Below are 232,138 nucleotides of genomic sequence, written 5' to 3'. Positions count from 1 at the left end.
CACTTACTTTACACAGTATTTCACTAAAGATTTTAGGCTACCTGCTGTGAAACTCTCCTTGAAATACTTAAATCTTTTTGTTTGTATAATGTGTTACATAGCACTGCACCTGCAAGTAACTGCCTGGCAAGTCGGAAGTACTTCCGTAACTCAACTTCTAAAATTGCTTACCTACTCATGGCCAGTTCCTCCTGCGTTACAGCAAATGCAAAATGTAATTTTTGAAAGGAGAGTTGTATTCTGTAATAAAGTAATCCACTCATTCATTTAGGAAGGATACATTAATTTTTTTGTAATACACATACACAAAAAATCCCAACGCTCCTACCCATACTCACTTTTTAGAGATTTTATTCTGCCGGTTGTGAGGAAACCCATCCTAACTGTAGCCATCCAAAAGTCTGCTCTCTAATCTGAGCTAGCCATCCAGGCTCCATCTTTAATCAATAGAGAGATAGGCACCTTCAAAGACCAAGAGATTTAGATAGTGGGATGAGTATCTCAGCATGGAATGAATTGCCTGCAGAACTGCCTCTCCCCATCCCAATTTATCTATAGAAGGAGCCTAGATGACTGATTGAGACTACACGCCTAACTTCTAGATTACTAAAGTTGGATAAGATGGATCCCACCCTAATGTTTGACCCCTGAGACTGTTTCTTTCTGGCTATAAATAGGAGTACCTGTTATTTAAAATAATACCACATGAAAAGAAAAAGTGTTAAATTAATTAAAAATAAACACTTATTTTCCTGTGACACCTCCAAAGCCTGAAAACCTTTTCCTGCGTTCCAGAAAAGCATCTTAACAACTTAATGCAAAACTGAAGAAAACTTGGATCTGAGAAGGTAGGAAAGCTCATTTTCCTCCTTTCATCTATGCATACAAAAGCAGGAGGAGAGATTCAGACCTGGTAGTTTTAAAGACTTTAAAAAACATCTACATTTGAAAATCTTGCTAGAAGATACTTAAAAAACACAAGTAGGAATTGGAACTTCATCAGGAGTGCTCCTGAAAATCTCATTAGTCTCCCACCTGTATCTTTGGGAATATCTGCTTGTCCTAAGAATAACGTTGTGCATGATCAAATAAGAGGCCTGCCAATTTATTAGCTGCAGTTAATATCCCTTTTTTCAATAATTCTGGGTTAAATATAAAACACATTTTGATACTTTTTCTCTGTGTACCCATAAATTTCAAGTATTTTAGCAAGACACTAAAATGATAGTTCATACATTTCAATCAAATTTCAATTTCTAGCTAAACATGAGCTCAGCACAAATCTCAAAAACTAACCATACCATAACTAATAAACAGTAATTCTTCATTTTTTGATGTTGTAAGTTGAATAAATGTCTGTTAAGCTACAGCGGCTTCAATTTGTAAAGTTAAATAGTATGTTTTTTTTAAGAACCAAGAGGAGCGTGAAAGCTATTTGCATAACGTGTTTTAATACTTACACCAACAAATAAGCACAAACTCTTTAAAAAAAGGCCAACAAAATTAGAGCATCTCTCACAAAGGCAATGTATTTGGAAGCAAATGATTTGGGTTCCGTATCTCTGGCTTTATCTGCTTCCATAACCAAATTCTCTTACCTTATCTTCTTAGGCATTCCCCAAATCATGACTGCTTTCACACAACCTCACTTATCTAAGACAGGCAACTAACCTGTAGATATTACTGGCCCCTTTGGCCAAGCAAGATAATTTCTACAAAGTCGGACCAGTCATTTGGTATGGAAATGCATGGGCAATGGGGGAAAAAAATAAAAAAAATCTACATTATTACAAGTGACCATTTTCCTGCCCAGAGTAAACAAAACATTTGTAGATATTTTAAGTTGGAATCAGAAGATTTTATAATGGCTGCTCTGTCCCTTGACTGATAAAAGAGTGGTTCCCAAAAAGATTCTTCTGTGGGAGAGAAGGTTAATTAATTTAGCACACTGCAGGCAGAGTTTTAAGTCTATGCTTTGTAAAGACTGGTTAAGGTTTAAGGTTTTTTTCTTTTTTTCCCTCGTGTCTATGGGAGAATGTAGATGGGAAGGGGTGAGGCAAGTGGTTTTCTTCAAGGGAAGCAGAAACAGGAGTAGGAACAGACTTGCACATAAAGTACGCACTCTACCTTTTGAAGACGTTTCTTCTTAGTCCACAGTATCCAGTCTGGGTGGCTGCTGCGTTGGCTGAACCTGCATCTGCCAAAAGCAACGCAAGGTCGACCAACTTTTATACTAGAGGCCGTTATTCCAATAGAGGCATGAGCATGGAGGAGTGCCTTCCTTCCCAGCAGCAACTGTCTACACCATATTCTCCCACTTTTCATTTTGTCAGCATTCCTGCCATTGCAATGGAAAAGTAATAGTGGGGTCATATTTATAGTATTTTACTTTTTATTATCAATCACTGAAAACAGGGAAGAGTCAGCTATAAAGTACACCTGCAAAGAAATTACAGACCATCACTTACAAATCTTTGGCAAAAAAAAATCTAACCTGGCTAACCAGACAGTAATTTTTAAAGAACAAGCCTGCCAAAAGGGCGCAAAATTCCCTTGTTGCTAAAATTAGAATTTCACCACAAATAGTAAGATGACCAGTAAATTTCTATTCACTGCTATTATTTTGTTCGCTAAAGTTCAGTATGAATTTGATGAAGATAAACTCCCTTTTTTTTCTTAAGATACGTAACTATGAGCACGCTACAGCCTGTTTCATTTCAGGTCAGCCTAGTTGCAGGATTAATACTATTATTCTGAGTAGATCTTGGAGTTCTCTATTGGGTCAGAAGTATCACAGTCTTACTTATTTCCAAAGCTGTGTATGGGAGGTAGAATCCCAGTTTACAAGAAACCGAGTACAATAATAGTGTTACTGTCGGTGAGCAGCACTCCAAATAGTACTTGCAAAGTAATTTTAAGCTGACAAAGTATTATCTTGTGATGCTAATCGGTTTTTCCCGTAGGACCAATTTATTAAAAGAAGCAGAAGCTTTGACCTCTCACAAAGCTGACACCAGAGCCCGCAAATACACTGACAATGATACGCGATGAAATCTTAGGCATGTATATATTAAGATAATTGACACAATTATCTGGTATAGAATCTTACATTTATAGGTTACATTTAACATACAAGCTCATATACGAGATGAATATGCTACCATCACTTACCCTCAAAGACTTATAGAAACAGTATCTAAGCTCCTCTCAAAAACTTCCCGAGCTATCATTTTTTTCACTCCTGGCTGAGATCTGTCACGGCATTCTACAAATAAAGTAACCAAGACTGGAAAGCAGCCGTTTACAGAAACAGCTGAAGCGTTGGGTAGGTCCATGTGTTTTGTAGATCAGGATTTGAGGCTCGCAGCAATATGAAATTTGTCTACATTGCATGTGTTGCAGTACTGGCATATGGCGATGTTTTGACTTAGAGTTGAGCTTGACTTCTTCCAAGCTGTTAACTTTCATCTTGCTGTTGTAGCTCGGCAGAACGAGACACCAGAAAATGAGGAAACTAAACCTTGCTTTCAAACACCAGACCAAGTCTCGTAGCAGCCTGACGTCAGGGCCCCGAACAGGAGCACCTTCTCTCCTGCTGTGGAGGGAGTTTTGTACATCGGACACATTTCACACGTAACGCACGGGAGAGCGGACGGTAAAACGAGGGTGACGCCAGAGGTGACGTTACTCTAGCCACAACGACCGGCTACGCGCCGAGGCGTTTCGGTAGACGGAGAGCAGCTGTCGGAAAGCGGCCTGCCCTGCGGGCTGGCACCGCGCTGTGCCCGGCCCCCGCGGGAGCCCAGCGACCGCCGCCTCACCTCCCGGCTCCCCCCGCCGGCCCCCGCACGCCCGGGTCGCGCCTCGCTCCTCCGCGCCCCAGCCCGGCCGCTCGCCTGCGCAGCCGCTGGGCCGGGCCGGGCCGGGCCGGGCGGAGCCGCCCCGCCGCCACCGCATTCCCCGCATTCCCGGGGCAGAAAGCGCCCAGGGCCGCTGCCCCTTCCTCCACCGCCGGGGCCCGCGGGCGACCGGCCCCGGGCAGCCCGCCCAGAGGAGGCAGAGCCCGGCCCGGGGGCAGGGCGGCGCAGCACTGGGGGAGAAGAGGAGACCGGAGCCGCGGGAAGAACCGGCGGGACGGGGCCCACGCGAAACACGGAGCCGGGGCCGAGGACGAAGAGGGGGTCCTGGCGGGTCCGCGAGGGAACCTCCCCCCGCCGCGCCGCGCCCGCGCTCACGTGCCGCACCGGAGCGCGCGCCCCCGCGCGAGCTCCCTCCCCACGCGGGCCGTGTGCGCGCCTCCCGCCGCCCCGCCCTCGGCTCGTCCCGCCTCGGCCAATGAGGCCGCGGCGGCGGTTAACCCCTGGCGGGGCGGCGCGGCGCGGGCGGAGCGGAGCAGGAAGCGCTGAGGGAAGGAGGCAGGGAGGCCGCCGCCGCCGCGCTGAGGAGGAGGCGGAGGAGGGGGGTTGGGATCCCGGCCGCCGCTGCTGCCTTCGCCTCTTCCTTCCGTCCGCTGTGGGGAGCGAGGCGCGCGGGAGGCACCTGTCACAGCCGCCAGGGCGAGCGCAGCGTCCTCCACCGTGAGAGGCGGCGGCGGCGGCAGGAGAGGCCCGGCACGGCACGGCACGGCACGGCGGCAGCCTCGGCGGGGCTGGCTGAGGGACGGCTGCGGAGATGATGCCGGTGAGTGGGAAGGGGCCGAGTTCGCGTCGTCGCCTTCCCGGCCTGGCGGCGCGCTGCCGGGCGGTGGGACGCCTTGCCTTTTCCTGCGGGGCCGGCGGCGGCGGATGGAGCGCGCGGCGCCGCCGTCATCCCCGCCTGCGCCCCGGCCAGCTGGGACAGAGGGCGACGGTGCTGCGGAGCCGCCGTCAGGCTCCCCGGCGGGGGTGGGGCCGTCGGTCACCGCCGTCCCCGGCTTCTGGGGGGACGCGACCCGCTCCCGCGCCTCCCCTCAGCGAGGGAATGCCGCCCCCCGCCGCCGGCCGAGCCGCTCTCGGCGTTGCACCGGCCGTGACAGGTCCAGGGCCGCGTCTCCCCGGGCTCTGCCGTCCCCTCTGCCTGGCGGGGCTCCTTCCCCGCCGCCCGGCGCCCTCTTGCGCCCGCGGCAGTTTCGGTGGGGGGCAGCGGGGAGCGCAGGTTCCGCCGTCCGGGCATGGGCCGGCGGGAGGACCGGCTGCTGGCCGCCGAGGCCCGGTGCGAGGCGTGGGTGGGTTTGCTGTGTTTGTGTGAGCGGGCGTGCGTGGGGGCTCTGTGTGTGTGTGTGTGTTTGTTTGTTTGTTTGGGGTTTTTCCTTCCAAACACCGGGTTTTCGCCGCCCGGGCGTGGGGAAGGGTTAACCAGTCCCGGGGCAGGCGGCCCCGGCCCCTCGGCCGGTTGTCAGGCGGGTGCAGGCGGCAGCTTCATTTCAGCCTCGCCACCTCTGAGGGGAAGGCGGTCTCCCTCCTCGGTTTCTGCCACCTCTTTTGTGAAACCGGCGCTTATTTATCGAAGATAAAACCTTTCATTTCCCCGCAAACAACCTTGATTGTCTTCTCCGTTTCCTTCCCCTCTCTTTCCCTCCCCCCGTCGCTGTGGGCTGATGCAGTGGTCAGAAGAGAGTTGTTCCTGATGACTGTTCGTTTTATGACAGGATCCTCCGAGACTGAGTAATAAACAATTGCATTCTTTTTGGTGATTTCTTTCAAACTCTGTTTGATCTCAAATGTGGGTTTATGAGATACTCCATATAAGGGAGTATCTCCCGTGTTTTCTCCAATTCCAATAGAAACGAGCTTTTTATTTACAGTTCCTCTGCAGTGTTTGCAACCGAAGCACTGCAGCGTAATGCTTTTTGGTGACAGTATTAAAGACGTCTTTTAGAAAATTTCATGGCTCTAACTTTGTTTCATGACTGAGAGGAGGAAATAAATAGCTCAAACTAGATGTAAAATTTCAGATTGGAGAGTACAGGTAGTGTTTAAAAAACAGGTATTATGACAAGCTTTCTAACATCATATGCTTTTTAACTTCCAACTGCTAGGTACCAAAATATTCTGTTGTTAGTGTACAAGAATTTCAGTGCACTAGGCACACTAGAAACCAGCAACAAAGTTCATTGAGTTACAGGCTTGTTCTATAAACATATGGATGTTAGCTTGTAAAAACAAAAACAAGGTGACTGTCAGCTTTTTCAGCTTCCATCGCAACTTGGGTTATGCTTTACATTCATAAAATTCTTATTGAAAGCCTAGTATGCCAATGACAGGCTAAGTCCGAACAAATGTATTTGCTTGCCGTTACTAACCCATGTGTGGGTTTCAGGCTAATATCATAGCTTCCGTAGTGCAGTGATTGACTTTTTAGAAAAAGTTTTTGGTTGTTTTTTGTTGTTTGTTTTTGGTTGTTTTTTGTCTTTTTTTTTTTTTACCTATTTGAGTGTTTCTGCCAGTGTCTCGTGTTACCTTCATGGTTGTTTAAATGTGGCAGTTGTTTGTGCTTATTGGAAGGTGTTAGAAGATTGAGACTTTTTATTATGTTTTTGAAACATACTTCAAAGCATTATTAATACTAACGGCTGAATTTTAATCAAAACAAATTACCTTGCTACAATGGTAGTAATGTTGCAGGTTAGAGCTTACTGAGTCTGAATCCTAAATTAATAAATATTTTACTTTTCTGAAGAGCTCTTAGATGCTGTTATGGACAGTCTATCATAAGGTCGTCAGGAATATGTGTATTTAAATGGACACAGTGATAGTGCCTTTAGTCTTCCAGTTTCTCATCCCAGGTCTTTTATTTCTGGACTGCAAGGATGAAAAAAATCAACCCCATTTACTGGAATAATCAACAGATAATATCAAAATAATGTGAACATATGGCTGTAGAACTGGACCAAATGTTTTGGGTTTTTTTACTGGAGATTTTGTATTCTGAAAAGGGAAAGGCTAGTGATCTAACTTGTTATGTGGTGGAATTCCTGGAATTCATATTCATAGAAGCTTTTTTCCTCCCTGATCCTATTTTTTTTTTTTTTAATAATTAACAGAAGTACATAATAGCAAGAGGAGAGATTTCAATGCTACTAGACTTGAACTGTTCTAACAAGTAGTTATCACTACAGTTTAGTGTCAACAAATTAAACTGAAATGTTATCAAACTTTTCTAGTTTCTTATGACTTGCATTTATCAGATTTCAAGTAATTGATTGAGGCCATTTTTGGATTGGTAATTTTTTTACATTCTGTATAACGATTTTTAAGAATAAAGTCATATCTGAAGCATGTAAAATGAAATGATCTCTTTTCCTCTCTTCCTGTGTTTTGCTGTTGGTGATTCCCCCCCCCCCCCCCCCCCCATAGGGAACAGAACTATTTTTGAGAGATTTTTATCAGTTATGATTTCTTTTGTGACCGGGATACTTCCTTCTCTGTTCTTTAACATCCTTTCCATATAAGTTCATATTGCTTAGTCTATTTTGTTTTCCAATAATATAAAAATAACTATATTCTTGGTTCTGAACGCAGTTGGGCTTCAAGAAGTAGTAATGATTTGGACTGCGTTTTTCTCACCGATTGTTTTTTGCTTTGCTGACAAGTCACATCCATCATAAACTCTTTCATTGCCTTCAGGACATAAGGGCTATATGTATGATGAGCTTATGATGCTACACTGAATATCACCTCTACTAAGGAACTTGCTAAAGGCGTTGCTATAAGTATGCCTTGAATACAGTGATTGTTTTTTTCACTGAAAAAAGGTTAGTATTTATTGCATTCTTAGAATAAAATGTGCAAGCCCAGAACTATGTGATATCCTTTCAAACAGGAAATATTTTGGGTTAAAACAGCCACGGTTGTATTTTGTTTGCAAAAGTATTGTGGATGTAGCTCCTCTTTCAGCCACATAATCTATAACCTGTTCAGAGGAGCCTATTTTTCTTTTTTTCTTTTTTTTTTTTCTTTTTTTTCCTTTTATTCTGCCCCACTATGGTTTTTTAGGTGGGACTTTAGATTTTGTTTTTGGAAGAGCGTTGGAAATTTTTCCTTAAAGAATGCAATTAATGCTTTTTCTTCTGGTAGTTCCAGAATTGCCTCTGCTGGCAAGTATTAGCCATATTCCTTGGACACTAGGGTGCAGACAAGAAAAAGCCACTTACGAGGAGACTGTTTTCCTACTTAAGAAGAGATACAGTGGAAGAAGGAACTGCTACGGTTGAGAAGTATATATAACACTTCCTATTTCTTACCTGAATTTTGGTTATCATTCTTTTAGAGCGTATGTGAGGTAACATATCGTGCCAAAGGCATAGAACTACGTAGAGTCTTTACACCATCAGTAAGGTGATAGGAGAGGCGTGGTGGATGCTGTGTAAGAAATTGTGATGGACTGAATCTCTTAGGAGGAATAGTTAGTATTGTATATTCCCCTGAGAGGAACAGTTAGTATTGCATATTCCCTTGCACCTATTGCTGCAGAGCTTTTCTGGTTTTGCCTTTAACTTAATTGAGAGAAATCAATATCAGTGAGGTCACAGCCAGCATTCACGTTTTTGAATGCATCTAGGAGGAACCTTGCGGGACTTCGTGCGAGGTTTAGAGTCAGACTTGTTGGACGCATCTATTTTTATGTGTAGGATTGGGTGGTTGTGTTTGTTGTTTTAACAGAAGTGAGAGTGAAAACTTTGGACAGTGTTTAGTGATGTCTTTTTTTTTTTTTTGTCTAGTTAATTTTGTGTGACACCACAGCTCTTCTCCAAAGATGACCGTGACTGATGCGTATTTTATGTTAGACTAGACAATATATAAGTGAATCTCGAGTATTACAGTGTGCATTAATATCTTCTTAATTGCAATGTATGTTCCTGACCTACGAAGACAGATAACATGACTGATAAAACACAAACCAAAGATGGATATCTGCAGTAGTTAGTTTTGAATTAAGCTATTTTCCAGGTGAATTAAGAAAAAGGGGGTTTTGTTGTGGGGTTTGTTTGAGTTTTTTTTGTTGTTTATTTAGTTACACCTAATTTAAAACCAAAATATTTTCAAATCAGTGTACACTATTCTTTTCCCTTAGGAAGGTCACTGCTAATATAGTGCTATGTTGTAAAAGTCTAAAGGAAGATGTGCCACTTTAATACACTTAAATTAATATTAGGAATTTTCAGTGATGTTGAGATAAAATATGTTGCGATTAATGCAGTGCTGTATAGTTATCAGCAACACTGATATCATCCTTGTTTGCTGAATAAATTTGAACTGACTGTAGAGAATAATTTGCAAGTTTATCAGCCATTATTAATGGAGTTATTTATTGCAACAAAGCTTAAAGGCCATTTCATGGTTTTTTGGATCATGTCAGTGTTTTTTTAGGATGCTAGAATATGGCCTATTCTGTGGTAAAAATATGCTCATCAGCTTCACCATCTCAATGAAAAGTACTATTCATAGGCTACTCTGTTAATAGAATATTTAAATATATTTAATAGATACATGTGGATTCTAATGAAACATATGAGAAAATTTTGAGGGAAAGGATGCTCTCTATTAATGTCTCTTCATAGATTAACATAGATGAGATTGTTGCTTACTGCAGACTTTAGAGAGAATAGGTAGTTATTTGACAACAAAATGCCATTCCACCAGATTGAGTTGTGTTAATCTAACAAATTCAAGTTTGATGTGTAATATAGGCCTTCTTACTATATTATAAAAAACCATTCTAGCTTATTATTTTATTTATATTAATATATCATGCAGCTGTGGAACAGCACCCATTATGTTGGGTTGTCCATACATAGAATAAAGACAGTGCCTTTTTTGAAGAATTTGCAGTCTAATGCTTGGTATTAAAATCAAAGTTTGCATTTACTATCTTTTTAAACATTCAGGGATTTTTAGATCTATTTTTTTTTTGTCCTTAAAAGCTGGAGGCAGCTTCAGAAATAAAAAATAATTGTTCAGAGTGGAGGTTTGAAGAAGCAAACAAATTGTTGCCTAATTGAGGAAGGGGGAGAAGGAGAAGGTGTCTTGTTCCCCCTCCATCATGACTCGCTGTTGGAATTTACAAGTCTTACATGTTTGTCTAAATTAAAAGCTTAGTATTACCATACAGTAATTACTAGCACAGGATAGCTCAAAATACTTCAACTCTAACTGAATAAGCTAGCCTGGGATATAGGAGATTCATTCTTGGGCTTTTGTCAGACCCCAGCAAGTAAGATTCCCCCCCCCCCCCCCTTAAACTAGAAAATGATATTATTAGGTAATTTCAAGTATCTTTAAAATCTTTCTTCACTTCTTTTAGGAACAGCTTTTCCATCAGTCTTGAATCCTGTGTCTCACTAATTCTTAAATTATACGATTTTTAAGTAAATAAATATTATAAAATATTAATTTTAACTCTTCAAGTTGGTACATTTTTCTGGTAGCTTGGAAACCTGTCATTAGAATCAATTAAACTTGGAAGCATGTAATGCCCTTTAATGTGTTAGGCAATATATCCGTGGAATGTACTCAATGTTTTGAGCTCCTGAAAGCAATTTTTTTATGACAGACAATAATAGAATTATATTGTGCAATAATAGACACCATCCTTCAGAAGTAGATTTGTGTGTCAAAAGCAACAATGCTACCAGGAGGACAAAGTGTAAATTCTATAGTTCGAAGGACAAGCAAGAATACGAACTGCTTAGTGGAGGAAAAGAATTGTTTTGAACATCAATCTTCAAGTCACTTTACCTAGATTTCAAGTCACTATTTGTTTTCTTAAATCGTGCTTAGCAGGAAGTACATGTAACCTTGCTTGGATGAGAGAGTGCAGGTTTATCATTGTGGTGCAGTGGGATGTTGGAGCAACTGAATTCCTTTCAGGGCTGAGGTTTCACAAGAGGGATGAGCTGGGTTAACCATTTCCTCCGGCCGGTGGAAGAGGCTGTTTCCTCTTCCTTGCTGCTCATTCCCACCGTTTGCTTTGAATGGCCTGCAATGCTTGTCTCAGTAAACTGATCCAGGTCACTAAAAATGTAAAAAATAGTTGTATCCAAAGAATGCTGAAGTGATATATGTACATGCACATATATATATATATATATATGTATATTTTGCCAGGCTAGTGCGTTAAATCGGCTTGTACTGTGACTATTGTATTGTTCATGCTGGTACAGGAGGGAGCAGGTCACTTGGCTGAGATTGATAATGGAGAAAGGGATAGAGAAGTGGAATCTCGCCCTTTCAGTATTTTTGTTTATTCAGTTTACTTTATTGTGGAGCTGTACCCCAGGCGACATATTTTGAACTTTGGTCTCTGGCTATTTAGCAGGTGAGTAGAACAGTGAAGCAAAACTAAAGATCTCTGCAGTGCAGTAACATTGTTACTTCAGAGATAAGTTTTCACTGGTTTTCACATCTTTATTGGGTATCCAGTAACACTTTATATTTTCCCTGAAACAAGAGCAAGTAAGGGATATTGGTTTTTTGGTAATATGTGTGGTCTTTGAGGAGATCTTGAGAAACAAATGTAAAGTTGGGACCAAAAAAAGGAAAAGCAATAAAACTTCGGTGGCAGTCATTAGTCAGCTGTCATTTTTTCCCCCACTTGGCAGTATTGCATTCCTTCTGGTTTCTGCCCGTTATTTTCTTATTCTCTAAAATTCGTAGTGTAATTTAGCCTAGTTCTTCAGTAGTGGAAGTACAATTAAGATTTTTTTAGTTTCCAATTCATTGCTTTGCTTAGCTGCGGAATTCTATTTATGTGTGAGGAGACTGTAGCTATAAAACTAACATTTTATTTAAGGAATTCCAACTTCAGCAGGAAACAATTAAATCTAAATTTGTATATGTTGCAGACACTCTATTTCACCTATGTATCCTTAAGTTTGACAAGAGTATTTCAGCTTTCACATGACTAAACTATTGTTTATAAATTGAGAATGGGGGAAACTGAGGCTTCAGTCTTGTGTAGGTGAAATTAATGTAATTGCAGGGGCTGCTGTAGTTCTGCCTCCCTATACTGCCCCCTCTCTTGTATTGGCTCTGGTATTTATCTGATTCTGTGCAGAGCTGTCTCAGTATGCGAACTCAGCAGGAAGTTGTTTGCTTTTGCCTTTTTTTTTTTTTTTTTTTTTTTGTCAGGGTACTTTTCTGCCAGCGGAGCACACTGAAACCGACTCAGTGCAGGGTCAGATAAGCGCTGGAACCAGCACAAGAGAGAGCAGAAATGCATAGATTGCAGGAAGGATGTAATCAGTTTTACCAGTTTACGTTGCTGGGACTTTTCAGCCTGAAAAAACTCCGTGGTGGTGAATGAATGTGGTGAGATATGTCTAGATGATTTTGGTATGTAATCCATGTCCCAAGTGGCAAAGAACAGTAACTTCCCTGCTCTCTGAAATCAAAACAAGGAAAACAGTGCAGTGCCCAAGGTCTCTGCCAGGCTGATCTAGAATTTCTCCAATCCCAAATCCCATGGGCTGAGCCCAGTGCATTGACTAGCATCTGAATTAATTCAGTGTTCTACTCTCCTGGGAGCCAATTTTTGACACTTCAAGACCAGCAAACCTCGCTCTCCTAAAAACCAGAATGTATGTCCAGACCTACTAAGGTGAATAGCTGAAAATTGTTGAGAGTTATAGTATTAGACCAAAAAAAAGCAGTAGACAGGGCTGCATTATTAATATGTGGAGAAAAGCATTGCCTGCATTGCTCTCTGATGTTTAAAGGGAAAGAAATAGGGTGGTTTGAGACTAGCAAAGTTTACCATAGCTATTAAGTACAGGCTTACCTGCATATAAATATAGTTTTTTTTAATTTCTCAAAGAAGCTGGGTTAAGTCTTAGTTTAGAATAACAGGTACAGGTTAAGTTGAGAAGACACACTTTGAATGCATGTTTGCATGAGAAAATCCTTTTCTAATTCTGTTTCCTAATGCAATTTGTCTAATTTATGATTTAAGACAGTGCTGCACCTGTTGGCATTCTTACTCCTGTTCTGAAGGTGATGCTTTCAGCATACTTAGGGTACTTTCAACATAGTTCAGCCTCTTTTTTTCTACCTCCTCCTTCCCCATGCTTACGACTTAAAAAAACCCCAAAAAACAGGCTTCAGAAAGTGTATCTGGCTATCTTGTAAAATCTTAACCAGGGTGTTGGTCAAAACCTGACCTGAATCTATCCCATCTAGCCAAAGATAAGGATTTTCAAATTACTTAAATTCAAAGCATTGTCATAATATGTCTTTAATAAATGTTATTAATATCTCAGTCGCTTCTTTTGAAAAGATCTGTAAGGAGAGGATATTTGTACATTGTTATGGTATAATTGATGTCTATAAAATGGTTGGCAGGCTGTTAGCATTTTATAGAGAGAAGAATGTGATAGCCAGAGCATATACTGTGTGATGATGTGGGCAGCATAGGAAACTAGTATCTCTAATAAGTTTAAACAGTTCAACTAGTGATGACTTGCCTGAAACTAAGTTACCCACTGAACAGCTTAGCTAACTTGTTATTTGGGCATCTGAGAAAGTACTAGCACCTATGAACCAAGAGCCATTTCTTACAAATCCTGTAAGATAATTTTTATAGTACACAGGTATGTTAGATACTTAGCTTAGTCAAATATATACTTAGAAATAGTCAAACAGGGTTCTCTGTTAAAATTGCTATTCAGATACATCGACAGAGAAGTAGTTAGATTTTCCTGCTGTGTATTTAAAAACAGCAAGTTCTTGGAATTGAAATTTTGGATGATTCTGCAGGCTAACGAATGGGTTAATTACCATTCAGGCTCCAAACAGTTGGACTGTATGTACACTTTGGGAGATTATTGAATTCTTGAAACAGTGTCTTATAAAAATAAACTATGAAACTCATCTCTGTATGCAGCTTCATCTCTGCATGCAGCTCCGAATGTCTCAGCATGCCTGATGCTTAATTTCCTTACGTACTGCTTTGTTGTCCCAAGTTACCTACATTTCAGAAAATTTAAGCTGCAACTCTGAATCATGTACTTCTGATAGGGGAAAAAAGATCTGGAATGGTTGACCTCCTTTACACTTCTAAATCATGTCAGGATCAATGCAATTATTTTAAAACCATATCATAGGGGTTGGTGTCTATTCTAGCCCATGTCACTTGGAAATCTTTTCAGTCCTTTTTCTGACTAGCTTCTTGGTGTACTAACACTGCAGTGTATTTACCATTTTATTGTCATTTATCACCACTTCAGCAAGAGCTTGTTAGATATGGGAATATGCTATAAAAATCCAAGCTTTGCGTTGAAACAAATCAGTTTCAAGTCTGTTGCTTGCAATGCTCTCCCCAACCCCGCCAAATTCCTGACTGCAGCACTTTATTTTTACTTTTTTTTTTTCCCCCCCAGGTGGTGGAGAGCAGTAGTATTTGGTTTTTTAGCACTGATAGGAGGTAAAGTGGTGAAGAAGGTTTGAATCAGTTTAAGCTCTGAATTATAAACTGCTCTGTTTACCCCCATGTGATTTTGGAGTCCAACTTCAATACTTACATAGGAATAATTTAATTTATGTATCACCTAATGTGCTTTTGCTCATTTTTAGTTAAACATAAAGAACTTCTGAATTTGACTCACTTTCACGTTTACCAACCTTTAGACTACTTTGATATCCTTTTTATAGTGAATTGTTTGTATTTATGGTACAAAATTATAGTCTGAAAAAACACTTTAAGGGACATAAAAGACACGCTAAATCAGAGGATTTATTTTACAGTGTTTCTAATATGGTATTTTTGTGTTTCTGGGTGTTTTATAACATTCAACATAACAAATCTTTGTGATTTGAGTCTTCAACGCATTACAGGCTTACCCCCATTTACTGCTGCTCCCTTCCCCTGGTCACCTGAAGCTACCAAATACTGCTCAGTTTCCTCTCTGAGTTCTGAACAACTGAGGCACCTTGGCACAAAATTACAAGTAAGCTTGATCTGGAGTGTATGTACTTGCCCGTATCTTTTCAGAAGCAGAAAAAAACTTTTGGTCAGCTTTTTCTTATTATCTCACAAATGATACAGAAACTTTTCAAGCAGTGAGGTCTCAACAGCCTCTTTTCTTCCAGAGCTCAGGGATGAGAGTGTTCTGATTGTGTCTGAATTTCTTTATAAACCTTTTGTCTTCATTTTCCCACCTGAAGCGGGGACCAAAGTCATTCAGTCATCGTCCTTGTTTTGTTAAGTACTACAGTTTTGTGAGAAAAGATGCCTTCAAATATGTGAAAGAACACAAAAATGTGAATATTGTCATGTAGCTATGTATGTTTTAATATATCAGTGTCTGTAGTCATACTGGAATAAACAGTCTGATATGCTGGGGACTTAGGGATGCTACTGTGTTTCTAACATCATTTAGAGAGCAATTGGTAAAATCCCTTCCATACACCGCTCCCCCCCCCCCCCCCCGGAAAAAGAGCATGCTAACCACAGTTTCTGTTTTGAATGTATGTATTTGACATGTTTAAATCAAATTCTTTTTCACTTTATTTTCTTATTGGAAAAAGGAAATGCGCTCACCACAAATCATACTCTGCATAGGTTACTGAGCATGCAGTTGTTATAGTGTAATAGAACATCACATTTTTACCTCAGTAGAATAGATTTAAGAAAAACATAAACTGTCAGGTTACGTAAGTGGAAATGATAAGTAAATCTAGGTACCTGTTTCATCAAGTATTATTAATTTACAATGACCTGTGAAAAAATGATGTTTGATTGGGGCTCTTTGGATTTTGTTTGTTTGGTTGGTTTTTTGTTTTTCTTTTCCCAGTATGATCCACGGATCTTTGATTGATTGTACTGGAGAAACTGAAAGAGACTGTATAAAAGCAAACAAACTGATTTTTTACTATCTTTATCTTATGTGCAAGTTCTAATAAGTTAACTTTCATCTGGCAGTAATCTTAAGGTGTCTGTTTAAATTAAATTTCCACAAACGTGGAAAAGCTTAGCTTAGAAGGCCTCTGTGCAATCATTCACATTTGTAGTTAAGCATGTTCAAAATAAATGAATTGTACATTTGCATATTAGGCATTTACAATATAGCTTATATAGCAGGAGAAAAGAAGTTAAAATAGTGGGGGGGAAGATAGGGTGGCAAAGTGGAACAAAAGTTATTAAAACAAGTAAGCCTTAGTTTAAGTTACTGATACCCTGCATCCAGTGTTGTATTTTATTCCTTCTGAACTCTTGGGTTTCTTTATACTTGTCCATTGCTTCTCTGTGTATTCTTAGTTGCTCACATCCACTAATTTTAATCTATAGATTTATGTTAAGTAGTTTTCCATTTTGTGTAGATATTTGATGTAAAGTTGTTTACATTTTAGGGAATTATACTTTGAGTTACACCTCATATTCTTTTTCCTACATCATTCCAGTGGTTTCCAGAGGTCATGAGTGTCTTCATGTTAAAATGCTTTGGTAGGATCATAGACTTTACTTCACTTTCCTACTGAGTGATTTACATAATCTGCAGATATATAGTTTTGCTTTGTGACATGGGGCAAGTCCTTTTGGAGCTTATGTAGTTTTTAATATGGCATCAAAACTTAGGTCTATGAAATACTGCATGTACCTCACCTCCTTCATTTAGAACACTCAAAACCTTTTTATGTTTTTGAGGGGAAAATCCCCTTGTTTCTTTAATTTAGGATTTTGAGGCTGATAATACATTAAGCAACCAGAGGCTGTGGTATCCTTATCTCTCTACATATATTCTACATTTATATTTACCTACCTAACAGTAATGGTTATAAATCAGTCAGCCAAATAACTGCACTGGATCAGCTACTCAATATGGAGACAATGCGTCTATGGGCTATATGAGAGAAAATAATGGCCTACACTGTGCTTCTATTGTTTTTATTATTTATCTGATTTAACAAACTACACATAGGTGTTTTCAGTTATTTCAGAAGGGAGGGTGCAGGATAAAAGGGAAGTTCAGTGACACATGTTTATTTTAGTTCATATTCCCTGTTGAAAGAACGCAGTTATCCAATAGGGATGGCAGGCTTTTGTTTTGGGCCCTCCCATATACTTCTGGTCTGCGTCTGTATGTCATGCCTTTCTATTGCAAGTGAGGCCTCCGTAAGTTTTGGGGGTTTGTCTAGAAGAATTCAGCCAGTAGCCATAGTTGGAAGAGTGGCACAATATGTGTTAATATAGGCCCAGCTTTTCCTCTCAAATATTTATTCATGTGATAGAGTTTGTTTTTCTGGCAGATAAAGATACAATCTGGTTTTGGAGAACAACCAGATTAGATTTTTTTTCCGTCCTTCCAAAGGCAAAACAACCCTTCCCTTTTAAGAAACATCCTCCAGTTTCTCGTTTATTTAAAATGTTCTCAGTTGCAAACAGGTTAATTTTTTTAAGTTGCAGCATTTTATAATTCTGAAATGATTCTACCAATTATATTCTCAATAAACCTCTCAACATGATACATATTTGCTGAAGGAGGAAGGAAGACTGCATGGGATCAGAATGTTTTTGTTACTGACAAAATGCGTTAAGGGAGGACAGTACTATTTCTGAATGTTGAAGCAGGCTAAATACGGTATCTTACTAATTTTTTCTTCTCTGCTGCTGCTTGTAAAGAAGGGTAATGTAACAGTTCTGTGGCTCACAAAGGAAGCGGAGAACCCCTTACTTTTCCCTTCCTGCAGTTAATGTGCGAGGTGCTACACAGAAAATGTAGCTCATAGCTGTCTTTTAAGAGAGAAGGGTTGTTCAGGTTCTGTTGATCTTTCATAGTGTGGGTTGGATTGTGGTTTTTTGTTTGTTTTTGTTGTTCTTTTTTTTTTTTACCCCCTTGGGTCACTTCCTCACTCTTTCTCTCCATTTTCTCTATTAAGGGAATGGATTGGGCTGGAGAATATGCTTTGCTCCTGCAATTGTAGAGTAAGAGCTGTATGCATTGTTGGTGCCATCTTTCTCTGTTCCCCACTCTGGATCCTGTGTAGTGTTGACAGGAATGATGATAAACATTTGCTGTCCCTTGACATGAAGAGGCAATGAGAAACATAGTTTACCATTTTATATTCTCTGCTGCTTGAATTACGTCCAGCAAGAAGACGGAGTTTGCCAAGAATGGAGTAGTGCTTGAACTATAGTCTTTTTAGGCATAAATACATGGTGGATTTGTTGCTGTTGTTTGTTTTGTTGTTAAGCTGGTCGATCTTTTTAAAACATTTTCCTGATTTAAGAAAATATGTCACGGAAATGTCTCTTTATAGTTGTTAGGATTATTTGCTCTTGGATCATCTTGCTCATATCATTGCCCCCCTCAACAGGAAAATCACTTCTGTCTCTTCAGAGCCTTATATGTAAATTTATTTCAGATGAATACTTACTGTTTGTCATTATTATAATAGTAAACAAAGATTACTATTGCACAAGGAGAGGATAGCAGAACTCCCCTACTGCAACCTTGCCTAATTAGGTGAAACTTGATCTAGCCTATCTTGTTCCTGTCACAACTGTGGCCTGTCTTGTTTCTTTAGAACATCTTATCACCGCTCGTCATTACTGCTTGAACTCATATGCCAGTAGACCAAAAATACTCCATTTAAGTAGTTTTTCACTGTAGGTGTTGCACAGAAACTGTTCTTAGGTTTTAGCTCTACACAATATTTTTATATTCACTACTATTTACAACTGTCCACATGAAGAATATTTTAAGGATGGTTCTTCAGAATATTATAAAAACATCAAAAGAGAAATCTTGGCTACCAGAAAAGACTGGACTTAACTCTAAAAACTGGACAAAGGACAGAATTATAAAAAAGAAGGTGGGATCACTTTTCTTTTTCTTTATTTGCTGTAAAATTAAGCATTTTGGGATTTCTTTTTGTAAAGCCAAGCAGTGTATCCTTATAATGGGCTAGAGTGTGTGTATGTGGGATTTTTACTTGAAGATCAGAGATTATTGTCTTATATGGGTTTCTTCTGTATATGAAATGTATGAAATTTTTAATTGTGCCTTGCATAAGTTGTTTGATTTTTTTTTTATTATTATTATTATTTATTGGTTTTGATTCAGCCAAAGTGGAGATCTGAGAGTAAAACAGAACAGCTTTTAATTTTTAAATCTGCCATTTAAACACTAAAGAAATGCACTGCAAAGAGTTATTTTTCTATTATGTGCAATTTCCACTCTGAAGGAAGGAAAACTCTGCGGACTGCCTGTTGAATCCCAAAGGATGTATTCACTTTTCACTTTTTATATTTTTTGCCAAGCCAGATAACATTACATCTAAGATTGAATGGTTGGTATTCCCTGAAAGCAATACACTAAACAATCAGTATTTTGTTAATACTTTCCTCTCAGTGGGAGAAAGCTGTGGCAGTCCCTTCTTGTTTCGCTCTATTGAAAATAAAAAGAAAGAGTAGTGCTGATTCCGGTTGCTACATTACACACGGGTGTGTGTCTGTAGATTTCATAAAAGTTGTTCCTTGTTTGTAAAATGAAAAAGTGATGTTCAGTGCTGCAAATCACCTTTATTAATTGACAAAAAGCATGATGTCTTTAGTAAAAATACTAGGTTGGTTGGTTGGTTTTGTTTTGTGGGGGTTTTTTGTTTGTTTGTTTTGGGGTTTTTGTTTTGTTTTGTTGAAAAGTTGTAAATGAAAAGACGCAAATGTCTGTCTTCGTATCCTATACTTTTTTGATGAGGTTATTTTCAATGCAGTGGGTAGGTAAGGCTTTTCTGGAATTCAGTGGATTTTGGATGACTTTGCTGTAGCTGTTGACAAGGTCGAACACAAGACTGTAGAAACATCAGCACCTCCCTTTCCTTAGCCTTGGCCAAAATATTTTTAATAATTTGAGAACACTCAGTTCTGTCATACAAATTCTGTGAGACACTTTTGTTGCGTGTGGATTTTGAAGACTAAGTTGTCTTTCAGGAAAATTAACCCAAAACTTCATGCTTAACCCTGCTTTTCAGCTTTGCCTTGTGTTGTCAGAATGAGCTTTCTTTTCGAAGTAAATTACAGTATTGTTAATCCCAATGTGCAAAAACTTTGAATAGGACTTCTCCCCAAATCCCTCACCCAATAAAAGTAAAATATGAAATTTTTTGTCTTTTTTTAATCTGTCATCTGGTTCTTGAATCTTTGAGGGGGCTGTCCTGTTTTGTAGGGTTTGGAGTTTTAGGGGGTTTTGTGTGTGTGGTTTTTTTGGTTTGGGTTTGTGTGGGGGTTTTTGTTTTGTGTTGTTTTTTAACCTTTCCTTTTGGTGACTTCCCCCTCCCCCCGACTAAAAAGCTGAGATTCTTATGTAATAAAATGATCTCTGAAGCTGAGTCATCTTGGATTCGTTTAATTTTGTTTTTCATTTATTGCCAGTTCACCTGAGTTTACTGCAAATTTTACAGCACTACAATTGCGTTGTTCTTCAGCAACACATCTTCTGTAATGATTTGGAAAGTAAGATATTTTGTAGCATTTTTTAATATATTATTCATTTCTCATCAGCTGATGAAATAGGCAGTTAATGTTTTAGCACTGTTGTTTCAACCTTGTCATGCATTTGATGTGTGACATGCTGGTTACCTTGACAGATATGAAAGATTTGGACCTCTGAACATTAGCATTAAGTTGTGTTTGTGATCTTGTACAATGAGATGCGGTTGTAGTACCACAGTGATTCCTCCCTCCTTTTCCCTGGGAGCTACGGGGCCACACCTGACCCTGTACTGGGGGTCCCCACTTAGCTCTGAACCATTTGGTTTGGAGGACCCTGGGTTGGAGACGTGAAGTACAGTAGAAATGTGGACATCATGTTTATATTTTATCAAATTAGAGCTGTCAGAGTTTATGGACAAATGGCCTTCAGGAAAGATGACTACACCAATGTAGCTATTGTTTTGATCTGGAGTCTTGCTGTCTCCTGAACTTCTGCCTTTTCCTGTGTATTACTAGTGTTCCATGCATTTGCAAATGCAGCGTCTGCTGCAGTTTTCGAAGAAGAGTTTCGTGAGAATCCCTTGTTTAAGGAATTCTCATATTAATAAGCCTAAACAACTATTAAAATATTTCATTCTAGCAGGAGTATTTGCTAGTTTCTTAAATAGATTAGCAATTTCTTTTACTTCTTTATTTAATAATCAGCACAAAATTGATATACCTGCTGATTTTTTTTAATATTTTTTTTTTTTCAAGGTGCTCTAGATAAATCTCATTGAAATTAGGCGGGCAGTACTAGATGAGGTAGGTCAACCTAAGATTCACAGACAAAAACTATTCTAAAAGATAAAAAAGAGTATCCTTAATGAAGCCAACGAGTGTCAGAAAAACTTTGGAACTTCTTCAGAGCTGCTTCATTTGAAAATCAGTCTTCTGTTCTTGGTTGATAGACGGCAAAGACTTATTTACAATAGTCCTACAATAAATCAGAGAACACTAATTTGCAAGGTGAGAATATTTACTTTTATGTTGAGTTGTCATCAACCTTGTAAGGGATTTAGGAAATCCAGCATCGACTGATTCGAACAGAGTCTTTCAAGAAGAGGCTCCAGCTTCCACCTTTTAATAACAGTTGTGTATATCATGAAAGGCAGCATATGGCCCACGGTCTTTTAAACGGTGGAACAAAACAAAATTTCAAAACCTCGTTCTGGAAAGAATAAAAATCTCTCCATTTGTAATGCGTGTTGCTTAATGGAGAGATGGGCTCAGCAAGAACTTGTCAGTGTACCTAGAATTATCCCTGTGTTCTAAAGTCTCTTACATGGTAACTAGTGTCTTGACAGTCCTTTGGTAGAATTATTTGCATGAAGGAGCAACAACAAGGTCTCTTGCTGTTTCTCCAGATGTAGCAATTTAGGAAGCAAGCCAACAGATACGATGCAGGGATGTTGAACTCATTCTGTAGCAAGTGCCAAATTACACTTTCCACTAGAAAACATCACAAGAGGCATGTTTTATAGATTTGTCTAACTTCAGGCTGTGTTGCTTTAGCTGATGACATTAAATATTGCACTTGGACAGATTTCCTTTTAAATTAATAGTTTTATTTGTAATGCAACCTCTTTTATTCTTTTAACTTGTCCCTTTTCAGCTATACCCGTTTTCCCTTCCGTAGCCACATGTTTATTGCCCATCTTTTAAATTAATTTATTGAAATCTCATCTCCTGCGTGTTTTTAACAGAACCATCTGAATCTAAAAGAAGGCATTCCAATGTTGTGACAACACACGGCTTCTATAAAGATAATATCTGGAGAGCTGGCATTGGTTTAGTACCATAGATTGACTGTGACTTCTAATATAACAACGTATAGCCTAAAATCTTACTTAGCATTATAATGTCCAAATGATCATGTCATTCTGCTGTCTCAGGCAGATGCTAGAAACGTCACCTTTGTTAGGTCAGTTGTCTTTTTATCCCTATTCATATCTTGCTCCTCTCAGCCTGTAGAATACCCATTCGACTCTGTGGGTTGCTTGTGTTGTTTACACAAGTGAGCTTTTAGTTGCTATTGTTCTAATTAGGTATTGTTTTCCTAGAGCTCTGGAAGTCTTTCAATTAACTACTACAATACCTTTCATTTAATATCTGTGGATCTATCTTGCTCAGTTGAATATATTTAAATATGTGATGACAGTTGCTAGAAACACTAGTTTCCTTCCGCTGGCAAAAATCTTGGCTTATTTCTCTGCCCTACAAAAAGCCTGCCACTGGAAGAGTAAGAGGCTTCATATTCCAGATCTACAATTGATGCTGTAGCATTTTGTCTTTCAGTAACAAAGAGCAAGAAAGTGTCATAAGTATCCCTTCAGCAAATAAATATCAAGCAGGTGTAGATTTTTTTAAATAGTCTGAATCCTGTTGAACACCTGCTGTCAGACATGAAAGCTCATTTACTGAAGAGGGCAAAGGCAACAGTCCTGAAAGTCCTGAGAGGAAACGTCTGTGGTTTTTGTCAGTTCTTTAAGCCATTGCATACATGTAGGCCTTATAAAATTGTAGGAAAATCTTGTTTAAGGATTTAATTTAATGCTATGCTTCCACATTTCTATAAGAGGAGTTAAATACTTTTTTTAATTAAGGAGATTTCTGTGCTCTAGCAAGAGAAATACTTTTATACCCCATCACTAAGTCTGTTGGTACAACTGTTGTCTGACTATTTTTTTTCTCTCCTGGTTATGTTTTCTGTAACCAGGTTGTCTTGTGCAGAGCCTAATGAAGGTGGATCTCAAGGTGGATCAATTTTTTTTTCTTTCAGTGATTGCAAAATGGCAAGTTAATGCAACTAGCATATGAGCTTATGCAAAAAATGCTTTTGTGAGATAAGTATAGTTAAAGTACACTTAGACAACATCACATTTTCAGATTTGATCAAAATTGCAAATGTTATCCAAGAATAATACCAGATTGATTGTATTTTTGAGTAACCTTATAAATGCTTAGGTTTATCAATAGTGAAATTTATGGTTTTAATGTTTGCTAGTAGCCCATAGCTGAATGCTATACATTTTTAGTGTCTGAGACTTGCTCCCAGTTTTGTGAATTCTTTTGCAGGCCATATGGAAGCAGTTGGCTTCAAATTTGAAAGCGTAGTAGGAAACATGCTATTGGTTTCACAAGTCTGCATTTTGGCAGAAAACTTTACTTTTTTTTGTATTCTTTGCAAACTGAAGTCTGTTGGTTGCACTACCTTTGTGAATTTTACTAATACAGTCAAAAGGCATTGCTGGGCTTTAAATTTTGGCCTGAACTCAAAGTTTGTACAGCTTGGATGTGAGGAGGATGTGAGGAAATGTGTTTAGAAATATGAAAACTGAACGTAGTTGTTTCTCACCCCATATATGGGGAAGGGGAAAAGATGTTAAAGGAAAGAAATCTCCTAATGAAAAACACAGTAATCAGTAACAAATTTGCTGTATGTCTTGATGCTCTTACTTGAAATAAGAGTCGTAAATGTATTGCAAGAAATTCTTCAAGAGATCTGTTTTTGAAAAGAACAGTTTCTTTTTGAAGGTAAATCGTTATTGGAACAAAGCATACTGGTGAATAACTTGCTTATTGGAGGGATTTTAAATGTCCCTTTTTAATATAGGGAAGTGTAATGGTTTATTCTTGTTACTGGTTTTCTGGGGTTTACAGAAAATAATCAACATCAGAGATTTACTTGGCGTTGGTTTGTCCTGAAATCTCGACAGTATAAAGAAATACTCATTACTTGAGTCAAGAATGTATCTTGAGATGGCTTTAATTAAACCAGTTTTGTGGTTATAATTTCATAGTCTGGTTTCTTTTAAAATGTAATTGCTTAAAGCTTCACAGGTAGCTTAGGAGGAATACAGAGAAATTGTCCAAGCAGTCAGGGATCAGGTTAGGAAAGCTAAAGCCCTGATAGAATTACCTGAAGGGGGCCTACAAGAAAGCTGGAGATGGACTTTTTACAAGGGCATGTAGTGATAGGACAAGAAGTAATGGCTTTAAACTGAAAGAGGGTAGATTTAGATTAGATCTAAAGAAGAAATTCTTCACTGTGAGGGTGGTGAGACACTGGAACAGGTTGCCCGGAGAAGCTGTGGATGCCCCATCCCTGGAAGTGTTCAAGGCCAGGTTGGATGGGGCTTTGAGCAACCTGGTCTAGTGGAAGGTGTCTCTGCATATGGCAGGCGGCATGGAACCAGATGATCTTTAAGGTCCCTTCCAACCCAAATCATTCTATGATTCACCTAATGAAGTCTATAATCTTAAAAAGGGACAGTGTTCATACTGCAAATAAAGTTAAAATTCTGCTTTAGTGCTTGAAATGTGGAACTACAATTTCTACAGCTGTAGCTGATGCAAGATTTATGTAATGGCATGAATTCCAGGGAAGCAAACTTGCATGATATAATTGATAATTTGTAACTTTTTTCTCTGACCATTCTATGTGCAGGGTTATGCATATTAGTATGTCTCATCACCAAAAGGATGACTTTTCACCTCGTTCTGTAATTTTTCTAGTAACTGAAAACCTCAATCTTAATCAAAGTTCATATTTGATTGATGGGGCTTTGACATTTCAGTATGATGTGGTTTTGGACGTTTTGGTTAAAACTCTATTGTAGTAGCACCTTAAATATAGCAAGCTCCTCGGACTCCCAAGTCAGCAAAACCAAGGATGAAAGTTATCGAAACTTCTAGGGAGATCTTGAGGTCTCTACTGTGGAAGAGAGATTTCCTTTGGAGAAGTCTTGTCTTTGCTGATTGTTCTCTTCTTGGAGTTGTAGGCACCACTAAGTGCTCTGAAATGACAAAGCACAAAAGATGAATGGATTTTTTGGAACTCTATTAGGGGAAAATGCATGGTGAGAAGATAATGCCTTCTAATTCCCATGAAACAGAAGGAATGAAGTTGGCACTTATGTCAGAAATGTATTTTGTACTTTTAAGTTCATTGTATGTCAGCCTTTTAATAATAAACATGTCATATATTTGGAATGTCTGATCACTCTTCTGCTGGAAGAGGAGGGTTTTTTGTTTTTTTGGTTTTTTTTGTTTCTTACCTTTACACAATGAAATTTCTACATTTAAAGACAAAAAAAACAAACAAAAAACCCCACAAAAACAAACAAACAAAAAACCCAAAGGGAAAATCTACTAAGGCTAAACAGCAGTGTGTGGATTTAGCCATATGAAATATCCAGTATATTCTGAACTCTCAATCATATGCTTGATAATTCTTAAATTAGCAGAAGTTATTAACACAAAAATATCTATTATCCATTATACCTTTAGGCAATCCCATATCTAGATTTGGGTAATGAGAGCAACGGATAGCACAAAGGGAAAAATTCATGGTTTTCATTTTCTTCGGATGTGATTTTTTTTTCTTAACCTTTTGTTCACTGCTTGAATGATCTTCTGATCTTTCATAGATGTGACTTTTCTAAATTACTTTGTTGTTGTGGACATAAAATAGGTTATATGCAGGAAAAGTAATGATCATCTGATCCAATTTTGCCAGGAACCCTGCTTTTGAGTGGAAACGTGGGGTTTAGTTAAAAAGCAGTTATATGTAAAGTAAAAAGCCAGCTGAGTAATTTCCCATCTTCATCCCCAGAACTCATCATTTCTCTTTTTCTAGTTGAATATATGACTATTACTATAAGAAAATAATCTCGGACTTGTTTTAAATTCTAATGTTTTAGCATGTCCTGAAATAGTACTTGTCTGATTGCTTTTTGATAACTTAATTCAATTTTCTGCGACTAGAGTATTGGGAGATAGGTACTTATATGGACTGTGTTAACCTGAAACACCAGTGTTTATTGTATCAGCTGTCCAAGTTGGTAAATTAACTTGGGCATAAGGCAATGGAGGTGTGCGTGTACAATTTATTCTCAAGCACCAGTGTTTCAGGTCTTGGTAGCATAAGATAATAGTTGAGTAAGATGTATTTCTTGTCTCCACTGAAACTGTTGTTAAAGAGGATCTAATTAAATTTATACCTGTTCTTTTTCATTTGGGATATTAGCTGAAGATCAAAAAGTTGTATTTTTTTCAGTAAGATTTTAGAAAAATGGTGAGGAAAAGACTTCATTCAGCAGCTGGAGTTTTAGCTTTCTAGGCTATTTCTTAACTAAGAAAAAACAGCTGCCATCTTCTGTTTTCGTGATGGTAGTTTAGTTTTATTCCAGTCGTAAGTGATTGCGTTGTAGTAGGGCAGTGCAACTGAAGTTGCAAAACTCAAGTAGGGAAGGCAGGGTGGTCTCTAGGACAGCCTGAACAAGCTCATGTAGAACGAAGGACATCAGACTCATTTGAAAGATCATTTGTTTCTATATGGTAGCACGTAAGGCATTTAGTTGTGACTTTGTGGGATCTCTGCTGTGGTAGACAAGTTATGAATGCATCTCTGATGCACAGGTCTTGGAACCTTGGTTTGGGATGAAGTAAGAGATGAACTGGACAGTTAGATAAGTCTAAGTAGACAAAACAGTATTTATCAGCCTGATTGGCAGCACTTTTCAGCATATTGACAGCTTACTTTGTCTAATATATTTTGTAGCCAGAAAAGCAAAGGAGGGTCTTCAAGGAAAATAATGAGGTTGCGTTGCAGGCGCATATAAGGCGTGATGAACAACACAGAAGAAAGCGTAAAAACACCTGTTTAGCACATGGAGAGTAGAAGCTGGTGAAAAGGATCAATTCGGTATCAATTTCTTGATACGGAGTGAAAAATGATAGGGAAGAAGATTCCACGTCACAATGGGGAAGTGAAGACCAATAAATTGTGCTTATCAGGACTGATGCAGAAAGGCAGCATGGTCAAAGCCATAGGCATGAAGAATGATTTTTGCTGTGATAGGCATCATGAATAAAAAAGGCACACCAGTGAAAAGTTGGAAACTTGCATATCAGCTTCCCAAACTCTGAGAGCATTAGCTAGACCAGTTGATAACAAAAAACCCTATCTATGTCTTACATGTTGTACTAGAAAACTATAGAGATAGATCTGAGACACAAGACTGAGAAAATGATTGGTGTCAAGGATGCCTGTATTACAGCTCATAGCAATAGGTACCTGTGTGTTATGATGAATATGAAATCTAGGGAGTCATTGGAGAAAAGTGGCGAAGGACTGTGTTACACCATATGGAACTTGAATTGACAGCTAGGCATTCACGAGAGATGATTGAAGATTGTCAACATTTCAGCTTCCTTAGCGAGAGATCAGGCCTAGAAAGATAAAACTGTGTCATCTCTATTGAAATTTTTGTAGGAGACATTATCCAGCTGTAGAAAGAGATGAGATAATAAGCAAGGATAAAGATCTTGTGGATTTATCCCTCTTTTCTACCTCCTTGAGAAACTGCAGGGATGATTAAGTGTGTCCTTTAAATAACACAGGAAGTATGGTTGGAAGAGGGGAATTGGGATGGGAATGGAGAAAGAGGAGACAACATACTAAGAGGAACACATACAACTATTTGACAAGCATCTGTTGGGCGGAGAAGATTGGGGTAGAGTACTGATTGTGAAGCTCTCCTAGAAGGAGGTAATCTGTAAACTGAGAACTGAGTGAGATGACAGAACAGTTTTGAAGGCAGGTTGTGATGTTTGTTATAGCTTATCTGGTGTGGAAAAGACCTGAACTGTGAAGGGATATACTAGAGTTTGGGAGGAGGTTAAAAAGACGAGTAAAAAGAGATAGGAGTTCATGAAAGTTGGAATAAAGCCATTGGTTTGGTAGCAGGAGCAGCAGAGGAGAGTAACAGACAGGTAACATCCGTGTGTGGGTTGAGGAGAAGGAGGGAAGTGTAAGATTTGGAGCTTGGTATTCATTGTGGAAAAAATACATGATTTAGAAGCCCTGAGGTGACTTACTCATGAGTGTTGGGTTGATCTTGTTGTGTGACATTGTGCCCAAGTATTAAAAGTTTTGAATGATTGAATTGAGAGATTATCAAAGAAATGCTACAATCGTGATGATCTCCTTTTACAAGATGGGTTTTTACAGTTGTTCCTATTTAGGAATCCATTTAAAATGAGAAATCAAAGGATTTATCATTTCTCCTGAGTGCTTATCTTCGGCTAAGAATGTTTTTTCGTAAAGCTTCAGTGGGTGTACTGTGTATTTCATGTGTATGCTTCACTCATATTCTTCAGCAGCAGATTTCCAGGCTCCCTCAATGCCTCTTTGTATTTTATCACTATGAAATACCTCTGATTCTTATTGCATCCTCACCACAAATAGGTACAGCTATGCCACTGACTTGAAAATCTAATTAATATTGCAATACATTAATAACGTTCAATATTTTGAGTCTTCCTGTGTATGTTTCAGGACATCTGTTTCACAGCACAGTGAAACAGTTTCTTTGGTGTTACTCAGACAACCTGTTAAAAATAAATCCTTACTTAACCAAGTTTGCTTGAGGAGTATGACAATAGTTGGCTACAGCACCTCGCCTCCTCCTTGGTGAGATACCTTTCCCTAGGCTGTCTAGCAGATGATATTGTGAGTGACACCCAGCTTTGGAAAAGACTGGTGCAGTCAGAGCTGAGAGAAGAAAGTGGTGTGCTTTAGGTACAGCAAATTTTGGCTTGGTCTTGTGAAGGGGACTGTGAGTTTATATAGTGGTTGAGGTCTGAATTTATGGAAAATTGACTGAGATGTATGGGATAACTCACACCCCCAAGGCTTTTCTTTCTTTTTCAGCCTGTCTACAGATGCAGACGATCTTGAATACATGAAACAATTTGGGCCAGTGTTATCTTTACAGCAATAAAAAATTGAAACTTGCAAACCATGTAAAACCACATGATGTTAAGCCATTCTATTTATCCTTTCATGACAAGATAACAGATCTTTCAGACAAATGATAAAGAGGAAATATGCATCATATCATAAAGGGTCTCTTGGCATTCTCATAAAGTCTGGGAAACTTGGGTTTTATTTTGAAATTATGATCAAGTGTTATGGGGAAACTGTATTTAGAATACCGGCATTAATAATTCTCTGTCAAACTGATGTTGTTTAATTAAACTTACTTAATTTACTTACTTATTATATATTCCTTAAATTTAACTGCAGAGGGAAAAAAAAGGGGGGGGGGGAAGTGTTTTCTACCACCCCTGTGGCTAGGAGAACAACTAGTGGGTTTAAATAGTGGCAAGGAAAGCTTTGACTAGACTTCAAGAAACTTCTTGCAATAGGAATCCTGGATTTCTGGGGTGGATGGTTTAGGGAAGTGGTGGAATTTCCATCATGAAAGGCTTTTCAGAACAGGTTAAACAAGCATCTCTGCAGAATAATGTAGGTATAGTTGATCCTCCCTGAGGCCAAGAGACTGCATTAGATGACCTCTTAAGGTTTCTTCTAAGGCTGTTGTTTTATGTTCCTATATGACTCTTTCTTCTTGAATATGAGGTCAAATTCCACTACAAGATTCCACATCAGATATTTATTCTGTAAAAGATTCCACAGCGACTGAATATTGAGACTATGTCTGAATCTTCTACAGGGGAAAAATAATATAGTGGGCTGTTTACAGTAGGTGGTTACATGCACTTTCATTATTATCTGTGGCTGTATCCTATAGCTTCTTCCTAGCTTGTGCTGTAGCTTTTACTATAGCTTCCTTTAATGCTGCTGTTGGAGAAACTCTGGGGTGAATTCTAGTATATTTTTGCAGCCCTGGATGACTGCTTCTTGTGTTGAAGTGTAGTTACTTGAAGACTTCAGGATATAGCCTACAAACTTGGCAGGCTGAGGGAGAGTAGAAACATGGACTAAAATAGCCTGGAGGACTGACGAGGAGACTGAGAGCTTGAAGCCTGAGCTTTCTTGGAATTTGTCCTGTGCCTACTTCTAAAGTAGATAGACCACTCTTGCTCAGTATCTAGCTGTTATTAATGCAGATCTCCAGTCTGGTACATGTATATGTCCCACAGATAAAAGTGTTATGAATGTTTTTAAGAATTGCCTATGCAAATAGAAGCACAACTTTGTTTAAGTCGAGAATCCTCATTTAATGAAGAGCTTTTAAATAATCAGGTTTAATCTTCGTGGTTCAATATGTGATGCCACATTTTTTTACTGGAAAGATGTGAAAGAACTTTCTTTGCAGACAAAATTACTAATTTTGTCACATTCTTCAGGGACATCTATTATTATGGTATCTTTGTCTTTTAAACATTACGTTATCTCTGTTCCTTCCCCATGAGTTTACAGAACAGTACAGTGACTACAGATGGGAAATTAAGGTGCAGAGAGACAGAATAGTTAAAAGTATCTGTTTAAAAGTGTCCGTTTGAGTTTTAAGCAGAAGCTTAGGGTCAGGTATCTTTCAGGGGATTTAGTGTAACATAGGAATACTTGTCTTTGAATACAACCTTTATAGGTCCTCAACCAGTCTCACTCAGCAAAAAATGAATCACTTTAGCATCATTGTATTAGGACTTCGTTTCTTGGCAGAATGTTTTTATCTTTTCCTTCTTACAAGCCCCTCAGCTGTTAACTATATGCTTCCACCTTTTGCAGTAAATTACATGAGGGCCTACGGAACAAATCCGTTGAGAATACTGCATAAGGCGGAGGCCCTTAATAGGGGGAATGTAGCAAATGCCCCTGTTATTAATGATCGTATAATAATACATATGCACCAAGGGGGTGAGGTGGGTTAAGTTTATGTGCACAGTTTTTGAGTGTTTAACTTTGCAGCCAGTTACATCTGCTAACATGAAGAGGGATGGGAGTATCTCTGGACATATATATTGGTGCACACATTTATTTGAGGTGGAGCAAGGAATTTGAACAGAAGTTTACATCGACCCAGATTAGTACTAGCTCTTAGTGCTAGGCTTTTTCCTTTATAGGTTTCATCCCACTTTTTCTTCTTTCTGTTTTTCTTGATGTCATCTTGAATGTTGTTAAGGGCGGGAGGGGAAGAAAAGATGGTTTCTGTTTTGTGGCTACTTTCCAACTGGAATAGCTGGGAGTAGTTACTAGAGGAAAAGAAGTCTTCTGATTTGTAACTTTGAGTGAAGAGAACGCGCTTAGTACTGCTGTGGGAAGGTTTTATGTACAGTCTGATCAACACAGCAAGCTTGGGGGGGTGGGGCTGGAGTAGTACAGAAAGAACCGACTTTTCAGAGGTTTTTAGCTCTAGTAACTACACTAAGAAAATACAGTCTCTTGAAAAATGTGACTCTTTTCCTTCCTTTTTTTGAAACAAAACAAAACAAAACCTCTGAGGCTTACCATTTAACCAAAGGCTTACAATTCAACCAAATATAACTGTATCTTCAGACAAATTGCAAAAATGATGTCCCTCATGCAAAGGGTTGCCCACCTGTGAACCTTCAGGTTACTTTGCCAAAGTATGTGTTTATTTGCAACACTTAAATGCTATGATTTCAAGCATCTGACATAGCCAAAACTTGTGCCTTCCCTCCCAGCCTTATTTTCAGACAGAACTAAACCATTTCAACCGAAGCTTTTGAAAAAAATTGTCAATTCAATGCACTGTCAAAAAAAAAAAAATCAACACAAAGGACTAAAGCTTTGGCAAAGTTACAAGAAGCTAGAAACTACTTTGATGGATCGTGGTAACCAACCATAAGCATACACTTCCATTTACAGGGGGATTATAAATCTTATCCATAATTTTATTCTTGTCCTTTTTTTCTTTTAATATTCTGCTGCTTTTCTTTTTTTCTTTCAGATGATATTAACTGTGTTTCTGAGCAACAATGAACAGATTTTGACAGAAGTTCCAATTACACCAGAAACAACCTGTCGCGATGTAGTAGAGTTCTGCAAAGAGCCTGGAGAAGGGAGCTGCCATCTGGCTGAAGTATGGCGTGGAAATGGTGAGTCAAATGTTCAGTGGAAATTGATTTAAATGAATGTACCAATTTTAAAAAAGGTAAGACTGAGTTTTCAATATTAATGATTTCAAATTGTTCTTTGGGTGTTTTTTTTCCTAAAACTTTCATGCAAAGCATGGTAATTCGATGTCTGTAAAGATTAATGCAGTTCTTGACTTTTTCCTCTCTTTTCTTCCTCAGCATGGAGTATTTGATAAAATGCATGTGTAAGATATGTTAATGTTCTGTATTTCTGTTTTTTGAATTACATAAACAAAGTATTCAGTATCCTCATCTTAAAAGAAAAAAAAAAAAGGGGTATTTTCACTTCTAGAAGCCATTTATTTCAAATAGGCATATGGCATATATAGGTTGGAGGGTATTTAAATGACAATACAGAATCTCGGTGATCTTCTCTATAGTAAGTGGGTGCAGATCACCACCTGCATTCTTTCCAATCCAATTTCCTTGCTATTAGGCATGTGAACACAACCTGCAATTTATGAATGGGTATAGATTTTTTCCTTCTGTATCATGAATAGCAGATATTCTGCAGACAGAATTGTGCCAGAATTGGACATAGTATCTCCAGCTTCTTCATGAACATTTCCCCTCAGAGATTTGTCAGCCTCTCTTGGGGCAGGTAGTAGTGCTCATATCCTATATGTGTTGGAATTGTTACTTCACAGAATAATGGGGTAGGCAGTTCTTTTCAGGAGTGTGTCAAAACAGCCCTGTTATGGATTCTGTTTCTAGATGGGTTCTTGCAATTGCATGTAGTGCAAGCCTCCAGGTTATAGTATATCAATGTATGGATGCGAGTAGAATCGGTGGATGGGTGAGGATAACAGGCAGGTTCTTATCCCTCAGTTACTAAGGTCACCCCTGTTTAAGCTGTTTATGTCATCTGTTTTGTATAAAGACTGATGAGGTCATAACTTGATATTGAATTAATAAATTTTGCATAGAGGGGTTTTATTTTGAAAGGGACTTTTTGTCAAACAGACAAAACAGGCATTATTCAGATGCATTTAGAGCTTTTAAGTCTTAGCAATCTAGAATATTTTCCTCCTGGGGAAACTATTCCTCCTCTTTTCTAAACTGTTCTAAGACTTTGTAAAGGGAAAAGGTGCCTCAAGAAGTCATTTCCTTACTGGATGGGAACTCACAGAGTTTAGGAGTGAGTAGGGAAGAGGTTAAGCATATCTGCAGTTCCAGGAATACAAATTCAATTCATAACTAGTTAGAAAACTGTGTTTAAGGATAAAACTTACAGAAGGGTTAAAACTCTTTCAAATTGGAAGCTTAGGTTATGGAGAGTCTAGGATGCCAAGTGCATTGCATGAATTTCTAAAATGGATCTGCAGACTGTGTTTAACAGCACTCAGACATCCCTGATATTTTCCAGTTGCTTGTCTGTGAAAGTGTAACATATATGGTATTATTTGTTCTGCTTTCACAATACTTTGAGGGTGCACTTAAAAAATGCAAAGAATGTTGTCAACTAGCTTCAAAGGGTGACTGGAAACTGTAGCCAGTGATCCACATCTTTCTGGGACACTTACACCTTGCAACCCTGGCAAGTGTAAGCACACATTTTCTATAATAACTTTTAAGATTGAGGAAGTATTTTATCTGTGGATAAAATTATTTCTCAGTGTTAGATATCTAAAGCTAAAAGTTTCTATAAAGTAGGAAATAAAACTTATTCAGGAAGTTGTGATGGAGAGACTAAGACTAAATTTGGGTATCTACCCTGTGAATTATGTGTCTATAGTCAATGGAGATCTAGATATTACCATGAGTAGAACACGGAGTCCACTGATTTCAGCTAGTTGTTATCTATGTGATTTTGAGCATCGGAGCTCGCCCAGTTTTGTGAAGTAGATATCTACATACAGGCACCTAAGTTTAGGAGCAGAATCCTGCCCAAGGCTTCTACCTGTTGAATGGGTCTGTCAAACTTTTTAAAATGTGCTTGTGGCTCCAAGTTTCTTTTTAAAACTCACATGAAGGTGCTTTCACAAATCTAGCTTCACTTGCTAAATACCCAAGGTGATGACTGTATAGATCTATTCCACTGAAAGCGTGGAACAGCAAAGACTAGAGAGAATGAAAGAAGAGATGAAACACTCGCATATGTTTCTGGATCTCTCAATCACGCCTGTACTGTCAGCAAAAAAGATGTCCTGCACACTGGTTTTAAGTCTCTGTGACAGGAATTTCAGCACAAGCATTTTGTTTGTTGTTCTTAAATGTAGGATACCGTTAAAAAAATCTGTGTGGTGGTGACCTCAACTTCTTGCCCCAAAGTCTGCGGTACATAAATTTCTCAGTGAAACAACCTGATTTTTTTTTTTTTTTTTTTTACCAAGGCATAAATATGATATTTTTTCCTTCAGCTGCTCCTGAGAGCTAAATTGAACTCTTTCCCCTGAAGTTTTTAAAAATAATTTTGCCTGGAGCAGAGATCTGATGTAGAAAAGAGTCTAAACAGCTAAATGCAACAGTTAACAACAACAAACAACTTAAACTATGGTTCTGAGTGGGAAGTGTGAAGCAATTTGCAATGAATCGGTGGCATGTTGTGCCGGTGGAAGAGTATTTTTTTCTCTTCTATTACACTGTCTCTGACCCCTCAGCCCTTATCCTCAAGAGAGGTCTACAAATGTTCTTTCAGAAGGCATTTTGGAAAGTAAAATTCAAAACAAAAGTTAATACAGAAAATCATGTGTTGAATAAACACGTTAGGTTTTGTCACATACCATAAGTGATCTGTTTTCTTGGTAGACTCTTCATGTTGCACAGATGACAAATCACAGCTCTCCATAAGAGAGAGCTGTCATACCTGTCCTCTTGTGAATGTGCCTAACTCCTCTGTTCTACAGGTAGCCACAGCCTCTTTAGGTAGCCCAACTGAATAATACATGTCTACTCAAATTCAAGGCAATGGGGCTTGTAGATTGTAGTTTTATTATCAGATACTAAAAACAGTTTGTGTGCCCAAAACTTGTCCATTTCCTAAACTGTATCAATCTAACAAAATACTGTCCCTTCTAATAATCTTCATCTTCTGAATGTGTGTGTACAAATAAGTGAGAAATAACTACTTCTTTTTTTCTTTTTAGAGGGTGACAGAGAGAGAATTTGTCTTCCAGAAAAACGTTATTAATAACCATGCAAGTTTGGCTCCAAAAATTACGTGCCATTTCTAGAGTTCAGAGAAGGATTACAATAGCTTAACTGTTGGAAAACATATTTGTTTATTTATTGTGTTAGCTTTTCTCCATTTGCTTTTGTGTGGCAAAGAAATGGTTGAGCAGCTTCCCAAGAGTTGTAAAATAGTTTAGGTATTGTTTGTATTAGAGTTAAGAAACTGATTCTTCTCGCAGCTGCATGGCATATGCGTTTGGTTTATTTGCATTTGATTTTTGTATTTCATTCTCTGTTACCCCTCCTTTCCAGTTTCTTGAGATGAGTAATAGTTGAAAAAGTCGATAGCATTCGCGCCTGATGTATCAGTACATTTTGTAGCACCTTATGCTTTGTCAGTTTCAAGCTTCCTCTTTTTGCACAGATTTCTCATGCTATAACAGGAGAAAAAAAACCCAGAATATTCTTCCTCATTCCCCAGCTATTGCAAACAGCAGATGGTAAGGAGGTCAAAAGACAGGTGTGACGCTGGGATCTTGTAGTATGTTTCAAGAGAGAATGGATTTCAACCTTTAAATCCACCCAGTACTCAATTACTCACTTCATTTACATCTGGAAAGCCCTTCAGCAACTGGTATTAATTGGTTTTCCTGAATTTAGTTGTAAAATAGAGGCAAGTGACTGTGAAAGAAATAGTTCTTTACTACAAGTGTACTTCTGCAAACCTGAGGGGGAAAAGACTCGTTCCTGATCTTGCAGTGAACTCCCCCGCTATGGAGATAATCCATTACTTTGTATTCTGGTTTCATGTTTAGCAGGCATAAATGTGCTTATTACAAAGAGCAGGATACTTGTAATCGGGATAAAAACAGATTCTGAAGTCTGAAACTTATTTTGTTTTAAATCGTGGATATATAGTTCCAACAGAGAGATTTTTGCAATTTTCTAAAATATTGATATGGTATCTGTGTTTTGGTCTTTCAGGGTGTTTCAATCATTTCAGAATACTTAAAGCTAGCCCATCCTCAAAACTTTTACTTAAAAGGAAAGGAGTCAAGCTCAGTTCACAAAAGTGTTTCAGAATTTTCATCCAACTTAAAATCTAAGGCAGTTTTTGTAAATAATTACGGATATATGCATATGTCATGGTTTTCCACTTAGCTATTCAGGAAAACAAACATTCTCTAGACAATTTTTTGATGTGTTGTTAAAGTATAGGGATCCAACCTGTTTATTATTACTCTACACCCATTCTCCTATTTCACCTTTTCTTCATTCTCTTCTATTTAAACTTTAAAAAATTAAAACTAAAGTTTGAAATAGTATTGTGAGAACAATTACTAACCAATATGTCTGAAGCTATAGCAACTGGGAGTTTAACTGCAGGTTTTCTGTTTGTTTTGATTTTGATTCTTAAAGAACAGATATTTCCAGAAAGTGTCTCTCTGTGCTATCCTAACTTACAGCAAATTTAAGATCATGCTTTCTTCTTGCAATTTTTTTGGATTTAAACTGAAGGAAGGAATGGGGACTTCAGTTCTCATCACGTCTTGTGTCAAGTGTTAATGTCTGTTTCTTCTTCGTCTTTCTTTTCTGAATCTGTTTCATGTAGCTAAGTTGCACAGAATGATTAGTGCTTCTTCATTTTTCTTTTCTCTGTTTCAGTGATGATGATGTTGCTGTTATTATTTTAACCTGTTTTCTGTCTAATTTAGGGCAACATATCCCGAATTGTTTTTGTGAAAGAATTGCAGAAGTAGTAGAAAATGTTTTTCCCATATCTCTCCATGGTCATGTCTGAAAAATATTAACCTTGATTCTTCAAGGTACATTATGTAAATGAAACCTTTTATTCTGAATAGCTCCTAGGATCAGGGCCTTACTTCTAATGGGAGACCAGCCTAACCAGGAGCGATGCTGCAGCCACTCCTCACCGTTCCAGAATTAGCCCAACCCTGTTCAGACATCCAGCTTCTTGGTTCCTTCTTATCAAGCTTCAGTTCTTGCTAGGTTTACCTAGCAATTTTTCTATTTGGGAAAAATTCCTAAAGATACTTGTCTTCTGTGTCCTGAAGTCCCTGAACTAAACCATTTAAATATTTTTACACTCTGTGATCTTTAGAAGACTCCTGCTGCAATTTTAGTGGATATGCTTCAAAGCACTTGAAATCTTACTTTACTTTAGGAGCTGAAAAACCTGAAAATCATGTTTTTAAAATTCCTTTTCAAGAACTAAGTTGTATTAAGCCAGTGACCTTATTCTTGTGTGCATAAACACTATTGACAATGTTTCTTGGAGTCCACTTGAGTAAGGAACACAAAAAAGAAAAGAAAAGAAAAGCATCTGTTTTTTTAAATCCAGGTGTTGTGATTTTTTTTCGGGGGGGGGGGGGGGTGAGGGGGTGGGGGTTAGGAAGATAGGTAACCAGTCAGCAGATTAATATAATTAGCTTGTGGTTTAAATGACCCTTCCCTGTTGAAAGCACCTAGCTCTAACTGTGGCTAAACTGTGTTAATCACTATACCTATTTGATGTGACAGATTTTGCCAAGATGCTTTATTGTATTAAATGCATTGTGAATCAAGGGATGAAAATCTATTGTTCTTTAAATACTACAATTAAGTATCCCAAGAGTGTCAAGACATGTATACATTTATGTAGTTCGTAATGCATATAAATTTAGGTAAATTTCATTATAAAAAAGGTATATTTGCGATGTGATTTTACCAAGCTTTCCCCAAGATACCTGTTATATCTTTGAATCATTTTGTCTTCTCATGTCAAATGGATTAAGTGTGAAATGGATAACAAATCGTTAGCGGTGCTCTGCCTGGTAGGAGATGCTGTGGTTTGGGTTTTGGGGGCAGAGAGCATTTTGCTTTTTAACAATGAAGAACGCAAACTCCACCTTTTGGTTTCCATGCAAGCCTGATTTTCTGTAGTAATATTGGTTTGACATGGTGCTGCATGTAGGAAAGCTAATTAAATCTCTTCTAGTATAATTTTATTCTGATTAGAAGTTATCTTCTAATGCTATGCTTAGTATTAGATCTTAAAAGATCTTAAAAGGGAGATTTTCTTACCTTAATGAAAACATTTAAAAATAAATACAAGTGTAATTATGGAAACAGTGAAAACTTCACTCTTGAAATGTATTTTCATCTTGAAGTACTAAATGTATAGTGTGCAGCCTCTTAGTAATAATATATTTGATCAATTTGGAAGAAATAACTACACTATGAAAATGTTTTACTTTGGGGGAAAACAAAGAGACTGACTGCTGCATAGAACTTAGCCTTTATTTGTTCAAAGATTTGCCAGTAATTCCACATATACTGGAAGTTAATGTCTGGCATAGTGTATTGGAGTGGGAGCACCTGCTCAAGTTCTTAGGAGATGAAATGTCAATACAATGATAAGGCTTTTAGTCTGAGTGGAAACCCAGAGGTTCAAACTGAATGAATCATTTTAATAACAGAACAAAATATCCATCTGGCGGTAATGGGGAGCAAAGGTGCAAAGATCAGCATTGTGAAAAAGGTTGTGATGAAGAAGTCCTAAATTAGGGTTTCTAAACACTTGATATTTTTTGTATGGTTTTGCAAAATGGTTATGTACTGCTGTGAAGCAGTGAGCTATGTTACAGTAACAGGCTAGCTTTTAATATAGTGCACCTATTGTCTGTTGGTGCCTGTATCTTTGACTTGGCATAAAATACATTGGATAGATTGAATTGTTACCAAAAAAGACATTCTGATTCTTAATGAGAGTTCTATAAAACTTTGCTTAATTTAAAATAGTTGTGATAAGTTTTTTGGTCTTGTACTTTTAGAACGTCCCATACCCTTTGATCACATGATGTATGACCACCTACAGAAATGGGGTCCCCGCAGGGAAGAGGTGAAATTTTTTCTTCGTCATGAGGAGTCACCAGCCGAAAGTAATGAACAGAGTAAGTACACTTACCCTGTAGTGTTGTTACCTAAACATATTTAACACATTTCTGAAGTGAGTTTGATTATCAGTTCTTTCAGTGAACTTCAGTAGATGCATGTAATACAACTTCCTTACACCGAAGCCATTTTGAACCTTCCTCAGTGGCACATTTATTCATGTTCTCGAATTCCCTTCTCTAGAATAATTTCCACCAGCTTGTTGAGTAATATTTTCATAGTAGGATCGGTTTCTATTCTGCTTAATACTGATCCAAAAACGTTGGTGGGCATTAGAGGCTTAATGTATTTTTTGCTTGTTTAGAGAAAGTCGCTACATTTTGAGAGGGTGGGATTGAGAGAAAAGACTCAGTAGACTACTTTGCCTCCTTTAGAAACTAAAATCTATTTTACAGACATCATTGGCAGAGGTCTCAGTGGCTTTGTCAGTACTTCATGTAGATATATTTAATAGTGGTGATAATTTGCATGTTGACAAATCGCTGGTCTGCTTGGTTCTACAGGAAAAGTGTTTATGTAAAACAGTGCCGTATTAAGTGGGGCTTTCTTAAAAGACTGGAATTGAAAAAAAAGAAGGATTTCAGTTTTCTGATCTAACTTGTATAGAGTTTACTTAATTTATGAGAAGACTTTTGAGGCTGTGTGTTATATGCTTAACGGCTGTCAGACCGTCTGAAGGATAGGAAAGGTATCTCAAAGTGAGATGTATATTTGTGTGCTCAGATTATCCTTATTCAACTAATCTGACTACTTCTGACAACCGAATTTCACGTCTTGGCTGAGTCCTTATTGCTTTGAGCTGGGATTTCTTTTCATGTTTGTAAGTGGTTGCTGGTTGCTTTGAATGCCAGAAGTAGCAGGCCCAATAATGTATGAGGGATTTTTGTCTTAATTCGGTACTTTGTAAAATACTCAGTCATCCCTTTGGGCAGTACAAATTTAAAGTATGTTAAGAAATTTAAGATACACCTGAAGCCACAAAGTTTCATATACAAGGAAAATGTTGCTTCTGAACCGTGTGTGCAAGGCTTTCTAATTAATCATTGACCTATGGATCAATTTGTAGATTAAAGTTGTTCATAAGGCATTAGAAAAGCTTCATCTATTATATTAATTTATAATGTATTGAACTGAAACTACTGCTTCTTGTGGACACAGAAATATGAAACTTCAGTAATTATGCTCAGTACATTTCCTTTCATGACATCATTGCCTAAACACAAGTCAGAAAAGTAGAGCTGCATGTCTGTACTTTTAACAGAGGAAGTCTGTGAAGTAAATGTTTTATTTCTGCTGACTCCACTGCTTACAAAGAATAACGTAATAAGAAAGCATTGGAACTAGCAGAACAAAAATTCACAGGTAAAAGCTTTATATAAAAATTCTTGAAAAGAACAGATTCAAAAGTGAAAACCATTTTTGTTGAAAACTGAACTTTGCACTAAGAGTGTCACTTTACTTTTAGGTGGACGTCAAGCCCAAAATCAAAGAAATGGCATAAATATACCTGTGGAGAAACGTACAGAGAATGGGGTATGTAATAAATCCTAAAGGTTTTGCATCAATTCCACTCAAATATTTAATGTTTTTAAAATTCTTGTTTTTCAAGATCTATTATGGTGGGAGCTGGTGGAAAATGCATAGGTCTTGCTCTGTTTTGGTTGGTTGGTTTGTTTGTTTTTGTTATAAAGTCAATGGGAGAATATGGCTTTTTTCATGAACTACTCTAAATTTTCTGTCTAGAAAGAAATTCACTTCTGTGATGTGAGAAGCCCCAGGAGTCTTCTTAATTACTGCATTTTCTAATCTGTCTTCCTCTGTCTTCCTCATCCTGTGTGAAGAAAAAAGCAGCTACATTATCCTTTCATACTAGCATTGCCTGTCCAGACATCTTTTCTTGTTTGATTTATCTGACTGGTATTGATTCATGACATACATTCTTATGTTTTAACGTATGAGGCTATCTATGGATTGGGATGTTTTCAGATGCTGGTAGAAGAGGTTGCATACCCCTCCAAGACACCTCTTTACACTATCTTTTTTTATGCACTCCGTTCATTTCTATGTATTTTTTTTTTACTAAAATATTACTAGGTTTCTAATTTAAAATACATATTACATAGCATAGGCAACCTGTTTGGTGGCATTCAGTGAATTGTGGCTTGAACATTCTCTCTTTTACAAGTAGAACATAGTACGTGTCTTTCAAAATTACCATGACTTAAAAACCTACTCCTGAGCTGAAACTCACTTTACTTTCCTTTCTCTCTTCTCATCCTCAATGCTACTGAAGGCTCTACAGAGCATATTCTGCTCTCATTCACTCAGGGCCATTCTGCTGCCTTTGCTGAGGCACGATAGCTGTAGTTGACTATTTTTAAACATTTTTAAATTTCAGTAAAAAGATCAGAGCTCACCAATTCATAGTTGTATTGTCTATATGAAGCACTGTCAATTTCTAAATATGCATAGGGTTCTTTCTCAGGGTAAAATAATGCTTAAAGATTTAAAAGCAAACAAATCAGGTTTTTCAAGCTGAGATGTCTTAAAATAAAAAAGAACTAAAATGTTAAAAATTGTGCAGATTATACAATTCTGTGCTTGTATATTGCCTGATAATTGGCATCTAAAATTCACACACACACACACACGCACACTCACATATTCACTCTCACTTCAATATGCAGCAACACAGTTGTTCAGTCAGTTTGCAGCTCTTAGCAGCTCGTTTTGTGTATGGCATGTGGGCCTAGTGGAAGGAATTTTTTTCCCTATTCAAAACAGTTAATCATGTATTGCTTTCTGCGTTCCTTTTCTGTAGAGAACAGTAGCTGATATCCTCTGCTGCCCGGATCCGTTTATCCTGCTTCCATTGTCATATTGACAATGTAGTGAGATCATAGCACTATAATGTGCTGGGGGAACATAACTCTTTCATGACCTCCCCTGATCTATTCCTCCATGTAAGTCGTGGCACATATACTTCGTTTGAGACATAATATCTTTGGACACTAGCACTGACATGTGCAGTATGCCTTATAATCTCTCTTCTTGGCAGCACTAAAGTTTATGATAGCATGGCTTTGTATTTAGTTCAATTTGCTGATAATTTTTATGGACAAAGCTCAGACCTGGTAACTTGAATAATACTGGTACCTTTGTGTCATTCAGTATATATTTTTAAAAAAAAAGAAAACAAAAGTTTAGCCCCAAAATTAGAATTTATTAGGGAACTGATCACTTTAAAATGGACTTTTACCAGGTTTAGGAAATAATTAAAACACAAGAAAGACTAAAACCTGAAGGGGTTATATTAACGTAAATTGTGGTGGGTTTTATGCCAAAAATGGTACGAATTAGGTTTTGAAAGTGTATAAAACTAAGATTTTTCAATTGTGCCAAGTTTTAAATCAGAGGGGGAGGGGGAAAAAAAGAGGTGGCTTCAGGATCAAGGATTTAATCAGCTTACACTTACGTAATGCATTAGGCTTATTCATTGTTACTGGCGCGCTGAATGTTAGACTAGCCCTAAAATCAATACAAACCAATGGAACATTGAAGACAGCTCAAATCTTACCAAATATTCTGCATTCAGGTATATTTTTATCATGTGTACTGCTTTAATGATGAAATAATTGATTTTTACTTAATACCTGGCTAGAGCTGAAAGTGTGACATGCATAGAAAACTTAAAGATGAATGTTTGCTTTAATGGTTGAATCAATAGTCTTGGAAAAAAATGATGGGCAATCTGTCTGGAATTCAATTTGGATAATTCTATTCATTGGCATTTTGTCATATGCAGTAGGAGTTTTTTTGTTCTTTGAAACTATATGTGCTTGATCAGCAATTATTTAAATAATGCTTGGCTTAAAATCGCATTATATAAATGCTTAAATTTCATTAGATTATCTTCCAAATAAAGATTTAATGTTAAAAATAGAATTGGCTAGGTGGCTTTAAACAGTGAAACATGCATTGCTGTAAAAAGAATACTTATCTGTAAGTGCTCATCTGAGAGCTTTGCATTCTGCATAACAAAGTCTAAAGGAAAAACTATGTGACATTTCGTAAATTGACAAGTTCTCTTATTCGTGAGGTAATCTTTTGAGGTTCACTTTTGTTTACAACTTTCCTTCTTGGAAGTGGAATTACACTGTAATCAGGGCCTGATCTCTTTCCACCACTGCACAGAGGTGTGGAGAGATGTGGAGGTAAGACTTGCATAACTGAACATTTCCCTTTGCCAGGGAGATCGGAGGGCGTCTTGAGAGGGATTCTCCTCTCTGAGAACAGCTGCTGCTTCCTCCTCTTCCTTTCTTTTGCATGCGTAACTGAGCCAGTTTGATTTGAACACAAGTTGTAACAAGGGAAATTCTAATTAAATATTGGGAAAATGTTTTCTCAATGAGAGTAACAGACATTGGCACAGATTGCCCGCAGTCTGTGGAATTTCTATCCAGCTGAATACAAAGTCCTGAGCAACCTGAACTGCTCCGAGCAGGGGTTATTGAACCGGGTGATTTCCAGAGGCTCTTTTCTACCTAAATTATTCTTTGATTCTGTGATCAGTGGCCATGAAACAGTGGTCGTGCAATGCTGGGTCTTGTTTGCTTCCAGATGTCCTAGCATGATCCAAGCTTTGCTCCATGGAAGCGGCAGCGGCCTGAAAACGGTGAGCCAGAGCAAACACCGTTGTAACCACTGGGGGTCAGTGGTAGACAGGAGAGGGGCTGGGAGCGCCCGTCGTGGTGTAGCTACCAGTCATCCATAGGAAAAGTGGATCAGAGACGTACTTAAAGGCAGTCCCGGAAAGAGGACTGACCGGATGATGACAGTTGTCCGGACGAAAAGGTAATCAGATAACCGAGAAATTTCTTGGAGATAAGAAAACAAGAAAGCAGATGCAACTCAGGAGGAAAAAAGGATGGGGTACAGGAACATGATGGAAGTGAAGTGTATTGGACTGACTAGAAGTAGATTAGTGTAATAGAAACAGTCTGTATACGAAGAGAATACTCATTTGCTGTAGTTGCTTGGTTTAAATTATTCTTCTACTTGGTAATTTACTTGGGGAGAACAAAATGTCAGTTTGTGGTCTCCTATGCCCTTCTCTCTTTAACTTAATTTTGCTCTTTCTAATATTAAAATTGCTCCCCCAATTTACAGAGACTGGTATGAATAAGCTTTTTTTCTTGATAGATATTGACGGAAGCCTTTGCCAAGAAATACAAAGTGGAACCTGATTTTCTCTCTCACTAGGAAATTTAGCTTTAGTGTAAAAGAAACTCATGCAGAGGAAGAAAACTTCACCATCATCCCAAACTGGAGAATCACACTCCTGTAAATTTTCTTAGTCTTGAAGCTGTGACCGATAAGTAAAGTTGAGATTTAAAATTTTGTGCTGATTAGATAACAGAACTGAGCTAACTGTGTTAGCTTCAGGAGACTCTTATACTTTCATGCTGGGGGAGTTTCTCAGGGAAATTCCATTAACAGGTAGGTTAAAACTTCTACATATAAGTACACGCAAAGCAGTTTTTAATAGTACTGATTTAACTTAGGAGGGCATATGGTTGCTGACGGAGAGTAGATAGCCATCCGATGCAGTCAGCCTTTGTATCCCATTCCATCGTGGCAGTAGTAAAGCTACACTGCTTTTGAGTTCCTGTGGTATGGCTTGTCAAATTTTATGCTTAGAGTTTAGGTAGACTTACATGTGGTGCCAAAATGCTTGAGTAGAATTGTATGTTGTTCCTTAGTTTTAACCATTTGATCCATACAAGTGTGACTAGATAAAAAGGCATTAAACATCTAATATACATTTTGTCATATATTTGTTATGATATGACAATTAGATTTTTTTAAATGTGTTCTTAAAAGCATCTGATAAAGAAGTTGGCTGAATGGTTTTACAAGTATGCTTGCACAGGCAAAATACTTGCAGGTTTCCTTAGCCTGTCAGGCAAAGATGACAAAATATAATTGTGAGGAATATGGCAAACAAGTTAAATTTTTAACAGCAGTAGTAACCTCAAGAGAAGAGAAATGCATTATATGTACTTGCTTGAAGTTTCCCATTTGAAATGTTGAAGAATAAAGAGCTTAGTCTGGAATAGAAATGGCTCTTCAAATCTGAGCTGCAAATTCCATTTAATATAAGCTTGTAAGTATTAAGTACTTTCTGTTTGTAATATTTAACAATGTACTTGGAAGAGGCTGCCATTCACATAAGACAGGTTTTAATCAAATTTGTTTAAAATGAACAAATAACTATGTCAGTCTTGGAAATCTAGATTCTTTCAGGGGTCTCATAGTAAAGTCTAAGCAAATAATTCCATTAAAAGATGATAAAAAGAAATTTAGGCAAAAGGAATTCTAACAGTTTGCAGAGAAAAAATCTTTTTTTCTGAAGAAATTTTCTTGCAGGCTTCCTGGAACATTTTGACCATGTAAAAAAACTTGTAATTAAATCAGATCCGAGTTTTCTTAATTTTCTACTGCAACTTTGTCTGTTGCTTTTGTTAAGGAGACAAAAATGATTGTATCTGCTATTTCTACAGTCAGGGGTGTTCCCTTGTCTAAGACATACATACCTAAAGTTATTTTTACCTGTCAGAGATGGGAGCCTTGCTGCCCTACAGCAGCCTTCTGCACCATCAGACTTCTAGTTCAAGCCCTGGGTCAGCTTAATGGAGTTTGGATTCTCCTCAGACTGATACAGTTCTTTGCTAAGTCTGTCTTAAGCATTTTCCAGACAGCTGGCAGTATCTTGCTCTTCAAAAAATAGAAAAGCTAATCCAACTAAAGGGAAAAAAAATTAAATTAGGAATAAAAAAAAATTACAGTCTAAAGCTAATTTTAATGCATACGAATAGCTTTTGAATTCTTGCTGGTCTAGAAATCCCAGTCTCTTCACACCTCAGTAAAGGATAGTTATGTAGGGTAACATCCCTACAAGACTAATAACTATGTGATCTCATAGAAAGAACTTCTGTGAAACTGTAGGGAATTTAAATGGGCCTGACCTCATGCCTCACTCTGAGGCCTCTTGTAAACTTTTTAAGCCAAATCACATCGTTCTTGGATTTGGAATGCCATGAACAGTGTTTTGATGTGTCCTGTGCAATCTCAAATATATTTCAATCCATAATGGGCAAAGTTACTAAATAGTTACGTTTTATGAGAATAATTTGATAAGTTTAATCACACTTATTCTGTGATCATTTCCCTGTTATAATTTTAATTATGATAGCATTAGTTTATGACTCATATTAGCTCTTAATATCTGACTTCATTTGTTTTGAGGAGTCTAAAGATAATTTGACTAATTGGGAACAGGAAACACTCTTGGAACCCACTTGGAACATTGCGAAAGGACTGCTTTGCTCCATGTCTTCCCCATGTATTTTTATATTTTTAATATCTGTCACTCTAGATCCCAAATATCTATGTAGATGGCTGTGGATATGAGAGATACTCACAGTATACAGACTTGTAGTATACAGACACTTACACACACTCACTTGTAGTATACAGACTGTAGTTCTGCTGCTCTTCTGGGCATCAAAGACAGTTCTGCTCAACAAGTTACAGGGAACAAAGATGTGGTCTGGCCATAGCGGCCAACAGGTGGCTTCCCATTTTGCAGAGTAGGAAAGACCTAAACTGCACCATTTACTCAATCTACACCTTTGGTTCCCACTTTTACGGGTCTGACTTTGCTTTTCCTCAGGCATGGCTTTGCAGTTTTACAGCAATACTTAGTTGCAGATGTCCATGGAAGGGGGAGGATGAGAAGTCCTGTCCATTCGGTTCCTTAACCTCTAACTATGGTACTTATTTTCATATCTTTGTGTTGTGAACATGGAGCAATACAATTCACTCTTTTACCTAGATTTCTAACTAAGTGAAGCATGTGGAGAACTGCCTCCAGTTGTCACTGCACATAGAGATCCTGAGTTGCTTGGCCCTTATATAAAGGCAGAATAGTTTAGAATAAATGAGTGCTTCAGCTGACGCATAACATTATACACATTAGCTCATAAAGTAAATGTTAGTTAAAGAGTTAGTTTGTTACTTTTCATGAAGTATTGCTGTGCTGTCCTTATACCAGCACTGTAAACTTCAGTGCCTTTTGTCGCAGTTGTATCCTTTTGCAGTCACATTAGTATCATTTTCTGTTAAGCCAAGTATTTTAATATTAAGTTATTGTAAGGAAGATGGGACTTGTCCTTTTCTTTATTTCTGTAGTTCCTTACAGGAGACAGATTATGAAATTCACTGTGTCAGCGCAGAGCTCTAAGAGCTTAATTGTCAAAGCTTGAGAGTTTAGACTGCCCCTCTGTCTCTCTGAGCAGCTTTCAGTTCTGAACGGGAGACTCTTCTGGTACTTAGAAGGCCAACTACTCCTTTTCGTGCCACCTTTAGAGTTCTCTCTTTTATGTAGCTGTGTCATCTGCAGATCAGTGTTTCCTCTCATTTCTTCCACAGTCTCTGTGGTTTTTCTTGTACAGTGCTGCTGTGGCCTCCTTTCTTCAACACACCTTTCCATGTTCACCGACTTGTTCATTTAGTTTCCTGTCCATCTAGCTTTTGGACACCTAGCATACCGATTTCCCACCCATATGTTCTTCCCAGGCAAGGGAACCTTTCCATTTCTCTATTGTCTCCGCAGCTGCCTCCAGATCCAATTGTTAGGTTTGTTACCCCTGCAGTCTTCCTCAGATCAAAGCAGACAAAATGAAAGTCCCTCTGGCTAATTTAGGAGCAAGGGAGTTGAACTTGTTTTTCTTCTTTTATTCCTACTGGATGATCTTACTCTACAGCTCATACCTTTTCTTGCTTGCTAAAAATAAGCCTGTTCTTTATGCAGCTGGAATACTCACTGTATTGTGCTTGGGCATACAGTCCTTCAGTGTCCTTATGGAGACCCATTTGGCTGGATCTCTTGTGTAAAAGTGCACTGAATCATGCTTGAATTACTTTCTTGAAAGAACGAAGAGAGGGTGAACTTGCATGTCATTCGTGAGTTGGACAAGGTAAATTACAGCTTTTTATGTTTTTATCTTCCACAATATCATAATTTTTAGATACATAAGAAATTTTTAATGAGGTTTAGTATTTTCTTCAATATCTAAAAATCCTTAGGTCTAGGTTTTGGCTTGCTGCAGTCTTCTCTGACTTGCAGCTTCTTGATTTGTGCTATTACACACATGCTTTAGCTTTATTGCTGGTTCATGTATTCATCTTGTTGCATGCAAGATTTAAGAAAAAGCTGAAGTATGTAGGGGCAAGCATATAGCAAACACTGGAAAGGTTATTTGCATAAGATTGTGGTACCTGTTCTGACTGTACTGTTTGCCTTTTATCTTGGGCAGTCTCTGTTAATAAAGAAATTCTTTCTTAAATTTCAGGTGGTATGGTTTTCTGTCACTTTAAACAGTAAAATTAAATACAAAAAGAATGATTTTCCTGATCTTTTTGGTACTCAGTTTTTGCACTGAGTTGTTAATACTACAAAAATACAAATGGAGCAAATACTTCATGTGGTTTTAAAGCTAAATTGTCTGTATTCTAATATTTTCAGTTTAACCTGATTACTGTAAAAGAAATATGTATTGCTCAACATTTTCCATTGAATATGAAAAGTGCAATAAATCAAGCTGATTGTAGTTGACAGCTGGCTTGATCTTGCTGTGATTAGGTCTTTTACTGCTGGCAAAATCCACTAGCCTTTTCCGTTAGCTGATTGTTGATGAATGCAGAGAGACAGCTTTTCATATTGATAAAGAATTTGGGGAAACCTTTATTTCATATGGAATAAGATTAAAAAATATCCTACCTCCTATTGATTGCACTGAGCCAAAAAGCCATGCAGGAAGTCATAAGATGCGTACAGCTGTTGATTTGGCTTGTTCACAGCAAACAGTTAAACAATTAGTGTAGACAGAAAAATAACAGCATCATGGAGTTCAAGCATGTTGAAGCAACGCAAATGTTTACAGCCGGTGGGCAGTGCTGCAAAATAAAGATGTGCTCTCTTACAATTACGTGGGAAAATAGTGAACAGGTAATTAATTACTTTTCAAAATTTGTTAGTTTTACACTTCAGTGGACATGTTATTTAAATACTGTGTAGCTTTTGCACTTTAGTTTAAATGATTGTGGGTTTCATTGTCACATGACCGGAATGCAGACCAGTTTGGGTTTTGTAACTCCTTACCTCTGAATTAATATTCTTAGTTAATCAGATTTTGTTAGATGCATTTGCTATAATTTTTAAGTTTTAAGACCTTATCAAAAGCTTTTTACTTCAAAATGTCATAGTCAACTTTTGCTTTTATCAACTTAGGTTTTATGGCAAGTGTGAGTTGTACGCTAAGTTTCACAGCATATCTTTCAATTAGAGGATACTTACTTTCAGTACTTTTGTGTTTTGGAAATGTTTTATTATACTGTTCTCTCGTAAACAATTTTACATCACAGAAAAACTTCATGTTGAGACAATTACTTAAGGGAAGAATAAACGCACATTTGATGCTAACCGTGTTATTCAGACTAATAAGTGCATCTTAACCATACTTAGTTATCCTGTCAGAATAAGATGTTCCTTTTCTAAGAGACCCAGGAAAATATAGTTCAAGACTATTTTTAAAGGAACTTAGGCAGTATGTTTTCAACATATATTGTAACGTGTCTGTTACTCAAAATTACTATGATTAAAAGGATTGATACTGTAAACAGGTCTGACGTTATGTGCACAACTGATCTGTTATTTCCATAAGAATGCATAATTTCTTTTAAGATAATTTACTTTTGTTAGGAGTATGAGGTTCATATTTTGATTCAAATCAGCTACTGGGTATTTTAGCTGACACTGAAGTTAATATAAACATGCTTAAGATTTCTGTGGCTGTTAGAAGTGTCTGCAAGGACAAGGAAAAAAGTAGTATTTTAAATAAATGAGTTCCATATACTGCTTTCCTATATTGTAGAAGTTATTTATAAGCAGTTTATTTCATATGTAGCAGATGTTCAATATGTGCTTAAATCCATTTCTAATTTTGAAAATCTCTTTTAACGTTGTTTTGATTTTTGTTAAGTTCTGCCTTTTCTTAGCTGTTCTGTGCAAAATAGAGGACAGCCTCACTTGTGAGATTTCTAAGAAAACAATATGGGAATACAGGAAATCTGGAGTCTGTGGCTTATGTGGAATAGACTTTAAATGTTATGTATAATAGAGTGACTCATTAGCATCAGCAAGTTGGAGGAATTGCTAACAGGATAGTGTAGTTTATGGGAGATGTTAAGATTTTATCAAGTCCAGGTAATGTGAGATTTTTCTTGTGATACAGTTGAAGCGTGTTTATTCTAAGAAACTGTTAATGTATTTATTTGCACAAATAAAATAACATTTTTATTATAAATTTCTGAGTGAAGTTATCAGATTGCATTTGTAATGTTAATTTCAAGATGATGTGATTATCAGGAGATAGCACATGCTAGGTATATTTTCCTTTAATTCCCAATGTCCTGGTTGCCTTTTCTGGGTTTAATTAGCTTGTTCATTTCCATTAAGCTAAAAAAGGCACGTGCTATTGTCATTGGATTCTTTTAAATGGATTTCTGCTATCGGCATATTTCTGACCCAATTAAAAAAATGCAAGGCAGAGCTGTGGATAAAGCCATTAAACTGGAAGTAATGTCATCCTTGTTGAGATCTGCAAAAACTCTATTTTAGTTTAAATAAAACCAGATATTTTCTTCTGTCTTTTTATAGTGTTATATATGGGTTTTCACACAAGATTTTCAAGCTGTCTTCGTTATGCATGGCACTAGGATCAGGTTTTATGGAAAATGTGATCAAAATCTACTAGAAATCTTAAATTTGGTGATATATAGGGTCAATATGTTTCAGAAATGTAAGGAGGTCGGAATCGATAACCTTCAGCAGGTGCTCCATCCTGCGTTCTCTTCTCATACTCATCAGACAGCACAAGGAGGCCACATATATTTCATGTAAGATGTATTTGATACAGAACTGGTATAATAAACTCCCGTAACTTCCATCTGCTTTCCCCATCACTACTGTTGTGCTGAGGACAGGTACCCAAAGCGTGCACTGGCTATTCTTATCAGCAACCTTTAAAGCTTTGTTGCCAACTGGGCTAGTTAAAGCGTCCCCTAAACTATGTTACTTTGAATGAGGCTTAAGGCAGAAAAGTTAGGCATGACTGATGGACTTCTCCCACGCTAACTTGGACACGAGCAGCAGAATTAGGAAATTTTTTGCTAGATTCAGCAGGCAAAGCAAGCTGTTCCTTTCTTTCCTGCTCTGGCAATTTGGTAGTTGTGCAGCCGGAGCTGTAGCTCTTCCTTTGCTGTAAATGTGGCACAGAGGAGGAAACTGCAGGGATGGCCCACTGAGGTGAGAGCTCCCTGGTTTGGGGAGGCTGGGAATTGTCAGAGCTCTGATCCCAGTCTGGAATTCACTGGCTGGGAAGCGCTCCAACCTACCCCCGTTCATTTTATGGTTGTCAGTCTGCTTCGTTCTGGGAAAATGCTCGTTTATGTAATATACTTTACTTCCTTTGTCCACATACTCATATACATAGTCCCAGACCTGTCAGTTCTGTGTTGACCATGTAGCCGTATAGATTTCTGGGGTTTGACAGCTCTACAAAGGTAAATTGCTAGTCTGGAGGTAAGTTTTGTATTCCCTCATTTGCCCTAGGAAGGAACAGCAACTTAAAACTGCTATAGCTTAAGGAAAACTGAGTCTTTCAGTATGTGCAGTAAAAACAGAATATTTACTTCGCATTTCTATGTCGGCATTTTAAGCCTTCTCAGGAGCAACTTATGGTACCTTTCTGGCCTTTGCTGTCCTCTCCTATTAGGCTGGTGAAGATGATGTTTTCTTTTTGCCATGGCAAAAGTGGTGTGCCTCATTAATGAATCCCACATGGGGGAGTAAATTCTTTAAATCATGAGCTCAAGGGAATTGATTCTTGGATTTTTTCCTCTCTCTCTGTTACAGTTTCTGTCTCTAATTCAATACTGATCTTGTCCTCGGTCTGTGGTTTTTTGGGGTTGGGGTTTTGTGTATGTGTCCCCCCAACATCTCTAGCCTTTGATATGCTGGTGGTGTCCCAACCATGATAAAGAGTGTTTTCTTTCACATTTATTCTAGCTGAGGATATAGTTACCTTTACCATCACAAATGTTTCTGGGAGGGGGAGTATGGAGGACTTCAGAGAAGGATTGCCTTTTTTTTTTTTTTTTTTTTTTTTGCTATAAAAGACCATTTGGCCAAAATGTTCCTTATCTGTACTACAATTTCAGAGTGGCAGCCTATGTAAAGAATAAACAGTGTAGCTGGGTTGCGGATAGGATATATGCTGCATTATCTTTAGTAGCTGTTCTGTATTGGCTTGTCAATAAAATAATAGGTGGTTGAAAGTAATGGGATACAAGCAGCAAAGCTTTCTGGGTAGCCCTTTTGATGGCCACAGTCAGAACCCACCATTCTGGGCTCCAAGGCAGAAGCTAAAACGCAGACCTTCTGCACGCTGGTTGATTACATTTTATTTAGGTTATGTTGGACCTTGGCAATTGGTGGTTTAACCTCCGAATCATCTCTGGCTGTGACAAGAGAGAAGGGTAGACTGAAGTGCTAAAAAGGAAGTAGTAAATGAAGGAGTAAGCATAGAGGTGATGAAGGTGAGCGATAGGAAGAAGACCAGAAGACACATGAGGGAGTTCACTGTACATAATTCATTGTATAAGAATACGCATAGGAGAAGGTGGAGCTTGGCCAGTTTCAGGAGGGTTGAGGTACCTGAACCCTACACTTTCTAGTGCAGGGCGTTGGGAAGGGAACTGAAGAAGAATTGTGTGGGAGATGGGTGTGAACACTTCCCTTAAAAAGAGGGAAGGAATAGATAAGGGAAGTTAATGACATGGTGGCTCTTGCAAACCTAGAAAAAGATCTGAAGAGATAGCGTGCAGGAAATGATTGGTAAATTCTTGTACTGCTCGGGTTTTCTTTTTCAATTAATTGGTTACGTTATGCTTTACACTGGCTATTTGAGTGGCTAGGCGTTGCTGAACCTAAACATGAGATTGCCAGTCATTATGGCAATGTGAAAAGCTTTTGAATACTTGTTGTTTTCCTTTAAAGCTCTTATTTCTGAAATCATAACAGTCTCAGGTGTGGGTTTGGTATATGTTTCATTATTATTTTCAAAGTAACTTTCTGTTCTTACTAGTTCAAACTTAGAAAGCAATCCAAAATAAGTATCTTCATGGCTTAGACATGGAGGCAAAGAAATGCATAAAATCAAACCACATCCTAATTATCATTTTTTAAAAAATAATCTATTTCAAAAGATCAGTCTCACGGGTTTTTTATTTTAATATGGACATAATGAGATTCCTCTTAAAAGATAGCTTTCTGACAGGAGTAAAGGCAAAATGCACTGGAATCTGCCTTTATTGCTTGCCTGTCTTGACTACAGTACACTTTGCTTGTCAAAGAAATATTTTGAGTTCAGGTGCAATTTTTCATTTACTGTTGTGGGTTGCCAATGAGTAAGCCATTTCATAATAGTTCAGAAGCATGTAGACTGAGGAGTTGTGGTGACAGGCAGAACAGCATAGCGTGAGGGCAGAAAGGAAGGAAGGAGGAGCAAGAAAATGAATTTTCAGAGTGACAAGACTAATGTGTAAAATTAAATATTAAAGGAGGTTCCTTTTCTTAATTAAATGCCTACGGTATGACTTGTTTTGAGGCAGCTTGTAAACTGGTTGCCAAACTATTTAATTACTACTGTACCCTTCATCTCGCCTGTCTCAAAAATATTAATCATCAAATGGTAAAATATTAGTCTGTAGTAGGAGGGTAATGTCAGAAGCTGAAACTCCAGTTCATTACAAATTCCGTCTCTCATCATGACCTTTTAAAGTGCGTGCTAAACAAAATAAATAAAATTTTTTTAAGATTCTTGTCAGTATTAAGAAATTAGGGAATATAGGTGTAAAGTATTCTTTTCTCTATGAGACATACATAATACTTCCTTAATGCCTAATAATGCAGTGTTTGTTCTATAGCATTTTATTTAGGAGTTCATCTCTATGTGTAAATGCTTCTGTGAATCAATGAAAAGAAATTTACAATTCAGCAAAACTGTCTGCTTTGATCTATCACCCTGTAGCAAATGAATCTGTGGAATCTGGAGGAGCAGATATTTGTAGTGGCTTTTTAGTACCTCCTTCAGAAGGCAGTTCTGCAGGAGGTAGGTTTCTCTGGCTGCAGGAGAAAGGAGGAGGTCTGGACCTTAAATGCGATAGGCTCATGTTTGTTATGAGAGGTGAGTGACTTCATGGACAAAATTGTTAATAACTAGTATGAACAGCACAAATTTAAGAATCCGAGAAACCAACAACCTCATTAAAGAACTGAGAAAATGTAGCGCTCTCTTTGCCTCGCATAACCCGAGGTTCTGAAGAAGGACAGACTGACTTTTTTCAGCGGTGGTGTTTGCATAGAGATTATTACAAGCAGACTCAACTAATATGAAATGCTCTAAACGAACTGATTCAACTAGATCCTGGCAAGAGAAAGAGTCAGTATTTTTCATGCTGTTTCAAAAATGATGCTGTCCTGTTTTGGAGACCTGAAATGAGTAACAGTCAATCTGAAACTAATCGATTTGACGTTGAAGAGGAATTCTGCTTGGTCTGTTTACTGCTTTTGCCATGTGGATGAAAAAGAACAAACTGCAAGTGAAGTTACAGGTTTAAAACTTTGTTTCCTCAGCTGCCTCTTCTTTTCTTTCCTAAGTATATTGTAGTTATTTTAAGTGAAAGGGACGCTTATGGGTGTTCAGTGAGGTAAACATTAAAAGATTTCTCATAGAGCATTTATATTTAAATGGTTAATTATCACTGTTTCCCATGTTCCTGTGCTTTGCCATGTATAAAAGGTTTTTAGACATTACACTTTCTAAATGGAACATTTTACAATACTTAATAGCTTCTTCAAGGAGAAGCTAATGTTTGCATTCATCTTATAATTAATCTTCTATATTTTACATAATACAACATAATGCAGTACTTTTTTCAGGCATTATCAAATATACTTTCAAATATGCTTATTTAAAGCAGTAAAAACTCTGAGCTTTTGGATCAACCTGTTTTTTTGTTTCTGATGCTTTTACAAACCAGTTTCTTTTTGTGCATTACAGGTTACATTTTTCATTTAGAAAATCTGTAATTTTCATTCGGTGAAATGGCTTTTTCACCTTGAAATATGCACAACGCCTACACAGATATAACTTTTCGAGTCTGGATATATTTTTGACAAGATTTCTTAGCAGAATAAAATATATCTCTGTTTCTTGGACAGTGTTATACTGGAAATAGAATGAGCTAGCCATGTTGTTAACTTGAACCGATGATCAAAGCAGAAAGGAGGGAAGCATTGGGAAGATTCTGCATAGACTGATGCAAGTTGTGTATTTTCGAAACAGCGCATACGTGTATTGAGGAAATCCTATCAATTCGCTGCCCCACCTTTTTTACTTTTAAAATCGGTGATCCAGAGGGAAGCCTTCAAGACGTTCTGAGCCCCCTTTAAGAATTACCTACAGAGTCCAGCAGAAGCAGATGTAGAGGTTTAGGCTTTTCTGGCGGAAGGTCACGCCAAAGGATGTCAGCAGAGCCTGAACGTCTTCTGGGAGCAGCATCTGCTTTTTCTATGTTATTTTCTTGTTTCAAGTGAGCACATTTTGGTTTGTGGATGGCACTTGGAAAAGCTTCCTTACTTTCTTACCCAATTAGTGCCTTTCAGTCTGTAATTAATAATAAAATGTCTCTCTTTGATTTATTAGCTGGTGGCCACAAGTGCATACAAGTTATTTGGCCTTAAAGAATATTGTGAAGGACTCTTGTCTGTCATAAGTCAGGCTAATAAAAAAAGTACACGCTACTAAGTTCATTTTTTTTATTTTTATTTTTTTTTTAATTTCTGTGTTCACTAACAAAATGTTGAAATAGAGAATTAGTGGTTTGGGTGGATTTTACCTTTTGTTCTACCTCCACTATTCTATATAGCTGTAACTGTAAACAAATACATAGATTTTTTTTTTTTTTTAATCACTTCTCTACCATAAATAATTTTCATTATTGTTGACTAGTAAGAGGAGCAAGAATTATAATTTCACTCCATAATTTATTCATTTGGAAATGTTCAAAGAGGGACAATAACTTTCTCTAAAAATTGCAATCTGACATGTCTATATCAAGCGTCTAAGATGCAGCAACTTTAAAAGTTAGTTTTCCAAATCTGGCTTATTTTAGTGACTGACCTTGAGGTGCATCTCTCACCTGAATAATTGTGTGCAGAAACATGAAATATTAATTGGAGTTCAAGTAGGAAAAAAAAAAAAAAAGAGAAATCAGTTATTTTAAAACAAATATTATTTTCGTATCCTGACTGAAGCTTAAAGAAACAGTTCTGTATTATGCATTGATTGGAGAACTGACACTTACTTAAGTAGGAATTTGATGTAGGAATATGAAACAAGCCATTCAAAGTGGCTGAGATACTTCGGTATCAACAAGGTGGTCGAGGAGAATTTTACTTTTCGTAGAATGAAGTGCAAGTATTGCAGGGGGCGTTGTCAGACGAGATCGCTACAGAACTGCATTGGAAGTCAGCGCCCAGAAAAGCAGAGCAGCTAAATCGGCTTTCCTCTGGGATCGGGTTTGATCAGATCCACAATCTAATGCCTGATTTGATTGGGGTTGGGAGGTGTTTGGGGGTTTTCTCTTTTTTTCTTTTTTGTGTGTCTGTAAAATGTTTACACCTCATTCCATTTTGTAAACATTAATTTGAAACAGAGTTTTATTTATCAGTATATCCAAAACAATTCTCCTTTCTTCTTTTTCAGGAGTATTGACTATATTGGGGATAGGAAATGATGTAATTTTAATTTGTTCTACTAATAGTGTAGTCATGTAGTTAGGTGAAAATACTACATTGTTTATTGACTTATTAAAACGCAGTGATCCAGCTTTACATTGATCCAATAAATTGACTGAATTACATGTAAATACCTGGCAACAGACGCTGGGCTATGCTGAACTTTCCAGCTTTCCAGCATAATCTTTCAAAGGCTGGTGTTCTCTTTCTCTGCGAATTCTGAAGTTGTGATTAAACTCTGCAGTTCTAAGGTGGTGGCTTTTGGTTTGGCAAGTGTCAGCTTCTGGAATTTGTCTTGTTACACTGCACTCCTTCTTGTGATTGCATAGTGAAAAACGTGGTTGAATTGAAGTAATTTGATGTATAGATTTAAATTATATTTGTTGATAGAACTATGAATATACTGAAACAATGCATTCGTTTTTAAAAGCACATAATACTCCGTCTCACACATTGTCACGGCATCATATAAATTTTGAATAATTTTCAGTAATTGCCTCTCTACCCCGATTTTGTAAATGGTTTGTTAGTTTTGGAATGTAAAAGGAGTGGTAAAGCCCCACTGAAAGTCTTCTCGTTCAAAATTTGCTCAGTAACAGCCAAAGGGGATCAGCTTTACTTTGTTTCACTTTGTACAGACTGTTTTTTACAGATTCTTACCTTAAATGCTGCAATCTGCCAGGAAATTTCACCATCTTTGGATGTGAGCTTAGTGGCAGCCTTTATCTAAGTATTTATCTAAGGGTGGTCTTGTCCTGTGCTAGGTAAATAATGCTAACCACCAGTTAAAGCTGCCAAGGCAGTTACAGTTAAAGTGTTAGGAAAGGAAAGAAGCTTCAGATTCCAATTACTGCTTAAAATCCCTGCTTGCCTGTGTGTTATCACACGTGCCGTACCAGTACTGTGTACCAATTCTACACAATGTCTTAACGGAGCAGCGTTAAACGTAGTATAAGGGCTTTTTTTCCTCTTGTTTGTTTTGTCTCTTAGTGTTTTCCTTTCATCTGCTTTTCCCCTTTTTGCTTTTTCTGTCCCTGGTATGTGCATGGTCTGTGCCCTTTCTTTCTGCTCTGAGGTTCTGTACTCTTTCATAGATATCTATCACTATTCTTCCTCTGAGGACTGGGGAGGAGGCTTTAACCTTCCTCTGAGGAGTGGGGATTTAGTTTCTATAGTCAGAACACTTAATATACATCAACACATTAATGTACCGTTTTGTGTTCTGCAGGTTGGGAATCCACGTGTTGAGCTCACTCTTTCTGAACTTCAAGATATGGCTGCCCGACAACAGCAGCAGATTGAAAATCAACAGCAAATGTTGGTTGCTAAGGTAATAATTATATACAGATCATAATAAATACAAATTTCCTTCAACATACGCAAACATACGTTTAATGGGTTCAGAAAAACAAGCTAATTCATTCTAGATCAGCTCAAGAAAGAGCTTGAGAAATCCGTTGTTTTACCAAGTGACTCTTAACCTAGGCAATATACAACATTTCAGTGTAAATGATACTATAACAACCTATGTCAAGCCAAGTTATGCGTCTTCATAAAAATATTGCTAGGCTTAATTTATTTGTCTCTTTTGTGAGGCCCACTTCATGATCTGTGATCGACCAGGCTTGACTCTATGCTCATCTTCAGTAGCTCATTCACTCCGGTATAGTAATAGTGGTGTGAGATGCGAATGTGCCCACTTCGTATATATTCATATATTACATATCCAAAGTCTCTGAGATTTAAGAATCTAAGTATGTTTTCAGAGTGGGGAGTGGCTTTAATGTTTTTGACATTGCTGTAGGTGTTATAATATACAGTATGCATTGGATGCTTGGAGTACTTGGGAATCAACCTATCGGTTCTGTTGTTCTTTTTTGATGGAAATAATGTAGAAAAAGAAACCTTTTCCTTGTGTGCCCAGCAGAAGCACTGTTATTTAGAACTGGAACATTATATTCCAGTAGGTCAGCTTGTTTACAATGGTCTGTTGGACATACTTTGTCGTCTTTGGATAACAGCATTGGGAGTTCATTTTGCCACAGCAGGAACAGTGTTAATAGTGGCAGAAAACAAATGCCAGAGGAAGTTTCACAGATGTGTTTGAATGAGTGTTCAGGCTATTTGCACGTATATGTAAACTTGATATTTGGTCTAAAAAATCTTGAAAATCTGCTCTAAAACAGAGTTGTTCAATTAATGTTAAGAGTTTTTCTAGGAGGACTGATATATATTTTAACTAGATACAACTTTTTCTGATTTCTGGAAATAAAAAAACCCACTGATCATAGTGATGGGCTTTTCTAAGTTAACTTTTTTTTTAAAAATAAATGGGTAACAGGTACCTCTTGTCTAAAACCTCATTTTCTCAGGAACAACGTTTGCGTTATCTGAAGCAGCAAGAACGTCGTCAGCAGCAGTCTGTTTCTGAGAGTGAAAAGCTTCAAAAACTTAAAGAACGTGTTGAAACCCAGGAGACAAAGCTGAAAAAAATCCGTGCCATGAGAGGACAAGTGGACTACAGCAAGATCATGAATGGCAATCTATGTATGTGGAATTTTTAAGTAATGTATTTCATTTAAGTTACTCTTCACTGCATGACTAGCAAATAATGCTACATTACTAGTCAATATAGCATTGAAGCAGGATTTCAGATAGAATGCTTTTTGTCTTACAGAGGGTCCTGTGTTTCTATGAAATTTGTATATGATGTAACTTTTTGTTTTATGTAGTCAGGCATAAAGTCAGAATAAGTCTATTCTCTAACTATTAGGAAATATTATGACCGTTAGCAGATTCCCAACACATAAGTATTTTATATGTGCATTCATATACTAGATTTAAAACTAGTGTGTTATATTTATCAATATCTGTAGAATTAAAAAACTAACAACTTCTGCTTTACTTAATTGTTTTTTTTTTTTTATTTTTATCTTGTTAATTTTAGCAACTGAAATTGAGCATATAAGTGCCATGTTCCAGGAAAAGCAGCAGGAGCTACAGGCTGCAGTGTTAAAAGTGGATCAACTTACTCAGCAGCTGGAGGATTTAAGGAAAGGGAAACTGAATGGGTTTCAGTCTTACAATGGACAAATGACGGGACCTGCAGCAGTAGAATTAAAAAAGTTGTATCAAGAGCTACAGGTAGGTAATGGAGAGATGCTATTTGGATGATAGCTGTAGATTTTAAAAAGTTGTATTACTGCTCTTACAGGTGGCCATTTGGTTCTGTGACATCTTATGAAACTGGTGTATTGGAATGCTGTTAATGTGTGAGGTTGTAGTTAGCATATAACCCTCTTTAAAACAGAATTTCCTTAGCTTTAAAACCTATTTTTGTTGTTGCTCATACACATAATGATACAAAGTGTGCAAGTGTTCTGAAGGGCACTTCTCAGCCCCTAAGACTGAAATACTGAATGTTGACATAATCTAGTATTTGTTTTAATCTCTCTTAAAAAACTATGTTAAAAATGAATTTCAGTACTTTTCTATTTTGCAAAGAACTGGGTATGGCAAACTTACTGAAATGTCATCTTAACTTGGAGACGTAACTGGGCAGTGAATAAAATTATATTTAAAATACATTGTGAAAATATAGCTATAATGTCTGGTGTAAATAAACAAAATACATGGGAATTAAATAACACATTTTAACAGAATCCTCAAAAATATAAGTTGCACTGTATTCACTGCACTATATAGTGCACTATAGCTGCAGTGTATTCACACAGTATTCCCTGTATCACTATTATATATCTTCCTCCAAGGAGGCTGTTGCATCTAAAGCATAGTTCTCACAGGAGTAATTAAATATTCCATTTACATTGAAATTTTGTTCAGTTTTTATGTTTAAAAGTTATGAAATACTTAATTGTGTGCCAAAGTGTCAGGATTTGAGGGCTTCTTTATTTACTCATGTACTTTATTGTGAAAAAGGCAACAGCTCTAATATATATTTAATATTTCAAAATTAATTTAAATTTCAAAATTAGTATCGCTCATTTCTCTACATGAGCATTTGCTATGTATTTGTATGCAACATAGAAATTAATCCTTCATATGTTTTCATAAATTAGAAATAAAGGTCCTTTTTTTTTTTTTTTTTTCCCTTTCCCCATTTATACAAGGCATATAGAATCATAGAATGGTTTGGGTTGGAAGGGACCTTTAAAGGTCATTTAGTCCAACCCACCCTGCAGTAAGCAGGGCCATCTTCAACTAGATCAGGTATCTACCTTTCAAGTATTTTTAAGTGCAAAGATACCCAATAGATTAAGATTTCTCTCTTGTGCTTCACAACGATCCCGTACACATTTATCAAGACTTAAGTTTGCCTCAGGTTTTTTTTTTTCATGTAACATTACCATGGAAATTGGAACATTGAGCCAAGACTGTCAGAGTTATTGAAGGTATGAAAAAATGCCAATAGGAAAGCAAGAGAAATAATTACAAAGACTGTCATGGTTGATTTGAACCATAAAGGTACTCCATTCCCTGATGTTACTGGAAACCTGCTGTGAACGTTTCAGTTTAATCCCCATGTAGAGAGGAAAATCTGTGCCTGGTCCCTGCACTAGCAGTTCCATTAACCTCCCATCCAGACATCAAGAAGTTTAATGTGGAACTGGAAACAGAATCAATAGCATATTTTCTGTTACAACATCTATATCACTTAGTTTTCATTATATTTAACCTGTCTTGATGGTTAAACGTAACTTTTAACAAACATTTTCTGTGACTTAATTTTTGACGGTGTAATTCAGTTGAGAAATGTCTTTATGCCCGATTCTTCAATCCATTTGCTATAAATGGGATGCAGTCTACGTGTATTTAATGGGTATCCACTAGTTTATTAGGACATTCTTTTGCTGCTTTCTTTTAAGAGTTGTTCATGGTTGCAAATGCTAATTTGACAGGCTGTGTGGAAGCATAACATTAGAGACATCAGAACATAGCCAATGCAAGTTGCTTTGGGTTTTTTAGCACTGTAATAAAAAACAACTTGACAGCAGACAAGATGAAGTAACTGTCCTAACAAGTGTTTGTGGTTTTTGTTTTAAGATACGTAACAGGCTTAACCAGGAGCAGAACTCCAAGCTTCAGCAGCAGAAAGAACTCTTAAACAAACGTAATATGGAGGTGGCTATGATGGACAAGCGAATCAATGAGCTGCGTGAACGACTATACAAGAAAAAAGTTGAGGCACGTCAAAAAGAAAACATTCCTGTAAGATAAACTGTTAAAAGGGCCACACTTTAGTTTATCAAGAGCCTATAAAAACTACATAGAATCTCACTTTTTCCCAGCTCAGTAATCTAATTACATCTGAAGAACCTATTTTAAAAGTAGCAGGCTTCTTAAAACTATTTTACGCTTTTGCATAGGTATCAGAAAACTGTTAGAATGTGTTTCCTTTTATTTTTCTTTATGGCACAGACCATACTATATTAAAAATTATAGTAGTTATATTTCTAGGAAGGAAAGTGTGATTATGGGCTGTGTTTCAAAGTATGAAAGCATAAAATTTGGTTTTTATGAAATATTGATCTTCCAATATGGAAAATTGATAAAAATATGAATAGTCTGATAAAGTTAGTCTTAATAGTTGTCTGGAACTTTGAAAAAAATCAGTTGCACAGTAGACCATTTCTCTGAGGACTAGAGAGATCAGTTCTGGATTCCCATATGTGTTCCTAGCTAGAGGTATTGCTTTTAAAAAACCCAAAACGTATTTGATCATATAAGAACTCATTTTAGCCTATTTGCCTAAGAAAGGCACAGTGAGAGAGACCTTATACAGATGAAGGTTTCTACAAGAAATGTATGTGCTGTGGCTGACAAATTTAATTTTTGAGGTGTTGATTTTAGGGAATAAAATTTGTACTTTCTACTTTTTTTTTTAAGATGCATGGAGTATGGTAACTTAATTATTAAGGTTTCTTAGCTACAGTGAATGGTTCCAGATAATTAAATTTAGACCTCCTGTTCATGCACAAATGCCTAGATTAAATGGAAGTTCACATTTCAATTTGTTTGATTTTTTTTAGTTGAATCGTATTAATGGAACTTCATCACCCCAGTCATCCTTGAGTGCTTCAGGAAGGGTGGCAGCAGTAGGACCTTACATCCAAGTTCCAAGTGCTGGCACTTACACTGTACCAGTAGATCCAGTTAAACCACAGTCTCTCACCATTGCTTCTAGCTCAACACATGGAAGATCAAAATCTGGTAAGCACTTAAGTGTGGTGTTTATGAACACACGTGGTTTGGAAAGGAGTAATAAAGAAAAGGAGTAATCTTAGGAGACCCAGTGTTGGCATAATCTCTGTAGTGGAAGAGGCAAGTTTTAGATGTCTTGATACTATTCTGTGAATTGGACATTAGTCATTTGATAAGCAACATTTTTGCCTCTCTCCATGAATTTTTCTTAGGACATTTGAGTGTTTTCCTTGAAATCTTACTAGCTGGTACACTGCTAAAAGGAGCGCGTGTTCCTTCGCAGATTCTATGTTCTGTCTTCTAATAGCTTTTCAATTAGTTTGTGTGTTTGAATGGAATAATGAAATCAACTTTGTGGCAAACTGTATTATAAAGAACTATTTACAGTATGTTGCTTTTTGTCAAGTAAAACAAAGCTAGTGAACAAGTACAAATAATATTACTTCTCAGAAGGAGACTAAATAGGAAAACAGAATAAAACTATGGGAGGTTATTTGCTGCAACTGAGATATGAGAATTTGTGGTGCTTGAAGCATTTCTGAAATGGAATAACCTTAGCATTGATGCTGTATACTTGTTTCTGCCTTCATTAGTGAAGGAGCTGTCCCTCCTGAGTATTCCCCAGAACTTGATGTCCAAAATTGGCTCCCATGTCTCCCATAATTAATACCATCTACATTATAAAATAGAATTATTATTTTTAACGTACATTGGAGACTGAAGGTCTTGACATTTGTGCCTTAAGTTCTCATTCTGGCAAAGCTCACCTCTCTGCTCACATCTTAGCAAAGTCAGAATTCTTAAGAAATAGCTAGGAAAACACGCATAATACAAATAAAATGCACGATCCCATGGGTCTAACCACAGGACTTAGTTTACCTGGTCTTCTAGGAGAGATCTAAAAATGAGATAAGCAATGACCACTAGAGCAAAGCTTCTGCAATATTCACATACATTCCAGTACTTAAAACTGAATACTCCAGCAAAGCTTGCAGCATGCTTCCAAATGGGGAGGAAGAGATGGAGGGAATACAGTCTGAACATCTCTGTAGGAAAGAATGACAGAAATGCCCCCCCAGAAACCCCAAGGTCAGGAAGTCAAACTATCCAAACAGAACTTAAAAAACCCTAGTCTTTTCCATTGGTATTAGTGGTTTAACAATACCTTTAGTTTAATTCAAAGGCTGTACAGACCCCATCACTGTGGGTTTACGGAAAAGTCTTAAGAACATGGAATTACTTAATTTTGGGGTGAAGTGACAGTTTTGCAACAGTTTTGTTTTCAGACATGTGGATTCCTCTTCCACATATGGGAAAGGACATCTCATAACTTTTAAGTTCACCAACCAAAAATAATATTTACTATTTTGTAAATATCTACCTCGGAAGATATACATACCCACTGCTAGGACTACCTTAGGAGGTTACAAGATCTCTGAATGATAACTTTTTGATTTTATAAAAGTAATTACTCTACCTTAGTACTGACTTTGTGTTTATTATTCTGAATGTACTTGAATAAAGTCCTATAAGATAGATTATGTAAGGAGAAGCTTATATGCTTCCAGGAAGAAAAGAAATTGAGAATTTTTTTCCAACTGTCATGCTTTTATTTCTCATTATCTGAGTGTTTCTGTTCTAATTTCTCCATTGTCATTGTTATAATTTTCCCACCACTTTTTTTCTTTCTTTTTCTGTGTAACTGGATCTGCCTTGGTGTGTCCGGTAGAGACAGACTGTGGGTGTGTGAAAAAATCTCCAGACACCTGGAAGGTTTCTGATTTAGACATAATAGTGGATCCTATTCTGTCACCTCCCACTTCTCTTCAGTCTGCTGTTCACAATGTCATCCGCCTGGCACCTACTGTCTTTGACACCCAGCACTGTGAGTCCGTAGAAGATCTCTGGCTAGCTAAGAACTCAGTTTTTAATATGGTCATCTGAGCTCTTGCATACAGATGCATATTAAACAGCATCTTTAGAACTTGTGTTGTGGTCTGGCATGCAGAAGATGCTGTTGAAATGTAAATTGTTGAGAAGTTGCTTTTCATCTTTGAAGGAAACAGATTTGCAGCAAATTCATCCCCGGAGTACTGGTGTAGTGTACAAGGCATGAGTTTTCTTCGCTGAAAAACCTTGACATTTTCTAATTCTAATTTCTGGAAAATCCATGGTAATCACCAAAGCATGTTTTAGTATATCTCAGATTACATAGATGTATTAAATACAGGTTTAGCTCGAGTTACTTTGGGGGAAACTTTGAGTTTACATGTTGCACTGGCCCCAGAGTTGGGATAAAAGCTCACTCTGTCCAAGTCAATAGCAAGAATCTTGCTGACTTCCATTGGACAAAAATATTATACTTGGTTTGCACTTCAGTTGCTATAGTAAGTATCCTGGATCCAGACCTACAAAAATTTTTCGGTAAAATCAGAGAAAATGCACAAAACCTTTTGTGTCTGCATGTCGCTGTCTTATTTATGTAAATACAAAATGGACTGGTGGGAGTTGAAACACACTGGGTGCTAGGTCTTCCAAGCAGCAGACGACAGGGTACATCTGGAGGAGAAAATGAAGCCAGTTGGCTGAAATGGCTGTGGGGTGGCTGAGAGCAGGAGCTAGTGAGGGCTTGTCAGAAGGGCATTGCCACCAGATGGGCAAGAGTGTCTGGGACCTGTTCAGTCTAACCAAAGACAGTAGAAGGCAGACGCTGTTTTGGTTGCCTCCTTTTAGCACCTATCGCGCAGCCTCTGGCACCGTGCACCGCAGTTGCGGATTGCAACAGTTGCTTAGTTAAGTGCATGAGATTCAGCTTGGTACGCGAGAGGTGCACTCATAAAAAATGCATGGTAGTTGGCAAGTCTGCCAGATTGTGATATGCAGGACATGAAGGTAGGAACAGTTACATTCTGATGTTTATCTAAGTAGAATGAAACAGAGAAGTTGGAGAGAGGGGAAAGAGTCTGAATTTACTTCCAGTCTGTTACCTCAGGATTTGGGGATGAACACGCTAATATTTGGAATTCAAAGGATTACAGAAAGTTTTTGTATAACTATCTTTCTGATAGAAGAGTGTGGGCTTGTATTTGCAGGTAAGATAATGAAATTCTTTGGGATTTTTGCTGTTGTTTCTGTAAGTGCTTTCTTAATAGCTAAACTTATGGCTAAAGATGCTTTCATGTTTAGAGTGAATCAGTTATAACACCTTTTACTGATCTTCAAAACAAAAGTTTTACTGAACCATAACCTTACTGGAGTTATGGAATATCCTGTGTATTTTGTACAGAAAATGTTAATTCAGTGCATACTTGGAAAATTTGCCATTATTTACGGTCAAAGTGTTTAGACGGTCATCTTTTTTGGTCTTGCTCTTGATAACCAGATGATTAAAAACAAAAACAAACAAAAAACCCAACATGTCCAGTTCTTGAACATTGCCAGTACTAAAGCCTGGGCCTCACCACTTCCTGGCAGTTTGCAATTCTGAAAAGTTATTTCTGGACTATATACTATATTCTTAGTGTAAAAATATGCAAGTGTTAACTCTATTTAAATGACCAACCACAAAAACACTCTTGATCCAAAGTAATTATCTCTCAGGATTCAAACACAGTTGATCCGAATTTGGAAGTTTAATACAATATAGTGTGTGTTAATATTAAGGAATGGTCTGCACATATAATTAAAAAATAATTAGTATGGTAGCTTAAATGCAGAGGTGTAACTTTTTTTTTGCTCACTTAAAAGCGGTATGATTTTAGCAAGCCTATAAAAAGGTTTATGAATGAGCTAATAGAGTGAATTTGCACTCATACAGTGAAAACATGGGGTGGTAATTGTCAAGAAATCTTCAGGTTGTCATTTCTGGGGTGGGCAGTGGGGAGAAAAGGGATACTCAATAAAGAGGATAAGGCTTAAGGATAGAAAGTAGAGTGGTGATGTTAAATTCACTGTAATTAGAATGTTCCTATGCAGCTTATTCTTAGCCTATCCGCTATACTAGACAAGGATGGCAAAGAATTCTAGAAATAGCCTTGCTGATTCTCTTTTCTAGGGGCTTAAAAACTGAAATGAAATGGGGAAACTTTGCCATTAAATACCTGATTTTCATTTGACGTCTTACTATGGAGTCCAGAAATCCCAGTGAATCTACACACACACAAACCTCCCTCCGTCTCAGTTGTTATCCTCTAGTAAAGTTAGTTACATGTTACATGTCATCTTCACTGATGCTAAGTGCTCCACTAAGATAATTACAGGCAATAGGGAAGGAAAAATGATCTCTGGTCTCCTTAGAGTAAGAGAAACATGAAATTTAATTTTTTAAAGGCAAATCAAAGCCTTAGGATCTAACCAGGGATCTATTTAGTTATTATAAAACAGATCTAATTATCAGGCTACTTAAACTTTCTTGCTTACGTAGAGAACAGAAACTAAATAGCCTCATGCAGTTGTTAAAGTAACATATCACTGCATCTAAGACTGCATTAAGGATTTGTTGCCTCAGTTTATGTGCAGCTATGCATGATTTTTTGCATATGATGAAGATAAAAAGCCCATGACTTGTATCTTGATACTGTGAGTTGAAGTTGTCAGCTGACTTTCTTTAAAATTAAATCTCTGGGGCAATTCTAATCAGGTGAGTATGTTGAGGAAAAACAAAAGGTAAGTTAACTGCCACTTCCAGCAAAGGAATGTCTGCTTTTGTTCCACCCCGTGGTTGAAATGAGTTTGTACTTCCTGTTATGAGTGAATGAATCTAGTAACCATAGTTTTAAATTTGGAGTAAGTCCACTCAGAGCTGACGTAGACTTAACATTTAGCATAATTTGACAGTGTCTCTGCACAGTACCAAAAGAAGTATGTTGATGAAGTGTTTCTGTAAGGATTCTTGTTCTGAACTTGTTTGCCTTCTAATGGTAGAATATGCAACGCTCAAACCAAAATTTTAACCATCTTTTTTTCTATAGAAATTTTCAATACAATTTGAATGTCAAAGGGTAATGAACAGCATATTATATGCAGTGATTGGGCTTTCAGTATTGATTTCTGAATCAAACAATAGTGACTTATCTCATTTCTGGAATCAAATTAATCCTGTTGTAATCTAAACTATTCCATTTCACGTGTTGTTTTGCTTGTTTACAGTGGTGGTGTGGATTATCTTAAATATAGTATTTTTGTCTGTTTTCAAGCTAATGATGGAAATTGGCCAATACTTAAACAGAGCTCAACCCCTGTGGTAAAACCCCCTCAGATCTCCAACACAGACTGGAAAGAATCAAGCATGGATACTGCTTTAAAACAAGGAACTATATCCAGCCAGCCTTTGCCAACTTCAGTATTAGGAAGTACTGATAAGCTGGTGGGTTTCATCTGTGATATATTTATAGATCTGCTTTGCTGAAATTATGAACCTTTGGCTTCCGTAGCTGAGCTCACCTCAGTTACATACGCATTCAGGTTCCCTGCTGATGATTACTTAAAAAGTCAGAAAGAAAATTACCTTTGTATTCCTCCTGTTCCTTTCTGTTCTTATCACATTACAAGTTATATATATATATTTTTCTACTTCATTAGTTCATATTCCTTCCTGTTCTTTCGCGTATCTGGTCTCCCCTTTTCTCTCCCTTTGCTCCTCCCTAATCATCTCCCCCACCTTCCTCTTTTTCTAATTCAAATCTTCGTTACTATTTTTCCTTGGTGTAGATTATCACTTTTTCAGTGCATTCTTTTTCTCACAAACAAATCTCACAAAAGAAGTCATTAAATCCATCCTTGAGTGAGTCCACTGGTGTTGTCTGTCTGCACTGTTGTTCTAGTACTTTACGAATTCTTTAACTGTAATCTTTAAAGAATAAGGACCTTGTCTTTAAATAGTTTTGGTAAACTCTGTTATCACACTATATATTATCAAGTACATTGTCAACTAGATACTGAGATCCAGAACCTAGAACAAGTTATTCAGGCTTTGAAAGTATGCAAATAGTTTTGGATTCATATTAACATGATACCTGAAGATGCCTTTAAACAGTGGCCTCTGTCTGACGTATGATGAGGTCTTGTGGTAAATTCAAGTAGAATCATACCTAGTGATTAAGGAACACCAATTGTTTATATTGATTCCTTTGCTGTCACACAAGGTTATTAGTATGTTTTGTTGAATGAGGAATATTCTTGCTCACAAGTATTTTATTTAATTAAATGGTATATACTTTTTTTAATTATTCTTACATAGGGTCTTGACCTGGGGAAGGTGCCACCAACAATTCCTGGTGTAAGCAAGCAGTTGCCTCAAAACTATGGGACCTATCCAAGTCCAGTTCCCTTAGGAACAGGTTCTACGAATTCTCTAGAAAGAAGGAAGGATGGCAGCCTGCCCAGACCTGGCACCAGTATAACAAATCGGCAAAGACCCATTCCACTTCCGCCACCAAGCAATGTACATCAGCCCAGTTCTTCACAACAGATTCAGCAGAGAATTTCTGTACCTCCCAGCCCTACATATCAACCTTCCGGCCCCCCCTTGTTCCCAGGAGGAGATGGCAGGCCAGAACTCCCTTTAACTGTGGCAATCAGACCTTTTCTAGCTGATAAAGGATCAAGGCCTCAGTCTCCCAGAAAAGGGCCACAGACAGTGAACTCCAGTTCCATCTACTCCATGTATCTTCAGCAAGCAACACCACCAAAGAATTATCAACAAGCTGTATACAATACCTTAAATAAGTCAGTAAAAGCAGGTAGAACATATTTTGCTTTATTTTTCTCCTTTGAAATAGACTGTTAAGATCTACTTGTTGGGCTTAGTTTACTTTCCGTATCAGTTTGAAAAACTTGTCTAAACCTGTGAGAAGGGGAAAGAGATTTTCATGTATGCAGCATGGCACAAAAATGATCCTATATATTTTTGGGGTGATAAATAAGTATACATTCAATTACCTTTTATTTAAAACAAGATGCAATTAGAACAATACAGTCTGGATATTCTACCAATACTTTCAGAAATAAGTTGAAAAAACAGTATCTGGAGAGGGGAGTTTTTCTCCTCTTACTGTTTCCTCATGAAAGATGAAAAACATTCCAGGGGTTACTTGTAGCTTATAATTGTAAGCATCACAATCACCAACAGGTGAGTATTTATTTCTGTTTTGATAGGTTCCAATGTAATTAATTTGATTTTTTTTCTTTCTGTATTAGCATCAAACAAGTAGCAACAGAGACATATGCAGTTTATTAGGCAAATATTTTATTGTGTAATTTGAGAACAGTTCTTCACTGTTTTCCCTCTGTCTTTTCCTCAGTTTATGGAAAGCCCGTATTACAATCTGGTTCGACTTCTCCCTCACCCTTGCCGTTCCTTCATGGTTCTTCGCCTGCCCAGACTCCCTCACAGCCACAATCTCAGCCTCAGACGGAGGTCTCTGAAAAAGATCAAGAGCTGGAAAATGCTCCGCCACCCAGTGAAAACAGCAATGTGGAAAACATTCCTCGTCCTCTCAGTCCTACTAAGCTCACACCTATTGTGCATTCACCCCTACGATATCAAAGTGATGCTGACCTTGAAGCTCTGAGAAGAAAATTGGCCAATGCTCCTAGGCCATTAAAGAAGCGTAGTTCTATCACTGAACCAGAAGGCCCAAGTGGACCAAATATACAAAAATTATTGTATCAGCGCTTTAATACTCTTGCTGGAGGAATAGAAAGTGCTCCTTTTTACCAGCCAAGCAATCCACAGGACTTCATAGGCATCTTAGCTGATGTTGATAATGGTAACACTAGTACCAATGGCAATATTGAAGAACCTATTTCCGTGCAACCTACAGTTCCTCTTCCTGATGAGCCACCCCCTTCGTCAGATGCCAATGATAATGAATTACCTTCTCCTGCTACTGAGGAACTGATAAGCACTGAAACCACAAATCAAACGTCTGAGACAACTGAAGATAACAACAACAATCCTGCTATAGTTCCTTCTACTGAACAGTCATCCAGTCCCACACCGGAGGTCAGTTCTCCAGTAGAAGATGAAGCTCCTTTGCCACCTGCTCTTCCTCCTCCCCTTCCTCCAGTAAGTAACAAAACAAAAAGACAGTTTTGTGAACTATAGAATTAGTTGTGTGTTTAAACATAACTGGAAGATGGTAAGCTTATGCTAAACAGTATGTCTGCACTTCAAGTTTCACGATACTAAAAGAAAAGAAAACAAAACCAGGGGGGCTCCAAGAAGGATTCTAATGGATGAGTTTCTTTACTAATATAGCTGTTTAATAAGAAAAATATGCACAGCGGCAACAGGAGGTTGTGTATGTACTTTAGGCTGTAGAACTTTTGGGGTATATACTCTTGTTGTAGAACTAATTCTGAGATCTGAGATTCCATTAAAAGTATTTTTTTCCATTTTGCTGGGCCTACAAAGATAACTTATTTGTATGAAACTAAGGGTAAGCTATGGCAGTGGGAAGCTTTTTAATTTGCAAACAAGCTGAAATAACTGTTGTGGGAGAAGTGCACTCCTTTTCCCCTGTCAGCAGAAAAATGTGAGACCAGGGCTGACAACACTAACAGCAACACAGCTGACTTGTTTCAGCAGAAACTTTTTTCTAATGGGCTTGTCGCATAATTTGAATTGCTTTCAAAGTCCCTCCTCCAGCTGCACCAAAATCTTTTAAATACTTGTCATTACCAAAATCTACAGCATATGGAGAATTGAAAATAGGGAGAAACCAGAATTTTATTCTTAGTTGTTGATATGACTCACTTTAACATTGGTTTCAAAGAATATCTCCACTTTTTCATTCACGTAGGGACCTTGCATTCCTCTTACAATTTGACTACAGTCTGCACAGGGCCTTGTAGGCATTTTCCATGAGCACAAGTGGGCCAGGATACTTCTGAGAGAATGGAATATGCTAGCAACAGATATTATTCATACTGGGAGAGGTTTATTTTCCAAACTGAAATAGCCGTATAAACAGGAGCATAAAGGCATTCTATAAAAGCTGTAATTAATAATAGATTTTTTTTTTTTCCTGGCAAGTGACAAGGACACATGTGAATGATTTAGAATATTCTCAAAACACATTTAAATGTCTTTCACATCTTGAGAATGCTTCTTCTGATAACACCAGCTAGAATGTCACATAATATAGCTTCATGTTCTGTACTTTTCTTTCCCGCAGCAAAACTCTAACTTGTCAGTACTGACCTACAGCAGATACTTTTGCTAATTCAAGGCAAAGATTCCTCTGAGTAGATACTGATACTCAGGCTTAATTGTGTCATGCTTTCTAGTCTAAGCAAAAGTTTCAACAGTGTCTCAGACAATCCACCAGAAACACATTCAGCTGGAGCGTGTCCAAAGAAGGGCAATGAAGTTGGTGAAGGGTTTGGAGCACAAGTCTTATGAGGAGAGGCTGAGGGAACTGGGGTGGTTTAGTCTGGAGAAGAGGAGGCTGAGGGGAGACCTTATTGCTCTCTACAACTACCTGAAAGGAGGTTGTAGCGAGGTGGGGGTCGGTCTCTTCTCCCTAGTAACGAGTGATAGGACGAGAGGAAACGGCCTCAAGCTGCGCCAGGGGAGGTTTAGGTTGGATATTAGGAAAAACTTCTTCACCGAAAGGGCAGTCAGGCAGTGGAACAGGCTGCCCAGGGAAGTGGTTGAGTCTCCATCCCTAGAGGTATTTACAAGACAGGTAGACGTGGTGCTCGAGGACATGGTTTAGTGGTGGACTTGGCAGTGCTGGGTTAACAGTTGGACTCGATGATCTTAAGGGTCTTTTCCAACCTTAATGATTCTATGATTAGATACAATTAAGATTGCAGTGCTCAAAAACCATTGGCTTAAAAGTGCTTCGTTCCTTGTACTCTCTACCTTTAATTAGAAGCCTCTAGATTATATTGGCATGCTTTTTCATTTTTTAACTGAATAAGACGTAGTAAGGTATCAAGCCTTTTATTTAGAGACTTTATAACAGAAGCATTTGCTACCATTTAAGGAGGATGGGATTCTTGATCTAGTTAAAAAGTAACTGAATCATTTGTAATATGCAACGTGAAATGATGCCTTCCAACCTTCATCTCTACTCAGACAAAACGTACTAACTTGAAGAAACCTAACTCAGAAAGAACAGGCCATGGTTTGAGAGTGAAGTTCAATCCGTTGGCCCTCCTCCTAGATGCTTCTTTAGAGGGAGAATTTGATCTTGTACAACGAATCATATACGAGGTGAGCTTCTAAACAATGCCAACGTCTTCAAATATTTAGGGGGGTGAAAAAAAAGTGCTGAACTATTTTATGTTTTCAATAGGTTGATGATCCCAGTAAACCAAATGATGAAGGAATTACACCTTTGCATAATGCAGTGTGTGCTGGTCATCATCACATTGTGAAGTTCCTGCTTGATTTTGGTGTAAATGTAAATGCAGCAGATAGTGATGGGTGGTAAGCGTCAATATTTCTAACTTCGTATCTGGCAGAAACACCATTTTGATGCACATTCAGAATTTAGTCGAGACCTGTTTTGAGAGCGATTTCCTTCCCCTTTACCCCCAGCAAACAAGGACTTTCTCATATCTAGGTGGTGACAAACTCAAGTGCAAGGTTACACTGTGTTCAACTCATGTGCAAGCACACTTAAATCATAAAGTATACTACATTCTGGGTTTACTAAGTGGCATAGTTGCATTTCTTGTTCACATGCTGAAATAACTAAACTGTAAATAACTGGCAAAAGTTAATTTGTTTTTAAGTTTCATCTTCATATAACCCACCACAGATTTTGGTGTTCTTGAAGACTCTAGCCTTCGAGGTAGATGTAGCACTTCTGAAGCGTTTGGAGGGGATGTGAAACCCTGCTGTGCTGATCTGTTTTGCCCTCACCTTATTTTACCTTTCAAATTTCCTCATATTGGAAAATACCCTTTTATACCCAGCAGCTTTGTAAGCTATGAAAATCAACAGTTTTGCTAAGATCTATTTTATAATGTTTGGCTTTACTGGAGTATCCTGGGTAAATCTACTGGGTAAATTTACTGGTAAATCCTGGGATCCACTCCAGTTGCTTGACGGGTTTTGGACAATACATACATATACTATAATCATAAAGAACAAATTCCTTTAAAAATAGACAGACTAACCTCTATACTGCAAGGTAAAATAGTTAGGAATCCTGGAAGTGTATTTTTTTATGTCTACATTTTTGCTTTATTTCAGGACACCCTTGCATTGTGCTGCTTCTTGCAATAGTGTTCATCTCTGTAAACTACTGGTTGAGTCTGGGGCAGCTATTTTTGCTTCAACTATAAGTGATATAGAAACCGCTGCAGACAAGTGTGAAGAGATGGAAGAAGGTTATATTCAGTGTTCCCAGTTCTTGTATGGTAAGCTGTGACACTACTTCACAAACTTTTTTAGCTTTTCTAAAATTAATCCCTTTTTGTCTCTCTGATCTGCATGAAACATCTGCTTATGCCCCCAACTTCCTAATAACAGCCTGTCACCTGAAAATGCTAGAAACAACACAGTCTTTTGATTGTAGCTCATAGTCCTTCTGTTCTTTGAGTTACTTCACAGGCTCCTTCTAATGTTACAGATTTTTAAAGTTTAATTTGGGTTAATTTCAAGGAAATGCTTCCATGGGGAGGTTTTGACAGTAACAGTGAGTTGTCAAGTATCTTCACAGAGATACTCCAACTTCCAGGTGCACAAATTTCTAGCAGATCACATGAAGAAACATGTATACTTTATGAATAATTAACTTACTGAATATATTTAGTTACTAAGATATATTTTGCAAGAAAAGTACCTTGATGGAGCAGACACATTTTTGATTTACATCAGAGGATATAAGCTTCATTAAGGCTCTATATACCTGACATTGTGCAGGCTTTCAAAAGCTTCAAGTGTTACTGTATAAAGTCTGTTGTAGAAAGCAGGCCTGTGAGAAAACAGCAGTTCTATAAAGCTGCTTTGCTCAAACATTTGTAAAACTATTTTTATCCTCATTTGAATAAAAGATTGTAAAGTTTCTATTGCATATATAATAAATCAGAAAAATCTCATGCTCTAAATTGGTTTAAAATATTCCGTAAAATTTGGTCTTATGCAGTTAAATTTCTGAAAGCATTTCGTCATGAAAGTGCTAAAAACTGTTAATGATATTTATAAGAGACGAATATTTGAGCCACAGTGTCCATACTAAAAAATCTCAGAGGGGAAAAATAGGATATTTTACCATCTAGTGTCTTCTCTAATTTGTTAATAGGAGTGCAAGAGAAGTTGGGAGTGATGAATAAAGGAGTGGTGTACGCTCTGTGGGATTATGAAGCCCAGAATAACGACGAGTTGTCATTCCACGAGGGTGACGCCATTACCGTTCTAAGACGCAAGGATGACAATGAAACAGAGTGGTGGTGGGCCCGCCTCAATGATAAAGAAGGCTATGTGCCTAAAAATCTCCTTGGGGTAAGTTCTTTTTAAGTTCCCTTCTCCCTTCTATTTTTTACTTCCTCCTGAAGTAGAAACACAAGATGGATCTTTGGTCAGAATCCTTCTGTGCATCATCTGGACACACTGCTATGAAGTGCTGTGAAGCAGATTATCCTTATTGTCTCTGGCCTCTGTGTCATCATAAACAAAAAGGAGAGGCTACAGTTAGGAGATTAGTGCTGGTTTTTATTTGGCAAGTTAGTATATCTAGTATATTTAATGCTTTAATAAGATTTTTTTTTTTCCCTTGGCTAAAATATAGGGCCCCTATGTAAAGTGTGGTGGCTCTATGAGGCAGCTCTAAGCTTTGGCCCAGGAAGTTCTTCAGGAAGGTTTTAATACCTGGCACAAGATAAGCAATATATAGATACGTACAAATTTAAAACGGGAAAGAGCCTTGAAGATGACAACTGTTAGCAAGTCGTTTATGCTGCTCTCAGTCAAATGGAACACTGCTGTCATGAGAGACCAGGAATGTAAGGCTGTTACTAAGTAGAGAGGTACAGAGGACAAAATGTGTAAGAAAACCTTATAGAGCAGGAAATAACCTCTCTCTGGGGCTCGACAGGGAACTCTTGTACTTACATAAAAGCATCCTTTGGTCTAGTCTGGGATCTTGAGCTAAATGAACCAAGCCATCTTCGAGCAGTGATTTTGCTGCTGTTGGCAGGAATAAGTCAGCCCTTGGCCTCCTGCTGCTTCTGGTTTAATTCTTCAGAAGTTACCTAAGAACATGCTGTAGCTGATAAAAAAACTCAACCCCCAAAACACTTCATCACCCCAGTTCCTGTTAATAAGTACCTGTTGGTTATAACTGAATTGATTTATAGGTAACTTGGTATCAACTATGCAAAACCTAATATTTTTATTCTGTTTTTACAGTTATATCCACGAATAAAACCTAGACAGCGAACCCTTGCTTGAATTCAGTTGCACAACAGTGCAATACCGTGCTGGTAACTGGAAACTGAAACCATACACTGGAGCCATCATTTTTGATCATTTCACACAGAGAAAAAAAACCTATGAGATTTAGTTTTAATGGTGCTTTCTCTTGTTAAATGGACAGCATCCAAGATTTTCAAGATCTGCAGTTTGTAAATGAGGATCGTTTTTATGTGACCTGCCACTGATGAGGAGAGCGATACCTCCGCTACTTACAGTGTTGCACCAACTATCGTCTAAAGCAGTGTTTTAAGTTAAAGTTCCGTGGTAGGAGCTTTCTTGTGTTAAATGTTCAGAGGTGTCATTTGCGGAGTGCAGATACGCTGTCCAGTTCGCTCCAACCCCACAGTAACTGTCCCACATCAGGATTTTGGGTATTTTGTTCGATACCAGTGAATGTTGAGTTCTCATTACTCATCAACTTTTTGGGTTCTAGGACACAAGATCTTCACCCGTTACATGCATAATTAAGTAGTCACCAAAGCTTTACGAAGGCTAGGATTTTAAGTGGTAACATTTAAGTGTATACACTTAAATCCTAGTCCAGGCAACCCCAACGAAAGCTTTACATAGTCTAGCATCTAGTATTATTTGCGTTTAGAATCAGGCTAGAGAACTAACAAAACAGCAGTATTTGTACACTTCTCAAAACCCCTACACAGTATTTCACTTGGTGGTTTATTTTCTTATTATTCAGCCTACAAGTACTAGTGTTACCTCTACTAACGTAAAGGTTCCCCTGCTTAACCGCCTGAGCTGGTCCGTCCTGGACAAAACGGTTAGTACCGAACTTGCAGCAGCTTAAGGGATTTGTACGTCTGCATGGATGAAAGTGCAATAGTTGAAAAGGGTAAGAGTCCGGTAAGAGTTATACTGTGTAATTTGAAGTCTGCCTGAGTCAGTCTAGAAGAAAATATGAAGGACTGGATAGAAGTAGAAAGAGGGTTGTGTAGATGCTAAGTCAAGGAGAAGAAAGAAACAAGGTTTAGAGAAGGATTTATTTGAGGACAGTTTCTGTGGTTCTTGGCAGCCTACATCTGTTGCCAAGGCAAGTTATGCAATAACCTATTCCACTACATTGTAGTTTCAAGAAAAAAAAAAAGGCACTTCACTGGAATTTTAATTGTACATGATTTTATATACCAAAAGTATATTTTGAATTTCCCATTATAAGTTTTAGCCATATTTCTTGTAATTTTCTCCCATTTAACAGTATGCAATTTGATTAATTCTTCATGTACAAGTTCTGTGTATAATTTATATATCCATTTCTGCAGTGCTGTAACTTGCTTTTACCACAGGTTAGCATTAACTGTATATATTGTGGTGAAAAGTGAAAGGGTATTATTGTTGAAGAATTTGCTACATGAATGTGATGATTTCAAGAGCCTATGATACACTAATTCAGAGAACATGTAAATGTGCACAATAAAGTACTGCTAAGGCATGGCTGCATTCTCCAGTATTTTTATGTAGGTAGCCACAGCAGAGACGCCTTTGGTCATAGTCTACAAAACAAGAATAACTGGAGCATGCTGTGTTCTATCTGTTAATTCAAGTTTCCTCGTCGTTTTACCAGCTGCACAGAAAATGACTTGCCAGACAATTCTGGAACCTCCTTACGCTACCACTGCTCCAGTATTCCAACTGCGACAAATCACTGCTTGTCTAGAAAAGCTCTCAAGGGTCCTTAACACACAAGCTGACACCGGAGCCTTGCGTGCTTGTTTACTCAATTTCTACCAGCGGAGGAAGACGGAGGGCAGAAAGACGCTTAGCTCAGCACATGTAGCTGGAGGATTCATCCCAGTAGTGGAACCAATTATCAACGCTTAGACCTAAAATTAGGGTGCTGCTTGTAAAAAGTCAAAAGTTTCAGAGGGTAGAGACCACAGCGTCCATCACTAAAGAAGTTATATACTGTGCAATTAAGTATCACCTCTTTTTTTTTTTTAAATAAGTGAATTAATTTATTCATATTTGTACATTAAATTGTATACAATTTCAGATAGCGTTACAGTTAGATTAACAAAAGCTAGTTACCAAAAAGAAAATACAAAACTAAAAACTATTCTGGAAGCTTATTCATTACAGAAGGAAAGTTTCAAGATTCATGTTTATGTAAGTCCAATTTGGTGATTTTTGGTGAAATATTTAGATGTTTAAAATGAAATGTTTAAAAAAATCAAGTGACTTCTATAAAATCATATCTAAGGCAGATTTTATTGTACATTGATTTTAAACATTTGGATAGAGGGAAAAACCTGAGATCTATACCCAAAAGCTATTCTCTGCAGAAGAGACATGTACATTTGTTTGCGTTTTGTAGCAAACAGTATATATAATTGTTACTATAAAAGTTGTGCTGTACATTAGCTGTAGTGCAGGTCACTTTCATATTAAGTGCCAGTAAAGGCTTAACAAAATATACAAAGTCTTAAAAGGTGAGGCTGTTTAAAGCATTAATTGTATACATATTGCACACTATAGTGAATACTCATGGTTCAAAAAATACTCACATTGCATTTGCCAGTTCTTACATAATGAACCACACTGGAATGAGAGAGGGTCAAGAACAGCAAATGTTGTCAAATTAGCAAAAAGTGAGAGGCAGGTCCGTGGAGGCTGGTGTCTTCCCTCGAGTGGCCAACGGTTTGCTGGTCTTACTGGTCCCGGGACTCATAAAGAAGTTTCGTTGCCTAACATGAAGGCAAAATGTCATGGTGTTAACTGAAGTGTCACTTGCAGCCACCTAACCTCCTTCCTCCCCCTCCAAACGTGTCCTTTAAACCCAAGGCTTTAAGTCCCTCCCCTGCTGTCGTCCTTAGGCTAAGGCACTAAATAGCATTCAGTAATTTTTTTGAAACTATTCAAGGTTATGTTAAGTGCAGAACCTGAAGTCACTGAAGATTTTAGATCAACTTACTTGCTTCTTTTTGGTCAGAAATGACCATTTCTGATCAAAACTGCCTTTGAAAAAGTTGAAGTAGTATTTCTGAGATTTTGGTAATCTGTCTAAACACATGCAGTAAACAACGTTGGTCCGTTCTGTATTCCTCCTACCTCTTCTGCTTCCCCCTCGCAAAGTTTTGGTGAGGTGTTCCGTTTGTCTCAAACCATAGTACGTGATGGGAACAGACGTGCATTCTCTAGCAACAACTCGTTTTACGTGCTGTTCACTAGGACCTCTGAAAGCCTCACGACTCAGAAGCCCGGTCAAAGGAGACAAATCAGCGCAGGGAGGGTGTTAAGCTTATCCATAAAATACCGGTTCTCGGCATATTTGTGGGAGTTGCATCACTTGTGAGAGATGAATTGGAACAGGCGTAGGGAAGTGCTAACTTGTCCTCCCGTGGCAACACAAAGTTTGGGTGCACTGTGCTGAACACAAGTTAAACGCTGGGGCTAGGGGTGGCCGGGGAGCTTAACAGCGGTGGTAAAGGGGCAAACAGCCGCACACTGGCATTTGCAGACAGCTTACAAAATACGGTTCTAATTATCAACCAGATGAACCAAGTTCCAGAACTAGTTGGGGTGGTTTTGGTTTTTGTCTGCCATTGCTTTGACTTCTGAAATAATAAACTTCAGTTTCATTAGCCAACCAGTGCCTAACAACAGAAGATGAAACCGTCTTCCACAGGGTCCTGCCCCCATCCCTGCTCCCGTTTTCAAAAATCAACAACTTCTTTAAGCCTTCCTGAAGCAGTTAAAACATAGTTCATAAAGTAGTTAGCTGAGTTTAGGTTCAAAAGAGTATTTCATAATGCACATTCTTCAGTGAGTAACAAAAACCTAAGGAAGTTGGAACTCTAACTCCTACATCTTTCACCTAACGACACACATGACATCTTGGGAAACTCTTTGTAGTGCCTATCTTCTTCAGGTATCCGAGCATAAAGCTAAAGTCATGTTCATAACAACCATCCATAGCTTCCGTTTTCTTAAGCAACAAGGCCCTAAAATCCTTAAATAAGAAAATAATAAAAATAAAAAAAGCCTCCTAAGGCTGCATACTCCCTTAAGTGCTACTAAGCACCCCACGTTAAGATTTTCTTCAGCTTTCTGTGAGTTTTGCCTCCTCTGCTTACCTTATGCATAGCTGCCAGCCAGCTCGCCGACAGCTTCTTGTTACAGCTGAAGTCTTCACTGGCCGTAAATTTCATCTGCGTGAGCTTCTCCGATCCTGGTACTTTATACTGCAGAATCATACCTATGGCACGAGTGTTGCCTCCTGAAAAAAGAAAGAAACCCTTGAACAGCAACAGGTTTCACCAACTAAGTAACACAACTTCTAGCTAGTAAGCATGTTTGAAGACAACTACCTCATCGCTTCACTCAAAGCGCTAGCAACTGCAGGGGCGCTAACTGCCGCCTCGGGAGGCGGTGACCACGGGCGTTAGTGCCAGGCAATGGAATGTGCAGGCTCAACGTTGTTTAATTCCCTCACTGAGAACCACCGAGGCAGAACTTGTGTAAGCCCTCAGGTAAAGCCGCTAGCAACACACGCTAAGAATACCCTCATGCTTTAATGTTACCGTGCCTTCTCTTCAGTAGACGCCACAGTTTCACACTGTAGCCTGCAGTTTATAACCTGTGTTACTAGCGTCCGGTTTGACATCAGAGAGGGGATCCGTGCTTGAGCCGCAGCCTGGCACAGCGGTCGGCAGTCCCTCCGAATCTGGCAAAGGGAAAGGGGCGTATGCAAGACTAGACGACGACTGGCAACGTCACTGACTTCCTGAGGGAAATCCGCTACAAAAGACGTTGTTCTGACAAGTGTGATAGCGAGATGTTTGTCTCTCTCTCACTCTAGCTGCATAGAGATTAAAATAAACCAAAGCAAAACTACAGAGATGAAACAAAAGCCTTGTTTAGAATAGCGCACTGATGCTTTACGCAGACTTGACTGGCATTGCTTATTTCCTGAAGCAGCAGAGCACAAACTAAGCCCCAGGAACAGCTCCACCACACAGAGAAGGACACTTTGTGCAAACTCTGCCTGAGAGGGCTCCTGGAGGCCATTACTGTAATATCCAAGGAGCCAAAGACAGACAATCTCGGTCTAAGCAACCTGATCAAAAGCCCACAAACAGTGTTTATAAAAGTAGCTATTATCTCCTCTTCTGGGATAAACTGATACCCAACTTCCTCATCACTCGCTCCCCTGCATCCACCTGGTCTGAGGAACAGATCAGGGCCCTACTCGGAGATAAACCCATGGAAATCCAACACCTACAGCCTCGACCAGTTTTATTTATTCACATTGCCCATGTCTGGCATTCCAGGACATTACCGACTCAGGCAGGACACACACAAGACGACATCATATTTATTTTAAAGAAGTGTAAAAGCAAGCCATTAATTAACAGTTTATTCAGTGCAAAAACCTTACTGGATCGTAGACAGGTATATTATTGATTTCTGGTATACACAATTCAGCACACCTCTGCTGAAGTAGGTGATGCGTAATGCTGTGTACCACTGAAGATATTATTTCTCATCTTCCCTTCTCTCTTCTAGCATGGACAATAGCACATGTGGTCTAAAGAAGGCCTTGAATGTTTTGGTTCTCCTCCAAAAAGTTACAAAACATTCATTCTCAGTTTATTGAACAGACAGATGGGAAGGAACAGATACACGTCAGATTTGAACACAACTTGTCTGAAGTTGAACAGCTATTGATCAAGCAAAAAACCAGCACTGCAGAGGAAGAAAGACGGGAGGGGGGTCATGGCAACATGCTTAGGTGCGTCATGCTCAAAGGTACTGGCGGTACCTTCAGGAATGTGCTGGCTCTCCAGAAGGCTGGTGTAAGTGTGAATATCTTTCTCTACCATCAAGAAGGAAGGCAGGCAGGCAAAAAAATAAAGCAGTCAGAAGAGCAGTGAACAAGGAATTAAGTAACTCAGCAACACATCTGGTTGACTTGAATACCAAGATAAGTTTATTGAAGTTAACATGCTGTACTGACTGACTATTGCACAGATAGGCTGTCCGATTAGAAAATTCCAGCAGTGACAGAGGTGTTGCTAAAGAACAATTATTAAAATTCCTGACCTTGTTCGTTCTCATTTCAGTGAAATCATATTCAAGTTCATCCTGAAATACTCTAAAATCTGGTAAGAGATGAGGCAGTAAGTGGCTGCCCTCTGATTCAGATGTTACCAGTTTCATTCGGCCACCCCTTCATCGTGAATGAAATTAAGAAAGCGTAGTTTAATTATTTATTTTCCCCCACAGTTTCTCTCTCACTCCCCTCACAATTGTTTGTACCAGTAGAAGAGAAATCCCAGCTGGATTCTGACACGGAAGCTACCAAGGACTAACAGTTCCCTCCTACGAGCTTCTGAATCAATAGATGTTTGTATTTAGCCAAGAGAAAGGATCAGAACAGATGCTGACCGCCTTTCCTCACGTTTATCGAGAAATTCTCCCGTATCAGAGCTCTAAGGTAATTTCTCAGTTCTTTGGTTTTCCCCCAAATCCCAACAGCCACATGGACAGGGTTCCACACACTGCATTCTATTCTGAGAGCAGTTGTAACTAATATAGTTACACCTAAGTTACCAATAACCTAGAAATGCACTGTCTAGCTCCAACAATAATTACAACTTCATATATTTTTTTTCTTAATAGTTCATTTGTATTCAATGAAAAAATTTACCTCCAGGAGTAAATCCCTCTGTAAGTATCTGAACAGTTGAAATCTGTATAATTTCAATTTCATAGTGGCTGTCTCCATCCAAAACTAGGTATCTATGTAACAGAAGAAAAACTTTTTAAAAAAAAAAAAAAACACACTGTTTTTTCTACAATATCAAGTCCAAATCAAAGGAAAAAAATAAACACAATCTCTCAGTGACTGGCTCTTTATATGTTCTTTGTGGTGGGGAGGGAGAGAAATAAAGAAGGAAAAATTACTTTTCATTTAAGTTCTCCATTTAAAGGAAAACAAACAACACAAAACGTATAGTTCAGTTTGCCAGGAGACTCTTTCAAAATATTAAAAGCATTCTTCCAAAGTTCTGGGAGAAGAAGAGAACACAGGGTCGAAAGTGTTCTAGCCAACCAAACTACAGGGACGACCAAAGTAATGCTTTGCTGCAATGTTAAACAATATGGTGCAGTATTAGAATCATTCTGAAACAAGCTTTTTTCAGTGGCTACAGATTTTTCCCTGCTCCCCCTTCCTCCGATCCCCCATTAGCTGGCAAAAGCACTGCATTCCAGTGGCACTGAGAGGCATTATCAGTGAGTGGAGCTCCACCATTCTAAGCCATTCCGATCCACACTGCTAGTAAACTCAAACCAACATACTCCAATAAAGCTGTACATATCCTTTCAGTCCGATTACTCTCTCCAATATCCTCACAGCGCATTACTCTTATATTTTGTTTAGGTGATTAGATAATAATATAGCTGTAAGTGCAGCAATAATATAGTTTACAAGTGCAATTTCTATCAATCTTTCTCACCTCTGATTGTTGGAAAGTCGACAAACCATGAGCTCAGATTTATCGGATGTTCCCAGAGTTACAAAGAATGTAGCACCTGGAAAGAAATGTTTTTAGTATTCTAATGCAGAGTTTAGGAAGGAAAATTCAAGTATCAAAAAGGATAACTAATTTTTACTTACTGCACCTAATACACTGAATTGGGTGAGTTAAGAGACCAATTGAAATGTCAAAATGATTAACATCAGCAAAACACTCAGGTATAAAAAGTGCATCTTTAATTATCATGTTCTGAATCACAGGACCTTTCACAATTGCTATGTAATTTCTCCCACATGTTGTAGAAATACAGATGATATCTAAGGTCAATCTTAAAAATGAGAACAGATTTGGAGATGGCAAAAAAAGGCAATTAAAGACCCTATCTTGTCACCCTAATACACACTATTGTTTCAGTATTAAAAAAAAAATCTGTCAGAAGAATCTAATAGCAGGATGTGACCTTCAGCTCTATGCTTAATAAGTAGTAAGGACACCTCTTTTTCATTACTGAAGGCTAGCTCAGTCTTGCTTTGAGGTCAATGAACTTCAGCCTTCATGTTATGTTTCTTCCTGCTCAAAACAGCTGCTTTGACATCAGGGAAGTCATCTTAGCTGCATTAGTGAAGTGATTCATAACTTAAAAGAAAGCAGACTACATGCCTAACCACTTTATTTCCTTCACGCCTCATGCTCCCTGTATTGCCTAATCCCAATACTGTTGGCCTGGGAAATAAAAAAATAAAAAAAACCCAACACACCACATACAGCCCTGCCAAATGGTCTGCAATCCAGCTCCATAATCCGAACCATGCAGCCTCAGACAGCTTCACCTCACTGTCTATATCACAATTTTACGCAGTCTCGCTGACCCCTCAGCACGGACCCCCAGGCTGCTGCTAAGCGAGACAGGCAACGGCAGCAAAACTGCAAAGGACACCACAACCACCATCTCTCTGACTGAGATCTGTGGCTCTACAGTAAGTCAGGAACAACTTCAGGCTTGAACTGCACAACACAAATGCAAACAGGACAAGCTTTTAAAAAAATCTTCAGTTTAAAATACTTTATTTGAAACCTCACCTACACCTTCATCTGCAGAGCAGAGTGAAGAATGATTTGTGTGTTACAGGGATGAGCATACTCCTTTCTGAACCTAGAATCTCCCTAGGAACGGTCACGCTAATCAGACGTGGGGTTTAGCTTACCGATTATACACACTGGAGTCGTGCTGAGAGTCGAGAGCCCATCAAAAGGGCTCTCAATCACAGAATATTTTCTGTGAACAGAAACGATCACGGAATATTTTAAAAACTGAAGACTCAGCTTTCTTAACGTAACTGGAACACGAATTCCTGTATTGCATGTAGTTTTAATGCTATGCAAAATTGACCACTCACGATGATCTGCCATCAACCGTAGCTATAGGCCATAGACAAGATCAAAGCTCACAGACGAAGCTTGAAGCAAGCACTGTTTCTTGTTAGAAGATATTAAAATATTCTCTATTGTTAAGTAGTTTTCACCCTTATTTAATGTAACAGGAATCTGGCTAAAAGATGCGTTATTTTAAGAAGAATGCCAACTGCACACACATCTGTTCTCAGAGGCGTTAAAAATTCCTTTGTCTTCAATTAAATCACTCTTTATAAATATTGACTAAAAAGTGTAAACTTCTCTCTAAATAAACAGATAACACAGAATTATTAACTTGCAAATAAGAAGCATGGCAACAACAAAGCATTTAAAGGAGACAAAACTGCAGCTTGTGTGACAAGAGGCATTACTCTTGCTGTTTATCGCATTTGTGCAACACCGCATTTGAATAAATATAAATGAGATCAAACCAGCATATATATATGCATTCAGTCCTTACCATTCATGAGCACTTTAAGCTGTTTGTCATAAAATTCTGTTTCTTTCTGAGAGATGAGGGCACATTCAGCACACTGGCGCACAGGGTCCACAAAGCACATGCGAGGCAGAGGCACTTTTTTACTGCAGCACTTGTCACAGAAGCACTTTCCACATCTTCGGCAGTGATGCTAAGCATGAGAGAACATTTGCTTTATTTATTTACACAGGAAACTATTAAGGAATAATTTTAATAGACTTACCACCGTAAATATCCTCCTCCCCAAGAAACAGAGCAGTTTCTCTGGTGTGAAAAACATACAAGTTGAGGGATAGGTAAAGGAAATTTAACTGCTAGAGTGACAGAAAGAAATCTCTGAAGATGGAACACCAAGGACGGAGTATAGGATGAACAGCAGCACTATAAGCCTTTGTTGGTACTCCGTAAATGTACTTCTAAAGCAGACCACACAAGACCCTGAAAGGGCTTCTCCAGTGTCCAGTAAACGTTACTGTCAATAAAAATACAAGAGAAGAGTGGTTTCTAGGTCCCTTCCCACTTTCAAGCAAAGATCTTGGGAAACTTCAACTGGAGATCCTATTCTTCTGTCTTAAAACTTATCCTCAAGTTTTTCCCATGGAAACTTAAAACCTAAAGCTATTTATCAGAAATATCAGGCAGCGTAGTACAAATCCAGTGAAGTTGCAAAATCAGAACTAGTATTGCAATGTGTTTCACAGCCGCTAAATCTGCAACGAGTGGCTTGCGCTCCAAATCCCCACCGGGGTGGGACAGTCCCAGCAGGCCTTCCTGACGCAAGTTCTCATGTCAGAACAAGTATTCCAGGCAAGCAGGAACTGATTTGTGGCTCCGAGCAGGTTGGATCAGCTTGATACAAGGAACTGATACACTGCAGTTTTGATCAGTGTTAGGCTTTCCTTCCAAATATTATGCAAAATTCTCCAGAGTACGTATTTCCCAGGGCTACCTCCGTTTACATCCCAAAGCTAACACAAGTAAAACACAGCAGCCTAATGAATTAGTGCTTCTCAATCAAAATGCTCTAATCAACCAACAACCATGCTCTTAACCCATCCAACTACAGGGTAAAACAAGAACTAGGAGAAAGTACACTCCATGATTTAGGAGTCCTAGGATCACTAACCAACATCCTAATGCTCTTCAGGCCTCCTGAAAATTTACACCTATCTGGTATAACATATTACTATGTCCAGTTTACAATTTCTCCTTCCCTCGCCCTCCAAACAATAAATTAAAAAACACTGACTATGTCGATGCACTACAAGTCACACTTGCACATCTCCCTTCACTTTCACAAGAGCGTGCTCAGTGAGTGTCAATGTAGTTAGACAAAAGAATGATACTCCCTGCCAGAAATCATCGCTGGCCTTTTTTTGGGAGGCTGCTTTCCTTCTGCATGCAGAAACCCCAATGTCAGCAGAATGTTTTCCAATAGTAGCAGTCCATACACCAGCATGCATTCCACAGTGGCCTGCTTACTTTTAGGTAACGAACATAATTTAATGTTAGTGTTTTCTCTTCATACAGTGAGCCTACTTATGGCTCACAGCAATCAAGGCGGTTCATACTTTCTACTTTAATTAGAAATTCCCTTTTCCAAACCCAAGATAAATCCTGGTTTACTTTTAGAACAGAAGGAAAATCTGAGTTTTGGTTCTCTGCGTTTTACCAATACGGTTCTTTAATGTAAGATTATGATTCATTACTCCTGAAAATATTTTTGCTTACGTTTCCACAACTAATTTTATCTCCCAAAACACAACTGAATTAGTTGATTTGGTTTCTATGTCAGTACTGATGTTAGCAGCCCACTCCAGCACGAGTTCCTCTAACTCTTCCTTTGAATTTCAATCCTGTGGGTACCCAGTAATTTGGAAAAACTCTAACTATGTATTACACATTGAGCACCATGAAGAATTTCAAAGGAACAGAATTAAAACAAAAAGGACCTCTACTTAGAAGAGGCAGAACAGAAAGAAAAACTACTTTAAGTTATATCAGACTTTGCATGCTATTCTACTGAAATCTTCTACATTTTAAATCAAAAAAGTCCATATTAGTATTTTGCAACAGTTAGTGCTTTACATTTCATTGATTTCTCTTACCTTTCTAGTTATGAAGTCAAATTTTGTATCACACTGCATACATCTTGGGCACTAGAAAACAGTACAAATATTAATATTAATCTACAAGATTTCTAAACCTTTAATCCTACTACCATATACGAAGACTAAGCTTTATATTATGCCCTAAAAAGAAACACCTCCAACAAATTTCCATCCTTTATCTTTTCACCATGGATGGTTTTCATTTATTTTAATATTGATGTAGCAAAATAATGTCATCCTCATTTGTAAGACAAAAAAAGCTGCCAAACTCATTCGCCCTAAGGAATACTGCATCTTGCCAGCGGTCAAAACTACATTTCAGAAGTACTTATGTTTAATTATGTTTGGCTATCCAGACAGTCATATACTCCACAGTCGACTGTTTTTATGTAAGTTGTCAGCCTCACTATACTATACTGTGATGCTCTGTTGACTCTCTAAAACATTGTTTAGGTATTTTAATGCTCTCAATACTTACACATTTTTGAAACATGCTAGGAGATATTTGGTTTTCTTCCAAGCCACTAAGACTTAATTTTTATTCCAACTACAAAATGTCACTTCCTGAAATATCTCCTTCCTAAAACAAGCTTACACCCACACTCCTCCCAAAAGAAAAGCCAGAAAAACATTGAAGAAGTTTCTCTCTTGCAACTGAGGAGAGTTTAAGGGGTGACAGTGTTGATTTTCTAAACTAGCAGAAGTGATCAGTGACTGTTACAACAATCAAAATTTTCTATACAGAAAGTCACTTACCAAAGGGCTGGCACTCACTGCTTCGATCACTAGATTTTCACCAAGACTACATATTTTTATCCACCACATCGAAAACCAGTCTCCAGTTGCTTTTGCTTATAAAGCAATTTGTTATATTTATTTGCAAATATTAATGAAAAATTATGCCTGACACCTGAATTGGGAGAATATGGTTAGATCCTGCAGTATGTTTTGTAACTCTAGAAACCTAAAAACTCTTTAAACTATCTCGAACTACAGCAGAATGTCATCTTAAAAGCATGGCCTAAGCTGAGCAGGTGCTATTTGCTAAGCACACAGTAACCACCGTTTGCCTTTAATTAACACATTTCAATACTTAACCCTTTATCTTCTATGAATTCCTTCAGGTTACAACAGCTTCTGCCGGGGACTTCTGCTTCAGCAGATACCCAACCACCGTCACAAGTTCAATAACTATAGCTAATAAAATATTACAGCAGCTAAGGTAAACATTCTCTAGAAACGTTTCATGCTCTTTAAAGTACAAGATTGTTAATAATTTGCAACAGTTTATATGAAGTGTTCTGACGTCTAAACAGAAGTTTAACAAATTAGAGAGTAACTGCAGTCACTCTAAGGGAACATAAATAGCTACTTGCAATATTTGTCACAACAAACTATCTGTTTCTAAATCCCACACAAAAGAGAACCAGAAGTGTTCCTGTAGTGTCTCAAATAGCGTACTGAATTAAGGCATCCAACCACCTCTTCCCACAATGGCTGCAGCAAAGCTTATTCTAACATTCACTGATGAACAACCTTCCGCATAAAGCAACTTCAGTATTCCTCAGGTTTCACCTCTGTAACAAGTAGTACCCTACAGCTAATACCACATTTTAGTCTACACTGACCTTGATTTAGTCTTTTAATTTTTGACATGTGTAGCTTAATAGCTTGTCTGGGAGCACGACCTGGCAAGAATTTTTGTATACTTCGAATTTACCAGGAGTCTAACTAATTTTCTTATGAAAACATTTTTTTTTGTCAGAAATTAGAAAGCACAAGCCAAAAACTACGGGGAAAAAAACGGTCTTCTAAGTATCGTCCTAAATAGATTTCATACACAATGTTACGCTAAACATACAAGTTGCTCTTCAGGAAGGAAGAGCTATCCATGCTCTCTTATTAAATATAAACTCTATAGAAAAACATTTCTGAATTCCAAACCTATCATGACAACGCTGCCTCATACATAGAGCAGTCATAAATAAACCACCAGTCAAACGGCAGATGGTAGCAGGCATCACGGAACGGGATTTTCCTACAAAAATGTTCCAATACAAGTAGGCTCAAGACACTGTTCCTTCAAGGCACTTCTGCTTTAAGTAACCAAAATCAAGTGAATCCGTTTGCATAATATCAACTTCTACTTTGCCTGGGAAGAGATCGCTATTGAAAAACATCTTGAAAGGCGAATCCTTCCTATTCATCCATATGCTGACATAATTAGAGAGTGCATGAATACTGAACTAAGCTTTATAGCTTTAAGGGTTTTTTTTTATCACATTTACAGAGAAGAAAGCATGATGCTTGAGACACTTTTCGTGTCTTCCAGACGCAGCCTTTTAAAAACTACTGCAAATCTGAGTTTTTTGGAAAGTGGAAACAAAAAGATATGAAATAAGAAACTAAATTAAAATGCATGTCATTAGTATATTCATTTCACATACAATCAACATACCATGAATACTAATATCAGATTACTTCATATAGCAAGAGGAAAATGGAAGAACACCCAACAGTTGTGGGATTTTGTTATTAATTCTGAAATACTGAGAGGTAGTTCATTATAAATAGAGTGGAACTTCTCGTGCATTTGCTGAAGTGTGATAACAAATTTGCATAGCACTTCGGATCCAGCCAGAGGTAAGAGTACCGTAGGTGGACAGGAAGCTATAGTTACACTTCATACGCTTTATTTGCATATACAATAACAAAGCGATTCAAGAAGGGATGCAAGGTAACACCTGGTTAAGCTTGTTAACACAGACAACTTTTGCAAATGTGAATGTTCACAAGCTCATCAAATCACACCTTGTAACACACCTGACCAAAACAGCTGATGCCTGAGTGGCAAACACCGCAATGCAAACATAGGGCAGACACAGCTTACGATGCCTTCCGATATTACAACTGTACGGGGCCAATTCATTGCCTGAGCTATACGAGTTTGCCAGCAGTCCGAGCGCAGCTCTGTCGCGCAACTAGTGCCGCCCCCGAGAGCCCGAGCCAACAGAGGACCCGGCTACATAAAGCTCAGTTCCCTCCCGCAGTGATCCCGGAGCCCCACGGAATCACTGCCGCCGCATCCGTACGCTCCTCTCGCACACCCCCACTCCGAGGCACGCAGTGCTCCTCGGCCACGTAAAGATCTGGGACACGGCTGGATGGCACGAGGTTTGGCCACCTCTCCATTCGAACATACCAATTTTACTCAATTTCTAGTCCAAGATTTCCTTAACAGGAACACCATCAGTTGAGCTCTGCTGGTGATTAACGAAGAAATTCTGCGTTAGACCAGGCGCATGCCAACATTTTAAGCGCTGTCTCAAGTTTAATGACGCTCAGCACAAATTTTCATAATATTATCCACCTCAACCCATTATTTATATTATAAATAAGACTACCAAAGAGAAAGTTTTCTGTAGCCCTGCTTCAGTCTTACACTTCAAACTCCTCAAAATAACTGACATTTTAAGACTGTATAATCTTGTGACATAAAATTTAAATACATTTCAGTGTTATATAAGTTTTGCCAAACTACTAACTGCCATAATTTTTAGGTGGCTTTACTTTTAAGAAGTAAGCCAGTAGCCTCTTCCTGCATAAGAAAAATAAAGCTACTGAATTTGAGAGTGTTACTGGCCACACAGCAGAAGCCAGCATATTTGAAAAGCCAGATCAACACTTGCCAATACCAGTCTCTTGCTTGGACAAAGAGCATAGTTTTTTTAATTATGTCTGACATGGTAACAAGAGCAAGTGTTGTTGCTGAATTCATTAACTAGATAAAAAAAATGAAATTTAAAAAGACAGTGTTAATAAAAACATGGGTTTTATAAGCTTCCTTGTATATTGTGTACCTGCTTTATTTAAGGAAGAAGTTTGTAACGTATTTGGTAATCATTAACCAAAGGGATGTCAGAACTTCAATACACTTTACAAAACTTAGTAAAATAACCTTTTACAAAATAACAATAATGCAAGATTAAGAATATGAATTAACAAATGCATTTAAACGTTTGCCTATAATACATTACTGATGCAAAGGCAACATTCAATCAGAAATCAACACCATCAGCTTATTGACCAGCAGACTACAGGGGAAAAGTTGAATTTTAAGGAGAATTAATACCTGCAGTACAACTGTAATATAGAATTCAAACTAACAACACACATCAGACTGATGTATCTAAAATACACAGATCTAAGTCTTAAATATAGCTAACTAGTTTAAATAAATTCTACCACAATCCTCAAACAACTTTTAGTTGAATTAAGATGGTGCTATGTATTCGACTGAGTTAGAAGTACCTTACTTTTTTTAAACGAAGCTAGTCTGCTATAATCAAGGACTACTGAAATACAAAACTACATTTCAGAAGGTCAGGGAGAAAACTAATTTCAATTTAACTGTTACACAAACTATATCCACCAAGGATGACGTCAGGAATCACATTGCCCGGTGGCGCAGGTCAGAGCACACAGGGCACAGCAAAAGCAGACTCCACGCAACGCAAAGGGCAAGCACTTACGCAATAACTGCTCAGACTTTGCTACACGCTCCCTGATAAATGCACGCTCCGTCTGCACCACACCACGCATGGTGCCAGCTGGGTGGGAACCCAAGAGCTGAGCACCGGGTCCTTCGAATGGCACCCAGCTCCCGTCACTGAAAACGTTGTCTTAGCTACGCTTCACGTAAGACACACACCCACCTCCCAGAGGACAGGGAGGATTTTTTTTAATACTCTAAGCATGGAAGAGAATAACTTGAGAAAACTCCCCCAAGGTATTTCAGCAGACCGCTGGTTTAAAATAAGTTGAAAAAGTCACTTTCCAAAGAAGTGTTGTTATTTTGAACAAAACCAGCAACTGACTTACTAGTCATGCACATTGTGACAGTAAAGGTTAGTCTGAGCTGCAGAAGCTGTGCTAGCAGAGTAAGTCTGCAGAATTACTACTTTTACACAGAACTTTTTGCCTCAAGAAAATTTTCTTCCTCATTCCTAACCAAGGAGGACATAGTGTTCCCATACAAAACAGACCAACCATGCCAGTATCTGGCAAAGAATGGCTTTGTATAATGACTCCCTGCTTAAATTCATATTGGCTCATCTAAAAAAAAAAAAAAAAAAAAAATCTTAATCCTGGTCACGTTGAAATGCATCGGCATGCATCCACACCACAGAACGCTGGCAATAATTAAACAAACAAACAATTGATTCCAAGTTGTATTACCATCTAGCTGTAGGGACTGGTAACAAAGAATGCGTATTACATGAAATTTAATGTAACAACATGATCACACAGTTTACTTGAAATGCATTTAAAGGCAAAGTTGACTGAAACAGTCTAAGTTATTTAATACTCATTTAACACTAAGAACATTCACACTGGGAGCCAGAAGGGCTGTTCTAACTTAGCTTTATTGCCTTAAGACTTTTTTCTTTTTTTTTAAATCAACATGGTCTTCAGTATTACCTTTATAAGCTTTTAAAGGGACAACTCTAAAAACATTAATGCTGCATAGCTCGCTAGGCTTTTAACTCATTAAGTTCCTCACTAATTTTGGTAGCAGGGCCACACATCCCCAGAAGACGAGTGCCGGTCCTGCCCTTTTCAGCCCATTAATCTCAGCAAAATAAAAATCTGTGGTTTACAACTAAAAAAAACCGCACCCGGGCGAGCCCGATTCGCTGCCGAGGCGAGGTCCGAGGCGAGGCGAGCCGAGCCAAGCCCGGCTCTCCTCAGCACCGGGCGGGCCAGCTCCCCCCCCCGGGCAAGGCTGCAAGCCCCCCAGGGCCGGCACAGCCCCCGCCCCAGGGCCGGCACAGCCCCCCGCGCTGCAAAGGGCCCCCCAGCCGCTCCAGCACCGCCGTGCCCCGGCGGGCAGCGACGGCTGAGGGAGGGAGGGAGGCGCCGGGAAACAGGGACGCGCAAGGAAGGGGAAGAAGCGCGATGGCAGCCCCGGGTTCCCGACCCCTCGGGATGAAAATACCTCCTTGTCAGGCACCCAGGGCGGCTCGTCCAGGCCGAAGGGGCTGCGGGCCGAGCGGTGCTCGGGCACCATGCGCAGCCCGCTGGGCGAGCGCACCAGCTTCTTGGCGTCGCGGGCCTCGCAGCCCGACATCTTCCCCCTCAAACGCCGCCACCGCTACTCGCCCCCTGGGGACTGGCAGCGCCGCTACCCAATGGCCGCCTGGACCCTTCGGGACGGGCGGCGAGGGAGCCCAATGGGAAGCAGCGAGCCGCCAGTCCCCGCTCCCCCGCTCCAGACGCCCAATAGGACGCTGGCTCCGGACTTCCCAGCCAATCCCGTGTCGCCTGGGGCTTAAGGCTGGCATGTTATTCCTTCCCCACCCCTTTAGCGCTCGAGGCGCATGCGCAACAGGAATCGCCGGCCCCGGAAACGAAGGGCGTGCGCGCCTCAGCCCCGCCCCCGTATTCCGCGGCCGGGGAAGCGTGATAGCCAATCAGCGAGCAGGGCCGCGCAGCGGGGTGGGCTCAGCTGGCCGCGGCCTTGAGGAGCGGCGCTGCGGCGGCTCCGCGGCTGGTGGGGCAGCGCCCGCCCCGAGGGGCCCGCCGAGCCGCTTGTGCCGTCGCCGGCAGTGGCGAACGCTCCTCTCCTCCGCCGCTCCCCGTCCAGCCCCGCGGAAGTGATCGTTACCGGAGCAAAGAGCGCCCCGCCTGCTCCTTGAGCAGCGCCCTGCCATTGGCTGTCCTGCCGGAGCCGTCGCTTTGAAGAGTTTTGATTGGCCTGTGACTAGCGACGTCGCAGGCAAGCTGCTCGCCGATTGGCTACGGCCCTTGGCGGCGGTTCTGGCGGGGGGTTCGTAACGGGGGTGAGGGCGGTGTGGCGGCGTGGCGGCCCTGCGCCCGGGCCCCCGTCCCCGCGGCGGGAGGGGTCGCTGAGGCGGCGGCCCGCCACCGCCAGCCGCCCTCCGAAGGCCCCCGTGGGGGCGCCGGCTGTGGCGAGGCGGCTCCTGGCAAGGCCGGGGGGCTGCGAGGCGGGCGTTGTGGCGGGGCGGGCCCGGCTGCTCCGCTCCCCGCTCAGCCCTCCCTCACCGCGCTCCCGCCTGAGGAAGGGGCCGCGGAGGGTGCTGCCGCTCGGCTTTCCCTGTGCCAGGCCGGGCTCCGGCAGGCCCGGGTGGCCTCTGTCGGTGCCTTGTCCGTGGGACGCGCCGGGCTTTCCAGTAATTTGCTCCTGGCGATTTTCCCTCTCTTCCCAGTGCCTCAAGCAGTCGCCGCGTTGGAGTGGCTCCGTGTGAGCGGAGTGTACAAAATGGTTTGGGGTCCTTCCCATCAAAGGTCGTCATAATCATGATTCGTTTCAGTAAGTTTTGGCTTGTAACTCCTGTCAGAATGTTGCTTTAAATAGGTGTTGCTTAAAAATAACTGTTACCTGGATCCACGGCAACCGCTCCTCCCCCATGTTAAAAAAGGGATTGTTCATTAAGTCATATATTCTTATATGACTCTTATGTGTCTGCTGCAATGCTTCATAAAGATGATCTGAATACTAGTAACAATATTCCTACAAACTTTTCATGTTGAATGATGCTTATTTGTTTGTTGCATGTATATCTGATAAAAGCCCCTTTAATAACAGATAATTCACCCCAGTGCTGTATCAGGAAATGGACTGGGACCAGTTTGACTTGAACCCTAAAGTAATTGCCGCCCTTAAGAAAGGTAACTTAATTTGCCCGTGTCTCGATAATAGATCTGTCACCATAGTGTCTTCCTTTACATAATTGTGTGTTTGTGGGTGTAAGCATATAGATGTACAGTAACATTTTAGAAGTTTTTGGAGTAATTAGAAGTGATTTTTTTTTTTCCCCATGCTCCAATAATACATTTCCAAACAATTTTATAGCATGTGTTGATACATTTGAAGTAAATGTTGCCTGCCCTGCTTACAAGGATTCAGTGTAGGTAAACTTCAAGTAAATGAGCAGTAGAAAGTGGGAAGACTTTTCCTATTGTGCATAAGACTGTAATCCAGCCAAAAGTATTTATAAAAATTCTTCTAATTTCAGCTGACATAAAATCAATAAAAGAGATTTTAAATCTTTCTGGAGCAGACTTGCAAAGATTGATGAAACTATCCAGTGCAGATATACAGTGCTTACTGAAAACAGTCTCTTACGCACTGAGGAGAAACAGTATGCTTACAGGTAATATAGTCAATACAAAAAACCTGTTCTATTTAAATGTTAAAATACGGTCACTGGGAGAAAACATGGTTTTGGCTCCTCGTTGACACAGTAATGGGCCTCTGAAAATGAAAAGGCAAGTGTTTTAGTTTTGCTGTAGTGAATTACTTGACTATCCTAAGGACAGCTCCTCTGAGACCTTGAAGGTAGATGGAAGTGGATGGGTGTCATTCCTCAGGATCAAGCCTGCCTGAAACAGGACAAAATGATTCTCCAGTCTGGAAAACTTGATTAGAAGTACAAAATATTTCCTTTTTCTTTCTCCCTCTCTCTCTCCCTCTCTCCCACTATTTTTCTTTTGGACTAAGACTACTTGAAAAACTTAAATCAGTTTATATAGTTTTTAATATATCATATAAACACCTCATTCCAAACCAAGCAGGACCTAATAGCTCCTCCTGTACAAATGCTTCATGGCAGGTCTGTACTTAAAATTTATTTTCTTGTGATTTGCATATATCTTCAGGCCTTGGCCAGATGCCTGCTACGCTGTTTCATAGTCTGCTATAGCTTTCCATTTCCATAATTGCTGTGCTTGAAGCTTGCTGGCAATATTTTCCCAGAGTGTTGCTTTCCATGGAGACTGCTTAGAGGCAGAGAAAGGAAAAATGTTCAAGAGAAAGAAAGGGCTCAGTGTAAACTATCAATTTTTGAGCAGGCCTTCAGTTCATAGGTCCTGTGGGGAAAGGGAGGTGGGGAAGACCAGGCTGAATTAGAAAAATCTTCCATCAACAAAGAAAGCATTCCTTGTATATGTAAACCTGGTATACAGCCTCTATTTTGTATCGTGTGTTAGAAAGATACTAAAAGAAACTCCTTTTTTTTTTTTTTTTCTTCTTAATCACTAAAAAAATCCAAACCCTGCAGCACTTCAGCTCTACCAAGATAAAGATCATCTCACCTCCCAGCACCAGAAGCTAAGCCTGGGATGTTCAGTACTAGACAACTTGTTAAAAGGTGGCATTCCTTTAGTGGGAATCACAGAACTTGCTGGGGAAAGTTCTGCTGGGAAGACTCAGATTAGTTTACAGCTGTGCCTTTGTGTGCAGTATCCTTACAAATATGGTGGATTAGAGTCTGGTAAGTACTGAAATGTAAATATTGATTATTGATTGCCATTTGGAGGAATATACTGTCTTTAAGAATATCATCAGTGCATTGAAGTAGATGCACGTATTCAGTGCATGTCTTAACCTTCTGCAATAGCATTAGTAGTAAGCTAGTTAGTTAGTAACGGTATATATTCCCTAGTTGGGGGTTTCAAATTTCAAAGAATATTTAGTTTTATAACAATAATTAAAGTTATTTACAGAGTAAAATTGATGGAAATGTAATTGAAGAAAGTTAACATTGTTTTATACCTGCGATTTTCCTGGTTTTGCCAAAGTAGGTTTATTCTTTGATTAGAGTGTGGTTTTTCAACCATCTATCACGTTAATCTAACTCCTGATATTTTTTAGTTTTAGTATTATATGCTGTCTTAGAAAGGGAGGAAACTTGTGTCACTTCTGAGAGTTCAGTGTCCTGGCAGTCTGGCCTCAGTGTATTTTGGCTGTGATCTTGCTCTTCCTTCCATGCAGCGCTCGGTTTAATTTGGCAGCTCAGTGGTTTGTTGTGGGGAAACTTAATTATTTCTTGTACTATGTCCACCCATGTGGGAAAATCATGGAATGTCCAAATGAAGATCTTGCTTAAAGGGTAGTAATTAGCCGGTGGCTTACATTGCTTTAAGTTACGTCATTAATTAGAGCAGAAGCAAATATATTTTGTTCGATTCCTTCGTGTGCTACTGCTAACTGCTGCAAATAGTTTGAATGCAAATACATTTTTATTCATGCCCCAGCACTTCTCCCTATTTATGTTGAAAGAAAGGAACAAACCAGAACAGAGTACAGAAGAAGGTGCCCAACATCCTAATGGCACTCTCATCTCTTGTACCAGACTGCAGTCTTCCTTGTAGGGCTGCAAAATGGCAAGTCTTTTCGTTATTTGTGTTTGAAGATGGTTCTTGTGTCATATGCTCCTAGCACTTGGTGCCATTACGATTGCTTTGTCGTGTCTGTGTTCCTCTTCTACCCACTTCGAAGTGTTTCATGGAAGACAGGATAGAATGTCCATCATATCAATGCTCCTGTGAGAGAACGAGAGCATTTTGGAAGGGCTGAGAGGACAGAGCTTTTGAGGATCTTGAAGGTATAGAAGGTAGAAATATCCTGCTGCAGGAGTTGGAGAGCTAAGGGAGTGGTGGAATCCTAATTCTTGCAGCTCTTTACTTTCAGTGTGGTATCTTGCCATATGTTAGACTGCATGCAGTCATAGCAGCAGATATGGTTTGCATGGCACTTAGAAAATGAAACTTGATTTCTCTGCAGTCTATAAATAAGGGTTGTGTTGAGCCTCTTATGAGAAGTACAGGAATTAAAAGCTTATGTTAAGTATGAGGAGTTTTATTCTTTAGGAAACTGAGGAGAACAACAATGCTTAGTAACTATCACAGAAGTCTAGCACTACCAATAGAAGATTAATCTCAGTGCTAAAACTTCGCTAATGATCTATAATTATAGTGGGTTGTTTGTTTGGGGTTTTTTGTTGTGTGGGGGTTTTGTTTTGGTTTTTTTTTTTGGTAGTGCTAGAAACTTCCCTTCTCTTAGGTGGTGATGTTGAAATCCATTTCTTCAGACAATATAGATTTATTGTGTATTTACTTTATCTGACTTAGTGCTAATCTTGTTTACAATTCTCAACGCTAGGAGGTTGGCAGCAAACAAAGAAATTGGGACATCCTTTGCCTGAAGGTTATCTTTCTGCCATTCTTAGAATGTCAGTTATGGTCAATCGCATGTTGGCTGAATTTATTTTGTAAGCCCATATTCATAAGTAATACATGAATATAATGTGACAAATTCACATCCATATTAGAATTCTGAATTAGAAAAAAAAGTTTCCTGCTGATTCTTGTTAACAAGCTGGTTTGGTACATGACAGGTTATGTTCATAGGACTCAAAATTTGTCCTTCTTTGAGAGTGGGGGTTTTTAGTGGTTTTTCATTTGTTTGGTTGGGTTTTTTTGGAGTGTTTTTTTTGGTTAACAACCAGCATAGCACTTTTATCAGCCTAAATAACAGTAAAGTACTGGGATTCAATGAAATAGCTGTTTTCTCTTTGGTTTTTGTGGACCTGCGAGGAAAGATGCTTATAAGATCACTGGGGATGACTGACTTAAGAGTGTCTCTCAGCTTCTGTCTCAAAAGTGATAACTACCCTGACTCTTGACTTGCTGTTAGTATTGGCAGCTTCCTAATAAACTGTAAGTAGCACGATGCCGTAGGCTTTTCTGTTTGTGTTGTACCAGTCTCCTCTTTTTATTTAGGTTATGACAATTGGCTTATCTTTAAAGATATGTGAATATTAAGTGCTTTTGTCTCATAATTAGGCATCGGTCTTTAATACTGAGTTTAGTTATTTGTCAATCTCTTCTAGCCCTTGCAACTTTACTATGAAGCACTCCTGTATTTTTAATGCACGGGTGTGTATTCTCATTAATCAAATGTTTCATTGTGGTTCAAATTGAAGAGCACAAACAAAAGCTGAAAAGGCTTGATGAAGGTCCAGTAGGAGAAAGTGCCACTCTCGTTGTACTGTGAAACTCAAATTTTAAGCCAAGGCAAAGCTCATCTGATACATTTTATGTGGCTTAGCTCTCTTAAAGTTCAAGATGAAAATTACATATTGTTTTGTGAAATGAGTAGCACTTACTTAAAGAAAAAAAAAAAAAAGAAGGTTGCCCCACTGTATATTTTGGAGAAATTACAAACGGCCCAATTATTTACTTGGAGTACAGTGTCTGCTGTAGTAGATTTAACTGGTGTCAAAGAAGTGTTACAGCAGAGTAGAAGATTGGCAGGTGTCTGAAAGCTGGTATTTACAAAATTAAACTGAGGCAGGAAATAGTCGATGAAGTAGAACGGTTCTTAAGAAGGAATTAATCTTGATTTTTTTTTTTTTTTACAAGTGTTTCACTAAAAAAAAATTAACCTGAATAAATGTGTTCACTTGAACTTTAAAATTGCTGTCATGATTTTACAAAGATAGTGTGTATCTATTGATCAGGAATTTTAAATCTATGTTGCTGGACCAGTGGAGCAGAGAGGACCAGATTTTTGCTTCTCCAGCTATTCTTTTTTGCCGACAGGTATTACAGCTGTAGGATTACCTTGTTTGCCTCAATTTACTTGTTCATCAGGTATAAATGTGAAACTGGGCCACAATTGCATATATGTTTGTAATACAGTAAGATTGCTTGATCGTTTTATACTCTTCTGCGTTTGCCTTCTGTTTATTCCTATCACTGTTCTTATTACTGTACTGAAATGATCTGCAAAGAAGATATCTAGGAGAATTGTACGTTTCTTTTTCTCCAGATAAGTTAATTTTGGAAAAAAATGTATTTTTCCAGTAAGTTTCTCAGGTTTTCTGTTTTGAAATGTCTTGAACGTTGCAATAACTCTGAATCGAAATACAATTATCTAATCAATGGAGCACCGATCTATCTAGAAATGCAAATCTGCATTTGAAAAAACAACCACCATGAAGTCTCAAGTAATGGACATTCCATCCTTTTTAAGTAAACCAAGGAGAGGACAAGGGACATACTGCTTAAGGCAGGTCTGATTTTTAGAGAGCAGATGATTTCTTTGTAAGCCAGTATTCATGGTAAAGAAATCCCTGTCTTTCAGAATTAGGCAATGTCGTAGAAAAGGCAAGCAGCTGTGAGTAAGAATGGTAGTTGAGAAGTCCAGAATGTTTTGGGTTTTGTTTTTTTTTTTCACTTGAGGAACTGTTAAGTTACTGTGCTAACACAAGTTAGCATAGCTTTTGTTACTATGGAATTCAGAAACCACACGGGCTTAAGGAAGCTGCATATCATGGTGGGGTTTTACTACTTTGTTTGTTTACTTGGTTTTGAATTTGCACCATAATGATTTTCAGTTTTGTGCTGTAAATGTTGAAAGACATAATTGGCTTATCTGAGTGAGTATTGGTGCTAGATATACATAATGTCAGATTTGTAATTAGAAGTTTTTCTTACTGGCTTTTTAGAAATCATGAAACTGAAAATCTGATTAGGAACGCATGAACTGCCCTTAGTAAAGATACTCACCGGCCTATTTGATACTCAGCTGTCACTGTCAAGTTGGAAAGTGATATGAAAATTAGTCCAACTAGGAGAAACTAACCTAGAGAAATAGTCAAGAAAGTTAAGGTTCACCTAATTAACTGTTTAATAATTAGCTATTTAAAAAGCCTTAAGCAATTAAGTGATATAATTAATAGTTTACTGTGTTTTCCTCACCTGAGCTTCATTCAAGTTCAGATAGTGCTCAACAAGCTGCTGATGTCACTGTAAACTTAATGGATTCAAGTAATTGTGGGCTCATTTTCTCTTTTTTTTGTTTTCCTTCTTTGCTGATGGAAATTTGTGTATGTGCTCATCTGTGTCTACAGATACTGCATATGACTTCAGTCGTTGTAATTACCAAAGACAGCACTTACGCCCCCACTTTAACATTCAGAATTCCATCTACTCAAATACTAGAAAAAAAAGTGGGAAAAGTACAGAAAATATTCATGGTTCAACTTCTTAGTTTTTTATACGTTGTAGTTCAGGAACCGTGATCAGATCGTGACTGTTCTGATCCCTAATGCTTTATTGTAGCCCTCATTCACTGTCAAATGTTGTAAACTGCTAACAACCCTCAATTCCCTCTGACATAAGTATATACCTAATGAAATTTGGGAAATTAAGAACAGAGACTGAATATTCTATTGATAAATGCTGTTGTCTGCCAGGAGCAAGGAAAGTAAAAAGGAGACCAAGTATAATTTGGACCTGTTATTAGGTAGAATGGAAATAGAAATTGTGAGATTTCAGTAAATCCTTTGGAAGGCATGGATGATGATGAAGTATTTTTCCATGTGTTAATAATTGAGGAAGGTCTTTAATTCTCACCTGTCAAAGAATTTTTTTAATCAGTGGGCATGGGTAATTTTTTTTGCTTTACCTGATAGCTTCAAGTATTTAAAAATAAGACTATGTATTGGAAAAATATTTGTGTTTTTTTTTTTTAAATGTTTCACATGTGAAGTAGGGTGATTTATGTAAGAATTTAGGGTGGGGTTGGGCAGAGTTAAGCTGAAGATGCAAGTTCAGTCCTAAAGAAAATGAGGCTCAGGCTCATCTTTGTCTTACATAGAAGATTCTCAGAATTCAATACCCTGTGTTATACAGGTGTCCATCAGCAAAATATTTTTATTGATAAAGTAACCATTAATTTTTACTTGATCCAGTCCTGAGACCTTCCAGTTTCTACTATTGCATATAGTTTCTTTTTTTTTTCAGTGGAATATATAAAGGATTTGGAAGTTACATCTGGAAATGGGACTTTCTGTTCCCTGGAGAGCCAGCGTAGGGATGGACCATTGGGGTATAGATATTCAGGATGACTCGTGTTGCCAAGCACATCAGCTGCCAAGCTGTGTTAGCAGCTTCAACCGTTTTAGTGAGTGGACTTAATCCTTAGATGTAACCCTATAAGTATTAGCTGATAATTCCAGCTAGTTCTGCAGTAACAGTAAAAATTTTTTATAAAGAAAATACTGGATGTATATCTGTTTTCTTTCCCTGACATCTTTGATGTGTATGGTTAATTTTCTCTGAAATAATGCATACTTGTGAACCAGAAACCACAGTAAAAATATAGAGACATCACTCACAGTAACGTGATGGAACTATAATGCTTTTTATCTAATCTGCCATTTTCAGGAAGAGTTAATTGGACTGAGATTGGATGAATGATCCTCTTTTTAAACTGGCTTACGAATTGTGGCAATAAGTACCCCTCCACGTGTAAATTTAGAAACAAGAAACTTGAAAACACTGAGTGAAGTTAATCAAAATACTAGTTGTACTGGTTTTGGCTGGAATAGTTAATTTTCTTCATAGTATAGTGCTGTGTTTCAGATTTGTGACCAAAATAGGCAAACTATGCAGAGTCGCTATATTTGTGGGTTGGATAAATTATGATACTCGTAAGCACACAAGTTAGGTGGTCAGGTGTTCCACAGCTGTGCAAAATGAGTGTCACCTAGTGGAGAGTACAAAAATCTACTTGCGTCAGCAGGCGCCAAAAAAAGGGCCTGGCAACTACAGGAAAGTCATAGGAGTGTTTTTTTTGTTGTTCCTCATTGATTCAATATGGCTGCAAAAAAAGTAACACGAATTTCCAGGTACATATGTCTAGCTTTTGAAGTCCAGAATGTATTCTTTTATTTTTGTGCTGTTAAGAAAACATGATGTGTAAGAGCCCTGCCGTAATAATAGAGGTGGTTTCCTTGATTCTAGGAGCTGTCTACATTTGTACAGAAGATGTATTCCCAAGTAAACGTTTGCAACAACTCATAGATCAACAGCATAAGCTGCGTGCGGATGTTCCAGCTGAAATCATACAGAAGATCAAATTTGGAAACAGTATTTTTGTTGAGCATGCAGCAGACCTAGTAAGTAGTAGCACAAATTAAGAATGCATAATTATTACACTATAATCCAGTAACCACAGGGTTTTTTTGGTATAGGAGACCTTTTGAAAAGGCTAAAAGTGAACTAAGATCTGTAATGAAAACTTCTTAATCTCTGCAATTTGCTGTTAGAGAACTGTCTATCACAGTGTGTTATTATGAAAGATATTAAAATATAAATATTAATATTTTTTAGAATGAATCATGTAGTGGATTTTTGTAAGTCATTATGTTTATTAACATGTAGTAGACTTATTGCTACTAGTTTTACTGCAGCTCCTAGGGAGATCTTCATTGAGTTTGGAGACAGGATATAAACATATATGCAAAAGGTGGTGTGCGTCCTGACTAACTTGCAGTGTAACACCAGAGTTGTTAAACTGCAATTTAAGCAGATGGGAGGAAAGGATACAAAAAACAATGCCTGGAATAGGTAGTGGCACAGCATAACCACAGCAGTGCCGCTGCCTTGCCCCTCTGCCTGTAAGATGTCACAGTAGAACTGGAGGGGAAAAGATACAAACTTCAGTACTGTATTCTTGCCTTGTAAACCCACATTTTTGTGCTACCCCAAGTAGCCATGGGTATGCTCTTTATCGGTAGAACACCAGAAGTTCTGTTTTCTCTGAGGCTTGAAAGTAGCACTTGTTAAATCGTTCCAACTGCTGGGGTTTTTTGCATCGTAGTTTGCAAGTGTAAGAAGATCTTGCACACTAGTATGCTTGCCGCTTACTCACTGTGGGGTCCGGGCAGCAGCTAAGCTACCTTTTCCACGTCCCTTTCATTGGAAATATTAAAGTTCTAATTGTAGTTTCTGGAAGCTACAGAGTATGTTATTGTAAAAAGGAGAGAATCACCCTATGGTAGTATGTACATCTCTAAAATACACTTAGAAGTAAAACGCTACACTCGCTGGTAAGTCCAGCAACTGCACAACAGATTATTACAATTCATATATTGCTACGTATAGATTCAGTTTGCGTGTATGTGTGTGTATCCATATACATAGAATGCATTGCTATATAGAGACAGGCAGATTATAGCAACTGAAGTAGAAACCCAAATCACAATTATGTTCTGTATTTTCTTTCACATCAAAATTTTTTTACTTGCTTCATTCTGAAGAATCCAGTTGTTTGCGTATTCACTTGAAAAGAATGAGCCTTGTACAAACAGGAGGACCACGTACAAACAGTGAAGTGTTTGAAGTGCAGTATAGTTTCCTGTAGATAAACCAGTAAGTGAAACCAAAAAAAAAAAATCCATTTTCCAGAATGGAAAACAATCATGTATTCTTCAGAGTAATTTTTTCCCCTCAGTTTAAAAACAAACAAACAAAAAAACCCAAAAAAAACCCAAACCCTTTGATATTATAATATTATTTATTTTGTAAAAAGCAACTCATTCAGTAGAATAGATCTTACTGTAATTCAGACTTGAGAATTACAATTCAGTTTTAAAAGCTGTGGAATGCTAGAGGATATTGTATGCAGTTTTGGATGCATATAAGCTCTTAGCTGTGAGCCTCTATTTAGATACAAAGAGTGGCACCAATCACGAGAACTGTGCCTCTCACGTTATTGCTTTTTTTTGCCAACATTGAAATTTCTGATGGCCAGAAGCTGAGATTATCACCGTGAGCTTGTTCTCCTTCCTGCCCAGCTGCTGTAGACCGCACCGTTAAGGACAAGATTGTTGTCTTTACAAGGATCTGTCATCTGATTCATAGGATTATTCTTATGTGATAAGAAGTTGCGCCCTACAAAATATGTTAGTTAAACTTCCTGCAATTGAAATGTTTGGTGACTTCAAAATATTCAATTAGTAAAACTTTTAGTAGGGAGGATGTAAGTTGCAGCTCCTCACGTTTATAAGAATCCTGATCAATATGGATTTGATGTAGCAGCTATGTATTTTACTGTTAATGTGTCATTAGTGGAACAGCAGCATAGTCTCTAACTTCTGTTTTGAATATTTAATGCTAGTCTCGAGCCCTCCGTGTTTCAGTGAGAACCACTCCTGCAAAACAGGAATGGTTTAGGATTGTAGTATTGCATTCTTGAGATTTTGAAATGTCAGTAAATCATTGATATAAGTCAGAGCTTCAGATAACTGTACATTGCAGTTTGCTGTCTTTATTTTTTTTGTCTAAAACCACAAGACACTTGTGGAAAAGGGATACTAGTGAGACTTAAAGATCCACAAACTCACTTTATGATTAGAAACTCCCATCAGCTTGTGTTTCAGCAATGATATCTGTAGTTCCTATCTTGATTTTACAAATAAGAGTTATTTGAACTGTTTTAATGCTGGCTGTTTGTAATTTGTGGTAGGATACCTTTCACAACTGCATTACTAAAAGGATTTCACTACTGCTCACAAGAGGCATGGTGCGGTTGGTGGTCATAGACTCTATTGCTGCTTTGTTTCGATGCGAATTTGGAGTTTCGGATTCGGTTATGAAGGCTCGGTATTTGCAGACATTTGGAGCCCAGCTTCACAGTTTAAGCACAAGATTCAGGACTCCCATAATGTGCATTAATCAGGTATGACATCAAAATTGCTTCTTATTTTATAGGGACCGTTTAGTAAATGGCTGGGACGGGGAAAATCTGTGTATGCAGATTTCTTGGTGTTGTATTTAACACTGTCAACTTGAGTATTAATGACTGATGGAAACTGAAATTTCCTTAAACTGGTGTACTTTAGTAAATTTTCTCAAAGTTTAAGAATATCATTTAAGCTTTCATAGACTGTTAATGTTCTCAAAGGTTCTCCGTTAAAGCTAATGAAAACAGATATGTATAGCAACTGCACAAAGCATCAAACTTTGATGCAGGAGACAGTGAAACACCAGGGACTTTGCTGCATTTTTGTGAAGCTCGGCATTTTTGTGTAACTGCTGAGATTACTAAAGCATTAGAGTGCAAGCAAGCAGACTCGAGCTGAACCAAAAAAAGGCCACAATGATACTAGTCAACAAGAATATTCTTTTGAGAAAAACTAGATAAGTCACTACCTCTATCCTGTCAAAGCGTCATGCCACTGCTCTTAGTCTAATCACAAATTGAAGGAGCATTTGAATGCTGGAGATGAAGCATTCACACTTGGAATGTGGCCTGAGAAAGGGGTACGTAAATGTGCAGGCAGGCCACAGTTGGGAAGCTTCCTTTCCGGAAGGCCCTTCCATCAAATGAGTAAGTAAGTACTCAGCCCTGAGGTTACCTTCTCACAGCAGAAGAAGAGAGGTAGGGAAAGAGTTGAACTTGAGAAGTCACAAAGAAGAATAATTTTATATCAGGAAGAAAGAGGATCTAGATACATCAAGTCAACTGTTGTTTGGTTTGTTTCTGTTCCCTAGGAGGAGTTCTGGAACCACAGAATGAGCAGTGTGTAAAACCTTACATTTACTGCCATAACGGGAAGGGGCTGTATTGGAATTCACACATAGCAGTAATTTGAACAGCTTTCAGGCATGCACAGTGTTTTTATTTTCAGTAAGATTCCCATTAACATTCAGTAGGATTTAAATTTCAGCCTCGAGTTACTCCTAATTTCTTAACCAACTTTTTCTTACATAATCTTTCATAGGGTCAGCTAGCTTTTAAGGAAAACTGAGATTTCCTGTAACTGCTTTCTGAATTTTGGTATTAGTAGAAACAATTTGTCTCCTTGGCAAGCATGGTTTGGATTTTGGTCTTTGTTAAGCAGAGGTTTGTGTGTTTCAGCATTTACACCATGAAGCCACCCAATGGAGTCAAGTTCCTTGGCTGGCTTCTGGGATACTCTGAGTATGGGCATTTGGAAAAGGCCGTCTGCCTTTTTCCTGGGGGTTTCGAGGGTCTGTCTAGCAGGCAAAAGAAGATCTGATTTAAGGGTGAGACAAGTCTAGGAGTATCCAGTATCTACCTTGGAACGGTTCAGCATGAGAGGGAAAAGAGCAATTTAAGAGAGCTGCTTAGATCTGCCTTCCCATGATGGGAGTTTTACATTGGTGCTGGCTCACAATAGATGAGGTCACTGCCGATGCTGAATGACACCAGTCTGACCATTTGCCAACAACGGGTCCTTCAAGGCTGTATTCTGATGGAAGGGGACTCATGACGTCAAGTCTGTAGTTATAAACTGTGAATATAATAACATTGAGGAAGATTATGGCTGTAAAGTAATTACATTATGTACGTCATGTTTAGAGAAGTACCTATATATAACTTAATTTGCTGTACTTTGTGAAGAACTTGTGTGGAAGAATCATGACATTAAAAGACAATAGAGGGAGTCAAGAGGTGTGGATTTTTCTCAGCTGCAGTCAAAAGCAAACTGCTCCGTTAAGCAGGCCTTCAGAGGCAGTGAAATCATTGAGAACAGGACACCTTTTGGAGATTTGGGCTTCAGTACCTGTTACCTACAGATACAGCACTGGAACAGTTTTGTGTGTGGTTTTTTGGTTGGTTGGGGTTTTTTTAAACAAATTAAGCATCTAATACTAGCTAAATTCATGTAAGTTGTAGCTAGCTACATAGTTGTAGCACTGTAAGATAATACTTCACAACTCCCTTTTAGTTTGCCTTGAAAAAATAAAGGTTTTCTAACTTGGCTTAATAAGTGATCCAGTAACTTGTTTTTTCTTGGCTTTGTTCCCTTCCCTGCCCTTCTGTTTGCTAAAAACAAATGCGTAACTACAGGTCAACGTCAGATGTTGTTTTTCTGCTTTAGGTGACCGATGCAGTGAGCGAGTCAGAAGCTGCTCAGTGCAGTTGTAGGTAAGTAAGTCAGCCATCCGCGACAGAAACGTAACGATGCCGTACACAGCAGCATTTAACCACTATATTTTTTTTTTATAACTCCAATACAAACTACCAGAGCGTATTAAGAGCAGTAGTGCATTTACCCAGCAACGCTGTATCTGCTGGAGATCAGCAATAACTAATGTGCTGTAAAGTGGAGGAAACCCTCATATACGCTTATGTGGTAATCCCTGATCAGCAAGTTTGGGGGAAAAATTCTCTGGAGTTAATGGCTGGTGGACTTGCTTACACAAGAGTATTTTTGCATCTCTTCTTATCTCTGATATAACCGAGTGCATTTTCTGTCTGCTTAAAAAAATACAGCAACCAAACCCTATGGGTTGGTTTTGTCAGTTGCTTAAGGAAAAAAAAGTATCTTTTGACACCAAGATACTAACAGGATTAAAACATACACATTTGTTTACATCTTAACTGTATTCTTGATTTACTAGATAAGCTAGGTGCTGCATAAATGTGTTTTTGTGAGGAGTTGGTTATGTGAGACACAACAACGATAAGGTTCAGGTTTTCTTCCCTGGTTATTTTGTAAATCTTTTACTGGAGAGATTGTACTTTTTCCAGGAAAAAAATTGTTTTAAACTTTGGGTTGAAAGTAATATGTATGCATTTCTAAATATACCTTCAGATGGAATCCAGGGCCAACAGTTACACACTTCAAGTACTTAAAATTCAACCATTTTACTATTGCTGTTTTCCTATCACAAGAGGCTGGTATTCACCACAGCTGTAGTTGGAAAAATGACTGAATTATTGTGTATAGAAGCACTTGTCTTCCAGCTGTTACCTTGCTATATAGAGCATATCGTTTTGTGGGTATACCCAGTCATCTCTCTTCGAAGACCTATAGTTTTACATAGAGCAAACAACAGTAAACATAGCAACAGTAGATCATTTCTTCCAGTGTAATTTTGTTACAACAGAAGTGAAGGTATTTCATACTAAATGCATACATGCAGAAATCTGTCATGCTTTCTTTATAGTGTAGTGGGTAACAGAGTCTCTCCAGCACTTGGAATAACCTGGGCAAATCAACTGCTCATGAGACTGATGGTCAGCCGAATCTCACAACCTGAACCGTCACCTGGAGCTGCATCACACCACACTGGAAGCGTGAGGACTTTAAGAGTAGTTTTTGCTCCTCATCTCCCTCCATCCTTTTGCTACTATACAGTAACATTGGAAGGTGTAAAAGGAATAAAATAAATCCTTTGCATAGTAAAGCATCCTGCTCCAAAAATGTATCAAAACTACTTTGCTTCAGGAAGAATTACTAGTAAGATGAAATTCTTCTTAGATAAGAGAAATAGACACTGAAATACATAAACGGTGATAAGACAATACAATAAGCCTTGTCTACATTGTGAAAGAAGATCTTTTTAGACTTGGATGTACGCTCATCAGCTTTTCCTTGTGAGGTAGGTAAGTTTTCTGCAGGAGAGTAAAGCTGTGGGCAGGTGGAGGCTGCGCAATGAAGTGTGATGTGGCAATCCGCGTATTAGGGGAGACCTGATTTTTGATTTTGTTTTAATAGCATGCTAATCTAGAAACAGTATTTACTGCAAGTGTACACCTTCTCTGTTTTCAGACCCACAGCGACTCAAATTCAACCAGTTACTATTGCCTGATGGTGGTTCTGGTCCTTGTGTAGCCATTCTTCCATCTGTAGGGCCTCAGAAATAACATAAAGCAGCTTTGTCACAAAGCAGCTATCCTATTTTAAAATGACTTGTTATTAATATTAGAATTAAAAAAAAAACAACTAGAAAGATACTTGATTTTAACATCTTACTGGAAGAATTAAAGTTGTACTGCTTTTGTACTACGTGGGTTTCATAGAACTTCCACAAATTTTTTGGAAATGGTTCTTTCCCACTCTTTTCCTGCTTTCCTGTTCCCCCCCCCCCCCGTAGCAATTTCTTCTATTTAAAAAATAACACACCACCTCCTCCCCCCCCCCCCCCCCCCCGGTTCTGTTTGCCCATCTCTGAAGCTGTGTGACCAGGGGGTTTCAGAGCGGGGCTGCGGTTGTGTTCCTCCTGACGACACTGCACAGCTCTGTTCTGTCGGGGCTGGCTAGCGTTCTCCATCAGCTCCTGGGTTGCTGCCCCGGCACCTTCTGTCCTTACTGCGGAGCTCTTGGCTACACCGTGCTTCTGAAGGGCACCTTCAGCTGTTTTCATCCATCCATGCAGCTCTTACTCTTCGGGTTTTTGCTGTTGTTAAAGCTTTACATGTTTTTCTTTCCATCTTTGCACTATTTTGCGCATTTTTTTGTTGTCCTCAGGCTACTGCTATGACATCTGCTTTTTCTAGTCTTTTTTTTTTTCCTGCATTTAATGTGAAAGCAAGCTAGATGAAGTCTTTCCAAAGGCCTTAGACCTTATTTGGCCTATGTTGTGCGAGTGCCTGCTTTTATCAGTGGATGATGCTCACTTACATTGCCTGTTTGTTAAGCTTTCAGATTTCCCCCTGCTTCCCCAGGTTGCCCAAACAAGAGGTCTACCAGAGTCTTGTGTTTTTCTGTGGAGTTAACAGTGCTCAGTTGTGTCTGAACCTTTTGTTCTCCGTAGTCTGAACGACACAATCTCTTCCATAAATACAAATTCAGAGGACTGACTGTCACTTGGTAAAGGGCAAGGCCAGACACACTCCTTTTGTGTTCTTCAGGTACACTATATTAGTGAAAGAGCCACCTCCTCTACCCTTCCCCCATCCCCCAGTAATACTCCATAAGGATATAAGCAGCCATCTTTTCTTGTGGAAACGTGCAGCTGGGTAGCAGAAAGGAAAAGCTCTGTCTAGCCGTACATGGCATCAGCTGGAAGTCCGGCAGGCGGCTTCTCAGGGGACAGCCGAGTAGGAGGCAAGGAAGAGAGACCCAGGAGACGGGGAGTGGGTGATGGCCCCGGGGGAGTTCGTGAGGAGAACAGGCACAGCCCTGCCTTGCAGCCGAAGGAAGGGAACACTGAGCAAGCGAAAGGACGGATGAGTTGTTGCTTTCAGTGCCTTCCGAGGTCCCTTCAGTCATCGAAGGGCACCTTGTGCAAACAGCGTAACGTATTTTCTAAATCTCTTTTCTAAAATGCCTTAGTTCTCTGTATTTGAAACAACCATGCTCTGCTATTTTTTAATAAAATCCAACCATGAAGCTTAGAGGTCTTTGTGTACTCAATCTAAGGAAAAAGGGACGGTGCTATAGGTCAGAGGTGTGGCTACCTCAGTCTTCAAATCCTGATGTTCCATGCCTCCTTCCTAACACTTTTAACAAAGATAAACGAATGCAGCATAGGTAATGCTCCACTGTTTCTCTTCCATTTCTATCTGGCCCAGATAAATAGGCCAGGAACTTTAGCCAAGATACTGCTCATCCAACTGTAGGGATTTGATTTAAGGAAAAAAAAAAAAAAAAAGCCACAGACAGATGTAGCCGATTCATGGGAGTCAGTCAACGCTCATTTACAAGAGAGCCTCATCGCAGCCCAGGAGCCTGCCTCACTGCAAACCATGTTCAGAACAGTCTGATACACATCCTAAGGCTCAGTTTCGCAATACTTTGATAGCTCTTTTTAAAAAAAAACAAAAACAAAAACAAAAACCCAAACAAAAAAAAAAAAAAAAAAAAACACCACAAACCAAAACACTTTTACCAAAAAATTTAAGTAACATCTTACCTGAGCAAGTCTGCCTGTCATTGCCCGCGTTGGTTCTTATTTAACTCTCCAGCCGGAGGCTTAAATCTGAGTCGGCAGATGTTACAGTGCGTTTGCAAACCCGGAACCCCTGGAATGGAGCTGACCCCCAAGCCTACAGTCAGCAGCCGAGCGCTCGCAGCAGCTGAGGGTTCCTCTGCGGTTTCCACCCCTTCCCTTCAGTCGCCTCCATCTGCAGTCAGGAGTGGAGGATGCCGTGCCTCTGCATCAGTACAGCTCCGGGGGTGCCAGCCCTCATGAAGGCTGAGCAAAGCATCTGCCCTCTTTGAAGCCTTGTGTCCAAAGTGTTGAAACATGCTTCAGTTTTAATAAATGCAATTTAAGAACCTTCCCTTTGTACAGCTTTATTCATCTTTGGATTTCACAACTGAGATTAGTTTCTATACAAGAAAAAAAAATGAAGTAATTTTTACAAAGATTTACATTCTAGAATGTATTAAGTATATCCATCTTTATTCTGTAAGACTACATTTAAATATTTTTCTCCACTTTGAAAAGAAACATTAAATGACACTTGAGAAACTTTTAAACAGTTCCAAATTAATCTACAACTCTGATATATTTAAAAGACGCCTTTTTCAGCAGAAAGATCCTAGAGAGTTCTGGTAACATTGCTCTGGAAAAGCAGAGCCGAATTCAGTTGTGCTCGGTAAAGATAAAGAATTTACGCCACCGACCGATTAACAAAACAGATGTAGTAAAACGCACTAAACGGTCTCGTTACGAGTTGCTTGATGAAATCACAGTGAATTACTACTATTTGTTACAAATAACATTTGTGGAAGTTTTATTTTCCGCAAAGTTTTATGGGGTAAGACAAACAGGTGAACTCTGCATGGGATTTAATCCATAGCTGTGACGAGCGGTAACAACACATGGAGATCAAAATGCAGCATCTTAAAGCCAATCTTGGAAAATAAGCTTGTTTTTTTAAAAAAAACCCCAAACGTGAAATCCACACATGGGGCAGGGCAGGGGGGGAGTTCTCCTCAAGAAGGATACATTGACGTTACACATGGTTTTCTGGTTTTGCTGTTGTTGGGGTTTGGTTTTTAAGCCAGGAACTAGAAAACAGAAAATACCACTCCCGATAGCACAGAACTCATCTGACACAATTATACTGCACCCAACCGCCACTACTGTATAATGCTTCTACAGCGTTTAAAACTCACGACACAGTAGCTTCCCGTGCTTGAATTGTGACTTGAGTAGAAATACAGGGAGCCTAAGGATTGACCTGGTTTAAAAGCTACGTCACTGTGCCTGTTGCACGCTGTACACGGCTTTCAGTCCCTCTCTCAACTGTGCGCCAGCACGACCGTTCGAGCAGCTTCGAGCTTTCCGATGCAGCTGGAACGTTAAGTGAACTTCCAACTATGGCTCTCTAAATATTTCTTATTTAAAAGCAGCTGTAACAAAGGAACGGTTTTGCAGCTTCACTATGAGCACAAGCATTTTCCCAACAACTCAGGTCTTTTGACTTCGATTATCGGATGGGCTTTTTTTTTTTTTACTATTGACTTTAACTATTCAGTGTACTGAGACTATTGTGAATGGTTGGGGGGGGATAATCAAATGTAGATTTCATTCAAGATTTCATTCAATTCTATTTAAAAAAAAAAAAGCCAATGTTTATATCAATACTTCTGTAAGTCTGTGACAACGTAAAGTTGCCACAATGAAACTGTAAACTTCACAGCATCACATATTTGAACATTTATTCTCTCAGCACAGGCTAGTATTACCAAAAATGCAATTCTCTTAGCAGCTTTCAGACAAAACACACGGTCTCCATAACAAAAACTAAAGCAACTTGAACTCAGCGAGTATTGCAAACACTTCCAATGAGGCACTGCGCACCCCTTTCACTATACATTTACAGCAGAACCACACCATTTTCAAAACTACTGGATTCAAATGGTACAATTTAAGCATGGGTACTTCTCAAGCTTAAAACCATGTTCATTTACTACCATTTACTACCATTCAGGAGGGCTTGGGCAGTGTTGTTTGTTTTAAGAAAAGGTACAAACTCTAGATAACACATCCAGTTGTTTTTCCATTGCTTAAGTGCCGTGTTCTGTCACTGCAGCACCGCACGCACAAACATCACAGCAATAGCTCCAGTATTCCTCTAAAAGGAGCAAATCACGAAAACAGTTACAGTTCACAATAATATTTAGTAAGATCTAAACTCAAGAACAAACCTTGCCAATATTCCTGAAGACCAGCGCACACCCAGGCCGACAGAAGGGCACCAGGCACCTCTCGATCGGCAACACCTCCCTGCACCATTTCTCCTCCCCGCGGCCCTCGCTGCCTGTACGCCCAGAGCAACTCTTTGCAGGAGAACCTAGAGGAGCTGCCCTAACCTGGAGTCTTCATGAAGTTCACCCTTACAGTTCTGGGCAAGGACAAACATGCTAGATTAAAGCCAAAACAGCACTACCAAGATTGCAGTTTTCCTAACGACATCTGGCAATTTTGAAGGTCTTTCCTAGTTCTGTTTCATCAGAGCTGTTGCTTTAGTTCAGTACTGAAGATATCCAGGAATTACACAACTGGGTATTTTGGTTTGATACTTTATGCAGGCTGTCAGCTACAACTGAAACAGAGGAAACTGAGAAACAAAATCTTACGTAAAAGCCCCCTGAGAAGCCCACCTGAAACTTAAACGTACACAAACCATGTGACAGTATGGAATTCAGGATGCAAACACAAGGAAGGTTGGCCTTAAAACGGGTTTTGTGCTTTCCAAGTTCTTCTCAAGCTGCAGACAGCTCCTTGGCTCACAGCTGTAAGGACCTGGCTATCACAGATTTAATGGATTAGAGGAGTCTTGAAATTTGTTTCTTCTCTGAAAAAAGAATTAACCTTGTACATGTAAGAATTGTTTAATAAGCAGTAGCTCAACAATGTCATCTTCCAACACACTTTAAAATGCCATACAAAGGTTTAAAACATTTAAAAGCACAGTACTAGTAACGCCACCAACAGTACAATCCTAAACGAGAAAGTTCCCTCGCTATCACCATCAACATACCACGGGCTTGCGTTTTAAAATGTCATGTACGTTGTAATTTGGCCTGGTTAAATATTCTATTGCTATTTACACAAGTTCTTTTTTTTTTTTTTTTTTTTTTTTTTTTGAGAGAGAGAGGCTGCAAAAAGAATTTTCCTTCAAAGTTGAAAGATGAAAACACATTCTTCAATTTAAGTAATCTGTTATTACCAAAAGCAGTTCTGTGTCTAAATACTCTTGCGGGTTTTTTTTGGAAGTCAGATTTTCACAACCGTCTGTAAGCGAAACACCGAGCTCCAGAGAAGCGCCCGGTGCCGGGCCCCCGGAGCCCCTCCTCGGGCAGCAGCAGGGCGCCGGTGAGAAAGCGGTCGCCTGCCGGGGCGTTCGCTCGCAGCGAGCTGCTGCCGGGTCCTGCCGGAGGGAGGGAGGCCGCCATCGCGGCCGCTCGCTGCTTCTCCTGGCGCCTGGACGCCGGCACCCGCCCCGCCTGGGAACCGGGGTGCAGTTCTTTGGGCAAAGCTAGCTCAGCTTGGCAGAGAACCCAGTCCGCCCGTGGGTGCATATAACATGTTTAACTTTAGGGGGAAAAAAGTATATATATTATGTATATTTTTATATAAAAAGCTCTTAATAAAAAGATTAAAACTCAAGAGTCTACGTTATATGAGTATATATTGTTAAGATAACTGAGCAACAACTTGTTCTTGCTCGAGTTCATTAATGAATTGCACTACTCTGTGCTAAAACTTCTACATATTAGCAGCATCGTATCCCACCGGTTCTACACTGCCCTTACAGCAGGTACACCATACGCAGCTTTCTTTAAAGAGATGCTAATAAGGTACCTCCTGGTAAACATAGTCAAGTGCATTACACTTTTTGCATCAGGTACTGTAACACAACTTAAAACCAGATGCAAAGCCAGTCAAATACTTCTACGAAGTACTAATTCCAATAGCTCTTCACAGCCTGTTCAAATACGAAAACTTGCTCATGTCCCTGTGTTTTATTTACCTCCTTCAGTTGGCGCTAACCTTGAACGAATATTCCAGCTTTTCCCAAAGTTCACTTCGTTCAGCATTTTCCAACTCGCAACTATGACCACAAATACATTTGTACACGCACTGGTTGGTTCTTTTTACTTTCTCATCCAACTTCACATGAATAAGAATTTTTTACAAAAGATGAACAAAATTACAAGCTTTACAGAAAAGCATAAGGAAATACTAGTGTCTATAAAATACTTAAAACACAGATACTTAGTTCCAGCAGCAGTCCTGTATACAGACAGCATATATATTAACCGTAAGTAGATTTAACGTGGATGCGTGGTCAAACGAGTTGCTTGCCACTTACGGCCGTCTCGTGCTTCCACTGGGGCCCTGCAGATTTGAGTGGTCCTTTGCACAGCAGCTACTCCACAGCCTAGCGTGCAGTCGCCTGCTCCTGCTGTCATCGGCTATGACGGAGAAAGGCAGGATTTGGGATCAACATAAGGAAATGTTGGAGCGCTTTCAGCGGAGAACGGGATTGCGAATTCCAGTGGACAAGCAAGAAAGTCAACCTGAGACTTGATGTTTCCCTAAGAGCAACAGCAGCTGCCCTGGGACGGTTGCAGTCCATGACTTCAGTATTCGTCAGCCATACAAGGCAAAGGTCAAAACATTTTCCATTTCTCCTGATCAACATGAACCATCCTATCTCCATCCATTATTGTGCCCTAAGACTTATATCAACAAGTATCAAAGTTACGGTCACAGGTATTGCTATTGATGCTACCTATATGTAACATAACCCCAACCAACTCTTCTGTAAAATTTAATAGCTCAATCTAGTGGTTAAGTAAGCCGTGCCTAAGTGCTGTTTTGCCAGCTAAGATTTGTAACATTACAATAATCCGTGGTGCGAAGGAAAGCCCCACCAATACAGTATGCTCAATTTGAATTTATACAGTAACGCACATTAAATTTATCCTTTTCTCATTCCAGCACTGTATATATTTACTGCTACACATTTAATTTTGCCTGCATTTTCAAACATTTTTGCATTTTGGTATGCTTTAAATATGTTTGTATTTTTATATATTTTTTGGCTGCTGTGATACTCAGATCTATTAAAGAAACCGATGTAAGTAGCATGAATGGGAGCAGTGCAATGAGCAATATATATCTATATAGTTTTCCTTTAGAAGAAAATACCCACTAATGCTGTGTTTAAAATCGTTCCTATCTAGAAAAGTAAAAACAGCAGTCCATTGGGAAAAAAACAACAAAATCTACAAACTGGGTGTTCCTATACAGAATGATGAGGAACCAAAGCTTTGAAGGTCTCAGTGCTTCTTTATTCACCAAGGAATATTAGCTAGCTTCTGTCCAAGAATCTCAATGCGCCAGATCAGTATGACTGACACTCAGAGCTCTCGAGTCTGTCAGACAATTATTTCGTTCCTGTGTGAAGGGGGGGAAAAAACAAACAAACAAACAAATTAAGCAGATGTCCAGACAGTGCAAGCAAATAAACAAAATCACTAGTTTTAACAAACAGGAACAAACACCTATAAGGAACTGCAGAGAACTGGCCTTGTTCATGTTGGGTAGGGGGACACTCATCCGTATTCTAATAAACATCTTTTTCCCCAGCTTTCAACTAGCAAAACTGAAAAGATCTATTGATGCCTACCCACACCCTTTGCATCCTGACCCACGTCTTGCCAGACGTGCAAGAGCCCACCTATGGGAATTGCCAGGAGCGTCTATAGTGGGTGAACCAGCAAAGTTCAGAAGAAGTGAGAGCTAATTTTAATATCGCAGTGTACGCACCAACAAGAAACTACTCTTCTGGAAGTCAGATCAATTATACACCAAGGATCCAGTTTAGGGGCACCTAGGGCAGGACGTTTTGAAACCTTGGCACTGTTGCTGCAAGGAATTATGCTTTACCCTGGGTTTTTTTTTGGCTGAAGTTCACCCTAAGCAAAGTTTTGCATACATTTCACACCACAGAAGACTCTGCGGTACGTTCATTAGAGCTCATATAGTTAAGACACCTTTATGCCACTCAACAGTAAAGTGAGAGCCATACAGTTTGGGCTTTCTTGCTACTCTAGGACAAATAGTGACGAAGATCCTCACGTACAGTTCTGTTAGTACAGCAGCAATTTTATCTTCCCCAAATTAGTTGCAGTTACTGTGTTAGTAAAACGCACAACAGTGTTTAGAACGCAGGACATCGCTAGCTCATTTGACAAGATAAGAAACAGTGACTATTAGGTAAAAACGGGAAAGGGGAGGTAGCAAATCGGGGACACCATGTACAGGTAAGCAAAGTCAGGTTTTGTATTAGCGGAAGCATTCCATAGCTCAGGCGACCTTTTAGAGACTGCTCCTGCACAACCTCGCAAACAGCTCAAGTCGCGCTAAAGGGAATCTGAAAAGGTACAGCCATTAAGATGACTGGGCCCTTTGTGGTAAAGGGGCTGAAGTAAAAAATACTTAGTAACTGGGCTTTAAAAGTTCTTGGTACGTCATTAGTGTTTACAAGAACATAAGAATCCAGAAGTTTCACATCCACTGTAACAGTTAGAAGGTCCAAAGCCAGAAACTGCTTGATACCATAAAAGCCCTTTACTGGTCGGACTTAAGCACTTGCTTAAAACTAAGCATAATTCATAAAAGTGTTACGGAACGATGCCTTAAGCATATGCTTTAAACATCTTATCAATCACAAGGAGTCTGTTGTTTTATTATTTATCATACTTTTTTTATCCCAAACCCTACTAATGATATCTATTTTTGTAAGAGTATTGTAGGGCTTCTTACTTGAAAATGATCTTCAGTAGCCTTGCCACCCATGTTAAGAACATTCAGAGAACTGGCACGCTTCATGCTGCAACCAGGACAGTGAACATGCAAGGATAAACCCATCAGAATAGCTGAAAACTAACAGCTCTAAAAACACACGTATAACAACCAGCAATGCACAGTGAAGGGAGTCTGAACAATGCCCCACAGCTGATCTGAGGGACACCTTTAAGATAACTACATAACTTAGAATTATAGTTGGTTCTAAATTACATATAAAACAAAAAAAAAATTACAAGCTCCTCAGAGCTTAAACGTTTCAGGCAACTGATTTAATTTCAGCTCAAAATCTCAATTTTTAAAGGACAAATTAATACACTGACTTAGCACTGATTTTTAATTAGCTAATTCTCAGATTGAATTTTATGCAGCTTCTTACAAAAGCATCAAAACATTCAGACAGTTTAAGGAAAAAAAAATGTGAAACATAAATAAGTTTGTCACATAGGCGGCATTTATCTTGGAAAACCTACAACAAACATGAATTTAGTATTTTCTGCCTCATGTAGGTAAGTCTCCAGAACCTATTTCAAAAAGCATTTTAAAATCTTTTAGTTTAAACATTTCAAAGTGAAGGGAAATAAGAGAGTTGCTGCTATTAACTTTGGTTATGCTTTGGGCTTTACAACGCTCTGAGGAGTGGACCAACCACCCCAGAGCACTGCACTGAAAGCAACAGATGAGGAAAAAAAAAAAACCAGTCACCTCCAGAGGAGCCACCGACAGCCAAAAGTATCATTAACTGTAATATCTACCGGCGTTTGAGATGAGGGTGAACAGTTTATCTGCATTTCTCAAACACATACAAAGCTTAACAAAAATATTTTAAAGTGTGTATAATGAAATTCAAGATTAGCCTGTCATGGTGGTGACTACAACCGGAATGTCGGATGTCCTTTATCCCGAAGTGTCTGGACATTATTCAGAATGTACTACCTGTGCCTTGATTTTTCACTATTTTTTTCTCCTCTTTAAGGATTTCAAAGCTACTAAATGAGTACTTCGAATACATATTTGAGGAACTATTCACAACACAATCAGGCCCTAATCCTGCAAAGCTACCTACAGCTTTAGAGACAACCGGCTGACGCAAAGTTCCCAATGCCTTCCAGTAACATGGAAAGGTTTATCCATACAGATCACGTTCGATATTAACCAGTTTTTCTTTCTACTGAAGCAAGACTACTAACAGTCAAAGTCAAGCACGAGTTTTCAAAAAGCAAAGGCTTAGCAGAATACTGAACCAACACACTACCACACACAGGCAACAGCTGCCACCTAGCACAACCTTACTGGTTTCTCCTAGCATTAAATCTGCACATTTCAAAAGCTAGAATGCGCACCATTACAGTATTTGACATGAGTGTTAGCAACAACAAGGCAAGGACTCATGCATGGTATACACCTCTCGTTTATTCAAGGAAACATGTACAACAGAGGTTATATATGGAAGTCAAAGGAAGTTAATCTGTAAAACACAAACAAAACGTTACATAAAACTCTCAAAAAGAGCATAAAGGTTTATGGAAAACATTCCAGGGAAACAGAAAATCCACTGGTAAAAATTTACACAAGTATTTTTAGGTTCCTGCTGAAGTGCCAATTAAAAAAAAAAAATTAATCGCACATGAGATACTAGTTTGTTTGTGGGTATTTTGGTTGTGTTTTTATTTTTTGTTTGCTTTTTTTTGTTTTTAAATCAACATACTTAAGAACTGCAGTCTAGCAAATGCACTTTTAATTCCCTCCATGTTAGAAACAATGCAGTTGTTTTGTTACTAGTAGTAATGAAAGCTTTGTTTTTTCCCACCCTTTTAAATTACAAATCCTAACTGTCCTGCTGTATGATCAAAATTTTAAAATAGGAAAATCAAACCTAACACTAGAAAAGTTAAGTTATTGCAGAACGGAATTCCGAAATATGACACAGAAAGAAAGAAGTGATACCATGCTTCAGTTACGGTACGTTTCAAAGAACAGTTCTTAAGAGATTTGTTCTTTGTCAAAAGGCTTTTGCATGATTTTAAAGAAACTATTTCCCTGATGAGTTTTCCACTTCGTACTCTTCAACCTTCTGTACCAAGCAACAACATGAAAACTAAGTCTTTCTTTCACGCTGGGATATTAATCTATTTCTATCTGAGTATTTCTCATTCAGAATCAGACCAGCGCTGTCCGTGACTAGTTACAGAAGCACAGCATAAGCAACAGGCGTAAATCAATTTCAAAATACAGTCTCGACAGAGACACAGGCAGGGAATGCAGCGGTGGACGGGAAGGGGGGGCACAGAAGTCTTCTACCTAGAGTGGCTGACTTCATAGCAAACGATTTCTACGTATGCTACGTCAGTATTGTAATGTTCAGCTATCAAACACACTAAAACCAAAGGTTTGCATAATAAAAACTGAATATTCATTCAGCTCAGAAGCAGAAAAAAAAACCTCTAGCTATAAATTTTTTTCAGAAAATGAAATCAAAATGACTTCTTGGAATACCCGTATGTACAGCTATGCTTCATGATCTACAAATCTGCTGTTTAATACCAGGAACCTTAGCTAGTTTTAATAACAAATGCAAATATAAATCAGGATTTAAAAAATGTCTGTATCTTACAAAAACCAGAAATTGTAACATTTATAGTCTTACACACTCAACGTGCATATCTACATAAAAGCCTGTCAATGCAATACACTTATTGCAAGTTTTAAGAGTAAATTGTTCTTTGAGGAGCACAGTGACATCTAAAAAACAAGAATATTTTGTCAAAAAGAGAAAGCAAGAAAGATATTGCTTTGTTTTCAAATTTGTTTCACATTCACGTCTTTATTTGAGGAAATCTTATCTGGTGATACAGACCCCATGATATAATTAACGTGGGTAGATTACTTCTACGTGGTCAAACAACACTACTGAAGTGCAGACAATAAAAAGGTAGAGGAGTTCTTACAGGACACTGCAAAGCCAAATTTCTTCAGTTATATGTAAGCATAGTTTTCTACACTTATAATCACGGAGTTACTTTACCGGCAGAAAAAGTTCGCTCTATTTACTACAGAGAACAAGGAATAAAACTCTTGGCTTTTAAGAAACTGAAAACCTTTCCATGTCTCACAAAAATAAGGAGAAAATGCAAAATTAGCTATGAATATATACATCTATTCATACAAGAATATACGTGAACTATGATGTATGAACTCTAGACAAAACTGAATGGAAACAGAAAACCAACGTATAAAAATGCTAATACTGAAGACAAAGAAGGAAATCCTTTTTATTCTATTTTGGCTTGCATTTGCTTGTTTTCCCTAAAGCACTTTACATTTACATATTTCCTTCTTCTAATTACACCGTTTTTCACAGTTTATTCCCAATCTACCATCTTAGAGGCAGTTCTTAATTATGTATCAATAAATGCAAAGGGATTTTTGACGTTGAATTTGATTCAGTGCCTTCAACATCAAGTCTCTGGCAGATGAGAGTGAAATTTTAATTAACAATTCTAAAAATCAGATCTGGCTGAATTTTAAACAGGTATGCGAGGAAGAGAGCTCTGTGCGTATTGCAGCTGTACACAATGTTTTACAGCCGCATAAGGCAAAACTTCATTGGAGCACTTACAAAACCACACCGAGACCGTGCCTCCAGAGCACTGCCTCAGGTTACTACCATCATCATCATCTACTATATTACTCATAGATCCAGTTGCTCCATCAGAAGTTAATCCAGGTTCTCCAATTTAACTGTTTCAAAGCCTAAGTTCAAATTCACATTGTCACACAGTTTCCTGTCAACGAAATCAGTTCCAGTTTTCCACAGCAAGGGGAAAAAACCCTGCAAAACTGACTGCAATTATGTTGGGGGTGAGGGGGAACACCCACAAGTGCTATTATGAAAAAGAGTAGTACGTTTTAACATTTCAACTTCTCTGCAGCAGCCAATAAATGGTGCATGTTTTTATGCATTTATTAGAAATCTTCCATAAATCCAAATCCATAATCATATGGTAAACAGGAAAAAGGGAGAAGTCAGATTCATTAAAATTTGAATTTTTACCACTGACTTCACTGTGGCCAAAATGTTAATGAGATGCACAACTACAGTCAAGTTTTTCAACATTTTCTTCTGCTCTCTGAAATCTGGGTTTTCCAAAACTAGAAACTGAGAAGGGCTCAAGTCAGTAATTCTCTTTATACCCACAGCAATATCTAAAGCTGTATCAAGAATATATCAAAACATTAAGCTATATCAAGAACGTTAGTTGCGAGTTTACTGTATTCAAGCTTTTACTGTAAAAGTCAGTAGCATTTATTATTCTTCACTGCTGTGTGAAAAGGAGAATTTTGCAGGTAGCTAACATTTATCAATAATTCTATGAGGCTTTCCCATTCTTCAAGTGGCTAAAGCAGTAAAAAGGGAAAAAACACTGTTGAAATTGAGTTAATTCTTAAAAGCAAATGTAATTCTTCAGATGTTACAGAACTTCCATTACAAGCTTAAGAAATTATTTCCTATTTTATCTTTCTTTAAGATATAAACCTCTATGATATGCAGTTAGCTAAGCAGAGAAGAAAACACTGCCCTAGGTGCTGCACTAGACTACGGTGGGGGCACAGAAGGAGGGCACACCAGCACAGCTAAGAACAGATAATTACCCTGGATTCTTTGGTTCACTGTCTCGTGAACTTCCTCCCTTCAGCTTTCTAACCAGCTTCTCACTGCTGCGTCTAATGGAAGCGCGAAGTTTGCTAAAGGAACCACTGCGTTTTAAAGATCCAGTGCCATCCTGAAAAAAATTGAACAAATGTGAAAGTGCAAGAGTTTGTCGCCCTCCCCCAAACCTGGATCAAAAACATTTCACTGATGATCTTTATTTTTTTTTTTAAATTGCTATTAATATATACTTGGTACAGTTACCTGATCACAGAATATCATATAGCTATAACTTTACCGAAACAAAAGGGTTCCTTCCAAACTGTAACAAAGATTTCTAAAATGTGAACACATGCTCAAGCCATGATTCATAATAATTAATAAAACCCCACCACAGCAGTCCAAAAATTCACCATCACCATGTTACCACTTCATATGAGCGCACTGTGGTTAAAAGAGTACAAGCCCCAAGCAAAAGCATTCCATCAGTCTAAGAAAAAAATTGTTTTATTTTTTCTAAACATCTGCATTACTTGCAAACACATTTGTTTAATCCTAAAATCCTTAAACAAAAATATTTCTGATCAGAAACATGTATGGTTCAATTCCTGTGCTTCATTTTAACTTTCACCAAAGAAAACGTAAAACATGATGAAATGAATTTTTCGTACATTGCATTCATGTTTTACACTGCTGTGCTGATCCAAAGAAACTTCCAACTGACCACAATTCTAAACGTTTTACTCAAAAAAAAAAAAAAAAAAACCAACAACCCAAACCCAACAGTTTAGTAAGATTAGAAGTGACTTCTTCCTACTTCATAGAAATCCTACGTGATTATGAAAGAAGAATTGTAAAAGAAGAAAGCAAAGTACTACTAAGCAGACAAAGACAGACACCTGAGTTGGAGTGAGTTTATTAGAAGTTAGAAAGACAAATACACAAATCACTGAACACCAAGATTAGCAGAGAAAAGCGTAATTGCCAAATCTCACAGAAAGACTAAACAGCAATGCTACTTTAGAATAATTATAAGTGAAGACATCCAGAGTTCCATATTGATGTTAACCATGTAATAGGTCTCTAAATACATTTTAAAGCACTTTGAGAACATGCCTTACTGTTACGGGGTTTGTTTTGTTTTTCTCCTGTAGAGATCACCATCATGCCAGTTCAATAATACCTTGTGTGATACTTTTAACTACCTTTTTTCCATAGTGAACAGCTACTTATAAAGTTCATTGGTTTTTTTTTTTTTTAAACTAATGTATTACACAGCAAATGGTTGTAATAACATATTGTATGACTAGATACATATCTGGCAAAGCTACACATGTACAGAAATAGAAAAACCAAAAAAAGACACCAGCACTGAAGGAATGGCCAGTTTACAGGGAAGTGTAGCTCTGACAAGAATCTTAAGGGGTTTGCTAAAACACAGCAGTCAGTACTGAAGAGAGAAGTTAAAGCTTGAAGATGGTGCACGCCCGTCATGCAGGAGACAGTATAAGAATCACAAAAGGCATCTAGGCCTGTCAGAAATGGAGAGAGAAAAACTGAATGAAACTGTTGGGAAAAATTCAACAGTTTTCAAGTTTGAACAGTTATGTTTACAGTATTTCTAGGTCATATTCAAAACAATTTTTTCCAGAGTATTTGGACTGCCCGTAAGTACAACGTGCAGGCCCTTGCAATTACCAGAACGTACACCTTCATGCAGTTTCGCCTGTATCACTAATATGCGACTTACAAACCAGCACGAACGATGCTGTGCATTCTTTAAGTTAGCATTTGTATAAAATACGAAACTTTAAGAAGGGATACCTTTAGTATTACATTTTGTAAACAAGGGATTTTTTTTCAGCTGACATTAACACAAAAGTAAAAGAAAAAAAAAAAAACACAGACGTAAGGAACAGAGCAAGGTGCATTCATTTCAGCTTTAACTTCCGTCAGGAATTTTCCTCGAAACAAAACTGCAAGAAGAAAGAGGTCTTCCCCTAACCTCCAGACAAAATTCTGTTCATTTCTTTAAGGAATTAGAATCCAACTGACCTCACAAGTATTTTTTAGAGCATCTCTGTGTGTGTGTGTGTATATATATTATCCAAGTGGAAACTTCTGTACTTTCCCTAATGCAGTGAGGCAGCTGAAAGAATCCACCTTTAAATATGAGCTGTGGTTCAATTTACATGCTTTCCATTCTCGGTGTTAAATACAGAAACCATTACTGATAGTCTTAAGATACAGTTTTGAGAGCCTTTACTTATAGCAACTGGAACGAACAGTAATTAAAATTATTCTTGCAAACTGCAAAATGCCTTGCTACCAAATGATTAGAAGATCAAAATCTAACACAGTATTTATGTTTCAAACTAAATTGCATATATTGTTCACACTTTTAAAAAACAGGCTTCAGCTTTGGAGGATTGAATAAATTGACGTCTAAATTCCAATTAGAAGTATTAGATCAATGAAAAGACTAATTATTCCTACAGTCTTAAACCACTGATGCTATAGTAGTGATAATGATCCAATGCACAAAGGCAAGACAAATTTGGCATAGATATAGAGTGTAACTTTTATTATGCTAACTAGCACATTAGGAATAAGCAGATAAGCTTTTGGGTACTTCAAATCTGAAATAAAAGCATTGAACTTCCAAGTTAAACACTGACTGCATGAGTAACAAAAAACCTTTAAAACATGAGTTTAGGAAAAAAAAATTCCTAAATCCAGTGTAAGCAAATGAAAAAAAAAAAAAATCACAGATATCCATTTCTACAGCAAAGATTAATTGCCAATTTTTATGTCACTCAGAACGAGAATCACCTTATTACTTTTGCTTGCACCTCCCCGCCATCATCACCTGCTGTACTTTGTAGCTCTCTCCTACAATGCTGCTCCAACTGTCCGACACTTCTTATTAAACAAGAGCAACTCTTACCAGCTAGTCTATGGTAGTGAAATTTATTGCTTTTGTTTCACACCTGAAAGCGGACTGACGTGTCCAAAAGCTTGTCTTTTTGAAGCATATGGCTTAGAATAAAAAAAAAGATACTTCCTTACACTAAAAACATTATCTCAAACGCTACCATACCACGAAGATTTTTATCTCTTCTTCAACTGGCTGCAAGACCAATTTACAAAAATGCCAGTTACAGACACCCACTGTCATTTTTAATACACAAACATAGTAAGGGATAAAAACCTTGGGATTTCTACCTTGCATTTTTAAGACAAAGTATTTCTTTGCATTTTCAAGTATCTTCAGTTAACTTTAAGGGATGGACTTTATATGAAACCTGTAAACATGCAGTACACAACCTCACTTAGCATGTTCATTTTAACAGTTAATGACAAATTTACTTCCAATAGATATTTCAGTTCTTTCTGTAAGAACGTAAGACATGACATCAAAGCATACAATGCTTAATAGTGATTATATTCCATATGGAAGGCAATTACAATAAATCTTCCAATGTAACTTTTTCGCTGAAGTTTGTTGCTTTACACACGCCACCTATTCTCCGACAGCCAAGAACATGAGTCAGCTTGACCGCTTCAGAAGAATTTAAAGGGAAAAGCCATGCCTCTCTTCAGGCTCTGCACACAGAAGTATCTGCCTGACAAAAAACATTCTGTTGTACTTTATGAATCAGAATATTTTGTCTGGAGGGAACACACAAGGGTAAAAAAACTACACGATATAAAGTAGAGGGAAGAACAGCACTGAGATAGAAACACTAGCAGGGTAGAAGGAGAGAGAGTGGCCCACTTCATGTAAAAGATGTAATACAAAATACCTTCTCTTGAGGGGGGAAAAAAGAAATAAAGAAGATGAGAATAAAGCAATGCCACTTCAGCACACTAAAAATGCAAAGTTTGTTTGCCTTGACAGGTCAAAATTTTATTTTTCAGATCAACAAATTTTATCACTGAGTTTGAGTCAAGTATTGACCTAGAAATACTGTCTATTGCTTTTCCAGAAGGCCTTTCCAATCCAAAAACTGCATGCTTGTTTAATTAATGTCAATAACAGAAAAAAGTTTAATCCATTTAGAACATATAGTCATGCAAAGTACAGTGAAAATTAAGGGAGGAGTACAGTACACAGTTCTAACGCTGAACGGGCAAAATGAGAATTAAAAAAAAGAGTTATCCAACCTTACTTTGGCTTTATTAATGATGCAGTATTATTCACAACAGATGCTGATTGACTGTCTTGGCACTGAACACCAATGCCAAGAAAACAATAATAAAGAGACAAAAGCAAAGATGGAAAGAACATGCTCCTTTAAGACTAAAGCAGTGTGTGTGTTTTATCAAGGTTTCTCTGGAATGCTAAACTTTGTCTCATGTGGCTAAAAGAAAAAGAAGAGAAGAAAAAAAAAAAGATAGCTATTGTAAGAGAAATGAAACTTCAGAGCACTCAATATTGCAAAGTAGGCTACTTCCCCTCCCATACAGCAAAAGCAGGCAACAGCACTTTGGTAGTCTAACAGAATATTTTCAGCAGAACTGCAGCTGGGAGTTAGTTAACAGTGCAATATATATCCCATTGCCAGCAATGGGATAAAGCATGGGAAAGCTGGTGACAGAAGCAAACAACTACATAAGCCAGATCAATAACTGAAAGCTTCCACTGTCTTTCAGATAAAGGAAAACAATGGTTAGAAAAATGCATATGCAATCACATTATATACATGTTTTTACTTTATGACAATCAGTGTTATACAGTGAAGCCAATATATGGGAAACAAACAGGAACAAGCCCTGACTCCAGTCCAATTCTAATATGGGAAAGCGATAATAATATTTCACTTAAGAAATGTGAAGTTACTATCACACTTATGTGATGGCACTGACTCTTGAAACGGACAGTATAGCAGCTTGAAAAGTTATGTTCTTTCCTCTAACAAGTTGGGTAAGGAGGAGATTGGAATTATTTTAGTGTTAGACTGATCACTCTCATTTACTCTAAAACTGCTAACACTTAATGCATCTCCACAGCAAATGCTCCTTGTGATTCCAACAGATGCAGTATTTTTAAAGAAACATTTAAAATACGGGCAAATATGGCATCAAAAGGACAAAAGCAAAAGTAAGTTAATTGCCAGAATATGTCTACCAGTAAAAAGAAACCACTGACAAGCAATTGTACACCAGACCACAACCAGGACACTCAATCAGCATTAAACAACTTAAATACAACTGCTTGGGATTCTTGAAGAAATTTCACCATTCGGGACAACAACAAAAAGGATGTTTTAAAATTTTAAAATATGACAATTTTTTTTACATGATGTTATGAAAAACAAAATGTTACTCTTCATTTCTTAATTGATTATGCAAAATTACAAAATACAAAGATGATCAACCAAGAAACAACTGAAAACATGACAGGCTGGTGAATGGACAACCATATTTGTTATGGTAATAATTTATCTAGGCTATTTCCTTAAACTGTGTACTGTACTTACCCCATTCCATTCTACGCTCATACTCACTTCCTCGCCTCCATCAGGACCACTCTCGTACTTTACCACATCAACATTGAGGCTTTCTCGGCTCCGCCTTTTTTCTATGCTCTCAGGGTCATTCAGCACTTCAGCAACTCTCTGTTTATGAACATTGTCAAGACCCTGAGAATTAGGTAAAATAGGAAAAGGTTTTATTTTATTATGAGCTGAATTAATCTACAGCCTACACACAATAACCGTATCAAGAAAGAAGTCAGTCAAACCCATAACTCCATTACCCTGATTCTGCCTTCAAAGGGCAGTCAAGATGAGTTGCCCTTTGTACACTGCAGGAATCAGCATAGCATGAAGCGGACAGGCAGTCTGGTAGTCTGAGAGTTCAGTGACTTGCCATTCTTTTCCTCCTTCCCTATCACTTATCAAAGCCTCATGGTGTTCATGAGTATTCACCCACCTTTGGAAAAAACATTGCAGGTGTCTGAATGTCTAATACCTAAGACACAGGTTGTGTTATTTAAAAATACTGACATATGACACTTGGCACAGCAGTATAATTTATCCTTCAGAAAGAAAACAAATAGAAAATAAGGTTATAATAGAAGAGACTAGACATATGGTCAAAATATGTTTACTTTCTGTTAAAGAATGTCCATCAATTACCTTTAAATATCTCAAATCCTTTAAATATCTCAAAAGTGTTAAAATACCTTCTATGAAAACCCTGCACTAAAAATAAAGGTAAAATCTTTAACACAGAAACTAGAAAGCAACAAAGCTCAAATCATACTTATTTTCAGTTTTGCTTTCTTTATAATAAACCTACTCCACATCATAAGCAGCATTTGCTGACAGGAGGAGACCCCAGATGAATGCCTTACATATAAGAAAATACTCTGCATCTTTCACTGTACAGCGTTAGCAGCAAATGCAGCAGGGGATCTGCGCGACAAATCCATAAAGTCTACCACAATAGAGAAAGTGAAAATCATGCCAAAATTCTACTTAAAAGTGCATGAATAAGAATGAAAGTTATTTTAGTGGCATGGAGAAATCAGGTTCTTGGTTCCCACATAGCTGCTTTCCACTAACCAAAGAGCAGAACAGCCCTCCCTAATGGAATTCTACGCACAAGGGAGCATGACAGCAACATATAATGATCACAGATTTTCACTTCCACGTGGCTGTACGGTGCAGAAAAGTGGCTAGAGCTCTCGGACAGTAGAAAAGCATAGGCTCATAATGGCTTTTGCACCAAACCCTTTAGAGCAGCACAGAACATGAAAAGCATAAAATTATTTAAAATCACCACTGAGGAGGTGATGTATCATATAAACAACCTCTAGGCTCTGCTCTAAAGCTGTCGTCTCTCATTTATCTCATGTTAACAAAAATAAAAAAAAAGAAGGGACAGGGAACTGCACTTTCCTGGTTTGTTCAATTCTGTCGTGAAAGATGAAGCACAAAACTTCACCGGTCTTCAAAAATCTATCATATACATCCCAGCACCTAAAGCAAACAAAGCATGTGTGAAGGAGAACAGAGCTGTGGAGCGCTGATGCTTTTCCACACCTAGGAACAAAGGTACCTCTTCGCTTTTAGCTCAGAAGGGGACATGCATTAACCCCGTCTGTCCTCCTTTACTTTAAAGACCTAGAATACAAAGGTAGTGCTAACCGCTGCTAGTAAGACAGCATTGCTTCCTACATGTCCAAATCTTGTCCCGCGTGTAATGTTCTGTATTATGGTATAGTGCTATAGGTGGTGTATGATGCACCAATGAAAACCTGAAGCATGCTTAAGAAAAATAAAGTAGCAGCAGCAAGCGTCCAGCAGGCTCTATGGAAAATGGAGGCAAGGAACAGTTTTTCCAGTGGTAGTGCAAGCCAGAAATCAGCTGATTAAAGAGGGACTCTAAAGGAGACTTCTCCACTAGCAAGATCCTCCCATCCCTAATTCCCAAATAATCAATTTCAAGCTTCACAGAACTTCAAAAGCTGGTGTTCTGTTTTGGTTTTTTTTTATATTAAAAAAGGAAACAAACATAACTAGAAGCTAAGTTTTCTTCCAGTCCTCTTATTACCATTGTAGTACACCAGTTTATCCTGGTTGTATCTGTTCACACTAAAAAATTACCATATGTAGTGGCAACAGTAAAACTAAGAACCAAAACAAGTATGTTAAGATGCAGTGCACGTTCATTTCTTATCTTCAAATAACATTTGAATGAGACACACACAGAAAATGAACCTTCAGTAGAAGTATGTGAAAATCATACTCAGTTAAAAAAAAAAAAAAATAATACCTGTATCAGCTATTTCCTGCCCACCCTTGAATTTTCCTTGCTGAAGAACTTTTCTCACAGACTCATACATTCCTCTTACCAGTTTCATTCCTTTTATTTGGCAAACACTCGCAACTTTTCCATCATTTTTTGTGGAAGAAAGAACTTATGCCACCTTCTATCAAAGAGAACTGTTGCTGAATTCGCTAGAAGAGCATGAGGTTTGCCAGGAACTTTTTTACTCTCTCTCTCTTTTCCAGAAATCTGCTTCTATATACATCAAACACTACAGTATCATTCTTTAAAATACGACTTCAAATCAATATAACCAATAAAAAACCAGTACATTATCAATAAAGATATGATCCACCACGTAAGTCAGTTTACTTCAATTTAGAATTTGAGTTTAGAATTTTATATGGACATATAAGAAAAAAAAACACACAAAACAAAACACTTCTGGAAAAAATACAGATCTTATTTACGACTGCATAAAAATAAAATTAAAATTGAATTTTCCAAGGTTTTTTTATTCACTTATATTTTCTTATTTTGCTTTCCATTTTAACACTGACTGACGAGCCATGTTTGCTTGTCCAGTCTTATGTACTTCTATACAAGACATTGTATCGAAGCATCCAAAAGGGAAAGGAAAAACAAAAGGCCAATAAAACCCCAACAAACCCAAACTCTCTCCCACCTTCTAAGACTGTGAGAAAGGGTTACTTGAACAGCAGATTTGAGAGCACAGAGACAGCACAGAACAACTCCACATTACAAGAATAACAGTCCCCCCTTAAACTGCAATATCCATCCCGTCGGTTTGCAAAAGTAACAGAACCAGCAACTGGTAAATTTATAATGGTCTTCTGAAGGTCTGCACCAGTCGCAGTCAGTCATATGCAGAACCAGACCGTTTGTAAGTTTGACAGCTCTTTATTACAAGTGGAACAGCGTTACTGGCAAAGGAGATTAGCAACAGAAACGCTCCACTTTCCCCTAGCTACAGGCTCTCTCCCAGGACACGTAGCCAACTGAGGACTGCTGGCCAACAGCGTTTTCTGCTCTTCCATTTTCCACGTAATTTCACTCCCAATCTGAACCATGCCCCTGGTACACGGTGCCACTGCCCTCGCAATTAACCAGTTTACAAGTGTTAAGATGGTATTGGTTTATCACCAGTTCAGACTGACATTAGAGGGCAACACCAGGCACCAGACACTGAATAGCTAAAAGTTTATATATTCTGCCTGTACAATAGATACTGAAGTTGAAAATCTGCATGACCACAATGCAGAAATATCATTAAGGTGAATTTTCATACTTGCCTGCTTACGAGATCTCATTGCTGCCTCTTCTAATGTTTCAGCGGCTTCAAATTTGCCCTGTCGTCTGTAAAGTGCCCCAAGGTTCTTTAAGGTAGTTGTTACTGTCGGACTATTTAAAGAGGGGGACAAAAAAAAGTCTGTATACACACACACACACATTATTACAAACTAAAAAAAAAAACCCCACCAAACTTAAATTAATATAGTATTTATCATATTTTTTGTAATTATTTAATAAGTCTCTCTTGAAACATACTATACCCTACTTCACGTACATGGAAAACCCTGTTAACCCCTTTCAATGTGCATTAATGGCTCACACTACAATTAGTAAACAGCCCTGAAACTGGAAGTTAGTAACTAGCCTCTAGATCTACTCAAGAGAAAACTGGAGCGCTATATCCTTGTGTTTCCACCTCGAGGTGAAAATTTAGCTCAATCTGAGTGTGTCCAACTGAATAATTGTGAAGCTTCCAGAAAATATGCCTACTCATGCACACAGTGACCATTACGGTAGCATGTGTTAGTCACAAAACAAATTACCAGTTCCTTTCATCAGCTTTTACTTCGTACCTATTTGCAGTTTCTATGCATTCAAACTATGCTTGAACAATAAAGGGAAAAAAAATATCGCACATTCCATTAACAAGTCGCACATTCCATTAACAAGTCTCACACTCCAACAAGACACTTTTGTTTCAATGACACAATAAGAATTAGCTCAGTCACAGTATTGTTGCCTGAAGTTTTGCTCCAGTAACAGCAGAGAAAAGATTTCCTCGCGCATTAGGATGAACTAGTACATGAAAAACAAACTAACTAAATGTATGGCACCCACAGTTCAGCATGGAGAAAAAAGAGCAGATTTCAACAGTATAAAGGTTCTGTCGCTTGTTAAATACAAGAATTCAAACACTGAAGAAATTAAAAACCCTCACTGAACATTATCAGTACTAGGTGCGGGTTTTTTCTTACATTGTACCACCTGCATGTCAAAAAAAAAAAAAAGGCAGTTAAGGAACAATATTAAAGCAAACAAAAAAATATTTCACGAAGTATAATCCAAGCTGAAGTCCTTGTTTCTCTTCTTCCATTTTAAGGTACACATTTTCATTCACACAAAACTATATTTTTCAAGCTTTAGAAACTCAAATAATGCTGAATTGTGGCAGCTTAACTTTGTTTCTTGTGCCAGCTAGAAAACTCAAGGCTCAGTTATTTGCGCAGTCTCCTTTTTGCTTCTGGCCCTCTCTAGAGGTCTTGCTGGGGCAGGGAGAACACGTATGCCAACCAACAGTATAAAAAGAAAGAAAGGTGACCTATGCTTCCATGTGAAGGACTGCCAAGAACACAAGTGGGGAATTTTTATGTCACTTACTAGATCTAACCAGCCTAGATTAAAAGCAGCCCCAGGACTTGAAAACTGCTGCTGTGTTCCTGAAACCCGGTCTTGGGGCCTGAATTTTTAATACTAGTTTTTATAGTCCTAAGCAAGCAGCTGGTTTGGTTTTGGATACTGGGTATTGCCACATTTTTTGTCCTGTAAAGAAATCACCCACCTGTCAACTTTGCAAGCTTTGTACCAGCCACCATATTCTCCAAAAGATGTGCCATCTTTTTGCTTTCCCTAAAACAAAAGTATCATTGAAGAAAAATAACTGATTTGTAACTTAAATAGTAAAAGCTCCAAGAAAGATTTATGACAACGGCCTTACTTTGCATTCTTCCCTCTCTTCTGCATGCATCCAAATAGGCTTATTTTCATCTGATGAAACAGAAGAAAATATTTTATAGAAGTACAAAACCACATTCATTGTTTGATTTTCACCCTTCTGAAATGAAGGTGTGAACCAGAGAATTATACTACCACCACCACCACAAAAAAGCATACTGCCCATACTACCAGCAGCAAATAAATAAAACATGCACCTCTTCTTTTATAGTTTAACAATTCTGTCTTCTTTTCTTATCTGAACTTAGAAAGAGTTACTTCTGAGAAGCTTTGAAGTCAGTATATGCTGCCACAGATTTGTCACGTTCCTAGTTCTGTGCTAGAAAACATGCATTTATTTCTTATCGTAACAACTGTTTTGACATCTACTAAGTGGTGCATATGCTACTGTCATGGAATGCAATGAAAATTCTTCGCTGTGATTTATAGTTGATAAAATGCATTTGACTTCAATGTACAGTGTAATTCACAATTTAAGGGTATTTCCCCCATTCTTTAAATGTATTAATGGAGAACTCGCGTTAACAATGTATTTATTATAGCATGAAAAATCCTGCACTAACATTTTCCTGGGACTGGAAAGTGACATACGTTCTTCTGCCTCTATAAAAATATCAAAATTGGTTTTGGTTGGGCCTAAGATAAATTATGCCAGAAATACAATCCATAAAACATAAACCTACCAAGTCTACCTCATGTAAGAAAACCTCTCTCCTTTTGAATCAAAGGTTACTGCTGTATCTAAATGCTTTCTTATGATGAATGTATTTCAATGCATCTATAATCTCACTTTTTAAGTCTACCTCAAGCAGACAACAATTTTAATCAGGGTACAGTTAATTTCCTGCAGATTTTATTTCATAATAACTACAAAAATGAAACATACGTTCAAATCTAGGGACTAAGTTTCTTACCATCTACAGAGCCAAACTCCCGTTCATGAGCACGAGTAAGAATCTCTTTGTATAAAGTTTCCGCTTGCTTAAATTTGCCCTGTTTTAGATAGCAGGATGCCTGAAAGCAAAATACCCCCCCCAAAAGATATATCAGCACACTGTTTTATTTAGCTTGATAAATAATTCATACAATACACGCTGAATAAAGGTGCATTTCAATTCATCAGAAAAATTTACTTTTTCTTAGATTTACTTTATAAAAGGCTTACCAGGTTATTCTTTGTTTTTGCAACATTTGGATCATCTGGTCCCAGCTTAGTTTGGTAAATCTCCAGTGCTCTCTGATAGTAGTATTCAACCTCCTCATATTTACCCTGGTTCTGGCATAGTAAAGCCAAGTTATTTAATTGTTTGGCAACATCAGGGTGATCTTTTCCCAGAACCTGAAAATGAAATACCTTGAATTAAAACATTCTCCAATCATCATACCAAGGTTTAGAAATGCATCATTTAGCAATACCCCATTAGTTTTTATTCCTCATCAACATGAGGATGACAAAAGCAAAATCTGCATTTGAAAGATAGGAAAATTACTCAATTCTATTACAAACTGAGAATGCTGCAGAATAATTCATAACAGGACTAATGTAAGTAGTATAATGACATTATACGCAGCGTATTATACAAAGAAGCCTGAAGATACAGGCATTCAGTCTCATGGACTAGAATAAATATCCACATAGTCATAGAATAATCAACTTTAAAATGTTAATGATGTTTCATTTTTAATTCCAATGCTCTTGACAAATCAAAGATTACTTAGCTATCAAAGAGGAAAGAAAAAAGTGAAGGAGGTTAATTACAAAACACAGAATTTAGAATATACCCCAAGTGCTCCAACAGCTCTGTAGGACTACTGGAATTTACTACTGTTCTGAATTTCAGACACTGCTAACTACTAGCGCACTGCTAACTCTGTGGTTTACCTGGCAGATCTACCCAACCGAAACATAAAAAAAGTAAAAGTGTTTAACTTTGCCCCCTCCCTCAAAAAATCCATTCATGCTGTATTCTTTTACTCATACCTTTTCTCTGATTTCCAGAGCTCGCTTACACAACGGTTCAGCTTCTTTGTACTTTCCCCGTTTACCATAAAGTACTGCAAGATTGTTTAGAGTTGCTGCCACCTGTCAACAGTAGAGAAAAATTAATTACGCTGGAATTTGCCAATACAAATATCTGACAAATGAACACATCTGCAATGTTTTCAAATTTTCCATGCACAGGGTAGACCTCTTGAAATTTGCAAACGAAGAAATTATTATTGAATGCATACATACACAAACAAGAAAAGGAAAAAAACCAAAATCATGAAATACTTTTGCTTCATTTGTGGAAATGTCATTTAGTGCACACATTTTCTTCATACATTCTTCTCTTACAAAGTTACCTCTCACACCTATACTCAGAGCTGCCCTGCTTCACACAGGCTACGTAAGCGAGATATCACATTAATTTTAAATACTAAATACAAAAGCTTGATTTAGGTTTCATTTAAAAGCAGCAGTAAAACAAATCAGAGGTACACCTTCAATCTGAGTTTAATAAAGTGATTTGAGTAAGCGAATTAAGATCTTTCTTCCCAAATTAATTTCCCATAGAAAATCCATGCAATCCAAAATCAAGTATGTGCGAGTCATTTGTGGTGAAGCAGCACTGAATATAATGCTCAAAGGGTACGTTAAATACTTAAGAGAAAACAAAGAATGTTACATTGTGGCCTCCTACCTGTACTGTTTAGAGATAAGCCAGGTCTTAAAAACTTTCCTGTTGAGTTTAATATTAGAATGAGTTGAAAAAAATTCAGTGAAAAACACAACTAAGAATATGATATTGCATGTATACAAACCGCTGGATGATCTTTGCCCAAAGTCTTTTCGCGGATAGCCAAGGCATCATTCAGGAGATTTGCTGCATCTTTGTATTTGTTCTGGTCTCTAAATTTGAGAGAGTCATAATTAATACTGGGGATTCAGAAAAGAAAGTAATAAAAATGAAGCTGACTTCAGTAATGGCCTAAAGATGCTAGTACAAAAGAAAAGTAATTGAGAATATATTCAGAAATCAGGAATTAAAAACCTGAAGCCTGTAACTGTAGTTTGCTGGTTGAGGACTAGCATGTACTCCTTCTATACTGCTGTCCAATTTATATCTCTAGATTACCTGTAAGTGGGTAATCAAGACATGCCCCCTCAGTAGGAAAAAAAAAAAAAAAAAAAGTATCAAAAACTGCTTCACTCCCAAAACAAAGGCACAGGCAAAAATGCAGCAACTTGTTTAAGTATAGGGAGACATATAAATATTGCAGGACCCTCTTGAGGGTTTTAATAAAAAACAGGAAATGGAAAAAAATACAACAGTCAAAAAACGTTAGTCTGAACATTAACACGTTGTAGCCAAATATTAACTATTTATTTAACTGGCATTTATCTATGTCAGTATACAAACCTGTACACCAAAGCAAGTATGTTCAACATAGTGGCAACATCAGGATGATCATGACCCGAAGTCTTCTCCAGATCTTCAAGAGCTTGTTTACAGAGAGGTACAGCAACCTCATATCTACCTTGGGAAGCGTACTGAATAACCAGATTATGAAGGGTCCTTAACCTTGCTGGAATTTCATAGCCACCTTGTTGGGCAGCAGCTGCTGCACTGCTATGCTGCTGTTGAACTGAAAGAAATCCACAAGAATGCAAGTTGTTTAAAAGATGACTGTAACTAAAACACCTAACGTTACTGCTCAGTGACACAAAATGAGACTCACTGAATTTTATTTCTTCAATACAAAGCATTGGTATTACAACATATTTCACAGCAGTCGTGCTGTCTTGAACAGTGACAGTGAAAATATGACCATTTTATTCTTCGCACTCTGTCCAGTACTGTATTAATATTATTTTACACTCCTATTAGCTCAAAGGGCCAAACGTAATAAACCAACGAAGAAAGTAGGAAACTATTTCAGCTCAGCAAATCATTAACAATTCTGAAGATTATATCATAATTTTGCCCTTTAATATCAATGTTTTCCTATGGAAAGGAACATTAACACAGACAAGCCAAATACCTGCAGAGAAGCTCGAATGATTTGTCCTTTTTCCTTTATTCTCCTTCTGTAAACATACTTTTTTTTTAATTTCCCTTTGTTTGCTACACCAAGGAATACTTAAGGTTGGCACATAAAGGATTAAAACACCTTGGATGCCACTAGTAACAGTTGCAAGAGAAAAGGCACCCCAGTGTCAGCCTTCAGGTTTTACTTACTAACCCTTAGGGTCAGCCACTGATTTTGCAGTAGCTCATAACCTTTGGTTGTTGCAACTCCCACCTTCCCACTCCCCACAAAAATCTACCACCCTTTTTCTTTTCACCTGGGAGATTTCTGGGAAGATTAAGAAAATTACCTCTTACTTATTTTCATTAAATTCTAGACAACGCACAGGGTAAGGGCTCCAGCTGTGAGCCTGACTTTCTTCTCTCTTTTTTATCAAGCAAAAAACACTCTCACAGCAGGTGGGAACCTTTTTATGCCACTGGAATCATACAATTCCAAGCCTACATCCACAATCACTGCCTACCAAAGCACTGAAGCACTTCAGTATTTTTTCTGGAGGTCAAGGAAATTACTGAAATGTCAACTTTGTCTTCTGTAAAGCAAAATAAGGTCGATTGACTACGCAGGTATATAGACAGCTTTGCCGTTCAATTTTCCTACTACAAAATTCTAGGGCAGGAAGGATGAGCTCAGGATGGAGTTCGTAGTCAACACTAACCTATTCTAAACTCTTCAAGTCTTCCTTCCATTGCTGGCTATGGACAGCATTACCATGCTAGCAAGCATGTGGTGTATCTTTATGTGCCCATAAAGGAAATTGGAAACTCTGCTGATTACAAAGGTGGGACCTTTCAGACATGTTTTTCTCAAGTCATTTGTCTACTAAGAACCATTATACTACTAGCACACTTCATATACACTACACTATCAATACATTATATGATATCAGCTTTACAACCATAGGGAAACCACATTTCACAAAGCAAGCCTTCTTTCAAGTACACCACCATACCCCTACCTCAAACTTCACTGCATATTCATCCGTCCTTCTGACCTGAAGACAATACTTCTAGAATGAGTAGTAAAACTAAGGAAGACAATCTTAGCAAACGACAAAAGATATGAAAAAGACTTCATACCGAAACCTGCCCCAAAATGTTAAATCAGATCATTAAAAAGGTCATTAACAGAATTCACCATCTGGGCAGACCATCAAAAAGCTTCAATGTTTCAGAATCTGCCTCAGTCACGTGGAACAAACCTTTTCCATTCTGAGGCCCACAGGAAAGACTGTGGGACCAAATGTTGTACTGAAATCAGTCCCAAGAACTTTACAACAGCTAGTAAACTCTCTTTCAAAAACTAAGCCCCAGTTCTATACATATTGATGTATAGAATGTGTATCAATGACTGGTTTCCTTATTCTAGCAGAGGCATTCACCACTTCGCTGTGTCCCAGAGGACCCCAAGCATGGATTCATTTTTGTAAAGAGCATCTTTATATCCTGCATTGCAGAAATACACTAACATTGTAATTTGAAGTGCACTTACTTCCTTGTCCTTGGTCATCCTCATCATTGGGAAATAAGTCATCCAAAGGCTCTTTGGTGGAATCCGTATCTTTATCCTCCTACAGAACAACCCCAACCCCAAACAGACCGTTACACTTAAATCTAAGGCATAAAGGGACAGTCCATTTAATCAGCAACGTTAAAGAAAAACCCCACATCCAGAACTCAGGAATTGCCAAGAATAACATTTCTCATAGAAGCTTCACGAAGGTCTTATGTCCAAATGTATTTACATACTCTATCCCGAAACAATACAGGACACCTTCAGAAGAGCCAGGAATAGAAATCAGGTCTCCTAGATTTCAGTCTCAATTTAGGCACACAAGAACGCATTCGCTATTCTTACACAGACATTATACCTAATGGAAGTACCCAGTGAAGAGTGAGTGCTACTGAATACGGAACTGTCCACTGTATTTTTTTAGTCATAAAGGCAGTTATAGATGAGCAAAGGAGAGGAATAAGGAGATTCATCTCCCAAAGGAGAATAAAGTCGCATCAGCAACTTTAATTCTGTCACCTCAATTTCTGAGTATTCAACTTCTGCACAAATAATAGATTTTGTACTTGTGACCCGTAAGGTTCAAAAAGAAAAAAAAAAACACTTGGAAGGAAGTTCATCTCCAATAGTCTCCATCTGGAACTATATTAATTTCTGCACAATCCATCAGTCTATAATGATTTTAAACATCCAAAGATCATTCCAAATCCAACAATCATGTAAAATGAAGAAACAGATCATCCCTTAATCCTGTTTCTTAAATGTGGAGTCTATACAATATAAATAGTTGAAGTTCTCAGAAACGTTAATCTCAGTAAGGAGAAAACCCAGGAGCAGAACACATTCCTATTTTTCTGGCTCTCCATCCAACGCTTTTTTCCACAGATCAAAGGCAACTGCTGCTGGCGTTCAAGTTCAATGGTGGCAAAGTGAGTGCTCTGCAAAAACAGCAGTGATGGGACTAGATCTCCGATGGGAAGTTCATAATTTTAAGTGTGCTGATTCCAACTTCATACTAAGTATACACAATTACCTGTTTTCAAAGGCTAACAACAGAGGCTGTCCATGTGGATACTGAAACTATAAAGATGCTTTGCTTACTTTGACCCTACTTGCCAATTAAACTTCAAATAATGGTGCTATTTAGGCCATCTGCAGATTACAGTTCAACAGTTAGCACATCAAAATCCCAATATTCCCTCCTCCTGCCCCTTTTCTAAATAGGCTTCACTGGCAGTATTCAGCTACAAATACCAACTCATGAAATAGCACTGAGAAGTTCCGCGTGCAACTGACCAAAACAACCCTCTCTAATCACAATATGTTAAAAGGGATTTAGTCAAGCAGTCAGTTAAGCATGACTAAAATGCATACATTTTCAACCATTATGTTGCTGAAATAATTGGTTATGAAAAATTGTTCTTTCCAAGACACAGCTGAGGAGGTCTGAACACACAAAATGACATATTTCTCTACAGTGCCATCTAACTTAAGAAAACAAAATAAAAGGATAACAAGAAGGGCAAATAATTCAGAAGTCTTTTTAAGTGATACATTACATCTGTAAATTAAAATTTTATCCATTTTCTCTCTGAATCTGAGAATATGTAACACAATGGGCTAGCTAAACACAACTGAAAACATGCAGATGATCACAATGTCTGGCAGACGGTCATGAAAGGGGATTCAATAACAACCTATCCTAGTGTAAATTCTCAACAAATACAAAAGCTACACACTGATTTCACTACACAAAAATTAAATATTTTTCTTGTAGTCAAAATAAGCCAAGCCCCCTATGTACTTAGAATCTCTAATAGTTTACATTTCTGACTTAACTGTTGAATTTACAGAAGGAAATTTTTGGCTTGAAGTTCAGTTCTTCGTATTTTTTAAGCTAATATGATACTAAATAATTATTTATGGATTTTGACCCACATATGTATTTTACCTACAGAGAGCAAAACATTTACTCTCTTAAAATAAGAATGAACGGAACTCTCAGAATCTTTCTGCAAACTATGTGACACTGGTCCAAGGTAAACACTTCAATAATAAGTTTATGTTAGAGAAAAATAAAAAGCTTATATCTGTCATTTCTTGGTAACTAGACAGATTACAACACATATGTAAATGTAAGGTGCTTTTTACTATACGACTACTTACTGATGGTGAAATATCATCGTCATATTTTTTTAACTGATTCATGAATTCTAGATGTTTCTTCTCTTCCTCCAGTTGAGCCACAGATTGCTCACTTTTCTGTAGTTTCTGTTGTGTATTGGCTAGTTCATCCCGTAGCCACTGATTTTCCTGGCATAGCCGGCGAACCTGAGCCCGCAATTTCTGCTTCTCTGATTCCACTGCATTTAAGTGATTTGACAAGGCCATCATTACCTAAAATGCAGAAGGTGTCACATGACATACTTCCTCTAGAATGCAGTTCTGTATTTAACATAAAAGCCTTTTATTATTTGAAACCTATGTCAGCTGTGAAATCCAGTAAACATTCAGATTTCTCTTCTTTATACCTCTGGTTCTCACTTTTCCTCTGAACTTTTTTACCATTTGTTCAGCCAGAATTAACCTAGAGGAACTCTTTACTAATGATTGTTTTCCATGATGCTATCAGAAGTCAAATTGTTTTAAAATTCTCTGAAGGTTACTTACAATCTTAAAATACATGAAAAATTTCAACTAGGATTTAGATTACCGAAATGGAAATCTTTGTGCCACTAACATGAAACGGAGCAGTAATACTTTTAACTTGAAGGATCACAAAAATAACCTAAGAACTAACACAGAGTTCTAATTTAGCAGCTTTCAGACAGAAAAGGATTCATATACGTGCTTACAGTTCATAAGGATGAACACCTCAGCATAACAATAATACTTCAAAGGGACAATTATACTACTGAGATTTAAATGTGCAACTGAACACACAATTTATACAAGCACTTTATATACACATGTCATAAGCTTGAGTGTGCAGACATTCAATGTGTTTGAACATTAAGAACAAAAATAGAACAGCCACCTTGTAAGAATGGGCAACTGGTGATAATAAAAATCTTCTTTTAGATGAGTTTGACATGCCGAAGTTATTAGTGTTTCATCTCCTCAATTTCACGTTTCTTTAAAATAAAGTTACTTTGAAGTGTTTTTAAACTAAGTATTTCATGCGAAACAGATGGTGTCCTTAACTGAAATTTCAGGTTTCAAAAAATATATCAAGCCTTTAGAAACTACTTTTTCCTATAAAGGTAAGATAAAACTCCAGGTGTAATTTCCTAATACCAGTCCAAATCTCCAGACGTCAGCACCTACCAATTTACGTATTCAAAACTGTTACTAATTTAAATTACTTGGCCTATTCAAACAGTGGCATTTGTAACATCAAAGTATATTTAGGAAAGTTGTGATAATAGGGTCAACATACTCAAACAACATTCTACAAGCTACAATGGCAAACTAAAATCCTTTGTAATCTTACTCTCTAGAATGAACTGAAAGAAAAGTTTGATTACTTCTTCAGCAAAGTCAGTTTCATTTTCATAGAAATAACGTGTCATTAGACCCACATCCATGTCACAGAAGCTTCTATAAAATATTTCCATATCTTAATTGAAATACTGCAAATCAAAAAAAAAAAAATACTACATTGTTGCAACCCAAAGCGTGCAGGAGAGGAGGCTTATCAGGTCTGAGAGCAGCAGTCTGAAGTGTAATTGCTGTCCTAACAAAGGCAGCAAATGCAGACTTCTTGGCTCCTCGCCACCCCAGTTCACAGAACACCATGTGGGGCAAAGAGGGCAGTAACATCTGCAACTGAGGCTGCTGAATCCGACAGAGCCAAGAATCAGAACTAGCTTTTTGGAATCCTAGTACCACATCAAAGTTAGGAAAGAGAAGCTACTCATTCACTCACAGATCTTCTACAAACACCCATTAAAGGTAACACAACTACGGCAATTTTATGCCATACATCTTCTAGTATTTTTCTTCCAATACAAGGGATCAAAGCTTGTACAATATACTAAGGCCTGACAGTCTGTACCATAATGTCCAGGGGTTCTACCTTCCCATGTCTGGTAACTCATATTTGTTCATTCTCTCAGGCCTCAATTTACCATGATCCAATGCACACAACTTCCAGATCACCGAATAATAATAGCTCGATCCAGATTAGAAGACTGAGCACAGTTATAGACCAATATAAAGCCTATATCAATATAAAGTTAACTCACTGGCATTTTCAACTCATTTGCAAACACTCTCGCATTTTATACTGGTGACTGTGCTGCATGACATCGTTTCAGGTTTTTGACCTAGTACAAAAAACCCTAAAGCTGGACTGTAAATACAGTCCTGACGTACTGACTAAACACGCATCTTCTCACTCATCTTCTGCAGACGATACCTTCACTGACAAGATAGTTCACAGAAATTAGCTCAGAGTCCTTTCTTTAATGCATCAACAAAAGTTGTTCCGATTCTGTACTTTGATTCTTAACCCTTGAAATGTCTTTAGATTCAATTTTAGTTTAGTAAAACGATCAATAAACACTGGAGATTCTTAAGCTCCAGGAGCATTGTGAGCTACTATAAAAAAATCTCAGAATCAAGGGAATAAAAATATGAATTTAAGGTTACAGCAGAGCTCAAAGGTTGGAGCAAATTAATTTATTTGTGAGACCTCCCTATGCAATAATTTAGCGTTAAAATGCCAATGCTCATTTCTTGAGCTGCTCAAACATTACCTGCCTAATGCTGTGGAAAAGTCCAAACAGAAAATAGCAACTCTCTCACTAAAGTACAGAGGAGCTCAGTTATGAGCTTCAGTGCTTTAATACTGAATGCATAACTAGTTCTGTAACACAGCAAGACAGCCAGTATCTACCTCTATTAAGTACAGCAATCTTTTTCCTTAACATACAATAACAACATAAATGTCCCAGCACATTACTAATATTCAGTAAGGCAAATTGAAGTCTTTCAAAACTGATCTTTGTTTACTTCAAAATTTCCAATTATAGGTCAAATAATGATTGATCTTCCCCCCCCCGCCCCCCAAAAAAAAAACTCATTCAAAGGCTGAAATGCTTTATTTCTACTGCAATTTTACCTGTGCTTCACTAAGGCCAAGCTCCAGCATTTCCAGTGACTTTCGAATCATGTTTGATTTTTCTTCAACCAGATTAGTTTCATCATCTTTCTTCAAACATTTCAGTGTTTCAAGTAAGCTCTGTAAAATTGAATTGTGTTCATTCTTCAGTGCCTCTAGTCCATTAATCACTTGCTTAGTTTTGGCAATGATTTCATCTTGAGTGAGCTTCTCCAACTTCTCTTCCTTTAAATACACCATTGTGGACATGTTTTCATACATTCTGAAATGGAAGAGTACACTAGTTAACCCAGAAGTAAAAATAAAATAAGCAATTCTCTATAACTGAATAAAGCTTTCCCTTAAGAAGTCTTTAAAACATACAAATTTGAAACATATATTCAGAATGTAATGATAATTTTGCCCAGCTTTTACAGTGTTTTAAGTTCTGGGTTTGAACAGTGTTTCAAGTATTCCAGCTTCTATTTCCAGAGTTAATATTAGCACTAATTCATAAGCCAAACAACAACAGAAAATAAAATCTATATTACAATATGGCAGAAGAATTTCTAACGAGCACTGAAGCATCAGGCTGCATCTCCAGGATGTGCAAAAGCAAACAAAGTAGCTGGTGTATAAAAGATACATAAAATAGTTATTTGCAGATGCCATTGATATAAAGCTATCTTTACAAATATCCCCAAACTAGAGCTTGAGGAATTTGAAGAAATACCATCCAAACCTCCAAAAGCATTGACCAGTCAGTGAATCGTGAGAAAATTCACCCTTTTCCAGTAAGAAGGAAACACCATCTTCATCCTTTTCCAAGGCTACAAAAGCTATTATCTCTACATATTTTGGAAATAACAACTGCCCCCTAAGATTAGTTTACATTCATTCTCGTAACTCTATGGTTACATAGAGACATTCAATTGCCTACAGGTCTAGATGCAGTTGTTTTGATGAAGTTGCAACGACTGTCTCATGCTGGAAAAAAATGATCTGTATAACACAACCCTTGCAAGAAACATTTCACTGTGCTATTTTGTCAGTACCTCATGCACTACATTAAAGCTAGCAAATTTCTGGATGTTTGTAAACACCTCTACCAAATGCAATTGAATATACACTGTTAGTGAAGTGACAAGCAAGTATAACAATGTAAAAATACAAATAAAAGACACAGAAATCACTTGATCCTTTTTAAATGTCACCAGAAAAATGTTCTATAATGAAAATAAAGAATTGAGGAATTGCTCCTTTATACTTAAGATATTTATATCTCCAAGTGCACCACAAAGTATAAATTTAAGTAGGGAAGATTTTTCAAAAGCAATAAATTATCACATATATATGAAGACACTTAGGGAAGCTTTGATAAACTAACATTTAAAATGAATTACCTAAACTGTATTAAAACTTTGTACAGAAACAAGTCTAGTTTTAGAAGAAAGACAAGAAAAAATTACAATCACTTAAATCTTGAATAAGACTGCTATAAGGAAGCCAAAGGATGTGCTCTTATGCTCCGGTATTACATTTTAACAAAAAAAAAAAAAAAAAAAAAAAAAGAAAAGAAAAGTTGCTCTTTCTGTTTATATACATACAAATTACCCTCTCTGTTATGATCTCCTGCAACACGATAACAGGCATACTCTTTTGTCAGGAAAGAGCTGTACACTACACTGGTTTATTTCGTAATAATCTATTCTCTGAAAACACATAATTTGGGGAATTTGGTTTTACCGCAGTTTAATACAAGAACTTCATATTCATAAACATATGCAATACAGACTGTATACATCTGTATAAAACATCTAATCTAGCTTGGCATAAGAAATCAGCTCACCAAAACCTGATGAGCAGAATGATATTTACACATTTCCCATTTATAACCTGAGAACCATTACCCAGAATGCTTAAATGACATTTTTAAAGCACATACTCTCTAAAACTGTGTATAAAAATGAACTACAGTTCAACATAAGCCAAATTGTAAATAAATGCTTCTAACATCCACAGTCATATATGAAATTGTTATGGGCTATGCTAACTTCAGCATACAGCTCAACCCTAATTACTGTCGACATGTTTTCATGCCTTCAATTAACAATTTCCATCCTGAATGCAAAGAACTGAACCTTTCATCATAAGGAAATAAAAAAAAGCAGAGGACATCTAATGAATAGGGACTGCCATTTTGTATTAGAGAAGTTCTGAGAAATACAAGTTTTAAATACCTAGAGTTTTTCTACAACATTCCAAAATAAGTATGTGATCATTTGTCTGTCTAATGTGAACAGCGGTAGCAATTCCTTCTGTGTACTTCAATATTTTGTAGTCATTCTACAGCAAAGATGGAAGGCAGGTGTGCGCATGTATGTAATGCATGTATAGATCTTGTTTAAAAAAAATTGCACGTTTTAACCACCACAGCAGAAGTTAAATGAATTCTAGGTGATGAATACAGACAAATTAACAGCCATTCACTGTTACAAAAAGAATACACAAAACCAAGAAAGTAATACCGAAAACTACGTTAGGCTTTGCAATGGTCATGCCTTCATGCCAAAAGAATAAATAGCCTGGGAAGTGCCTACCCGGCATATGAAATCCAGCCAAAGGACAAATCTGCGTGCACAATTACATCTAAGGTGTGAAACGGACACTAATTTGTTGCTATAAGGAAAAAAGGTTGTCAGATCATAGATAGAATCAGGCACACAGCTCCAGCTGAATACACTGAAATTGCAATTAGTGAAGGCTAAGCCAGCACACAAGCTTTTCAAGGAAGGAAAATCAGGTTTAAACCCAATGGGGCAAAAACACACTGAAAGCCCATCACAATGGTATACCTGCTTTACAGATACATGCTTCTCGTCTCAATCTCAATCCGGTGTGCCAGATTTTTAAGCCACCTCATTCTAAACCAAATGTAGCTATAAGCTTTCACTGCCTCTGAGTTACCAGTACAAGCAACTGTACTGGAGCTGGTGCCAAGTCAAAAGCTACATCAAGACACAGATCGATTTGAAGGTCCACACAGCCAGGGAGAGGGACTCTCAAGTCTCCTCTAGTGAAAACCATTAGAATCCTAATCCCTCCCACTGACAGGAAAGGAATAAATCTTTCTGCATAAGTTTCATAGGGTGTCTGTTTAAATGATCCCCGTATAAAACACTACAGAAAATTTGGACAATGTTGTTCAGAGTTTTGTAGACTGCGCTTGGGAGAATAATTTAGAAAACGGGAGGATAACAAACATGTAATTTATCATGCTACCAGAGTGGATTCTTTGTAGGAGTAAGATTAATAAATAAATAATATCTTTTAAGAGTAGCGTGGAGGCGTGGTGCTATTTCTATGATTTTTTAAAAATATATTTCACAGAAGGGCATTACCTATGTATTCAAATATGGTCTTGTTTGATGAACACTCAGACAATGAGCTTCGCATACCCTGAGGCAGCAAACCCCACACAGGAAGCAAAGAAGTGAAGTTTGTATGCAGCAAGTAGGCGGTCATGTGCACAGAGGAAAAGAGACAAAGCCTACCGTGCCTTTCTATTGTCGCTTTTCAAAAATGTTAATTCTTTCTTCCTTTTTTTCCCTACAGAAAAAAAAAGGGCATAGGCAAAGGCTTCTTAAGCTCCTGTCAGTTTTATCCTGCATACAGTCCACTACACTGCAAATTTTACCTGTTACAGGACAGGAATTCTGGATTCAAATACTAATTTTCACTTCAGTGTAGAGTTGAAAGCAAACAAAAAATTAAGATGCGCAGAGGTTTAGTTGGAAAACAGAATTTTGGATGAGGGAAAAAAAACATGCAACGCAGCCAGTGTTATAGGCTAGCCAGCTGGCTTAAGTAATTTACGTATCATATTAAATATGTGCCTGTGTAGATCTTGAGCATTACCTTCCTGGTTTATTGACCACAAAACAGGCTATGCTGAAGTACAAAAGTCACTTAACACTTTCCAACACTTGAAAAAAAATAAAAATTAAGCGATTTTCTTCAAATGCACAAAAATTAATGAACTTTGACAGATCAACATAAAAAACCTACTAAATGACACCTACTAAAGATTTTTTTGCAGGATTTTATAGCATGAACTCCAATCAAAGAAATGGATTGAGAATAGCAAGAATCTGAACCAAAGCATAAAGAAAATAGAGCCAAGCCTACTGTCTTTCAGTCATATAACCACTGGGATAATCTCATCATATACAAACAACTTAAGTGGCTGTATCTGTAATCAGTTTAAGTATTTTGTTATTCATAAAACTTTCAAACCAATTGCACTAGTAATGCCGACATCACAATTTGTGCCTAAATTCTCCTACAGACATACACACATCAGAGCTAGCTACTTGAGCTCTTCAACTCGTATTTAAGGCTCTCTTAAACATAAATAGCTTTTCCTACTCAACTACTTTTTACAAAAGTGTCATTTCCCTGCAGATCACCTCAAAGAATTCCTGAACCAAAACACGTAATCATATGAATTCTTCTTTGCATAGCAAAACTTATCAAGGAAGAATATTTTTCTAAGAAACCCACAAGATTTTTTTTTTCTTGACTAAAGATTAGTGTGGCTCCTAAAGACAAATAAATAAACAAATAAATAAACCAGTTCTAATTTGTTACTTTTATTTCCTTGTTATGTATCCCTAAGAATTCCCTTTCTCAGTATCACTGTTTTCCTTATTTAATAGTCAGGTTTCAAGTACTAAAGTTAAATTTTTAATTTATCTAGTGTCTGATCATTACTGTTTTAAAATACAGCACAAAACATAATTAAAAAACCCAACAAAGTCTGTAAACTGCTGTGACAAGTTGTTAAAGTCTCCCTAAACCTTTTCCTCTGAATATACAGATAGCAGACAGGATAGCTGAAAATTATGGAATAATGTGTCTGCATGAGAAAGCGTAAATCATCTTCATTAACAGTAAAAGCTACTACAAGATTGGCTCAAGCCATACCTATGGGCCCTGTCTTCTACAAGCACTGCGAATTCCACAATGATATAATATATACTAATTTGAGCTTTTCGTGTCTCCAATTAGTTCACTGTTTCGTAACAATAATCAGTCTACTCGGGGCTTTTAACCCTAATTTCACTCTTAGTTTCTCCTTAATTAAATGGCAAGGCTCAGCATCCTACATCTGGCATGCACTTGTAATTTGTAGCTGATGGAAGTGAAACAAGTCATTGATTCCCTGCTCGGACCAAGAACACACACATCTCATTACATCATGGCACGCACCATCTTGAAATACTACAAGCTACTTTAACTGCTGATCTTTGTAATGTGGAAAACTGCCTTCTCAAACAACCCTCAAAAGATCACAAGCCTTCCAAGCACAAAAGAAGATCACCAACAAAGGCAAGAGATGAAAAACAGTCTGCTGAGGGACAGGAGTAGTATGTCAAACACTACGTTAACTGCACCCCTTCCTAACAAGTCAGCTCAGCAACACATGCTAGTCAGAAATGGCGACAATGAATCATCCACGGATGTCTTTTATATACTTAGGAAGGTATTTGTAAAAGGACTCGGATAAGAAACACTCTGGTTTGAATATACTGCTGTTACAGTTTACAGTCAGAAATCTCTGACTGAACAATGGTTACTCATATTTTAGTTTAATCAAAGACGTTAATTTCTCTGCGAGGCTATTTCTGCTATCACAAGTCATATTCCCATACATAAGGAAATTTATAATCTTTCTCTTTTTGTTTGACTTGCCCTCCTTTCAACTACAGTGATCCCTTACACTCAGGAATTTTATTCCAATACATTCATCTCTAACCCCACAAAAGAGAAAGAGTAGCTTTTTCCTCTTGACATATTCAGGACTGTAGCTGAACTGCCAATGCTATCCATCACTCTTTTCATCATACTATATTTGAATCCACGTATGAGCCTCTACAGAATAGAAAATCTTGAACTGCAGCTGCAAACAGCGTCCTGTTGGAGGTCAGACTAAAGGTACGCTCGCTGACCCAGTTCTATAAACAGAATCCTGCTGCACTTCTGTACTGCCTCGGGTTTCCAAAGAAATGATCTCAGAATGCGTCTTCACAATTTAGCACACATGTACACAAGCTACCTCAAAAATAACTCAGTGAGAACAATGAGCAGCACATGCTGCAGGCTGTAAATCGCTGACCAGAAGCAGATAAGAAGATGGAGTTGCACAGGACTAGCAACCAACATTAAGCCAAGAGAGGTCCTTTAGAACACACCTTGTATTTGAAAAAAGAATTAACCCCTTGGAGTCACTTTTTCTATCAACTTTCAGCTAGTAAGCATCTGAATTTAAGAAAACCTTACTGTGCTGCTTCTGCCAGCCTTCAACTCAGAGCTAACCCTGAATGCAGAAGTCTGCCCTACCACTTGGTTCAAAATGAAGGTATGCAAGGTAGATACTATAAAAAGGACATTTGTAGTCCTTTAATGTCAAGGGCACATATCCTAATAAAAGCTCAGAATCATGTTCGTAATTTGACCTACAACCTAAACACCACAAGAGATCTGTGTTGGTAAGCAAACTGGACAAACACTCATACTTTGTAAAGGTTTAGCATTTATAAAGGTAAACCCACGAATTTCTGAAGAAATGCACAATAAGCATAGGACAGCTTGACTAAAAAGTGTCAGACACCAAAAAACTTGAATACTGGCAGAGATTTCCACCAGAATAACACGGCTGCTGCTTTTCTATTAAGACTGCCAGGTGCAGCCTACTCTCCACACCGCATCAGTGGGAAGAGGCTGCACGGCCGTATGTCCTACCCCTGCACCGTAACAGCATCCACCTCCGGAAAATGCTGCGTCAGGCTCTTGGAAACCCCAACGGCTACCAATAAGCCACTGCATTAAACTATGTTTCAGTGAAGAGGACTATGTACTTGTTTAGCTGAAGAACACAGCTACTGTACATTCACCTTGATAAATCTTGGAATCGCAGCCTGCTATTAAAAAAAAAAAAAATCGTATCTTTCAAGGGAAATCTTTGGAAGATTAAAAAAATTATTAAGGAGAAAAGCAGGCTAACAAATTATATTTGCTAATAAAAGGTATGATAGCAAAAGCAGCTCCTATAAAACCTGTAGCAAGGGTGACGCTGACAATTCTCTTTGAGGAAGCACAAGCTATGAAGATTTGCACTGCTGTGGAGTCCTTTTATTTAGATTTCTATAGCACACTACATCAACACTAATGAAGCATATACTGTTTCTTAGCAATCATGTGCATTCTTCTAAGTAACAATCTTAATGCTATTTTGAAATAAATACTTTTGCACATTGCAAGGATAACTGCCAAAAAAAACCCCAGAGTAATTTCAGCCTTCAGCCTTCCTTCTTTTGTAGCAAGTAAACTACTTCCATTAAAATGATGACTTCCTGCTGCAACAGTTAATTCAGTAACAAAATCCTTATACAATATAAAAGTATTCAGTGGCATAGAAGCATACTGTAACTACACAGATTATTCTTCCTCTTAAAGAAAAGGTTATCAATCCCTTGATGCTACTCCACTGAGTAAACACTAGCTACTAGCTAGCGTTCCAATTACCATGATACAGTGAAATCTGTATCCTTTTAACTGCAGACAATCCAGATGACCTACCAATCTATCTACTTCCAAAATCTCTTTTAGATTCAACCATATCTGGAATTCTATAATGCTGCAGACCGTGGCCAAATCCCACCCTGCTCCTCCTGCTCACATACTGCAGCATACAGAGACCCTCAGATGATATGGCTACCCCCCTACACATTACTATGCCTACCCCCATTACTTGTGTAAAAGGAATCAAGGGAAAGCATCCTCTTTCCAGCATATCTCACCCACTACATCTTACCTTTCTGAAATACTAAAAATAGATCGCATTTAAAACACAGAATAGTGACATATCCTAAAATCACAGTGGATTATTCTTCCTCTGAAAAGTGGCATCTGTTTGGATCCTACAGTCAGTCTGCATGTATCATAAGCATGTAAGAGAAAAATTTATTCTCTGTTTACATTCCCAAGTCCTTCTAACATTTCAGGTTTCAAATGAAACTGGATGGAAATGAGATCCTTCTATGCATTTCTTATCACATCAGAGATTACTCTTTCTCAAAGCTGAAGCAAGTGCAAGAAAAATCTCACGGGCGTGTGTCTAAAGCAGTTTAGTAGACCCAGTCAGGAATCTAGAGGAACTACACCAAAAGCCATACTTTCAAGAAGGTACATGCTTATTAACTCTGTTAATCAAGGTTACTATCATCTGTTACAGGTTGGTGGTACACACCTTCCTTACTTTCAATCTGAAACAATATCCTCAGACCTGTGGCAAGATCAAAACTCCATTCTTTTCCAGAATAATAAAACTGAACACAAACCTCTTCCACTCTTGGGCGAAGAGCTCTAATGTCAACTTGTTAATTTTAGTCATGTCCGTGCAATTTGTGAAGACAGAATGCAAATCACAAAGCCTCCTACCCCTTGGAGCAAGGGAGTTGTCTCTTTTTGTACTAATGCTGTGTCAACAGCAAACAGTGTCTGTTGATCTTCTTCAAAGCTGGCACTTCCTTAGTTTCTTGTGAGCACTAATAAACACTGCCGAGCAGCCACCAATGGACCTCAAGAAAGCAGAGCATTTTGCCTGTTCACTAGAACGCTGACACAACATACCCGTCTGGGCCACACAGGATTTGCCTTGTGCTTATGACCACAGAGCCCACCTCACTGGATCATTTTAACAAAATCCTCACGACTTTATTAAGAGTAGTACATAAAGACAGAATAAACATACCGAAATGCATCAGAAGGCAGAAGTTGAATCATTTAAAAGGTCGTTATATTTACCCTTAGCTATTAAAAATGCTTGTCACAAGAATCACAGAGACATCAGGGAAAAAATCAAGGCTAATTCTTAAAAAAAACTGTATTGTAGTTTAGTATTTTGTAGCTACGAAGGCATGCTTCAGAAATTACCTACTTTAAGTGGATTGAAAGGGAATTTTGACTGTATTTTTAAAGAAACACTGTCAAGACAGCTTGAGTTACAAATCCATCATCATTATCAAATTCCACAGTTTTTACCCTCAGTATTCCAAGAATCTACATTTACTTCTGTCTGGAAATGGTACTTGGCTCTTCATGAATTTGCCAACTTGTGCAACCACGTCTTCAGTGAATCTTGAGTCTCGATAAGACATTTTTAACAGACTGATTCTAGCCAGTGAGAGTGCCTCTGAGACTGGAATGGAGAGGTAAAGTAACATCAAAATGTTTTCAAAGTTACTTGTCTTGCAATTTTAAGCTCTCAATAGCATAGATAAAACATTTTTTCAGTTTGACTCTAGCTCTTTCATTTTGCCCTGTTATTTTTGGACAAGAACTGCTTTATTGACTAATCAAAGTAAGCATCCATTTATGTTATCTATTTATCTTAACTCTAAATAGCACTTTGGTAAAAGCACAGGAATGTTCCCATCAAATCAGACTTCCATAATACATTAAAAACCCCATCAGCTTCCACTTACTAACATCAGACCTATAATCTCAACCAAATCTACTTTTTATGGCATACCTATAACCATTAAAAAAAACACATGCAGGAAGGGCAGAGAAGGCCACATCTTGCCTCATATTATTGGATCTATGCGGGAAGCTTTGCTGACAATTTACTATGAGTACAGATTTATGTTGCTCTTACATGCTTGAGGACATTGAAGAGAAGGGTTATTTGAACCAAAATGAGAAAACCGGCAAGTTCTTCTGCAGACATAAAAGGAACACCCACTAACACTGCTTCAGCACACACTAGCCTTTAGGTTTAACAAATCCTTAAATCTGGTTTTGAAGCTATCTCATAGTTTACATTAAGATGCACAAACTGTGCAGTCTCCCTTCAACCTTCAGGGAAAACAGCCTCCCCCTGCTTATCCTTCCATTAAAAAAAATAAAATACAAAAACACTAACCTAATTCTTCCAAAATGACTACAGAGAGAATTGCACAATTAAGTTGTTCAGGCATTGTCCTTAATATTGAGAAGGAATTAATTCTACCCCATTAAATATTACATCAAAATTGATACTTTTGATGGCAATCACCAATTAGCAAACAGACTAATACTTTTTTACACCTTATAAATTTCATTTCATAGAAAGCATAACAAATGATGCTATCATCTAGAAAAACAACCTCGTATCATCCGCTGTTGCTTACCTACTACAGCAGAGAGCTTATTTTGCTTTAAGGTTGGAAATAATTTCCTTGTTAAGCACTCCATAATCTGCAGGGCTTACTCAGATGGTCTGAACTCTACTGGGCCAGGAGGTACAGAGCAATACAGCAGCCCCTAACCCAGCATTCGACAAAGGCACCCTAACATTCTGTGCACTCACGCCTGAGGATCAAACCATAGTTTTAGCCCCCTCTCCAGTGATCTTTCACATTCATGATTTGTCTTCGCTAGTGCTGGGGCACTGGGTGCTCCTTTGGGACTCCTGAAATACTGGCTGCGGTAACGCCACTACCGTGACAGTTCCCACCATCCTGCTGCAGTACACCGCTCTTCTGGTGGACTGACACAGAACCAGAGCACACATTAACAGGAAAACAGACACAAAAGAAGTAAAGAGTTACATTTTTAATATTATATTTTAAACCATCCCGCTTGGATAAATCTGTTTTGAAAGCATCCCCCTACTGAGGATGGCAGAACAGTCACTTCCTAAAACAACTGTGCCATTAAAAGCAACGTATCATGCACTTGCAAGTATTGCTCCATGTGCAGTCAGACTACAAGCCGAGAGAAGAAAAGGAAAAGAGGAAAAAAAAGAGGGGGGGGAAAGAGTCAGCAAGCACATTTCCAGGCCATTTCAGCAAGCACATTTCCAGGCCATTTGTTAACTCAACAACTGGGTGGGGATCAAGATTCAATGGCCACACAAAGTACAGACACTGTAATTCAAACTCCACTGACTGCTGCTTTCAAAAATATGCTGTGCATCTTTGCTCTCTACCTGCATTCTGTACAAACTGCAAACTTAGAAATTTTTTCTAAGTTAAATGATGTATTCTAACAGCAATACTTTGTGTCCTGTAAAACCAACATGCAGCATATAATTTTAACTTAAAAGTACTGTGAGAGAAATTGATACTAACTGAATAAGAAAAACGTAAAAGCAGAGTAACTGAATCATTAATCTGCCTTTATCTCTTTTCTGAACAATAGAAAGGAGATATAATTAAGTAACAGCAAATTACTGGGACACTGAGTCAAAGTCACCCTGTACTGCCTCTTGCCTTTTCAAAAGATATAGGATGGACAACAAATCTTTGAAAAATGAGGACATCTGGCTAAGACATCTATCAGTACCATAACAAAACATCACCTGTCATCTCTGCACAATTTGTTAAGCACCCAGGAACGCCCACCAAGCACCAGTATTCTGCGTTCCAGAATGCTCCCAGACCAGAACCGTACGGAGTGGTTTTATCACATCCTCTCTGTTAAACGTAATTCTGCCTTATGGTAGGCAGAGTCATCAGGTTCGCACACAAAACCTTCCCAATATATAGCACTCCCCCAAATTAACATGTCTTCCTGAGGATTAATTCATTCTTACCTCTAGTAAGAGCTCTAGATCACGATCATGTGTGCTGGCATAATGCCAAACGCCACCATGACTCCTGCACCCCTCAATTTCAATACAGTAATATTCATTATACTGAAGGCAACAAGGCTACATCCAGGGAAATGGTAAATATAAACAACAGTGCATTCTTATATCTTCCACACATTATTGCCTTCTATGTACAGAGGAATTTAGAGACAGAAATGGCAATCGAATCATCTGGTCTGGCTCCCTGCAAACACAAGACCATGAGCATTCACTCACTACGGCCATGGTTAGAGGTAATAACCTGTAACGGTCCTCATGCAGCCATGGATTTCGTCCACATCCTCCATCACGCCAGCACAAGCACTCCTGCCCATAATAAATCAAACCAAAGATATACGCCTTTTACTGGATTATTTTTCAGTCAGAGGTGAGGGGACAGAAAAGGGAAAGGTCCAGGATACAAACACAGTCAAAACATACCTATTTCCCCACGCTGCCATGCAGCAAGTGGCGTTAACAGAATGAGGACATGGAACGTGCGGCAGGCGTGGAACTACATAAACCAGCACTGAGACTGAAGAAAAGTTCAACTATATCCTTAGACATTGATTATATATTACTGTACTGCCAGCAGAAACATTTTAGGAGGTTGCTGTTCTCCTATCTCAAACCTGTAAGCTCCCCTATATCCTCACAGATTACCACCCCACTAATTGCATTAATCTGACTACATACAGCCACTCTCTACTCTGAGGCGGGGGGGGGGGGGGGGGGGGGCCACTTTTTTAACCAACTCTTCTCCCTCTAAACACACACTAAATATGATTGGGGGGGGGGCAGGGAGGAAGATCCAGTTTAAGCTCATGAACAGATGAAATGTTAAAGGTGAGGGTACAGCAAAATCCACTCGTGGCAAAGAGGGACGAGGGAGTAACAGCAGTCTCTCGGAAGTGGCAGCTGCTCAAACTGGAAGAGACAGATACAACTGTGACTTTCCTACACTATTCAGCCTGACGTTGTTTGATAAAGGAACATCCATAAAAGCACTTAAACACAATATTCTGTTCAGGGGAAAAAAAAAAAAAAAAGCAAAGCAGAACCACCCCCAAGACACAACTCTCCTCCTCTGCTCGTCTGTAAATCTGGATGACGTGCTTTGCAAATCATTCAACTGCTGTCAGCTGGAAGGAGCAAACTCAACATATATTGCAGGAATGCAGCTACTGCAATCCTTTAAAAAGTTTAAAACCACCACCCTCTACACTGTGGAATGGCGCGCACACACACAAATAATAGCACGTTGCAAGTAACCTTAATTTTTGTTAACTTTTAACTACTTGTGCTGTGTCCAGATAAAGCACGATATTAGAACACTATAAAATATTAGCAGTAATATGCTGCCAAAAGGGATAGCAGCACAGGATTTAAGAAACAGTTTATGAATGTAACACCAGTGTTTGTATGTAATGCAAATTACTAAGAATTAAGATATACAGTTACCTGATAATTCCGAAAAGTGTAAGTATTGTCCTTGAAAAAGACTTATTTTTAGATACAACTTTTTAGGTAGTACCCAAAAGTTCAGCTTTGTGTCAGACATTTCTTGACCTTCTGAATGTTAATTAGTGCAAGGTTAACTTTTTAAATGCTTTGCTGGAGTACATCACATAGTAAGTAGAGTATAATTAGCCACGACGCCAACCCTACCGATATGTGAGGAAGCCAGTACCACTGACTAGACTGGTTACATCCTTTGCTCTATTCACTTTAAAATTTAATAAAATCACCTATAGATCTGACATAATCCCAGAAACACAATCTTAATACGATGAATGGGTTTTATGGCAGATACGTACAAAAGAACCAAAATAGGAAAACTGCTCACTTTTAAGTCTACCCGCAAAAGATATTTTACTGCTTTTACCTGTAAGCAAGACTTGATATTGAGAAACCATGTAAAAATCGGTACGTTTACACAGACAACAGAAGGAAAGCGTATTTGGAATAAAAGATGACATGATCCCATGCTTCCTAATTCTGAGCAAGAAAGATAACCAATAATAATTATTTGACAAAATAAATTCAATTTAATTCTACATGCATGTCAAAACACACCTTCCAGAGTAATGACTGTTTCTGATTGCACTAGAAAGAGTTAAATAGCAGGGTCCATGGGAGATAAACTGGATTCAAAAAACCACAGTCATCAAATCAACACACAGATACTATTACTTGCATCTGTTTTCTTAGCTGACTGAATCTGAAGAGACTGTCAACTATCAGAGATTAATTTTCTTTATACATTATAAGAAATTAGCATATCTAGTGTTAACTGTGCTTTAGTGTTCGTCCTCTGAGAGCAACTCCTTTGTTCATATTCCCAAATATATCATGGGTACTGGAAGCATACATCCGCAGTCGTCATGCTTGCCTATTCACTATGGCCTGTCATTATTAAATATATTAATTGTCTAGCACCACCACCACCACCCCCAAAAAAAAAGTAAAGCGTCATCTTATGCCTGATGCCTGCAAAGTACATCACACAAAACCCTATGGAAGTAATTCCTCCATCACTGAAAGCATCTGTAATTCTGGCTCTGACCCCCTAACCAAGTGCCCAATTTAAATCCCGTAAAATGAAGGCAACAAAAGCATCTCAGCAAATCTAAGCCAGCATAAGTGCACCTTTTTCTGGTCAGGCATTTATTGATTAAGTAATTTTTCAAAGGAACCATGCTTATTTCTACAGCCTGCTTTCAGAAAGGAAAATGTTTCACTAAAGAAATTACTGGGAAAACCTTAATACTTCAAAAATACCTGAAGCTGACTGTGCTCAGGATATAACTATTATAATCAGTTCTATTTTGAAGTCAAAGAAGGTTGTTTTTAGAATGAACAATCTGTCTTTGAGTGGTACTCGGTTACCACGAAGTATCTATTACACGTGTCATGCTTTTGTTTTAAGGAAAATGAGAGTTAACGTTGAAAAGAAACGTTTTCTTAAACTTTGGTCAAGGTAAATACGATGTTCGTATAAAACATAAAAAATACATTGGAAACACAAAGTATTATATGCAGGCTGAATTAAGAGGAAAGCCTGTGACTAGCCACTTTATGGTAATGATGATGGAATCGGTCCATTTTTATGGTAGTTGTGTCATTCTGAACAACACCCTGGAGGCAGACAGGCTACAAGAGATGTTTATTTACGTACAGCTAGCATGCCTGTCCCCATCACTTCCTGCTGTTGTGCTCTTCAACATTAAATACATAAGTATATTTTGCTTATTTATGAATTTACCCAAATCTCCTTAGTTTCCACTCCTCTTATAAAAAACATTATTTTAACAAGTACTTGTACACTGAATTAAGTTTTAAAATAATCATGAGCTATGCATTGGAAGAGATGCTATTAATCCCAGAATAAATCCAACTGCATGTCTGCCAGAGAAGCCAAACAGAGGAAGAGATGAAAGAGTAACTGCACAAGCCCACGTGTCTCAAGAGAAACAGAAGCTGTATTAAATGGACTCAGAACTGAACACGAGGCTACAGTATTTCCCCAAACTCCCAATTAAATAAGACACATATGTAGGTATGTATGTGTACACAGACAGATACACATATAAACACATACATAGATATACTGTGTAAGAGTAGCACACAAGCGAGGGTTTTCTGACATTATCGTGGTAAGTTCTTCATAAACAGAGGAAGCAGCAAATTCCTCTTTTATGCCTTAGGTGCCTGTCCAGTATTATTTTGATTCTTGTATGTCAAAAACATTCAGAATATCATATTCTGGACTCCTGCAAACCTAATTCACAATTTTATATGCAATTCCTTTTTTGTCAAACACAGACCATTTTAAAAATCAGTTTCCGTTAATAAGACACTGTTAGCATATCACAATAATTTGAGAAACAGTAAACGAGGCTATTTCACAAGACATTTGGGGGGGGTAACTTTATTCTCTTTTTTAATTACATATGATAGTGTGTTTTCTTTGTTTAGAAAGTGAAGGTAACCTAAGCTCAAACTGCAGTTAGAATTTCTCATTACTGGAATTGTCCAGTTCCATCATCATCCTTCGGAAACAGAAAGGCTGCCAAACTTTTAACTGCAACATGATGCAGAAGTGATACTGCATCATTGTGAGAGTTTCAGGAACTGACGACTTAAATTCCTTGCGTTTACCCACATGGTTCTGCATTATATAAAATGCTTATCTAAATGGAACTGCTAGAGTTCTCCAGATCTGTTGTAATTTCATGAAAAGGTTCTCTTAAACCATGTGTTCACAAAAATAATAGTGCAAGTGACTTACAAAATACAAGGTCTTCTGCTCAGAATCACCAGATGGATCAGCTTTCTCTCTGCTGCCAGTAAATGCTGAATGTGTTACTTTCAATTGTATCTATAATCCTAGGGTTATAATATCCTCTATCATGTTTCGCTGAAGCTTTGGAATTCATAATCAATTAAAATAAAGCTATTTTCCAAAAGAGCATGAAATCAGTTGTGCATTGAAAAAGGTGTTGGTTTTAGTTTTGTTGGTTTTAGTTTTGTTTGGGGTTTTTGGGGTTTTTTGGTTTTTATTTTTTTTTAATTAGAATGCTAAGCTGTCTAAATCTCGAAGGTTCCTTTTTAGCTTCCAGTGCACACCCTTTGGACATAAGTTTCCTATTTAAGTGAAGTGCAAATACAAAAGTGGAAGTGAAAGAGACAATTACTTCCCAGAGTAATTGTTACTAAACCTTCTGCCAATTGCAAGAACACTAAAATTACATTCTGACAGTCTTCGTTTTATGTATTTTTATGTATAACTGTGAAAGTATTTTATATCACGAATGGCATTTGCTCACCATTTTGCTGTTCAAAGCAAACTATAAAAACAAACTTTCACTTTTTTCTAGCTGTTTTTATTTTCCGATTCCGTATTCTGATTCCATGTACAGTACTTGAGTATTGCTGCTACATTTTAATCATAGACACTAATGGAAATCATTAGCAGGCAAAAAAAAAAAAAGATAGTAAGAGCACCATCATTGATTTAGTAGCCTTCAAAAAGCCAGGCGGTAGCATTACACTAGGTGATGCTGCTTTGGTCATTAAAACATGCTTCAATATGCTTAGAAAACAGAATTCAATAAGGAGTCAAGAAGTTCCTTCTTGTGATTACAGACAACTGCTATGCAGATCTACAAATCAGGCACCTCGTCACCTAAGAATACTAGAAACACGAAGCCAGAATGAGTAAGATTAAAGTGCCTTTCTAACGAATCTCTGCCCTAAAGATGCAGTTATCAATTAAGCCAGTTGTGTATTCATGGGATTTTGCTAGAATAACGCGCTCCTAATCAACGCTTTTCTTATTTTGTAAGCGCAGCCATCTGGCCAAGACCTAAGCCCACGAATCGCCTCCGACCACAGCACGGTAGGTGACCTACAACGTACGAACCCGGTCACTACTGACCAAACCCGAGGAAGAGCTGTCCCCACCTCTTCTTTCACCGTTTCCGAATGAGCAACAGAAGACACCACCGCAGCGGAGCACGCCAAGCGCCGGACGCCCGCGGAGCGGAGCGGATCGGATCGGGCCCCCGCAGCCCCCTCGCCCCCGGCTCTGCCCGGGGACCCTCCCTGGGCGGCGCCCGGCCCCAGCCGCAGCCCCGGAGGGAGCCGGGGGGGGGGGAAGGGGACAAAGCCGAGCCCATCCCCGCCGGGGGGGGTCCCCGCTTCCCGCAGCCCAGCGGCGGCGCAGCTGACAGGGCTTGTCACGGAACACCGAAAAAACACCTCACCCCCGCCCCCACAAAAAACCCACCCCGGCCCTCCGCCCAGCGAAGGGGCTGTCAGCGGCGCCGCGAGGGACCAGCCGCCCCGCGCAGCCCTTTGTTGTCTGCGTAACGGCAGATAAAAAGGGAAACTGAAAAATTAACGCCCCCCCACCCCCGCCGCCGCCCGGCAGGGCCGCCCCCGGCCGCGGGCAGCGCCCCTCGCTCACCGCTCGGTGCTGCAGGCTCGGGCGATGTGCGCAGCGCTGGCAGAGGCGGCGGGGGCCGCGCAGCCCGGGGCGGGGGGGCGGGGAGGAGGCGACCGGAGGAGGATGTCAGCGATGGGCGGGCGGAAGGGAGGAAGGAAAAGGGGGTTTCGGGGGGCGGCGGGGGAGAGAGGGGAGGAAGGAAGCGGGTCGGCACCACGGCGCTCTTAGTGTCGTGCCCCCCGAGCCGCTGACAGGCCCGGCCCCGGAGGAGCGGGCGCTGACGGCTGCAGGCAGCCGCCCCCACCACCGCCGCCCCGGCTGCCGCTGCCACCGCCCCTGCGCCCGCCCCGCGCTCCCCTCCCGCCCGCCGCCCCGCCCAACATGGCGGCTCCCCATCTTCTCCCATAAGCCGCCGCGCGCCCTTCTTTCCCACCGCCCCCCCGCATGACGTCATCGCTCCCCCGGGGAGGCGGCGGGGAGCGCAACGGCCTGCGCTCAGCGCCGCACCCGCCCGCCGCCGCCCCGGCAGGGAGGGGAGGGGAGGGGAGGGCAGGGCGGCTGGTGAGGGCCTGCAGGGGGTGGGGTGCGAGGCCCCGCACCGACATCCCCGAGGCTGCCGGGGGAGACGGGCGGGGGCCGTGCTAAGGCCTCGTCTGCCCGAAGCGTGGTCAGCGAAACCCGGCATCTCCTCGGGGCACCCAGCGGTGGCACGGCGGCGGTTTTGCTCCCGGGCGGGCCGCCACCGGCCGCGGGTGCCTCTCGTCGTGGGTGTTCTGTGTCCTGCAAGGAGGCGTAGGCTTTGCTTCTGTAAAGCAGGGCGACGGCGGGACTTGCGAAGCTGATGCTCCCGTCTCCGTCGAACACCTCGGGGACAGGCGCGCGCGAAGGGCTCTGCGGCGCGCGGCCATCTCACGGTGCCGGTTACGCGGGGGAACGGAGGCTGAAGGACAGATTCTGTGGTGAAAGCTGGGTCCCCCCTTTGGGCTAATTATGTGCTGTTAATATATTTCAGTGCCCTTGTCTTTGTTTCACGTTGAACTCGGTGAAAGATGCCTACTCTTCCGCAGGTTTACACATAAAAAGTAAGGCTGCCATCGGACCTCGGTGGCACTTGTCCCAAGAATTATTTCTTTGCGGCTTCCAATTTCATTCCCACTCTTGCTAGAGAAGAAGGAACGGTCACAGTATTTTCTTCCCGTTGCTTTACGTTCCACTAGGTAGGAATTAAGCCCAGAAATGAAAGATGGAAGGAATTGAGGTCTGGGATGAAAAAAAGAGTTAAATACAGCAAAGCAGTAAAATGTACATTGGAAATCATCAGGGAACAGTGACAGCCTAACTTTATGAAAGAATTATTAATGTCTGAGCAGAATATTATGGTGCATTATCCTCTGAGCTCCACATAATATGGAATAGTTCAGTTGGAAGGGACCTACAACAACCATCGAGCCCAACTGCCTGTGTAACTCCTGCAGTACATACAGGGTACGAATCATCAGCTAATGGAAATATACAGAGGTATCGTGGCAAATTAAAAGGTGCAGCCTCACCTAAATGCTAACATCTAAAATACACAAGGAAAGCAGAGCTTATATCTGTTTGCCCTCACATGCAACATTGAGCAAGTCTACAAAATGGCAGACATGAGAACAAGAGTGAGGTGAGAAAGCCAGAGTCCTAAGAAGAAGCAGGAAGACGGAAGAGGAATCAAAGCTAATGCTGTTGTCAAAGAGGCAGAAGAACAGGAAGAGTCACAGGAGCCCACAAGAAACAAAACAAAGTTAGGGGAACATGGATTGTCTGCCGACTGCAAATACGGAGTCACTGTTGGATTTGAAAAGCTGAGGGAACTGAAGTGTACTTTCTAGATACCAGTCACTGATTGATGTCTTACACAGGTCGAGCTGTCCAACAAAAAAACAGCTGTGATACTAGTATTTCAGAGCTTCTTGTGTTCTTCATCTCCATTTAAAACATTTCTCTGGCAATTTTGCATTAATGGTTTATCATATTGTAGTTTTGACAGGCAATACAGGCTAATGATGTATAATAATGTTAAATACGTGTTTGTATAGTAATATGAAAGGGAAAAAAAGATTGAAGGGCATTCCTCTATGCAAACTACATTTTAAAAGTAAGAGTCATGCCAATTGGTCCGCAGGTTCAGAGAATTTTCATGAATATGCAAGAGATTTAATTAAAAATAGAACATGCCCTAATTACATAATTATGCAAGAGAACCGATTCAAAGGAACCACTCCTGTCTTTTGAATAAACAATATTCATTGCTTTCTTCCTATCACACATTTGCTTTAAAAGATTTCCTGCAATTAGCTGCCTACTCGAGGGATCTGAGCATCTCGGAACAAAGCAAGTACTCCAGCTATGACCCTGATTCATAATACGCTGGCTAATCAAGTATATGCATGCTGGCAATTTCCCACGTAAGCAGCACACACTATAAGCTCCCTCCTGCAGGAATGTTGATTAGTTCAATGGAACTAAAGTGCAGTATTACTCCTCTCTTTTTATGGCACAGAGCAGAAGATGGACACGGAAGAGACTCGGTGAGCGTGCTTCTTCCTCGAGCTTCTGTCTCACATGAAATACCGTAAGAGTTCCTCTCCATTTGGATCTTGTTTTTCCTGTCCTGTCTACACAAGAATTATCCAAGTTCATCTAGTAGTAGAAACTATTATTTACTGCCCACATTTCCATCCTCTCTTAGGGAACTAGTTATGCTATATGCCCTGCTTTTAGGATGAAGTGATCTAGACATGCCGTCTCTAGAATATTCTTTGTCTGCCACCAACAAGGTCACCATGGTTTTCTGCAGACATCTGAGTGGATATTAAAACAAAACCCAAAGCCACATTATTTACAATGCTGGATTCTTTATTTCAATATATTTCAATATACCCATTTCCGTTCTCTCCCAGAAGAGAGAGGGAGGTTTGTAATTCACGGTGGGAGAGAAAGAATCAAACAGTTCAACTAATGCAGCACAAAGCTCTTACGTTTCAAGGTGCAACAGTGTGAGAAATACACGCAGCAAACTAAGATTCGGTTTAACTGATGTCCACAAATAGAGTAAGCCTCTATAAAGAAATTCAGGTTCACTTCACTGAAGAAGAGTGGGTCGTTTTATATTACCATTGTTATTATAAAAAATTATCCTCCTGGCTTAGAGGATCTTTCCTCCAAAAGAGACAGAAGTTTTTTAAATCTAATCCTACAGTCTATAAAATCTATGACTTCATTTTATAAATATGGGCTACAATAAAGCACTACATTGGAATAATTTCAACTGCTGCTAAAGTGCTGTTTAAAAGCATCCTGGCAATAATAAATGTTGAAAGGCCAGATTCGGCAGCCTGACTGGCTTTTCATCACAATCACTTGACAGTCGCACGTGCTTTTAGTTTGTATTTCCTACAGGAACGTCCTTTATGGAAAAGAGGAAACATAAAAATCAGTGCTCGAGAGTCAAAAGCGTCAAGTACGCAGTCCCAGACACAATTTTAGCCTACCGCCTTTGTGCATATGTGCAATTACTGCATGCAGAGCTACCTTGTTATCAGGGAGTTCAGGCACTTTGGCGTAAAAGGACTGTATTTTGTTTGACATGACTCAGTCATAACCGAGATGCCTGAGCATACCATCGGGAACCCACTGTTGGGCATGGCATTAAAGTACTAAGTAAAATAAACACTGATCATGATCCCGCTTCCCAAGTCAGTAAGCTTTATTTACATGCAAGTGAATTCTCCTTTTTCAGAGTCACAAGGATTTCTAGAAAGCTGTAACAAATGAAAGCCAGTGTCCTTTCCCCTGCCGTTTTCTATCCGCAGAGAAATAACAAGGAAATAAAGCATGCAGTGTTAATTCAACTCTTAACAGGCCATTTCATTAGTTTATTTCTGTTACTTTTTTTAAACAGAGCAGGATCCTTGCTGTGGACGTTAACATTTTGCTAACCAGAATTCTTTTCATCTCCCAGCTATTACAGAGCAGTGCTATTGTTAAAGCCCAAAAGATACTGAAAGGTTTTAAGAAGCCCATTCAATTAGCTTTAAACCAGTTCTATTATGAAAAACAGACTTAAAAACCTCAGGTAATGCAGTTAAAGTAACCACTTGAAAGCTAGAAACTAGTGGAGAATTTGCATGTCAATATTAATGTGAACATAAAGAAAAATACTAGACAATTTCAGGAACACAGCTATATTTATATATACCAATTTCCACTGGGATCTTCAAAGTAATAAGTGATCAAGGAGCTAAGAATTGCACCCTTTGACAAACCATAATACTCTGTGCTATATGAGTTTACAGACACTGTCAGTATTTTCCAAGATCCTACTTTTAAGCATCAAAATTCCAACAGGATAAGGGTTTGCAGAGGAGAGCTTATGATGATCATTAGACTTGTACCTTTACTCCCTGCATTCAAGGAGAAGGTTCCCACCTCTACGAGGGAATGCTTGCACCAATACGCACTTACTCTGCTCAGCCAGCAATTTCTGTTCCTTCTTTACTTCTGCCATACCTCTCATTTCATTGAAAGATGAAGCAACTTTCTTCCTTACTTGCTTCCATGTTCTGTACCAGCACCTTTCTGGCTTGGAGAGACTCTCTTCTCCATATTCGCTCTGCATGACTTTTAGTGCTTATACATGACAAAAGATAGCATTCCATTTATGCTCCTCCTTTCCTTCCTCTATACTTTCAATTTTCAGTGAGTTTATTCTCTCTTGGGGTTTCAGTTGCTCATTCAAGGTTATGAGGATTATTAATCACTGCATATGAGTCACAGGAAGCTACATTTATTTCTGTATTCACCTACCTCAGTCACTGAACCATTGCAGAATTGCATTAAATCCTTCAGAAGAAATAAAAAACCCCACTCTGTTGGTGAAATATCGCAATTGTGGCCACTACTAGAGAGAACATTCAGTGTGTGATACAGTACTTCTCTTCACCCTCACGTATCTTTACTTTCCGACTATGACTGTGCTCCCTTTCTTTACCCTTCTCTTGGGATAAGGCCTAGTATCAATAGGAAAAAAGTTTATTCCACAAACACAACAAACAGACTCTTCCAAACACAAAGTCTTTGACAGTCTGTGTTCAAACCCAGGAACACTGAGCTAAAAGCAGAAAACAAAAGGATCGCCTCTACTGTTTTGTAAGTGCCTGCTGTATTGCTACTTACATTATCCCCTTTGCTTTCTTTGAACACCAGCTGTTTGTTACCTACACGGTTTGTCAGCATTCCGTCATGGAGATTTGCTAACTCATCAGGCTTTGCTGCCAGATTACTTGCAGTTACATTAGGTGAGACTCTTATCTTGATAATCTTGGTAGTCGCTGTAGGGTTTTTGCCATCGTGAATGAGACTTTTAGGTACCATTTTCTCATTAAATTCTCCAGAGTTTCATTATGAAAAGTGCTTTTTCCCTAAAAAAAAAAACCTGTGAGGGCTGTGATTTTAATTTCAGTCACACATCAGTGTAAATCTGGGATAATTTCATTAACCAGTATAAGATTTTTCTTTTTTTGAGAAGTGAATCTTTGAAAGTGTAAGAAAGGCATTCCTTTTTCCAACTAACATGAGGCAGAGGCACGGACTGGGACATAAACTTGTCTTGGCACCAGGGAAACTGGTGCTTCCTCATGGAGATATAAAAGACGTATTCTCTTTATTCTCACTAAGATTCCTACATACATTTATAAAAGAAGGAAGTTGTGATTTTTCAGATGCTGCCTTATATTAAATCTCATGCATATGCTAATCACAAGAAAGGCTAATGCCAGTGTATGCCTGTATGTGACCTTTTCCAAGTAGAAATTTGCACCTACTGATGAAAGAGAACTAAGTCTCAAAAGTCTAAACGGCGTTACAGATAACCACCTCATCTGGTCTTCTTCTAAATGTAATTATCAAACTCTATTGAAAACCAAGCAGGCATCTTGCCCTTCCTGCCCAAGAACCTCACTCCTCCAGCGTTCGGTCTCAAGGGTAATATATACATATAGATATTGTGCCAAATTGTGTCGTTTCTTTCCAGCTCTTTTCCCTTGCTAATGATTAGCCCCATTTCTCTACGAGTTTGCATTTCTAAGGAGGTCCTCAAATGTAACACTTCTGTTTGATTAAATTATTGCAGAGAAAGAACATTCTTCCCTGGGTAACCCTCCTAGCTGGTCCTTCCTCCACTCGCCCGCCTAGGAGATTCTGCACTCCTTTCTCCCCTCCTGACCATCAATTTGCTTGGCTAAACAAACTGAACTCTTAATCTCTTTAACAGAGATTCTGCATCGCCCCGATTATTCAACTTGCCCTTCGCTGCTCCCATTTGCTTCATCTTTCTGGAGCCTAATGTGCTGCAATTGTTTGTGCCATGACCACTATGGAAAATGATTGTTCTTAAGTCTGATTTATCAGTAACCTCCCTTTCATTTGAGGTATTCCTTTTCTGCACATGCCGCAGTAATTGCCAAACCCTTACGCCCCTTCAGTTCTTCTCTTAAATGCTTTTCTCTCCTCCTCAACTAATACTCTGTATGGAATTACACCAAATTCACTTGGCATCCAAGGTTGATTGGAATTTCTCGGTTTTTATGGGAGGCCATTTTACATCCACTTTTCATTGTTGGAGTTTGCCTTGGTTAAGAGGCTATTCAAACCAAGGCAGTTCTCAGCTGCACTGGACGGGGGAATTAATGGTAATACAGTTTTCCCCAAGGGAAAGGGAAATGTTTCTGCTGTGTGACAGCTGTTTCTGTAGTTTCTGTGCCAATGATCAATTACGTCTCTGCAGAAAATGGCTTCTGGGAATATGCCTGTGGCTAGATGGATGGTGTACAGTCCATGGGGCTGAGAAGGGCAGAGTCACTCTAGAAATCAATAGGAAAGAGAACTGCCTGTGCTAGGTATTTTGGTCCTCATCCTGTCTCCTGGGCAATAGAGCAGATGCAGGATAAGGAGAGATGATCTTACTCCCAGGGGTTTGGATATGAATTCTCTCTCCTTGCTGCCTCCCTCTTCCCACAGCATGTATGTACTGTCAAGTTTATGCTTCAGTTTCAGATGTCGTCACTCCTATCTTTTCTGTTGTAATTCTACCTTTTTTTATCTGCTTTAATGAAACATTTTCTTGCAAGTTCACAGAGAAATCCATTGAAAGGTATTAAGTTCAAAGACGTGCTGTGGACACACTCTTTACTTCTTCTGTATCTTCACAGCGATACAGAAGAAAATGAGACATGTACATCACTGCCATCAAGTCTTAGACTTAAAATGTTAGTGAGATGATCGTATATTCACTCCTACAGGATGGATGGTGTCTTTTATCTCTACAGGCTTGTCTGTCAGTTACCTGAGAGCAAATATCGTTGAGGAACTCAGTCTGTGGACAGTCTCCAAAAGGTCTAGAACAGAGTCTGATAGCCCAGATGAGAAAGGGTTGAGAGAATGGTTTTAAATCATCCTTGTGCCTTCCTGATCCTATACTATTCCCTGCTCCCTGTGCGATTTAGACAACCACAAGGACCTGGCTCCCATGTGATAGTTCTGCCCAGGACCTCCACGGGGTCCATCTGTAACCTAGCCCATCCACACTTAGTATACCCTCTATATTAGGGGATGTGAAAGGAGGCCTTAGCAACTAGCCTTGTAGGTGCCAGTTTCTGAAGAAAGGAATTCCTCGTACATCTGTGTATACATGTTTTAGAGACCAACATATAAAAAAACCAGTGAGGGGATGCTACTAATTTGTCAAGTTTGTCAGATGCTGCTGCATCACATCATGTTCTGAAGGTTTTCCTTGTGCCAAAAAGGCTAGACTCAATTTAGGTAAGTTGTAGTTTATGCAGAAACGAGCTAAGGAGAAGGCAGTTACCTCATCAGTATGCAGATCATCACAGATGTTCTGAGGCTACCATTTTTCTTTCAGAGGACAAATCACTGCAGGTAGGAATTTAAAGCAGGACTCCTTGACCTTTGCCGTTGGTGGCCAGCTGGGCATAGTGCAATTCACAGAAAGCAGAGCTTGTGAAGAAGAAGCTTTTTCCTTCTTTCAAGGAAAAAATCTGCGCTACCACAGTTCTCTACAACACCAGCGTCACCTAAAACACCTGGACTGTGTGAGGTGTTTGGATTACACGGGGCAGTTCACTCCACCACATCAGTTAGCAACAGTCTCCTGGGGAAGTTCTGGGGAATTGCTGAAACGTGCCATATGCAGTACTTCAGATTTTGAATCTGTGTATTCTAACATAAAATTATTCCTTAGTATTTAAAATAATAATTATGTTTTAGTGAAAGCTGAAATACATTGAAATTGTTTCAAAGACATATATAGTGCAATTTTACATAGTTTGTCAAACCCTACATATTGAAAATAATGTAACTGTAAACAGGAATGGAAACATGCCTCAAATAAACACTAGGAGAAAGCTGGGAGCAACCGATATGTATAAATAAGCCCTGAAAGTGAAATGTACTGCCTACACAGTGTTACACTCGTTATTACATGCTGAAGGGCCACAAAGTACACCATCACCGTATGTTGAAAACTGGCATGACTCATACGGAACAGGCTGACGACCGATAGTATCTTCCTTCATCAGTGTATAACACTGACCAGAAATCTACCCAGTAAATGGCTCCGGTGTGGGCAGCCATTTAACATGCCCCATATCCTTATAATTAACTACATAACCATAAAAATGTTACTGCCAGGTTTATCATGCACCAATGCAGAAAGCACTCTAAATATCCTTAAAGGAAGGTTCACACATTTGGCATTTCCCATCCCACTCATTTTGCAGCCAAAGGAGGCGGGAATGCTGTGTTATCGGCGTTCTCATTAGGTTCACTTACCGTCTTTCTCATTGAATTTTTGGTTGTGAACTCTGTTGTGTAGTGCCCAAAACCAAAGTTCATACTGTAAGTAAGTGAGATTGCTTTTCTAATTCACATGTAAACATACAACAGAACTAAAAGTGGAACTGACATTGTTAATGACGTATGGAATTGAACATTGAGTGCTAAGTGGCTGTTAGCTAATACCTATAGACTCAAGACAGTAAGTAATAAGCTACTTTGCTGCTTTTAGAGAAAGCGTGAACCCCATGATTCAAAAGCCTGAGAAAAACCTGCCTAGGATGGAAACATGCCCTGTCCAGTGGCCACTCTTCAGCCAGCTTCCCCCAGCCATCAGCCTGTTTCACCCTGTCCTGTGGCAACCAGACTCAGGGCTGCGACACCGTGGTAACTGTTGAGCGTGCCCTGCAAGTCTCCGGGCGTCGCGCTGAATAGACCCCTCTTTTCCCAGCAGCAAAAGCAGCAGCAGGGAAGAAGCAGAAGAGGAGCACAGCAAATGAATTCATTTTGAGCACCTCTTGTCAACTAAAATTGCTCTATAATATCCTATGGCAGAGCTGATCTTTTCTTTGAAGTGAGCTTGAATTCTCCGTTGACACAAATTAGCACCTGTGGCTATTTACTCATATGTCAGCTTAGTATTTTGTTCTGTTTTTCGTGGTGGAATTTTTCATGAGGCCTGAGGAAACTGGAGGTTTTCCAGGCATGACATTAAAAGTGAAATATTATTTTGGTAAATGTGAGAAGAGGATTGGTAAATCCAGAAGACATTTTCCTACATATTCATAGGAATTTAGTTTCCATTTTCTCTTTCAGTCTCATAGAATTTTTGACAAATAAGATTTTCCTACCTAAGTATTTATAGTTTCTACAGCTACTAAGGTCAGAACTGTCTTGACTTGGCTTGTTACAGAATATTTATGCTGTGTCATACCATCTATTTTCTATATGACACTCCAGAATAATAAAATCACTTGGAAAACAATCAAGGCAGTCAATTAATCTCTTTTGACATTTGCAATGCATAGATTTTGCCTTCTAATGTAGTCTTGACTACAAAATCTGTTTTGCAAAACATGCCCCCGCCCCGCCCCACCCCGGAATCTAGACTTCTAATTATTCAAATCATTCTAAAAATCAAAATCTGTAACTTTTCTGGAACCCTTTAAAACCAGCCAATGTATGCTACACACTGATCATCATATGAAACATTTTCCACAGCAGGGATTTATTACAAGGCAGAGCTAAAATTTGTCAACAGGATGTTCTTTAACAATGAGAGTCAAATAGTGACCTGAAATTTCTTATCACTCTGAAACTTGCTTTTTGCCTGTCAATGTGTTTTGGCTCAGCTGATGAAAGTTATCACAGCCAGTTCTGCAGCTGAATCATATCAGTGGGCTCTTTGGAGGCAGCGGTGTGAACAGAGTACTGCTGAATGCCAGCAATTCGGGACTGGCACAGGGGCTGCTGGAAACTTAGTGCCAGTGACGGTCCACCACAGTAGCTGCAGGGCTCCTCCAGCTTAGGCTGAGTGCTGATTGCCCCCTGGCACCCTCAGGAGATGCACGCAGTCCTTCTTGCTGCCTCCTGCCAGCTCAGGCCCCCTTCACAACGCACCTGGGGCCACCCCTACGGATGAGAACATGCGCACTCACCAGACAGCAAAACCACTGTGCCTTCCCCTGCAAAATATAAGAAACAAGGGGGATCTGGTTGGAACTAGTAAAACACAAGCGGCTGTATGAAACAGGGGCCACGTCTTCAGAGCATTTACATGGCTTCTAAAACTGATTTTGACTGCGGGTAGTACTATAAAATAATATTTATCCTGAGTAAGATCACGCTTAAAAAGGGATCCTGTATTTTTTTGCCTTTAGTATTATTTCTAGGCAAAAGTACTGCTTTTGCACTTCCAAAGCATCTGCTGGTTGAATGTATCAATCAACTAAATCTCACGATACTTGGGTAAATCTTAATCCATTAATGAATGCAAATTCAAGGCACAAAAAAGTGATTTCTATAATAATGAATATTAATGAGCATGTATTTCAAGATGACTACATTCCATGTGCTTATAAACTCTTTTTAAGAAATAAACTCATAAGAAATAAAGTAACTTGTGTTTCCGTTACTGTTTTTTTTTTTTTTGAGAAATGAACCTGAATATTCAATTATGGGGTTATTATTCTGTGAATCAGTTTACGGCAATCAGTGGATATAATTTTTAATATGAAAATGTTATTCATGCATATTATAGTTCCAGGCATATATTATCCTTTCCTGAAAGCAATTCAGTCTCCCAGTCTTTATGCAAAAGACTGGCCCGTGGGCTCTGCACAGGATGTAAATTAAGTTCTTGCTTGGCTAAATCCGATTTTCCTGTAGGATACCAATCTTGCTTAGTGACAGTGGAAGTTAAAAACTGCAAGCAACACAGTCCCCTTCAAATGGGGCCAGGAAGGGTCAGCTTCCAAATAACAAATCTGAGGTTTGAACTAAATTTTAATTTTATCACCAAGAATTTTCAGTTAAATATAGAAGCTATCTTCTCAGTAGTTGCTACCATTGCTTTGAAAACTCCTAATGAAACTGAGAAATGCCTTTTTTTTTTTTTTTTAAGATGTACAGTTCATTGTACTCTTATATTCTATCGAAATTAATGCTCCGGCAGAAAAATTCAGTGAATAGCAAAAACCCCACACAGATTATCAGAACATAAGCACCCTAAGCCAATACAAACTATCTAAAATTGTTTGAATATTACCAAAATACTGTTGCTTTATTATGCACTTACTGAGGAGACAGATTAAAAAGGCACATGCTGACACTACTGAATATGAAACACTGCTGTTCCTTCTGACAGGATTAGCTAAATACCTAAATTATAAGAACACTCCCCTGTATTTTTCCTATAGTCAGAAAATGTGCACAGAAAAGTCACTCCTTGATCTATTTCACCAGCTTCAGCTACTGTAGCAGGCCTCTGAATACATAAAAAATTTATTTTTAGTAGTCTGTGGCAGCTCCTTATTCTTCCTTTGATGTATAAAGGATTTATGATCAATAAGCTCTGAAAGCAGCTGGCATTATTACAACTGCTCCGAGTCAAGAAAAAAATATCAAAAGTAATGCAACACCGGCAAAAATAATATGGCTTTTGCTGTTCAAAAAATGTAATTATCTCCGTAAATGTATGTGGTTTTGGTAATGAGACTCAAAATTTCAGATAGTTTATTTTTAATAACATCTTTTCACAGAGGCTTTATTAGATATTCTAAATCAGAGCTCAACACTTACCTAACAGATAGCTACCTCACTCCTTCAATAGGCTTTAGGTGAAGGGACCCAGCACCCCACACAGAATCTTAATGAAGGCAATGCCGTAAAGGCGTGAACTTCACCTACAAGCAGCTCGGAGCAGAATCCTAGTATGATCCATCGTATGCTGATTAGATTATTTTTGGGTGACCAACACTAAAATTACATGTTCAGAAAACAGTTTTAACTGTGAATTGACTGAGGCACAATCCAAACCCCCCATCTGAATTCCCACATCTCCCCTATGCCAACAGTAGAACACTTATATCTGCATGACGAGACGTATTAATTCAACTGACATCTAACATTTTTTTCCTTGGATTAGTTCTAGTAGTGAATCAATTTCCTGATCTGGTTCAGCAGGCAGACACAAAAACATCTGTGTTAATAGAAGCGGGGAGCTCAGAAGATGAAAATCTTTTGATTGACCTCTACCCACTCAAAGCGTATGTGAAACTACCTTAGGGATCTTATGCGTAGACTGTCAGAACATATGGCTATCAACCACCAGTCCGCTGGGGTTCTGGTCTCTGCCTTTCAGGGATATTTTCTGACATTATCCAATCATTCTTTTACATTGGAACTATTTATTAAAGTGTGCATTGTGGTCAAAGCTTAGATACTGTAAGATATGATTTACTGTAAAGCCCTGAAGAATTACGTTACATACCCACAGTAGTCTATTGCAAAAATTTATTTTCCTAAGGAAACATGGCATTTTGTAACTTTTTAATAAACATATACCTTTTATGGTACTGAGGCAGTAAATAACATTCACAAATAATATTTTCCCAGAAGTGTTGGTTATCACCTCAGCAAACACTATTAATGACTGTTTTCATTTGCTAATAACACAACAGTTAAAACCACAATTCAGTGACTGTTTAAGCCCCAATGATGATACCATCGTTGCATGAAACAGTGTGATCCACTACTATATCATTAATATTTATTTCGTCTTGCAAAGGAATTATTACAGTTGATACTGACAAAGCTTTCTGCTCCAGCTGAAAAAGCTTGTGCATAAATCATGTCATGTTTAGACACGAAAAACAGGTCAATGGCTACTGAGCTGACATTTCCAAAAGCAGAATCTTCCCTACAGCATAGCTTTAGGAAAACACGCTTCATTTGACAACATACATCCTTTTTAACAGAATCCTCTTACTAGGTACTGTATCAAAAAAATCATTTAACTGCATAAATGGACAGGGAGAACATTCTGAGGAATGGAACTTCTTTTAAATTACAGATACATGGCATAGCATTTTAAGACTTCATTTAAACCAAACCCCTTCCGACGATGTTACATACCTTGAGGCCAGAAAAATCTCCCTCAGGCAAGTTCTTTTGAGTGCCTCAGAGAAATCGGTGAGAACTGCATATTTTTTTGAAAGAAATGAACGAGTAGAAAGCAGCGCATATTAGTACTAATGTCCTCCTCCATACAACCAAGTATCAGTTTCCTTTTCTACCAAGATTAAGTGACTGGCAATGCATCTGTTTTATTGCTGAGCAACGAAAATCTTTACCAATCATAGGTTAGAGGAACTCTTGTCCAATGGGGGCATGTTTCTTTTAATTAAAATTATCTAAGAAGATCCTATTGCATTAGTAATTTATATGAAATCGTATCTTAAATCTTTATTAAAAATAGGAAATAATCACACTGAAAAGAGGATTATTCTACATTGATTGCATATATACTCACAAATCATACTTGTTCCTTCAGCTATGTTGTATTACTTGTGGATAGCTACTGCCCCAGACAGACAACTGCTGCAAAATGAGGCGTTTTTGTCTTTATATACTAACAGGGCTGGTGGAGGCATCATTCTCTGACCCGAGTTCAGGTCCAGCATACTGAATCACATGTTATTTAGGAGCTATGACTCTGTGGTAAAAACGTGACAGTTGCGATCCCTTCCATTTAATGTAAATGAGGAACAGCTTTTGGTAGTTTTCTTAGTTGTGTTTTGGTTGGAAAATATTTTAGATATTCTTGGAATAAAAGGTAAAGGAAATCTACATAGTGATTGTCAATTAAGATCAATGGCAACTTTTATTTACATAGTTTAACGAACAGATTCAAGCAATTATTACATTAGTCATTCAGATTCTGAACATCACAAGTTTATAGCAGGCCTAGCTAGTGTTGCATTCTTCATGGAGCTGTGATCACTAATTTCCAACATTTTTCTTTTTCCAACGAAGCCACCTCAGAGCTCTCACCAGTGCTACTTGTCCCATGAGGAATGTGATAGTAAAGTTACGTTTATACCAATCTCTAGGATTCCAAAGCCAGGAAAATCATCAGCACACAGAACAAGAACAGAAGAAAGGCACACAATTATATGAAAATATCCTTTGGCATTGACAAGTGACAATTCAGTGACAACATGCTTTTCCATTCTTTGTGGCAACACTTTCCCTGCTTAATTAGAATTAAATAACCTATGAAAAGGTCTATGTGAATATCCACATCCATGAACAGATTACATGTAGACTACAGGGCTACAACCATTGAGAGCTTAACTGGAAAAAAGTTAAGGGATGGGTATTTTTATGACCAATCGTATTTGGAATCAAGTAAGATAAAATAATTGTAACCATATCTCATGTTTCAGAAGTAAAGCTGATCATCAAGCTATCCAGAAGAATTTCCTGCCAGTGCTGTGCTATGGGTAGGATTTGTTTGTGCGTGTATGAAGATGTGTGTGTTGGAAAGGGCGCAGTTTGTCACCTATGGGGGGGGGGGGGATAAAATAAAATGACACTTCAAAGACTAATTATATAACCCAATACAGGAAACATTAGGTTTCTAATGCAGTACCCTTTAAAGATGATGCCTTTAATATTGCCAAAGTTAGTGTTTATATCTTCAGTTTTTATGCTGCATGCGTGATTTCTGGAGCCAATTCAAGATATAGATAAGATAGTCTGTATCAGCCCTTTTTAACCTCTGAGAACTTGCTTCAGATTCTTGCCCGTTACAAACTAATTTCACAATTTCTTTCTAGTTTTCAACACAGATCACTCCCCCATTTTGTAAAATGCTGCACAAGAAGCAATAGAATACACTTATTGTAGAACTAGCAGGGAATATTAAACACTGGGATTTAGGTCTTCTCTAGACATCTCTGAGGGAAACCTTGCATGTACAGATCTAACATAAACCTCAGCTACTAACCTCTCAGTAAGGATAGTAGCCAAAATCATGCTGACAAGCAGCACTGAGCTACCCCCTCAAATGTCATGTTAAATCAAAATAGCATGCTAACATTGCAACTGTGTCTCTTCCCCTTTCATGTCTCATTTCCTATATCCTTCTTGAATTTTTTTTTCCTAAACTAGACTGTATTTCCAGTCTAAGCACCCTGAACTAAATATTCATGGCGTCTACGCACAGTCATTGCTTCAATTTTAACTAGATTTTAGAAGTTGCAACACTTCAGCGGCCACAGTTTTCAGGCCAGCTGGCAACACTGCAAAAGAACATACAGCTGAACGCATAAACAGTTTTTTATAAATACGAGCCCTCAAAATCAGAATGCCTGTAAAAAGCTCCACAGCTTTCAGGGCTGTGCAGTTCCACTTTGAAACTACAATGATGCAGCTTACACCACCTGATTTTACAAGGCAGCAACAAGGAAGGTCATGTCTAGCCACAAAGCCTGAAGTCGTACGGTGAAGATGGGACACTATCCCAAGGTCACAACAACAATGGCATCTGGTGATCAGTTCCAAGATAAACTATTTGCTTTGTCATCAGTTATAGGCAATTTGAACAAAAATCCTCTTATTAAAAAGAATTTTTTACTTTCCACCTTTTCATGCTGTTGCTTAGGTTTTTGGTGAGGTTTCCCCCCCACCCCATGGGCAAGACAAGATGTGCATATTTGTTTTAAATATTTGTTACCATAAAATTGTTCTTACAGTACACTATGTTACGATATATGCACAACACGTACAAAGAACCCTAAACCACAATGTGTTATAGATCAGTTATAGCGATGGTAGGACTTTCACTAGCGTTACACCATTAGGAACCCAATAACGTTTGACACCTTTGAGCCCAATAATCTTTCAGTCCAATACAGAGAAGAAACTGAGGTACTGGATTAAGTACTATCCTCCTCCAGCTTCCCATTACTTCCTCATTTCTAGCCTTCTACCAAGCGTGCACAGCTACTTGCAGAGTAAGGTGCGTTTGCAAGGCGTTTTTCAGTTGTTTCATACCCCCAATCCAGTTTATCAAGTTGTTGTACAAACAGTAACACAAACAATGCAGTAGATGTTGTAAAGAGGCACGGTGGTGCGAGCTTACCCTGTTGTAGCCAAGGTTCTACACAGGATTAGTTCAGGCGATCATTTTACTAATGCTTCGCCACACAAAAAACCCTCAAACTCAAGGCTAGTCACTTTCATTTTTACTATAGGCTTGCAAAATAATAAAAGCAAGAATACTAAATATTATTCGCATTAAACAATTTTCCTTTGAGATGAATCACATTTACTAGTCCTTATTTAAGTCACCTAGAATATGTTCTATAGAATTTTCAACTGTTTGATTCGCATATTTATCAGTTTCAATTAGCAGCATGAAAAGACCCATGCCATAAGAGAAAAAAATTGAGTGCCTGATCTTGTCTCTCTGAATCTCAGACATGAGATTCATCTGTCCACTAAATCATCAATAAGCAGCAGAACTCAAATGATAATGCAAATTTCTGTCAAATGCTAATAATAGCATTTAAAAAAATAATTTTCTAAAATGATGGGTTTAGGTGCTGCTTTACCAATTATGGAAAAAATTGTTCAAATTTTAAATTTGATCTTATGCCTTTCACTTAGACTGTAATGTATAATACCCAACATAAATACCTTCTACATACCTGTTATACTGCATATGCTTTCTAAAATTTTTACTTAGAAAGTCCTTGTAAAAGTCAGCCATTTCTTCTGCATTCAGTGTTGCTTTTTGACCTGAAAATAAGTTTTGGCATAACAATGTCAAGATAATTATTTGGATTAAAGCACTGGGTTCAGATGCAGGAGAGCTAGGTCTGACTCCTTGCTCCTACAAGCTTCCTCTGTAACCCTCATCAAGTTAATATGCTTTTATCTTCCAACTTTTTAAAAATTATCTAGGGAGCACAGCAGATTAAAAATACTGATCATCTTCAAGCTGGCATAACTCTTAAGCCCTTATTACTTGTGAAAGTGATTACGTTTATCAGGTCTTAGATTATTTAGGGAACTAGTGGATGCCTATGAAATAGTCCATAGATCTAGAATTAATTAGCCTTTGAGTAAAATTAATCTCTCGCAGGGCTGAAGTCTAAACAGCACCAGTAAGAGCACTTCCTAACTTAAATTTCCCCCCTAAAGCAAGTCAATAAATACAGAAAGAACACTATCCACGACTGACATGATATTTTCAGCTGTAATTTTTTTCTGTTGCTGTTGATAAATTTCAAGTAACTTATACCAAAGAGTCTATGCTCGGAGATGTCAGATTTATTACCAATATAGTAGACAATCACTTTGTGACAAAGCAAGTGCAAAAGATGACTTTGAATACGCCACTGTCATAAGCAGAACATAAGAGGAGATGGATTCTCTCCACAGAACATGAAAGGAAAACCTGTGGCTACAGCACAGATGTAGAATCCTGAGAATCAGCAAATATTCTCAACTCTACCAGATAATTCCTATACAAACTTTCTGGCACTTTCAATGTTTCTAAAATAAGGGTCAAATTTGAATGTCCCAGGGGACGTGGATATGATGAGGGAGGTGGAATTGTGATATTCAACTTGTTACTGTTCCAAAATGCATTTTAAAGCTCCTCAGACTGATCACAGAAATGTAAATTATCGACCAGTTCTATTTGTCATTATTTACAACTCTAATATATTACAAAGGATTAACATTATTAATAAGACTACTTAATACCTATAGTTAATTTGTGTCTTCATACTGGTATCAGCAGAACTGATCGTAGATTCACTTATATAAAAAAGTAAGTTACGTTCCAACTGTTCACGTATATTGTTATTACTCTTATTTTTATATACACACAGAGCTGTATTATAGAACAGTTAATCACCACATGCAGCCAATATAATCTTATTTCTAACGGATGTACATGCTTACTATTTTTTCTTTTATTTCTAGGGTATAAAAACAAAACAACCAAAACAAAACCAAAATGGCAATATAAAAGAAGCGTTTTCTAAACAACACGGAACTTTATTAAAATTATTTCTCAACCACACACTGATCACCAGGATACAAACAGAAAAGAAAAATAATGGTCTGTGATATACAGAACGTCAGAGCAGATGCTTTACTAAACTCAAACAGATCATTATTCTATGAACAAAATGTTCAACCGCATACTACAATGGCCAATTCACTGTTATTATGAAGGCATCTTGTTTTCAGTTTCACATAATGAATTAGAGAGGCAACTATTTTACAGCAACTGTGCTCAGGCAAAGACAGGCAGATAGCAGCTGCTGTCTCCTCAGAAGCTGTCTTAGTCTCCCTCAAGGAAAAAAATATTGTATTCATTGTACACACTATGGACCTGAAGCCAAAGAGTGTGAATTTATCCACCCAACCATAACATGCGCTTGAGGCAAACGCTCTGTATGTTTAGCTCAGCTAGCTCACTGGGTTAGGAGGTGTGAAAGGAAAAAGCCCCTTCCTCCTTAAGACTACAGAATGATTTTATTACTCGGCTAGGATTTCAGCGCATTCCCTCCAGCTGCGGGGAAGGAATTAGGGGAAGAACAGTGCAACAGATGATCTGACCCCCACATGCACGTCTCTGAAGAGCTCCTCCCCTCTTTTTTTATCGTGCTCCTGAAAACACTTCTAAATCCTACCCTCAAGATTTACTTGTGACAGAACACAAAAAGCACAAACTAATGAAATTCAAAGTCAAACAGAATTCAGAATGCATCCTAAACTATAAACAAAGATCTCACTAACCTGTTTCATCTCTCATTTCCAGACCCTTCGCTTTCAGTCTTGAATAAATAAATTCTTCTTTTTCCTAGAACATGTTTTTCCACATTAGAATCTGATGTACTCAGCCCTTGAAGTTAACCTTTTTATTTAATCACATAGCAGTGTAGTGCTTAATACTCTCTGAAATAACAAGCAATACTCATTCTACTTGTAAATGTCAACAAAACATTTTCCTGAATCCAGCAAGTTAAACCAGTACCTTTGTCACTTAGATCCTGCAACCTGGAGGATATGATGATCAAAGATCATCACAAATGATGGTGAATTACTGAACTGTTACTGTTCTTCCAACAAAATTCAGTGTCTCCTAACCAATGCTGCAATCAGGAAAGAGGACAGACCGCAACTGAAAAGTCCCCACTTCTAGCCTTGTTGGGATACACTGCCAGTCAAACAGGGCAGTGTCCTGGTTTCAGCTGGGATAGAGTTAATTTCCTTCCTAGTAGCGGGTATAGTGCTGTGTTTTGGATTTAGTATGAAAATAATGTTGATAACACACTGATGTTTTAGTTGTTGCCAAGTAATGCTTAGACTAAGTCAAGGACTTTTCAGCTTCCCATGCTCTGCCCGGTGCACAGCCAGGACAGCTGACCCAGACTGGCCAAAGGGTTGTTCCATACCGTATGGCATCATGACCAGTACATAAACTGGGGGGAGCTGGCCAGGAGGCAGCGATCACTGCTCGGGGACAGGCTGGGCATCAGTCAGTGGGTGGTGAACAACTGCATTGTGCATCACTTGTTTTGTATGTTCTTTTGTCATTATTATTTTCTCTTCATCTGCTGTCCTATTAAACTGTCTTTATCTCAACCCATGGGTTTTACTTTTTTTTTTTTTTCCCCCTCGATTCTCTCCCCCATCCCACTGGGCGGGGGGAGAGGGTGAGCGAGCCTGTGTGGTGCCCAGTTGCCGACTGGGGTTAAACCACAACAGGCGTGTCCCTCATTTACCCTTGGTGATTATACCTAATTTTTCACACTTATGAGAGAGCAAGAAGAGCTGCAGAATCATTTTCAACAGCCGCTCTAGTCACAGACAGGTCTCGCATGTAGGGTGGCTACAAGTTTATATTTTCAGTGCAAGACAGGAAAAAGGCAAGTATCATTATATGCCACTAAACAGCAATAAAATACACAGGCTCTTTAGTTTTGCACACCATTTTAAAGAAATGAATGACAAAAAAGTAATTTCCATGGAGACACCACGCGTATTAAAAGAAACGGTATCAATTACCAGCCAGTAGCGGTGGGCAGAACTGAACCCTACTTCACGGCAACCAAACCCCCCAATTTTGGGTGGGCAGGCAGGGGCCGAGCAGCGCCGGGTGTAGTGGCGGGCTCACCTGGCGGAAGGCACGGTTGTGCCGTGCCCAGAAGCGCTGGTCGCAGGCCTGGGCCTCCTGCCGTGCCTCCCTCAGCCGCCGCTCCAGGGGCGACTCCTCCGGGGGCACGTAGAAGATGACGGGCCGCAGGTTGGAGTGCTTGTCGGGGGGGCCGATCCAGTCGTTACGGGAGTGCGCAGGGGGGCTGAAACCCAGGCCCTTGAAAATACAGGCAGAATTCATTATGGCCACTTTAGCAGAGTTTTTGAAGAACATCCTGATTTGAAATAAATTCCAAAACTCCACACAACCTTAGAACATACAAGCAGAACAAATTCAGAAATTATGCATTCATTTACCCTGACCAAAAATGATGCGATACATTTAAAATTTACTTTTATTTAGAAATGCACTGCAGAGAAGATACCTTTGACTCTTTTCCAACAGACATGAATGACGATTTTTTTTAAAAGCAACTTTTTTCCCCCCCCATTTTTGTACCACTGATATTCCACTTCGTTAAAATACCTGATGGCAAGAACTAGCAAGTACCTAAGCCTTCCTAAGCGCTGCTTTCTCCGTGCGTCCTTGTGAACACGCACAAGCGTGCGGCTTTCCCGGCCGAGCTCGGGGCGACCCGGCTCCCGCAGCCGGTGCCTCACCGCCCCGGCTGGAAAAGCCCTTCACCCCCTCGGGCCGCAGCGCCCCGCCCGCCCGGCGCGGGAAGGCCCGCGGGGTACTGACAAGCGCTGGAGCCGCTGGAAAACACATCAGCAACGAGGAGCCGCGGGAAACGCGGGCTTTTATCGGGACGCACCCGCCCAGCGACTCGGAGAGTCACCGCGGCGGCAGCCAGGGCGGCCTCCCCCGCTCCCCCCTCAGGGCTCCGTAGGGGCGGGAGAGCCCGCGGCCTCCCCCGCGGCTGCGGGACGCAGGAGCTGCCCGCCACCTCCCGCCCGGATTTACCGCGCTCTCCCGCCGCTCCCCGCGCTCAGCCGCGGGGCCGCCGCCGGCCGAGGAGGAGAGGAGGCGGCGGTGGCAGGAGCGGCGGCAGCCGCCCCACCGCAGCGCCTGGGCCGCCGCCATCGCCCGCCTCCTGCCGGCGCCCGGCGCTTTACGGCGGTGTCGCAAAGGCAAGGCCGCCCGGAGCGCGGCGCTGCGGTCGGGGGCGGCGCTGGGGAAGGGGCCGCGTCCCTCGGCCGCGCCGTTCCCGCCTCTGCCGCCGCCGCCCGGCCGCGGGGCGGGGCTCCTGGGCTTCGCTGCCGCTCGGCCCGTGGCGCAGCGCCGGGCCGGGCAGCGGGTTCCCTCGGCCGGGGCGGCCGGCGGGTGAGGCGACCGGGGCAGGGCGGGCGGGGGGCCGGGAGGGAGCGTTGCGGGCGGGGGCGCTGAGGGAGTTTGCTCCGGGGGCGGCGGGTAGGGGCGAGCCTCTCCTCAGGTGCCTCCGCGCTCCTCTCTCCGCTCCGTCGGGCCCCATGGCCGGGGGGGGCGGTCTGAAGGGGCCGCCGGGGGTGGCGGGAGCTGCGGGGGCCGTGCGGGGGAAGGCCGCCCTGCCCTGCGGTTGTGGCACCCCCAGGGCGGTGGGGTTTTTCCGCTGTTTTTCCCCTGGGCTGCGGCCGTCCGGTTGGTTCTGCCATGCCTTCAGCTGCAGGGCAGCTGGGAAGGGAGGGAGGAAGGTTGTGGGTAAACGCTAAGAGCTGGCGGGGTGATACCTAAAACATCACCCCTGCAGCCCGAGCGGCAGAAGGAGGTGTCAAACGACAGAGAAATGGCTATGAAATACCAGCCAAGTGGTTTATTCCTCTTGCTAGTGATATTTAAAATAGCTGTAGCGCTGAAGCGCATCAGGATGTCGTGAAAGTTGTGATATGTGCTTGCATAGCCCTTTATTAATCGCAAGTCTTGTTCTCACTTTCCTTGTAGTTCATCTGAAACGACGAAAGAAGAGAATGGATATGGGTAACCAACACCCATCCATAAAACGGTTGCATGAAATACAGAAAGAAGTCAAAGAGATTGAACAGCAAGTGGCTGTCTTCAGTGGTCTGTCTACTGATCGAGATTACAAGAAATTAGAAAGGAGTCTTACTAAACAGCTTTTTGAAATAGATTCTGTGGACACCGAAGGAAAGGGGGACATTCAGCAAGCCAGAAAGCGAGCTGCTCAGGAAACAGAGAGGCTGCTTAAGGAACTGGAACAAAATGCAAACCATCCGCGCAGACTGGAAATAGAGGCTATATTCAAGGAGGCACAGTCACTTGTGGAACGTGAGATTACACCTTTTTACAAAGGAGGTAACTGTATAAGTGAAGAATTTGAAGAAGGTATTCAGGACATTGTATTGAGGCTTACCCAGGTGAAAACTGGAGGGAAAGTTTCTTTACGCAAAGCAAGATATCGCACTCTGACAAAAGTATGTGCTGTTCAGGAGATTATAGAAAGCTGTGTAAAGCAACAGCTGTCCCTGCCACTCTCTAATGATGCACATCCTTCTGTCTCCAAAATTAACTCTGTAATGTGTGATGTGAACAAAGCAAAAGGAACTCTCATTACGCTCCTAATGGGAGTGAGTAGTAATGATACCTGCAGGCATCTATCCTGTGTGCTTACAGGCCTCATTGCTGATTTGGATGCTTTAGATGTCTGTGGTCGCACGGAAATAAGAAATTACAGAAAAGAAGTAGTGGAAGAGATCAATAAATTGCAGAAATACCTGGACTTGGAAGAAGAAGCAAATTCTACTCACGCTTATGATTTGGCACAAAATCAGTCCATTCTAAAAATAGAAGAGATCCGCAAGAAAATGAAGGAAGTTAATTCTTTACTGTTAAAAACAGAGAATGCTTCTGATTTGTATTTGGGATCCAAAGCAGAATTGCAGGGACTAATTGCCCACTTAGATGAGGTGAGTCCAGGAAAAAACCCCTGTATTAGAGAAGCCAGGAGGAGAGCAGTAATAGAAGTTCAAACTCTTATAACGTATATTGATTTGAAGGAAGCACTTGAAAAAAGGCAAATGTATCCCGAGCAAACTGCTGCCGAGCACCAGTCTCATAAAGCAGTTTGGACTGTTCTTGGAAACTTGTCTCAAATTCAGCAGGAGGTGATTTCATTTGATGGAAACAGAACGGATAAAAATTACATGAGGTTGGAAGAACTTCTTACGAAACAACTTCTAGCACTTGATGCTGTTGATCCACAAGGTGACGAGCGGTGTAAGGCTGCCAGAAAGCAAGCAGTAAAGCTTGCGCAGAATATTCTTTACTATCTGGACATGAAAACAGATGAATGGGAGTACTGAAACAGCCATGGCCTAACACGGAAGAGCATTTTTTCCTTTGGACTGTGTGCAGATCATTGGCAGCACATCATAAAAGTGGTGTGTTCTGTGCTCGCTTAAATCACGGAGATTGCATAAGCGGTTGACTTGGCTATATGTCTGCTATCCCACGCAGTCACCCACTTGCCATGGCAACTGTCACTACACCATCAGCAATTCTGGTCATTGCCATAAGCAAAGAAGTGCGATTCTCTGAAGGAATAGCTTAATACTTGATCAAATGGCTTCTTTTTTTTCTTTTTCCTGTTTTTGTTTTAATAACCTTGTGCAATGTTCGGTGAATGCAGATTTTTCAAAGATGCAGAAACTTCCTTATGATACAGTACTGGCAAAACTATTTAAGGAAGACTGGACGTGAAAATTAGTATTGAGGCATAAGGCTCCATCCAGCAACTTCACAGCAGTCTGGATATACTCTTAATGTGCTGTTACGACAGAAAGTATTAAGGGACAAATCCTGCTGGCTCTTGGGTTGTGCTTGATTTATTCCAGCCATCACACCTTTCTGGGTGTTTAGATTTCTCAGTTAATGGAGCTATAATGCCAACTGCAAATTAGCATTTACATAGGCAGAGCCTATTATGTCTATTTTTTGTAAAACCTGAGCCCTCTGATTTGCAAAAACAGGTCTTCTGTTGGTGGAAACTCTTTCAAATTATTGCTTTAACGTTCTGACGCTTGGAGAGGAAAATCTGTACATATATACTGACCAGATAAATGGGGTTTTGAGGATTTCACACTGCCATCCATAAACCCCTGAAAACTGCACTGAACTTTTATTTAGTGGCTGCTTAGGTGTCTCTTTAAACTCTGCTGTTAGATCTGGGTTTGACTTGTCTTTTCACATTCAGTGAAAACAGAAACAGAATTCACTTTGAAGTGAAGGAGCATTTTGGAATTATTTTTGTAAAATTAGGTAGCTAGCTATAAAGATGTCCCTAATGATGTAAATGTGTGTTATATATTGCATACTGGTCAGGTGTGGCTTCAAGCGTGTCTTGGAAAAGACTTGTGGCAAATGTCTCTCCTTGCAACTCATCACTTAATTGTTTTAGTAACTTTGTAAATAAGCTTGCTTGTACTATTGTATGCACCTACCTTTTTATTTGTGGCTGCTAGTGCCAATCACATTTCTACTATAGCATGTGTTTTGGCATTTTTTTGAGAGCATGGCATTAATATGAATTAATTATAAAGATATATTTAATTATGGATACTTTGCACTTAGCTCTTTCATGTTGAGTTAATGAATTATTGTTCTATATATGATGATTTGCACCACCGTAAGGAGTGAAAAACATTTCGGATGTTAAAATAAATATTTTTAGATCTATTTTTGACTGATGAGAGAAGACAGTACTGTCTGTGAGAGACAAGTGCCTTTATGACACCACTAACTTGCACCGTCATATGTAGATACAGGAACTGTTTACTGGCAGCTTGATACATTTGTGATCTTTGCAAACTGGATTTCTCACATATATATAATTCTACTATAATATAGGTCAAATGAGCATAATACGATAGGTGACAATTGTTCTATAGAGTCCTGAGAATGAGTATCAAATGTGGGAAATACGGATTCTGCTTAAAAAGCAATGCATTGATGTGGAGATGGGGGACTTTGGGCAGGTCTTCTGTGCCTGTTGCTGCAAGAAGGAGATAATATGTTTGCTCCATAACATGCTTTGAGATGTTGATGAAAGGCTGGGTAACTTCAGAGTGTGAATATATTCTGTTTGTGATCATACAGGTGATTGCTTTGCAATTTTACTTGCCAAAACCGATCTATTTTTTCAATTAAGTACATTGCCTAAGGCATAATTTGGCAGTGACAGAATGTTTGTTGGAGGATTCTCTCTGCTCCTTCAGAGATATAACCCTGTTGAATTTATCTCTCCTTACCTCAAAAAAATCATTTCCCTAGTTAAAATTCCAATCTATATTTATATATTAGGTGGCTAACACAGAAAATTAATGATGTTATACACCTGTTATTTTACTCATTTCAAGCTTTCTACATGTTTGAACTGCAACTTCTGATTTGCACTTACATTTTTAGGAAATATAAGAATTTGATAGTGTAATGATATTCCTTTTTCTTTAGTATCTCTGTCAGGTCTGCAGTGGTTACTTGTAGATTGTTTAACAGTTTAGTGTCTGTGTTCTTTGGAGGTTACATGTAGCTTTATAAATGTTTGAACCTCTTACATAAAAATGAGTAAGTATAGTTTTCAGATCTGTTCTATTTTAAATTTGTATGTCTTTTAGCTTTTCTGAATGGTTACACCTCCGTCTCTAAGAAGGCACATGTATAAGGTTAGTGTAATTTTGACTAACTGAGTGGAGTTCAGTAGCAAGATATTATGTGGATTAAGCTTTTTTCCACTGTTTTCTAACCTAATAAATTGACTATTTACATTTTATTATAAAATCCTCATCTGGAATGGGATTAATTCACAGTTTTTGCATGAATGAAAATAATAAACTAAATGTGCTTAACCAAAAAAAAGAAAAAAAAGCACAGATTTCTCAAAATCTTGCTTTTGTGCTGAAGAATGTAATTTTTCTGGTTTTTATATCCAAAGATTGAGGGACACACAACTTCTCTTTCCGATGCGGCGGGCTAAAATAATCAGCAAAATGTAAATGGACCAAATTGCAAAAGCCTGCATTTTAGTACTATACTGAAATGTAGTATCTTTCCTGTGTGCTCTGTAACCTACCTTAGAGCAAAAGAAATGATTGGATGTTTGGGGGAGAGGTAATTCTACATCGTGATTCCTATTTGTTAATTGTATTTGTTTTTAAACTAATTTTCTTTAGTTATTTCAGTGTTTATTTTTGTTGTTTACCACTCAAAATCATTTTTCTATGTTACCAGTTTGGAAGAGATTTTTATTAAGTATGGTTCCTACTTTTTCAATTTAACAGAAATTAGCGTATGTGCTCCTTATGGTGTATATGTCATGATTTATTGCTGTGTAGGATATGGCATTTGTATATACAAATTCAAGGTTAAATATTGCAGTGTTATGTTCTTGATTATTAATAAAAATACATTGCCACCTTTTACTAGGTATTCATTTGAATGTTATGCCCTGCTGCCTTTCTCTATTTATTTTTGAATGTGAGCTATCAGAATGTAAATGATTTTTGTCTTAGAAAAAGTGTTTTTATTAAACATATAGACATAAAACTCTCTTTTTTTTTTCCCTCCTTCTTTAAAAGTTTGCTTTTTCACTGCTGTATTTATGACAATAAAGTTCTTTGCGTGGAAACCACTCCTACCTCTACTTGTTAAATGTGGTGCCTTTTGGTTTTCTCTGCCTTCAACCTTGCATTACAGTCATTGCCTCAGTTGCTGCTTGCGTTCTTTCTTCAGCGATGGCTTTGCCTGCTCCTGGGCTTCAGGCGGATGATCGCTGTAGAAATGCTTGTGGCTGTGTAAGATCTTGCCACTTCTCTGTTGAAGGATGCTGCCTTAACAGACGAGCTTGCAAAACTGATGGTATGCAGTCTCTCCATGTGCAAAGTCAACGTGGATTATGAACCTTTAGTAGTGGGAGTTAGGCTGATCTGGTTTTAAACTGTGTGGATGAGGCATGTTCATATGATTGTTCTGATGGCTCAGTACGTTTTCTCAAGATGCAGTGAGCCAAGTTATCAGCTCACTGCTGATGGAAATCAGAAATTCTATTTCTGTCCAGAAAGCCGCTGGCTTTGTGCAGTTTCTGCTGCTTGGCCAATTGCTATGAGCTGATTTAATCCAATAAAACAGAAGAAAACAACAAAAATGGAGGAGGGAGTTTTCTGTGGGTTTAGTGAGTCAAATTGGCTTGGAGAAAAGCAGCATGTGGGCTGGAGCTACTGCAAAATGAATGGGTGGGTCATGCGGCCATGGCTTAGGGAGCACATTTTAAGATTTTCAGTAGCAGTAAGTCATTAGATCAACCTTCTGCATAGTTAAATTTCTGGAGGAGAAAGAAGGAGAGAAGGTGGCACTACCAACTCCTACAGACAAGTAGGAATTTGCTGCTTTAGTAATGGGGTATGATGAAGCCAATACAAATGAATCATGCACGGAAAATAAACCAGTTGCTTTCAGTTGCTCTTTTGTGTTACACAGTAAGTGTTCACGCAATAAAAAGCACAAGTGGTCATGTCGATGTACTACACACAATCTGGAAAAATCTTACCCAGAAAACATAAGGATAAGAATAAGGTTTATAAAGGTTGAATGTTCCTATAGGTAACAAGTTCACTGTATCTTCTTTCTCTCCCTTTTAACAACATAGCTTGTTTCAAGGAAATATATTCTTCAAAGATCACTAAATCATCTGGGCAATGGCCCTCGATGTTGCTCAGCTAGCTGCTGACCTGTTTGTCTTGATCAGCTGTTTACTCGTCAAAGGAGAGAATTTGCCTTGCTTAGAATATTTTGTGTGTGTTTGGGACAGGCAGATTTTGGTGCCTGAAATGGTTGAACTAGAAAAGCTCTGTGTTTTATTTCCATATAGGCGTATCCTCTCCTTTGGAGAATTCTCAGCTGAGAACTTGAAGGAGCAGAAGGACTTAAGTACTGATCTCATGGATCAAAGGCCTGGGGGTTTAAGCTGGCTGCCAGCAGGAGACATTTAAATGGCAGGATCGAGGAAAACATTCCTGCTAGAGGAAACTGCTAGCAGAGACATGACCAAATGTTCAGAGCTGATGTTTTGAGCGAGCTCTGTGCCTGTTCCCCTGTCGCTTATGACCTTTCATTGAGAAAGTGGACTCTTGGGGGAATATTCCCTGAAACACTGTCAGGCTTTTTGTTTTAGATCAAACTGAGAAATTACGTTTAAAGCTCTTGCTGAGCCACAGTGGGGCATGTACTAGTTGTTGACTGGTCTGGGTATCATTCTGTTTTGCTACGTAAAACAGTAATGTACATAATGCTTTCGGTTACACTAGTAGGCATGTCCATGTCAGCAGAAAGCTGGTCGTTAACTGAAGAAGCTGAGGATGAGGTGAAGGCTTTGCACAACGCTCTGTCCTTTCTCTCTGCAGCATTTGGTTCTGGGGACTGCCAAACAGATGAATGCATGAGTGGCACTGCTTGTCAGTTCAAAAATAACGAGGACCCTTTCCAAGTCTGCAGACTCTTCCTACAGGACATAAATTGTAGCAGAATTTGCCATGAGAAATGGAAAAGTACAATGAGTTTCTTAATTGGGCCATTTCTCCTCAATTAGTTTTCCCAGACAAACTTCTGCGCCACAGGAGTTCCTTGTGAAACCTGTATTTCGGGCAGCTAATCAAAAGCATCTCATGAGGGAAGAAACACAATGATGCAGTGCAGTGCCCTTAATATGGTCCTGTCTTATTTAGCTCCCCAATTGTATCAACTCTGGAACGGATACTCAAGACCAAATCTGTGATCATGACCACCAAGAGGTCTATAAGCCAAATCAAAAACCCAAAGAAGCAGAGAGACAAGAAAGGCTGGAAGAAAACAAACCAAAAAACTAGTAAAGTTGTCAGGCTGTTGTTTGACCGACTTCTCTTAGTTTTACAACGTAAGAAAAGCAAGCAAAGCAAAGCAAATCTCCCTTTTGCCTTGCTGCAGTTATACCTAGTCTACACCCTGCACTTCAACATTGTTTTCCACCCCAAGTGCTCCTCCCAGGCACAGTCCAACCTCTAGCTGATGGGGGTTAGCCTTGGTGCACCCTTGGGCAAGACGGTGCCACCCATCTCTAGGGATGCCATAATTACCCTCATTCTCTCCAAAATGTCTGGTCATGGCAACTCCTAGTGTGCGCTTGGAATATCAGTGTGGCTTGCAGAAGACAGTGTGCGACATGAAGGCTATATCCTGTAATAAACGGATAACTGGAAGGGACAGTATAATAACTGCTAGCACGTCTGAGTAAGATATCATTCGTGTAATTGTTTATGCTGAATTTCTTATTTTTTTTAAAGAAAATTCTTCATAATATTGTTTCATTCAAATCAATCTGTAGCCTATGATTGAATGCCTACTTCTTACCTTCCAGATGCCTCATGTTAATACCACACAGAATCATAGAATCGTTAAGGTTGGAAAAGACCCTTAAGATCGAGTCCAACCGTTAACCTATCACTGCCAAGTCCACCACTAAACCATGTCCTCAAGCACCACGTCTACCCTTCTTTTAAATGCCTCCAGGGATGGAGACTCAACCACTTCCCTGGGCAGCCTGTTCCAATGCCTGACTACCCTTTCGGTGAAGAAGTTTTTCCTAATATCCAACCTAAACTGCCCCTGGCGCAGCTTGAGGCCGTTTCATCTCGTCCTATCGCTTGTTACTAGGAAGAAGAGACCGACCCCCACCTGGCTACAGCCTCCTTTCGGGTAGTTGTAGAGAGCAATAAGGTCTCCCCTCAGCCTCCTCTTCTCCAGACTAAACAACCCCAGCTCCCTCAGCCGCTCCTCATCAGACTTGTGCTCTAGACCCTTCACCAACTTCGTTGCCCTCCTCTGGACACGCTCCAGCACCTCGATGTCCTTCTTGGAGTGAGGGGCCCAAAACTGAACACAGCACTCGAGGTGCGGCCTCACCAGTGCTGAGTACAGGGGCACTATCACCTCCCTGGTCCTGCTGGCCACGCTAGTCCTGATACAAGCCAGGATGCCATTGGCCCTCTTGGCCACCTGAGCACACTGCTGGTCCATGTTCAGGCGGCTGTCAACCAACACCCCCAGGTCCTTTTCTGCCAGGCAGCTCTCCAGCCACTCCTCCCCCAGCCTGTAGCGTTGCATGGGGTTGTTGTGACCCAAGTGCAGGACCCGGCACTGAGCCACACAGTTGGCCCCAGCCCAACGGTCCAGCCTGTCCAGGTCCCTCTGCAGGGCCTTCCTATCCTCCAGCAGATCAACACTTCTGCCCAACTTGGTGTCATCTGCAAACTTACTGAGGGTGCACTTGATCCCCTCATTCAGATCATCAATGAAGATATTGAACAGGACCAGCCCCAACACTGAGCCCTGGGGAACACCACTCGTGACTGGCCGCCAACTGGATTTGACTCCATTCACCACCACTCTCTGGGCTCGGCCATCCAGCCAGTTTTTAACCCAGCGCAGAGTGCACTTGTCCAAGCCGTGAGCAGCCAGCTTCTCCAGGAGAACGCTGTGGGAGACAATGTCAAAGGCCTTACTAAAGTCCAAGCAGACAACATCCACAGCCTTCCCCTCATCCACTAAGCGGGTCACCTTGTCATAGAAGGAGACCAGGTTAGTGAAGCAGGACCTCCCTTTCATAAACCCATGCTGTCTGAGCCCGATCCCCCGATTGTCCCGCATGTGCCGCGTAATGGCACCCAAGATGGGCCTGCCTCCCAAGGGACTCTATTAACCAGACTCCTAAACAATCCAAAGTCTGCCCTTCTAAAGTTCAGGGTAGTGGTTTTGCTGACCCCTCTCCTTCCTTCTCCAAGAATTGAAAACTCTATCATTTCATGGTCACTGAGCCCAAGACAGCCTCTGACCACCACATCGCCCACCAGGCCCTCTCTGTTCGTAAACAGCAGGTCCAGCGGGGCACCTCCCCTGGTTGGCTCGCTTACCAGCTGCGTCAGGAAGCTATCTTCCACACCCTCCAGGCACCTCCGAGACTGCTTCCTCTCTGCGGTGTTGTATTTCCAGCAGATATCTGCTAAGCTGAAGTCTCCCACGAGAACAAGGGCTAGAGATTGTGAGACTTCAGCCAACCGCTTGTAGAATACTTCATCTGTTTCCTCATCCTGGTTGGGTGGTCTGTAACAGACTCCCACCAGGGTATCTGCCTTATTAGCCTTCCCTCTGATCTTTACCCATAAGCACTCAACCTTGTCATTACCGTCATTGAGTTCTAGACAGTCAAAACACTCTCTAACGTACAAGGACACCCCACCACCCTTCCTTCCTTGCCTATCCCTTCTAAAGAGCTTGTAGCCGTCCATTGCAGCACTCCAGTTGTGTGTCATGAAAAGGAGGTTTGAAGTGTTCCACTGTCTATGGATATTAATGAATGGCCTCTGCTCACTTTCAGACATCTAGTAAAAGCCAGGTTTTCCAGAATACTCAGCATCCCAATGTTCCCACTGTGACAAGTAAGGCCATGTTTTGAAAAGGAGCCCATCCGTAGACCCACGTACCCTGTCATTTCTTGTCACAGACAACCATAGGATCATCCTTGCAGCTAATCAAGCTGTAACTTAAAATGGCTTTGCCTCATTCCTCCAGTGAAAGGTTGTTCCAAAGCATCATTGCTGTGAGGATTGAGTAACCTTCTAATTTCCAGCGTAAACATATTCATGAGAAGCTTTTCTTCTCCGCTAGCGTGTAGTCTAGAATATATTTATAGGCCACAGCTGAATTGCCTCTCAGCTCTTGTTTTGCTTGGCTAACAAGCAAATACACCCAAACAGGCTGAGCTCCTTTGAAAATCTCTACTCTCTGAATCCAAAGGAAATCCTTAATAGTCTTTTTTAATTTTTTCAGGAGTTTTTCCAGTACCAAACATATCTAAGGCTAAAACTTCCACCCTGAAGTAGGAGTCAGTACAGGTACATTTTTTGATGCACTGTTTCAAAGGATGTCTAAAACAATGAATATCACATCTGTAGCAATGCAATTGTAAAAAACTGAACTATGTATTTTTAGTGCTTTCTTCATGGCATTGTCTTCATGCCCAGCCTGCTTTGCCGTTCAGATATTCTAGAAATCAACAATTTTGAGTGACCTGCAGAAAAGGGGTGGAAATATTTTCAACCTCTGCTGAGTTTTTTGCATCAACAGTAGGTGTGGTGGTGTTTGAAGGAACCACGTGTGAGTGGTTTTTAGATCAGAAGCTATCACTGATCATCTCACTTGGCTGGAAGCATGAGTTTATTTAGGCAAGTCTTATAGTATCCAAACTAGATTAGATTAAAAGCTTCTCCAGGGAGAGTCAACCCCAATTCATAACAAAGAAAGATCTTTGAAATCATCAACTAAAACAGGAGACTGCTTATGAAGTGTGGCCTTAGTGTAGAAGGATGATTTACATTGGTATAATGTATATATGTGCTTTCAAATTTGAATTATTATGAGTACTAAACTCTTAAGAAAAAAATATTTAATAACCTATAAAACATCACACTGAACATATATAGACGAGCAAACATTCATGTGGTGTGTGTGCTGTGGTTTCCAACCTTCTTCAAATTATAAACTCAAAAAAATACAGAGGGCAAATTAAAATCTACTGACAATTGTTGTGTTTTGGGAGCTTCTAAAAGTATGCCAGGGATCACTGGGAGTCTGCAGGATACTAGTTGTAAGGTGGCTCCCTGGAAGATTTAAATAAGTTTACAAAAATGAGGACAAATAATCTTAAAAAAAAAAAAAAAAAGATTACTGAAATGCAGTAAAGCCAGTGGCTGCTTTGGGAAGCCTCAGAACAGCCTCATTGCAACTCAGTGTTTTGGAACATTTCTCAGCATCCCTGTTTTCAGAGCAGAAGCCAATTTATTGTCTCTTTTATTTCTACAGAGCTATTGTGTTTCTGATGTATTTTGTCTCTGTCTTTCGTTATAACCCTTTAATTCAGTTTTGTGGCAAATTTCTTCATTTCTCTTTCTGGTCCATCTTGTTCTTCCCAAGCGCAAGTTGCTTCCCAAGTTAGTAATTCTTTTGTGGACACTGTTTCCACCACTTCACCAATGCCTGAATTCTTTCTCTGTCCTGGTGGAAACCTTACAGCTTGCTTACATTCAGGATGCATTTGTTAGTTGAGGTCTCTGGCAAAGATCAAGTTTACTCACTTGGTCAGACCTGGAGACCCTGAAAAAATACATGCACTCCACATGAGCTCCTGTGTCATGGATCTCTGGAACCAGAGCTCTGGTAATTATGAAGAAACTGTTTAAACTAAGTTACAAGACAGCTGAGATGCCTTTTATGAGCTTCATTTGTGGTACAGAAAGAGAGGACATTAGGAGGTTGTAACAACCGATAAGAAAACATGAGAGGGTAGAAGAACAGCCAGTACAGTGACTAAAAAATACTACTGCTGATGTACTCAACTGATGGAAGGAGTTGGGGGACAAGATGGAGAATGGGATGGGGTGCCAGGAGCCAGCGTGACAGCAGGGCAGGGCAGGTCCAGTGACAATATCCAGGCTCCACCAGGAGTCCAGATCACCAGACAAGTCTGGTGGTGAGTCAGGTCTCAGGTTAAGCCAGGAACTCAGCCAGCGGGTTGGGGTCAGGGCCCCATTAGTGAGTCTAAATAATCAAGGATGATAATAGTCAAAGATGGCAAAGTTTTAGATAGGTTCTGCTAAGCAGTTAGGGCATCACTGAGAGTTGGTAGTACAAAATAATCAGGGATTGAGTCAGCACAAGGATAAACCATGGGAAATCTGTTCTTGATCTTAGCTCATAAGGCTGCATTCCTATAAAGTTAGAGAGCTATTCAGCAAAGTCAGTTGCTGAATATCTCAAGGACCTGAGCATGGAAAAGGTTTGGACTTTCAGTAACTACACAGTTTCTGATCATATGATACAACAACAGCCACACACCAGCACATCCACGAGTTCATGATGCAATTGCATTCCCACTTGCTTACTATGAGATGATGCTATATAGGGTGATGCTATATGACTGAAGACTAACAGATGAAATATTTATATTTAATGCAGGGTCAATTGATCTTGACTCACAGAAGCTGCAAAGAACTTCACATGGAAATTTGAGTGGTCACTGCAGTATCGCTTTCAGTTTTGGCACGACCTCACGGAGAGTTTGCTGGAGTATTTCTACCCAGCTGTCCCTATGGTATGGCCACAAAGAAGATGAAGATGTTCCTACAATGCACCAGAGATGATATCTCCAGTACAGAAAGGGAAGCATTACTGTCATTGCACAGGACAGTAGGGAAACCCTCTTTGAAATATCATATACACTTCTGGTCACTCCCACTCAGGGAAGCTTAATGACTACAAGAGGTACAAAACAGACGAGGAGAATGAAGGACCTGCTTTACTGGAAGACATTAAAATAGCTGGATTTTGTAGCCCAGCCAGATGAAAGCTGAGAAAAAAACATATGATTGCTTTCTCTAAATAGCAGGGTAAGTATCAAAGATGAAAAAGCAATTACTTAAGCTAATGGATGGTGTGGGCAGAAATACAAGTGGATAGAAATTAGCCAGGCTGGAAATGAGAAGAGACAATTTCTGAAGGAAGCTGTATGAGATGTTGTCTTGACTTGATTACCCCAAAGATACCGTTGAGTCCTTGAGTATCTTCATTCTTAAGTCGTCTGTGGATGTGCTAGTACATGTCACATATTTCTATTTAGCTTACTTTTCTTTGGAAATTAATGCACCATCCACTTTAGAGTAGCTGTAAGGTTCTGTTAAATTCTTACAGACAAGCAGCCATGCTGTGATGGCAATGTGGCTAAGTAAAGCCCTCAAAGTGCCCTCAAACTTAGGAACTGTACTTTAACTTAGGACATGCACTTTAATTCAGCTGCCCAATGCATGCAGGTTGTGATTACCCTTTTTTTAACAATGAATGAAAAGTTATTCAATATTTCTTTTTAAGCTCCTTATTCAATATCTGGGTTCACATTTATATTATTTCCTGCAAATAACATAGATCCTACTCTGATTATACCATTGCTAATTTCATCACAGTCACAGCAGATTTCACTAACATTGATGAGTTTGATTCCAGAGCATCCCGAGAGCTCAGGTTGTGTTATTGTTGCTTGTTCCTAACTGGCTTTGGAGACGAGTCCATGTGAGAGGCTGCACTATGCTCAGTACACAGGGTGTTAAAATTTAGATGGGCACCTCTAACGTGCCTTCACTGACTGTGTGGGAACACACTCTTCAGGAGCCCACAGCCACCAAATGAAGGCATTTTTTAATAGGAAGCACAGAAAGCAGATGTCTGGTGGGCACTAAGTCACAGAATCAGCTTGGGGGGGACCTAAGGAGATCATCTCATGAAAACCTTTGCATTAAGAGAGGATTAATATCAACAGATCATGAGTGACTAATATTTACATAACCTTCTCAGAGAATTCATATCCTCTGCAGGTAACCTGTTCTAGGTCTTTACTACTTCTATAGTTAGCAAGTTTTTCCTAATAGCATGACTCTTCTTTTCATGTAAAGATTTAAATAATACTGATTTTTTTTTCCTTCTTACTCTATCCCCAGGAATCTGGAGAATAATTAAGTAATCATTAGTAATAAGTAACTAATCTCTTATTATTCACGGAAAATAGCTGTTTCCTCAGCTCCCATTTTAGCATTTGCTTTTATAGAATAAGCACCCAAACAGCTTCAGTCTTCCATCATAGAATAACATCACATGTTACTTAAATCTTTCTTGCTTAGGTGGCTCTCCCGTAGATGCTCACCATAGGCCTGTTTCTTGAAGTACTATTCCTAAAAGTGGACACAGGACTGCAGCTGGGGAGTCACTAGCAATTAGTAGCATGGCACAATTGCCTCTCATATTTTAGCTATTACAGTCCTATAAATACAGCCAAGAACACCTTCCTTGCAAGAGCATCACACAGTTGACTCATGTTCAGCGTATGATCCTGCATAAGCCCGGGCCTGTCTGATCTCACACATCAAGTGCAGGACTCACGCCACTGGCTTCTGCCCCTGGCCTGCCTGCAGCTAGGGCGAGAGCATGTCTTTGCTGTGCCAGGCAGAGCCTCCTGCCTGCACTGTGGCTCCACATGCCAGCCACAGCTGGTTGCCACCATCTGTGAGTCACTGACCAAGGCTGTGCCAACTGCCAGCCAGCCCCCCGAGAAGATGACTGCTCCTGTTGCATCCTGGAGCTGTGCCCGCTGCACCATCATGTGAATGGAGGCACCAAATGGCTCCTGCCCAGCCAGGCATCCAGATCTGCCATTAGCCTACGTGGATGCTTGAAAAGCTTGCAGCCCCCAGATCCTTTCCTGTTCCCTTTCTGATCCTGTGATCTTCTGAAAGTTCAACAGGCAGAAAGGACTCAGATGGAAACTTCTCTTCCCTGAATTATCAAGGTTGGGAACTGGAGGGAAGGTCTTTAACCAGAGGAGGAGGCGTATGTCAGCTACTCGACCTGAAACCTCCCGATGAGGCCTCATTCAGATAGTTCCCAAACATTTTCTGAAGACAAAGCACTGCTCAGAGAGCTCTAACAGGGCACTTAAAAGGATCTCCATACTCACTAGAAACACATTAAAATCTTCGTTCTTTTCATGTTGCTGAGCCTTCTCCTGATTCCCCCACCCTTCCTTAGTTTTACATGTTAAGCTGCTGAAAATAGGAGTGCCTTCTGCTTTATGGCATGCCTGTCTTCTCATGCAATGAAGAGCACTCTTTATCTGGGGTTTTATAGGCTTGTGTAGCTCATTGACAATGAATGCATTCTTTTCCACACAATCTGGATTAAGGTAGACAGTGCATTGCATCACTTATATTAGTGATTTGCCAGGCTGTGTTTTAAGGTGAAAATTTCTCTGTGTACTCTGTATTTCTGATCTGTGTTCTAGCTTGGAAGGGAATAACATTTCAAAGGAAGAAGATAGATGTGGGTGGCAATCATTACCACAGGCCTGGGAAAATCTTGTTTTGATATCTGGTCCTTGAGTTGCCAGTTCCTGGATTAGTGATTAGATCTTTCTATGTATCGGCTCAATACCCAGCACAGTGAGGAGTTAGACTGGTGACACTGGGCAGTAGGGTAGATGGCTGTGCATGACTTTAGTACCTGTCTCAGTCTGAACCCATGAACTGAACTGGAGTTTCCAGCCTGACTTCAGTGGCCCACCTTGGCTCCAAGCCTGGGTGCGTCTGGATGGAGGCACTGCGAAGATAAGCCACCACAACCAATAGCAGAGCAACCTTCCCCAGGAGTAAAGCAGTCTGCAGATCACTGACTCTGTTTTTAATGTGATTTTTAAATGTAAATATTGAGATGTTAGCTTTGCTCTCTCCAAGGACTTTCTGTGAGATACACACCCTCCCGTACAAACACCTGCACCACAATCCCTACTTGTGTTTGCCAGCCTGAGCTTAAACTCAGCCTCTCCCCCAGGTGAAGTCACCCTTTAGGGAGAAGCTCCTTCCCCAGCGGGTCCCCCCTCCCGTGGGTATGCAAGGCCATCGACCCACCTGGAGAAACCAGCTAGACCCACCTGGAGAAACCAGCTAATGCACGAGTACAAGGCAATCCGAGCCTTTTGTGCAACTGGTATGGATGAAAGCTACCCTTTTTGTCACGTCAAAGGGTTAAATGCTTAATTTCTTTGCAACAGACACTTGGATACTTCCAGCCATTGTATGAGTTGCTGGGTGTGTTGGGAGTGTCTATTGTTTCTGTAGACCGCTGTTCTTTCCTTCAAGGCAGCAGATCACTCTCTGCTGCAGGTTGTCTCATCTCTCCTCCTCCCTGTAGGTGGAAAAAACACCTTTGGCAACACCTAGCAGTGTCTTGAGCCACTCCTTGATTTTCTTTCTGATTTGATACTTGCTGTGACCTTTTAATCTCACCAGGATGGTTCTGCTGTGAAGCACGAAGCCACATGCTGCCTTAGTTGTAGTGTTACTGCAGTTTGATGGAAGTAGGTTTCATTTGGGAAGGAAGGGGGAGGGATGGTACCAGCTTTCTATTCCTGTACGCCGCTCCAGATCCTCGCTCTCTGCCACGCACGGCTGTTGCCTTGCAGGGTGTGAGCAGTTCCATTTCTTCTCTTCTTTTCTTACCCATTTTGTCTGACGTGCTCCTGTGCTTGGGTGCCAGACTCGTACCTGGTCCCCTAAATCTCATGAGGGTCTTGAAAGAAACAGGGCACTACCTAATGTGCTGTTTTCTATATATAACTGGAGTGCATGACACACTTCCCAAAATAAGCTGCAGTACTTAGCGGCTGTTGTATTGTCACGGGGTGCAGAATAGGAAACGCGGTTCCTCAGCTTTCATGAGGGCTTTTATTGCTAACCTGACTTGTCACTTTTCTAACTGAAAGCAGCAGGGCTTTGACTTCTTTATTGACTTCACCTTTTCACAAAACAGTTAGTAGAACAAATAAAATAAATGTAGTTTAATGGCATTTTTGGCAATGCAGGAAGTCAGAGGGATTATTGCCTGTGGATTTGTAGGGAGCAGGATTCAGCTCCGTCACTTAGCTAGGGAACCCGGCTCTGACTTTCATCTCATAACACATGGTTCTCCAAAGCTATCGGGGATGCAATCTTGCAAAATCTTCAGCCTCTCCTCACTTGAAGTGGCCTGGCCTGTGCGGAGGGAGAGAACAGCCCGTCTGCTCACAGTGCGAAGAAAGCACCGGCAGATGTTTATAGGGTGCCGATACATCTTCAGCCGCTGGTGTTAAATTCCTGAAGATGCGAGGCTGTGAGGTGTCTGATAAAGCGCTGAGACAGGACACTGCAGCTGCTCTCATTGAGTGCCCAGTGAAGAAAAGATTGTAATTTTGCAAAAATGAAACCATAAAATGGAAGTAGAGGAATGCATCTGCGTTTTTCAGACTGAGTAGATTTCTTATACAACTCATCAACATAAATGCTGGCATGTAAGGTGTTTTTTAACATTCACAAATGTAAATGGTAGGAGAAACACTGAGAAGCCCAGTGAGCAAGAGGAGGTTTAGGTTAATAGAGTTCCTTTCAAAAAATAACATGAGGCTAATGCTTAGCCAGCTTTTTTTTTGTCTCTCAGTTGTTTCTGGCTGCAGAAATGCAAACTCTGTGACTTCAGCCAGCAAAGTAATTTGTATGTGCAAACCCATGCACAGGAGACAACATGAGATGCAAGATGCTAACTGCATTGCAACTTGCTTACAAGAACAAACACTGCTGGGGACTATGAGCTTTTATTACCTCAGGGTCAATATGACCTGAAGACCCAACCTAAACCAGCTCTTACTGGCTGAGAACACCCCATACCAATGATAAAACAATAGATTTACCTTTCAACAACAACAAAAAATAAATATAACCACGGCCAGGACAGCAATGGACCATAGGAAGTCTTGGTGAAAAATTTGAACCCGAGTTTCTGCCTGATGTGCTCTTGTGAAGTCTAACGTGCTGACCCGGGGGTTTTGTTCCTCCTCTCCTGCTGGTTTAGCATACGGAGAAGGACAGCACTTCCAGGAATTGCTTTCCATCTTGTTTTTATAGCAGATTAAGCAAATGAAGGCAATTTCAGGCCCTCAGTCCCTGCGATAGGCAGTGGGCCACACCCAGGGCACCCTTCCAGCTCCTCGGCTGCTCTATCGCCAGCAAACAGCTCTGCGGCTGCCAGGCATGAGCATGGCCTCTTCACATGAAATCATACGGAGCGGAGCACGGGCTCGTGCCCAGGCACACAGGTTAGCCACAGGGTGGGTACTGTCTTGTGCCCTTGCAGGGACCAGAGTGAATGTGCAGCAGCACCGCGCTGGCTGGCACTTTGTGGGTCACTGCCTGCTGACCCTGGCTACTGCAAACGCCGCTTCGTACAAATCCCCTCCTTAAACTCATCAAACCTCCTCCCGAAATGGATTATTTTTGCTCTCACCATCCTGTTCTCAAACCTCCCAGCTAGCTGTGGCCTTGCAGTGTCCCACTGTGGTGGGCTGACCCTGGCTGGACACCAGGTGCCCACCAAGCCGCTTTTTCGCTCCCCTGCTCAGCTGGACAGGAGAGAGAAAATACGATGAAAGGCTCGTGGGTCGAGCTAAGGACAGGGAGAGATCACTCACCAATTACTGTCACGGGCAAAACAGACTCGACTTGGGGAAATTAGTTTAATTTATTGCCAATCAAATCAGAGTAGGGTAATGAGAAATAAAGACTAAATCTTAAAACACCTTTCCCCTACCCCTCCCTTCTTCCCAGGCTCAGCTTCACTCCCCATTTCTGTACCTCCTGCCGAGCGGTGCAGGGGGACGGGGAATGGGGGCTGCGGTCAGTTCATCACACGTTGTCTCTGCCACTCTTCCCTCCTCAGGGGAGAGCTCCTCACACTCTGCCCCTGCTCCAGCCTGGGGTCCCTCCCATGGGAGACAGTCCTCCATTAACTTCTCCAATGTGAGTCCTTCCCACGGGCTGCAGTTCTTCACCAACTGGTCCAGTGTGGGTCCCTTCCACAGGGTGCAGTCCTCCAGGAACAGACTGCTCCAGCGTGGGTCCCCCATGGGGTCACAAGTCCTGCCAGCAAACCTGCTCCAGCCTGGGCTCCTCTCTCCATGGGTCCTGCCAGGAGCCTGCTCCAGTGCGGGCTTCCCAGGGGGTCACAGCCTCCTTCAGGCATCCCCCTGCTCTGGCGTGGGATCCTCCAGGGGCTGCAGGTGGATCTCTGCTCCACCGTGAACCTCCATGGGCTGCAGGGGGACAGCCTGCCTCACTGTGGGCTTCACCAGGGGCTGCAGGGGAATCTCTGCTCCGGCGCCTGGAGCACCTCCTCCCCTCCTTCTTCACTGACCTTGGTGTCTGCAGGGCTGTTCCTCTCACGTATTCTCACTCCTCTCTCCAGATGCAGTTGTGGAGGTTTTTTTTGTTTTCCCCCCTTCTTAAATATGTTATCCTAGAGGTGCTAGCCCATCACTGATGGGCTCAGCCTTGGCCAGCGGTGGGTTCATCTTGGAGCCGGCTGGCATTGGCTCTATCAGACATGGGGGAAGCTTCCAGCAGCTTCTCACAGAAGCCACCCCTGTAGCCCCCCCACTACCAAAACCTTGCCACACAAACCCAATGCACCCACCTAAGATATTGTTGACAACCGGTTTATAACCATCTGTCCTTGTGCCAGCTTTGTCCTTTAGCTTCAAAAGCACGTCCTTCCCGGGTAGGTTTGTGTTTACAGGGCAGTCCTCCTCGGCATGGTTTGTGCGGGGTTTCCTCAGGGTCTCTGTCTTCAGGCACGTGGGCACATTTCGCCAGTCTGGATGTGTCAAGGTTGTTCCTCAATAAATAACTTTCTCACTGGTTCTGCAAATGTCTCTCATGTTTCCTCAGCAAGTGTTTTATCCCTACATTAATTCATTCCTGGCTGCTTTGCCTCGGCCAACCGAGGCGCATTAGTTAAAATTCACACGGCGGTGTCCCTGCTCTCCACTGCATCCCCACTGCCCCATGGAGAGCCCAAGCCTTGCCTCCTGTTCAGCCCTCTGTGACACCAATCCAGTTGCACACAGCTACTGATGCCCAGGGCACTGAAAAAAGCAAATCCTGTCTCTCCTGCACAGGAGGCTGGAAAACTGCCCGCTTTCTCCAGAGATGCTGAATATAAGCTGATAGGTGTGAGGGGTGCAGGTGCTTTAACAGGGATGTCATTTCAAGAACCAGCCCTGCTGTGGGGAGACAGCTCCAGGGTGTTGTGTTTGCTGTATTTGGGTCAGACAAGAGTGATAAAAATAGGGTTGCACAGGGCTTACCGCAAAGGATGCACTGCCATCACACATTAAGCCTGACAACATTCAAGAAGCAATTGGACAACACCCTCAGACATATGGTGTGATTTTTGGGGTTGGCCTATGCAGGGACAGGAGTTGGACTCGATGATCCTTGTGGGTGCCTTCCAACTCATGATATTCTAGATATTCTATTCTATGTACCTGCACACTGTTTAACGTGCATTTCCCCTTGCATTTGCCAATTTTTTACCCCACCAGTGCACACCCTCCCTACAGCAGTATTTAATGCGTGAGGGCTGGATTTTTCTTCTGACCTTCTTTGCAGCATGCAGTGCAGGTACCTGGTACCCTCTTGATGAGGTGAATCCAAATTCAGGAGCATTTCCTTGTGAAGCAAATGACTTCATTTGATAAAAAGCACCTGACTGAAAAGATGGTTTCTTTCTAGACATTTCTCAGAAGCAAAAAGCAGCTGTTATCCTTCTTCTGAGTAGTCTCAAACATTAAAAAAATCTAGCAGCTATCGATCTCTTGTAGTTAACTCTACAAATTTTGCCACTAAGCTTCTTTATTTTAACCTCCCTGAATAAAAGCGAAGGGGGGAGGCAGTGATTTTCCACCTCTCTGCCAACACTGATCTGCCTCGGGGACAAGGCAGGACAAGTGACAGCCAGGCCTGACAGCCCTCTGTCTGCAAAACAACATGAGAGGGTAGAAGGTCCTTTAGCACAGTCACTCCACCTGCGAGGAGAGAGAGGGACATTCATGCTCCTGCTGTGGCATCAGTGTGGTTGTGGCTCAGGGCTAAAGAGGGAAATCCAAATTCCCTGCATAGCCACGGAGTTTTTTAGAGCTCTGGTGTTAGATGCTCAAAGCAGCTTGGAAGCGGGCACCCATGCTCTGAAAGATAACTGCCAGTCCGCTTGTTTCCATGAATGCCCTCTGCAATGTCATGGTCTTTCTGCTCTGGGTTTTCCTTCTCTGAGCAATGGGACTATTCATTGTGCAAGATGTGGCTCCAGCTGTAACCACGCTGTGTATTTGCACCTTTGAGTGCCAGGTAAGGGAGACTGGATGAATGGAGAGAAAGCAGAGCATCGTTTGTGTGGTTGGGATGGAGATGAAACAGATGAGACCTGGCAAATGTCAGGGGAGAATGGCTCGTCTTCACCTTCTCCCTCTGGTGTGCAACCAGGTGAGGTTGGGAAGGAGAAACAGATTTTTCCTGAATTTCTCCCTATGGCTGAAATCTGAAAGCATTTACATTTTTTCTGTACTTATTTTGAGGAATAAACTAAAGGAAATCAGTGCCTGTCCTCTGCTTTACATGTATTTAATCATTCTTTGCAAATTCAACTGCTAACAAATCAGCAGGCGAAGTCTTGCAGCCCTGCCTCCCTTCCCGAGGACAGCAGCGGTGGCAGCCATAGCAGTAGGCAGCTGCTAGCTTCTACTTGCTCTTCTGCATTCATGGATCTCAAAGCATTTTTGCAGAGAGGGCACTGCCATCACTTCTCTTTTCTGAGGAGGAAAGCACCATACAAATAGGGGAAGTAATGGGTGCAAGCCAACATGGTGTGGCCCCATGACCCTTCAGCCCGCAGGAGGTGGAGGATGCTCTGGGGGACGGGGGCTTCCAGCGACCTGGAACACCAGGGCCCTGGCTCTCCTAGGGCTGCATTATCCACAGAGGCAGCCCCAGCAGACGGCCTTTTCTGTGGATCTCTGCAATGAAAAGGGAACTCAGAAACACCAGCTCTGCACAAAATAAAAGTTTACCCCCGTTCCCCTAGCTGCACCAATACATTCCTGTTTCCCTGGATTCTGCTGCTGGCATTTTCTGCACTATGCTTCATGTGGGGCAGTCCAGACTTATGTCCTTCAAGTTAAGTCCACTTTTTATCCGCTGTATTTTCCACCCTAAGAGCTTTCTATCTCCTAAGCCCCTAAGATAAAGGTCTGCAGCAATTGCTTAGTACTGCATGCAACCAATATAACATCCCCTCTGGTTGTGAGACAATTACCTGGAACTGCTCAGGAGTCTTGAATTAAGCAGTGAAATCAGCGGCAGACATGACAGATCCTTTTCTGTAGTGTTTAATCGAGGTATTTAGGTCCATGAGACTCACACCCAAGCAAGCCACCATGCCACTGTAACCCTGGTCCCGTCAGCCACTGCCTTTGTCCCCTGCAATATTTCCACCTTCTCCCATAGCCCTTTTGGCCAGCCTGGGGCTGGGTGAGAAGAGCTGCTCAGGGAATTACATGGGCCCCAGCAGCCCCGAATGGAGGGGCTGTGTTCCAGGCACCAAATGAGCTCGTCCCTGCGCTGTGGCATGATGGCCGGGGGGCTCCATGGGGCCCTTGGGATGCTTGAAGAAGGAGCACAAACTCTGTCCATGCCTCCTGCCCTTGTACATTTTGTACAGGTTATCGGCTCATCCACAGACTTTTCAGAACTGAGGATTAAATGGGAGATTGCTGAAATAATTTATGAACTCGTTCTGCGGGTACATTAATACCCCTGCAGCCAGTGCTTGCCTTTGCAACACCAACAGCTCCTGTGTGCATCTCCCCCTGTTTCTGTTTCACTTCTACTGAAGTCGAGGCTGTGACTTTCAGAGACGCCTTGCGGCTGTTTGGGTGAGCTAATGGAAAGAACTGATGTCAGTTATAAAGTCAGTCCTCACACGGCTGGTACTTGCTTTGGCTTGCATGAAGGACATGGTGTTTCAGCTGGCAGGTTTGTTTCCAGTGGCGCTTTGATGAGGAGAGGATGTCAGCAAACACAAGCCCACAGCAAGTCTGTGTCTGAGTGAACGTGCCCCCAGAAATGCCAGGGCACACCACGACGGACTCATCTCCTCCCTTCCTTTGCCTCCAGGGCCCTATTAAAACCTCAGTGTTTGCAAAGAAGAACAAGGTGTCAGCTGGTGGCTCTGCTGGTCACGCTGTTCTCAGAGGGGATATGAAAGCGCCGGTGCATTGCAAACATTGCCAAATGTTTCGATGACCTTGGTGAGGGACGATGGTGACCACTGATACTATGACACATTACTTCAGGTCAATGTGTCCCAGTACCTCCTCAAGATTTTTGCTAGCTGAGGAAGCTGGGCTACTCAATAGCCATTTAATTAATCTCTGAGCATGACACACAGCCCATTTGTTTTCCTCGCTGGTAACTCTATGTGACGCCGCATGTCACAAGCTTCATTCCCAGCAGATACATGTTCACATAATAAGGGAAAAAGAATTCCCTCTGCTGCAGGGGTTAGTGGCAGAGACGCTGGCTTGTGCTATGCGGGAGTCACACCAGAGTGCTGCAATGGTCCCTCTGGTTTTCACAGTCTGTGAATCATGTCTGGCAGCGTGAGAGTAATTTAAGCAGGGTCAGGAGGGTAGGCAGCAGATGCTGTTAGTCCTGATCTATCCTGATCCTCGGGGACCTCGCTGAGGGGGACCCCTGGCAGCAGCAGAGTTGGGGAGCAGGCCAGCCTGCCTTCGGCACGTGCCCGGCCACGGGCTGCGATTGCTCACTTCCTCTTGCACCATCATGTTGAAATCTGTGAGGTTAACCATCGTCCATAAGAGCACACGGAGTCCTTTCAGGCATGTCCCAGTGGCCCTTCACAGCCTGTCTCCGAGGTTTTCAGACCACGGAGGGCTCTACAGTGCATAGCAGTTAACTCTGAGTAGCTGTAAAAGTAGGCAAATTTACAGTGAAAATTGAGCAGAAAAAGGTGTTAGGTCAGGAATTTTCCAGTCAAAACTGGTCGAAACGCAGCAGAGATCCACTGTGCAAATGTAATTGTATTCATAGGACCATGCATCCATAGAATCATAGAATCGTTAAGGTTGGAAAAGACCCTTAAGATCATCGAGTCCAACCGTTAACCCAGCACTGCCAAGTCCACCACTAAACCATGTCCTCAAGCACCACGTCTACCCGTCTTTTAAATACCTCTAGGGATGGAGACTCAACCACTTCCCTGGGCAGCCTGTTCCAATGCCTGACTGCCCTTTCGGTGAAGAAGTTTTTCCTAGTATCCAACCTAAACTGCCCCTGGCACAGCTTGTGGCCGTTTCATCTCGTCCTATCGCTTGTTACTAGGGAGAAGAGACCGACCCCCACCTCGCTACAACCTCCTTTCTACAACTACCTGAAAGGAGGTTGTAGCGAGGTGGGGGTCGATCTCTTCTCCCTAGTAACATAGGATGTTCTTCTCCCTAGTCCATAGGATGCAATGACAAAGCAGAAACAGCTTTGATTGATAGTAAATGTAACATTGACCTGAAGAAAACCTTAGGAGTATTTTCTGTAAGAGAATGGAGGGAAGAGGTCTCCTGGAAATTCATATTTTGTCCATCTCAAATGGACTTTAGGGAAGCAACCAAAACAAAATGCTGTTTGGGCAGAGGAAAGGTCCATACAGGCTCAACAAGAGCTGCAGCTTGGCCCAGGTGGATAAATTGGCAGCTGCCGTTAATGAAGAAGCTTTGCTTTTGGATGATGAAAAAGGGATCAAGTCTGATGTATGGGTCAGAGGAAAGGTTTTGCAGGAAAGCTGGGATGAGTAAGAAGTGTGCCTACACTTAGTGGGGATTTTTCAAAAGGAAAGTGTGTGCTATACAGTCCCCAAACTTTGTTTTCTCAGCTGGATGTGAAATATTGCCTTTGCTTAAAGGTAATGGTCTCTGTGAGTTTACTGTAATGTGGGACAACACACACTCATGCTGGTCAACCTCAGCTAGAGGAGCTTCTTAAGGGGTGATGCTGCAGGACTTGGCCTGATGTGACTGCTGGGTGAATCAGCATCTCGTTAGCTCTACGCTGGCACAACCTTCCTGTGGGGAGAGAGGCAATGTTGAATTCATTGACGGCTGGTCAGAATGGAAGGGTGGGATGATGTTTTCTTGTCCATGAAGAGACACAAAACCTTGTCTGCATCATGGAGTCAGGGAATAATCTAGGTTGGAAGAGAGCCCTGGAGGTCATCTAGTCCAACCTCCTGCTCAAAACAGGCCTGACTTTGAAGTTAGGTAAGTTGCATTTCCCAGCTGAATTTTCAGCATCTCCAGGGATGGAGAGTCTACCTGTTTCTGGGCCTCTGCTCCAGTGTCTTACCACTGTCATAGTGAAATACTATTTTCTTGCATATCAGCTTCGATATCTATCTTTCTCTGATATACGTGGCTTGTAAGATTGCTGCTGCTTCTGTTTTTCATTAGAGAGTAGGAGATTCTAGAGGGATTTGTGTTTTACCCCCAAGGATCCTTAAATAAAGTGAGATTGTCCTTGATGTTTGTTTCCTCCAAACGGTGCCATAATGAATACTTATTCTGAATTCTTATCAGCTTCATGCCCTAGCAGAGATACACTGTTTTAAAGACTAAATATACTTAGTTGAAAAATAATGGTGAACTTCCTTCTTGGTTCCTTCTGGGAAAGATAAAACCATGACTTGGTGTATGTAAGCATTGCCTGTGCTTTCCCTTGAGAACCAGAGACAACGTAGATCACAAACCAATACTTAATTTATATTCTGGCAGCTTGAACAGCCTCTGCAGCTGTTCTGCAATCGCTTGTTCTAGCCAGAAAGCCAAACCTCAGGCTGCACTATGTCTTAGCAGGTAGTGGCCAATGCAGGTGGCAAAGTGGAGCCCCTCTACATGAAAACTGGGTGTCAAACAGAATAAGACCTTGTTCTTATAGAAGTCAGTTGGAATTGTGCCTCTGTCTGGAAGGGGACCTGGACATCCCCTCCCCAGAAAGCAAGTTCATGGCTATTGTCCTCAGTGGGGAAAAGCAAACACTTTCCTTCCCCTCCTTCAAAACCTGCAGATAAGTGCAAGGGAGGGTGGGAGCGTGGCCCCGTTTCCACCAGGGTGGATGGGGCATTCAAGGACGTGATCATGTCTGACTCCTACAAGGAGTGCTGAAGGAAGAGGCTGCTTTTGCTGTCTTGGCAGAGATCAGACAAAAATCTCGTGTTTTCTCTGCAGCGTCAATAAAGAAGAATCAGATCTAGGCTGCAGCTCGGTGGATGTTACTTGGCTCATCCCAGAAGGAGTCATCCTCATTTCCAGATCTGGGGGAATTTTAGAAGGCAGAATGGAGTATTAACTGAGGTTGGCTTTATTTCCATCCACAAAATGCAGAGGTGTCTTTTGAAATCCATAGGCCACTGGTCTCTGAAGCTTGGAGCTGGCTCCATCCCGTGTGGGAGTGACCTGGAGCTGTGGATGATCTCCCCGGCCTGTCCTCCCTAGACAGCATGGTGTCCCCCTATCTTGGGTCACTCCCTGACCCACTGAGCTCCCCTGACTGCCTCAGTGTGTCCCCCAAACTGCACCCTCTGAAATGAAGAGCCAGTGTAGGCCAGTGTACTTTATCAAACTGATGATAGCCAGTAGGAATATAACACCAAAGATACCCCTTCCTGAGCAAGCGAGCATTTGTAATTAAAGCAGAAGCTTTTTCACATAGCTTAGGAAAACAATGATGAGATCATGGATGGCCCTATTACATTTTGAAGGCAGCTGGGTGAGAAGAAAGCAAGGCTTAGCCATCAGGTGGCACTCTGAGCATGCTGTTCAGCAGAGATGTCACTCAAAATGTTCCTGGGCTGGAGGAAATTCCTGCAATTCAACAATATGACATAAACTTTGTGAGCTGTGATTCATTTCAGGTTAACACCCTTTCTTTATTTCTGCAGAATTAATCATCCAGCTATATTTATTGCATTGTTTTAAAACATGGGAGTCCTAGTAAGAGAAGTACAGCAACTCCATGTTTTTTTAATGTTTCTTTATCTAAATATTTATTATGTGGCTTAATATTTTTGCAAAGCAGAATAATTCCACTATTAGTTCTCTGTAGTAAACTGGCGTATCTTGGCATCTGTTCTGAATTTGTTTCTGTCTTTGTCTTAATCTCCTACCGTCAAGCTGATCTCAAAATAGGAACCTGAATTAATGGTCTCCAGGTTTTTCACATAAATCCCTTCTTAACCTTTTCAGCCATTTAATGGTATTTGCAGTCTCCGCTATTGTTCTGCATGAGGTTTCACTTGGGAAGAATTTCACTTGAGAGGTTTTTTTTTTAGGATTACACATCTAGATAAAAACATAATATTTAAAATGCCTTCCCAGTTTGTTCCTTGGGGGTTTTTTTGCAGTAGAGAGTCTTCCACTTTGATATACAAGCAGTAATTTATTAGTGTGTTGATTCTACATTACTGATTCTATAGGAAAAATTGTAGTTATGGTAATTGAAGGGTGAAATTAAAGGACTCGTGGTTAGCACTGCAGAACAGCACTGCAGACTATAAAATTGCTGTTCTGCTTCTTGAAGCCAGAATTTCGTAACTGGCATCAATGGGAGAGAGAGTGGGCTCCGTAGTGCATGGGCAAATACTACTCACCCGCAGAAGAGAGCGGGGCTGAACGATTTTTGCACAAAATTCTTCCCTCCTGCCCAGCATACTTGTAAAACCTATTTTTTAACCTTTCTAACCAACCCACCACTGAAAACAATTTAAGATCTTACTCCCGTGTCATCTGACCCTGATAGTCGGTGTATTCCCCGCCATTCACGGCTCCCATCCCCAGAGCCCCGAACAAAGCCCTGCTTGTTACGAGGAGAAGCATGAGCTCATCCATTGTAATCACCCGACCGCTTTAGCTGCTGCTCCAAAGGAGGTTTTGTGGCAATTTCTGAATGCCTTCAGACAAGCCAGCGCTGGATAAACTTTGGTTGGATCTTCAGGGAGCAAAACTGAGTGGATTAAGTCCTCGTATCTGCTGTAAGAATAGGTTTTCTGAATGCAGGGAAGCCCTGGTTATTCAGATAATACAGTTGTGTTTCAGCTCCAAATACAAGACCTCTTAGAGGCTCAGGGAAGCGAGGTCCCAGCGTAGTCTTCGGGCACCCACGCAGCCGGGTAACCCAGATAAGCCTTTGATCCTCTGGCATTCAGGGCTTCAGGGAAACAAAGGTGAGAAAATGAGAAATGCAAATGAGTAATTTTGAAAGTGCAAAGAAAAGGACTTGTTGAAGCTTAAGCTTGCCAAAAATAGCCGTGAAACAACTGCATTTTATGCAGATGAGTTATAATCACATGTAAATTGCATTTTTTAAGTTGGATTCACTGTAGCTTTCAATTTAGAGACCTGCTTGAGGTCTCTAAAGGTCTACAGTCTCTCCTCCAGCTGTGGCTCCAAAGCACAAAGCTTTAATATAATGATGCACACTGCCTGGCTCCTGAAAATCAAGCAACCATGCCTTTTGTGTATTAACTACCCGAAAGGGCTTGAAAGGTAAACAGAGGGCACTGTCCTGCGGTCATTCGCAACCAAAAGCAGAATTAACCAGCCAGCCGGGGTTTTCCCACTGCACACCTGGGTACAATGAAGCAGCTGTAGCTCTGCCTCCATACCATCTTTTCATTATCTCGTATGTTAAAGAACAGACTAATTTCTCAATTTTTAGTATTACATAATCTAGTTAAGTTATATAATCATGTTAAGAAAGAAGTTCAGTGTTGAAGCTCAAGAAGAAGTTCAAGAAATCTTCACAGGTTTGCCTGTGATTTGCTGTGGGACCTTGGAGGACCTGTTTTGCTCCTCTATACATCATTTTCCCTAACCATTAAAAATCAATGTGTTGTTACATTCTTGGCACCACAGCCCACTAGTGACAGAGGAAGGATGTTTGGGATTTCCTACATCTGACTTGTCTCTGTTAGCAGAGAGAAGTAAAAGGCGTGTACATTATTTTTTTCCTTCTTTGTAATGAGTCTTTAAAACTTCCTTATAACTGAGATGAGCCTGCAAAAAAATGTCACAGTTGCCAAGGTCTTCACACTTCTCTGATTTCAGTTTCATAAAGTGAGCCTGACTTTGAAGCTAAAAATTAGGAGCTCAGACTCTCCTCTTACTGGTGTGAGGGCAGTAATCTTTTTACATAACATGGGGAAATGGCATAATTCTGCCAGACGGCTGCGAACTCAGCGGGGAGCGAAGCATTCAGACCCTTATCTATTGTTTTCCTATCCTGGCTCATCCCAAGTCATTTTGCGTATGGTTTCTTCTCATTTTTAAATATAATGTAATTCTGGTTTCATTTTTTTCCTCTCAGCCACACAGCTGTCTTTTGTAATAAGTGCAGGTTTTATTCAACTAATGCACTAATTATCCCTGCATCGAGACAGAGCAGCAGTAGAATTGCAGATGAAATGGAAAATAGAGCTACAGTAGAAAGTACAGCAGGTTAAACTTAACTCATGACCTTTTAAGACTTGTGGGTTAGCTCTGTGCTACACGCTGTGACAACATGGAATTTCTCGGCTTTAGCAGGAAGATACTCAGATCTCTTCGCATAAAGCATCTACCGCTGAAGAAAAAGGAAAATCTTCCTTGTCATATGCCAGGCTACTGAGCTGGTTTTGTTTTTCCCAATAAGATGTGCATGTACATATTTGACAGTCATTTCTTTATGATAAATTATATATTATATTACTAACGTGCAATCAAGAATGCCAAAATAATTAAATCTTGTAGTACCCAGGAAAGTAAATAATTGCTTGTAATATTACCAGCTTACAGGTGGCACGGAGGAACAGAAGCACGGAAGGATTTATGTGATTTGCCAGACGTCATGAAATGAAGGTCGGCCAGAGCCCAGAGATATCCTCTCTTGCAGTCTCATGTTTTAATCCCTCATCTTTCTTTCTTTCCATTAAGATAAAATATGTTTCCCTAATCCACAATATTTAAGTTTTTTTTCAGGTAAGCCCTGAATCACTGGTATTCTCTGAAGCTCCCACTGAAAAAAGAAGAGTGTGACCAGCTAACATTCATGAATATTTTAGCTAATGTCATTATTTTTTTAATATGGTAAATATTACAGGGAAGAGCTAAGAGAGAGCATCATTTTGCATTTTTCTACATTCAGGAATAACGTGCAGAGTCACAGAACTGAGGGCAAACAGCTCGTTGGTTCTGTCTGTTTACTAAAGCATCTCTTGGTGTGTGAAGACATCGCAGTACGTGTTTTTAAGTCACTCACAACGCCTGTCTTGTGCAGAGAAATTTGCCATTCTCTTTGCATGGGTGCTGCCGCCCGCGGGTCCCTGTGCAACGTTGCCCATACCCTCTTTATGTCCCCAGCCACCGCTAGGTGATCTTCAAACACCTTCCTTGCCACCCCGCTTCCAAAGGGAGGATGTAAACAGCCAACAAAATTTTCCACAGAGATGCTATTCATGAAAATATTTTTGCACGCGCCGCTTTGCAGCCTGCGAGCTGCAGTTTTGAGTTTCCTGGGAAGAAAGCCTATTAAGCCGCCTTTCTGCGGGGATTGCCATAGCAACCCTCGCACAATGCCAATGGCCCAGATTTCCTTCAGCCCCTTCTTTCTGAACTGACAGCAGTGATTTTAATGCTCCTTGAACCAAATCTTTGCATGCGGAGACCGCTTTAGAAAAAAAGAAAAATGCTTTTAATCAGGGCTGGTTGTTCTCTTTCCTTTCTTCCCGAGAAGAGAGTGGGGCGGGCTTTTAGCACGGCATCCCCTCTCAGCCCCCTTGAAGTCGCAGCTGGATGATGACCAAAAAGCAGTCCCGGGTTCGGCAATTTCAATATCATTCAGGGTTATAAGACACTGTGGAGATGATGCTTGCACAGGGGTTGCTTTTTTACAGATATTTGCATCTTCGGGCTGGGAGCTTGGGAGCACAGCATGGAAATAGAAATGAAGCTATCACAGAAGCAAGGCAAACTCCCAGTAAAGCGTGAGAGCAGGACTGGGATTCAGGGCAGCAGTGCTCTGTAAAATGGGGCAGGCTTCGCTGTTCATTTTAAGCATCCCAAAGAGGCCAATATCTGAACACTGCCAGGTCTGTAAGGTATAGTAAGGTCCCCTGGTGACACTTGGTAGGGCATAATGCCATAGTCAGGGCTGACTTGTGGTGAAAGCTGGTGACATGGGAGATGGGAAAGCAGAGCCAACACCTGAGGATGCAGCTCAGAGCCAGATCCCCGCATGGGTGAAGCCACTCGCCATCTGACCGCAGGCACACCGCACCCCAGGTGCCCAGAGCTGCCAGCAAGCCAACATATGGGCAGGCAGTTAGACACAGCTCAGGCAGAAAGGAAATAAAAATCAGCTGTGTCTGACAAACGTGACCCAACCTTTATGGCAAGCCATCCCTGGCCAGGGTTGGTGTTGGTGTGCAGGGTTGCCACAGCCCCCAGGCACCCCCTGTCTCCTGCCACTGTCCCTGTCGTCTCCCCTTTCCTCCTGCCTGTCCTTGGAGGGGCTTCACGTCTCATTGCCCACAGGGCACAGAGAGGGTGGCAGGGTGAGGGTAGCCTCGGGAAGGTCCCTGGAGGGGGGACAGCAGGACAAATGCCTGGTGCATTCAGCTCCAGCATCCTGGGGTGCTGCACCCACAGCTGCGGAGGGCCCCTGGTGTGCAAACTCCACCGCATACACTTTCCACAAGGGGAAATAAATCAAAGCTATATGTGCACTGTCATGCCTCCTAACAGCCAGACTCCAACCCTTTCCTCACAACTGCTCATCGTATCCATTGACAGTGTTGCCCAGCTGCGTCCTTGTTTGCTGTAAGCATCTGGCCCTCAGCAAACACGTTATGGGTAGTGCTTAGCACTTCTGTCTTAAAAATCCATGCAAACATTAGAAACAGAGGGAGCTCCTGAGTCACTGAATCCAGCCTTGGGCTATCTCAGGTAACCATGTCCTCCCAATAGTCCCCAGATGGAGGGACGAGCTGCCTGGGTCTGTCTGAGGAAGGGAGGGCTGAACCGAAGTGCGTGGTGGGCAGCAAAGATCTGTGGTGTCTCATCCCCTCCCCAGCTGAGCCTGCCCTGGTCGGTAAATACAAGTGGTTACCACTCAGACAGGGATCGTGCCATCGGTCCAAACAAATGGAGCATGGACACAGAAGTGGCGATGAGTGGAAACATGCTTTAGGGGAGAAATAGAGGCCAATTCCTTGTCATCTGCACGATAACTAAGAAGCTCTGGGAGCTGCCCTAGGCTGAGGGAGCTGAGCCCTCCCCACTTCTGGGGTCTCCCTGCAGATGCTGCATTCACCTGCACCAGCCCTGCCGCACTTCTGCTGTTTACTGCTGGCATCCCAACACTCTGTCTCCCCTGCTGCCTTTTTGGGGTGAGGATGCCAGGCCTCCCCAAAACTGACCTTCTCTCTCTGCAGCCACATCCTCACAAAAATCCTACCCTGGCAAGGGCAGCCGCCCTCCCTGGGGCCTGGGAGAAATGATCTCCCTAAATAGGAGCCTGCAGAGAGGCTTGCAGCAGCGGAGGTGATGCAGCAGATTCCCCCCGAGCTGTAAGTGTATTTATATCCCTAGCCCGTCTACTTGCAGTGAAAACCCCTTCCTAAGGCTGTGGACTGGAAGGAAACCATGTTTGCATTGATCTGCACTTTTTCCAGCTGGTGGTTTGATGGGCTGCATGTGCTGTTTCCCCCAGCAATCCTCTGCAAGCTGCTTCAGTGCAGGGAGGTGGGAGAAGAAACGAAATGCTCCCTTGCTGGTGTTCCCACCCCACGCTGCAAGCCGGCACACTGTGGGGCAGAGGGACCAGCCATCCTCCCCATGGCCCCGCTGCCCGGGCAGCCCTTTCAGCAACACCGAGGGCAGCAGCGGAGGTGGGAGAAGGAGCGGATGGGATTCTCATATTCTCAGAGCATATGCTTACAAGCTTTTTGTTAAATTTCCATCCTGCATCTGTCACTAGTTCCGTCCATCACAGCAAAGGGATGAACTATAAACTCTTTCTTATTATTTCTTAGCAAAAAAAAAAAAGCCCTGTTGGGCTTTATGTAGTATAAATATAACCTTCCTCCCATTCACAAAGATAACAGCCTGTACAAAATGAATTTTTACAGGATGATTTGCCACTGCAGGAGCCAGGCTGGGTCCCAGTTAGACCACTCGCATTATCTCTGCGCTCTCACAGAGCTGGAGGCACCACGCACAGCCAGAGCCCCCGGGCCGAGCCGGTTGGAGAGGCTGCCTCCCTGCTCTCACTCAGCAGCGCTCAAAGACAGAACAGCACAAATATTTGTGTGTGAAACAGAAAATAAATCATGCATTTTGCTGGAGGACTGGCGGCATTTGTTTTACCATGCTATGCCTGCAAATGTTTGTAAACACTGCGTTAATTTGCCATACTACAGCAAAGACTAGGATTCATTGCTTTAAAGCCTGTGTTGAGGCTTGAAGACGCTCTTTTTTGCTGAGGTCTTTGAAGATCATTTATACTCCAAAAAGTATGGTTTGGGTGTGTGAGTCTGCCTGTGTTTTTGTGCTGGACGTCGCAGCTAAGGGCAGTGCAGGAGATGCGTGGCCCCCTGGAGACGTCTCTTTCTACCTGGAGACATCTCTTTCCACCCATGACACACAGATGCCAACTCACTAGAAAATACAAGTTTCTGCAATCACTCTTCACATGGCTCATGCCGCAGACCAGACTGAGTTCACAGCCCCACACTGAAATGAAGGCTTTTAAGTAAGAAGCAGGTTAGAAATTCAAGTTGCTAGAGAGAGTCCACATGAAGCCGGCAGGAGACAGGCAAAGCGCCACAGCTTTCCCACTGCAACAGATTATAAACCTCAAGGTTTATAATCCAGGCTGCAGGAAACAACCCTTGAAATCCCATATTACTGGGCTGCCTGTCCCACTGGTGCCACAGGGTCTCCTCCGTGTGCTTTGCTCCCCTGCACGCTGCCATGCTCCTTCCTACTCCCCCTGCTCCCATATGTGCCCCACGGGACCGCATCCCTCAGCCATTGCTGGGGTTTAGCAAAGATGGAAAAAATCCAGAAGACCAGGGAGTCAGCTCCATAGATATGTGAAAAAACTAACCACTGCACATTGCTAACCATTTGCACATTGGAGAGGGGACAATGTGCCTCCTTCTTCGGGCAACCCTCCTGCAGGACGTGATCCTTCAGATCTTGGAGCAGGCGTGCCTCGGAGCAGAGGGAATCGCCTTCCCCAAACCTCTCTGGAGCTGATGTTTGCCTGACATCCTGCCGGAGAAGGCACTGAGCTCATCCTCTGCTGGGAATACTCCTGGCAACTTGCAGGCGCATGCCACGTCTCCTCCACCAGGCCCTCGCCTTCTCAAAACTATGGGGCTTAGCAGGGCAAAGCCTCCCAGAAACATTGAGCATCTCCTTTTTGTAGGTCCAGCCATCCCAGCTGGAGAACCGAGGACTAGTGCAAAGATGTCAGTCAGCTGCTGGCCTGCTATAACCTATAGGATGACAGACCCTCATAAATACTGTTGGCCACGGCTGAGAGGGCTTCTCTGTTTTGGAGGCTCACATTTGTATTTCTTTTTATTGTGGAATAAAGCTGAAGATGCTAGGAGCCTGAGTCATACGGGTGTGTAACATTACAGACAGTTTTTATGCAACTGAGCCTTTTGGCAAGAAACTAACTTCAACTGCTTGCTTGACCCAACTCAACTGTCCCTGGCATGGGGTTTGCCAGATAATCCTGGTGCTGTGCTAATCCTCCACATTAAAGTCAAAGCTTGACATACAGCTCCTACCCACCTCTCGTCTCCCTGATTTATGACACATATAAGCCATGAGATTATTCATTTTGTCTAATTCACTTACGTATTTAAAAGATGCCACGTATTTGAAATCTGATGGTCAGGTGGGCCCTGGCTTTACTTATAGGTTGAGGGTTTCACCCCTCTGCCTCACATGGGGATTTTCTTTTACTGCCAAGTCTGTCCCTACATATTTTATCTTTCTCTTTCAAGCCGGCAAAGCCTAAGTCCACTCTGTTTGGGTTTTGTTTTTTTGTCATGAATACTGGAAAACAGGCAGGAGGTCTGTTTATGACTTCTTGTTGGCCTTTAACGAAGTACTTCCCATTTTATGCCCCAGTTTTTTCTACTAACACTGACTAATGAAGCCTGCCTTAGTACTCCCAGCTGTACTGGATGGTTAATCTGTGAATGATTATAGAAAAGTGATGGAAGATGAGAGATAAATATATATATTCCCTTACTGAGACCTGCAGCATTTTGTCTGATTTCTCCAGTAGAGGCATCTCCTTTGTATACAGCTCTCATGTCCCACCTGCATCCAGGACAGTACCTGATCCACCTGATCCAAGCATACACTATGATTTCTGTCCTGTTGGAGCATGTTCCCAGCAAAAACCCTACGTGAGTCATATCACCCTCCCAAACCCCCTGCCTGCTGCCAAGACGTCCAGCTGCATGAGAAGGAAGCAGAAACTGTCACACGAGAATCTTTTTTGACGGTGGAGCCCTGTCTGCCACACGTTCGTCAGAGCCTCTTCAGGCAGCATTCATCAGGCTGTGCCGCTTGATTTGCAGCAAGGCTTGCTTTGCCGTAGGAGATGTGTGGTAACGAATTCCCTTCGGGTCAACTTCATCTGCAGCAGAAAACCAGACAGATGGGGCCTGAGGGAAGCATTTCCATAATGAAGCAGAGAGGCAGAGTACCTCTATGGATGGCAGGAGTTCCCTTGTATTAATAACATTCTTAAATAACAAGCACTTTTGATAATCTTTTCTCACTAGCTACTCTCCTCAGAAGTCCCTTCATTCAGTTTTACTGCTTCCCCTTTGATGCACTTGAGCTTTCTTACAGCCCCATTCACAGATTTTTATTGTATTTCAGCCCTTTATGGACTCATTCATTGATTTGCTGCAACTCCAACAGGGCTGTTAATGGTGCAGACGTGTAGTTATCACATATATCAGAAATACCTATTGTAAATGTTGGGTTTAGCCCCCTCTATTAAACTAAGAATGTTCTTATTTCCCCATCAGAGATGAACAGAAACAAACAAGATATGCGTGAGGTGCAGGGCAGGGAGCTGGGAGAAGGCAAGAGTGGGAGGAACATGCAAATGGTTTTTATAGAAATAACTTCCAAATGGCTCATTTTCTGTCATTTGAAGTCCAAAGACTAATGCGCAACAGGGAATGTCTTTACTCTGGCAATATTCCTTGCCCGCCCACTGTCAGAAGTCCTCAGTGTGTCACGTCCTTCTATGTGGGTGCATGGTTTACATGAAATGATAACGCCCTACTCCTCAGTTTTCCAGTGACAAACCACACCATTGGGGCAGGGTGCTTGGCCTCATGCTTTTAAGAATGAGGGGGATAATGCCCACCTGTGCAAATCACATTGCTCCCTGTGGCTAGAGTTAGCCTATGTTAATCTCCACCCCGAAGCAGTCCACACCACTGGAGGAGTCAGGTGCCGGCTCAGCAGTTAGCCTTGTTTTGTGTTTTTATGCATTTATCTGATGCAGCTTCTTTGGAGACTCATGAAACTTTTACGGACCACAAGAGTGACAGTGAAGACTTTGGCTTGTTCATTGTGCTGCCGGCTGCAGAGGGTTAGAAGTGATGAGACCGACTTGAGAATTGGAAGTCATAAAATAACATCGAGTTTTTCATTTGTTTGCCTCCTCCATTTCGAGCCTCCGACTACAGCCAGGGCCGCATTTTCAGTTTTTTTTTCAGCAAAAAGGATGCAGCTAAAAAGGAAAAAGGAGGGATGGAATAATTTTCAGGAGATGAGACCCGCAGAAAGACAACAACTACTGTGAGCACTGATAAAACCAAAGAAGGTGGCCATGGTGCATTAAATACGGTTTTGGAATTTAATTTAGTTTTAAACCCTGTCTCATTCCTTGTCTGCTGCCTTTAGCTGATTTTGAGCCCAAGCTAACTCTGCTGTTGCTAAGCCTTCCAGGAGAGAAACTCATGTTTCTAAGGGCCGTTACAGTTGACACAGCAGGACTTCAGCTGAAAACTAATCTGATGTGAAGGCTGGGTCTGGAGGACACCCTGGTGCTTATTGCTGTGCCCCTGGCTGCTGGGTCAGAGCAAATTCGGTGGAGCTCAGCGCGGAGTATAAGGGTTGCAATTGTGCTGGTGTGGTGGGTGGTGAGAGACAGCCTGTTCCTATGGGCATGGGGGAGGGATGGGAGGTGGAGGGGGCTGGGGGAGGAGACCTTCGTTTGCCACTGCTCCCAGGGCTCTTAATTGCAGCAGCATACACGGTGATAAGCTGCTGAATTGCCTTTCATCAGCCGGAAAACCCAGCATGTGAAAAAATTCGGTTTGTCATTGTCTGTTGGCATAGCTCGCTGCCTGACCTGCTAGTCTGCACACAGGACCGGGAAAATAAAGGCAAATATTATTGCCACTCCAAGAGCCACCGACCGAGGCATCGTCCTGCCTGGCCGAGAGAGCTGGAAGGATCAGGTGGTGGAAATAAGTTCATGTTGGCCATGTTGCATGCTTCATTTCTCCTCCTTTTGGGCCATAACCTCTGTGACAAAGCATTTTCCCAGCTGCAGATGTATGGCTGGGCTATACGGAGCTCAGACTGGAGAGCGAGGGGTGGCACATGCGTTAGCGACTGCGAGTGGGGACAGCTTCCCTTGGATTTTACAGTTCCCAGACCCAACTCTTGAGCATTGAGTATTTGCAGGGAACCTGTAGTTTGCTTATTTATTTATCTAGCTCTTCCTGTGACTTCCAAGGAACGGTTTCCTTCTCTTTATGCTAATTCAAGCCCTGCTGAATAAAGAGGCTTTTTTCCCCCATCCCGTCCTGCGAGAGGTCATCTTTATTCAAGAGCCATGAATGATGTGCGCGGGGTACTAATCGCGCACAAAGAGCCCGGTCCGGAGCCAGCCAAGCGTACAGCTGTCCTTTTGTTTACAGAGATGGAGAGGGAACCTAAAAAGTGCTCCTGCCCTGGGGACAATAGCAGCGGCTTGCGAGACGCCTGAGATTTGGCAGGGCCCCTCTTTCCTGGCGCTAAAGGGCCTTTATTAAACATAAATCACGTCAGCTGCTACCGCGGCCCTTTCTCAGCTTATAAAAGATTCCCCTTTGCTGCTTAAGTGACACGATGGAAAGGAATCGCTCTGAAATACTCCAAAGACTGGAGCGATGGACCAGGTTGGGGGCAAACGACACTTCTGACTGTTTAATAGTAGCACTCTTCTGTTGCTGTTACAAAGGTGTTTGCAGCTGGGTTCATTTTTTAAGCTGGCTGGTGATTCAATGTGCTTTATTGATTTTGTGTTGGCTTGAAACGTCAGGAGGTCACGAGGAGAGATTTTATACCTGTGAGTTATGAAGAATAACATATAGCCCTACAAGCCCTAGGATAAATATGTTGCCAGCGCTGATATCATTGGAAAAGCGTGATGCCTTGGGCACCGAGAAAATAACTAAGTGTAGAGCATCTCTGCAAAGAGCGGAGTACCTCTGTTAGGGGAATGATTATTAGACTCTCCTGTTCAGTCATGTACAACCTGAGTACAGCATTTCCCTGGGCTGGGGAGCAAACACTCTTTCTTCTTCCCCTTGTAAATAAAAGGGCAGTCTGAGTGTAAGGAACAAAATTGCTCATGGAAAATGTGTTGCTTCAAGTACTGCTGTTGGCAAATCCTGTACCTCATTAGGCAGCGGGTGTTTCTGTGCAAGGAGAGGGCCTGGGAACATGAGACATGGCAGTCATGGGAGCTTCAGGCAAGATGAGGATGTGTCAGGAGGAGTTTGATGTCCCTCTGGCATTTCAGGCAACTGGATGCTGGTTGTATCTAGAGCTAACTAGGGAACGACTTAAAGATCTTACCTATAGGACTCCCTTCAGGCTATAGCTGGCTGGGCTTATCTTCTGCTTCTCGTACAGAAAGGTACCAGCCAAATCTGAGCAGTTACCAGCTATGCACTCTGTTTATTAATCTTTGTATCCACCTGCTGTTTAAAATTGTACCTTAAAAGCAGTGATAGCTGATTCAGACCATGTCTTGCCCATCCCTCCTTACCCCTTGCTTGCGTTAACCTTTGTTTCCCTTGAGTTGATATACCTGACTGTCCAGCTGTCTTGCTTGCTGGCAGACAGTTGTCACCAGGAACGTATTTCTCTCCCCCAAGCATCCCTGCCTGCCTCTGTGCTCTCTCTGGTTCAGTGTCTCGCAAACTCTTGCAGGCCAGGCGCACCAGGGATGAACAGCCATGAGCTCAGTCCGTGCATTTGTATTACACACCAGAACAGGTCATTCAGTAGGCGGCATTAATCCCATAGCACAGCATCGGTGCGATGCTCCGTGACATTTCTGATCATCACCTCCTGGAGTCTAAGGAAGCATTTTAGTGGCTTTCGTAAGTGAGGTCCTGGTGTCACTGGGTAACAAGCAGAGCTCCTTATTCGTGTAACACACACAGCTCCTTTTCGTGTTTCTGACACATTCTGCATCTTTTGACAAGGATCTCCACTGATCTCCCAAAGGTTCATCTATAACCAAGCCCACAGATCTATGTGTCAGGGCACAGCTCCTCTCTGCAAAACAAATCTTTGCTCCAAACTGCCCCTGGTCACCAACTCTAAGGTCCTGCTGCGGTTTCAGTTGCGCATGTGCGGGCTGCTCTGTGCTTTCCACGCACGACTCCCGGGTTCAGCTCCCGGCGCTGATAAACAACCAAGTTTCACTGTTTTTCTTTTACTGTCTGTTTGCAGAAAGCAATGATGTTGACCGTTTGGATTTCCAGGTCATTTATGTTGTGTTATGACATTCTATTAAAATTGCTTTTAAAATAATTTTGGGGGACACTTGATTTTTCCCTTTGAGGCTTTATCTAATTTGTAATTGCCATATTCTGGCGCGAGTTCTTCATGTCAGTGAAAGGTTGCTAGTTTGCACTAGCAGTAACTTTTGCCCTGAATTTGCAACAGTTTATTCCCATTTAGAAAAGAAAGCAGTGCTGTCTACATACCACTGGGACAGTCACAGAGAGGATAGAAAGTCAAGTGGCTTGGTTTGCCTTACCCAGTGACTGGAGCTCTTTGCATTTGATATTTGCTTTGTGAAGATCTTGGTGACACTGCACCCAAATGAAGGTTATTCAGAAAGACACATTTTTCCTGATGTTAGTAATGGGCTGGAAAAAGGGCTAATGGAGTGTTAGTTACCCAGAGACCAGTCATCACATTGCTATCTTCGCAAAACTCATCTGTATGAGATGCTCGCTCTCTTTTTTACAGGAGTCAGTAAACTTCAGTTTTCTCCTAAATAATGTATATCTCGGAATTGAGATCTATCTATCTCAATGCATATCTCATATGCAAAATATGTAGAGCTGAAGTATCAAAGCTTAGTGTACCTGAGTAAAGCTTTGTGTATCAATGCTTAGTGGAGCTGACACCAATGAAAAGCAGAGAGAAAACGAGGTATTAATTGCTTTGGATCTTCAGATTTATTATTTCTGATTTGCTACAGACCAGAATAAAATGCACAATAGCATAGGTGAATCATTCTATGTGCTCTCTTTACGTTGAGAAGCTTTAAGCTGTTTTAAATGTTTATTATTCTTTAAAATAGTTTTTCAACTGCTAGGATGCACTGACAGAAGTTTCAAATATATTTCTTTCACTCGCTCATTAAACAGAAGAAGAACAACAAATGTCAAAGTGAAAATATGCAGAGGATGGGATGATGATTCAGCCTTACTGATAGCTATTTACCATGGCAATTTGCTTGATAAGTTGCAGATGTAACTTTTAGCAAACTGGGATCGCTTTGGAGTGTTTCTCCTCCATGCCTTAGTGTCTCCATCAGTTGAGAAACTTTGCTAGGGCTGAATGCGTAACTTGTGGTTAGTCATACAAACGAGAAGGCAGATTCTCACAGTTTCTGTGCACCAAATTCAGCTGAAGCATGGCTGCTTGCTCCCCCCACCCATGGTCATCCACTTTCAGCACTTGCCCTGGAAATGTTTGAGCTGTTGGAAGCATGGGGGACTCGGCAGATCTTCACTGAGGTCCCATCTGAGAGCACAGATGTCTGTGAGTGTCAAATCTTGTTCCTTCACACCCACGCAGGGCCACTGAACTCTTTTCACATGAGTCACAGCCTCAGGAGCTGGCCTGTAGCGCTGACGCTTTGCCGGGGTGGTTTGGCTGTGCGCTTCCCAAGCAAGGTCTTGGGAATTTAGTACTATGTCTAGTTTCCAGTGGTATCCACAGCTTTTTTGGATGTGAAAACCTGAGACGTGTTCTCAGAGACTGCTTGAGCTAGTAGAGCACAGGTGCTCCTAGGAAGCACGTGGGCCGTGGGTGGACTAGGTTCCCGGTCTGCTTTTGGGGAGGGACTGCTGTTGGCTGTATCTACAGTGCTGAAATAGCACAGCATCAGCATTTCTGAGATAGATGTGCTACAGCTATCCAGTTATCGACTAATAAAAGCTTAATATTGCAAGAAAGTGATCACATATAAATAAATGGTATGTCCCTGGTATGTCCCTGCTGAACAGGTATGTATCCATAGGGGTGCATGGTTTCTGACAGTGCCCTAGAAGATGCTAGGGAACTGTAAAGGATTCACTACCTGTTTTTTTCAGCTCTTATTGCACCATAGGATGCAGGTTCAGATCCCTGAAATTCGTGCCACTGGTCCCTCATACCCCTGAAAAGGAGATCTGATTCTGGTCTGCTACCAGAGCACATCCCCATATCTAGATAAAGAATATAAACTAACTACTCAAAGCCTGCACTTTAATCTGTACTTAGGCAAAATTCCTGCACTGTATTCTTCTGTTGTCTCCTGAAATGCTCCTGATAACTGGGTCCTTTCTATATCCATGCAGAGCTTTAGCCCCAGAAAAGCTGAATTCTGGGCCCAAAATGATCTGGACTTGCATATCTACAGGGAAATGTGCTCCTATTGATTTTTTTTCCCCACTGAACTGATAGGAAGCTCTATTAATTCTGGCAAACTTCTTAGACCATTTTCCCAGCCCAAGCAGCACACGCTTGATTGGCACTTCTGCAAAAAAGGGGATCTGAATGTGAAATCCTCGTTTCTTTAGCGGCATCATTCACACGCAGGAGCTGCCAGATGGCTGTGCTCTCCTGGGCCAGCCCATTGCAGGGAGCAGAGGAAGCGGCACATGACATGCTGGCAACCATGGGCTCGCCGGTGCACAGGCCAAAGAAGGCAAATCCCACCGCCTCCCCGCTTCAGGACACGCTGTAGGCAAATGACTCCCACCTCTGCATGCCAACCCTGTCTCTGGGCTACAAACAACAGTGAGTTTGTCAGTTCTCAGCGAGGTCTGGAGAGAGAGCTGCCGCACCGCTCTGACGATGCCAATAGGCTTGGCAGAGCGAGGATGTCAGAGCCTGGATTAGGAGCGGAGGCAGCTGGAAGGGGGTGGGCAGGGAGCGGGGGTTCGGCGGAGAGTGCCCGACTTCTTCAACAGCTGCAAAAATTGCAAGGAGCTGGTTTCCCTCCTGTCAGAGCCCAGGGAGCTCGTTGTGCCTCTGGAAAGGCTGGGGCGTGCGAGCTCAACGCAGTGCTGGCACCTAGAAGGAAAGCAGGGTTGTTTTCTGGAGGCAGTTGAAGAAACAGGCAGGGGTTTTAGGCTGGTGACTGGGAGTTTTCAGGCTGATGCGGGGAAATTTGCAGTATCTGGTGTCTCATTCCCTGCCTAACAGATGAAGGTCATCAGCATGAATTCAGATGCTGTCGTTTACATTTTGATCGATTACAGAAACTAGATCTTTTTTCACCAATCTGCAGGTGAAGATACCAACTGCAGCCACAGTAGAAGTGCTGCTGCCTTCGCTAGCCTTGCCTCAGCCCTCCCTGCTGCCCTCGCCTGTGACGCTGCCTATTTTTATCCTCCGTAAAGACGGTGCAATCAGCTCCCTCTGCTACCGAAGGAGCGCTGATGGATAATTTAATACCAAACACTTAGATGGTTAGTGATGCAGGGAGGCTTTTTTACAGTCAGAGAGAAGCTGAACAGGCAAAGGTTGTGCTGCACTTGTGAGATCTCCCGAAAATAGCAATATGGAAAACCCACAGGGGGAAAAACTCTCCAGAGGTGTCAAATGCTGAAAGAGCCTGGGGGCTCAGGGGGGAAAGAGGGGCTCCTTAGGAAGGGGGCTATTGACCTGTTATACCCCGGCCTTGTGTCACCCTGCAAAACGGGCTGGCTTCTGGTGCGGCCGAACAAAACGCGAGGCAACTATTCAGATCGTCAATGGGTCAAACAAATCAGGCCCTGCTTTTGGCTGCCTTTAATTACACCCACTACTGTTAGACCAAAAAAGGAGTAAACAACTCTACTGTCCCCACTGGAGGAAAGACACGATTCCTTTGAAGAAGGTCTCCTGATATCAGAGGTCACCTGTTTTACTTTTTTTTCAACACTGACTCTACTTCTTGGTCACCCCCCTGTGTTGCTGGAGGAAGGGTGCTCATCATCTCTTGAGGCAGAGCATGTGTTACAGTAGACCATATTCTCTTTGATAGCTTCTGCTGACTGGAAGATGCCCTCACGCTGAGCTGTGCACACAGTTAATGTGGCAAAACTCCTTCTGAGTGGGCACAGATGTGTTGGTATAAATACATCTGTATCAGGATAGCTATTCCTGTACAGACATGGAATAACTCTCCCCATTTAAAACATATATACCAGTTATACCAGTACAATTTATGCACTAAGGGAGGTAGCTATATACAGTGGTTGAAAGGGGATTTACCAACTGCTAGGATGAATATTTATTCTTATCCATAGAGAAATAAGTACACGTCTGTTATTAATCTGTCCTATGTAGCAGACACAGTATGGACCCATATAGCTAGCAGTACAAACTGTCCTATAACAGTTTGCTTCTAGGATATATCAACAGAAAACACACCTTGGCAGAAATAATTATGGTAGGACAAAGCCTGAGGGTAAGCCCATGTCCTGTCTGAACAGCCATGTTGAAATAATTATGGCCGAAGGTGGTTAGGATCCTCCCTCAGTCCACAACCCTTCTGGCTTTGAGATTTCAGTCATACCAATACGATAAATGAAAAACTCTTCTCTTATTTGGGGACATTTCAATAAGCTCTTCAGCTCGTGTGAAGTCCACCTACATCAGCTAGCAGTGTGGCTTGTCAGTGGGAAACCCTATTTAAACCTGAGACGGATCATCATGGCAGTGTGAGCAGAAGACCCATACTGGATCTCTCTGTCCATCTTCCTGATGCTCTGGGCATAGTTTCTTCTCCCTGGTCCTTTGCAGGGGGTTAGCACGAGGGAGACAGCAGGGATTGCCCTCTGCATTGATGGGTGCCAGTCTTAGGGCCATGGCAAACTCGCTCACTTTCTCTTGGGTGTCCTGAGGAGCAGAGACGGGTGAGACATGAGCATTAATGCTGAGCTGGAGCACTCACATTCCTCCCCCGCTTATCACTTTTAGCTTGCACTGATATACCCCAGCCTTGAGGTGTACAGGATCTGGCCTTTGCTAATATTTTGCTAGAGCCCAGCAACAGCACTTCTATTTTGTCTGGCAGGGCTCATTTCAAAGATGCCTGGTCCCCGGAGAGGCAGCTGACATTCTCTCTTTCTTCATTTCATCCTGCCAGCTGTCTTCTCATTTCTGTCTTTTAGACCTGTTTTTGTTCCTGGGCAGAAATACTTGTGCAGGTCAGCACTGAGCTTTGATTCAGTAGCAAGCTAAGTCATTTTTCAATGGCATAATGTTAGCCTATTTTAATCCCTGCATAAATTCACTCTCCTATAACCTGGATATATTTAATTCAATGGCAACAATGAGTCACATCAAGAAAATAAATGGCAGAAGAGGTAAAAAAAGTCCCAAGCCCTTTCTTTCTCCTTTCTCAGAGAGGCTTTGCAAAGCGGATGGAGGATGGAGAAATATACCTTACACTGCATTGCCTTGGTGACTTCTCCAGGCCAGCAGAGATGTTCCTCAGTACCTGCTATTTCAGTTCCTAGCTCAGCCACAGACATTACTATACAGATACATTTTCTACCTTTTGCTGGGATTTGCTGATGCGGGGATTAAGAAGCCAGGTTGCAGAATCAAACCTTGTGTCTCCCAAGCCAACAGGGAATGCCACGATGGCTCTCATAGTCTTTGGCAGTTCACCAACGCCAACAGGTTTTGCCAGTATGAATGTCAACAAAAAAAGCCTCTTCCTGGCTAAAAACACCCCTCTCGGAGGCATCTCCATCTCTGCTTCCCCAAGGTCCCAATTAAAACCGTGTGAGAAACCCTCCTCTCCCTTCCCTTCGCTTCCAGCCATGTCTTTGTGGTGTGGGTGGAATTGCTGTTTTGTAGGTAGCAGTGCCCCAGGGCTTCGTTTTGTGAATCGCACTACAGCAGCCACCTCTTCTTATCTGCCAATCAAGGTATTCTCTGACTAGTCATTTTATAATCTACCATATAGTACTTTACTGTAGGGGAGACTTTTGCCAAGATATCTTGTGGTTTATTCAGAGTAAATGCACGCTAAGCTCATTTAATCTAGAATGCATGCGGTTTCCAAAACTTCCTGTCCTCTGTGTCCTCTGTTTACAAAAATTGTAACTCTTCCTCCTGCAGCTTGGATGCTAACAGGACTTTGTTCCAGTCTTCTGCCTTTGCTCTTCCTTCTTTACCTGAAAGTCGCTACCAGCTTCTCCTGAAGTCAAGGGCAAAGCTGTGATGGACTTCAGCAGGTGAAAGGCAGGGCCTTTAGCTAACGCGTTCATCTACCAGAAATGAGAAGAACAGCATCACCTCCATGGGACGTGAGGGCACCTTTGAAATACATTATCCACCGTAAAAATGAGGCCGTCCAGCAGCACAGCTGCAGGCAGAGCACTCGCACAACGACAGATCGAGTTACCAGAAATCAGAGTTTTGTTACCAGACTTACCCTGAGCATGGCTAAATTGTCGGGAAGACTTTAAACATTAGCCCTGGCAATGCTGAGAAAAGAATCATATTGTGAAAATCACGTTGTTGTGCCAAATAAACTTGCTCAGCGCCAGCAAGCGAGATTAGCCGTATGGGAGGGCTTGGTTGCTGCAAATATGATGTCATTGGGGTGCATTTTTATGTCCTGACTGGTTGGGAAAATTTTGCGAGAGTGCTGATGGCAGCATTTAGTTGCACGCAGCTCCTACAGCACTGCTCCCCGTGAGCAGCCTGTGCTTTCCTGGGGTGCCTCCCCCACTGCTGTGCAGGACCGTAACTCCCCGAGCAGCATGGCTGAGGGTTCGACCTAATGCACCTTATTAGCACTAAGACGAGCAATGCTTTAGAGATGTGGATTTCTTCCATTGCCGTCGAGCAGTAAAATCGCTCAAGCGATCGTTCACGTACGTAGGGGCT

General features: G+C 40.2%; 6 protein-coding genes and 1 long non-coding RNA gene across 32 annotated transcripts; 3 read left to right on the top strand and 4 right to left on the bottom strand.

The window, feature by feature from the left end:
• Positions 1-3,845: 3,845 nt before the first annotated feature.
• Positions 3,846-78,509, top strand: PPP1R13B (protein phosphatase 1 regulatory subunit 13B). 7 transcript variants are annotated; one of them, XM_087747850.1, is made up of 18 exons: positions 3,846-4,680; positions 32,169-32,316; positions 39,300-39,419; positions 40,886-40,953; positions 58,635-58,736; positions 59,779-59,953; positions 60,354-60,550; positions 62,471-62,635; positions 63,457-63,637; positions 65,358-65,513; positions 68,824-68,993; positions 69,867-70,368; positions 70,930-71,696; positions 73,716-73,853; positions 73,936-74,069; positions 74,841-75,007; positions 75,892-76,091; positions 76,998-78,509. In XM_087747850.1, exons 1-18 carry the CDS (start codon positions 4,672-4,674, stop codon positions 77,037-77,039), a joined length of 3,441 nt encoding a protein of 1,146 aa, XP_087603976.1. In that variant the 5' UTR covers positions 3,846-4,671; the 3' UTR covers positions 77,040-78,509. The 7 variants fall into 7 exon arrangements, with proteins under 7 accessions (XP_087603976.1, XP_087603980.1, XP_087603975.1 ...); XM_087747854.1 differs by lacking the exon at positions 3,846-4,680 and adding an exon at positions 4,721-5,192; XM_087747849.1 differs by lacking the exon at positions 3,846-4,680 and adding an exon at positions 18,556-18,785 and having other exon boundaries at positions 62,471-62,611.
• On the bottom strand, positions 70,853-76,963 carry LOC148056862 (uncharacterized). The gene is made up of 2 exons (XR_015702353.1): positions 76,701-76,963; positions 70,853-71,049 (listed from the first exon to the last, which is right to left on the bottom strand). It is a non-coding gene; the product is annotated as an uncharacterized LOC148056862 (long non-coding RNA).
• A 755-nt stretch (positions 78,510-79,264) lies between the features above and the next one.
• Positions 79,265-94,892, bottom strand: ZFYVE21 (zinc finger FYVE-type containing 21). 6 transcript variants are annotated; one of them, XR_015702350.1, is made up of 9 exons: positions 94,557-94,884; positions 88,556-88,606; positions 86,430-86,598; positions 84,536-84,611; positions 83,725-83,816; positions 83,118-83,176; positions 81,596-81,738; positions 81,149-81,291; positions 79,265-79,759 (listed from the first exon to the last, which is right to left on the bottom strand). XR_015702350.1 is itself a non-coding variant. In XM_087747858.1 (8 exons), the coding sequence occupies exons 1-8, from the start codon at positions 94,686-94,688 to the stop codon at positions 79,724-79,726; spliced, it is 753 nt and encodes a 250-aa protein (XP_087603984.1). In that variant the 5' UTR covers positions 94,689-94,874; the 3' UTR covers positions 79,265-79,723. The 6 variants fall into 6 exon arrangements, 3 of the variants coding, with proteins under 3 accessions (XP_087603984.1, XP_087603985.1, XP_087603986.1); XR_015702352.1 differs by lacking the exon at positions 94,557-94,884 and adding an exon at positions 93,091-93,734; XR_015702351.1 differs by lacking the exon at positions 88,556-88,606 and having other exon boundaries at positions 94,557-94,892.
• A 304-nt stretch (positions 94,893-95,196) lies between these two features.
• On the top strand, positions 95,197-112,392 carry XRCC3 (X-ray repair cross complementing 3). 3 transcript variants are annotated; one of them, XR_015702349.1, is made up of 10 exons: positions 95,197-95,336; positions 95,788-95,891; positions 96,168-96,250; positions 96,598-96,735; positions 97,642-97,854; positions 104,177-104,331; positions 106,683-106,895; positions 109,066-109,112; positions 110,138-110,572; positions 111,825-112,392. XR_015702349.1 is itself a non-coding variant. In XM_087747855.1 (9 exons), the coding sequence occupies exons 3-9, from the start codon at positions 96,196-96,198 to the stop codon at positions 110,358-110,360; spliced, it is 1,044 nt and encodes a 347-aa protein (XP_087603981.1). In that variant the 5' UTR covers positions 95,197-95,336; positions 95,788-95,891; positions 96,168-96,195; the 3' UTR covers positions 110,361-111,050. The 3 variants fall into 3 exon arrangements, 2 of the variants coding, with proteins under 2 accessions (XP_087603981.1, XP_087603982.1); XM_087747855.1 differs by lacking the exon at positions 111,825-112,392 and having other exon boundaries at positions 110,138-111,050; XM_087747856.1 differs by lacking the exons at positions 95,197-95,336; positions 111,825-112,392 and having other exon boundaries at positions 95,395-95,891; positions 110,138-111,050.
• A 3,593-nt stretch (positions 112,393-115,985) lies between these two features.
• KLC1 (kinesin light chain 1) lies at positions 115,986-184,272 on the bottom strand. Of its 8 annotated transcripts, none has more exons than XM_087747833.1 (16): positions 184,135-184,272; positions 145,936-146,197; positions 142,977-143,207; positions 140,790-140,868; positions 138,629-138,854; positions 138,030-138,117; positions 137,206-137,307; positions 136,390-136,563; positions 136,139-136,238; positions 135,208-135,257; positions 135,052-135,119; positions 133,493-133,601; positions 129,884-130,045; positions 124,403-124,533; positions 119,708-119,774; positions 115,986-118,336 (listed from the first exon to the last, which is right to left on the bottom strand). In XM_087747833.1, exons 2-16 carry the CDS (start codon positions 146,194-146,196, stop codon positions 118,271-118,273), a joined length of 1,914 nt encoding a protein of 637 aa, XP_087603959.1. In that variant the 5' UTR covers position 146,197; positions 184,135-184,272; the 3' UTR covers positions 115,986-118,270. The 8 variants fall into 8 exon arrangements, with proteins under 8 accessions (XP_087603959.1, XP_087603961.1, XP_087603962.1 ...); XM_087747835.1 differs by lacking the exon at positions 184,135-184,272 and adding an exon at positions 182,754-182,772; XM_087747836.1 differs by lacking the exon at positions 184,135-184,272 and adding an exon at positions 163,563-163,905 and having other exon boundaries at positions 129,911-130,045.
• On the bottom strand, positions 173,558-185,284 carry COA8 (cytochrome c oxidase assembly factor 8). 6 transcript variants are annotated; one of them, XM_087747845.1, is made up of 6 exons: positions 185,080-185,273; positions 184,135-184,332; positions 182,754-182,817; positions 180,647-180,737; positions 177,066-177,129; positions 173,559-174,115 (listed from the first exon to the last, which is right to left on the bottom strand). In XM_087747845.1, the coding sequence occupies exons 1-5, from the start codon at positions 185,197-185,199 to the stop codon at positions 177,111-177,113; spliced, it is 492 nt and encodes a 163-aa protein (XP_087603971.1). In that variant the 5' UTR covers positions 185,200-185,273; the 3' UTR covers positions 173,559-174,115; positions 177,066-177,110. The 6 variants fall into 6 exon arrangements, with proteins under 6 accessions (XP_087603972.1, XP_087603971.1, XP_087603970.1 ...); XM_087747846.1 differs by lacking the exon at positions 180,647-180,737 and having other exon boundaries at positions 173,558-174,115; positions 185,080-185,282; XM_087747844.1 differs by lacking the exon at positions 177,066-177,129 and having other exon boundaries at positions 185,080-185,275.
• A 21-nt stretch (positions 185,285-185,305) lies between these two features.
• Positions 185,306-190,735, top strand: BAG5 (BAG cochaperone 5). The gene is made up of 2 exons (XM_087747841.1): positions 185,306-185,439; positions 186,034-190,735. Exon 2 carries the CDS (start codon positions 186,060-186,062, stop codon positions 187,410-187,412), a length of 1,353 nt encoding a protein of 450 aa, XP_087603967.1. The 5' UTR covers positions 185,306-185,439; positions 186,034-186,059; the 3' UTR covers positions 187,413-190,735.
• Positions 190,736-232,138: the final 41,403 nt, after the last annotated feature.

Source organism: Nipponia nippon, unplaced genomic scaffold, assembly GCF_047370975.1.
Source record: "Nipponia nippon isolate SJK-2023a ecotype South Korea unplaced genomic scaffold, ASM4737097v1 scaffold_11, whole genome shotgun sequence".
NCBI classification, from domain to species: domain Eukaryota; kingdom Metazoa; phylum Chordata; class Aves; order Pelecaniformes; family Threskiornithidae; genus Nipponia; species Nipponia nippon.
The sequence above is the reverse complement of the archived record's forward strand: the minus strand, read 5'-3'. Positions and strand labels throughout refer to the sequence as shown.

What these genes read in the sequence shown, in the direction of transcription:
- PPP1R13B (XM_087747854.1), top strand. Translation starts at nt 4,785, where the DNA reads ATGGAGCGCGCGGCGCCGCCGTCATCCCCGCCTGCGCCCCGGCCAGCT. An exon ending in GATCATGAATGGCAATCTAT is followed by an intron (nt 59,954 to 60,353) that starts GTATGTGGAATT and finishes TGTTAATTTTAG; the next exon opens with CAACTGAAATTGAGCATATA. An exon ending in TAGGAAGTACTGATAAGCTG is followed by an intron (nt 68,994 to 69,866) that starts GTGGGTTTCATC and finishes ATTCTTACATAG; the next exon opens with GGTCTTGACCTGGGGAAGGT.
- ZFYVE21 (XM_087747858.1), bottom strand. Translation starts at nt 94,688, where the DNA reads ATGTCGGGCTGCGAGGCCCGCGACGCCAAGAAGCTGGTGCGCTCGCCC. An exon ending in GCTTAAAGTGCTCATGAATG is followed by an intron (nt 84,612 to 86,429) that starts GTAAGGACTGAA and finishes ATTTCTTTCCAG; the next exon opens with GTGCTACATTCTTTGTAACT. An exon ending in CGACTTTCCAACAATCAGAG is followed by an intron (nt 83,817 to 84,535) that starts GTGAGAAAGATT and finishes TCTGTTACATAG; the next exon opens with ATACCTAGTTTTGGATGGAG.
- XRCC3 (XM_087747855.1), top strand. Translation starts at nt 96,196, where the DNA reads ATGGACTGGGACCAGTTTGACTTGAACCCTAAAGTAATTGCCGCCCTT. An exon ending in AATTGCCGCCCTTAAGAAAG is followed by an intron (nt 96,251 to 96,597) that starts GTAACTTAATTT and finishes TTCTAATTTCAG; the next exon opens with CTGACATAAAATCAATAAAA. An exon ending in TTGAGCATGCAGCAGACCTA is followed by an intron (nt 104,332 to 106,682) that starts GTAAGTAGTAGC and finishes AATTTGTGGTAG; the next exon opens with GATACCTTTCACAACTGCAT.
- KLC1 (XM_087747833.1), bottom strand. Translation starts at nt 146,196, where the DNA reads ATGTATGAAAACATGTCCACAATGGTGTATTTAAAGGAAGAGAAGTTG. An exon ending in CTCTGGAAATCAGAGAAAAG is followed by an intron (nt 136,564 to 137,205) that starts GTATGAGTAAAA and finishes TTTCATTTTCAG; the next exon opens with GTTCTGGGAAAAGATCACCC. An exon ending in AGTGAACCAAAGAATCCAGG is followed by an intron (nt 119,775 to 124,402) that starts GTAATTATCTGT and finishes TCCTGGTTGCAG; the next exon opens with CATGAAGCGTGCCAGTTCTC.
- COA8 (XM_087747842.1), bottom strand. Translation starts at nt 185,199, where the DNA reads ATGGCGGCGGCCCAGGCGCTGCGGTGGGGCGGCTGCCGCCGCTCCTGC. An exon ending in GGGAGCGGCGGGAGAGCGCG is followed by an intron (nt 184,333 to 185,079) that starts GTAAATCCGGGC and finishes TGTATTTTCAAG; the next exon opens with GGCCTGGGTTTCAGCCCCCC. An exon ending in AAGCATATGCAGTATAACAG is followed by an intron (nt 178,039 to 180,646) that starts GTATGTAGAAGG and finishes TTGGAATCCTAG; the next exon opens with AGATTGGTATAAACGTAACT.
- BAG5 (XM_087747841.1), top strand. Translation starts at nt 186,060, where the DNA reads ATGGATATGGGTAACCAACACCCATCCATAAAACGGTTGCATGAAATA.